The 282,136-nt window shown below is 39.7% G+C and overlaps 10 protein-coding genes across 11 annotated transcripts; 3 read left to right on the forward strand and 7 right to left on the reverse strand.

The window, feature by feature from the left end:
- Nucleotides 1-3,719: 3,719 nt before the first annotated feature.
- Nucleotides 3,720-15,787, forward strand: LOC137295209 (cytochrome P450 2J4-like). Its single transcript, XM_067826532.1, has 8 exons — nt 3,720-4,393; nt 6,659-6,884; nt 8,241-8,367; nt 10,551-10,713; nt 11,712-11,848; nt 12,804-12,900; nt 14,057-14,263; nt 15,276-15,787. Exons 1-8 carry the CDS (start codon nt 4,057-4,059, stop codon nt 15,449-15,451), a joined length of 1,470 nt encoding a protein of 489 aa, XP_067682633.1. The 5' UTR covers nt 3,720-4,056; the 3' UTR covers nt 15,452-15,787.
- Nucleotides 15,788-17,503: 1,716 nt separating this feature from the next.
- Nucleotides 17,504-25,444, reverse strand: LOC137274047 (uncharacterized). Its single transcript, XM_067807025.1, has 4 exons — nt 25,375-25,444; nt 20,739-20,954; nt 19,290-19,538; nt 17,504-17,775 (listed from the first exon to the last, which is right to left on the reverse strand). The coding sequence occupies exons 1-4, from the start codon at nt 25,442-25,444 to the stop codon at nt 17,522-17,524; spliced, it is 789 nt and encodes a 262-aa protein (XP_067663126.1). The 3' UTR covers nt 17,504-17,521.
- A 10,547-nt stretch (nt 25,445-35,991) lies between these two features.
- LOC137274056 (fucolectin-like) lies at nt 35,992-39,294 on the reverse strand. Its single transcript, XM_067807036.1, has 4 exons — nt 39,225-39,294; nt 38,284-38,499; nt 36,761-37,009; nt 35,992-36,257 (listed from the first exon to the last, which is right to left on the reverse strand). Exons 1-4 carry the CDS (start codon nt 39,292-39,294, stop codon nt 35,992-35,994), a joined length of 801 nt encoding a protein of 266 aa, XP_067663137.1.
- A 3,992-nt stretch (nt 39,295-43,286) lies between these two features.
- LOC137274065 (fucolectin-like) lies at nt 43,287-48,961 on the reverse strand. The gene is made up of 5 exons (XM_067807048.1): nt 48,931-48,961; nt 46,502-46,516; nt 45,234-45,446; nt 44,034-44,288; nt 43,287-43,537 (listed from the first exon to the last, which is right to left on the reverse strand). The coding sequence occupies exons 1-5, from the start codon at nt 48,959-48,961 to the stop codon at nt 43,287-43,289; spliced, it is 765 nt and encodes a 254-aa protein (XP_067663149.1).
- Nucleotides 48,962-51,139: 2,178 nt separating this feature from the next.
- Nucleotides 51,140-56,674, reverse strand: LOC137281528 (fucolectin-like). The gene is made up of 4 exons (XM_067812813.1): nt 56,389-56,674; nt 53,788-54,000; nt 52,169-52,423; nt 51,140-51,532 (listed from the first exon to the last, which is right to left on the reverse strand). The coding sequence occupies exons 1-4, from the start codon at nt 56,441-56,443 to the stop codon at nt 51,282-51,284; spliced, it is 774 nt and encodes a 257-aa protein (XP_067668914.1). The 5' UTR covers nt 56,444-56,674; the 3' UTR covers nt 51,140-51,281.
- A 17,023-nt stretch (nt 56,675-73,697) lies between these two features.
- On the forward strand, nt 73,698-77,231 carry LOC137274071 (fucolectin-1-like). Its single transcript, XM_067807060.1, has 4 exons — nt 73,698-73,761; nt 75,245-75,454; nt 76,282-76,536; nt 76,960-77,231. The coding sequence occupies exons 1-4, from the start codon at nt 73,698-73,700 to the stop codon at nt 77,229-77,231; spliced, it is 801 nt and encodes a 266-aa protein (XP_067663161.1).
- A 4,928-nt stretch (nt 77,232-82,159) lies between these two features.
- LOC137281535 (fucolectin-1-like) lies at nt 82,160-88,145 on the reverse strand. Its single transcript, XM_067812826.1, has 4 exons — nt 88,046-88,145; nt 86,333-86,542; nt 83,873-84,127; nt 82,160-83,305 (listed from the first exon to the last, which is right to left on the reverse strand). The coding sequence occupies exons 1-4, from the start codon at nt 88,107-88,109 to the stop codon at nt 83,052-83,054; spliced, it is 783 nt and encodes a 260-aa protein (XP_067668927.1). The 5' UTR covers nt 88,110-88,145; the 3' UTR covers nt 82,160-83,051.
- A 6,584-nt stretch (nt 88,146-94,729) lies between these two features.
- On the forward strand, nt 94,730-99,590 carry LOC137295220 (zinc finger matrin-type protein 5-like). Its single transcript, XM_067826542.1, has 4 exons — nt 94,730-94,921; nt 95,714-95,776; nt 97,653-97,727; nt 97,932-99,590. The coding sequence occupies exons 1-4, from the start codon at nt 94,789-94,791 to the stop codon at nt 98,201-98,203; spliced, it is 543 nt and encodes a 180-aa protein (XP_067682643.1). The 5' UTR covers nt 94,730-94,788; the 3' UTR covers nt 98,204-99,590.
- A 4,683-nt stretch (nt 99,591-104,273) lies between these two features.
- Nucleotides 104,274-228,457, reverse strand: LOC137295192 (unconventional myosin-XVIIIa-like). 2 transcript variants are annotated; one of them, XM_067826521.1, is made up of 39 exons: nt 227,065-228,457; nt 162,821-163,015; nt 162,149-162,325; nt 161,032-161,242; nt 160,208-160,350; nt 158,799-158,899; nt 157,399-157,459; nt 156,579-156,723; nt 155,883-156,024; nt 155,268-155,399; nt 154,661-154,853; nt 154,112-154,198; nt 153,295-153,439; nt 152,749-152,908; nt 152,005-152,188; nt 150,991-151,201; nt 150,455-150,552; nt 149,277-149,342; nt 122,755-122,883; nt 121,595-121,738; nt 120,724-120,813; nt 120,216-120,335; nt 119,750-119,861; nt 119,002-119,129; nt 117,908-118,062; nt 117,532-117,655; nt 116,357-116,452; nt 115,469-115,570; nt 115,004-115,114; nt 114,480-114,603; nt 113,965-114,092; nt 113,372-113,485; nt 112,873-112,989; nt 112,523-112,606; nt 111,970-112,107; nt 110,274-110,459; nt 109,477-109,613; nt 108,820-108,977; nt 104,274-105,983 (listed from the first exon to the last, which is right to left on the reverse strand). In XM_067826521.1, the coding sequence occupies exons 1-39, from the start codon at nt 228,142-228,144 to the stop codon at nt 105,973-105,975; spliced, it is 6,039 nt and encodes a 2,012-aa protein (XP_067682622.1). In that variant the 5' UTR covers nt 228,145-228,457; the 3' UTR covers nt 104,274-105,972. The 2 variants fall into 2 exon arrangements, with proteins under 2 accessions (XP_067682622.1, XP_067682616.1); XM_067826515.1 differs by lacking the exon at nt 227,065-228,457 and adding an exon at nt 174,599-176,182.
- An 8,703-nt stretch (nt 228,458-237,160) lies between these two features.
- Nucleotides 237,161-244,830, reverse strand: LOC137281542 (uncharacterized). The gene is made up of 3 exons (XM_067812840.1): nt 244,533-244,830; nt 240,824-241,430; nt 237,161-238,883 (listed from the first exon to the last, which is right to left on the reverse strand). The coding sequence occupies exons 2-3, from the start codon at nt 241,424-241,426 to the stop codon at nt 238,560-238,562; spliced, it is 927 nt and encodes a 308-aa protein (XP_067668941.1). The 5' UTR covers nt 241,427-241,430; nt 244,533-244,830; the 3' UTR covers nt 237,161-238,559.
- Nucleotides 244,831-282,136: the final 37,306 nt, after the last annotated feature.

A 282,136-nucleotide genomic window follows, 5' to 3' on the forward strand; every position in this document is an offset into this window, starting at 1 on the left:
TGTAAACATGTTTTTGTTATTGATAAGGTCTGATATGTATTTGTGAAAGTATTTACTTTGTTATCTATGATTTTGATGTCTTTACAATCATCTAAATGTACATATTTTGGATCTTTTTGAGGAGCTTTTCTCTTCAACTGGTGCTGTTCAAGATGTCTCACAAGATCGATAGATGAGTGGAGATGATGATGATACTGTGTATGTAGAAAGACACACAAGTGGTAGTTCCTCATACAGCACAGTCATGGTCCTTTTTCCATGAAAATGCGCAATTATGCAACTAGGCCTATATTTTCGAGGCTCTCTGAGCATTAAGACTATCTTTACGCTAAGAGAGGTTTGAAAATGTATCTTGGGGGGGGGGGCATGAGCATGGAATTTGTATTTATTTCTAGAGGGTTGTTTTCAATGACCTTTGGTGTCTCATTAGAGATGTGTGCATTGTGTGAATAATTAAGCAAATAATTATATTTGATTTCATCTGACCATTAGTATGCTATTTTTGAACATGTCTCTTTGTATAGAACCATTAAAAGATTGTTTACACGGAAGCCTTTTCTGTCTCCTATGTTTTTTCCACGTTTAGCTCATTTGATTCATATCCACACAATCCCAATAAACCATAGCTAACCACCATATGTTTGTATGCCTGATTATTAACCACTACAGCAATATTATAATTATATACACACTTACGTAAATGAGTAAGCTTGAATGATGTTCTTTGTGTGCGCGTGTGCATGTGCATGTGTTAAGTCTAGCACTGACATAACCAGGCTGCTTGTCCTATACTGACAGCAAAACAAATGCAACTCTGGCTTTTTGACAAGTTTTTAAGTAGAAGACATGAAAATGAACGCTTACTTTATGAGATTTCAGTTTTCATTCTTTTGCTGTCCAGTATATTTCTGATGTTCTATAACCATAAACTATTTACTTAATCATGCGCATTATCACAAACCAGAACAAAACAAGGATTACAAGAACCCAAAGTTTATTTCTGTCCCAATATATAAATATACTGGCACGCATACACACACACACACACACACACACACACACACACAAGCATATGCATTTTCAATCACACCACATACGTACATACACATATCTACTTAATAACTAATTGCTTCCCGTATTTCTGATTACCTAAATACCTATTATCATTATTATACTTACAATACGTTCACAAGTTAGAACGTGTTCAATCAGTTCATCTAGCTGACCACCACGGTCATGTTAGTCCATCTGGTTGTTCAACCTGAACTGGTATGCCTCTTGTTGGTCAGTCCATCCGACTGTAAACCATCTTGGCACCGTCAGTCCATCCGACTGTAAACCATCTTGGCACCGTCAGTCCATCCGACTGTAAACCATCTTGGCACCGTCAGTCCATCTGACTAACCCTCGCGGTACCGTCGTCAGTACATAGGGTTCATGCAACCACCTAGCAGGAGCGGAGTAACTACAACACGTACAGTGGAAGCTGTCTAAACCGGCACTCATCGGGACTGAAGAAATAGTCCGGTTTAGGTAGCGTGCTGGATAGTAGAGCTGGTGATAAATGTACAAGCCACGGGTGGAACTGAGACTTTATGCTGATGTTGACAACTTGCCGGATTGGACAGATGCCGGTTTTGGCAACGTCCACTGTATATTCATATATTATGCTTGCATTACTTACAAGGAAGCTTTAACTTTGTTATCATAGTATTCGCACAGTAAATGTGATATCCACATTTTACAAGTGTATATGAATAAAAGTATCAAGTGTATCTTAAAGATGGTGAGTTTAGTTTTACCCTGCACTCTGCAATGAATTATCTGTGAATAATCGAGTCTGGATCAATGACAGGCCAGTGTTCGACGTTCTACACAACTTGGATACGCTGGCGTGTGTAGACCAATGTCACCGAGCCTTACCACCCAATCGCGCAAATCGACAAGCATTGGTTGCTGAACTGCTATACTTAATCTGAAAAGACCAAAGTGATACAGTTCTCAAGCGATTACAACTTGGAGGAACACATATACGCACGCACGCACGCACGCACGCACGCACGCACGCACGCACACATTCAGGTGTGCCGAGTGAACTCGAATTGCACGACTCACCTGCCTGCAAATAATCGAGTATGACAGAACAATAGCATGAGCATCGATCTCTCATTTGGGATACCATGACATGGGTCAACCAAGTCAGAGAGCCTGACCAAATACAGTATGGTTCAAAATTATTGAGAATCGCTAAAGCATTTCATATTATCAAACGAGAACAAATCAGATAAAATTGAATGTATTGTGAAAGTGAACTGACCTTTTCATGTTGTGTAGGCAACAATTTAATATTTTATCAAGTCTCCTTGAGCTTCACGGCACAGTCTAAGACGGGTAGGCATACTTCCTATCAGAGAGGTTAGTGTCTCGTGAGTTATGCTGTCCCAGTATCGGACCACTTCTCTCTTCATGTCTTCAATTTTTGTCAACCCCTTTTGATTCACACATTCTTTCATCATCCCCCAAATGTTCTCAATGGGATTTAAGTCAGGACTATACGCAGGAAATGGTAATGCAGTCACATGTTTCTCCTGAAACCACTGCTTGGCATGTTTTGCGGTGTGTTTAGGATCATTATCTTGCTGCAAAATCCAGTCATTTCCATAAAACACATGTGCACTTGGAAGGAGAAAATTATCTAATATGTTAGTGTAGCGTTGACTTGTCGGATTTCCCTCAAACACACACAGCGGGATCGTTCCTAATAAGGATATCCCTCCCCATACATGAAACTTTGGGCTGTATTTAGGTCGTCGATACAACGGTTCTGACGCAGACTTTGTCCATATTTTCACATTATTGGGATATACCCATATTGAGCTTTCATCAGTAAAAATCACATTTTCCCAGTCAAAGTTTTCATGTGCCAAACACCACTCAACACGCCTGTCTTTATGTTCTTGTTTCATGAGAGGAGAAGGAATTCCAGTCTTTTTCTCCCATCCAAGATCAATCAAATTTCTTCTAACTGTAGATTTTGATACAACTGTTGATCCCCTTTCTATCATTTCATACCTGATGTTGGAGATGCTTGCCCTTTGCTTTTTAGACGCTAAAATTCCCAGCCGGACGCGATCTGAGAAGTCCAATTTTCTGGGTCTCCCTGCTCCTTTCTGGTGCCCAAAATCCTTTCCCTCTTTAAAATTTCTCCTAATCCTATACAAAGTAGAAAGAGGAGTTCCTGTTCTCTCTGCCAATGTATTTACATCATCTATTCCTTGATTACACAACTCAAAAATCAACCTTCTTTTATCTTCAGCAGACATTGTTGACAGTGCTGAGGAAAATGACGTCTGCTACAAATTCAGGGGAGGTAACTCTAATTGTACTATACTCAGTAGGCCAAGATGAGTTACCTCCCTTATACCATTACTTAGTTTTAAGTATCAGTGAATCAGTTGAGGTGTTAGGATAGCTCAAAGTAAGAAGAAAAATTCTCAATAATTATGAACCAGACTATATAAATAACATATTCTGAAACAGGTCACACCTGATCCATCTACCTATGCGTTGTAACCGGTGAGGTTTATTAACCAACATGGGTGGTATCAAATTAGGTCCCTTCACGCTTTCAACATGCACACGTGTTGACTAACAGATGTGAAAACTCAACAGACCCTTGTTCTCATTAAAATAACTGTTTCCCGTTGTGATATTTTATTAAGATTGTGACTACCTTCGTGAATGTCATTGCAACGCTTCGGTCAAAGCTGTCATAGCGATGTCGTTCCTCCTATACTGTAGCACAGACTTACGACAGTTGTAGCCCTGCGATATCTTTATGAAATAGGGCCTATTGTCTCTTTTAAGCAGGTCGAAAGCCGAGCTGTAAAAGGAGATGGTTACAAATGACACTCGACAGTGATTAAGCACGGGTTATTTAAGACGTGACATACTTTTGAGCTGTGAAGTGATATCAGATACAGGTTATTATCCTGTCAGACTGCTGTGCTGTGCAGGGCACCCGGAGTGAGCTACTACGCCTCTTTTTCCCCAACCATGGCGCTCCTACTTGGGATGGACCTCTCTACCGTACTCGTGTTTATTATTGTGTTTTGCATAGTGTATTATGTAGTTTCAATGCCTAAGAACCTCCCTCCTGGACCACCTGTCATACCGTTCCTCGGCAGCCTGGACTTTCTGGTGAAGGGGAATCGGATGGAACAGTTCGACCGATACCACAAACAGTACGGGAACGTGTTCCGCATGTACGTTGGAGGGTACCTGGTAGTCGTTCTCAGTGGTTTCGACGTGGTCAGAGATGCCTTTGTTACACAAGGAACCTGTTTCAGTCATCGACCCAACTTTATGTGGTGGGTCAGTCAAATCAAGGAAGGTAAGTCTTTAATATTTTGTGACTAGGGTGAGCCAAATTTAAGTGAGCTAAGGGAGTTATTGGTACGGAGTTATTGGTAGTTCTGATATGTACCCTGAGTACATCCATTTAAGAGGGTCTGAAGACGCGGTTGTCGTAGTATAGAGAAACAAAACCAGACTATACTGAACAGCTAAAGAAACGCAGTTTTCGAGAGAGAAAAAGAAATCTCATGAAAGTGAGCGTTCATGTTGGTGCCTTTTCTTTAAAAACGCAGCGATGAGGAAGCCAAGAGGTTAAAGCGTTCGCACGTCAAGCCGATTGCCAGGGTTCGATTCCCCACATGGGTACAGTCTGTGAAGCCCATTTCTCATGTAATCGGTTCTAGTGCAAAAACCAAGTGACGGGGCATGAAATGGACCATCTGACTAAACTTGAATCCTAGGTATGCTAAAATTGCGACTACAGTTGACTGAAAAGCGGACCCGTGAATTGCATTCGAACTCAAAAACCGAAAACTGATAAACAAATAATATTCAGTGAAACGATAATTATGACCAAAACACAAGAACAGCTGTGTGAGGCTTTTGCATATTTAAGGACCCCATTAGATAATGACCCTGCTGTCCGTCTGTTTCTGCTCTCCTCCCACGTAACAAATAATGAATTGTGTCAATATCTTTATGACACCACCTGTGGCCTAGAATTCCCCGTAGACTGCGAACGCTTAAACCGCTAGGCTACCCAGCCGCCCCTTTGACCCACAGGGTATCTCTTGGTATCATCTGCGGTATGACATTGCACTGCAGGTTCGTCTTTACACGTACATTCTAAGTGACCTGCAGATTACGTATACCAGAGTCCAAATGTACAGCTACAGCGTATATGAACAGCAAAGCAAAGATAATAAAGGCCTACTTATTGACTGATATACCCTGTGAACAAACAGTTCGTATGAATATTGATAAGAAAGAGTAGTGGTGAGGTCATATTACCTTTTGTCTAATGTCACCGTAATATTACGCCGACAAGACGGATAGTACTCGATTGAAATAAACGTACATTAGGAAATATTTGCTAGGACAGGATTTGCGTATGATTCCCGTTGTTAGCTAACTTGTGGCGTTTACTATTCCACGTCACTATTTGGGAGGAGGCTATTGGTTTGAGCTCCTCCATTAGTCTGTAATGATAGGGACAGAATCTCTCAGAAACTGTTATAGACTGGGAAACCAAATTTGTAGCCATGCTTTTTGCGGACATGAATGCCTTGATGGAGTACGAAAACGTAAACCATGTTACAATTTGTTACAGAGATAACCTTGACATGCGTTTTTTGAGTTAGTGCATGGTATCCCCAATGGGAACAGATTTTCTCAGAGACAGTTACAGATTGGAAAACCAAATGTGGTATGTGTTTTTAGGACATGAATGTCGTGGTAGAGTTATAAAGAGGAACCATGTGGCGGGGGATATTCATGGCCATGTCCTCTCGTTTAAAATAAAACTGCACCTTTGAAGTATAGGATCATTGTATATTGACGTATACACAGGAACACGAGCACACATTTCCCCCAAGTACAAATGCTTGATCACAGAACAGTTGCTGAAATTTCCGAATCCTTTCTAAGTATACTATGGTTTGAAATATGAATGTTCACTTAGGTGTCGAAATATTTTTGCATTCAAAAATGATTTCATTCCTAAGAAACTTACGCTTACCACTTATGCAACCACTCACTCCACTGCAGGTAATCCACTCAACTCACTCAAAACTCACTCCACTGCAAGTACTCAACCACTCACTCAACCACTCACTCCACTGCAAGTACTCAACCACTCACTCAACCACTCACTCCACTGCAAGTACTCAACCACTCACTCAACCACTCACTCCACTGCAAGTACTCAACCACTCACTCAACCACTCACTCAACCACTCACTCCACTACAAGTACTCAACCACTCACTCAACCACTCACTCCACTGCAAGTACTCATCCACTCACTCAACCACTCACTCCACTGCAAGTACTCAACCACTCACTCAACCACTCACTCCACTGCAAGTACTCAACCACTCACTCAACCACTCACTCAACCACTCACTCAACCACTCACTCCACTGCAAGTACTCAACCACTCAACCACTCACTCCACTGCATGTACTTTATCACTCAACCACTCACTCCACTGCAAGTACTTTATCACTCAACCACTCGTTCAGCCGCTCCACTGCAAGTACTCAAACACTCAACCACTCGCTCAACCACTCACTCCACTGCAGGTATCTTCATGAGCAGCGGGCAGGCATGGAAGGAGATACGGAGGTTCAGTCTCCAGACCATGAGGGACTTCGGGATGGGGAAGAGCAGTGTAGAGGACAAGGTGAAGGACGAAGTCACTGCCATCCTCAACATTCTTTCAGAGAATGAGGGTAAACGCTTTCATTTCCACGACTTTATGGACGTCGCTACTGGCAATATCATCTGCAGTCTCATATTCGGGGAGAGGTGAGTCGCAGTGTCACTATATTTTTCATACACCCTTCTATTATACAGGTGGAATACTGCTTAGTTCCATTGTTTAAAAAACTCACACACAATTACGTACAACAGCCAAACACACATCCAGATTTGTACTCCGGCTTATGCAATTAATAATATACTATACTGAATCGAAAAAGAAACTCGAGGTTCGAGAAAAATGAAAAATCATAAAAATAAGTGTTCACACTTATGTCTTCTATTTGCGTTGCGATTCTTTCGCTGTTCAGTATATATGGTAATATGATTATACTTAAGAGCTTATGCGTCTTAAGTTGCCAATTCTCATTATAGTTGTACTGAGCCATGAAGGTCACCGCAGCGCCACGGCAATGTTGCTGGTACATTCGGACTGAGAGTACAATAGTATCATGTCTTGTTCATGCTGTTACCGCTAAGGGATCATGCGATTGCGATATCACGTCATGGCATGGCGACTTTCCTCACAGAAATATGACACATTACAGACTAATGTACTAAGAAGCACGTTATCTCGTGACTACTCACACTAATACGATAGATGGAGTTTTTTCTGTTACGGGCCAGTGGAGTAGCAAAGTTAATGTGTCCGCCATGCCAAAGAGCTGGGTTGGATTCCCCACATGGGTACAATGTGTTAATCCCATTTCTGGGACCCCCTGCCGTGATATTGCTGTGCAGAAAATTGCCAAGAGGGGCATAAATCAAAACTCACTCACTGGCATTGTTATATAGAAACCGAGACAGGAATTCGTTTGCTTGCGTTTCACAATAAACACGGAAGTTAGTGCAACTGTTTTGTAAGCTGACAGCCATGTTTGAATTATAGTTTTAACGACGTAATCGTTTATTTTGTGTGCATTTGTAAATGCTGAAATTGGCCTTCAGGAACCCACGCTTGTACTAAGAGGCGGCTAATGGGATCTTCTGGTCAGGCTCGCAGACTTCGTTGACACATGTCATCGTGTCCCAATTGTGTAGATCGATGCTCATGCTGTTGATCAGTCAGAAACGTAACGTGTAAGCGAGACGGCCTATCGTCTCTTGTTCTCGAGACGGTGCGCTTTGCGTTACTAACTGAAGCGCTTTCCCCTAATTAATTCAATCACCGTGGAACCAACTCGACAAGGCGTGACAAAATTTCTCTATGATCAGGCAGTCACGCGAATGAGTGACGCCCACTCAGGTAGTCACTTGAACCAGTGACGGGTGACGTCTCGCGTACACGTTCCGTTTTCTAATGTTGATAACTGGATCGTCTGGTCCAGATACGATCATTTACTGACCGCCGTCGTGTAGCTTGTGGTGTAAAACAATAACCTACGAGTGCTTCTGTTGTGACAGATACGACTATCACGATGAGAAGTTCCATAAACTGATGCGGCTCCTGAACGACGTGGTCAAGTCACCCGGAAGTCTCAACCCGTATTATGCCATACCGTTACTGCGGATGCTTCCATCAACGCAAAAGGTATATCGTCTATTTTGCTGATATTCGTCTGATTCATGAACTCGGGGAAGGGAGGTGGATTATCCCAGTTTACGCCTTAGCAGTGACCCAGTTCTAGGACAGCAACGATTCGGTTCGATTCATCTATGCCTCGTAATCTGACACCTTAGTTTCGGTTTTCGATAACCGTTATCACTATTTCGATTCGATATTTGAATACCTATGTGAAATATTTCTACACAAACAGAACGTAATTTTCGAGCAGTTTCGAGCACTGAAATAAGACGAAACGTGATTGGTTGACTCCGACCTGTTATATCCCATGAGACTTTTTGCTAGTAGACATGGATTTCAAGCTCTAAAAAGCCGACCCTGAAAGTTGAATGAAATCTGATGTTTTTATTTGTATGGAAACTCGAATCGAAAATGATCGAATTGGGGGTTCAATATCGAAAATCAAATCGATCGCAGGTCTGGGTGAATCGTTGCAGCCCTACGCAATTCACACTGCATTCACTTCCCTCCATAACGACCCAATTCACACTGCATTCACTTCCCTCCATAACGACCCAATTCACACTGCATTCACTTCCCTCCATAACGACCCAGTTCACATTGCATTCACTCCCCCTTAAATTATCCCGCTAAATCGAAAATTCGAATAAAACCCATGTAATTGAAATAACGTAGTGTTTGCAGTTTCAGTAATCTATCCTTCAACAGGATTAGCCTAGTAGTTGAAGTATTCTCTCGTCACTCTGATGACCCGGGTTCGATTCCCTACATGGGTACAAAATTTGCAGCCATTTTTGGTGTCCCCCGTCGTGATATTTCTGTGATAACGCTAAAAGAGAGGTAAAACTATGCTTAGATTGGGATATTTTAATGTTGTGAAATGTTTTAGGGCTCTATGCTCTAAATTGTAGCAGCCCTGTTGGAATTGTTCGATAAATCAGCTTTGTAGGATACACACAGCACCGTCCATGGGTGCATGTGAAAACTTAAGCGGCTTGTGGAAGAAATGTGGTGATGTTTTTCTCTAAAACATTAAATATACTGAAGGCCGTGGAAATTGAATGTCTTTCCATCGAACCTAGGGCGTTCGCTCGTCACGGCAAAGACACCGGTACGATTCACCAAGTGATTACAATGTGAGAAGCCCATTTCTGGTGTATCCCACCGTGATATTGCTGGGATATTGCTGGGATAAGAGAGACAGAGAGTAGAATTGTGCAAGTTTTCGTTGATCCAGAGATTGTTTGGCATGTTTCCAGACAGCTGCCAATGGTTACGGGAGGATATTCGTGACTAACGGCAAATAGGACGTCATTACGTGGTAACATTGATTCTTTACTACACACTGATGATATAATCAGGATAATATTATCGACACTGCTGTCAGAAACATTTGTTGCTGTGGAAATGGCTTGTTAATTGTTACAAACGTATGCACAAAAAGAATACGTATCTTCTATTCTGAGTTATACGTCTTCAGCTCATCCTATGTAAATCATTGTACACAATCGATCCGTTGTTCCGTCAGGTTGGCACACAATGGGCATTAACGTTATTCCGAGACACCAAGTCTGGGCTATGAATTATATTCCACTGGAAAATGCAATTCTGGTTTTGAATGTTTTCAGGAGCCTTTTATTACCTACATTTGTTGTTTTGCTATTCGTTTCTGCAATGCTGAATTTCTCGATCTGGGATACGATGTGTCAACCAAGTCAGCGAGCCTTCAGAAACTCATGCTTGTCTTAATTATATAAGTTTGGTTTTGATGTTGTTTAAGGCCGCAGCCAGCAATTGTCCTGCTATATGACTGCGGTGCGTAAAATAATAGACTAGACAAGGACCGATGAAGACCTGGGTTTGAATTGATCTTCAGCAGCCCGTGTTTGTGGTAAGAGACGACTAACGGGATCGGGTAGGCTCGCTGACACATGTCGTTGTCTCATGTGCATAGAACAAAGGCTCAAGCTGTTGATCACTGGATTGTCTGATCCAGAGTTGATTATTTTACTAACGGTCGTCATATAGCTGGAATATTGGGAAATACGGCTTTAAACAACAACAAACCAAACTTACGACATGCATAGGTTGCTGAAGATCAATTTCTGACAGGTACGGTTTGAAAGATTTTCTGAAATAAGACATGTGTAGTAAAATTATTGATTAATGTAGTCGATCGATCGTTACAGAAAGCCCGCGTGGCTATCGGCCACATGCAGCGACTGTGCGAGTTTGTCAAAGGCGTGGTTGACGAGCACGAACAGTCATACGACCCCAGCAACATCCGGGACTTTGTGGATCTGTACATTCAAATGCGCGATGGTGACGGGCAAGCCAACAAAGCCTACAGCTGTAAGACATGTCATGTACTTTCAGAATTTGTCGGTGAGGCCAAGGGTCCGAAATAGTTTCCAAATTTTGGTAGTCAGCGTGGACAAGCTATTCCTAAAAGTTGCTAGCCCACAACATAATTCACTAGACCAAGATTTGAATGTAGACTATGAGCAAAAGATTTAAAAAGCGTATTCGCTCGGTTCCGTTTTCTCTCTCTTTCCCATGAATCATGTGACGACTGGACAGAGGATGGTTGTGAAACTGTGGCACGACGGCAGTATTCAGAGTGGCCCGTTTTTTGGGGGGTTTTTTTGCACTCATATTGAACACAACCCGACACCGTCAGTGGGCGGTAGTGTAGCCTAGTGGTTAAAGTGTTCGCTCGTCTCACCGAAGACTCGAGTTTGAATCCCCACATAGGTGCACATGAAGCTCATTTCTTGTGTCCACCGGGGTGATATTGCCGGAATATTGTCAAAAGCGCCGCAAAACTATACTCACTCACCCAAACATTATCACTAGCGTTACAGGTTCATCGATCAATGCATATGGTTATCTATAATGTTTCGAGTTGAAATATCGAATAATGGCAATATTTATCTCGCAAGCAACGCTTGTCTCGGAATTCAGCTGATAGTCCCGATACTTGCACATAAAGAACATTCACAGTTATTGATATTTAGGAGGAGATATGATTAGTCAGTCGAAGTTCATGAGTCCGAGTGAGTGAGTTTTACGCCGTTTTTCGCAATATTCCTGCACTGTCACGGCCGAGGACATCAGAAATGGGCCCATGTACACCCATGTACGGACATGAACCCGGGTCATCGGCGTGACGAACTAACACCTTAACCACTGAGCTACCCCAGTATGTAAGTTCGTGTTATCTAAACGTAAATAGTGCTCAGGGACAAATCGTCTGCTCCTAGGTAATAATCGCGTTCGATGCCTCAAAAATTGACGGTGTTTCACTCCATATTCTATTTCATAAAAATATTTTTATATGTGTTTCACAGTGGAAAACTTTTTACGCCTCATCGTAGACCTGTTTCTGGCTGGCACGGAGACATCGTCCACGTCGGTCAACTGGGCTCTGCTGTACATGATGAAGTACCCACATATACAGAAAAAATGTCAAGAGGAAATTGACAACGTAAGCCGTTACATTGCTGAGATATACCTTTTTTCACAAAAAAAAAGACAGGGGGAGATTGGATTTACCAGATTGATAAAATGCCAATGACGAAGCCAAGGAGGAAGGAGATGATGAAGAGACATTGAGGGAAAATGTGATAATTTATCCCATTCCTTTCGAAATGTTTAATCTGTATGGATATATATTACTTTTTCTCATATGCATTGGCATTGACTAGTGGTATGCTCGCAAAATGGAATGTCCCCTATTTTTTAATGACATATATTAAGTGATGTAGTGACTGAGTGAGCGAACTTAACTCCGATTCCAATACAATCTTGTTATGTAAGCTTCCTGTGCCGGGAAGCCCATTTTGGATGCCCCCCGCCGTGATATTGTTGGACTATTTCTAAAAGCGGCGTGACATATTAGACTTGAGATTACTTATGTCTGGTTATGCCCCGTGAGGATCCGAGTAGAACTGGTCTTCAGCAAAAATGTTTGTCGTAAGAGGCGACTAACAGGATCGGGTGATCAGGCTTGCTGACTTGGTTGACATGTGATCATATCTCAGTTGCGTAGATCGATGCTTATGGTGTTGATCTTTTGGTTGTGTGGTCCAGAACTGATGTTTTACTGACCTCCACCATACAGCTGGAATATTGCTGAGTGCGACATAAAACTAAACTCACTCAGTCATCCGAGTGAGGCGTTAAACTACAACCAACCAACCCTACTGGACGTAATGATTTCATTGCAAGAGGAGCAAGATCCACCACAGATATTGTAACCCGCACGCAGTCGCTCCGGCAATATCCGTTATGTTCAAAGAAGACATGTTTGGCAACTCTATGTTGTATTATGTCTCTTTCAGGTATCAGGATCCGCTGATTTCCTTGTTCATCCTGTGCCGTAATTGTATTACGAGGACCATGACAGCATGATATTCTAAATGGTAACCCTTGTGTTTCAGAACATTGGCCGCGGAAGAATGATCACCTTTTCTGACAGAGCTAAGCTTCCATATGTCGAAGCGACCGTTAATGAAGTATTGAGACTTTCTCCAGTGGGTATGTTGATTTAATGCATGCTGAAGTTAGCCGTTACGTTTTTTACAGCACTGTTAAATTAAATATCAGATGTGATCATGAAAAAGCTGATAAACACACTTGTTAGAATTTTTGAATATTTCTACTATTCAAATTTGAACTAAAATCCCATATCCGGAAAAACGATTTCTGGGTCTGTGAAAACCTTACCCGCGCTCACTCGGTATCTTGTTTTGTTTTGTGGATAAACCGCTAGGCATCGACGTTATTTTCCATCGTTGACAATTTTGGAAGTGTTTTATTAGCATAACTGATTATCTGACATTGGGCAATTATTTCTATTTAACAAAAATAATATGGGCTTCACACATTGTAGCCATGTGGGGAATCGAACCCAGATCTTAGGCGTGACGAGTGGACACTTTAACGGCAAGGCTTGTCTCACTGTCTGTAAACGATCTTTAAGTAAATCGTGTCTATAATCATGAGAAATGTCTCCTGAAAAACAGCAGCCCATTGTAGGACGCTGACTAGAGTGAGTGCACTAGTTTACCTGTGTGACTGAGTATAGTTTTACGCCGCGTTCAGCAACATTCCGGCAATAGCACGGCGGGGACACCAGAAATGGGTTTCACATTTTGTACCTATGTAAGGAACTGAACCCGGATCTTCGGCGTGAAGACGAACGCTTTCACCACCAGGCTACCATCCACCGACTAGATCATGCATGAGTGAGTGAGTTTTACGCCGCACTCAGCAAATGGTAAGGGTGTGTAAATCGAGTCTGGACCAGACAATCCAGTTATTAATATCAGCATCATGAGAATCGATGAACGCAATTGGAATACGATGGCATGTGTCAACCATGCAAGCGAAGGTGATCCCTTGTGATCTCCTCCAAGGACAAACATTGGTTGCTGAAGACAAATTGCAACCTGGATCTTCACGAGTTGCATACAGAATCATTTTGATAGGATACCTGGATGTTAGCGGAAACCCTGTTCATTCACGCAAAACGTTCGCTCGTCACGCCGATGACACAGGTTCGATTCCACAAATGGTGCAATGTGCAAAGTCCAGTTCTGGTGTCCCCCATTGTGACATTGCCGGAATATTGCAAAACGCGGAATAAAACCACACTAAGTCATTCACTCACACAAGTATCTCTTTTCTCCAGTTCCGTTCGTAATCCCGCACAGCACAGACGCTGACACCACCCTCGCCGGATTTAATATCCCCAAGGAGACCATCGTCCTTGTCAACGTGATCTCGGTCCACAAGGATCCCAAGTACTGGGACGACGTAGACGATTTCAAACCGGAGAGGTTCTTGGACGACAATGGCAAAGTCAAGAAAATAGAAGCTTTTATCCCATTTTCTATTGGTAAGTTGACAATTTAGGATGTGAAAAGGTGGTCACCCTTTTTTGTGGTTGTATCGAACCTCGGAAAACTCGAAGTACACTGAACAGCAAAAAGAAACGCAAATCTCTCTGTTCGTCAAATTTATAAACAGAAGATTGAACGCTTAATTTTATTATATTTCATTTTTACCCTGAAACGCCCTCTGTCGGTCCGTCCCTCCGTCCGTGCGTGCGTGCCCGCGTCCGTGCACTTTCGTTCGTCTTTTCACCGTTTGCTATTTCTTCAACAGACTTGGCAGATCTGCTGGTGTACTGGTGCCTTTTGGTAGTTGGAGATTTCTGAATTAAATATTTTTGGGTTTCCATGACAACAAGCTTGACTTTGACTGAATTTGGTGGTAGCGTTCTTTTTCCAGAGCAGAGTCCCTTTCCTCAAAGCGATCGCAGAGCATCGACAGTCGTAATTAAGTCTATGTTTAAATATGGGTGTTACCATTATCTTAGGGTTTGCGGAATGGAGCCCGGCACTGTAAAACCTTTCAATATTTCTTCACCAAACTTGGCACATAGATAGATCAGACAGGTTAGACATACTGTTCGGGGAAAACAGGCTACATGTAGTAATTGTATGTCAACATATTCATGCAGTATGTATATACGCATTTGCAATGCATACAATTATTCTGTAACCAAAGGGTCGATATATTAAGGTAAGCAGTAGCTCCAATCCAAGACTGTATTGAATGCTAAGCCATTTGAAGTACAGTAATTCTATCCTTTAAACAGGCAATTCTACATTAGGGGACTGTTCAAGGACGCCAATCTGTTATTTATTTATTTATTTATTTATTTATTTATTTATTTATTTATTTATTTATTTTATTTATTTATTTATTTATTTTAAAACTATCTTTTTATTACATGTTACTTCAGAGATTTGTGCAAGTCTAGGAACGCAGTATCGCATGGTCCATATTTTATACAAACTGTATGCAGATAGGACCGGGTGTACAAATGCTCGTTTTCATTTTAGGGCCACGTGTTTGTGCTGGGGAAACATTGGCCAGGATGGAAGTACTGATGTACTTTGCCAATATGCTACAGAACTTCACCTTTAGAAAGCCCGAGGGTGCCACGCTCAACTTCAACGGATTCATTGGTGCTACGTATTTTCCTTTGCCTTATGAACTCATTGCGGAGAAAAGATGATGACAGCACGGATAAGAATACATAGCCCAAGGCTATGAACTTCAGTCAATAATTCAATACATGTTTTAGGGATATATTGATGTGAAAATGGGTTTCCTCACCTGATACGTTCACTTCCAAAACAATTATTGACTGAGTTTTAAGTGTTAAACGGCATTTTTAGAAATATGAAACGGTAACTCCACAAATGAGCAACACAAATATTACCCGTATCGGAAATCGAACCAGGACCTAGGGTGGCGTGACAAGCGAACGCATTAACACTAGCTTAACTTAGAAGGACACCGGTCATTTCTTAGCCAGTTACACCTTCTTCCACAAAATAAACAAAGCAAAGAATCTTGTGCTTGTTCAGTCTTCTGTTGGGGAGAAAGATCCGTAATCCTTTGACTTTATCCTATCACAGCGTGCCTATGGAGCAACGTTCTTGGTTTACCGACAGGTATGACCATATTTTCAATCTGGGACTTCCTGCTATTTTCGGCTGTAAGAGTATTACTATGACAAATTCATGTTTTGTATTTTGCTGGTAATGCCCAATTGTTTTTTTGTATTTATGTAGATGTCAGGCATGTATGCCAAACATTTCAGAAGCTGTCAAGAATCAATTTGATGTTTAAGAATCATGACGCTGAGTTTCAACTAAAATGGGCGACGTATCATACGTTACTGCAATGTTTATACGGTATGAGGAACGTACTCAATCCACCCTTACAATGTATATTGTACATGCCTTTCCATAAGAACCATCACCCCTCCATTTTTATTTAGTAACTTAAGTCCATATACTTTTTGAGGACGGCCACGTGACCACCTCAGTCCAATCAGGCAACCGTGAAATATGCATAAATAATAAACTAAAACATTTATATCAACAACACATCATTTAATAGAACTTGAATACCATATGGAAATTACATGTACCTGACTGCTACTGTCGGCATGATGTGTGCCAGGCACACAGGTTATATATCACCAAATCCCAGGATGCCTCTTCTGGCAGTCAGTCAGTTAGGGCCAGCATTACTTCATGAAATGTGCCAGGAGTGCTGTGTTGCAACGGGTGACATTACCTTGTACATGAACGTGTTCCCCAGCTGACAGTGGGAAAGGGCGTTACCGTGCCATCGCGAGTTAGGGAAAACGATATAACCTCTGTTCTAACCTAGAAGGGGTTATCAGTCAATACCCAAAAATAATTTTGAAAAATTATTAGCAATAATGATAGCAATAATACAATTTGTATAAATAAAAGTCTCACACAGCTTCCTGAACAAGAGTCAGATCCCAACTCTGGAAAACTCGCACATAACGCCCGGTATGTACCGGATGTTGAAGCAGTTCACCGATTGAGCAATCGTAGACAATGTCCCTGGTCTTCCATGCTAAATAATGACACGTGGAATCATTTGTACAAATAGAAGTCCCAAGCGGTGTCCTGCACAAGAGCCATATCCAATGCCTGGAAAACTCGCACATAACATCCGGTATGTACTGGATGTTGAAGCAGTTCACCGATTGAGCAATCGTAGAAAATGTCCCTGGTCTTCCACGCTAAATAATGACACGTGGAATCATTTGTACAAATAGAAGTCCCAAGCGGTGTCCTGCACAAGAGCCATATCCAATGCCTGGAAAACTCGCTCGTAACGTCCGGTATGTACTGGATGTTGAAGCAGTTCACCGATTGAGCAATCATAGACAATGTCCCTGGTCTTCCATGCTAAATAATGACACGTGGAATCATTTGTACAAATAGAAGTCCGAAGCAGTGTCCTGCACAAGAGCCATATCCAATGCCTGGAAAACTCGCTCGTAACGTCCGGTATGTACCTGATGTTGAAGCAGTTCACTGGATGAGCAGTCGTTGACAATATCCCCCAGTTTTCCAGGCCAGCTAATAACACATGGACCCACACATGATTTAAACAGATAGAAGTCCCAAGAAATGTCCAGGCCAAGAGTCAGATCCCAAGCCTGGAAAACTCACACGTAACGTCCGGTATGTACCGGATGTTGAAGCACTGCACTGGATGAGCAATCGTGGACAGTATCTCCAGTTTTCCTGAGCTAACTATTGACACATGGATTCACACAGGATTGATATAGATAGAAGTCCCAAGAAGTGTCTTGAACAAGTGTCAGATCCGAATTTTGTACGAGCTCGCAGGTGACTTCCGGGTTGTACCGGAAGTTGAAGCCGATGCAGGTCCTGACATGTTCACAGGCGACGGCGCATGCAATCAAACTATTAATCTCTGGTCCTTGGGTAATGTTGGAGGCACCGTCGTAGCGAGATCCTCGTGTTGGCACAAATGATGCACCTGAAATACGATGATACAATCTGGAGGTCATTGTCAAATTTGGTCCACATGGATTGAATGATATCATCTTAATCAATATGTTAGTAAGCACAATGCGTTTACATTTGAGTTTTTCTGTTGGGTACGAGTATGCAACATGTGTCTCTGAAATTTTCGTCTGAATATTGGAAACCAAGTACTAGAGTAGGTGAGATTGTACTCTTGTGGGGAATCGAATCCAGATCTTCGGCGTGACCCACCGGCCCCGGACAATTACATGTATATTTAGATTCCTCTCTCTGCATGGTTTCATAATCAATTCTTCATTCATCACAGTTGTACATAATTTGCGTGTTTTATTTGCATTTTGACAGATGCATAGGATTGTACCTCTAATACTTGAGAGGCGGTGGGGAGGCCTTGTGGTTAAAGCGCTCGCCTGTAACGCCAAGAGCAGTTCGATTCCCCACATGGGTACAATATATGGAGCCCATTTCCGGGTTCCCTATCGTGATATTGCTAGACTATAGCTAAAAGTGGTATAAATACACACTCAGACAAGTTTCTTCTCTCCAGTCCAGTTTGTCATCCCGCACAGCACACACGCTGACACCACTCTCGCCGGGTTTAACAATCCAGTGATCAACATCATGGGTAACTTGGCCGCTAGACAGTCGATACGGAAGTGAGTCCCAAACTTAACAATGTTTTGATATTTCAAAGTAGTATATGATTTGGATTTCCCAGGGAATTATATCTTGAAATGTTTTGGTTTATTTTGCTACTATTACTGTCAGTATCAGATATCCTTTGGCAAACCTTCATGACATTCTGTGGATGGTGCTTACACAAATGTATAATAACGTTAGAATGTCTCATTTTGGGCTCAGTAATATCAATGGAAGCTTGTCTCCATGACTGGCAGCAACAGAACAAATCATGGCAGTATATCCTTTTGTTGTAATATAATTTTTTTATGTAATAGTGACCTACAATAGAGGAAACAGGAACGATTCAATTGGAAACCAACAACCCGTACAATTATATTTTTAGCGAATATCTCAGTTTGTATGTATTGACAGAAGCTAAAGGTTTGACACAGTGGTTACATAACTTTATTTAGCCTACAAAAAAAAACAATACGTGAAATGATTTCAATTGATTATGGTGTAAATACGTCGAAAGAGGTCGACTTCTCGGCTTTTTCCTATTCGCACCGACGTGTCAAGAAATGTTTTAATTTGCCAACAAAATATGTCATGACCAAATAAGATAAGGATTACAATTCACCACCAGTCAGCTGATCAAACAAATCGATTTAATACACATTCGCTTCTTGAAAATATCAAACTTTTATAAAGTTTGGGACTCTCTCTTCTTGGATCGACTGTCTATGGTGGGAAATGGTGGCTGACGGCGGCAGTCAACTTCCGGTTGAACATAGACAGTGTTTACCCCCGTGGTACTGTTTCACACATTTGCAACATGCACAACTCATCATTGCGACCTTCCTAGTTTACAACAAGGAAACTTACACAAACTATTGTCATCTGTAAGCTCTCCATAAACTTTCACTTCGCAGAATTGCAGCAAATCGTTATCACTTAACTTGGTTGTCTTGGTGAGACGGAGATACCGGCCTCTCACTGGTCTTGTACATCTTATGGTCAGTGTAGACCACGTAATGAAGTCTGAGATGAAGTAGCAGAGTTTGGCCGGAGTCGAGGGTTCAATAGATGGGTCTTCGTCAAAAAGCTCCAGAGAGGTATGGTGCAATCGCTCAGCTGCAAAAATGTTTTGGTTTTTTATGTAAAACGTCATGAAATGGACGGCGAGGGGTGGCTTAAGGATTAAAGCGTTTGCTCGTCATGACGAAGACGATTATGGGAATCCGGTGGTCAGGATCGTTGCCTTGGATAACACACCCAAGTGAACATCCAAGATCGATGTTCATGATGTCAATCACTGGTTCATCTGGTTCAGACAAGATTATTTACAGACTGTAACTACATAGCAGGAAAATTGCAGTGTTATACATCAAACAAAGACAATATATATTTTTAGATATACATGTATTTTTCACCATCGTTTATTAATCCTATTTTACAAAATCACTATATAGGGCGTTAAGCCTGCCAGAAACCAATTAGTTTTGAGCGTCTGGGGTGGCATAATCCAAAAGGCACCCCGACACCCGGTATTGACAAACTGTAAGGATGTCCTGTGCCACTCACAGAGAAACAACAGGGGCCATTATGGCCAGTCATTGTTCCCCCTTTGGGTGGGAACGACCGGTTTCTACTGAGACAGGCACTCTTTGGACTACACAACCGAGTGGGAACTATCGGCAATGTTATCATCATATCGGCAATGTTTCGGCTATATCGTGACGAGACCAATTAATAATCATAGTATAGATCAGTACAATGAAAGGAAGAACAACAAAACTACTAATGCTATAGATTGCAAACAACTACTGACGGTAGATCACCACACTGGGCACCATGGGAACTTACAGTACATCTGCTTTTTTCATGGGCCCTTGCTGCATCCCCTAAGCTGTTAGCAAATTTGGACATATCTAATCAGACACTAAAAACACACATACATAAACGTCTTCTAAGGAGGGCGCATGACATGACTAATGCATTGCCGTACTTAACTTTTCTCAATAAGGGGGCACCGTACACATTATATCAATACTTGATGAACAAAAAAATAACCTGTAACAAGATTCTAGGTGCCCCCTGCCCCCTGCCCCCTGCCCCCTGCCCCCTGCCCACTGCCCCCTGCCCACTGCCGACCCCCACCCGCTCCAACAATCCCCCAGGGCTACACATGGCCTTGCAATAGAGGACCAGTCTCACATCTTAGAGGTGACAATTGGCACGTACATATAACGTCTCACGATTGATCCTGGTTCTGTTAATGCACTATCTAATAAATGTCTATTCTTTGTCAGTATTCTAATCGAGGTAACTCACGACAACAATCCTGTCTGTTTATGATTTCGATCTTCTTCACAATGAAGCTAGCCTGCAAGTCAACCTGCCACCAGGGCTCGCTGTCCCCATACACAGACGCAAAACAGCTTCCAGAGCCAAAGTGGCCATTACTGCTTCCATCATTGGCAGTGCTCCCATCAACGCCGCTGTACGCTGAACTTTCTGAGGTTGGCTTGTTCAAGGCCAGATTTGTTTCTGTAATTAGTCAGAACTTTTCAAACACGTGTACCCTTGTGGAAAATCAAACCAGGGGATCTTCAGTGCCCTTTAAAAGAGATATTTTTCAAAAGTAATAAATGGACCTAAGACATGTGTACATTGTTGCCAAGTGGACAATCAAATTCAGAGATCGTCAATGTCATGAACTGCATTAATATACAAATGCACTAAATACACCTCAGACATTGTTGCCATGGGGAAAGTCAAACACAGAGACCTTCAAAGTCGTGTAAGACATTTATATTGCAGTGCTCTAAACATACCTCAGGCAATGTTCTCATGTGGACAATGATCTCGCGAGTATTACGTGAGAATGTTTAACCCACTTAAATGTCACTTAATGTAGGGGAGAATTTGTCAGCTGTCTGCTTTCTGGAAGAAGGGAACGATCGTAAGTTCAAGCCAAAAAAATGACTGAAAATCTAAAACATTTATTGTAACCAAAGTGCCTTTGTTTTGTGTTGAATTTGAAGCATACTGCAAGTCATCAGCGGTTGGAGACAACCGCAAAAGGTTGATACATAAATAATGAAAATGGAACAAGGTTTTACTTCGAAACAATTATTCAGAAACAGACAAACGGGCCATAACGTAAGCTTTAGTCTGTCTTTAGTCTGTCTTTAGTCTTTCAGTCTGATAGTAACAACCTGGACAGACTATTTCTTTAGCTCTGTTTCTTATTTTCGTATTCTCTTAAACATTTGTATTAAGTTGGCCTTCACTCTAAATCCGTATCTGTGTACAACATGTTTATTTGTCTCCGCAAACTGTATAAACCCACACATTTGACGCCCTGACCAACAATGTAGAAAGTTCACATATGGCTTTTGTGAAGCGTTGCATGAGAAAAGGAGATGTTATCTTCTGTCGTAAGTTCCATGATACTAAAATACTCGTAGGTATGACTCGGCGTAAACGTCTGTGATGAATCTTTAGACAGAACTAATTGATTCCTTTGCATCTAAGAAACGTTAATGTCTGGAAGCATTATTCACTGATAATCGATATTGATTGTGAACCATTACAACGTCTGCGGAAGTATTGTTAATCAATTTACAGCAATGAAACTATCTTTTTACGAGTAAAGTGACAATGGCAGAGTATTGATATAAAGTATCTTATAATCTATAATAATTAGTGTACAAGAAGTAGCAAATAAGTATCCCTTTCAATTAGTTGACTGATGCAGTGTGAACATCAGGCTAACACATAGGATGAATAGCGGCACTTCACCAATATATTTAATAACAAAGCCATTTTACCAAGATTTGCAACATATCCAGACGTTGACAGTTTCTGCGTGAAGTATAGTCATGGATTTACAGCAAGGATTCAACACAGACTTCTCTTTAAAATCCCTGATGGGACAAAAAATCCCAAGTACTAGAATCTGTACGTCAGCGAGCGAGATACGAATTTAGGTCACATTGGCAGTATTTCAACCGTATTGTGATTGAAACATTAATAATACATCTGTCAACGAAGGACAGTAAAACAAACTAGAATGTCACAGATATGGATATAAAACTAATAAGTAAATCTCTTGAACTACTGAAGATTATGCAATAGATAAACAGGCTCAAGATCACCAACAAGTGAAGGTAGACCTCCACAGCAGGCACCAGGGAATTTTGTTTCCTGCATGGACCCTAGTTGGATTTACACCACCTTCACCCAGATGATTGCTATTGTAGACAGATCTAGCGAAAGACATCCGTCAACAAAATATATAACACAAACGTTTGAAAACAATTCTATTTCTTGAAGAAAACAAGTTATTAAATGATAACTGACATGGTAAAAACGTCCTACAAAGTGTCATTTCTAAACATAATAATGTTCCATTTGGCCACTTTCTAAATTGCTTTTGGTACTGTGAAGTTTCCTTAACAGGTAAATCAGTCGTTTTAACTCATTCTTAAGTAACGTTCAGGGATCTGTCCTGAATAGGAAAAAAATCAGAATTCCATTTTCATCATAACAGACAATGCATAATATTCTAGGCACACAAAATTTAAAATCTAAACTTATCAAACCTGTGTAGACACATAATTATTTAAACTCAGAGATTATTAACAAGTATCCAACATACATGCACGTGCCACGTTCCGTGACGTCATTGGTTTCGTCCTTGAGACGTGCAGTACGCTGTTGCACATGCATTCCGGGAAAGAGAAACAAAGCAAATGAGGGCCACACAATATTGTCACTTTGGAAAGCTCAGTCCTTCCCCCTGTGATCGTTCAAGAATAAAACGGCTATTGAAACGCATAACATGCCAAGGTTAACGTCTGCACAACACCATGAGGTCACTGGAATGGTCTGTGGGAGAAAGTCAACAACAAGTGGCTTCACATTTCCACTGCCACCGGAACACCATTTCCTGAACTGCTGAGACGCTACCGGAAAACATATGACGTCATCAATCGGCCACGTTCTAGACGCCCACGTGTAACAACGCCAAGACAGGACAGATGGATAAGGGTGTCCTATCTTCGCCACAGGTTTCAGACTGCAGTGATGACTGCCCGGACCATCCCAGGACTTCGCTGTATTCACACCAACACAGTTCGACAACGTTTACGTCATCATGGGATCAGACCATGACGTCCCGCCATACGACCTATCCTGACACAACGTCATTGACAAGCTCGGCGAATGTCTGCAGACTCTCGTTTTGGTGGAGAAATGTTGTTTTTGCAGATGAGTCCAGGTTTAACATTTCCCATAGTGATAGACGTCTACGTGCCTATAGACGCGTGAGAGAACGTTGAGCACAGGAGCGTGTCTTGCAGAGGTGTCTTTGGTGGTGGTGGTGGTTCCATGATGATTTGGGGTGGAATAACAGCATGCCAAAGAACTCCTTTGGTCCTTGTTCAGGGCAACTTAACTATTGTGGGCTACAGATTTTTCGACCTGTGGCAATTCCTTTTCTGCAACGTCATGACCCGGGGTTAACAGTCCAACAGTACAATGCCCGCCCTCATACGGCAAGGGTTGCTATGAATTTCTTGCAACACCACAATGTTGACCTACTGCCTTGGCCTGCAAATTTACCGGATCTCTCCCCGATAGAGTATGTATGGGACGAGATGGATCGACGTCCACGCCGTCTTCCTCATTCGCCAGATAGCATACTTTGCCTTACAACAGAACTTGAGAGCATCTGGCATGACATCCAACAAGCCCTCCTTGCACGTTTGATAGGCTCTATGCGTCGTCGATGCACTGCTGTTCTCAATGCCGATGGTGGACGCACCCGTTATTGAGCTTGTGACATGGACGTTTGACCCCTGTCCCGCTTGTGGACTCATGACGTCATTGCGATTGACTCAATTGAAATTCTTCCGACATGTTATGGTCTCATGATCCCCCATTAAAGTGAATATGTACCTCTGACATTGTTACCGTGCTTATCAACTGGGATACTATTTTGACGATGCACACTTTCTTTATGTGGCTAGTACCGTTACAAATGAAGACCTTTTGTTCCAGGTTTCTTTCACTCCACTCACGGTCCTTTATTAATGTTCAAAACAAAACAGACATTGATCAGGGACAGTAACTGTAAATGCATAAAATCAAAACATGTCGTAATTGAGGGAAGTTACTCAGGGAAAGAAAAACATATTCCTGAAAACAATCTTTAATGAGTATCACTTAAGAGCTTACACAGTTTTTCATTGATAACACTATGCATTAAGTCAAATATCACGAATCAAAGGCGTGGTTGTATAGAAATGTTATGCGCCACCGAATTCTTTTTTCAGTTCCTCTAAATGAATTACACGCACCAACCCCTTCCCACCGAGAGCGCTGAGTTGAAACGAAAGGGCAAATACTCTTTAAAACAATTACCTTAAGACCATGCAAGACCGGTAAGATAACTTTATTAGTGTTTGAGAAAATGTTTCGCCATTGAGAACGCTACTCCGGTGTGTGTTTATTATGCATGTGTATTACTAACCATGGAACCATTTAGGGTCAGTGTGAAAATTGCATTTGCTCTACCTTAATTAGTGTTTGAGAAAATTTGTCAGTGAGAATGTTGATCCTATTTCTTTCTTTTTATGTTTGTATATATACGGATAATCAAGATAGACAGAAAGTCATCAAAAAGACTTGACCACCAAAGACCATGGTTTCCAGGCAGTATTTACACAATCCCAGTCATTCTGGTTGATCTGGTTGAAAAATACCATGTAGTTGATATAAATATGAATACCAAACTACGTCCATGACATATATTGCATGCTGCATTTGAGCAAAACTAATTTTCGCTATTTGAAACAAATGTTTCTTTCTGGAAATCAGTGAAATCGATGAATATTTTCATAAATCCAGGGGTACCATCAAATGGTATATTTTAGACAAGGTTTTCTTTTCTAATTCTCACCTGTTCTCGTACGGCAGAAGAATAACGCCCCAAACAATACGGACACCAGTACTCTGCAGCCTGTATCCATGCTTCCTGTGGTGATATATATGTCTTGCTCAGTCACACTCCGAATCAATACGCCCCACTGATATTGATTCCAAAGGAGATCGATACTCCTCGGTAACTCGAGTTGCATCAATGACAAATGTAGTGTTGTTGAAAAGCATCCTGGCTTCGACTTCGTTTAGGCAGCCATCTTTTATTTGAAAATTCCGAAACATAACAGGACTGAAAAGTGGTTGGTGAGAGTCATCGTCCCTTTTTCCCATGTTTTAGTCAATGCAAAGCTCAATATGACTGCTTACCGCCTTATTGGACAATACAGAAAACATATACTTGATCTGTTGTATAAAAGTAGTTCAATCCCGCCATAAGTGTTGAAAACCAATGTCTCCCACCTATGGAGAAGTCCCAGTATAATCTATATCTTGCAAAGAAGAAATTGAAGCAACATGGATGTGGTGCCTGCTCACAACACCGGTTTTCGGAATACCTATGTAACGTAAGTTTTTGTTTATTTATTTTTAAAATTCTCGCTTTCATCGGACTATGAATGTGAGGTGAATTTCATCAGATCTATGTTAACATGTGTTGGAGCTTTCACTTTATACGCTTTTTAAAAAGTGCTTTCATCAGATTTAATTTTAAAACAAGTGGCTCACTCTATGTTGAAAACAAGTACATCATGTTATGTTAGAACGAATGTAGTTACTCAACTCATGTTTCTACATACAGAAATGTCACGTGTTTGACTCCCCTCGTGACCTGGTCGTGCAGGATCGGCGTCTTCATCCTTCCGGTGAGATGAATACAGTGGAAGCTGTCTAAACCGGCACTCACTGGGACTGAAGAAATAATCCGGTTAAGAAGAGGTGCCAGATTGTAGAGCTGATAAGAAATGTACAAGCTGTGGATGGGACTGAGATTTTTACAACTTGTCGGATTGGACAGATGCCGGTTTTGACAGCGTCCACTCTCAATGTTCATCACTGAGATAACCCTTTCTATGTAATGCTTCCGTGTAGTTTCGACTGTGTTTTGTTTAGTATCTACGTTAACCTGAAAAGCCGTTACATGTATTCTCATAGGCACAGCGACAACACTGACGCGACATGATAACACCCAACCATCCACCACGAGAGGAGTGCCGGTTAGTGACGGTAAGTTCTATTGTATCTTTCTTTCATTCATCCTTGTACGATGTATCAGGTTAGCATTAACTAGGTTCACACCGTATAGGGTTTCAATGTATGTGTGTGTCGTGTGTTTGTAGATAGCGTTGGCTGTGGATGTTTCCAGTAAGCTCATTTGTATTTCATTGATAACCACACCAAACCCTACACTTCCTTGGGAGCAGGCAGAAAGGGCGGGGAACACTCGAGCTAATGGAGGTAGATATTGAATAGTATTGACGAATGCTAGATTGAAAACGGTTCCAGTATGTTATCACGGTTTATAACGTTGACAATGGATCGAGGAAATCCATTTTCCCAGCAAAGATTGAAATTTCTTGTTTACTAGCTGCAACGGCGCACACTGTTTCACCATTCATTGTTTTCTTATATAATTTGACAGTTCAGATGGCCATGTGACAGCTAGGATAATGATCACTTTCAAATAAATCCACCAGCAAGCAACATCATAAGAAGTAAGAGGCACTAAATGGAAAACCAATAAATTGCCACATGACAAATTATGTCTGTCAAATGCTATGCTGTCTCCACCTCGGATTCGAGGTGTATCAAGAACTCTTCACGTATAAGGAGGCTACAATGGAGATGAACAACTCTCTGCACCATGTCCCTGGAGAAGGATCCGTTCTGAAATGGTCTTCAGCAACTCATGCTTGTCAGTGTTGGCTGATCCATGTCATCGTATCCAAGATGGATGTTCGATCCGTGACGATCCAGATTACAACTGGTATTCAACAACCGTGTTTCTCGTACGAGGCGACTAATAGGATGGGTGGTCAGGCTCGCTGACTAGGTTGACACACGTCATCGTATCCCACTTGTGCAGAACGTTGCGCATGGTTTTGATCACGGGCTGATCTGGTCCAGACTCGATTATTTACAAACCGCTGCCATTTAGCTGGAATATTGTTGAGTGTGGTGTTAGACAACAAACCAACCAAGCAAGCAACTGGTGTCATCCCGACATCTTTGCCATGATTTACAATACGAGCCTGGCGTTTAAACTATGATAAACTATGTTGAAGAACACTTTCTTTCCTCATAACTTCGAGGCTAAATTTATCCATGTACACAAGTACACAATGTATACAAGGTTTCATCTACATGTATACAGATTTGTGGGACGCAGCGCACATCAAACAAGCCTAGAGAATAAACTTCAGGGGTACCATTTCACTTGGCAACGACGACATTGCTGCAGAGTCAGTTTTTCAGTGAGTGAAATTTCGGCAATACTGCGGCCATATAACGATTATGTTTATGAGGGATAGTAGACCTATGGGTTAATTTTGTTCCACTCTTGGTTTTTCCCTGTCCGAAAACTATTCACAATTTTCGTCATTTTTTTGTTGGAAACAAGATGGCAGCTTCCACAGCATTCTGCATTCGTTACTCGCACCTTTCCGTAAACTCCAAGAAGACTCGTGAGCCTCTCGATGCTTGTTATTGGCGGTAAACCAATCAGAGTACGCACAATGATTGCGGTGTTTTGATGAAAATAATCCCGAAAACTTGTATATTTTATTGCATTATTTGTTGGTTAAAAACATATGAAAAACATACATCACAGTAGTGACATTACAAAGCTTTAAATAAGGATTTGTTTACACAACGGTAATGGATCTATTTAAGTGCATTTCTGACGATCTTGCGGGCTTGTTTTGGAGATTGTAGAGCGCTTTTCAACATGCTTCGGAAATAGAGTTATAAGTAGCTGCGAGTTTCAAAATAATCTATCCATAATAAACAGCACAATATTTCACATTGGGTTTACATTTCATATCTCTAGGATTCTTTAGTTTCACATTACTGGGATGATTCACATTTTTTCAGCGTATTCTTTCTAAAATTCCACCAGGTGTATTGCATTTTTTTAATCTCTGTTTTTGAGAGTTAATGCAGCTGAAAAACATTATTCAATGACACCAATGTCATCTGTGATTCTTAACTCTATTTAGAAGTATACATTTGGTAATCTGAGGTGAACGGTTGGTAATAATTACCATGGAATACGTGTTCAATGATTATTTTTCTGCTTCATCTATCTGTATCAAAGAGGTTTACTTACTTGATCCGAAGTACTGTAGACGATTTTTAAAGGCTCTTAGACGAAAATGACAGAATAAACAACATGCATGTTTTTATTTCATTTTATAATGATACGTTTTCATTTTAACACATATTGTTAAATATGATTGTGTCGAATCTTGCTGTGACGAAGTAATGGTTGTGTCGATGTACACGTTTTTCCGTGGGTCGTTAAACAAAATCCCAGTTTTGAAACACCAGGGAAAAGTTTGGACAAAACGTATGTATTGACTCAAAGATGTTTGACTATTACTTGAAATAAATGTAATCATGTTGTAAAAACTCTACCATCTTTCTTTTCTTTTCTTTCCATTTTTCTTTCTCTGGGTGTATTCTCTTTTGACCGCGGTATCCGACATCTGGCTGGAGAGATTGGGTGAGTTAAAGTTTCTCGTCACATCGGTAGTGTTTCAGCCATGTAATTTTCTTTCTATATTCATGTCACATAAACTGAGACTATAAACCATGTAGACAAACTTCATATTAAATTTATCTTAACGACAATCGCCAATATGTATGCATGTCAAAGTTATCGACTTGACGAGTAGACAGACAGACAGATAGACAGACAAAACAGACGATATTGTGATATGTGTGATGCCTGAGACTCACTAGCGTGTGTCGTACAGTGTGTTACGGTTAATAATTTGCCGTTAGAAAAGGTATAAGAAATCCCCCTGAACCAGCAAAATATAACACCGACAAGTCTAAAATATTCAATAATATATTGAGCAAAGAGCAAGTTACAATACAGATTTCTAATACAGGTATGGGAAAGAAATGATACTACGAGAACCGTACACGTATTTTAGTGGACAATGACAGTGCCTGTAGCACCCACGAGACTGGCGGACACCAAGAGGCTAGCCGCAAAGCACCCAGATCCAGTACCGTACAGGACGGCCCTAGGAGGTCGGGGGAAAAGACAGGGGTACGGCCGGGCCCCAGCCAAAGCAACCCACGTCAATAAAGGTGAATGATTCAGATGTTCGTTCATAATGTGGAACGTGTCTAGTCTATTTAATAAATTACATGACCATGATGTTACGACCTTTCTTAAAGGATATGACAACTATTCATGTGTCATCGTTTCATTTATATAAGTATTATCATATCCCAGGTGTACGACTGTAAATCAGGCAGACTATCTGGAGGTACCCTGTTATGTGTCAAAGAATGTTACCAGTCATTTGTCAAACACAATAGAAAAGGAATATATGCAATATTTGTTCTATTTGACAAAAGTATGGTTTCCACTGTAAGGAATGTTTATATTTGTGTACAAACAACCAGAAGGATCAAACTGGTATTATTCTCGTATCTGTTCCTAAAATGACATCGATATTCTTTTTGTTAAAAATTCTGCAAATGTTGCGTTCCGTGATGTTCTGGTGGGTGATTTAACTGGCAAACAAGCAGATTTTAGCAAAAATGGTTTTAAATACACATCGGATGATTGAGATGATTTAAATGACCTTATAAACGATTGATTCTCTTCTACACGAATACCTTGCAATACTCACATAAACCCATTTGGAAAATGTCTTTTAGAAATGTATGGTCTCTTAGCATTCACATTGTAAATGGAAGATATGGTTCAGTCAAGGGTAAAGGTGATTATACATTTTTAAGTCATGCAAGGTGCAGTGTGATTGACTATGTCATCTGGGGAGCTACAGTATTTAATCAGATATCAAAAATTTATACTGTCTGCCCTTTTGAATCTCAACATCTTTGAACAACATCGTTTTCTTTATTGTCAAAACATGGCGAACAACTATTTACAAATGAAGTGCCTTCAAATACACATATTGTTAAGTACATCACGAAACCCGAAAAGGGAGGAGAATTTGCTTCAAATCGTTTGAATTTTTCGAGCGAGTTTGAGAATGCAACAGAACTAATGTGTTCTGATTGTGAGCTTGATGTACAAAAGTTTCATAATGCAATGGTCGACTCAGCGGAGCGCATCAAGCCAGTGGATTGGCAAGGTAACCAATGATGGATCGTTCAGGTTATAAGGGGGGGGGGGGGGGGGGGGGGTGGTTATTGAGCATCTTGTGGAAGATCTGCCATACACCTATATTGGAATGCAAGTTAGAGACAAGCTCCAGAATGCCCAAATTCAAGATAAACTTTGGGCCGAGTATAAATCTCGTTTGAAGAAAATCTGGAGTTCAGAGCTAAATGCTCTAAACAAGGTCAAAGCCACCAATACCTTTGCTGTGCCAGTCCTCTCCTATTCCTTTTCAGTAGTTGATTGGACGAAACAAGACATGCAGAGTCTTGACCGCCTGACCAAAAGGATCACGTCTGATAATAGAGCACACCACCCTCGTTCCTCTCTTAATCGTTTATAAATGCCAATCACTTCAGGAGGTCGGGGTTTGATTAATGTGGAGGTTCTTCATGACAATTCTATTGTGTACTTTTGCACATATGTATTTAACGGATGACACTCTGGTGATGCATTTCAAGTCTCACAATTCCACAACTATTTTAAGCGTGCCAAGATTGTTGGACACAATCTGAAATTTGAAATTGATTTTGTTGATGGCGATGTAGTGCTGGGCGGTACAGCGATGGGAGTAAACCACGTGAAGCCCTTGACCAACTCTGCCCAGAGTCGGTCCTTTGTGGAGAAACTGTCTGAGAAGCCATTGCATCGTGTGTACATGCAGTGTGTGGAACAGAACAGCAATCCAACCGACTCCTTCGCCTAGATGTCGGCTGGTCTCAAATGTGAAACTGAGGACTTCCTTTTTGCTGCTAAGGACCAGTCACTTCCCACTCGCAATCGCCAGAATGCGATTCGTAAAGAAAATATCAATATGAAATGTCGTCTCTGCAATGAATGTACAGAGACTGTCCAGCACCTTGTCAGTGGATGCCCTTCCTTAGCAAACAGCATATCTTAAAAGACATGATGACATGGCTCGCTGCTTTTACTATCGTCTCCACCATGCCTGTGACTTTGACCCCGAGGTCCACCCACGTTACAACCCTGAACATGTCCAATGATGCTTTTAAACATCTCTGGAATAGGCCAATATATAACCTGAGACGAATTCTTGCCAACAAACCTGATCTTGTCCCTTTTGACATCAGTGTGATCGGCATGATTCAGGAAAAGCATGATAAATATGCCGACCTCGCCTTTCAAATGTCTCGCTTGCATCCCAAGTACACTGTCGTCAGGCTCCCATTGTTCTCAGTGCCCTTGGTTTGGTACCTCCTGATCTCTTTTCGCAGATCAGGAGAGTGTCCGGGTTCTCCACCGGGAGCACAGTCCTTCTGACAATCTGGGTAATGCAGAAGGCTGCAGTGTTGGGGAGCCTCCATATTCTCCGGAAAGTTTTGGTGGGTTCGACTAGGCAGTGTTTCCTTGGAGAAGTCCCATTCGCTATCTGGGCTGTGTGTAGAGGGGCGAGGGCCCTGAGCTGATGATGAGCCTTACCGGTCTGACTGCCAGGATCACCCAAACCCTTTCTGCTGCATATCTATCTTAATCTGTAAAACATTAATAACATAATTATGATTATAATATAATAATAATACACGGTATAATAACATATGGATAATGTAGTAATATAGTATAGAATATTTTGTACAATGTAGCATAATAATATATATAATATATGGTATAATAATAATATCTAGCTAATAAACATCAGCGATGTCATTACCTCAATAGACTTAGAAAGCATAAGGACACGCCATCTCGAGATTTATATATTGTAGAGATTCAAAATGTAAGTTTTAAAATTTTAAAATATGAGTGAGCCCTCAGACTCAGTTACTAATTAATTAGTTACTCAGCAATTATTTTGGCTGAAGCTAAAGTACATCTCATGTGCACGTAAAATTGCACATAACATTACAGTAAAGACTACTTTAAGAATGTCTTTCACTGGGACTCCAACGTGCCTTTCTGGACTCCGTAGAAGACAGTAACAACATTTCTGTATCTTAAAGTCAGCACAGAACATGACCATTCATGACCAACTGGTGTTGGAAGGATTTCATTTTGACGCAGGAACATAAGAACTACTTCAAACAGGAATGATAACTCTATTCCTTGATACAACAAAAGAAAAACAAAATAGTTAAAGGCATATTTTGAAGTAGTTAATATTATTACCAGATGTTCACTTTATGTTTCCAGTTATATTTCTGACTAGGGTTTTGATAATGACTAATGAGGTTTGTTTCATTAAATATGCAAATGACTTTTTTTTAGAAAAAACAGCTACATTAAATCTCAAAGTGGAAACTCAAAATGAATATTTCTCAAACTGAACATTTGCGTAACCTTACTGTCATATCCTATGTGGAAGTTTAAATGAATTCTCAGTAAAGATATGAATAACCCAAAAACAGTTCAGACTATATCGATCACCACAGACAATATATTTGTTCTTCAATCAGTAATTTGTTGACAGGGATCTAAAAAAAGGTGGCAAACTGTATGCTTGTTTTATAGATTTTACCAAAGCATTTGACTCAGTACAGAGACACAAATTCTGCTATGCCTTTAATAAACACGGTCTGCATTCAAAAACCTTAAACGCATTTATGAAAATGATAAAGTCTGTGTTCACACAAATGACTATGTTCTTACAGATGTGTTTGGTTGTCATGTTGGTGTGAGGCAATGTTCTAAGCCCTTTCCTACTTTTTCTATCAACGGATTAGTGTCTGAGATTATAACCGTTCATGTTCCACCGGTGTCCAATTACACCCAGATCTTACTGAAAGGTTTATTTTGATGTTTTTTTCTCTCAGAATCAGCAAATTTATATTTTAGAAACCTACTACTTTAAATGGACCTTAAATGTTAACCTTGATCAAACTAAAATGATTCTTAAAAAATGATCTAAACTGTCAAAATAAAATACTGGGGGTATAAATCAACTATACTTGAAGCTGTTACATCCTAACAGTATCTTGACGTATCATTTAACAGAACTCTAATTTGGTCCCTCTCTGCCGAAAACATTTCAGTTAAGGCAAAGAAAGCTTTAGTGTGTATTACAAAATGCTTTTGTAGCTTTAAAAACGTGTCTGTTATGTGATATCGACTTTAAAACATTCGACTGTAAGATATTACCTATACTATTGCATGGGTTAGAATGCTTTGAAAGGATATTATTGTATGCATGGGGCACACACATCAAATGAAACACCAAGAAAAAGCAGCGTTAGACTTAGTCAACGTTCATCATGGTCGCCGCGTGCATTTGTTTCACGGTTCCAACTACAGCGCTGACCCCTTTTGTAATACATACCAATAATAGCGACTTAACACACACACACACACACACACGCGCGCGCGTAACCCACGTACTCCTCACACATCACCCCCGCAGAAAAAACACTGTATTATTAATAAGTAACAGTAACACAAAACATCTGGCCAAACCATTAAAGGATCACGAAGAGTGTGGGTTTCTAAGGTACAGTGCAGTGCTCTGAGGAAAAGTTCAGGATTCTAAGGCGCAGTTTAGTGCTCTGATGCTACTTTGCAGGAGACTAAGGTACAATGCAATGCTATGAGCAAGGGTTCATTTGTCCATGGTACAGCGTAGTCACATGATGAAATGTGCAGGATTCTGCGTGCTCTGTAGAGTTCAGGATTCTAAGGTACAGTGAAGTTATCTGAGGAAAAGAGGAGTAGTGCTATGCGGATATTTTGCAGGATTCTTAACACAGTTCTGTGCTCTGGGGAAGAGGCCACGATTCTAAGGTACATTGTAGTGTTCTGAGGAGGAGTACAGGCTTCTCAGTGAAGACAGTGTCTCTATGTAAAGTGATGTTTTCTTAAGCTTTGCAAAGGTTTCACTTTGGAACTCTATTGCTGGTTCCAAGGTATGATGGAGTGTTCGAAGCTAAAGTGATTGTTTCACACACTTGCATGGTTCAAAGATGTGTATAGTTCCGTATATTGAATTGTTCCCACATACTGCAGAGCTTCTAAGTTATAGAATGGATCCCCCATTGAACTGTCGTGTTCTAGAGTATACGAGTATATGTTGAAGTGTTATAGCATAGATGTTAAGTTGTAGCACATATTCAATGTCCTACTGAAGTATTCTGAAGAGTACATACTGTGTTCTAAGGTTTGGTTTATGTTCAGTAGTCTTGTGTAGGAGTCCAAGCTAGGTGTTTAAGTTATAACAAAGGAAGTAAGGTATAGTAAATGCCTTTAATTATAGAGTGTCATAAAGTATTCTCCTCAGCAAGTACAGATTCTAAGATATAATAACAGAACTGAACATATATTGCGAGACCCTACGGTGAGTGTTATTTTGTTGTTGTTTTTTGTATCAGCTTCCTGTTTACACGTGATGAATAAATTCAATCAATTTTAAATACCTGACAGTGTCTGACAACACTGACAGAATTGCTATTTGGAGGACATCAATGAATGTAATCAACAGATCAAACACTGGAAGTTAATAGCAGAGAGTTTCAATTAACATCCTTGTAGGAAGCAGGTGATGAGAAAATATGCGATTCAAAAGAATTTAAGCAATCGATGTGTGACTATCGACAGTTTCAGTAAATGACTTCCGTTAATAAATGTGAACACAGACTGGCTCAGTTACTGATTTACAGTTATCCGCCACCCCTGATACCTCCTAAAAACTTTATCTGGGTTTCAAGTTTCTTATCAGTTATTAAAAGAGACTAACACCTATTTCATTAACGTTTATTGTTCTCTTCCCACAGAGTTTACTCTTGTCATATCTTCCTTCGTATTCTCTTTTCTAATACGGTCCTTTCATGGTGCAAGTGTTCTGGATTCGTGATTGGTTGCAATCAGATTTGATTCTGACATCAGCAACGTTGTGTCAAAGTCATCATTCGCAAAGTCTCGTTAATTTCCGTATGCTTCGGTAAAGCTAGAGCCTCTTCCCCAGCACGATACGCAAAAGTTTCCTCTAGACTAACCACAGTCATGTAATGTCGATCAATGGTGCATCCACCCCGTCGTTGACAACGGACAAGCTAGCCATTAAATGTCTTAAGTGTCATACCGAAAAAAGAATTCTTGTCGATTGAGTCCTTCACTCTCTAATGCTCTAGTTTCTGCTTTTGAGTTAAACCTAAAATACCGAATCTATCCTTCGTTGATCAAGAAACTCATACACACACAACCGCCATATTGGGACTGCCAAGTCCCAAACATCGTCCTGAACATGAGTGAGACCCTAATCTTGGAAAACTCGCACGTAACTGCCGGTATGCACTGCTTTCGGTGTAGGTCCTTACGCGTTCACAGACTGAGCAATCACAGACAATGTCCTCCAGTCTTTCCAGGATTCACACAGGTTTGATACAGATAGAAGTCCCAAGAAGCGTCTAGAACAAGTGTCAGATCTAAATTTTGTACGAGCTCGCAGGCGAGTTCCGGGTTGTACCGGAAGTTGAAGCCGATACAGGTCCTGACACGTTCACAGGTGAGGGCGCATGCAATCGAACTACTAATCTCTGGGCCTTTGGTAATATTGGAGGGACCGTCGTAGCGAAATCCTCGTCTTCGTACAAAAGATGCGCCTGAAATACGATGATACCATGTGAAGGCCAATGTCTAGACAATTCAAAATGTCCTGTTAAACTTGGTAATATGTAATATGTTAGTAAACACAATGCTTTTAAATCTGACTTTTTCTGGATATTAGTCATCAAGTAACAGAGTATGTTTAGCCATATTCTAGCAATGACACGACGGGGGATTCCAGAATGTGTCTTCACATTGTATCCATGTGGTCTATCGAACCGTTGTTGGCGTAACAAGCGAACGTTGTAACCACTAGACCATAAGCGACATAAAGCTAAACTGATTCACTACAACTAACGAGGATATCACTCTGTGCTTAGATTACAGACCACTTCAGCCTGATATATGTCTTAGTTTATGTTTGACGTTTAACGCCACACTCAGCAATATCTCTGCTACATAGCGGCAGTCTCTAAATAATCGAGGTTAGACAAAACAATCCAGTAACATGCACAAACTCATCATTGCGACCTTCCTAGTTTACAACAAGGAAACTTACACAAACTATTGTCATCTGTAAGCCCTCCATACACTTTCACTTCGCAGAATTGCAGCACATCGTTATCACTTAGCTTGGTTGTCTTGGTGAGACGAAGATACCGGCCACTCACTGGTCTTGTACATCTTATGGTCAGTGTAGACCACGTAATGAAGTCCGAGATGAAGTAGCAGAGTTTGGCCGGAGTCAAGGGTTCAAAAGATGGGTCTTCGTCAAAAAGCTCCAGGGACGTATGGTGCAGTCTCTCAGCTAAAACAAGGGTCATATATAAAACGTCATGAAATTGGCGACGGGTGGTGACCTAAGGATTGTCAGGCTCGTTGTCTTGGATAACACATCCAAGTGCACATTCAAGATAGATGTTTATGCTTATGATGTCAATCACTTGTTCATATGGTTCAGACAAGAAAAAATTACAAACTGCAACCGCACAGCAGGAGTATTGTTGCGGTATACATCAAATAAACACAATATACATATTTATACATATACATAATATTATATTTTTCGTCATCGTTTATTAATCATATTCACTAGTCTATTTTGGGTGTTCAAGTCTGTTAGAAACTGATCCGTTTTGAGTGTCTGGGGTGGCATAATCCAAAAGGCACCCCGACACCCGGTGTTGATAAAATGTAATTATGTCCTGTTCCTCCTGCTGTTACAGTCATGGAGACACAACAGGGGCCATCATGGCAAGTCATGATTTCCCGCTAGGGTGGAAACCACCGGCTTCTACTGAGACAGACGCTCTTTGGACTGCACAACCCAGTGGGAACTATCGGCTTCTAAAGAGACAGTCCCTCTTTGGACTACACAACCGAGTGGGAACTATCGGCTTCTACTGAGACAGACCCACTACAGAGTGGAAGCAATGGCGACTGATTTAAAGTCGTCAAAACTCATGTTTCATATGAACCCAGCTTTTTCTAGATTTTTAAATTTGTCGTCAGAGCTTTACATGGATGAGCGAATGAGTGTATCGGCAATGTTTCAGCCATATCGTGACGAGAACAATAAATATTTATATTATAGATCAATACAATAACAAATTAAATGACTAATGGCGAAGAAAACTAAAACAACCAATATATCACAGGCTTGAAACTAGTGACTGAATCTAAATCATTTCAAAAAGAATTGACAATGTAAAATCAGGCTATAGATTGCCAAGATTTACTGAAGATAGCTCACCATACTAAGGGCCATAGGGACTTACAATACATTTGCTTCCTGCATGGACCCTGGCTGGATTTACACCATCCCTTCAGCTGTTAGCAATTTGGACACGTCCAGTCATACATTAAAAGGCACATATGCTACGATTAAAAAGAGCGGAGAGATTGAAACTGATTGGAATGGTTTTGGACGCAGGAGGACACATGACATGACTAATAGAGAGCAGGTACGTATAATGTTAACATACGTATAACGTCTAACGATCGATCCTGTTTCTGTTCACTGTGCACTATCCAAGGACAAAAGTGTCCATTTATTTTCAATATTCTAATCGAGTAACTCACGACAACAATCCTGTCTGGTTGTGATTTCGATCTTCTTCACAATAAAGTTAGCCTGCAAGTCAACCTGCCACCAGGGTTCGCTGTCCCCATACAGAGACGCAAAACAGCTTCTAGAGCCAAAGTGGCCGTTACTGTTTCCATCATTGGCAGTGCTCCCATCAATGTTGCCGTACGATGAACTCTTTGAGGTTGGCCTGTTCAAGGCCAGATTTGTTTCTGTAATAAGTCAGAAGTATTTAACCATAGCAGCTGGATTTCACACCTGGTACCAGTGTGGAAAATCAAACTTGGAGATCGTCAATGTCATTCGTGTAATAGATTTATTTTTCAAATAAATGGACCTCTAACATTGTTGCCATATGGACAATCAAACATAGGGATCTTCAGTGTCGTGTAAGACATTTACATACAAATGCACTAAATAGACCTCAGATATTGTTGCCATGAGTAAAATCAACCACACACTACAAAAATGGCTTGGTTTCCAGAAACCTGGAAACCATCCGTAACCCCAGGGATGTGTTCAGAATAAGATACAGTTCAGAATTCTGTTTCTTGCATGCCAAGAATTTGAGTCCTGTTTATATGTTTGTATATTACAGCAACACTAAGACAGTCTGAATGTGATCAAGAAAAGTTAAACCACTATAGATCATGGGGGTGTAGAGAACCTGCATGTTTTTAAGCAGTATCTACACCATCCCAATAGTTCGCAATTTGATAAATACCAAGAGGTTGATATGAATATGAATATCAAATTATGTCCGTGACTTATATCGGATGTTAAATCTAAACATATATACGTGCCAGACTAATGTTCGCCTTTTAAAACAAATATTCTTGTGTCTAGAAATCAGCGAAATCGATCTAAGGAATATTTTCATAAATGCACCTAACTATCAAATGGTATTTTAAACAAGGATTTCCTTTCTAATTCTCACCTGTTCTCGTAAAACAGAGGAATAACGCCCCAAACAATACGGACACCAGCACTCTGCAGCCTGTATCCATGCTTCCTGTGGTGATATATATGTCTTGCTCAGTCACACTCCGAATCAATACACCCCACTGATATTGATTCCAGAGGCGATCGATACTCCTCGGTACCTCGAGTTGCATCAATGACAAATGTAGTGTTGTTGAAAAGTATCCTGGCTTCGACTTCGTTTAGGCAGCCATCTTTTATATGGAAATTCCAAAACATAGCAGGACTGAAAAGTGGTTGGTAGGGCGGTCATCGTATCAGTGGAAAACTCAGTTTGACAGTTTGACTGCCAGCAGCCATGAGGGACAACATAAAAAAACATATACTTAATAATCTTTTGTGAACATCGTCTCTTCCAAAACTGACGAAAAGTAGCTGAATCCTGTCATAGGGTACTAAAAACCGATGTTTCCTAATGAAATACAAAAGTAATTATTCAAGGTTTGAAGTCATTTTCAACTTGCATGTGTAGTAGAATTGAACACTACATAATAATGGACGGAGCTTCTTCAGTCTTGAATCTCTTGGTATACCTTCTATAGAACCTAGTTCCCATTCGCGAATAGTTGCAATATTACTGATGCGGCTTTGGACACTTCTTGTGAGGTAGTAGAAGTATTTGCCAAAGGACAGTAAGAAGATTTAGTACTTTTCGATTAATATTAATCGAAAGTGGGCATCACTATTTACCTCTGTGTTGTGGTTTTATCGACCTGAGAATGAAATACAACACGTATCTGAGAATTCTTTAATAATCCTCAATCCTCCAATATGTGTGATAGTTTATTTCAGTATGGCACAGCCCTTCATCCATGCTAGTTAAAATAATATAATGTTTCTACGAATACGTATTGTCTTGTCACGATTTGGGGGTCTGAAAGATGTAACCTTTTGTTTTGTTTTGTTTTGTTTTTCTTTTTTTTTTGATTTGGTTTGGTTTGGTTTGGTTTGGTTTGGTTTGGTTGTTGTTGTTGTTTGTTTGTTTGTTTTGGGATGTTTTGTTTTTGTTTTTGTTTGTGTGTTTGTTTGTTGGGGAGGGGGAGTTGGGGATTTGGGTTCGGTTTTTGTTTTTTGTTAAACAGCAATATATCTATTCGCAAGACTTTAAGTATATTAAGAAAAGCAAGACTGATGGATGTCAACTTCTTCATCACCTGAAGAAGGAGCGAGCACACACTCACAATCTTGTTTTTCTTATGCATTCCACTTCTAAATATCCTCCAAAGAAGTTCATTTCTTGTGTGCCCTGCAGTGATGTTGTTGCAATATTGGAAAATCTTGTTTAGAAACTAAACTCACTTATTTGATCCCTCAGTTGCGTTTAAGATAAAGCCAGTGTTACGGAAATATATGAACTAGTTTAAAAACTAAACTCACTCACTTGATCGCACGATTGGTTTTAAACGAAAACTTTTTGTTTTCAAGATATATCAACCGGTGGCCCTAATATTGTTTACAAGAATGAAACGTGATGGAAATCCTGAACAAAGGTACGCACATATAATTGATCATGAAATATCCTTAAAAAGACTAATGTGAGATAGTCTTGCCTTCAAACTATAAAAAACATTTCTTGCAAACATCCACTTTTAATTGAAATCATTGAATTGCATAATGATCTTGATGCTGGCCAATACGACATCATCTTTTGTTGGTTACCCTGCCACGTAGGCATTTCTGGTAACACAATGGCCGTCAAAGCAGCACTCAACATACCTAGCATTAGAACATACATCCGTGATCTGGTGCAGAAGAAGTGGGACACTCAAGTAGGTATAAACAAAATTACATGCAGTAAAACCCTATATTGGTTACACCTACTTGGGTTGTCAGTCCAGATTTGAGGAGGTCATTATGAGACGATGTCGCATTGACCATACGCGGCATACACACGAATACTTGTTAAACGGTGAGGATCCTCCGTTTTGTATCCCTTGTGATGAAAGAATCACAGTCAAGCATGTCTTGCTTGACTGTGTTGAATTATTGCCTCCTGACGGGGTATGTAAGTCCCGAAACATTCGATGTAAATTCAACTTAACAGGCTTTTTAAACATAGTATATTCGCTGTTTTAATTTTGGCTAAATTACTCGTTGGTTGCATACTCGCTTGATCCGTCCCGGCTGCTACATCGAGGAATGAGTGGCCTGGTTAGGGACTCCTAACTAACTCATAGCATTCATGCACTGGCACTCTGGCATTCAAGGAATAACTCAACACAAGGTTCTGTACTCACAGAACTTTATTTGATCCTTCTCTTCATGACAAGCTGACATGGCCGGGACAGGGTAGGGCAAGCTCTTTACTAGATATGACACTGATCGATCGGGACGTAAACGTTCCGCCGACTCTGCAACTACGCGCACTTTTTAGTGCTGACGGTATCTTTCTTGGCCTGCTCCACCCTTGTCACATGACCCTATACAATCCCTCCGATTCGTTAAAAGTTACATCATACCCTGGTCTCATGTGGTACCTCATGACTGGAAATATCCATTAACTCTATTCGGTGAATCAGCATTACTTGCTACTTGACTATATTCTGTTCTGTTGTTTGACGGTTATCCCCTGTTTTCTATCCCTTAATATATTATCCAGTAGTAATAACATTGGTGCTATGATGAACTAACCGCAAATCTCAATAGTGAATTTCTAATACGTTTCTTGTATTCGGATGCAATTTGCACCTTATAGCATTATAAAAAATGCATTATTTGTGTGTTATAAAAGTGTGGTGTGATATACCTTTAACAGTATAACAGGGAGATCTTGCTGAGATTTGCATTAGTCATTATGTATCAGATAATTTTGTTCGATAATTGTAAAAAGACCCTATTGTCCATCACGACATTGACAATGAAAAGTCGAATTCATTAATATTGCATGACAACTGTCCTCAAGACAACTCCGGGCGACGTGTACCCCATTCTTCCTGCAGGTCAGCCAATTCCTTCAGAGCTGTCGTTGGTTGTTGACGGTTACGTATCCGCCATCCAAGCATAACCCAGAAATGTTGACTAGTTCATGCATCAGTAAATAATCGAGTCCGGACAATCCAGTGATCAACAGCATGAGAATCAATATACGCAATTGGGGTACAATGATATGTGTCAATCAAGTCAGTGAGTCCGACCTCTCTATCGAGTTAGTCGCCTCTTACGACAAGCATGGGTCACTGAAGATCAATTTTAACCAGGATTTTCACGGGTTGTCAGATGACGGAGTCAGCATAATCCTTAGTTGATGTCCAAGAACTGCTCGGAATCTAGATCAAGTAAGTCAGGGGATTATATAGATTTTCTTCCAATTCTGTTGGACATTGAGGACTGGCACAGTGGTTAAATATTAGGACCGGACGTCTTTACGTCTTTTAACATCATGTTGACATACCGTGTATATAAACCTCATTCACTCACGGGACAAATTATTTCAGAACTGGTAATATCTACATGGCAAGAAATGTCTTCACAACTTCCGTCTTCCAGCTTGACACAATACATGTGCAGGGCACTACAACACTGACACAGACTAACTCGAAATCCTCTAACTATTTGCATATGTATTCATCGAAGTCCTTTTCATGATATAACTTAGCTTTGCCCAATATACAACATCTTTGGAAACATTAGTATGTTTAAGGAAAACATTTCAAGGCGCATTGAAAGAGTATTTACAGTGACAACACTGGTCTGTGAACCCCGCCATTGGTCAGTAATGAATCCTTCAACAGAAACAGTTCGTCAGATATTGACATGAATAAGTGTTGACATGATAATGAGTCTTTGTAAAAACAAGATTTTCTTCAGTTTTAGTTCACAATTTAGTGCAAACTCAGAAGTAAACATTACAGCAGTTCATGCTAGCTCACATGTCCGCCAATCTCTCAGACTGACAAGGGAAGTAACTTTAACTTTAATGTAATTTGTGCCTTTTGTTGAAACCCACAGAAGAGCACGTAAAATATTCATCTCAGCCTTGACTTACGCTGATTCAGCAAAGCAGACCTTGTTATTAGTGTTATTCGCACACACTGAAGCATCTATGATACACGTAGCTGTCCCAATGAACGTCAGCCTGAAGTGAGGGAGTTATCTCCCCTTGAAGCAGTTCACACACTGTGGCCGGTAGGTGTCTGATGTTGAAGCCCGTGCAGGACTCCGAGCGTTCACATGCAACAGCACATGCTGCGGTATTGTCGATCCCTTCGCTGATGGTCTTCAGTGGAGTTTGACTGGAATGTTGTTGTTTGTATTGGACAAGGGATGCGCCTGGAACAAGAATGAGTGAGTGAATACGAGTTTCTGCTGCTGTGAACTATGTCCCACTCCACACATGGTCCAATTAGAGACTCCAACACGGGTCTCCGTATTAACCATTAGGCTACCCACAAAACCCTGCCCAGAACAAGTACGTTGTTTTTAACCTTAACCCTAAGTATATAGACTGACGAAAGGGTTAGTTTCTTCTATCAACGAATCAAACCATGACGTTGTTCCAGAGAGTGCACAGACGTGGTCAGGCTCGCTGACTTTGTTGACACATGTCATCGTATCCAAGTTGATACATGTTCATCATATCAATCACTGGACTTTCTGGTCTAAAGTCAAATATTTGCTGACCGATGACATGTCTACATATATATAATTTTGATAGAAACATACAACCTCCTTTATACATGAAATGGGGCCTCTTTGAGAAGGAAGGCTCAAAACAGTATGTTTTATATTTGAAGTTTCATAATACGTTTAATTATGTGATACTTACATGAATCGTAATGTGTAGATATTGCCTCTCCGAACACTTGTACGTCGCACATTTGAAGCATGTCGTCAAAATTTAATTTGTTTGTTCCGCTGATCCTGACAAAGCGACCGGTGACGGGTCTTAAGCAGGTTACTGTAACAGTCTCCCCCGGGTGTGACACGCTCCCGGAGTAGAAGTAGCATAATTTGGGGGCAGAGTGTTGGTTGGAAGGTTGTTCTTGGTACACGTCAATCGAGAAATCATGAAGTCTCTCAGCTGCAATTGAAACCGTGACATATTAGACTTGAGATTACTTATGTCTGGTCATGCCCCATGAAGATCCGGATTAGAGGTGATCTTCAGCAACCCATGCTTGTCGTAAGAGGCAACTAACTGGATCGAGTGGTCAGGCTTGCTGACCCGGTTGACACATGTCATCATATCACAGATCGATGTTGATAATGTCAGTCACTGGATTGTTTGGTTGTTACTCGATTATTTACAAATCTCCTTATACCAGAATATTGCTGAGTGCCGAGTTAAACAGCAAAGAAGTGTCACTTTGAGAGCTGTACACAATTGGGGAGTTGAATACGGGTCACAAGCTAGCACATCCGACTGTTCACCAGTGACCATCGTGTCATCCAATCACTTCTATTAATACATTAGGAGCACAGCTACCGTATTAATTATAATACTTTGACGTGAAGTCGAATTACTTCTATTCTACATTTCATGATAGATCTACAACTTATTCTGTATATCTGATAACACTGTAAAAATATTAATGTAAAACATTGTGCCCCTGACGGGTGCGAGCCTAGGTCTGCGGCAAGCCGGGCACACATCGTCGCCGACCCGATGATCATGAAAGCTTCAGCATGAACTGACTTATAACCATGGCGATTCCCATAGCCTTTAAACTTTCAGGAAATATTAAACACTTACATTTTTTTATTGCGTTGACAAGTTGATTTAGCAGTTGATTTCACAACAGACACCTATATCAGTAACTTTTCGTCTGCTATCATTTGTGCTAATTGTTACCGCCGGATCCTGCACTCGTCACTTGCGAGCATGGCTTGCTGAACACCGACGCCATGTTTTCAGGCATTACATTACTACTATGTAATCAAAGGCATAACATGAGTAAATATTGGCTATTACTAATAGCATGATAAGCATTAACTTAGGGATATGAAAGACATTATTCATACACACGGCAACAGTCACTTCTGGCTGTGACCTTGACTTTTGTTACTTTGGCCTTGACCTGTAGGTCCACTTGCCACCAGGGGTCGTTGTCTGTATTTTCAACAGAGAAGCAACTGTTGCTGGCCCAATTTGTGTCAGTATTCCCATCGTTTACCGCTTGTGGTGGATGGCTGTGGTACGAACTTGCACTAGCCGGCTTGTCCAGTGCCAGGTCAGTTTCTTCACAAAATCAAATAAGAACAAACATGTCAGTATCTGAATAGGCTGATGGAATCTATCTCAATGTCAAGTTCGCAGATTTGTTTAACACTTGTCATCTTATCCCAGCTACATAGATCGATGCTCATGATATTAATCACTGGATTGTTTGGTCCAGGCTCGATTTTTTACATTCCGCCGCAATACTGTTGAATGGTGGCTAATAAAACAACCACAAAAAAACAATTTTTTAATCTTCTTTTATCACAACAAAGCGGAAACGAGCATCAGTGCCATAACCAGTCTTGCATAAAGTTACATAAACTCGGAAGCGTGATGAAAAAATCCCAACTATCCAAGGGCATCAACTTAAGGATTCAAGATTTCCAACACGCAAACCTGAGCCAACTCCACCTATAAGCATGTAACGACATAGATATTGGTTGTGGACACTTCCTGGATTCATTCTATTGACAATCGAGAAAGGGAGGTCTCTCTAATGATGGTACATGTGTATTTGACTCGACAGTCGAGCCGTTTAAAGAAGTGTTGTAATGAGTTTTAAATTTAGTTTGATTATATTATCAACATGGAGAAAATGGACAAATTTTTGCAAATATTCTTAACATTATATGTTACTGGAAATTGTAAATGTTACAGACTCCCATACCACGTCAAACCCCAATGTCAAACCTGCCAAGGGTCACATTGGTAATGTGCATCGTTTGACGAGTGTCAAACAAGTCACCCGTTAGTCGTTTGACGAGTGTCAAACAAGTCACCCGTTAGTCGTTTGACGAGTGTCAAACAAGTCACCCGTTAGTCGTTTGAGAAGTGTCAAACAAGTCACCCGTTAGTCGTTTGACGAGTGTCAAACAAGTCACCCGTTAGTCGTCTATTACGACAAGCATGTGCTACTCAAGATCAATCCTGACCCGGATCTTCACAGGTACGATGTAATTCACTGAATTCTCTGGTCTATTACCTACACACCTCTTTCACACGGAGGGAATATTGAGAGTGACGTTAAACAACAACAACAACAACAAAAAAAAAAAAAGAATAATGAATCCTACCTGTTTTAGTTCTATCTACAAGCCACAAAATGGAGTAAGAGATGAACAGCAACATGCCACAGGTCTGAAGCACCAACCGTTGTCCAAGCCAAAGCCAACACGATAAGACAAAACGCAATGAAATGCAACATCAAAACAATTGATCTTCCAAGGTTAATTAAACTCCGCCTCAATAGCATGCTCTTGTTTGTTTGTCATCCCGTATTCTTCTTTGTTTGTCATCCCACAGAGGTTGGTTCATGAAAGTTTCATGTCTTGCACTTAAAATCCTTTCTTGGGGACTTGGAGAGAGTTTTGTTGCTCTTATCTACTGGAAATGAGCAAACTTAGTGTCCTTTCTGCATTGTTTCTTGTTCAGTGCTAAAGAACTCAATTATACGTCGATGGAATTTAAGCATTGAACAATCTAGGCGAGTCGTCTAGATTTTCATTGAGACTAACACTTCTAAAATACACAGAGACATGTGAATTGTTTAAATCAAAGTATTGAAGTGGTTCCAAAGCGCTGCGTATTTAATGACATTCTCGGGAAAAGCTGATACCTTTGTTACTGGAATATTAACTGCGTAACTCACATCTGATGGATTTGAACAAAGCTTGTTGTCAAGCAAAGCTTGTGTAATCTAGATATTGACTTCGCATTTCAGCAATGTCTTAGGCTAAATAAAAGAAGTGAAATGTTTCTCGGACATTGTCGCTTCACTTTTATTTGTGTGCGCAACATTTATTGCCATTTAAAAAAAAATAATTTTGACTTCCCAGCGTCCCGATCATCCATTTCTCCACTATAAGAATGAGTGTCTGTAAGAACGAGTGTGACTGAATCTACACCTTTTTTAATGTCCTAATGCCCTCGTCATTTCTGAAAAATTGTGTCCGAGAAACGTTTATTCTTTTATGCAGCCTTAATTGCATGCTTTCCAGCTAGCATTAATAGTTGATAGCACTCATTATCGTGCCTTTATATGAATAAAGCTAATGCATGTTGCTGTCGCTTACACTGGGTGCGGTGATATTGACATTTGATGATATTATTACTGTTCTGTGTATGTAAACTCAATAATGCGACGTCGTGAACGTTTCTGTGCGAGATTATACTTGATGTGTGTATTCCAGTTCGTATTCGTTCTACAAAACTATTGTTTTATAATGGCCGCATTGAAGCGCTTTCATCTTGAGTGAGTGAGTGAGTTTAGTTCTACGCCTCACTCAGCATATACACTAATTCTGACCCGGACTTTACGTCTGGTGACTTTTGATATCGACAAACAGGTTCTTGATACACGTTATATAAGTAACTCGGAGTGTTTGGAATGCATTTGCTTCTGACCAATCTAGCTGTGTCATACAAACTGTTCGCGCCGATTTAGAGCCTCCATTTTCGTTTTTGGCGGCTTAACAGTGAAAAGAATTAGATTTTACGTAACAGTTATCACTGTTCCTGTTTGCCAACACCACCTGAATATTTGAGAAACAAATCCACCAAAGTGAGTGGTCATCCTCACCATGTTAATCACCAGATTGTCTTGTCCACGTTGGATCATTTACAGAATTCCAACTGTACATTCTCTGTAAAATAGCTGGAATATTGATGAGTGCTGCTTTAATAACAAATACCCAAAGCCTGGAGAGGACCCAGTGAGAGCACAGGGACGGAGAGAGACTTTTTATGAATTAGGAACATTTGACCGGACTTAAGAGATATCAGAATATAACCACAACAGTGATAAAACTGATTATGCCTCTCTCCATATTAAAAAAATCAGCAAACCCAACTGTTTGAACATAAACAGAAAAAAACGAAATTATATAACCTAAACTAACGGACAGAAGAAATGATACCAATCAAATACATTTTATTGTTAATATAGGATATTTATATAGCGCACATATCCACGCAGCTAGTGCTAAATGAAGGCGCTGGTATTTCTTTCCCTAGATCATTGGATGTCAATCTCAAAGGCACATTGTATTATCAATCTCAACTCCCCTAGGCGCCTTGAGTTTATGGTGGTTTTCTCATCTTATTTTTTTATTAATATTTTATTATTATTTATTATTTATTATTATTTATTATTATTTATTATTATTTATTATTATTTATTATTTATTATTTATTTGTTTATTATTTGTTTATTATTTTTTGTTTTCACAGCCGGGTGGACTGGGACACATGGTCACAGAGCTTTGTCCAAGTGTACTGCACGTTGCTGTACCCGTAACTAGGTGTTCACACGCATTCATGTGGCCACCATCTGGTCATATACTAACAGATTCGTGGGTGCTTTTACGTGTACAGGGCTGTGTACTGTACACTAGGGTTTGTGACAACACAGAAAAAGGTCTGCACACAAAGTTGACTCCAAGGCTTTCACTCCCGGTCACGGGGGTGCTCGATCCTGACAACTTAACCTGGGTGAATCACTAACCTGGCTCTTTAGAAATGCCCCTCAAGTACATGTTGTCCATACGCCGGTTATTAAAATTCACCTTCCTGTTTCACAACATCCCTTTGTCGTTTTGTAATATCAGTTATTTCGACTTGGTATCGTTTCTGTGCCTATTATATGTTACAAAAAGCTGGTTTGAATATCTAGTTGTGGTGAATCAGAGTAAAATATTCAGTGTTACCATAGTTACCATGTAGAGGATGAGTGACACTGACCGCTGATATGCTATGATGAAGTGATGTTTAGAAAAGGGAGAATCATCTACTCATAGTTTGGAGACAACAAATAACTATAAAGTGCTGGACACGATAACATAATAACAGAATTAATTCAATCCATTCTTGAGACAAGTATTGTTAGCAAGGGTCCCGTTTCACAAACCTTTCGTAAGCCCAAGATCTAAAGCTTAAGCGGTACGAATACTACGACAAAGGGCACGAGATCTCAGGCTTACGAGAGTTTTGTGAAACGGGCCCCTGGAGTATTTCAGCGTTAAAAACAAGCAACGAATAATCTGCATGACCGACCCACGGATCGGTCCTTCGGACAAATCACTTAAAAGAAAATTTCTTCAGATGGAATTTATTTTCAAATGGCTGATTTTTGTCTTTAGGTCATGGCTAACGAAGGACGATTTATCAAGCTGTCAGCGGTTTGGTTGCGATAATAATGAAAATACCAGTCATCCAGATGATGATTCATGAACTATTGATGAAACTGTGGCCAGTAACGACGGTGCATCAGTCTATTTGTTTGAGAAAGAAATTATTTTATCCCAACATCAGAAAGAAACCGAAGCATCCCCTGAAGCGTTCTCACCTTCAGTACTCTCGGGATCGAATAATTTAACACCTAAATTCAGTATCATTTATGCATGACGCTGATCAATGTGTCCACTCCCGCGGAGGATAAGCTGTACTAATTCTTCCGGAGTCATGTGCTTAGTAGCCTCTACTGATGATGGCGATAGTGAAGGTGTACTTTGTGTCCATGCTGTGATGTCGTGAAGGTGTACTTTGGGTGCATGCTGTGATGTCGTGAAGGTGTACTTTGGGTGCATGCTGTGATGTCGTGAAGGTGTACTTTGTGTGCATGTTGTGACGTCGTGAAGGTGTACTTTGTGTGCATGCTGTGATGTCGTGAAGGTGCACTTTGGGTGCATGTTGTGATGTCGTGAAGGTGTACTTTGGGTGCATGTTGTGATGTCGTGAAGGTGTACTTTGGGTGCATGCTGTGATGTCGTGAAGGTGTACTTTGGGTGCATGCTGTGATGTCGTGAAGGTGTACTTTGGGTGCATGCTGTGATGTCGTGAAGGTGTACTTTGGGTGCATGCTGTGATGTCGTGAAGGTGTACTTTGGGTGCATGCTGTGATGTCGTGAAGGTGGACTTTGGGTGCATGCTGTGATGTCGTGTCATTAGATGGAGTAAGGTTTTACACCTCTTTTAACAATATTACAACAATATCAAGAAGGAATTAGCTTCACACACTGTACCCATGTGGGAAATCGCATCCTCGAGTACTCGTTGCTAAAATACGTCATTAGATGGACGATGACCATGACTATAACCCCAAACACTCAACATGCAGGTGAGAGTATCGCTTGGAACTTACTTCCGTATACATGTACTGTCGTGATATAAAAGGGATTGGCCGATACCTCGTTTAAACTGCTGGCTAGTATATTTGAAGTACCAGCTCCGTACCAGCAATATTTTAAGGATTTGCGTGATTCTATTGTCATTTACCTTGGGTTGAGTCAGCCAGTGACAATTACATTCTTTATGATAGGAACCATATGTCAAATAGGAGCTTAGAAAAGGTCACAGAGCACCTGCTGATCTTTGAAACCATTCAGGAAAAGAATATTCCAATGATTGATGACATGAAATTTGTTTAAGGTGTATCTTTTCTTGTGGGAACAATGTATGTACAATATGCAACCATGACAGTCTTAATTAGTTCCAGGACACTTGCGTGTGCTCACTGGAGTGTTGTAATTAGGAAAACTTGCAACGGCAGCAGCGTTCTGTGAACACCGCTATTGGTCAGTAATGAATCAGTCAACAGAAACCGTCCGTCGGTTATTAACTTGAATAACTGTTGACATCATGACTAGGCTTTGGTGAAAGGATTTCTTCAGTTTCAGTGTAATTAATACAAACTCGAAATATAAACATGTCTGTCATTTTCTCAAACTGAGAAATTTTCTCAAAGAAGAACACATAAAATATCCATCTCAGACTAAACTTGAATTTACATCCAAGCAATAATATTCTGTATGTGTTGTTATGAATCCTGATTCAGCAAAGCAGACCTTGTTATTAGTGTTATTCGCACACACTGAAGCATCCTCGATACACGTAGCTGTCCCATTGGACGTCAGCCTGAAGTGAGGGAGTTATCTCCCCTTGAAGCAGTTCACACACTGTGGCCGGTAGGTGTCTGATGTTGAAGCCCGTGCAGGACTCCGAGCGTTCACATGCAACAGCACATGCTGCGGTATTGTCGATCCCTTCGCTGATGGTCTTCAGTGGAGTTTGACTGGAATGTTGTTGTTTGTATTGGACAAGGGATGAGCCTTGAATAAGACGTGAGTGAATATGGTTTTATGCTGTCTTTGGTAATATTCCAGTGATGTCACGGCGAATCACACCAGAAATGGGCTTCACACATTTTGTGCATGTGGGTAAGCCATTTGGGGTCTCCTACTTGCAGAGTGAATGCTTTAACCATTAGGCTACCCCAACAACCATAAAGCTATACAAAATATTACGTTTCTTTCACCAGCGAATCTAATCACTACTTTGCGCCAGCGACCAGTGAGATCTCAGATCATAGGCCTTCTCTTCATACAGCTCCCGTATTTCATGCAACTGTTCACAAAATGTTCGCACTGGGTTAGGTTCATCTGACGTTCTACCCGTGTACATTTTAGTTGAAATGGGTGTTCATCTCTCCCGATTGTCGTGAGAGGCGACTGAAGGGATCGGGTGGTCAATTGCCTGGATTGATGCTCACTGATAATGATAACTGGAGACTCGAAATTTCTTACTGCCGCCATATAGCTGGAATATTGCAGAGTGCGACGTTAAACACCAACCAGCCTGTTACAGCTCATATTAACTACGACCCTCTAAATTGTAAATTGCCTCACATCTGTAAAACCTATTTTTGGTTTGAAGTTTTATAACACCTTTATCTATGTGATACTTACATGAATCGAAATGTGTAGATATTGCTTCTCCGAACACTTGTAAGTCGCAAAATTGGAGCACATCGTTATGATTTAACTTGTTTTTACCGCTGATCCTGACAAAGCGGCCGGTGACGGGTCTTGAGCAGGTAACGGTAACAGTCTCCCCCGGGCGTGACACGCTCTCGGAGTAGAAGTAGCATAATTTGGGGGTAGAGTGCTGGTCGGAAGGTTGTTCTTGGTACACGTCAATCGAAAAATCATGAAGTCTCTTATCTGCAATTGAAACCGTGACATATCAGGTTTGCGATTACTTATGTCTGGTTATGATCCGTGAAAGGTCCAGGTTAAGGTCGGCTGGCATCGGGTGGTCAGGATTGCCGACTTGGTTGACACATTTCATTGCATCCAAATAATGAAGATAGATGCTCATTATGTCAGCCATTGGTCAAATGTAAAACAAGTCAGCAAGAATAGACGCCTTTTACGACAAGCATGGCTAACTAAAGACCCATTGTAACCGGGATCTTCATAGGGCTTGACACCTTGTACCCGAGTCGGCACGACACATTGTACCCAATTGGGAGTGACACCTTGTACCAAATTAAGCCATGAAAACTTGAGAAAACATGCATGCAGCAAAGGACTCCATGGCATCTAATGTCACGGGCACCTTGTGCACAATGAACAAGTTCACACACCTGATACTGAAAACTGAAGAATGGTTGGTTATCATGGTTATTAACTAGCCTCTGGGTGTTGTGGAAAACACCTTCATTTCATCCTCAACTACCCTTATGTCATGCTACGGTACATTGCTAATGTTTTACTGTCCATCGTGACAGGTAATTACAATATACACAATGTTTATTCTCCTCACTATGTGGTTGAAATTTTGAATATTTTAACTCACCCATTCACTCATGCTACGGTTTACAGAACATCTGCGTTTCCGGTGGTCCAGAGGCTGAATAGGCCCAGAGTGAATTTGCCAGACATTTTGGTGTCCATCTAAACACCATCTCAACATACTGAGACACAAGAAGATTTGCCTCGAACCAGCCAAGCGTCTGCAGGTATCGATTCCAAACTGCCAGTTTGACTGCTCGAGCCATTCCTTAATTACGTCCAAATAGTTGCAGGACTGTACAGAACCGACTGAGGGGCACAACATCCGGCCCGACTACCTGCAGACCGTCCACTTTGGCTCAAACGTCACCGACAGGCACGTCTTGCCAGGTAGAGACAGCATCTACGGCAAGGTGTTTTGTTCACCAGTGAGCTGAGAGTTTTATATGGACAGCTCAGATGGCAGAGCACATGGGTACAGACGAAAGCTGAACTGGTACAAGCGTTGCATCAGACATGGTACAAGCATTCCGAAAGCTTTGTTCAATCGCTTAGTGCTCTCTACGTGTCATCGTTTTCAAACACTTGATACTGAATTTTTGAACTGATTTTTGACACTACAAGAGCGTCTCAGGATGCCTAGTGTCAATTCATAAGATTCGATAACATTCTGTCAACACGTGAACAGTAATTAATAAAAACAACAATGTAAGACCTACATGCATTTAAAAAATGGCATAGCATAAAATAATGCACTGTTACTTTATTCCATTAGAGACATTCATACGTACGGCAGCATTCACTTCTAGCTGTGACCTTGACCTTGGTGACTTTGACCTTGACCTGTAAGTCCACTTGCCACCAGGGATCGTAGTCTGCATACTGAACTGCGAAGCAGCTGTTGCTGGCCCAAGTTGTGTCAGTATTCCCATCGTTTACCGCTTGTGGTGGATGGTTGTGGTACGAACTTGCACTAGCTGGCTTGCCCCGTGCCAGGTCAGTTTCTTCATAAAAACGAATAAGAACAAATATGACAATATCTGAATGGACTGACAGAATCTATTTCCAGAATCTGTTTGTCACTGTGTCACATAATGCTAATGTCTGGGCATTTCTCGAGCATTTCTAGACCGGCACCATTTTGCTAGAACTAAAAATGCCAATTTCCTAAGTCATCTCTTACGACAAGCATGGGTTACTGGAGACCAAAAGTAAGTAAGAACTAACATGACAGTATCTGAATGGACTAACAGAATCCATTTCAGGCCAGCAGACTTGGTTGACAATTGTCATCGTGTCCCAGTTCCGTATATCGATGCTCTTAATGTTGATCAGTGGGTTCAGACTATTTATAGGCAGGCACCATATTGCTGGAATTGTATGAGTGCGGCGTTAAACTAAAACTCCCGAAGACCATTCAAATCCGGTTCTATAATCTCCAGTAGTGAGAACGATGGTGTAAGTCCAACTGGGTAAGTGAGAGAGTTTAGTTTAACCCCGCACTAAACCTTACATCTAAAAAAAATAATGAAATCCACAACAACATTTTTTCTTCGGTTGGTTGGTTAACACCGCACTCAGAAATCTTCCAGCTATATGGCGCCGGTCTGTAAATAATGGAGTCTGGACCAGACGATCCAGTGAACAACAGCATGAGCATCAGTCTACACATTAGACATGACTTAACCAAGTCTGCAAGGCTGACCCGTTAGTGGCCTCTGAAGCCCAATGCTAACCCAGATCTTCACGGGTGGTCGAACCATCCCGCTGGGACTCAATGAAGGCAGAAGAAGTACCTCGTGACCGCAGGGACATCTGGACAAAACATAAACTGAGGCATCAGGTATATCGATAATCATTAAATAAACATTACCAGCCAATCCCCTTCCCCTGTCTTATATTACCGACGCAATGTTTTCTCGCTTACTCATCCAGCTGAAAAAGATTCAAAGGTTAACAAGTGAGACTGCCTCGTCTTGTCCAAATTTTAGATCAAGGTCTAAACATTCAGATGGGGCGGTGTTAATATCAGCTGTAACAGGTTGGTTGTGTTTTTTTACAGCTGAACACTGCAGTATTCCAGCTATATGTCTGTAAATAATCGACTCTGGACCAAACACCCCAGTGATCAACACCATGAGAATATATGTATGTTGACCATACGATCAGCAAGTCAGCGAGCATGACCACCCTATCCCCTTAGTCGCCTCTTACGACAAACATGGTTAATGAAGGCCAATTCCACAACAGCTTGTTCATCAATCCCTATTCATTTATTGAATAGAAATACGTAAAATATTCAGAGTAACAAAATGCTTTCGAAATACGATTGTATGACAAGAGAGATGCATGTGAACTTTCAAAGCGTCAACTTTGGAAACAATATTCCTGACGCTGTGGATTTGGGTATCTACATTTCACAGTTTTCACGATCAATCAAGACTAGTTTTACTGTCTCTCCACATAGATGGAACTCTACCTCGAATGTGGATCAAAGCTACAACAGTATGGCCTTGGTAAAGGTTTGCTTGTAAAGGGCGGATGGTTTGTTGCTTAACGCCGCACGCAGCCAGGTCTATGATTGCTTGTAAAGGATATTTTCATTATAGGCATCAGTGGAGAAAATTATGTCCAATCCAAATCCGTTTTTAACTTGCACCGTATGTTCCCGTCATCTCTTACGACAAGCAATGGTGTGAGTGAGTTTGCATTTTTAGGTACATCCATATCATGGCTAAAACACGTCATACCTTCATGATTTATACATCAGTTATATAAAAAATGTAGACGAAGGACAATTAAAAACAAGTAGAATGACACGTACATAAGCGTACAAGCATCAAGCAAACCATAAAATTTATTATAGGCTATAGCTGAAGCTAGAGCACCTTAATAAGGACAATGGTGACTAACGGTCCCTTTGCTTCCTCTATGGTCCCTAGCTGGATTTACACCATCACCTGCGCATCTTGCGATTGTACTGTTTATCTATTTACTAAACATGTTGATCAACACATTTCAAACAATTTTTATTAAGAAGACCAATGCTGTTTTCTCTTTGAAATAAACATAACTTGCGATGGAAAATCAACACGGTCCTGCAGAAAATGCTTGACCATGGTTCTCTCCATACAAGGGATGCAAAATGGAGGATCCTTGTCTATTGTGGGACAAGTGATGAACAATTGCTAGTAATATTACACTGAGGTAAGATCAGTGAACTCAGTCACCTATACACATCTGATAGATCATGATGCCTGTTACTGCTTTGTCTGGTCCAGACTCGAATATTCTGATGAGAGTTTTGCTGCTCTAATTATTTAGAGCCCGCCTTCATATAGATAGAGTCTTTCTGAATGTGACGTTAAACAACAAACAATAAGAAAGCTTACCTGCCTCACTTCCATCCACAAGCCACAAAATAAAGTAAGAGATGAACACCAACATGCTCGGACTCAGAAGCCCCAACAGTTATCCATCCAAGTCAACACAATTTGACGAACCTGTTCCTGAAAAACAACAACTCTATTGATTTTCACGTGTATAGAAGAATCATAAACTCTGGCTTGTAACTTTAAGTGTATGCGTATATATAGCATTTTCTGGCTTTCTCCTCATCCCGTAAGGTTTTGTTCCTGCATGTTCCATGACTAGCACAATACGCCCATTCTTGTGGATATGGAGAGTGGTTTGTTGCTCTTATTGACTAGGAGTGAGCATATCTGGTGTCTTCCCCGTACTGGCTGACGCTCAGTGCTTAAGGAAACACTGTTATCTATCGATGTGGAATGAACCCGATAAACAACATCAATGACGAACCATCTTGGCTTTCAGTGAAACTAAATCCATTGAAACTCAAAGGGGAGACACGTGAACTGTCAATGGTCACAGATAGTATGACACAGTCAAGAGAAGGTGTCATCACTGTAACTGTAATATCAATTGCGTAACTCACATTTGGAAAATTTGGACAAAGTTTGAGGTCAAACAGGGCGTTTTCAGGTAGGCTGTTTCAGAAAATATATTTGCTTTACCCGTGAAGATCCGGGTTAGAATTGATCTTCACGGCATCCCATGCTCATCGTAAGATCCGGTTTATTGACCTGGTTTGCACATGTCATCGTATCCCAATGGAGTAGATCCATGCTCATGATGTTGATCACTGGATTATGTGGTCCAGACTCCATTATTTACAGACGGATTATACTGCAGATGGAATATTGCTGTACGGCACTAACCACCCAACCAACAACGAAACAAATGCGATTCCAGTGTATTTAACCAAGATTCATGGTGGGCTCCCATCATCTATTCATAATAATAAGTATCTTCATGGATAACTGCAATACATTGTCACAATGTTTGGTGTATATACCTGTGTAATACAGATAATAACTTGCATTTTCTAAGATGTATTAATGGAAGGCTTCAAGGAAGAGTTAATGGTTGACACCATTCATTATCAAGTATGGAAGGATACCCACCAATATCTGGAATTTGGGACTCATTAAATTCCTTTCATTTTGCTGTAACTGGCACTGGGTACGATAAAAGTGACCTTTGTCGATGTTAGTGATGCTCTTCGTTTGTAACCTGAAATATGGCCGATGTGACAATAAATACTCAGTCACTCACTCTGCGGTTGAATAATCCTAACGACCCGTGAAGGTCCCGGGATAGAATAGGCCTTCAGCAACCCATGCTTGCCTTAAAAGGTGACTCTGCTTGTCGTAAGAGGCGACTAACGGGATCGGGTGGTCAGGCTCGCTGACTTGGTTGACACATGTCATCGATTCCCAGTTATGCAGATCGATGCTCATGTTGTTGATCACTGATTGTCTGGTCCAGACTCGATTATTTACAGACCGCCGCCATATAGCTGGAATATTGCTGAGTGCGGTGCAAAACTCAATTCACTCACTCACTGAATAATCCTAACAATCCAACATCCAGTAAATGATGCGTGCTACATTGTACTTATGGTGTGTATTCGAGTTATCACAATATTCGGCATAATGGCTATAGTGAAGCTGTATCCAGTCTCTTTAATCTCGAGCTTTCTCCGAGCTGGACCCCAAAACATCCAAATACTTCTAGTGGCCGTAAATACCGACAAACCGATACTTGATTGACGTTCTGTAATTAACCATGAGTGTATGGGATTGCAGTCACTTCTGACCTATCTAGTTGTGTAACAGCCTAAGGACACTTTTTTCTCTATTTCCGACAGTACTTTAGTCACCGACGTCATAACATGCAGCGTCATATTACTACTGCATGACAAGTATCAGATGAGTTACGCCCTGACAAATGTCCCTAATTTGCATAGATTGAAACGCCCTCCAGAGCATTCCATTTGAAACAAGAGGAAACAGGTTGAAGTCTAAATATGTTATAAAAGTTCGATTTCCTCGTGCGAATCGTGTTTTGATTGAACTGTCTTTGATGGCTAAGTGAGATCTCATTCTACCCGGTATCTATCCACTGTTGGCTGAACAGAGGCAGATCCCAAACAAATTCATCAGCGTCGGACAGGACTATACCATGAAACTGTGTCAGGAGCCATATTATAGTGACCCATTCGAGGACTTCACCTGATGTTTCTGTCGATGTACCTTGATACTGGAGTGACTAAGAGACATTAATCTGAGCAGCAATATGCCCCGCCTTGTTGCGAAAATAATTGTCTTGATGCTAAAGCACGCTTGATTGGCTAAATACCTTTTTATATATTTCCATTACGTTCATTTCGAGCACTTCTTCATTTTAAAAACTATTGGAAGTAGCAAAAATACCACGGTAGTGTGAAATAGAGTTTAACTTTTCCTGCGCATGCGTACTATAATTGACTTTATAATTGACTACGCATGCGCACCGGTAATCGAAAAAGTCGCGTTTTAGTAAATGTTTATTTTTTTTCTTTACACATCCCAGATGTCCCAGACCCGACTTATTTTGACCTTGAAAATTGCCGCGATGTCGCGTGTCGCACTTTTGAGGAACAGAGAAAATGTTATTCAGAACGCGACGCATTGTCGCATTGTTGCATTGTTTCTCTTTGGTTAATATTTACCTCATTTGCTTGTTTTTCAGAGGGCGACGACGCGACAACGCGACAGTGTCACTTCTCGGATTCCATAATTCGTACCCCTGTGGTTATAATATAGTCAATATTTTAACAAACCGCGAAGCGCGACAATGCGACATTTCAACAAAACGCCGCTTGTCGCGTTTTAGTCTGCACGTTATAAAACACTTCCGCAGTGAATATTTTGCAAAGCGCGATGCGCGACAATGCGACATTTCATAAAAATCGCGGAGTGGCAGGAGTGGCTGAGTGAGAGAGGGAGAGTTGGTTCTGGCGCTATAAGGGTACACACATTTCCAAGTGATTTCTTTGTTTCTGATATACTGATTACAGTGCATTTGTATGGCGTTTTCCGAATATCTCTTTCAAAGCCTACCTTAACTGTCATAAATAGGCATATTCATGAAGAGTATTTTGGCATTGTGTGGGATACTGATGACTTTGTCTCCTTGTTTGAAAATGTATGGGCATTCTTAGTGTGTGTTCCACCAATGTCAGGGGCTTTGGGTGAATAGTCAGAAACAATTTCTTAGTAAAATGAATACTCGAAATGTTACTACGTGTGTTGTTTTATTGTCTATACATTATCGTGAATTATTCGGGCCAGTGAGGTGTCTGATGGGCCAGTAACATTTTAAATTAATAGCCCCAATGGGACCTGGGACACATACATGACCATGTACCGTTGTAAGGAGTAAGATGTACAAGATACACATAGACTTCGGACACATTCGTCAACCGTGTACGTCCGTAAGGTGTGAGATATACATGGTACACACAGACCATGACTGTGGACTTCAGCAAGGTGTGAGATATCCACACCACACAGACTTTGACTCGTACACTGACTGTGCACTTCATTAAGGTGTGAGATTTACAAGATACACAGAGACTTGGGACACATACATTCTCTGTGTACTCCTTTATGGTGTCAGTTCTACAAGATACACAGAGACTTGGGACACATACATTCACTGTGTACCCCTGTATGGTGTCAGTTCTACAAGATACACAGAGACTTGGGACACATACATTCTCTGTGTACTCCTGTATGGTGTCAGTTCTACAAGATACACAGAGACTTGGGACACATACATTCTCTGTGTACTCCTGTATGGTGTCAGTTCTACAAGATACACAGAGACTTGGGACACATACATTCTCTGTGTACTCCTGTATGGTGTCAGTTCTACAAGATACACAGAGACTTGGGACACATACATTCTCTGTGTACTCCTTTATGGTGTCAGTTCTACAAGATACACAGAGACTTGGGACACATACATTCACTGTGTACTCCTGTATGGTGTCAGTTCTACAAGATACACAGAGACTTGGGACACATACATTTTCTGTGTACTCCTGTATGGTGTCAGTTCCACAAGATACACATTAACGTTCACACATACATTAAGGATGTTCTCCTGTGCGGTGTAAGATATGCAAGACACACACCGGCTTGGTACTACCACGATTCTGCTTCTGTAATTTGTAAGATGTACGAGGGGATGTCAATAAGTTTTGAGCCTTGCATAGAAAAACACAAAATATTGGCATGAACCACATTTATTTTCAACATAGTCCCCTTGTGAGTCAAGACACTTGTTCCATCTTTTCTGCCAGTAGCTGATGCCATCTCTGTAGAAGGCGCTATTTTGGTCCTCAAACCAAACCTCAGTAGCAGCAATAAGCTCCTTATCATCCTGAAATCTACGACCACGCAAGTGTTTCTTGAGATTTGGGAACAGATGGTAATGACTTGGTGCCAGGTCTGGAGAGTAGAGGGGATGCGGCAAGTTTTCGTACCCGCATTCCTGGACAGCACCGGCTGCAACGTGAGAGGTGTGTACTGAAGCATTGTCTTGATGTAGAAGAATACCACGTCTGATCTTGCCCCGTCGCTTCTCCTTGATTGACTATCGCACTTGCCTCAACAAGCTAGCGTAATATTCCCCATTCACTGTTCTTCCTTTTGGTAAGTAATCTATGTGGATGACGCCTTTGCTATCGCAGAAGACTGTCGCCATTACTTTCTGCACTGATCTAGAGGCTTTGAACGTTTTGGTCCTGGGAGAAGTGACATGTTTCCATTCCATGGATTCTTGTTTACTCTCAGGATCATAGTGGTGGATCCAGGTTTCATCACAGGTTACTAGCCTAAAGTGAAAATCTTCTGGATTCTTGTGGTATCTGGTTAGCATGGAGTTGCTTATGGTGACCCTTGTTTGCTTCATTTCATCTGTAAGCATTCTTGGCACCCATCTTGCGCACACCTTAGACATGACGAGATGTTCATGAAGAATTGTCTCGATGGATCCGTGTGAAATGCCTGTGGTCTCCCCTAACTCGTGGAGTGTGATTCGACGATTTTCCAGCACAAGTCTATGCACTCTGTCAATGTTTTCCTGACTAGTGCTTGTTGTTGGGCGACCTGGACGGGGGTCATCTTCAAGACTCTCTCTACCATGCTTAAATTCATTGACCCATCGTTTGATGGTAGCAGATGAAGGGGAAGACTTCCCATAAACTGCTGAAAGCCTTTCTTCAATGTACTTCGCCGAGTTTCCTTCAAGAACCAAAAACTTAATTACTGCTCTATACTCAATTTTATTCATTTTCACTGCCGTTCGATAACTTCTGAGAGTAGGATACCAAAACTTATATATCACATCAGCTACACCCCAAGGTTCATTGTCGTACTATAGGCTGTGACACCTGGGTATGAAAAAGGCTCAAAACTTATTGACATCCCCTCGTACAAGATGCACACACATTTTGATACATACATTGACTGTATATTCCTATAAGGTGTGAGATGTACAAATACATTGACTGTGTATTTTGGTAAGGTGTGAGATGTACAAGACATATACAGGCTTAAGCCCCATACACTGAGTGTGTACTTCTGTAAGATGTGATATGTACAAGATCTACACAGACTTGGGACACATACATTGACTGTGTCCTTCGCCAAGGTGTCAGATTGCAAGATACACGCAGACCTCGTCATATACAGTGACTATGTAGGTCTGTAAGTTGTCTGATATACAAGTCACATAAAAACTTTGAAACATGCATTCACTTTGTACTTCTGTTCTGTGTAAGATGAAGAAGATACACACAGATTAAGGAATTAGAACTTGAATTTGTACTTCTGTGAGGTGTGAGATACACAAGATAATCACAGACCTAGGAAACATACATTGTCTATGTACTTCTGTAAGTTGTCAGATATGCAAGCCACAGAGAAAAACTTTGAAACATGATTCAGTATGTACTTCTGTTCGGTCCAAGATATAGGAGATACACACAGACTGGGAAATTATAAATTGACTCTATACTTCTGTAAGGTGTAAAATGTGCAAGACAGACAGGTTTGTGTGAATGTGAATGATTTGAAACAATATGCTATGTTAATGAGAAATGCTGGTTGCGATTCACCAAGTACCTTACTAAACATGATCACATAGTAAATCCGAGATCTACGTTCTTCGAAAGACATCCATAGGTGTTTTCGGGCAGCTCATTTCGACACATTGTGGCAGCAGTCATAATGTACAGACAATTCCTGTGTTAGAATCCTTTAATTCCGTTAATAATGCCGTGGTTGTTGCGTGCAAACACAAACCTAAATGTGTTTGCAAACGTTTGTCTTTCAACATGAAAACGATACAGTGGAAGCTGTCTAAACCGGCACTCACCGGGACTGAAGAAATAATCCAGTTTAGACAACATACCGGATTATAGAGCTGATGATAAATGTTCAAACCACAGACGGGACTGAGATTTTATGCTGGTTTTGACACCTTGCCGGACTGGACAGGTGCCAGTTTTGACAGCTTCCACTGTCCATTAAAAGTGCAGAAAACATCTTCCTCGCAGTGCATGTGCAGTATGTCCACACATGAGTAGAGAGGTCGGCCATAAATGACCAAACCAAATTTATCTGTACATTGCGAAAATTACGACGTAAACTGTTCCAGTGTTGTAGTGGTGGATGTAGTGTCGTAATTAGTGGTGTTTGTGTTACGTCCCATGTGGCGTTGGTGGCTGCGGTGTCCATATGTACTGGTGTACAGGGTGGTGGTGCCCCATGTATTGGTGGATGTTGTGGTGTCCCATGTAATGACGGTGGTGGTGCTCCATGTATTGGTGAACATGATGGTGGTGTCTCGTGTACATGTGTGGTGTTGTCCGATGTTGAGATGATTTCTCACTTTAAACAAAAAGTAAACCAGACATAGTGAAATTAATATTGCGAATCCACATAATTTTATCTTGCCAACTGAAACTTTAAGTCTTAGAATTTTATTCAACTTAGGATAAAAGTTGTTTATGATTATGAATGATCATAGATTCAAATAGTTATTACTGGTATATAGTGCAATTGGAACAGTGGAACAAGTGCATGTGATGAGCGTTAACCAAATGGCTACAGCGTTATTTCATGACGCTCCAAACAATCCTAATTTCGATTTTGGGTACGATGTGTGAAGCCGATATTTGTTGTTCCCTGCTGTGATATAACTGGAATATTGCTAAAAGAGGTGTAAAAACTACACTCACACAGTCATAATCAAGGTGGAAAGAATAAATTCTGTAAAGTATGCTTTAGCTTTATTAGTGAAACCGTCGCCCATGCAGGCAACTGGGGTTTTTTTGTTTGTTTGTTTGGGGTTTTTTCTTTTATTTATTTTTTTCTTGTTTGTTGTTGTTTTAAACAAATGCATCCTTGTTTACCATGACGTCTACTGCAAAGTTACAACTTGAGTTTCAGGTTTGAACGTTTTGCATTAATACACACAATAAGTACCAATGATGTAAAATATATTTACTTTACTAGTAGGAGCGTAGATGCCATCGTCCTGGGGGCCGAAATGGACCCTGAAGTCCCCAAGAGGCAGGATGACTGCCAAGAAGACATTCCATGGACAGAAGTAGATCAAGGACTCATCTGGCGGCAGGACAACTATCACAAAGAAGACAGAGAACCAGACACGCATGCTTTTCCAGGCATTTTGTTAAAGAATCCATAAACAATGTCCTTCTTCACCATGAGGTCATGTGAAATTTACAACTTATTTTCAGGTTAAGGCGTTTTTATCACGAATATGGACATGCTTTTGACATTCATTTTTTAAGTACTAAGTATGAATGATGTCAAATATTAACCTACCCGTTATTTATAGTATTAGGGAGCGTGGAAATCTGGGGCAGAATTGGACCCTGAAGTCCCCCAGAGGCAGGACGACTGCCAAGGAGACATTCCATGGACAGAAGTGGATCAAGGACTCTGGCAGCAGGACGACTGCCAAGAAGACATTCCATGGACAGAAGTGGATCAAGGACTCTCCTGGAGCAGCGCTACTGCCACGGATGTGGATGCTTAACTGTTCGTACATTCTGTCACAATGTATGCGACATCCTGTCACAATGTATTATGCGTGTCTACTACTGTAAACCCTCCAGTAGAATAGGTAGTGTTGCATACGTTGAGGGAACACGGTTCCAGAGGTGTTGTTTTCTCAAAAAAGTTTTTTGTCTCTGGTTTTACGTGTCGGGCTTCAGTTATCTTTCACCTTGTTCACATTTGAGATGAAAAATGTAGACACACATTATCCGGCAACAATGTTGGGGTATATGTTCGAGAATTTGGTATTGTTCCATGTTGGGAATGATGACAATAAAAAACGTAATCCACACAGCTGGTCCAATTGTACTTGTTCTTGAATTGTTGTTTTTGAAGGCTATCAACATTACCAGATCACATCGCACAGACTTTTATTATTATGGCGATTTCTTACTGTTACGTCCACATTAACGAATATAAACAGATAAAGCGCTCATTTTAGAAAAGCAAGTGAAAAACAATGAATACTGAACAACTTTCAAATGCATAACATGGATAATGAAAGTGAGTAAATATGATTTTATGCCTCCTTTAGCAATAATTTTATTGGCAGGAAACCAGAAATGGACGTCACACAATGAACTCATGTGGCGAATCGAACCTGGATCTTCGTGTTGACAATGGATAATGAGTATAGGGTGCTGATATGCTAACATATTTTAATCGCATTGTACTCTAGCATTAGCTATGAAGAGGTCTTTAAATTTTTTACACTCTTAATGGTCGTAGATTTCGAAATTTGATGTATTATTCATTAAGGAGTCACAACGTTGTTGGAGTACAGCCTCACATCTAAATTTATAACTAAATCCACCTCTCACTGCATTTGAATCACATTTGTTGTGATTATTCCAGCTAGATGGCGGCGGTTTGTAAATAATCGAGTCTGGAGCAAACAATCCAGTGATCAACAACATGGGCGTCGGTCTAACTTAGAAACCATTACATGTGTTAACAAAGTCAGTGAGCTTAAGTACTAACAGGCATGAGTTGGTGAAGACCAGCTCTATCCCGAATGTTCACGGGTTCATTGATACTCAGATTGTGGTTGCATGGCACAAAGTCAACAGACCCAATTATTCCATCTTCGCCATTCCATCTAAAATGTTGATTAATAATGGATGTAGGAAACGCAGATAATTTACTTCATACGCTGCTGAAGACAAATTGTAACCCGGATCTTTACGGGTGATGGTACCGTGTGTCCGCGGACAGAGTAAAATATCCTGGTCTCTCTGTATCAAGCGCCGCAGGGAAACAATATGGCTCAATATGTATTTTCGCCTGACGCAAGTAATAGCTCAGCAAGGCATTGTGGCAACCCACTTTCTAATTACAACGCACTTTGTAATAAAATTTTCTAAGTCCAAAAAGGTGTCGCGCTCTTAGACGATTTTATTACACAATGGGATAGTACAAAACTTGTTACTCACGAACCAACCCACTTCGTGATAAAAACTCACTTTGTAAGAGTATATTTTTTAAGTCGAAAAGAGCTTTGCACTTAAACGAGTTTATTACATAATGGATTATTACAAAACGGGTTACTCTCGAGCCAATCCACTTTGTAATACAATTTTCTAAGTCCAAAAAAGTTTCGCACTTAGGCGATTTTATTATACAGCGCGTAGGTAGTTTTGGATTAGCCTAGAAATGACTGACAATCAAAGATGAAGATATTCCTCCAGGTGAACACAATACGATTTCTACACTCATAACTTAGTGTAAACTTAAGCTTGAACCCGTCCCATGAGGTAAACTGTTAATTTTTCTGATACTTAATTGGTGGGAGATGACGCACTGGACGCCCCGCCATAGAAATACCCAAAGGCATACTTTTAAGTCTTTATTCAGCATTGAAGGCTTCGTGGCCCAGACTACAACCAATGTTGAAATACAAATTTCTGTGTGGAATGCTTTCAAGTTATTTCTAAAGGTGAGTAAGGACACTTCAATCTTCGACAGCCATGTTGTCACACTTATCAACATATAAGGTCAGATCAGTCAACGTTTTCTTTACTTTTCCTATAACGTTGGTTCTGAATCTTCACAGTTTGGGGAGGTATGCGGAACTTGAATTTGATAATATGTGTAATTCTGTAGTAAATAATGATTTATAGGAACTCTAATGAACTATAGCGAGTGATCTTTTCACACCAATGTTGAATTTCTAAATCTATGCATCGTTGTTTAGACAATCTCAGAAAATATTTCATATCTCCACAATCTTGGTGCGAGATAGATATATCAGAATCCAGTTTTTAAGAGTAGCATTCTCATGTGTGACCCACAGTTTGTACTGCCGTGTTCGTCTTGTTCTTTCATCATAGTAAAACAAGGATGCTGGTACCTATTCGCATTCATACGCATAATCAGTCAGCAGCAACAGCAAACGCATTTACAAAAGTAATTTGTACTTAAGTTATGGCGCCCTCTACCAGTACTGCGCTGGATGAGCAGTATTAACTTATACCAATACTTATCTTTTAAAGAAGGCACTTTGGACTTTATCAATAAGTTCTCGATATGTACAACCCCAGATTTCACAACCATACAAAACAATTGGTCATGTTTTAGTGTCAAACATTTTAGTAACTGTTTTAAGTGACATATCGAATAGTTACTAAATATACTAAATATATGAAAACACGCTTTCCTGACTTGCAAACTAATAATTTCACATGCGCGTCCATACTTGGGCATTTATATTGTGTTGCTGACATCTGCATACTTTTGTCCAAACATTTTTTTCAATCCTGTTAAGATAGCCACCACAGCGAAACACAATAATATCTGACTTATCTAAGCCTACTTCCATGACCCATTTATTACAGAAACATTCCAAAACATTCAATTTTCTTTGTAGATTAATAACAGAATCCGATGCCAGCACAACGTCATCTGCAAAAAGTAACAACCTGGTGGCATCACTTCTACAAATTACTATTCTCTAGTTCTGTTTCAAACTCATTTTGAATAGGATGAAGTGTTTAACGTAAAGCATTGTCTTACGCCGCATGACGTCGTGAAGACATCTGTACGGCGAGAATCAATCTGTATACATGCACAAACATTTTTATACTGTAGCATATTCTTGAACACATACCAGAACGTCGTACATGGCTCACGTAAATGACTTTAAAGTGTTTGACATTTCAGTATAATCAGCCATTGTTAAGTAAAGAAACATACCATATTATGCCATGAACTCATAAGACGTTACCGTAATGTCACAATACTTTTTGACATGGTTTATCCCAAATTTTCCCCGTTTGACTTCAACTGATTCATAGGACATGATACATTTAAAGCCTAACTATTGCAATATTTTGTCTTCATTAGTGATATATATTTACACATGAAATCAGACGCTTTATCGCATCTAAAACACATATCCGTCGCTGCTATTATAACATATTCATATCAATGCTCAGCTTGCAATACAACATATCAGTTTGAACAATGTGCACATAACTTTACCACATTGAAATTTGGTTAACCGATACAAATATATATTACATATAATAACCTACATATTCATTATATGAAACACACAGTTATTGAATATCCTATATCTTAGTGTTAGCCACATGTGTTTTCCTTAAAAAAATAAATAATAAAATACAAAATAAATAAATAAATAAAAATAAAAATAAAAATAAAAAAACCTGCCACACAGTTCTCCACTTTGCCGCGGTTGGTAGGCTTATATAGTCTGGTTCATAATTATTGAGAATTTGTCTTCTTACTTTGAGCTATCCTAACACCTCAACTGATTCACTGATACTTAAAACTAAGTAATGGTATAAGGGAGGTAACTCATCTTGACCTACTGAGTATAGTACAATTAGAGTTACCTCCCCTGAATTTGTAGCAGACGTCATTTTCCTCAGCACTGTCAACAATGTCTGCTGAAGATAAAAGAAGGTTGATTTTTGAGTTGTGTAATCAAGGAATTGATGATGTAAATACACTGGCAGAGAGAACAGGAACTCCTCTTTCTACTGTGTATAGGATTAGGAAGAATTTTAAAGAGGGAAAGGATTTTGGGCATCAGAAAGGAGCAGGGAGACCCAGAAAATTGGACTTCTCAGATCGCGTCCGGCTGGGAATTTTAGCGTCTAAAAAGCAAAGGGCAAGCATCTCCAACATCAGGTATGAAATGATAGAAAGGGGATCAACAGTTGTATCAAAATCTACAGTTAGAAGAAATTTGATTGATCTTGGATGGGAGAAAAAGACTGGAATTCTTTCTCCTCTCATGAAACAAGAACATAAAGACAGGCGTGTTGAGTGGTGTTTGGCACATGAAAACTTTGACTGGGAAAATGTGATTTTTACTGATGAAAGCTTAATATGGGTATATCCCAATAATGTGAAAATATTGACAAAGTCTGCGTCAGCACCGTTGTATCGACGACCTAAATACAGCCCAAAGTTTCATGTATGGGGAGGGATATCCTTATTAGGAACGACCCCGCTGTGTGTGTTTGAGGGAAATCTGAAGTCAACGCTACACTAACATGTTAGATAATTTTCTGCTTCCAAGTGCACATGTGTTTTATGGAAATGACTGGATTTTGCAGCAAGATAATGATCCTAAACACACCGCAAAACATGCCAAGCAGTGGTTTCGGGAGAAAAATGTGACTGCATTACCATTTCCTGCATATAGTCCTGACTTAAATCCCATTGAGAACATTTGGGGGATAATGAAGGAATGTGTGAATCAAAAGGGGTTGACAAAAATTGAAGACATGAAGAGAGAAGTGGTCCGATACTGGGACAGCATAACTCACGAGACACTAACCTCTCTGATAGGAAGTATGCCTACCCGTCTTAGACTGTGCCGTGAAGCTTAAGGAGACTTGATAAAATATTAAATTGTTATCTACACAACATGAAAAGGTCAGTTCACTTTCACAATACATTCAATTTTATCTGATTTGTTCTCGTTTAATAATATGAAATGCTTTAGCTATTCTCAATAATTTTGAACCATACTGTAGTAACGGAGAACACTGAAAACTAGTAAGTTCTGTTATGTATAACAGTATAGGTTGAGAAAACATTACGGGTGAGCCAGAACACATATATGGCCAACATCCTTTAACACTTAAACACAAACGCATACACATAGGTACTAATTCAGAAACACACTAACACACCCGAGCGGATACGAGGTGGAATAGATCCACGGCAAACCCCACTTGTCGCAATAGGCGGATAACGCCGATAGGATGGCACTTGCGGAACATGAAAGGCAATCCAAAGGGGACCAACGTTTCACATATGTCCATTCACATGAGAATATGAGAATTCACAACTCAAGAATATGTCAGGCTTTGTGTTGAAAGTATGTCAACGAACATGTACGTTTCAAACAGTGCAGACTCACAATTAAATTAACATTGTAAGTCAGTTATTGGGCATTTGTTTCATGGTTCTATTTTCTTAAATCCACAATTCGATCAGAGAGCTAGATGTGTTACATACTGATCATTGCACCTATAACTACATTGTGGATCAAAACGCAAAAAACGTAATACATATAGTAGTTAATAATTAAGAACACACATTGTCTTCACCTGTATGTAGTGTCAGTGCGTTTTGTAACACTTGTCCAAGAGCATTCGTTGGGGTACTCTCGGGTGGATTTTCAGGATGGTGAGTAGGAGACGTAAGACAAAAGTCAGCGGTAGACTTGAAGTCAGCGCCAGCCATTTTTATTATAGTTGGGGCATAAAAGTCGAAATGGCTTTCCAGAGGGAGGAGTGTGATAAGAGGGGATACACCGAATGTTTGCTGAATAAATTACATAGACAAAGGATAGAATTTAGGTGCACTTTGGACATTTATTGAAAGAAATAGATCGTTTGAATAAATGAAGTTTTAAAGAAACGTAATCAGATGATTTTAGTCTATGACACAAATTTTCAAAAACTTTTCAACTCTGATTTCAGTCATTCCCTAGGCTTGCGAGTAACGTTTGACACTGTCAGTGTTATAAGTGCGTTAAGATGTGCAAAATCTGATTACATTTCACTATGCAACCCGGTTTGAAATAAAAACGCGTTTTGTAACAAACTACCAAAAAACGAAGAAATGTTAACATGTCATATCATGGAACAGATTTAAGGTTAGGTTTACACATACTGTCCTCAGCGGAAAGAACACATAATAAAATCGTCGAAGTGCGAAACTTTTTTGGACTTAGAAAATTTTATTACAAAGTGCGTTGTTATTACAAAGTGGGTTGACTCAAGAGTAACCCGTTTTGTAATAACCCGTTATGTAATAAACTCGTTTAAGTGCAAAACTCTTTCGACTTAAAAATACTCTTACAAAGTGAGTTTTTATCACGAAGTGTTTTGGTTCGTGAGTAACAAGTTTGGCACTATCCCTTTGTGTAATAAAATCGTCTAAGTGCGAAACCTTTTTGGACTTAGAAAAATTTATTACAAAGTGCGTTGTTATTACAAAGTGGGTTGCCACAAGGCATCAGTGTGACGTCAGTTAGACTTCGATGTGTCCATGATTTAACTAAATTTTCTCTTTCTCTTTCTCTTTCTCTTTTACTCACAGGTAATCTGTGTTATTAATGCAATAATATGGTATCTTCATGACAGGACAGTAGGTCCCTGTTGGCTGGACGCATTAAGTTCTCTCTGCATGGCAAGATTAACAGAAATCGTTTTCCAAAACATTAGCTATTACCTTTCTGTGAAGTTATACCTTTGTCAGAATATATCAACACATTGCCAGCTAATGCATTCTTTTGTATGCTTTGATTTTCTGTTCACAAATTATGGTGAATATGGCACTTGTGTTCTCTGCTGAAGAGCGTGAGTTACTCCGGATATGTGTGTGTTTAATGGAGTGGAAGAGCTTTGCTTTTCTTCATGGCAATTTCCATTTTGCCCTGTCAGTCCACCCAAGGCTTCTGGTCGCTGTAGCTCTATTACGCCATGTTTCCTTGTAGTAGAACAGCTTCCAGAGGACATCCTCCCTCTTTCGAATCAACCATGATTTGGTAACATAGAAATTATTATCAAATTCTGCCTTATGTCTCATTTCAACATACCCTTGATAAAGAAACAACAACAAAAACTGACAGCTGTTTAAGCAGCTAATGTGTTCACATGGCAGACTGGTTTCAGGGCAGGTATCCTGGGGTTAGGCCATAAACCGTTTAAAGTTCCTGCCACAGGAGTTTGTAACATAATTTCATGTATGGCCAATCAGAACGCTGGAACCTTTCATGGCTAAGATGGCGAACGGTGACGACAGAGGCCTGTTGGCGATGAATAAGTGTGCATAAACCCATTATTTCAAGTAGGTGTGTGTCTGGAAAGAATGGTGATGAAAATGCGTCATCGATTCAGTATACTTTGTTGAACACGATGAAAGTATTCGGTAGGTTAATGGTTGAAATTGTATGCAGGCATTTCGGTCAGGAATCGAAAAGTCGCGATATTGTTGCGCTTCCCAAGACCCTAGCTCCCAAAGTACTGTCTTGATTTTAGTTACATACATGTATGTCTGATGTTGTTGATAAATTCATACACTTGAAATAAGTGTGCAGTTTTCTAATGGATGGCTTTGTGCTGCAGTTGCGTGTATGTTTTACGGTAGTGTTTTTCACAAATATGAAATATTGTATACTATGAATAATGCATCAGGTGGTGTGTGTGATGACAATGTGTATAGATGTGTAGTTAAACATGCCACTTGATTATTGAATCCGATAGTCCTCACCTTAACCGTGATCTTTTGGTAGCAAGTTTCTGAGCATGACTTTTGATTGCTCGAATGGAGTTTACAGTTGCAAGTACCAGCTGTGACAGTTCGAGATAAAGAAGGTAAAGCTGCACTAGTGGGGCTTTTGGGGGCACGAAACTGAATTCGACACACATAGACATCAGATTAAATAAAATGATAAGTACAAGGAAATTGGTTGTCATTGCTTACACCAAACTTGCCACGTGTAAAACACCAATTACCAACCAAAGACCTAAAATAGCTATGTTTTAGGAGCATGGAAATGCTAATTCTAACCAGTAAAATCATAAATATACAGTCTGTCTGGACTCAAATATAAATATCTTAATCAATTGCAAGTGAAATTATTACGACTAACAACTTCTAACCATACGTCAACTTCCACTTTCAGAATTTGCATAAATTCAACTGTAAGGAAAAATGAATAAAATTGTCAACAATTTATTATATTTTTTAAATTTGCGTAGTGACCTCGTAAAACGCCTTTCATTTTACACAGTGTTAAGATCCCACCACTGACAATGCGCTCCGTGATACCAGTTTATTTTCTCTTATCTATGACAAGAACACTGAATGGTCAATGCATCAAAATGTGTTTCCATACTAAACTAGTGGTGACTGATTTTCATGTATATTTTATAGTGTTCCGGGCAACAGGCTTGAGTCAGGTTTTGAAATCAGGTGGGTCGGTGTTGGTTATTTAAGAGTTCCGAAATTACATGTAGTACACCGTGCATAAAAAATCACTTGTCCTGAAATAGACCTTTGAAGTTATTCGATTTCAGAATGTCCTCCATAAACGGAATCAATTTCAACTGACATTGGAGAGAGCTTATTCAAGGACTTTGACCTATTTAGAACCGTAAAAAATCGAAATTTCCACTTTTTGAAAATATACTTCATATATCTCTTAAGACTAACAGTAAATAATAACCTGAAGGTTCGATTAATGGTGTTTTAGCCGATTGGTTGAGGCTCGCCAATATTCAGCTGCATCAACAACAAACAGAGCATTTGTAAAATACGTTTTTGTTGCCACTCATCATGTTCGATCATCTGCTTTGTACAGAGAACACGAATTCATGTTACGAAAGATCATTTGGAAGCAACAATGACGTCGATGTGATGGATATTCTACCAAACTGGTGGCACCTTTATTTACATAATTTTTACACAAACAAAAAATGATTGTGTGGTGCCAAGTTGGATGGTTGATACTTCTACATAACAGGCTGATAGTTAGAATGCATTATTGACCAGTGGGTCTTACTGCAAGTGTAGATTAAATAGACATAGTGGACCATGGGTGGATAGTAAACTGTATCAAAAGACTGACGGGTTTCAGAAGACGCGTCTATGTTGCAGCAGGTGCTCGCTTGGTCACATACTTTCCTTGACCAAGAGAAGAAGCCCGGAGTGATATGGCGTCTAGAGTGTTCATGGGTTTATGTGTGATTGTGTTTCATATTTACTGTGCTCAAGCAGGTACGTCTACCCCCTTGGACATCGCTTTCTGCTGTACATGTCCTTGTTTGTCAGCTTTTGATGAGTTGAGTGAGCCTCAACACCCGTTATTCTTGTGACAAGAAGCATGGGCTCCTAAAGATTATTCTAAGCCGGACCTTCACTTGGTATCAAGCCTGCTTGTCATTAAACGCCGCACTCAGCAGTATTTCAGCAATCTATTGATAAACAGCATAAGCATCGATCTGAGCAACTGAGATATGATGAGATGTCAGCGATCCTGATCACCCAGTACATTTAGTCGCCTCTTACAACGTCCCCATGGCGCTCACACAGATAAGATAAGATGAGATAATCCTTTATTATCCCGAGGAAAATTTGTTGTGCATTGTATAAGTTAACAGATTATAAAGTTATAAGTTAACATCAAATATTCTCTGTACCAACAGACCAGCAGCTTCCAGCAGGAACATCCGGGTTCGATTCTACATGAGTATAATCTGGGAAGCTCAGGTCTGGCGTCCCCGAAGGGATATTGTTGGAATATATTGCAAAAAGAGGCGGAAAACTCAACTTTTTTACATAAAAGGCTACTAACGGGATCGGGTGACTTAGCTGACACATGCCATCGTATTGCAGTTATGTATATCGAGGCTTGTGATGTTGATCACTGGATTTTCTGGTCCAGATTCGATTAGGTACAGACCGTGTAGTGCATGTATGTCTGGACCATTGCTGGTTGCGGCTTTATATAGCAATCAAATGAAGCTGATTTTCATTTAACAGTTCACCCGCGGCCGTTTCCTATTCCTATTCAAAACAGTTCGTTCTGTTCCGTCATCGTTTAAGATTATGGGGAAGTAAAAAAATATTAACGCCAAACTCAAAGCAATCAAGACTTAATGTACCATCTACCATTTTCGCTGAATTTTAATGATCCTTTCATATAGGCATCTATAATTATTATTTCCTTTGGCGTTTGGTGAAAAATGTTACGCAGGTAATTATGACGTCACTGATACTGACGTTATTTGTCATTACCGTTGGAGGGGATGGCCAGCTGTCCGAGAACTTTCATTGTTGTCAGGAAAATACCATCTCCACGACTACTCTCCTTATAATTGGTAATTCATTAGTCCGAGTATTTTCATGCTATCAGGTAAATACGGTCTCTAATAATATACTCTCGTTATAAGGGGTAATTTAATGATCCGAGTATTTTCATGCGATAAGGAAAATACAATCTCCAAGAATATACTCTCCTCATAAGTGGTAATTTTATTTTCCGAGAACTTTCATGGTTGTCAGGTAAATACCGGCTCCAGGACTATCCTCTCCTTCTAAGGGGTAATTCAATGGTTCGAAAATTTTCTTGGTCGTCAGGAAATAACATCTCCAGGAATATACTCTCTTTCATAGGGGTTAGTTTTATCTTTCTGGAAATTTCATGATTGTCAGCCAAATAGCATCTCTTGGAATCTACTGCCCTTTGTTTCTTCGACAGAGATCAACTTAGCGGAAAACAAGCCATCAAACGCTTCAAGTGGAGGGGCCAGTGCAGGTAGTTTGTTAAATGATGGACAGCCAGAATTGACATCGTGGAGCAGCGGAAGTTGTTTAGCCCTTGATGAAAGTGATCCCTGGTGGCAAGTCGATTTGCAAGGCAAGGTCATGGTGACAGAGGTCAGGGTCACGAGTAGAGGGGACTGCTGTCGTAAGTATGATAGAAAATGACGTCACTAGGTCCCGATCCATAAAGCGCTCGTAACGTTACGAACATTCGTAAGGCTATACCTTTTTGTCGTGGACTTACGAATGGCGTGATACAAAGCCACAATTTGCAAAGTGTATGTGTAGCTCTACGTCATTCGTAAGCCTGTGACAAGCTATACAGTTGCGGTAGCTCGTAACTTTACGGACCGTTTGTGGATCGGGATCCGGCACCCTTATTCTCGAAACGTTCGTAGCCCTAAGAATCCTTAACTTTCATAGCAGTCAATGTGTTAAGAATGGATTTAAGACGTTCTTGGGGCTTCAAACGTTACGAGAATAGCTAGAGGCTCGCTGACTTGTTGGCTATCGATACAGACAATAGCGAGCGATGATCTTTGACGGAAATATCGGAGGCGTAACTTTTGATAAAAAAATGTCCCAAATCTCTTGAAGAAAACAGCGTCCTGAACAAAATTAAGAAGCACGTCCTAAATCTCTATTTTTTCAGTCACAAACTTAAAGATCGATTATCGATGACTTAATGAATGATATTATCGATGATATCGAAGAATTTATTGAAACTTTTATTTCCGGAAATTGATCGTCCCCGGTTCGATTCAACTAATGTGTGAAGCCTATTTCTTGCGTCCTCAGACGTGATATTGCTAAGCGTGGCGTAAACCCATACACCCGAATTCTCTAGATAATTGGTCATGTTGTTGATCACTGTTTGCCGTCACACAGCTGGAATACTGCGTATTGTGGCGTTATACAAAATACGACCAAAACAAAAACACATGGAAATTTAGATACTTCTCATACTTTCAGCTGAGAGACTTCGCGACTTCTCGGTTGATGTGTACGACATAAACCCTTCCATGTATCCCACGGCAGCTCCCCACAGCTGCCTTTACTACCCAGGAAGCGTCACTACTCGTGGTGTGACCCTGACCCTCCCCTGCGACAACGCCGTCACTGGACGCTTCCTACGTGTCTCCGGAGAAATATCGGGTCACCATAGCGACCCCTTTCAGCTATGCGAGGTCCAGGTGTTTGGAGTGCAAACGTCGAGACTTACGACCTGTAAGTGTATCTTGTTTTGTTTAGTTACTGTTTTTAATCCGCACTTCACCGCATTTTGCTCAGGTGCTCAGCAGCATAGACGAGGGACGGTTAGGTAGCCAAGTGGTAAAGGTAGTCGCTTGTTCCAAAATCTGGGTTCTAATCCCCACATGGGTACAAGGTGAAGCTCTTTCTGACGCTGTAATGTGCTAAATTAAACTAAAATCGCCAATTCAGCATGGACGCACCTTAAACGTTTGATTTGTGATTTGACAAAATTTTAAAAATCCACCAAAACGAGCAGACCAAACTTCATCAGATCTGACAAAAGCAATGTTTCCATTGCTCAGTCATGTTGTTTTACGGGACGCTACAGAGGTCGGCAAGTATAACGAGTCTTTATGAACCAAAGGTATTTTATTGATCCTTTGTGTTTTTTTCCAGGTGCATCATTTGTCCGATATGAAGGCAAACGTTTTAACACGCCACCGAGCAGTACAATGACTTTCGGCAGCAATGGCAGAGCAGCCTGTGCTTCCGAGTGTGAACGCGATATCGCATGCGCAGGATTCAATATCCGGTATCAGTCGACAGTCAACATCCTGTCGGAAGTCATGTGTGAGCTTATTAATGAAGCCACCATATCGGCCCAAGTATTGGATGCTTCGTGGGATTGTTACTTGTATAAACCATGTCCAATCGCGTGCGGGATGTAATTGTAGATGTGTATTTTGATGACTTTTCATTAACTTAGGAATTTCAGCACTTAAGCAAACTGCGTAAATTGTATATAAACCGTTTCTTTTGCTGCTCAGTATATTTCCACGTGTACCTGGTGACAAATCTTTTCTAATATATAGTCATCTATACCTCAACTTCATTGTAGTCTGTATACACCTTAAAAGCAGACTGTCCGTGAAGATCCTTTTCAGAATTAGTCCTCAACAACATAGACATGTCGTCAGAAGCGGCTTATTAGGATTAACTGAGATGAAAAAACTACATATTATTTCAGAAGGGATAGCAATTCAAGAGAAATCAGATAAATATCTGACAAACACCAACACGAACAATCCGAACATACAAACTAAAAGGGCCACAGTTAGTAATGGAATGTTTATCCCTGACTGGCTGAGAGTAGGATGAGCGGGAACTGATCTGCACTTTTGATTTGTTTTCAGAAGTTGTTGCTTTTATTTATGCGCCTTGATGTACGCGCGCGTGTGCGTGTGTGTTGTTGGGGCTGTCTGAATAGTATAGGTATGTGCCAGCAACATTCTGCTTATATGGCGCGGCGGTCTATAAACAATTCAGTGATGAGAACATGAGCATCGATTGACGCAACTGAGAATCGATGATATGTATCAACCAGATCAGCGAGCCTGACTCCCCGGCGCTGTTAGTCGCCTCTTGCGACAAGCATGCGTTACTGTAGATCGGTGTTAGCCCGGGGGACAGGGGGTATGTTTTTACGTCGCTATTCCAATATCACGGCGGAGACACAAGCAATGTGTGGCATGAAACCCGGTTTCGGCGCGACGACTGAACGCTTTAACCACTATCCTACCCAAGCTTCTTTATTCTATGTAATTTGTGTGCTCTATCTCCATTACAATTGTGTCCAGATAATATTGCCCGCATTGAGTATGTGGGTTGAACCTTTTTCTTAATAAAATGTGTTTAAAATAAATATCTTGAGTTGCCTCTGAGCTCATCTGAGTTTCATCAAGGTAATGGGGCCCCATGCATTTTAAGCCCGTTGACCGTTTGGACTGTCCAAATCAAAAACGTGTCCAGGAAGCTTAAAGCTTCACGTCAGGGCCTCCTAAACAAAGCAATAAGGCGGTCGTAAGTCACTAAGGTAACGTTAGTGCAGTGTTAAAGAATGGGAGTTAAGTGTAAAATAACTTAGTAAAGGTTGCTTCTAGAAAGGATCCCTTGGTATATAGATCTGACATCGTTCATGGAAGGTCAAGCATGCAATTCCCTTTCACTGATTTACCTTCATGATCTGGTAATATAAGACTGTGAGACCTCTCGTTTGTTGCACACTTAGGCTAAAGCATAAAGATTCCAGGTGACACAACCTCTCTACAAAACTGTGTCTTCAACATCCCGTACTCGACTGTTCCTTTACGTCGAACACTGCTGCTGTAGTACTGGTGTCTATGGATTTCGGGTATACGCTCTTTATGCTACGTTTGTTTTCAAATTAATAATTCATTAATGGCTTTGTTACTACCTGCTGTGGCAGTGGAGGCAACTTCTGAAGATGACACGTGTAATCTGATCTTAATAAAATCAATAAACGGATGTGTGTTTAGAGTTTTTGCTAATAATCACATGTGAACAAGGAGGTAGAGTGTCTCCTCAGAGCCCTTGCTGGTCGTAAAAGGTGACTATACTGAACAAGGCGATTGCAATGGGTTTGCCCAGAGTCTGGTGGCTGAGGGCACAGGGGCCAGGTGTTCGTTTTGTCCAACACACCACTTCCACCCTACCTTCAGCTAGATGAGATCTTTCTACCAATCGCCTGGTCGTGTCAAGCCACCAACTGGAATAATAAACAGATGTGCAGTTAGAATATCGATCGCTCGAAGTCGAAGTTTAAGCAAATAGCAAACAGCTAGCTATTTGCATAAACTTAGACTTAGAACAATCAGAATTGTACACACATCTGTATCTCTCTGTGTGTGTGTGTGTGTGTGTGTGTGTGTGTAAAACACATTGCAAGTATACCTACACGTATACCTTGCATTCACTGTTTGAAACAGGAATTACATTTACACTACCTTGCATCTGTACCTATATAATACCTCCAACCAATACGTGAGTTTTCTGATGTCAAGCAGGATATATTTTATATTACCCTGAATCCATACCTATATAATCCCTCGCATTCGCTGTATGAGCTCCTGGTGTCAAAGAAGATATACCTTTCATACTACCTTGCAACTATACCCATATGTACATGACACCTTCCATTCACTGAGGAGATTCTGATCATGTTCTGATCATGTTATAACAGTATATAGTCTTTATATTAATGTTGTTTTACTTGATTAACACAAATGGTTAGAGTGATCCCTAGATTGCGTGGTCCAGTCTGGAATACTTACAGACCGCCGTCATACACATCCAACCAACCAACCAACCAATCAACCAACCAATCAACCAACCAACCAGCCATCATGTAAATGATTCAGTCAATGTCCAGCTGCCATGTAAAGAGCGTTATTATTTACCTACCCGGAATTCCCACAGGTACGTCCCTATGTTGCCCATGTCATTACAACTACAGTGTTCATGCATGACTAACCTGAAACACCTTTTCTGGACTATTGGTTTCAGCCTGTAGAACTCCCTTGACATAAGAGTCGACCAATGGGATCGGGTGGTCAGGCTCGCTGACTTGGTTGATACATGTCATCAGTTCTCAGTTGCGCAGCTCGATGCTCATGCTGTTGATCACTGGATTGTCTGATCCAGACGCAGTTATTTACAGACCGCCGCCATATAGCTGGGATATTGCTGATTGCGGCGTAAAACTAGGCGCATTCACTCACACACTCCCGTGACAAACTTATTGATAACATGAGATGTTAACAAACCACGATGCTTTAGGAATATATACAGTAGCTGGCCATAAGTGCGTCATCATTAGCGAAACTTTCATAGGCTTACATGTTAATTAACTGTTCCAAGAATAATTTCCACACTTTGAGTAGAAGTAATTATATTTTGATATTTTCATCTTTGCAATTATCTTCAGCTACGTGTACAGAATGTTCATTCATCTTACCATTGTTTAGTTATCGAATGATACCTGATTACATACCTACAACTCTTAATCTGTCCCATAGACAACCATGTTAAACCTGATAGGTGAGTGAGTGAGTGAGTTTAGTTTTACGCCGCATTCAGCAATATTCCAGCTATATGGAAGCGGTCGGTAAATAATCAGGACCATACATTTTAGTGATCAACACCATGAGCACCGATCTGCACAATTGGGAAGTGATGACGTGTCAACTAAGTCAGCGAGCCTGACCACCAGATTCTGTTAGTCGCCTCTTACGGCAAGTCACCTTTTATGGCAAGCATGGGTTGCTGAACGCCTATTCTACTCTAGATCTTTACTGGTAAAGCCTAATAGGCATGTCTAATATATGTTCTTTAAATAGTTGCAGTTTTCATAATAATGATCATAATATTGAATGGAAAGTATCTGTATGTAGCTGTGAGATTTACCAGCGGGTAGATACGTATCGAAAGCATGTCGCCCGAAACTAAATGTATTAGTATTCTTGCAAGAGACAAGTAACAGGGACGTCTATGTAAATGTCACTAGTGATAACCCACGTATGGCCAACTACTGTTCATCTTCAATGGACATCCCCTTATGATTTGCTGTAAAATACACATAACATAAGTAAATGATAAGCCACGTTAGTGTTTTCTTTATCAATCGATACTACTGATAGTGTTCAGACCATTATTATTCTCCATTTTACCCACGTGGGGCTATTTGCATAAACTTGTACAGGCATCTGTTTATTGATTTTAACAAGATTAGATTACACGTGTCATCTTCACAAATTGTCTCGACCGGCATGACAGGGATAACAAAGAAATAAATGAATAAGTAACAAACGTACCTATACGTGAAACAGTTGGTCTGCCTTGGTTGGTGGAGATCATTCAAACGATTAACAGTTGGAATGGGTCGATATGCGACCTTAACTGCGATGACTACCAGAAAAGGATATTTTGTACAAAACATATTTCTGGAGACCATGACTGTGAAAACCCCGATTCTCAAACATGAGGCCTCGATCGAAAATTGGTTTGAGCAAGGACGTATGGTACTTCGTACTAAAAGCACGCACACTAAACCCGTAGACACCACAGACAGAGCTACAGCAACAGCAACAGCAACAGCAACAGCAACAGCAACAGATGTAGAAGACACACCCTTGTCAAACAGCAGCCTTGTTCGACGTAAAGGAGCAGTCGACTGTTGAGACGTTTAAGATGCCTGTTTTGTCAAATAGTTTTGTAGAGAGGTTGTGTCACCTTCAATCTTTATTGGTGAAGCAAATGTGAGGTTTCATTGGTCTCTTATATACTTAGGAGAAACAAAAAAATGAGTGATCCCATGAAAGCACAGGTGTTCCTTTTTTCCTCAAGTTTCTACACAAGCTTTGTATCACTCAACCTGTGAAGAAACCTGACACAATCTACAAGTACACTTTCGCTTTCATGTGATTCCTTATTTTTTACCCTCAGTATATACCCAGTTCAAGTAGGTACATCTGTGGAATAGAATTTGGTGTCCGACCTTTACTGAACAATATCAGATCATCTGTATAACTGAAACTTAAACCTGTAGCACAAGATTGTCAAAGTATTATACAACAGACCAACAGCAGTCAGTGACTGTTTAACTTTCACAGACCAATAGGAATCAGTGGAATTTGAATTGACCCTTTGACTTTTACAGAACGATGTCTAATGATCTGTGTACCTGAAGCTTATGCTTCTAGTTTGAATTGACCAGTCCAAGCGTTCAGATTACTGTACTTCACAACCAATGTGCACTGGGTGCAACAACCTTGTTGAAACCTCATATAACTCTGAAGTATCGTTGTTTTAAATATATTTTATTAACATTAAAGGTCAAACCATTTACAACGCTCTTTTCAAAATATATATTGAGAGACAGAATCTCACCTAAGTTTCTACTGATATCAAATATATCAACACCCTCTACTTTGAGAGACATTTAGAAGTTGGAGTAGTATGGAAGGATGACAATATATGAATGAAAGACATTTAGAAGTGATAAAATATAAGACTGTATTGTATATTTTGTAATGCATTGATTATTTCTTGACTGCTTAATTATTCACACGAACATGAACGCACACGCACACGCACACGCACACGCACACGCACACATGCATGCACAAATAACAATAATCCGTGGAAACAACCATACAAAACGAGTTACTTTGCTCAGCGCAAAAAATGCAAAACAGTCTCCGCCCATCCTGTTTCAGCCAATCAGGGATCAAAGCTATGCTGCTAAGCATGGTATTTCTTCGTTTATCTTTAAGAATTCTTCGTGTTAGTGTCGGAGATTCTCATATGAGATCCTGAATTTCCCATATGTTGTGAAATAACATATAGTTTTCTTACTGAAGACCTGGGGCTCCTTTCACGGAGAAACATTCACTATGTTTAATCTTAACCCCCACTCTTTAACATTGCACTAAGGTCACCATAGTGACGATCACATTAGTGCTTTGTAAAATGAGGCCCAGGTCTAGCCCGGATTTGAACGGGTCAGTCTGTTTTAGGTGTATAACGACTACAACCAAAGTAAGGTAATTTGTGACTATTACATTAATATATATTATTATTATTATCCACATGGTGAAACGTATCAGGTGTCGTGTATTTATATCATATGTGTACATATTTGTGCTGACATTCCTGATTTCATGAGATGCTATCAAAACCCATATCTACAATTACAACCCGCACGTGATTGGACATGGTTTATACAAGTAACAATCCCACGAAGCATCCGATACCTGGGTCGATATGGTCGCTCCATTAATAAGCTCACACGTGACTTCCGACTCAAACAGGATGTTGAAACCTGCGCATGCGAAATCGCGTTCACAGTCGGAAGCACAAGCGGCTCTGCCATCGCTGCCGACGGTTATCGTTCTACTAGGTGACTTGTTAAAACGTTTGCCCTCATAATAGACAAGTGATGCACCTGAAAAAGCACACAAAGGCTAAGAAAATTAATTTTGTTTGTTTTTGTTTTTTTATCTATGATTACACTAAGCAAGTTAGAAAGTGGTCAAATGTAACATATGTTATATCTTGAGTTAAACTTTCTTGGGAAAGTACAAATTCTAGCACTGTTTTCAGCCGAGTCCCAAGCGCGATTGGAGCCCACACCCTCAGTAAGGCACCTAATCGCCAGAACACAAAGTCACGCCTAGCTGACCGAGACTGAAGTTACTCAGAGGCAGTAGAGAGATATTCTTCTAAACTCAAACATATCTTGTGACTCATGGAGATACATTGCTTCCATTAAACAATGTTGTGGGAAAAACAACCAAATATTATTATCTTTTAATGAATATCATTTCTGGTAAAAAATATCTTGTTCTGTTCATACGGATAACAGTTTGTTTGTTTGTTTGTCTGGGTTTTTTTCTTGTGTTCTTTCTTTTTCTTTGTTTTTTTTTCTTTGTTTCTATTCCTTTGCCTTGTGACTTTTTTTTTCACATATAGGTGAAAGACTAACGTGAATATATTTACAAGACGCACTTACATGTCGAAAGTCTCGATATGGGCACACCAAACACTTGGACCTCGCATAGTTGGAAGGAATCCCCGTAGTTCTTCGATACCTCTCCGGAGAGACGTAGGAAGCGTCCAGTGACGGCGTTGTCGCACGGGATGGGGAGGGTAACACCAGGGGTAGTGACGCTTCCTGGATAGTAAAGGCAGTTGTGGGGAGCTGCCGTTGGGTGTATGGAGGGGTTTTTGTCGTACATATCAACTGAGAAGTCGCGAAGCCTTCCAGCTGAAAGTATAACAAGTAACCTAATTTCCATGTGGTTTTCTTTGGTCTGTGTGTTTTTTCAGTATAATCCAGTGATCAACAGCATGACCATTGAGTGAGTGAGTGAGTGAGAGTATTTTATGACACTTTTAGCACGGGTGGGGAAAACTACGAGAGGAATCGAACCAGGGACGAGCATAAGCTTTGACCGTTGGGCAGTCCAGCCGCCCGACCATTGATTGAGGCAATCCAATGATTAGCATCAGCTGCACACCAATACAGATATATGGCTGCAGTATCTAAGAATCGACCAGGCAAACCTGAACGTTGATGTAATGAGCACCGTCCATACAATGTCTGTAGATGGCACCAGAACGCGTGTTGAGTATTACCGCTTTTATAGCTGAATGAATTTGTTAGAACAGTTAGTATGAACTGTCTCTAATAGAAACGTGCGAATAGAGCAAGTCAGTTTGATTTTCTCCACTTCAAGTATTCCATCATTGTCAAGTCAGATCAACCGACATTATTGCACCATGGCCGTCTCCCTGGTGTAGAGGACTAACATTAGACTTTGAAATGAGCAATGTTAAAGGAAAAATAAACAAACACACCCATGTCTCGCGTGGATGACTCTAAGTGGATCCGACGTGAACGACATCTAATTTGACACAGGGCACCAATCCCAATTATCATGTTTAAATCATTCGTTACATAAGAGGGTTGGCTGAAAAGTTCTCAGCCTGAGTGGTTTTTCCCCACCAGGTAGAGACAGGTGTTTGCCACCAATGAGGACAATCATTTAGTGAATCATAGACACAAGAACTACAAACGTACTAATAGTTTTATCTCAACTACAGCTCTTTTGGTAAACCTACCCTCTGAAATCATCAGAAATAGACAAAACTGAATACAGGGCAGTCATCAAGTACTTGCAAAAGAAAGGGATGTCCCCAACACAGATACATGCTGACATGGTCTCCACTCTAGGGGATGATGCTCCTTCATTTTCCACAGTAAAGAAGTGGGCTGCAGAATTTAAGCGTGGCAGACAAAGCCTTGATGATGACCCACGCTCAGGAAGGCCTTCAACAGCAACCACTCCAGAAAACATCACGCGAGTGCTCGATATGTTGATGGATGATCGACGATTGACTACTCGACATATTGCTAGTGTAGTGGGCATCTCTCATGAGAGGGTTGAGCATATTATCACCAACGAATTAGGAATGACTAAAGTTTCTGCAAGATGGGTGCCAAAGCTCTTGACAGCAGAACAGAAACGTGTCAGGTTCCAGACGTCCCTTGACAATTTGCGTTGTTTTGAAGCAGATCCCGATGATTTTGTGGCACGATTTGTAACCATGGATGAGACCTGGATACATCACTTTCAACCAGAAACAAAACTACAGTCAAAACAGTGGAAGCATCCTGATTCACCAGCTCCGAAGAAAGCCAAGTCTGTTCCTTCAGCTGGAAAGGTGATGGCATCAGTCTTTTGGGATTCCAGGGGTATTCTGCTCATTGATTATCTTGAAAAAGGTCAAACTATCAACGGCAGATACTATGCTGATCTACTGAACCAGTTGCGAGAAGCAATCAAAGCCAAACGACGAAGGATGATCGCTAAAGGTGTCCTCTTCCACCAAGACAATGCGCCTGTTCACAAATCGGTGGTGGCCATGTCAACAATCCGCGATTGTGGCTTTGAACTCATTGACCATCCTCCTTATTCACCTGATTTGGCTCCTTCTGACTTCCACCTGTTCCCCAAAATGAAAAAGGTACTCGCCGGTCGCCATTTTGCAAGTAATGATGACGTCATTTCCGCTGTGACTGATTTTTTTAGGGTAGCTGGGATTCGGGCCTTGCAGCATCGCTGGCAAAAGTGTGTGAACTTGGAAGGGGACTATGTAGAAAAATAAATTACAAACGTGGACTTTGTAACTTTATTTCACAGTGAGGCTTAGAACTTTTCAGCCAACCCTCGTACACCTGGGACATTATCTACACAGAATTCGTAGCTCGCCGTTCGTGAGTCCATGTGTGTGTGTGTGTGTGTGTGTGTGTGTGTGTGTGTGTGTGTTTACGAGCGCTTTATAATGTAATCACGACAGCAGTCCCCTCCCTCCACCCATGATAACAAGCATAGCCGTAAGAATGTTCGTAACGTTGGGAATGCTTTGTGGATTGGGATTCTGAGATCTAACTTTATGTCATACTCACGACAGCAGTCCTTTCGATTCGTGACCTTGACTTTCGTCACCACGACCTTGCCTTGCAAATCGACTTGCCACCAAGGGTCTCTTTCGCCAAGGGCAAAACAACTTCCGCTGCCCCACGATGTCAAATCTGGCCGTCCATCATTTATCACACTAGGTGCTCTGGAGGGCGTACTTGATGCGTTTGATGGCTTGTTTTCAGCTAAGTTTATCTCTGGGGGAAACGCAAAAAGGACATGATGTTCATTCAAAGGACATATTGATGCTGTTTGGGTGACAACCATGGAAGTTTGCGGAGCATAACAATACCTCAATATATAGAAAGGATATTCATAAAATATGTACTAGAATCTGTACTTTACTAAGAAAGGGTACTCCCAATAACATATTTTACAACTGACCACTTTCTAAATGGCATTGTGTAATCAAAGCTTTCGTCCTTGACAATTTACAGGTATAAGAGGCGTACACAATGTCCGCAGTCAATACTACCACCCGTCTGACTTTCATTTTTGAGGAATTCGCGGTAGATGAGTGGGTTAAGCGGCTGACTTTGGGTGCTTTTGATAACATATTACATTTGACCAGTTTCTAATTGGTATTGGGTATTCATTCCAAGTGATGCTATTTGGCTGACAACCATGCCATTTCTCGGACCACATAATACCCCGTACAAGGAGAGAATTTTCCTCGGGATTCTATTTGGCTGACAACGTTATACGTTCTTGCCATAAAAATGACGCTTACAGGGAGAGAATTGCCCTTGAGATGCCAATTGAGATGCAAATTGAGGAACAGGTAATTGCCAATACCCCCGTGAAGATCCAGGTTAGAATTGATCTTCAGTAACAATGCTTGAGGCGACTAACGGAATCGGATGGTCAGGCTCACTGACTTGGTTGACACATGTCATCGTATCCCCATTTGGTAGATCCATGTTCATGTTGTTGATCACTAGATTATCTAATCCAGACTCGATTATTTCCGGTTCGCCCCATGGACATGAAATATTGCTGCGTGTGACGTTAAACAAACAACAAGCTTTATACCAAGTGAAAATCCAGTTCAGAACTGATCATTAGGAATCCATGCTTCTTGAGGTTCGAGTGTTGATGTTCGCTCAACTCATTAAAAGCTGACATACGATGACATTTATCATACTTGTTTTCTGAATGACTAATGGCTTCTATAATGTTAAATGTACCCCCTTACAAGCGATGTAACTTGCAATGTACCCCGCTGCTGATTGCAACTCACTCGGTACTTCTAGCCAGTACTTCTTTACCTCGAATAACATTGAATCACGAGTGATACACGGAAATTTCCGATATTTTGCGAATGCAAATCGATGGCAGGGAGATAAAACTAATTTGTTTTACTTGTTTCGTCTGCAAAATCTAGCAATAGCTAAGAAAATATTTGCCTCGCATTCCAATAAATACATTTTGACAAAACGTTCAAATGTAGTCCCTGTGAATATTAAGAAGTGGAATTACACTGCGGCAATTTTACTAACATAATACCTTCGGGAAAAACAGCAAGATGCAAGTTTCCAATCGTTTGATTCACACAGGTTGGCTGAACTGTACGATCTGATACCCATGCTTCAAACAGTTCAAAATTAACATTGACGTGTTCGGTAAGGCAAATATGTTGTTTCCTGAACAGCTTATAATACATGCTTGGACACACGCGATGTCCAAGGATGTCGACGTACCTGCTTCAGCACAGTAAATATGGAACAAGATCACATAAAAACTGATGAACACTCTGGACGCCATTTCACTCTGGGTTTCTTCTCTTGGACGAGGAAGGTCTTCGACAAAGCGAGCACCTACTGTAACATGGATGCTATACTATCGCCAAGGTTCACTAAGTCTAGTTAGTTTCCACTTGCAATTAGATCCGTAAATAAATAATGTATTCTAACTCGCAACGATCCCACTTAGCAACCTAAAAACATTAATTGTTATATACAACCTTATATACTACCTGTCATTTAAATGATCTTCTTATGTGATTTTGCTCATTACAGTGGATACGGCAGATAATCGATAGTGATCAATGATAATGCAGATGTATGCTACAAACGCTCTGATTGTTGTTAAGTGCCGAACACAGCTACATGACTGGAACCAATCAATCAAAAATCAATTAATCGAAACATAAGATCAGAGATTATTATTTTCTTTCACGAAATTTCAAGATATTTTTCTTGTAACTATGGCATTTTTGTGATACTTGGAATATGTATCAAAAAGTTGCAAAAGAATTTCATTTTAAGCCACGTACGCACACATAATTCTTAGAACCTCACCGCCTGCGAAATAGATTCCAATGTACCAAAATGAACTTTAAGGTGGACATTCTGAAATCGGATAGGAACTTCTACGGTTTTTGACGTGAATATGATTTCGATACACGGCGAGCAATCGGGCCATTTACAGCGTACGATATGTAATTTCAAAACCCTCCCGTAGTCAGCCAAGGAACCCCCATCCCCTGATTTGAAACGTAAAAATAATCCAAAACAATCAACAGGTTAGCAAGGGAATACATTTTGACGCAGGATTGATTTGTTGGTTGGTTGGTTGGTTGGTTGGTTGGTTGAGCTATATATATATGGCGACAATCTGTAAATAATTCAGTCCGAACCAGACAACCAGTGATCAGTGCCATCATTCTACGAAACTGGAACAACATGACATGTGTCAACCAAGTCAGTGAGTCTGTCCATCCGATCTTTTAGTTTAGATTAGTTATCTTTTACAACAAGCAAGGATTGCTGAAAAGCAATTCTAACCCGGATATTCACGCATCTTTTCACGCATGAACCAAAAGAGCTTATAACGCAAGAAAACTGTCATCAGTGTATAAATTGTCATTTACTGGACTACTTGGAGATTATTGGCGAAAATAAGTTTCGCTTGTTTGTTGTTTAACGTCGCCCTGAGCATTGGTAAGCTGTACTACGGCATCGATCTACTCTATACGATGACGTGTCGACCAAGTCAACGAGTCTGACCACCCGATCCCGTCAAGTATGGGTTACTGTAGATAAATTCTAACCTGGATATTCACGGCTCGTATTAGCAAATATTTTTTTCCAATTTATGTTCCCAGAACATTGATGCTTGTCAGCCAAATAGTTGTAGCATCTCCTGGAATATCATCTCTAATTTATTTCATCCGGCCACCACGCGTACAACAGGTACCGAGGTGAGTACATACATACATATTATGCATTGACAGGTTGTTTCTGTCATCACTTTAAATACACATCAACATTTTCTACATTGTCGACATCTGGTAATTTATAATTACTCTAACTGTCAGATGTAGAACTGGTGTACATTAACTGTAATCAAAACTGGCCAAAGGACGAAACAGTGAGTGAGTGAGTGAGTGAGTTAGGTTTTATGCCGCTTTTTGCAATATTGCAGCAATATTACTACGGGGGACACGAGACACGGACTTCACACAGTGCCCCCATGAAGGGACTGAAATTCGGGGCAAATCAAGGCTTTAACCGCTAAGATACCAAAGGTACAGAAGAGAAGGTTATATAAGGAAAAGAAACTGGCTATTGAAGCCCTCGTCTAAATTATCATTTACATATTCCTATCAGAGCGAAGAGGTTGGTCTGTAACAGGTGACTAAGTTATTGGGCTGAACCTTTTATAAATATTATGAAATAAAGTAACGTTATCTTTAATTTATATTACAATTGTTGTACAAATTTGTAAACAGACAGGCGTTCCCAATACCGATCGTCAATTTAACTATGTTATGATTATGCGGGAGCATATAGACACAAAGTCAAAGAGAGAAGAGATGCATTTGTATTTTAAGTCAGCATTCATAGATTTGATAATGGGGTCCAATTTTATCACACAAACCAATCCAAACAACTTGACAAGTATCTCATTTCTGTGTCCACTGTCAATGGCGTTCGTGAGGTCGACAAAGGAATACTTGAACTTAGTCATCATTTCGATACTTGCTGGTTCTGGAGTGTTGTGCAAAGACAGCACCCACGGTAAAATGGCTTTCTCATTAAACAAACCTTCATCATTCATCTGTCTGTCATTGATCTCTTGTTGCCTGCATAGAAGATTCTTTGGTTGGTTTACTGTTTAACGCTTCTCTCAGCAAAATTACAGTTATATGGGTGTTGTCTGTCAACCAGACTAGCATCAATCTATGCAACTGAGATACGCTGACATGTGTCAACCGAGTCTGTCCATCCGATCCTGTTAATCGCACCTTACACCATTCTTACGACAAGCATGGCTTGCTAAATGAAAACCAGCTTGTGAAAGACTCGGCAAAGATCTAAGAAAATCAGTTGCCCGGTCTCACATGATCTAGGTAGTTGCAGACGCCGTCGGTTGCACCTTTGCATTGGAAAAGTAAAACGTTTAGCGAATCATTTTTAAAAAAGGATAATCTTTCGTTACATTGTGCAATGAAATCATCTGCTAAGCATCAATTCCACATTTCTATACTTCGTCGTAAGGGGACAGACAGGATTGGGTAGCTGACTAGATCGATACATATCATCGTATCCCAGTTGCGTTGATCGATCACCTTCATCAAAAGTGCTCCGGTAATCAAACAACACACAAACAACAGCATTTTTCTTAATTTCCGGTAAATCCTGCAGATCGTTTATGAAACCTTTTCGCATATTTATTGTACCACTTGCAGGTAATCTTCTCATAATTCTCCTCCTTTGTTCCTCAACCATGAACGTTTGAACATCCGGGTGACAAATGGTCTTCAGTTTGTCGTAAGATGCAAGTAATGGAATTGTGTGGTCAGACTCGCCTACTTGCTTGATAAATGTCATCGAATCCGAATATTGCTTTCGATAATGTTGATGAAGATAATGATGATGATGATTTTTGCGTTTGTTTTATGAAGCTCGCCCACTGAGACCATCTGCAAGAATGCCCACCTCAGTTAACAGTATGCCGTATCAACCAGTCTTTGTTCAATCCACCCAATGCCAAGTACGAGGAAGGATAACAACAAGTACCATCTATACATGTCTATTTGTATGACAGCGGGCTCCAACCACCGATCTTAAGCTGTAGCCTCTACACAGGAAGGTGGGGCGGTGGAGTAGCCTAGCGGTTAAAGCGTTCACTCGTCGCACCGAAGACCTCGGTTCGATTCTCCAAAGGGGTACAATGTGTGAAGTCCATTTCTGGTATCCCCTGAGTGATACTGCAGAAACATTGTTAAAAGTTGCGTAAAACCATACCCTCTCAATCAATCAATCAGTCAATCAGTCAATCAGTCAATCAATCAATCAATTTCTCTCCAGAACGTTCTTCCACAAAGTAAAGGTTAACGCTTCTGGGACACAACAACAGTTACTTAACAAGCGAAGAGGGAACTATGGTCCTAACAGGTAAAACCAACAATGACACAATCCTTGCAGTGTATGAACTAGTGTCTGCCCGGCGGCCCGCTGCTTGCTAGTTACATGGCGGCCTTACAACTTTATTTTATAGTCGGCCCTGTGCGCCAATACATTCTCCAAGGGTATATATTTGACCATGTCATTTACAACGGGAAATATTCTGTAAATAATTTACAGTGGTGTTAGCAAGATGATGCCTGTATAGCCCATGATCAATCAAACTGTAACTTCCACAGATCAACCTATCCATCTATCTTACACTAAAGGCTACTGTTGCAGAGAATATTTTCAGCCCATGAATAATGTAGTTCTTTTCGGCTGTTCTGCTTCAGATGGCAGTGACACTAAATCAATCAACAGTGGCCACAAAAGTATGGTTTTATTAAATTTGCTTTTGCGCATGTGTACGTTTGCCTCACTACAAGTAATTCATTAATTATTTTATTTTAACGCCATATCTCAGATTTCCTATTTTAATAGCAGGGCTTGTTACATGTTAACAGGGCCGGCAACATTTTCAGTTACCAGCCCCGTTGGTTTCCAGGCATTTTTTAGGAATTTCGTATACTGCACAAGCTTAGATGAATGTATTTGAACATTATTCACACATACAACTGTGTTCGAAATACAAGGTTTCAGAACTCGAGACTGGGGCCACACGCGTGTATGCTGAATAAAGGGAATATGTTCGAACAGGTAGATGTTCTCTTCTCTTGTTAGTTCGGGATCAGGTGCACAATCGACTTATTCAAATGACGCGTTGGGGTTGATTGCACATTGCTGCTAGTGAAGATCTAGATAAGAATTTGTTTACAGTTAACCATGCTTGTCGTGAGGGCTTCTAACGGGATTTCGATGGTTCTAACGCTGACTTGGTTGACGCAGCCGCGTATTAGTGAGTGAGTGAGTGTAGTTTTACGCCGCCTTTAGCAATATTCCAGCGATATCACGGCGGGGGACACCAGAAAATGGGCCTCACACATTGTGCCCATGTGGGGATTCGAACCCGGGTCTTCGGAGTGAAGAGCGAACGCTTTAACCACTAGGCTACCCCACCGCCACCGCGTATCACTGTGTATATCGTTGCTCGTAATGTCAATACCTAATTTAACGCTGTATCGTTTAAACCAGTTATTTGTTTACATGCACATACAGATATGTATTTGATTATTGTTGAATATTTCAGAATGTGGCGTTGATTAAAGAACAGAACCGTCCCTACAGTGTGTGTCACATTTCACAAGATAGTATCGATATGCAATAATATAATAATCACAACATACTACTGGATGATAATAACCCCATACGCCATATACGTATCACAATACATGACTACAGAAGATCTGCCTATAACAGGGAGCAGTGGGGTAGCCTAATTAAAGCGTTAGTTCGTCACGCCGAAGAACAGGGTTCGATTCCCCATACGGATACAATGTTTGAAGCCCATGTCCGTTGTTCTCCTCCGTTATATTGTTGGAATATTGCTAAAAGCGGCGTAAAACTACACTCACTCACTCCCTTTAACAGACTACCGACTGTGGTAGCGCTAAGATCGCTTGACTAATTCCCTGGTGCCCAACTCTATTAAATGCAACGGCCCATCCTGTCTGGAACTGTAATAGACGCTGCTACCCATTGTATCTTTATGTTACGTGAAATAGGCAGCAGTACACGTTATTGTTTACTTTTGTTTGTTATTTAACACCGCATAGATTGTTGGAGACATGTTATCATATCCAGAGTCCCTAGGCTTTTCTTGTCTACAGTTACATACAATTAAAACATACAGCGATTGCTTAGTTTCCCTAGAGAGAACTCCATCATCAGCTCCGGACAATAACATCCGCGATGACGTCGGTGTTGTTGACGACGGAGCATCACCAGACAATGTGAAGACATGCACAGTAAAAAATACCAGTAGATAAATACCTATTCATTCCCCCTTATTGTGTGACATGGCATACACTTGCATTCGCCATATATTAACTATTTGATCAGCTGTGAATGGAAGCCTCCGTGCCTGAGTGAGAGGAAAAGGTGATATTTACACAATGTCATATGTTTCTTGAATATTACTTGGAGAGAAGTTTTGGCATAGGAGATACACATTACATCAAATTACATTACATATGTATTGTACACAATATTTACAACACACTACGCATAAGACAGAATTAAGATACACAGCATTCAGTGGAGTCAACACACAAGTCCCAAAGATATAATAAATACGATGTTTGTTTGTTGTTTAACGCCGAACCTAACAAGAGATGGCTGCGGTCTGTCAATATCAAACCTGGACCAGACAATCAACCGAAGATCAACATCATGAGTATTGATCAACGCAACTGGGACAAGATGACGTATGTGGTAACCAAGTTTGCGAGTCTGCCCAGCCGATCCACTTAAGTTGCCTATTACATGGGTTACTGAATATTCGAGAGTATCACTGGGAGGAACACGAGAAATGGACGTCTAATAATGCATCATCGTAGGGAATAGAACCCGGTTCTTCGGTGTAACGACCTAACGATTAAACCACTAGACTACCGCACAAGCCGGGGAATACTTGATAAACATCTGACTATTCTGAGAGGAGACAAGGAACTTAATTTCTTGAACTCTTTTGCTTGTGTTCACTTAATACCGTATATTATGTTGTTGTTTTTTCACCTTCGTGGTTTGGTTGATACAAGCATACTGGACAGGTTTAAATATGTATCAAGAGGGGCAAGAATTCTCTTTTCGTTTAGTAACGATTCCTGTTTTGTATTTTACAGCACGACTTCCGGATTTTATCCTAATTATTTCGTTCATATGTGTTCATTTGATGTGTGATTTTTTATTATGCTTTGTGTCTATATTGTCATACTTTCGACGCTGATAGAACATTTGGTAAATAAAAGTCTTTGAGAGTCATAATCCGCCCCGATCGAACTTTTATGTTAACCCGCGATTAGAGTTACCTGCTCTTGACTATCACGAAAACTGTGCACAAACTCAGGTCACAACCCCAGCTCCTTTCAACGATGGGAAAGCGGTACTATTGTGATTACTGCGATAAATCTTTTGCTGATAATGCGACCAATAGGAAGAATCATTTGATGGGTGTATATCACCAAAAACAGAAGAAAGCTCATTACGATTCTTTCATAAAAAGAGGTAACTGAATAACTGACCATGAATTGATGAATAAACTGGTAATCTACCTCAGATCAGAGACCATATAATTATTATATGGTCTCTGCTCAGATATCCAGTCCTTTGAGCCAAGGCCACCAGGCCTATATGCTTCAACCCTACAATATCCCTTACTTGCTGAACTATTTTTAAATATCCCAAATGATGACGTTATGTCAAGAAAAGAATACCAGATTTAGAATGGATCCCTAGTAGCTTTATGTCATAAAAAATTATTCTATTTCCTTGGATTGTAGATTGCCTCGTGATGTTGCATCTTTGTGAACTATTGACAGTTTTCAATCTGACTTAGTAAGGTTGGAATATAAGTCAAGTTTGCTTTGAATGTGCCCAGCATTTATGGTGGTATAAACAAAATTTGTTGCGTACAGGGGCCAAAGTATGCATACCTTTTTTAAATTTTAAACTGAATGTATTTTCAGTTATAACAAGGATATTCTATTTAACCTTTACACAAATATGTTTTTATTCATTTATTATATTTTCTTTTCTTTCTTTTTTGGGGGGTAGATTGAGGGGCTGAGGGGCGATACCTGTCATTGTATATATGTGTATGTATGTGTATGTTGGTTACAGGAAACTTTGCTTGTAGGTGTTGACAACATGGTAAACACCTTAGACCTTTGGTGGCACACCACGTGAACTAACACACTGTTAGACACCTAACTAGAATGCTGTTGAAAATGACATGATTTAAACTCACCTCAACTCATTCTTTCATTTGTGTTTCTAGCATCTTTGTTTTTGTTGCAGATCCAGCCAAGATCTTAGCAGAGTCCTCCAAACTGCCTTTGTGCCACAACTTCAGAACTACAGGTACAGTGTAATTTTAAAGTAGAGACTTATCCGTGATAACCTCATTTGTCCATTGTCTGCCTCAGTTCCCAGCAATCACCAGTAAACGTGCATTTGGTATATTTTATCCATATTGCGAAACACTGTCATGACTGCAGAAACAAGGCAAAACATGAAATGATTACTTCTGTACCACAAGTACCAGTCATAGGTAATATCAAATGTAAATTCATTCAGACACTGAAAGACATTTACATGTACAGTGTACTTCACTCCAGTTGTCAGGGGTTCAAAGTTTGTTTAAAAAGTCACTTGCCACAAGGCAAGTAACTTGTCCTGACTAATTTTCCAGTTGCCCTGAGGTTTTTGATATAGTCATGGTGATGTAGTTATAAAAGAATGTATCAATATGATATTTGATTAAAATGTTTACTGGACTATTTATCTAGAAGTGATAAAATAGCAAAGAAAGATAACTCTACTTCATTATCATTGCCAAATTTAATAGCTACATTTTGAGCATATATGAAATGAAATTTAAGTTTATTTGGTGTTTGAAACTGTTAACAGAAATTATCAAGTCGTCCACAGACAAGTAAGACACCATTATTTGATTGCCCAAAATGAAAACTGACTTGTTCCTGGCGTCGGGCATTGAGATTTTTTAACCCAAGTTGGGGGACCAAGCATGAAGCTGAAGTATTAGAAGTTCCCTCAGCACAGTGGCCTAAATTGAACTAATGGTGATCTATAAGTTAAACTCAATTGTTTTGTGTTGTTAAATAATGAATTTGTATTTTAAAAAGATCTGAAACTAGTTTTAAAAATATATACTGTTATAATCTGCTGTTGAATGTCTACAAATACAGTCCTTAGTCAAGTTAGCAAATGTCAGATATTCCTTTCTTAGTAACTTACTAGGTATTCTGTTCAAATCTGTACTGACATTTGAATATTTTATTTATTCACACACTCAAATCCCAAGTTGGGGGACCAAGCATGAAGCTGAAGTATTAGAAGTTCCCTCAGCACAGTGGCCTAAATTGAACTAATGGTGATCTATAAGTTAAACTCAATTGTTTTGTGTTGTTAAATAATGAATTGGTATTTTAAAAAGATCTCAAACTAGTTTTAAAAATATATACTGTTATAATCTGCTGTTGAATGCCTGCAAATACAGTCCTTAGTCAAGTTAGCAAATGTCAGATATTCCTTTCTTAGTAACTTACTAGGTATTCTGTTCAAATCTGTACTGACATGTGAATATTTTATTTATTCACACACTCAAATCATTGCCATATGGGCAAGAACCACAGATAGCAGTATGTAACTGGGGTGATGCCTCCATTATTTAGTGTACTGTATCTAATAAATATGTCATTTTCAAGTTTTCTGAGTACCACCTTCATTGCAGTACCGCCTTCATACCTGTATTTCAGAAGTGATAACCTTGCATACAATCACACGCAGCTAGTGTAAATCCAGCTGGGGGACCATGCAAGAAGTTGACACGTTATTAAGTTACCACAGTCCCCAATATGGTGTGCTAAAATAAATTTCTTAGCAATCTATGGCTCATTTTATCATGTTTATATTGTGTTGTTGAATAATCATTAGGCATTATAGAGTAATGTCAAGCTAGTTTTGAATGTATCTTTGATAATTTGTTTGTTATACCGTTCTTCAGTGGTAGCTTTTTATATAGTATAAATTCATTTATCCTGATTGTGTTATTTGTTGCAAAACAAGGGCAAGTTACTGTTGTTAGCCAGTAGTCCTGGTATGGTTATTGTGATAGAATAGAGATATAGTAAAACGTGAAAAAAACTTTAAATGTCTTTCATAACTGGTGTTTTTTGTTTAAAGCTTCACTGGATACATACTTTTCTTCTTCCAGGAGAATGTCATTTTGGTGTCAACTGTCGATGGTCGCATGTAACGGACAAAGTTAGGGAAGAGCTTGAGAATGAGAGTGAGTATCTGTCCCCATGCTTTATCGTATTTAGGGATTCATTCATTTGGAAAGTAAGTTCAGTTCTATGAAGGTTTACATTTTCCACATCTAAGGAACTATTACATATAGCCCATGGATGTGGAGCTGAATGACACCCAAGTGTATGTAACAATCTATCTTTCATCCACGAGAGTAACACAGACTTTTGTCTTTCTCCTTCAGTCAGGAGTAAGAGAGAGGCCTCCATTAAGCAGAGACAAGAGGAGGAGAAGGTGCCCACGCTGGAGGAATGGCTGGACAAACGGGCCAAGAGACTGAAGACCGAGGATGACACGAAGAGTGGAATCCAAGAACCATCAGATGATGCTGCGTTGTTCCAGCTTCCGGTGTACTCCATACCTCCAAGTCTTGCCAGCATCCCCAACTTGCCCCCATCACTCCTGCCCCCACCCCCAGACGCCTACAAGTATCTACCCCTGGAGGAGTGGGGTTGAGACAAAGAACTGCACAATACTTGTTCAAGTGACCACAGTGCAAGATCATCATCAGTCTAGATGACGATGTAGTATTTACAGCACTTGTGGACCAAATCACAGTTTGGGCAATGCCAATATAACTGTGATCACAAACTGATCAGAGCACACCAGACATTACGATATTGCTCAAAGAAGTTTGGATCTACCAGATTCTTCCATACTGCTGTATACTGTTAATATTCCAATATCTTTTTAGATATTAATGTGACTGTAATTTATCTGTTGTGCCATAACTGTGTTGAATGGATGTATGGATTCACCAACAGTATGGACAGCTACTCACACTATCACTCATTGGTTTGCCTTGACTGTGAACTGAATTACTACTAAGGTTGATGTCAGGCAAGAAACGAAGACACATCATGTAGTGAAAGTTAAGGGATCAGGGTTAACCGTGTGTGACACTTCTGATCACCAGGTTTTGCCCCGTCAATATGGAGTGGTGCTCATGCTGTCTACCTTGGTTTGGCTGGCCAAGGGCCTGTCTCTCAACGCAATCATAGCACTACGACTGTCATAAGTGTGTGTTAAAGTGTTAGAGTTATGTTCACCTGAGTGCTATGACTACTTTGTGGAACATGGCCCAGACTCCGAAGGTCATTCTGATATTTATTGATTTGTTAAATAGTCAGCAAGCCCAACATAAGATCCTGTTAGTCAGTCTCTTCCAACAACATGGGATGATGAAGATCTGTTGTGGATTCTACAACACCATGTGAGTGAGTAGGCTTGGTTAAACACTATCAGAAAGTTTCAGGTACGGCAATGTGGAAGGAAAACCCAAGTGATGTTGGTCTTGCATATCTACCCAGAAGTATGAAACCTAGAAGCAGAGAATGTGTTAACAAATCATGAGATTTGTTGGGCTAGCTACTGATATGGACCATATGTTCGGTAGTGGTTTACTGAACATATATCAAATATGTCTGGTCCCTGTAAGATTGCTGATGGTAAACCATTGACGATCCGGATAGAACTGGTCTTTGTCGTAAGAAGAGGCTACTAAAAAGATCAGGTGGTCAGGCAAACTGATGTGGTTGTCACATATCCTATTTGCATAAGATTGATGCTAATGCAGTTGATCACTGGATTGTGTGGTCTAGAAGAACTCTTTACAGACCACCACCATGTAACTGGAATGTTGCTGTGTTGAATGAGTGCGGTGTTCAAGAACAAAGAAGCAAACAAAGATGAATGCAGCATTCAACAGCAAAATTATAGAAAGGAATCAATGAAAACACATCAGTGATTATAAGATTTATTACTTGTCATATAGTCTGGATCCATTTGTCAATTTCCTGTATGTACAGAAATTCTACAATTCAGTAAATGGACAGAGAACGTATCAACCTCTGCTGTTTCAATCTTGCCATCCTGTTTATGCCAGTGGTGGACCTAGAAGTGGTGCCTTTAAATTTGGTAAAATTTTGATGTTTGTCGAGGTGGGGATTGATATGAACATGGTGATGAAATCAAAGAATGAAACAAAAATTAACTACAAATGAATCATTTCTTTATGTTGAAACACACTCCAATCTGACTTCCTATTCTACTACTACTACTACTAGAAATGGCAATTTGTCTCCATTTTCTAAACAGTAGTGTCAAAATGGGAGATGTCTCAAGAAACTAATAAATGAATATTCACGCCCAAGGTTTGAACACCAAGGTTTGACTATTTTTCAGCAGAAAAGCCTACTTCAGTTCCACGGCAACAAAATCAGCTTCACGGTAACGCTTTCAGCTGTAACAACCTAACAACAACAGCATGTCTTTAATCAACAGTAACTACGAGATATGCTGTGCACAGTAAAACATGCCAACAATGTACATAACAGATGTAAAATTGTAAACAATTTACAGCTTACTTTTGGCAGAAGAGCAATATAAAACTTGACGAAGTGTTAACATCTTAACAATTTACAACATCTATCTGCATAATACATGTAACAAGGCACCATTTGTTACAATTCCAAATTTTTATTTTTAAGCCATTCTGTACTTGAGTTTGACATTACAATAATGATAAAAATTATTCTATACATATTTTCCAGCAGGTGTAACTAAGGCAAACCAAAGCTGCAGAGGACAAGATTACTGTTTCACTATAAAGCTTTGCAGGTGTATTTGTTTAGAATAAGCCAATCTCATCAAAATTATATCTTGTACTACAGTATTGTCTGTCTCTGCATTAAGATCTGATAACTCCACTGAACGGCAAGATAAAAGTTCTTTTTCATGATACCAAATTTGTTGCTAATTTGAACAAACAAAACTTCATGCTAGTTGGTTGATAAGAAAATTAACCTGCCTCATTCCTTGCGTTGGTTGAATCGCCACACAAAGAGCTATCAAAATTAAGATATAGTGTTAACAAGATTGGTAAAATAGAGTTTGATATAGATTCTTAAATTATTTACAAGACATACCAATGATTTACTGAGTCCAATTAGCACAAGGATAGCAGTCTTCTTACATACATAATCTGTACCAGCTCTTAAATATTGTATTCGTTATATGTGAACACTAGTAAAATATTATGACGAGTATTATTCATAATATTTTTCTTCTACATACACAACATTTCAGTTCAACTTACTAGGTTTAAGGGACAAAGATGTAATCTGATTTTGCCTGTTGTGACAAGGTTTTCATGTCAATTTGCACCAAGAGAAAGTTAAGTCAAATCAAATGTATAACAGTGGCATTATTCATATAACACCTTTCAATAATCATATGCAAGATATCCTACAAAAACGTAATAATCAAGATACTTTAGCTGCAAAAAAAAGAAACACTCATTAATTTGCATACCTACGTCGACTGAATAAATTGTGACAGCCTAATGTTATTTTGACTCACTTTTAAGTATGTGGTGTTTGTGCCCATTATGCAATACCTTAGTCACATCACTAGGGTAGTAAGGATTGTATCACATAGATCCAACCCCAGGTCTCTGCAACCACTGTCTGCATCTTTGCCTGCTTGGCTACTCCTTCAAACCTTCTCACTATTAAGTGCACTCAGCCATCACACCTGTTACGTTTACATACACAAAAATAACATTTGGGGGGATTCACCTTAATTCCTAGCAATTTTAGACACCTAAAATACACTGTATGATAATACCATCTGAATGAAAGGCGTCAAAATACGAGATTTAAAGTTTGAAATCAAAATCCAAGCAAAGACAGAAAGCCATATATTTTTTTAAAAAATAAAAAATAGCCACTGAACACATATTTAAAAAAAGTAAATAAGAAGTAGAAAATATTAAAATACATAGTAGTACATCAACAAGGGATGTAAATGGTCTGGAATGTATCTACGAAACTGAGACGTGAGTATGATATGGATACAGAAGGACCGAATATGGCTTAACTATAGTTAAGACGCTAATATACTGAGAAGAACCTGCCCACTGGGTGTGCAGTCATAGCCACTTGTGCTATACCAAGACAAACTGAATGGAGACGTGTAAGTTTATGTAAATATTGTATGGTTGCCGTTTACAACCATATTTTATGTAAGGATAAAACAGATGAATATTGCTTAACTAGGATGCTTACATTCTGAAGGCATCTACAAAACAACCTTAGCGCTAAGGAGACCGAAACTCCCATACCTTAACACAGTCTTTGCGCTAAGGTTTTGTACAACAGCATCCAGGTGTGCAGTAGTTACCACTTGTGTTATATCAAGCTAAACACAGTTCGCACAGATATTTTAACATTACACGGTTGTCATTTAAAGATAAAACACATGAATATGGCTTAACTAGGGCTTAACTTATATACTGAGGATAATCTGCTCATTAGGTGCATATTTGTAACCAATCATGTTCAAACACAAACTGAATGTCACCTTGTAAATTAACATGGATATGCTAATTTGACATGGTTGCCGTCGACAACCATATTTTATATAATAAGATGTAAATCCTGTTTGTATATTTAGATACAAGCTATAGCTAAAGAATGAAAACATTTGTTGGGTGCACATTCTGACTGGTTTGTTCATGGTTCTATACAGAACAATATCAGTAACGGGAGAGCACTCTAACAGAAATGGACACATGGTGATGAATCCAGGTTTCCATGGATACTATATTTATGTTGCAGCAAGACATTAGGCTAATACTGTATATATGTACCTTATAATATGATTTTAGGACCGTTGGCAATTATAAAACCAACAAGTTGTCCATGTTTTTGGTCCTTGAGGTATTAAAAAAATAGATAATTTAAGCATGTTGTTTCCTCTCTTGTCAAATATGAGTTTAGTTGACCATAATGTAAAACCTAAAATTGTACATGTAGCACAAAACATCTGTGGAAATACATGACCCTATGTTTACAAGATAGTCACACTATATTGTATCTCTTGGGCACTAACTACAGTACCAAGCATGAAAATACTTCAATGATACAGTACATTCGTTTGATCATATTTTAAATGTTTTCGTATTTCATTGCAAAAGATAAAATGACACTTATGCTGACCAACCTGCATGTTTGGGACACAATTCTTTTTCTGTTAAACTTGGTTTGGCATATATGGTAAACAGTAAACATAATTAGTTTGTTTACCAATAGAATGGTCTAAAATTCCATGGAGACAGTTGAAAAACACAAAAAATAATTCCCAGAAGTAAATTTATTCTATTTGACTTTACTTAAAACCTCAAACTTCAAACAATATGGAAGCATTAATGCAAAACGACACTAAATGGTTTCTTTGGTTTTGCAAAATAAAGACTTTATGCATATTAATCATTTCTTACAGTGGTCATAAAAAGTCTTGCTGTTAATTTATTTTCTCCAGATATTAATATTCAGAAAAAGTTGTCTTCCTTTTCCTAACTTCAGTATTTTTGTCAGTCTTGTTAACAAACAAATATACGGTTTAAATGAGTGAGTGAGTTTAGTTTTAAGTTATGGGCTTCACAAAGTCACAAGCAAACGCTTCAACCACTAGGCTACCCCACCTGCCCATGAGATTTAAGTCCAACCTGTCCTCTGACTTACATTCAGATATTTGTTTATACCGAAGAGAAGTGAGCAAGTACATAAATAGAACACAATTTGAGGAACTGGTTACAGTGCTTTAACATAAATAGTAGTCATCAAGTATAACATGAATGATAATACTGAAAGATGGACTAAATCACAGATGTGTATACATGATAACAAGTCACTAAAATTGCTGAAAAGCCCATTAGATTGAGAGTAATTCTATAAAGACCGTTACATATGCTACTCTCATAACTAAATATATAACACACACAATGTTATTTTTCAAACTGATAGGTATATTTCAATTCAAATTTGTTTTCCACAAAACATTTGAGCTAAACAAAATAAATCATTGTGTCGAAATAATAGGTTTGAGCTTAAGTAAACAATTTCTATTTGAGAGAAATCATGAGTATCCAGTTGGTTACTCATCACATTAATTTTATTTAGTTATGATGGTTATAATGCTAGTACTAGTTAGTTATAAGTGAAGTTATTAACTAAGTGCTGTTCTATATAAAGTTGGCACAAGAAATTCACTTATCAATATATGTTTGTTAGTTATATAATCATATCATACTCTCTGATCTGACAAAATATGTGATGCCCATTTGATGAATAAATCATAAAAATAAACATAAGTTAATTTGTCAATTTTAATATAAATCAATTAGATACATCAACAGATATGAATACAGGTCTTACACATTTGCTGACTTTAGATTAATTCTGTAACCAAATATTTCTTGAGTATCATTAGCAATGTTCCAAGCACACCTGTCTGTCCAAAACGAGCCTAAGCCAAGACGTTCAAACATATCATCAGATCACTAGAAAAACATCCATGCGAGATGACCAATGCTAATAAATAACACATTGGGACTTGAATTGGCGCCAGTGATGTGTTAAGAAACTGACATACTAGACAACCCATCAGACATTTACGGCTAAAGAAGAAAAAATAAGTCTCCTGTACTGAGAGAAAAAGGGTGGCATATTGTTGCAGGTGTGGGTGGTGGGTATGACTATATTGTCTGAAGATAATTTAATTCAAGGGCACAGTAATAAGGAAATGGATACACTAGGCGATGATACACTAGGCCCTCTTGATGCGAGCATGTTGTGAATCAATTCAGATCCTGACATATCTATATCTAAAAACATTGAGTACTGGAATCCATTCAGATAAAACTTTGAAAGATATTCCTTTACCAACCTAAAGAGGTATCTTGTCCTAGGACACTCATTCCAGTCTTCCTGACACTGAACACTGGTCATCCTATGTTTTGAAGTGGAACAATTTTTATGGATAGACAACTTCTTTATTGCAACAAATGCCATGTCTATCAATAGAAAGTGTTCGTCTTCATCATACCAGCTTCTAAATGCCACTTAAAAAAGAAATCCTTTGATTTTATTAAATTGGGCAAATCCTTCCCGTCACTTAATTCAGCCACCCTGTATTTGACTTAGACAAAGTATCCCTTTGCATTACTGAATACATGTGTCTCTGCTTTGAAATACATGTAAAGAAGCAGGCTTGTTTCTCTTTCCGAAATGCATCTCTTGAGTACATGCAGCCCACATCTTTGTTTGGAAGCTGTGTTCAGTGCAGTGTGAACCTGATCTGTTCATCTGTTCAACTGGAGGACTTCAGTCTTTGAACCACAAACAGTGTCACCTCCTACTTCCTGGAACTGGATTGCTGTCTGCACCTAAGACAGACCCTCCATCCTTGAGCACAACCATATCCATCTGCATTATATATATTTTATGTGGTTGCACTCTGAAATATAACTTCATAGCACTTTAACTTTAGACCACTATGTAAGCTGTGTAATATCTACATCTCTCATCATATATGCTTGTAATTGGATGTACTATTATCTACAACAGTGTCTGTTTGCCTTACTGCAGTTGACCCAGTATCTACTTCTAGTGCAGTGAAATCCTTCAATTGTACTGTATTGAAATCCTTCTCTTGTACTGTAATGAAATCCTTCGATCACACTGTAGCTGCAATTTCAGTATCCACTATGAATCACATCTAGTGCTGTGAAATCATTCCATTGTACTGTAGTGAAATACTTCATTTGTACTTCAGAGAAATCTTTTGATTACACTGCAGCTGAAACCTCATTATCCACTGTGAATCACTTCTAGTGCTGTGAAATCCTTCATTGGAAAAGTAGTGAAATCCTTCAATTGTACTAAGTGAAAAGTTCAGAATCCACAGTGCTTCTCTTATGACTGTAAAATCCTTCCATTTTTCACTACAAGTAAATCCTTCAGTTCTACACAACACTGTTTGCAAACATTCTGTACATCATTATGACTTCTCTGCATCTTTCCGAATGACCATCTTTCTCCCTTTCATTTACCACAATCCAATCCTTCAATTCCAGCATTTGCCACCATGTATTCACTGGAGATAATTCCTCAGAAATCTGTCCAAGGTTGTCACAAAGAAAGAAGGTTTCCCTGCAAGTCCACTTCATGTCCAAGTGTAAATGGAAAACAGTAACAGGGTGTTGAAGTAACTAAATCGACGATGAGATATGACATCGAAATGTACAACACAATGCTGATACGTATAGCGGACGGCCGATGTGGATAGATCAGCGAGATATGACGACACACACACAATCTGTTGCACTTGGCCCAATGGTAACCTGAAGAGCTGTACCAGGCTCGCACGCCTCACATCTACTGCTATGCTTCACCTGAAATGGACAACAAAACTGTCACTTTCATTTCATCTTACATCATGTTCATATCATGAGTGAGTGAGCGGAGTTGTATGCCGCACTCAGCAATATTTACCATATATATGGCAGCAGTCTGTAAATAATCAACCAGACCAGACAATGCAGGGATTAACTGTTGTATTCTGAGAATCGAACCATATGCAATATATTAATGTGTCTAAAATGGAGTCTCTTTACTTAAATTTGGAATTCATTATCAATGCAAGATGTGCTTAATGGAATACATTTTAAGCCAGGCAACATAATAGTCAACAACTATACATTTTATATGATCGTAATAAAGAGAGTGAGTAAAAATTATGCAGCTTTTAGCAATATTCCAGCAATATCACTGTGAGGGACACCAGACACAGGTTTCACAAACTGTACCACTGTGGGGAATCAAACTCATGTTTTTGGTGTTACAAGCAAACACCTTATCCACTAGGCCACCCCTCTAGATACAGATTTTGGCTGGTTGACTCACAAGCATGACGTTATGAGCATTGTCCCTTGAATCAGTCTACAGGATACAAGGACATGTCAACCAAGTCAGTAAGCCTGACCTCCCAATCCTGTTAGTCGCCTCTTACAACAAGCATAGGCTGCTGAAGATCAATTCTAGCCATGATGTTCATGAATTCAGACTGACACTAGACATGAATATTACATTGGGGGATTCTACTGATACACATGAGCTAAGATAGCTAAGATTAGACAGGAGCTTCAACACATGACATGATCATGCTATGCGCAAAAATACTTAATAGAAGTGATATTTGTTATTACAAGATGTAAAATATACAGTCTGTGACTTAAACCAGTTGTCCAGAGCCCGGGTCTAGTAAAATTCCATTTGGTCAAGTGAAGTTAGCTAATAACTGTCCACATAGCTACAATAAACTCTACTAAATATATAATGTTTATCATTATGTTTCAGCCAAAAGACTCATGAGTTTAGTACAGACTGTATACTGTAAACAGCCAAATTTTCGCGACCTTTTAATTTTCGCAAACTTCACGTCAGAGAATAAAAACACGCGATAATATAGATATTTCATTCACTTTATTCAGATAAGTCAACAACATAAAAACAATACAAGTGTACACTGCTCATTCATGTGTCATCGCTGGGCTAATCTGAATTAACACATGTCACTTACTGATCCTCTTACTAACAGTTTTCACAAGAGATTAGCTTTTTGCCAACCCCTCAGAACAATGTCTTTCTGTTTGGAGAGCTTGTCCAGACATTTCACTACCCACCGTGCATGTACAGGCTTCATAACACTGATTCGCAAGTCTATGGTTTCATTGATGTTTGTCTTGCAATTGGCACTACCTTCTCTGCATACCACTGTGTTAATCTACGTAGGCAGTCACATCACGTGAGAAGATATCATTTTGTTTTCATTGCTCTAACACCCGGATAAAGTGATCTAGGTTTGATATCAGTTACATTTGTTTTTAAATCACTACGCAAATCTGTTTATCTTATAACAACTCACTGATCACACCCCTGGGTGTTGTGTTAAAACATTCAGAGACGCCCTCTGTTACAAGATCACATGTTTGTCACGTGACCGGTCTTTTTCATGGCTGAATGAAAGATATATTGATCAATATTCTGCTTCAAAACCTTAGTCATGTATAGTACCCTTTAGACCTATATCTCAGGTATTTATACTGTATTGCATTTGTCAATATATTGGTCAACTAGCACCTCGCAAAAATAAGAAGGCGCGAAAAGGTTTAGTGCCCGTCACTCGCGAAAATTTAAAGGCGCGGAAATAAGACAGTTTACAGTATATATTTTTGTATATGGATATAACATATTTATCATTCATAACAGCACCGGACCAAATATTATGCAAAAGAAAATTCCAAAAGTTTTCATATTAAGAAGTATTGTGTTGTTATGGAAACAAACAATCACATGAAGAAACAATGCAAGTTCAGAAGGCAAAAAAGCCAAGATGTTACATGTTATAGATGGCGATACAATTGCAGAATGTGTCGATTTACCATGTCTTTAAATACACCTCTCCCACCATGGAAGGTACTATGCTGAAAATTGAAATTGCTGAATTACTTTTTAGTCCATGGAAGACTGATTGTTCTCTTAATTATCCATACCAAATTTCAACAGAATTATTTCACCACATATGATAACATTTTTTTAACTTGAAAATGCATTATAATAATTACAATATTAATGATGTTACATCTTGATGACTTGGATGTGTGCAACTGCGCCTATATTAAAAAGTGAGAGAGATTAACGTAATGTGACCTTAAACAATATTTCTTATATATATATATATATTTAAATATATGAGCTTGTCAGAATACCTGGATTGATGTGCGCATCACATGTTTACCAATTTTGTGTTTGTTTTGTTTGCTTGTTACTTGTTTAAACCACATTATTCCAGTAGTAGCCCTGCTATAACATGGCTGTCTGTAAATCATTGAGTATGGACCAGAGGGTCCAACTGTTTACGTCACAATGTACCGACTGCAAGGACTTACACCAACTAAGTCAGCAAGTCTGACAATCCGATCCTATCAATCGCCTGTTGTGGCAAACATGGGTTGACAAAGAGCAAGTTTAACCTTGGACCCCTTTTGTGAAACCTGCAGTTACTGTGGTGGTACATTAAGAGCACAAATAAGGGGGAATCTGGGGCTCAAACCATTGATCATATGGTTCTGATGCGACAAAGGGAGATAACTGCACAGACAGATGAACTATATTAGAACAAATGGACTAGTAGAAAATGTAGAAAAGAAATTGTACCAAGTGACTTACTACAGTCTATATCGTTGAACCTAGGACTGTGAGGTGTATCTTCGTGAGAGGCACTGGTCACTGATGTTGACCGACTCCCCCGCTCCCCTAGTGGAGCCTGATTATGACTGGCTAAGAAGCTGTCTATGTCTTCGTCTGACAGGTCATCAAGGTCATCACTGAAACAAAGAAAACAAATACTCTAATCTTTGCCCTACAAATGTCATGAGCCCATGTAGAAAGAAGGGGATTTACAATCATCTTGGTACCACATTCATTTAGCAGAACAGGTTTCTGAAGTATCGCTTGACTGTCCAGAGAAGAGTGAGTCAGCTGATTTAAGAAGCATTGTTTCAGTTATGTTGACAAATGCTGAAACAATGCAAAGAAATTGTGATCACATCATAAATATGTAATCCAAGTCTTCTGCACGTGAAATTTTCATTACAATCCTGAATCATTTCAAAATTTATTGTTTTTTCATATGTTACTGTTTTAAGGTACTTTTTAAAATTAAGTAGATCAGAATCCATGTGTCCAGAACATGCATACAAAATACTTTCTGAGTGTTTTTATTATTTTTTAGCATAAAACAGGCCAACAGGCACCGATACAGTTATGTTACTGAATATTTTGCTTCAAGTTTCAGGAGATGGGGCATCAGATAGTGGTACTGACCTGTCTGACATTAGACTGTCATCACTGTCCAGGTCCTCCTCCAGGGCAGCCTGCAGGTCATTGATCCTCTTGAAGGCCAGTTTCAGGTCAGACTGGTTCTGAATAGCATCCACCTCCAGCTCCTCTACTCGGCTGTCCTGTATCAACAGCATGAGGATGTGAAGCCCAGAACCTCGCATTTGTCTTTGTTTGTTGTTTTACGCCACTCAGCAATATTCTAGCTATATCTGTACATACTTGAGTGTACACCACACAATCCAGTGATCAACACCATGAGCATCAATGTACACAATTGGGATGAAACTATATATGTGAAACAAATCAGTGAGTCTGACCATCTGATCTCATTAGTCACATCTTACAAGCATGGGATGCTAAAGACCAACTCTAACCCAAATTTTCATGCGTCATGAAATTCGTAACAACCAAGCCTCGGTATTTGGCAACACAACAACCCACTGAGTACAAGACTAACAAACAGAATACATTGTTGGACACAGGGTATTCATTACCATGCACTGACATAAACTAGACTGTTCTCAATTTTGACGTATTTTGCAATTCACTGTTATCGTTTGGAGACAAAATAAAACAGCAATGACAGACTACAAAGAGATTGTCGTAACATCTAGTAAAACATCTTGACAATAGAGTAGTATTATTACTTAGAACTGGATTACACTTCAACAAAGAAAGATCTTCCTTGCCATGTCAGAATTATCTGCCCTTGATTGTTAATTTTCTTACTTGTCGGACTCTTAGATACACTGCATATTAATGTTGATTAAACTTCTTACCAGTTCCTGTTTCTTATTGCAGGCATCAAATTCTTTCTTCTGGGAGTCTGTCAACTCTTCCCGGAGTTCTCGCAGCTGTTTCTGAAGACGCTTCATAGACTCCTCTATCTGCATTTTGGCCATGACAGCGTCTCCTTTCTCAGTCTTCTCCTTCTCCAGCTGTTCCTTTAACCGGGACAGCTGGACCTGAACATCAACAGACATTCAGTAACTCATCCACATAGTCACATGATCATGACACATAGCCGCAACACTGATGAAAAACATTCAGTCCAAGTTAGCTCACAGGTTTTCTTATTTGTTGTTCAACATTCAGCAGTTTTTCAGCTGTATGACAACAGTCTGTAAATAATAGAGTCTAGACCAGACAATTATCATCATAGGTTATTTATATGGTGCACATATCCACACAACTAGTGCATGTTCAGGTTGCTGGTGTTATCAATCTCAACTCCCTGAGGATTATACAACTCTTTCAGCCACTGGGTGTACTGAGTTATTGCAGCTTTCCCATCCTAGCAAGGTACCCATTCACAGCTGGGTGGACTGGGACACAACCCAGTGAAAATCCATCTACACAAATGGAATATGATGACATATGTCAACCAAGTCAGTGAGTTTGATCACCCAATCCTCTTTAACATGCTAGCCCACTTGGATACCATGTTTCAGTACAATGTGGAATCCCAACTGTTCAGTATACTGACTCCCAACTGGACCAGTCCTAGTTCCATCGCTTTAACCCAAGTCATCAGGCTAGGTAACAACAAGTACAGTCATCCCTCGCCATAACACGGGTCTGTGGTAAGTGGAAGTTGTACGTGCATGGAATGAGGTAATGCCAATCACTCACGCTGTCTCCGTTGTTTCTGTCAACGGTAGTAATGAATAAAATTGGGATTGAATTTAATCACATAAAATGTTATTCATGACACCATACGTCCTCAGACGACTGTTTTTTACCACACTACAGCACGGTATGTTGCCTCACAGCAAACATTGCAAGTACTGGTCATAACTCGACTGATGTCTTTCAGAAGTTACTACTATGATGTAGATATGATTATTATTTTTGATGGGAGCCACGGATTACCCCGCAGTTTAACCGAATCCGCAGTATTGCACAGCGTGTTATTGCGAGGGATGACTGTATCATTAGGAATGTAGATGTTCAATATGACTGCAATCTAAGCCATAACATTCAAGTCTACTACTGTGACAAAGACTTTTGGCAATATTTTCTGTAAATATTGATGCCGTTCCATTTAGGAGTATTATGTGATCATTCTTGACCATAAGAAATTTTACTACAATAAATTTAAAGCTTTTGGTGAGGTGAGGTGAAATGGTGTTTAACGTCATGCTTAAGATTATTTCACTCACGTGACAACATGCTTGTATGTGTGGCTGCTTGTACAAGCCCAGACTTAATCTGGTGTTTAGTGCTGAGAAACCATACCAAGGTGAAACATGAATATCCTACTCAGATACATTATACTGACTCTGAGGCGACCAGTCCTTGTTGTACCCATTAATGCTGAGTAGCAGGTAAGGACCAACAAGCACTGCATTTTAACGTCTTTTGGTATGACATGGTCGGGGAACAAACCCACGACTTTCTCCTCTCTAGGCAAGTGCATAAGGGTTTTGGACAAACAGCATGGAATCCTGGAGTGTCTTAACCCTCGTCTCTCACCTCTACCCTCTGTCTAGTCGTCTGTTCTAGGTCTAGTTTTGCTTCTAGCTCTCGGATCTTGTTCTCTAGCCTTGTGACAGAGTGTTTGTCGACACTAGAGTCCTCATACGACATGACCTTGGATGAGAGGTTCTCCACCTACAGAAAGAAATGGTCAGTCACAGATTCCAGATGACTACATATAAGGAATTTATTACAAATGACATCATAATATGACTTCTTATTACTATAATGGTAATTATAGATGGGGGTGATACTATGTCATGCATGTATCAGAACCTGGTCTCTGGTGTGACAAGCAGATGTCTGAACCACTAGGCTACCCAAACATTCTAAAGGAAACTAGTAAATAACTGAATTATCGAACATTTATTAATATTTTAAAATATTAAACTGCTGATACAAACATTACAGATTTCAAAATTACAAAATGATAGCTGATTGAGTTTGGTGTAGCGTTGCTTTAAATGCATTTCCCTCACATCACTGCAAGTTACCTTAATATAGTTTAATGAACCATAAATTATACATTCATTTTTTCAAAATGTCTTACCTCTTGCTGAAGACTACTTTTCTCTGTGGACAAATCTTCTATCTGCTGAAGTTGTGATGAAAGTGTTATATGATCCACCGATTGCTGAAACAGGAAATTGCATCAGTTGAACCACAGGAGGAACAAGGAAAGAGGAAAGAAATAAAGGTTCTCGTGGTCCTAAGAGCAAAATTCTCTCAATACTTTGACTGAAGATTTCACAACATTTAGCTACTTCATTTGGGTGTATCAGGCTTAATAGAATTTAGTCAATGATACAAGTGGACCATCATGGATCCTCATAGCACAATACAGATGACTGAACCCCCATGGCCCTTCAAAACACAGTACTGATGAACATACTGTATTACCTGTTGCACCACAGCCTTGTATTTCTTCATGACCTCAGCCATGTCCTCCTCGTTCTCCTCCAACTTGTTCTGGAGGTCCGACTTCTCCCTCAGTAGTGACATACAACGGTCCTCAGCCTGAAAGACACACATGCACATCAGCCACCGATATGCTGAAAGTTTCTTTGCTTGCTGCGGTTTACTGGTGCATTGTGCAATTTTCCAGATACATGGCCACGGTGTGTACATCATCAAGTCTGGACCAGACAATCCACTGATCAACAGCATAAGTATTCATCCATCATTCCATGACTGATTGAGAATAGTCACTTTTAGCAAATATCAAAACAATATCATGGCAATGACAAGCATGGGTTGCTCAAGACCAATCCGAATCATTATGTTCACAAAACTAAATGGTTTGTAAATCATCATCATCATCATCATCATCATCATCATCATCATCATCATCATCGTTAGTACTATTTGCTACTAGTACTACCAGAGTTCCTGTTATTACCTCCTGTTTGGAGTGGGAAATGTCCTCTATCTGCTGCTGAAGGTCCTGTATTTCCAGTTCCATCCGTTTCTTGGCTTTCACTGCTGCCTGAGATGTGAACTGGGCATCGTCCAACTGAAACACACAAACAGAAGATAACCATAGTTCCAGCTTCACCATGGACTTGCAGCTCCATGCAGAAATTGAAGGTCATTGTCAAGGTCATTGACCCTAGTCCTATGGCCATCCTAAGCAATACTTTTGAAACCAAAACATGGGACAGTAGGTCTCAGATGAGTCACTTTCATTCACCTGTTCAATTTTGACTCAAAAACTAAATATTTCTGATGGCTCAAAAGAATAAATATCTTCTTGTAATAACTGAATTATTACCAAAAGGCATGATCACCAATGATACTAATGTGAAGGGAACCCACACTGACACTCTGAGTTTATATGCGCTTCATCAGTGACCAGTTGACCAATGACCTGTTCATCTGAGATACTGATGCAACACTGAGGGTCAGAGAGTCTTTCATTTCAACATAATAATGACCCAGACCCTGAACCTGCAGATTATTTAGGCAATGCTGTCAAAACCAAGTTGTCCTCACCTGGTTCTTGAGCTGGTTTATCTGTGACTTGGCTCCTTCTACTGTCTTCTGTTTCTGTAGTGTGTTGCCAGCGTCCTTCAACAAGGCCTTGGTCTTTTTCAGTGTCCTCCTCAGACGCTTCTCGGTGTCTGTAATAGTTCAACACATCTCAATAAACATGTGTGTCATGCCTATCAGATCATCTCATATAGAAAAACACTAATATAGGTGAATATGAAAACTGCGACAAAGTGTTTAACATTTCATGTATAATGCTTGCATGTGTATTTGTGTGTGCATGACAGAAGTGAGTGAGTGAGTTTAGTTTTACTCTGCACTCAGCAATACTCCAGCTAAATGACAGCGGTCTGTAAATATTTGAGTTCAGACCAGACAATCCAGTGATCAACAACATCATGAGCAGCAATCACCTTAGTAATCATCCAATTAGTCACCTCTTACTACAAGCATGGGTTACTGAATACTAACCATAATCCAGATCTTCATGGGTTCACATCCCTCAGTCTTCTACTTACCCTTATCCCGGGACGGTGCACGTGCTCCCAAGTCCTGCATCTGTCTCTCTAGGTTGTTCTTCTCCTCCATAATTCTCCTCTTCTCCTCGTATTCTTCTTCTACCTGGGACTCCATCTGCCGCAACTGTAATAGCACAACGTTGATTACACTCTGTACATCATGGCTGCTACAGGACACAGTTTTGTCTGGCCTTAACTTGATCATGTACGAATCTAATATATTTTCCAGCTGCATGTTAGACTGTCACCTGATTCATGCTCATAGCACTTCTACCTAATGTAGGAAAGTTATTACCTTATAGCTGTTAAAAGATTGAGTTGATGACTTTTGAAGCATCATCCACAATTCTAATATCTAACACTTGATTACCTTTGTGCCCTGAAACTTTTTCTGATGCACATGTTTAACTGAATTACTAAAAAAATCCACATTTTCTTCCTAACTTCATAATTTTTCCTGTGGTGCACATGTTCACATTAATATTCAGTTATCAACTATCCTTGAATTTATTCTCCGCTGTTACCTTCTTCTGTGTCTTGAATCTCATCTCCTCCATCTCCTCATCTTTCTCCTCCAGTTCCTTCAGGTGTTGCTGGCGTTGACGCTCCAGGTTCATCTCCAGCCTTAGTTTACCCTAAAACATGGAGAACAAATGAAAACAACACCTAGATACTTCTTCAGAGACAGCCTACATCCCAAGTTCCTACCATCCACCTGATCCTGCTGCTATATCTACCATCGTAGGACATCCTCTGTCCCACTTCTGTCTCTTTCACCCCATCGTATTTATACCCCACCCTGGTTGAAACTCTCAACCTGCGCCAGCTTCCAGCTACCAGCTCCCAGCATCCAGCTGCTGTATATGCCCAGGCAGGATATCTTCCATTTCACCCCTGTCTCTTTCACCCCTCCTACCCATACCCCACCTGGCTGAAACTCCCCACCTTCCCCAGCTCCCAGCTCCCAGCTCCCAGCTCTCAGCACCCACCTGCTCCAGCTGCTGTATCTGCCCGGCCTGATCATCAAGCTCTTCCTCCTGTTCACGCAACTTTGACTCCAATGTGTGCTTTGCCCGCTTCAGCACCACAACCTGCCACAATTACTGAACTATAGAGTCAGATTTTACAAGATTAGTCTAGAGGTCCAACTAAAATTTACTTCTTCAGACCTCAGAGTTTGCAGATTTGTAGTCCTGTTGCAATAGGACAAACACATTTGTTATGGTTTATTCTGTTCCTTTTTTTAGTGTTTCTTGACACTGAATGGATTATTGTTCTGGACAGAGGCATCACTACTACTGACTAATGAACAACTATTATGAAGTCATAAACCTAAATGTACATCAACTATCACATTTCCGTGAGTTAAATAAGATTCATTTCATAAAACTGATTCAAAGAGCGGTAGTGGTCAAAATTCACTAATTTTTCATTTTTGTACATTTCCTGTTACTGTAACTTAATGTTACACTTCCATACCTGCCAACGGGACAGAAACGCTAAAAGCACATGATCAAGTCACAAAGTCCCCATGTCATAAAATAGTCTAACACAAGCCAGTTTTACAATTTCATCCAAAAACCTAAAAGCAATTACCATATCACTGAAAAACTGTAACTAAAGAAATGTTCTGAAGAACTATTTTATCTGCATTTAAAAAATAGAATTAAAATTGAAGAACTATTTTTTCTTCTTTGTAACTAAAGAATTCCAATCTTGAGATTAACAAGGTGTAATCCTTTGTTAAAATCATGTCAAAATGCCCAATGTGCACATACTTGTGGTATTCATAACACAGCAAAGCCTAGAAAGTAAGTTCTGGTGTACACTAGTTGAAACTTTAACTGTTTAATCCATCCTGTCAGCTAAAATACTACCTCATTGTTATCCTTCCCTGAAGACAGGAGATCGCTGAGTTCCTTCTCAAGCCTCTCGTTCTTCTCCACCTGAGACTCGTAGTCCATCTTGTAGCGCTGTGAAACAGACACCCGTACATTTCAGCACATGTCACAACACATCCAGCTGTGACCTGAGTCCACCTGGCATAGCACTGCTCCTTCATTACAGTTAGACAAGGGACTTCATTGTAAAGTGAATTGTCAGATCAGGTTCACCCATGAATGCGATACCCATGGCAGAACTGATTTCACAAAGTCTCAGCAGGATCAAAATTCAGCAGATCATTGCAGTAGGATATTAACTAGAAGCCAGAAGCAATGTTATGCTAGAATTATCCTCCTGGTGTGGAGACAGGTGTTATTTGAGTGAGTGAGTGAGTGAGTGAGTGAGTGAGTGAGTGAGTGAGTGAGTGAGTGAGTGAGTGAGTGAGTGAGTGAGTGAGTGAGTGAGTGAGTTTACAGCACTTTTAGGAGTATTCCAGCAATATCATAACAGGGGAAAATTGGTATCACACATTTTAACCATATGGGGTTTGAATCTAATGAGTGGATGCTTCTACCAACAGACTGCCCCACTACTGAAGGGTCAGCTTGGTGTAGGGTGCCAAACAGGAACACTGTCATAAACAGATTCTTTAATTAAAATGGAAAAACGGACAATAATTAGTCAAAACATTGAAAGCAAAACAAACAAGTTAAGGAAAACATTACCTCAACCAAAGACAAAACCAGATACTTGACAACAGCTAAATGATTGCACACAAGAATGGAGAATTCACAGCAGGAAACCTTCAGCGCTGTGTGCATGACAGGTTATTACTAAGCCTTTACATTTAATAAAATCATCCAAAGACCAGGCCAATATTTTTTTTGCATTGTCGTCCTTTGTTTTTGTTTGTTGCTTAACCATCAGACAATCCAGTGATTAACAGCATGAGCATCAATCTACACAACTGGGATACAATGACGTGTCAAACAAGTCAATAGCCTGACAACCCAATCCTGTTTGTTGCCCCTTACAACAAACGGGTTGCTGAAGCCTAATTCTTCACAGGTCCCTAAACATTGTAAAAGTTGAACAATTAATCAACATGCATCATTTAAAGAAAAAGGTTTCATTAATATATATGGAAACAATTCAAGCTGTAACTGACCTGCACATCTTGCTCCAGAGTGTACTTCTCAGACATCAGATTGTCTCTCTCCTTCTGAAGCTTCTCTCGTAACACATGTTCATCTCGTACATCCTCCTGCGCCATGTTCAACTCTGTATCAAACCTGCAATGGCAGTGGGTTACACATTACAATGTAACACATAGTTAAACATCATGCATGCAAACTCCAATGAAACATATCAGTCTGTGACAAAATATCTTGAATTTACTGAAAAAGAACCCTGGCTCCAAGGATTTTCTGTTGATTATAATGTCATTATTAGACTATTAACACCTGAGTTTACTGACAGAGTAGTGAATAAGTATTGTTTTACGCCTCATTTAATTATGCACCAGCAGCGTAATGGACCCCTACCTGCGTTGTTTCCGCTCCAGCTCGTTGTTGCGCGTCATCTGTTCCTCAAGGTGGAGCTTGGTGTCCTGCATCTCCTGTGTAATGCGCTGCACCTTCTTCTTGGTTAGCTGCACCAAGCGGCGCTGTTCCTCCGCCTCCTCTACAGCTTCATGTAACTACACCAACACACAAACCAATGGTAAGTCATAACATATGCAACGGGGAAATTTTGAAAATCACAACAGCAATCAGACCACAATCTTCATGTAAACTTAGAACATAAGTGATTAGCTACAAGGAATAACGGATTATCAACTCCTTGTATGAATCCTTCTAATCCTAAACCTTTGTTGATGGACATATATATATAGCACAAGAAACAAAAACTCGTTAATACCAAGGATGCAAAACACATTTCAAGTTGACCACCAGCACATTATTTTTGACCAGGTACAATAATAGAATCAGCAAAGAGATACAAGGATTATTGTAAACCAAAAGTTACTGTGTTCTGTAATCTGATTGGTTGAAAAACATGATTAAATGGTATTAGATTCCCGGAAACTGAAAGACTATTCACCGCGTATTGACACGTAAACAATTTTTTTGTTGTGTCATCAACAGAGGTGACGTCATTCAAATCATATTGTGACGTAAAGTTAGAATGACGTCACAAATGAGCAGCTCCAGATGCTACCATGGGAACCAGCTGAAACGGCCAGCTGATGACACTTCACTGCTGTGTCCGTATTCAATGTAAACGAGTGCAGACAGTAAAACCCCTTTGGTTTACTTTTGTGTTTACAATGTCGATAAACATCATGTGTTGGCCAATTTCCGGGTGTTATTGAGTATTTGAAGCACGGGAATATTTCATTTGAAACCTCCGGCTGACGCCGTCGGTTCCAAATGCATTCCCGTGCTTCAAATACTCAATAACACCCGGAAAATGGCCAACACATGATGTTTATCTCCTAAACAGACTATCACTCAAAAGTGAATGAGTCAAGTATTTCCTGAGCCACTGGTGATGAACAAACAGCATTCCTTCACAAGGTGAGATAATCCATTGTTCAAAGGACTCAAAGGTAATGTCTGCAGACTGCATAACCTACCCTCTTCTCAAGGAGTCGTCGTGACTGCAGTTCCTGTTCCATCTCCTCCTCATGCTGCTGATGAAGCCTCTTCTTGGTCATTACCAGCTCCTTGGAGAGTCGCTCGTAGCGATCCTTGTAGATGGAATCTGGGAACAACAGCTGTAGCAATGTACAACACATCCACAGGGAATCCTGGCGTTCACTGTTATCGCTAGGCCCCATTGACCCAAGTCTACACTTTCAGAAGTTCTGAATCTCCCATTGTGCTGGAGCTTTTCAGTTTAAATAAAGTTGTTTAATCAAAGTTAAAGAGTTTAGTCAACCGCAAAGGCTATGCATGTAAGTAACGGCATAAGAATTCAGTATTACACATAACATTGAAAACACTTCCATATGACACATAATTAAATCTTCAGGCAAGGGAGATAACTCTGTACAAGTGGTTGCACTATTGACTTGCAGGAAAACTGATGCTCTCCCTTGTCACCTAGTCACTAAAGATACATGTGACCCAGCACTATTGTAAACCAACTATTCTGTTGTACACCAACAAATTTCTGTTCAAATTCCACCATCAGAACATACATACAATCAAGACTCATTAAATACCTCAGTGTGTAAGAATGCCCTTCAAAGACTTGATACCTCAGTGTGAATGACAAATTTCACTGGTTTGGTTCCATGCGAACACACAAGTGTAACAAAATACAGATGTTGATAACTTTCTACTTCAGATTGTGACACATTCAAGGGACTGAACTCTTACCATCTGCATCATCATCCAGCTCCCCCTCCAGCGTCTGAGCCTGCCAGATTCGGGACTGCATGACTTCCTGCTCAAGTTTCTCATTCTGCCTCTTGATCGTATTGTACTTGGACTGTGGAAGTACAAAACACAATCCTGCATATCTGTAGACCCAATGACAAACTTCATATTCACACTTGTCAGCTTGCTGAAGACTAAGTGTTGCTTAGGTACTTCTTTATGACAGCATCGGCACTGACTTACTCAACCCTTAAACACTCATTCACATACAGCTTCACTTCTCTGATACACTTCACCATGAAACCATGAACACTCACTCAAACTAAACACACTATATACACTCACACTAACTATACAAACTCACACAAACTATACACACTCACACAACAGTACAAATCACACACTCAAATCACACACACTCACTCATTAGTCATCACCACATTTATATTATCACAAGAATGCTCACCTGCAGGTCCTTGAGGTCCTTCTCCAGCCTCATCCTCTCAGCAGTCTCCGCCTCCAGCAGCTCTGTGGCATTGTTTGAGGTTGTGTTCTCCTCCACCAGGTCGGCCGTCATCTCTGACAGCTACACACACAACACAGGTAAAAGTGTCAGTCTTTACTTAAAAGTCTACATGACTCACAACGTCATCAATAAATGATTGATATATAGTTAATGATTATTGATAGTCAGCCCTAACAATAATACCTACAAGAAAATTCACCTTTCATACTATCAGTATATGAACATAAAATGATGTGACAAATAAATAGAACTAAAGCAGTATAGAACTAATTTCAGAGTCTTATACTTTTATGGATAGAAGATCTAAGAGCTCTAATCGTTTCAAACTTTGGCCATTAAAATCACTGGGCAGAGAGTGGAAATGCAAACTGCTTCACAAAAAAAGTTGAGTTAATCTTAATCAGCTATATTGTTTGAAGAAAGTACATCAGATCTACACAACACATACCCTGTTTTCCAGCTTGTCACACTGTAGCTTGTAGTCCGCCCGATCCTTTTCAACTTTCTCCAACTTAGTCTTCATCTGTTCTAGTTCCGCCTGAAGCAAAACGTATTACTGGTGTCATCTCTTATTTCCTGTTTCTAATGTTGAGCCAGTCAGCAATATTCAGACTACATCACATCCGTCTATAAACAACCGAGTCTCAGACAGACAAACCAGCTTAGAGTATCAGGAGCAGCATCCGAAACCCCTGGGGTACAATGGCATGCATTTAACACGTCATCCAATCCTTATACCCAGGTCCTATGACAAGCACAGGGTCTAAAGTAAGTGCTACTCTGAAATGCTCAAATGAGTTATCATGGTGTAACAATACAACAATACTGTATAGTATCATGATACAAGACAGTTGATACAATAAATCGAGTTACAACTCTTGAACCTCAAAACATTCTATGACAAGCTAGACAATGTGAAAAATAACAGAAAGTGTTCATGAACCAGTTTATGCACATTCTCTAGCATTCTGGTTGGCTGTAACAAGCAGAATCTTCATATTGTGCTTTTTTGTTTCTCCATGACAATATCGCAAAATGTTTGTGGTCTAAAACCAATGAATGCAGAAGGGTAGAAAAAATGAACTTATGAAATAACAGGGACACTTTTCACAAAGCTACTGAAAGTGTATGTTACAGCATAGGACTTATGACAAACATACCACAACGAAATCTTTCTGAAACTGGGCTCGGTACCGTTTCATGACATGAATCATGCAATGTGTTCACGCAAACAGCAAGGGGACTCAGTTTATAACAAGCCGACGGTCTTGCTGCCCTGTGACAGCACCGTGAATTCTGAGTGGGAGAGAGGGGATTACCTCAGCGTTCCTGAGCTCTTCTTCTGTGCGGTGGACGTTGAGGAGGGGCTGGACCTTGGTGTAGAGTCGCCACCACTCCCAGTCTCGGATGGACATGTATTTTCTCACATTCTTCTGGATGCAGTTGACAGCCAGATGCTGGACCTGTGACAGAAAACAACATGATGCTCAGTAAATACACAAATCAAGGGAAGCAAACAGATACTTGGCATCATGACTGACCATACAGACATTTACTATGTGAAAAGGAATCATTTGAGCCAGTGGAAGAACTCTCCTGTTTTTAAGTCCCACACACAATAACTTTGGGGGGTGCTGAGAGCAAACTAATGCATGAGTGAGTTTAGCTTTACACTGCCATCAGAATCACCCAGCTACATGGCAGCGATCTTTTTTTTGAATTGAACCTGGACCAGACAACCCAGTGGTCAACAACATGAGCATCGATCTAAGCCAATATGATTGGCAAAGCTCTCTACACTACTGCTGTTACTTAGTCCACACTGAAATAAGAGGTCTACAACAGTGAAACTCAAAAAATAAATTGAAATGAATGCATACAATTGATGACGATGATGACAATGACAACGATGATGATGATCAATTCAACTCCCTTGGGAATATTGACTTCATGCAGCCTGTTAGGTGCAGTGAGTTATCAAATAGTACCTATCTGCAGCTGGGTGAACTGGGACACATAGTCACTGTATTCTGTCCAGAGATACTGCACATTCTATACCCGCAACTACATGTCTGAACATGTTTGTGTGTCCACTATCTGGTCACCTACTGTTGGATTCGTGGGTTCTTTAAAGTGCACAGGGTTGTGTACTGCACACTAAAAAACCTAAGTAATGTCAGCTCCCAGGTTTTAACACCCAGTCACAAGATGACTATCGTGATGCTGATTACCTACACTGAACGGAATCATTTTGTTTTGGCATTGAAAAAATTGAATTTTTAATTCCTTTCCACCATGTAATAATGAAAATAGTATAATTATATGTACGGGAAAGTTTGATGATGTTCCATTCATTTCCGGTCGTGTCTAAAGTCTGGAAACGTAAGTCTCCCCATTTGGGCTTACACAGGAAATTTCCCGATTCCATGATGGTGGCAACAACTGTTAAGACCATAACCTGTGAAGTTCTCAGACTCACCCTGAGTTTCTCAAGCTTCCTACGACCGAGGAACCCTCTGCAGAAGGACTGGAAGGCTGTCACAGTGCCAGTAATCTTTTCATCTCTCGTTACCTCCAACTGTGCTAGTGCCCCCGGACGAAAAAATACCTGCAAGTACAAGAAGTTGATTAAAGGACTTGTACAACAAAGACTGTGCACACATAGATCACAGACAAATGCAATGATTGAATTTGTACCACACAAACCTGTGGTTGATAGCATGAGCAACAAATCATGTAGCAAGTCCCAATGACCTCAAGTTACCAATGACAGAGGTTTCACAAATATTTGGGACTGTGTAGTCCCCTGAAGTAACTGGCTAGCCATCGCATCTTGGATGCAAGCCAATTTTGGAAAGGCCACTCACAGAACAATAAAGATAAAATGGCAAAATGATTGGATAAATTCTGCATCAAATGTACATACAAAGTTGTTATTTCACAGGTAATTTCAGAATCTGCACACACACAGACACAAACACCTGGGAATGTGTTTCCTGAGATGTTCACTGCTTAACAGTACAAAATAACATGCATTTCAACCTCGAGAAAAATAACAGCAACATCTAGCTTTGACACTGACGCTTATGTAAGTAGCAGACACATTTTCCTGACATAGCCTAGGAATCTGTAATATCCTGCTAAGCCTATCTTTTAACATGAAACTTCCCTTTAAATTCCCTTTTACAATTCCCAGTATTTGCTAATTCGGTAACCTAGCAACTGTGGATGTATTTATTTCAACATCGGATGAATTACGCAATTCCTCAAAATCGCTTACTCAGCATAAAACAAAACCAACATGCATACAAGGAATTCAATATTAGCAACAGCTGTTGAATAGTTTGGTGGAACTCTGCTACATGCATTTAATGAAATAATGGTATGTTCAAGAATGTTTTGCATATATTCACACTTAATTAACCTCAATAATATGTAACCCATGGTATCTTTGAATTAAAATACTTAATTCAATAATTAATAACTTGATTTTTTTGTTGCACCAATTTCTAATTTTGCTTCACATAATAAACATAGATTACTCGTCATCAGGTTTTATCTCATAAAATATTACACAATGGGATTATCGACATACTAAACAGACAAAAATAGCCCAATTGACAAGTCATATTACAAGATTAAACCCTCATGCAATCCTTGAAGCATAACATGCATTTAGTGCATAAACCAGCCTCCTGACAGTGACTTAGATCATTTGTGATGGCAGAGCGAGTGAGCAAATCTGTGTCTGTGATAACATTCAGTGATATTAGAGCGTCATGAGGTGAAAACAAAGTCCAAATATTACAACATTTTAGCTTAAACCTATGATCACAGTAACACGCTGTCATCAAAGATTATAATTAGGGGAAATCTTTGATCGTAACCTTAGTTCCTGGTGCTGCTAAGGGAGGTAAGTCTGTACGAGTGGTGGCATAGCCCAATTTATCACCCTTGTGATCATAAAACAAGTGGTAGCCAGTGAAGCTAAGGAGGCTAAATTTCAAAATATCTTAAAATCTGAAAATAAGCATGGCTGAAAGGTCTTCATCCAGTCTTGGGCACTGATGCCTGTTTGAGCTCAGTTAACGTGTAACACATGTGAGGTGGTATTTGAAGCAAATAACATGAACACATCAACTTGGGGGAGGACCTGCTGTGTAACAGATCTGCCACGTGTACAAGGATCAATACCTCTCACTTAGGCAGCCTACTGTAACTGAACACTTTACAATAAAATTGGCACCAAGTCAATCATACAAAAATTGTAACAAGCAATCAAATCCGAACCTTTGATGCCAATAAGATCGAATTTATTGGACAAGCATAATTTGTATTAAGTATTTTTTAATAAATTTTTGCTTAATGGTTTTGTACCCATAACTACACACTACACAGGCCAGGAGTCCCACGATGATTAGTCAACTTATTGTGGTAATGAGGATGCCGCAAGCTCCAAGGAAGTGACAAGTGTTTTAACAGTTGTGCAAAATGATGTACGTGGCTGCGCTGAGAGTTCCTACTCTCAACATATAGACTACAATAGTTGTTATACAACATGCATGAGTTTATTGTTTAATGTCACACTCTCAGTAATGGTTTAGTTCTGTAAATATTCTAACCTTGACCTGACAATCCAGTGATCAAGAACACTAACACAGATGTATGCATTTAGGATACAATTAAATGTGTAACCCAAGACATCTCTCTCTCTCTCTTTTCCATGAAGCCCTCCTAACATGTATCCTTGCACCTACACCCTAAAACACTCCACTGAAACCAGGTGCTTGGTAATTCTACACTCAGGCTTATCATAAACCCTCCTCTAATCTTATTGCTAGAAATTTCTTAATTAATGGCTTTGAAAACAGCCTACAGGAGGTAAACAAAGGAGCTCATGTAACAGTAAATGAACAACAGCTGAGTGACTGAGTGGCCGATTTGTAGGTGGACTGGCCGATTTGTGGGTAGAGCAGCCTCCCAGGTGAGTCAATAAAAAGCAGAGAGGTTTCACAGTACATGAGGGCTAGATTTTAGCCCCTTATAATTAGTAAGGCAAAGTATACATTGAAGTAGGTTCAAGTGGGTCAGTATATTAGTTCTGAAACAGTGAGGCAGCTTAATGTCTAACATCATATGTAGGAGATACATTCAACATGACAAAGCGTAAAAAATGATGACATTCAGGTGACATTCATACTCTGTATTAAATGTGAGCAACCGTCAAATCCAAAAGGCCATCTTAGCAGGGCAATGAGCAAGTCAATCTCAAATTACAAGAATTCCGAATAAACAAATCGATCAGCTGTAAGATCACAACTCCTTTAATTGGCTTTAAGTTGCAACAAACAAACTTAACAAACAAACCCACAAGTTTTTTCTAATTACTACGCCACCATTGGGCAATGGCTAATGCCGTTCTGATTCTTTAATGTGAACTTGTGATGTCATGGAGCTAAAATTACTTTGCAGGATAGTACCCAGGCCTAAGATTTTCTATTCCTTAACATCAACTTATGCCAGTTGCAGGACTAAGATTGTAGAGTGGAACTGGACCGAAACAGCCAGTATCTCCCATTAATTTCTCATCTCGCTCTCTCCCACAGCCTCCATGTGTCAGGGACAGACAAAAACTTCCCGTCCCAAATTGGCACAATCATGTTGTCCCCACCTGGCTGCTGGTAAAGCAGTACTTACATCCTCTGTGCTGCTGGGCCGACAGCAGTTGCAGGCACTGATGCACTACTTCAATAGCAGATGTGCAGTTCCAAACAGGTTGTCGGCTAGTGTGAATACAGAAATGTTCACACTAACTGTCGAATGTATCATTTACAACATTCTCTTGCTGTTAATTGTTTAACACTATAATATTGTCTGGGTTAGAGATTGAGTTGTTTTACACCACAACACCACACTTGGCAATATTCCAGCTATATAGCGGCGGTCTGTAAATAATAAAGTCTGAACCAGACAATCTAGATATCAACAGCATGAGCACTGATCTGTAACAAGCATAGTTGCAAGCATGGGTTGCTGATGACCTATTCTACCCCTCATCCCAGGTCAGCCTGGGTTAGAAATGATCCTTAGCAATGATGCTTGTTGAAAGAGTGCGTTAGTTAGTTTTACACCACACTCAGCAGTATTCCAGCTATATGGGGGTGGTCTGTAAGTAATTGAGTCTGGACCAGACAGTCCGGTGATCAACAGCATGAGCATCGATCTGCGCAATTGGGAACCAATGACATATGTCCACCAAGTCAGCGAACTTGACCACCCGATCCCGTTAGACGCCTCTTACAACAAGCACAGTCGCCTTGCTATTAACAACATTGGATGTTCATACAGACTGACTTGGTTGACACATGACCAGTTCCCATTTTGCACTGTTTGATGTTCATGATATTAATCACTGGACAGTCGAGATTCAAATAGTTATAGACCTCCGTCATGTAGCTTGAATAAAACTGAGTGCAGAGTAAGAACAGACCAATACAATATCTTAGGACTTTCCTAACTTCTTTTAACCCTGTGATCATTGAGGCCTTTCACAGAGTCACATCACATGTCAGCTCCATGTCTCAAAAGCACAAAAAGTTACAGGTCAAAGAAGTCTACACAAAGCAAGGTCATGGACTGACCAAGGATCACAAGGAAATACTTTGACTCAATCCCCAGACCCATCAGTTGCTCGAAGAGATGCAACACGATGATGCCACCAACACTCCTTATAACCTGCTGACACATCAGTTTCTCCAAACTGAAAACACGAAATCAACCAACTGATCACTCATGGAGGACAAATATGAAACCTTACCATAAACATGGATGCTTGATGACGCACACCGGCAGCGATGTATCCATTTACAAACTTGAGCTGACAGATGTTTTTATGTCTTTGGGAGACATATGATATCTACTACAGTCACAGCACTGGCTTCTGAGAATGGCATGCACAAATCTAAGAATAATACCATAAACTCAGTCCCCAGCAGAGTGACATCAACTCTGGTGAATGTGGCTCCTCAAGGATATCAGCTCGTGCAGTTACCAACTGGCACCATGCATATAATTAAGCTCATTCTTGTGTTTATGGCAACATGTGTGACTAATAGTTTTTCTAAATTTTTTTAGGCTTCGCTTGAGTACATTCTACATGTTTGGGTTTTTTTTTTGGTTATTGAAGCCTAGCTGGTTTTTTAATTCATCACAGCTTACCGTATCCAGTACCATTCCAACATTATGACATCAGGCTGTAAATAATCCCACCAGGACCAGAAAATCGGATGACCAACAGGATTCAATGACCAGCAAATAACAAACTCTGAGACCTTGTTAAATTATGCTCATGTATATACCCATATGGGGAACTGAATCCTGGTCTTCGCCATTGAACACTTTAACCACTAGGCCACCCCATCGTCCTTCCCACACACTTTTCTGGGAACATACATGAGAAGTAAGATGTAAAATTACTAAATGCTAACAACCCCTTCACCTGGAAGCTATAAGATAAGAGATAAGATAAGATATTTTATTGCATGATGTTCCATTAAGGCTCAGTGGCAATATTCTATAAACTACAAATATAAACATAAAAGGTACAACGTTCTGTAAATATACATAGATGATCCTTATCATAACAGTTAGAAGCTAGATGCTACATAAGCAAGGAACATGGTGAAACACAATAACATAACATATGATATAATGTATATATAACAATGGCCTAGGATGATGAAGTGTTCTATATTTGTTTGAAGTTATATATATAGCAACATATACTATTAGGTTGGTCACTTCTAAACATGAGGTTAAATCTTTCTGTTGTAGAAAGACTTTGAAATTTATTATTTTGAGTCAAAAGAGACTTAAATAAGAGGCACCTATTTAGAGCAATACATGAAATGGTGCTATATCACTATCTATATTTCAATAAATATGCTAATCAGCCAATAGTGACAGTTACTGTCATATCAACAACAAAAGCATTGTGTTTTATCAGTTTCAATCCAAGGTTCTAAAAATTCCTTGCGTCATGTTTCAGCACATCGTACATCTTAGCAGAGACATTTCACAATACTTCATCCTGAACACCACTAAATGCACCTCACAATCATTTGGTGCCAAACTAAGCTTATCTGATTTACAAGCCTCAAGCATATCAAGCCCTACTGAGTGATGAGAGGCACAGTACAAGTGTGTGGTCAGTGACAGGTCGAGACAGACTGCCTCATCCATCACACTGACCAGTGTGCAATCACCATCCCATACACCCACTACCTTAGCCCAGTCTCACAATGCCACAGGGCTTTTGACTAGCATCTTGTCTCAGAAAGGAACAAATTTCACCCATGCAAAATCAAACAAATTTCACACATGCAAAATCTTTTTAAATTATACAATAAAAGAAGCCTACAGACTTTCTTTATTTTCAAAAACTGTGTTGATCTAGGCTTACCACAATGTGTGACTAGGGAGATGAACATTACAATGGCATTAGTGATAGTCTATTGCAACATAGTATTGTGATAGTGATAGTCTATTGCAACATAGTATTGTGATAGCGATAGTCTATTGCAACATACTATTGTGATAGCGATAGTCTATTGCAACATACTATTGTGATAGTGATAGTCTATTGCAACATACTATTGTGATAGCGATAGTCTATTGCAACATAGTATTGTGATAGTGATAGTCTATTGCAACATACTATTGTGATAGCGATAGTCTATTGCAACATACTATTGTGATAGCGATAGTCTATTGCAACATACTATTGTGATAGTGATAGTCTACTGCAACATACTATTGTGATAGTGATAGTCAATTGCAACATACTATTGTGATAGTGATAGTCTATTGGTACCAACTATTGCAATACTATTGCAATAGGGTTTTCTCTCCTAGTATTGTCTCATCTGAATAGTTTACATGAAATATAAACAAGCTGAAGTCGTTTCAGTCTCTATTAATAGCTAACAAGAAACTTGAAACCTAGATCAAGTAAACAGTTCAAAGATACACTCAATGAAGCTGAGCATCTGCATCCAAACTATAAAAAAAATACAAAACAACAAATATTCAACATCATACCAACTCTGTGAGGTTTTGCAGAATTTTTGACCTAAGAATATAGTGTTTCAACATAGATGGTGGGCTTAACCACAAGCTATGCCAGAAACAGATTCTTGCCCATCAGGATTATAAACAAATCCTAGCAATCTCTCCTGATTCCAGACACTTGTCTTAGGAAGTGGTCAACATCACTGGTCATCTACAGTCATTAGGGATACCAAAGGCCACTGACCACACAGACGGTTCCACCTCCAGACATAAGCAAACCAGCCATAGTGGGCCTGGTCTACTGTATGGAGGAAGTCGTCCATCATAAAGAACAATTGTTTTGCACAAGTCTCTTATCTAGAAAATAATACTTCAACTGATAAATTCTAAAAAAAACATATACAAACATAACATACTGTTTTTATAACACTGGCATGGGAGGCTGTCCAGTTACCTAAACTTTAAATGATAGAATTACATACATCCATGGGGTTTCAATATACCCTTGGAGCTAGGGTAACAGAACCACAAGCTCACTCACTACCAAGTTGTTCCAAGTACAATGTTTCACTTAACAAAAATAAAAATAACAGTAAGAAAGTCATATGTAACTAACCATAAGTGAATGTTTATATATTCTAATCTAATATATCACGCAATTTGTATTTCAAATGATTAACTTTTAACCAAATATTACTACATTGGTGAAAGGGACAGAATTGTCATCAGTCTAAGTATTTGGGATACAATAAGATGCATCAACCTAGCCTGTCCACCCAATCCTGTTAGTGTTATTCATCGGCTACTACAAGCATAATTGCGGGTTGCTGAAGACTGATTCTCAGTGTCAACCCAGATCTTCATCGATGCAAATTCTACAACTACTACATGAACTAGAAGATCTATAATACCAATTTTGGAATTTGTACTACCATTGAATGCAAGTCCTGGCCCAAATATCTTCCAAGCAGATCTCAACATATCCTCACAGCTATACAATGTCATTGTAAACCTGTCAATAACTTAACAGGTACAGTTTGAAACAACTTCCATCAACAGCCTGAAACCACTAACAGGCAGGGAAAGAAGAGAGCACCTTGTCATGGTCCCTGACACACACACACCACTGCCCTGGCTACAGTTCCCAAACATCCTCGGATCAGATTCTGTGTCAAAGATACCAATCAATTTACAAGTTGTACAACATACAAGCTTCCTCAACACCTGGTGAATGGCATGTCTCAGGTAAAGTATGTATCAGCCTTTCACAATATTTTGTATTCTCTCATATGGTAAGACAATATTTTCTTATCAACATTTTGTGTTATGCACAATTTTTATGAGTTACCGATAAATACCTGTGGACAACCATACACTTGAACAATGGTACTCTTGAACAATCACCCCGTGAACAAATAGCTTATAGCATATTTGACAATCATACCCTTGAACTCAGGTCATAGCACTTGTAAATCTACATGACAAACATATTCTATATCCATGGCAAATTTAGTCTATACTCTTGTATTCACCCATGAACAACGCCATACTAAACAATCATGCACGTGACCCACATCTGTTTTCACAATAAACAGGTTCCTCAACAATAAGATAAATTAACAATCCATTCACAGCATGAAAATCTAAAAATTCTAAAAATCTTCACAATTTTCACTAGATGGGAACAATTATGCGAGGAATATAATGAACAACAACTTCTATATTATACATGCACACTTCAAGGTCTTTCTTGAAGACAGACTCTGTCATAAAAATAGTAATCCATAATCCTGTTATTATTATAACAAAAAATTCACCTGTAACCTCCTTGATCTCTAAAGATGACACAACTCACTTACCAACACATCACTGATAAAACCAATTCTCAAACCTTCCACCACGCCACTGATCCAATTCACAAGACACACAGAGCCTGACAGAGCCTGACAGAGCACAGCAGAACCTAATCACGCAGAGCCAAGTTCAAGAAGTTGAAGCCATGTCCCTCCTTCCAGCCAGCATGTTTGCAGTAGATGCATATCTGCTGGAATGGCCTGGACTTGTTAAACACAGATTGGCCGTTAGAGAAAACAACAACGATGTGAGGAAAACAAATAAAATGCATTTAAAAGCCTGGTGGATTTCACACATGAACTGTGCATGGCTCGGGATGCTATCAACAAATTCTTGCCTCAGTCGGAAAGGTGCATGCAAAGACATGTTCACCATTCTGGTATGTGTTGAGCCGTGGTGATTATTGAGAACTTCACATGTTTGTTATGGTGGCTCATGTTTTTTCAGAGTATGTGAATCTTATCAAACTGTCACATCGTGACCCAGTTTGAAAGTTGCCTGTGCTACATCATTCATTGCTGAGTCAATTCGGTATTTAACTACAATATATTGGGTATTTAACTACAATATATTGGGTATTTAACTACAATATATTCGGTATTTAACTCCAATATATTCGGTATTTAACTACAATATATTCAGTATTTAACTACAATATATTGGGTATTTAACTACAATATATTTGGTATTTAACTACAATATATTCGGTATTTAACTACAATATATTCGGTATTTAACTACAATATATTGGGTATTTAACTACAATATATTCGGTATTTAACTACAATATATTGGGTATTTAACTACAATATATTTGGTATTTAACTACAATATATTGGGTATTTAACTACAATATATTCGGTATTTAACTCCAATATATTCGGTATTTAACAACTATATATTCGGTATTTAACTACAATATATTGGGTATTTAACTACAATATATTCGGTAATTAACTCCAATATATTCGGTATTTAACAACTATATATTCGGTATTTAACTACAATATATTTGGTATTTAACTACAATATATTCGGTATTTAACTACAATATATTGGGTATTTAACTACAATATATTCGGTATTTAACTCCAATATATTGGGTATTTAACTACAATATATTCGGTATTTAACTACAATATATTCGGTATTTAACTACAATATATTTGGTATTTAACTACAATATATTGGGTATTTAACTACAATATATTCGGTATTTAACTCCAATATATTGGGTATTTAACTCCAATATATTGGGTATTTAACTACAATATATTGGGTATTTAACTACAATATATTTGGTATTTAACTACAATATATTGGGTATTTAACTACAATATATTCGGTATTTAACTCCAATATATTCGGTATTTAACAACTATATATTCGGTATTTAACTACAATATATTGGGTATTTAACTACAATATATTCGGTATTTAACTACAATATATTCGGTATTTAACAACTATATATTCGGTATTTAACTACAATATATTGGGTATTTAACTACAATATATTCGGTATTTAACTCCAATATATTCGGTATTTAACAACTATATATTCGGTATTTAACTACAATATATTCGGCATTTAACTACAATATATTCGGTATTTATTCGGTGTTTAACTACAATATATTTGGTATTTAACTACAATATATTGGGTATTTAACTACAATATATTTGGTATTTAACTACAATATATTCGGTATTTAACTACAATATATTGGGTATTTAACTACAATATATTTGGTATTTAACTACAATATATTCGGTATTTAACTACAATATATTTGGTATTTAACTACAATATATTGGGTATTTAACTACAATATATTGGGTATTTAACTACAATATATTGGGTATTTAACTACAATATATTCGGTATTTAACTACAATATATTTGGTATTTAACTACAATATATTCGGTATTTAACTACAATATATTGGGTATTTAACTACAATATATTGGGTATTTAACTACAATATATTGGGTATTTAACTGCAAGCCGACTATGCTTGTCGTAAGAGGCGATGAACAGGATCGGGTGGTCAGGCTCACTGACTTGGTTGGCATTTGTCATCAGTTCCCAATTGCGCAGATCGATGCTCATGCTGCTGATCAGTGGACTATCTGGTCCAGACTTGATTATTTACAGACTGCCACCATATAGCTGGAATACTGCTGAGTGCAGCCTAAAACAAAACCCACCCACTCACTCAAAAAAAATATTTTTGTCTGCTTCAGTGAAAAGTTCACAGCTAAATGATTTCCCACTGAAGTTGTTGTTTCATGCACCAGGCAGACATATTCCAGCACAGAATTATACATTTGATCTGGCTAACCAGAACGTCCAGTGACTGATATTATGGGCAAGGAACCAGACAAGTAAGGTCTGTGAGGTCACCTCTCATAACCAGCAGAGGTGGTGCACACACAGTCTCTCTCTCTCTCTTCCCCATCTCCCCCCCCCCACCTCCCCCCCCCCCCCCCCCCCCCCCCACACACACACACACAGATATATTTTCCTGTGGTCTGTAGACTGTCATGCAGCCTTAAAAACCAAACACACTGATCCCTTAAGCTTGAACATAAGACAGTTTACAGGACAGGATGCTTCAGACTATAGGATAAAAAGAGACTGCATCTCTCGTATAGATATGATATTACTAGCATGACCTCTTAACAAAATAATGTTCTCTCATAACTACACAACATGAACCGGCATTAGTGTGCACACTTCTTCCATCTGAAATCCCCATCCACGAGGACAGCTGATATAAGTGACGTGATATCACTGACTATTTCAAGCCATAACTATCTCTAAACTACACGTTTCAGAAGAAACCTGAGTTAGGGAGACGCTTCTAATCACCTGGGAACAGCAGCTTCTGTGAGAGGGTGCAGGAAGGACGTGTGTCTGTTTCCTCCAATTAAACGTACAATAAGCAATAAAACTTTATCATACTTCTACAGAAAGTATCACAACACCACCTTGCTCGTTTAAAAATTATAATCGTTATCGTACATATGAACACGAACAGAGATATGTGTTTAAAAACTTGTTTTACTGACACACGTCAAACCCATTTAAACTCAAATGTACTGATGTTGAAGAGTTAATGCTTTCTGTTATAATTTATCTTTTTATGTTCGTACACAAACTTTATGAGCCACACGACGTGTATTTCTGTGCATGAGAGATTACATAGGCATGGGTAGGAAAGCATCTTAACAGACCGTGATACATAAGACCTGTATGTCAGGCTGGTGGCTGTCAAATAGTTTTAAATAGTTAATTAGCCACATAATGTGCTAACCTTCATTACAGGGAACACACAGAGAAATCTCCAGCTTCTGATAGATACAACGTGAGGGGTTAACAGATTCCACTGGCAATCAAGACACTTTGAAGATTCTTTTACACATTGCAGCCTTATTTCCAAGTACATCCACCCAAATGAGAACTATTCAAAAAAAAAAATACAATACACAAGATACTATATGATCTCCGCCATAAAACAGCATAATAAACAAAATCCACCCACTAAACCTTCAAAATCTACAGTTATACTCCATAATCCACACAATGAAACAGTACAATCCACTCTATAAACCATATTATCCACACATATATACTCTATAATCCACAAAATAAAACCATACAAACCACAAAAAAAACATGAGCCACACAATAAACCACAGAATTCTTACAATAAAACTGCATAATCCACAAGGCGAGAACAGTCCAACTAACACACACCTCACTTAATACTAATGGTCTAAGTAACATAGCATTTCCCTCAGTCTTCTCTAGTCCCACACCAGGGGGCTGTTAATAGTGTTTATTATCCCAGTATTCTAGAATAATCTAAGCCTGACCAAACAGCAGTTATGAAAACACATTAATGCCCTCCATCATCACACAATACATAACAGGCCACCTACAAAGTTTATATTAGTTTACACTCTCAGGTCCAGTGAAGGATTATCATCAACATTATTTTGCTCATTTTAGTCGTTTTATGCCAAAAATGCTGATTTTAATGTGACTTCATCCTTAAATGTAAAGATATATACTGAAGTCAATTCCCATAAATAACTGTGAAAGATTGATTTGGATTTTATACCGCTTTAGCACTATCACAGCAGAACACCAGAAATGAGCATCACCCACATTTGGGGTACTGAACCTGGGTTTTAGGTATGATGAGCTAACGCTTTAACCACTTGGCTACCCTACTACCCCAAACATCTGCTTTAGGAAACATACACCAAAAGTATAATTGATTGGCAAGCTAACAAATTATCTGGAAAGCACCAGAGTTGTTACCTGCACTACATAACTTGGACTATAAACATGTAGCTTTTAAAGTCTGGACTATATCCTTCTGAAATTTGAACTTATATCACAGAATATTTTGACTTACCTGGATATTCTGAAATGATGCATTAAATCCAGTGTTGGAACACAGCCAAGTGGAAACATGGTTCCAAATGATCAATTACCAACCACTCAAGATACTAATCCTAATAAATATAGCAAAACTGCTCATAGCCATGACAGCTGAACCAGCATTTCAGTTCAGTTCCACAATTTCCATAACACATTAATTACTTCCAAATAACATTGAACATTGTGAAATCTGTTAACATGACCATTCATATGCTGCCAGAACATAGAAGTGTTTGAAACAGCTTGCACAACTGTCACAGCCTTGAGTAGTACAGCAGTAATGACATCATCAATTATTGTTGATCACCTTTAATTAATAGAAGGTAATCAAGAATGTACACATCCTGAGTTGGCTGTCCCCTAGGGCAAATCCAAAGTATCAGCCGTCTCACGAGGAATTTCAATTGCAACATAATCTGACACTTAGGTCTGACAGCAAGATAAGCCACATGTATTGCAGAGTAAAATATACAGGGATGGGAGCCAGCAATCTGGGTTCGTATCAGACAGTAGCACTTCAATTAGATTAAATTAAATTAGTGGAACGTTTTGGGGAGCTTGCTTTGAAATGATCCCAGAAATCATGGAACATGTCAGCTTGACGGTTAACGTTATCAAGGTGAGCTATGAACATGAAACAAAAAAGTCAGTCTGTGATTTTAGTTGTTAGTGTGAAAACCGAGTCTAGTAAAATTTATGAAAATTTGTGATGACACCTTGTGTTCACGATAATTGCAAACATGCATTGTCATTTCCATTCATTAACAGGAAGATCTACTGAAAATGATGCTAAGAAGTTAGAACTAGTAGACTCAAAGCAGCATTTTGGCTGAACCTGATACAGTGGTCAATAATATGAGCACAAAAACATAACTCTACACTGTAAGAAATGTATTACATAAAATAAAAAGGAATACGATAAACATCATAAAAATAAAGATTTCACTCCATGGAAGCAATATGCATGACATCTGGGTATTATGGGTTTATTATCCCCCCTGCATGTAGAGTGAGTGAGTGAGTGACTTTAGTTTTACGCAGTACTCAGCAATATTCCAGCTATATGGCGATGGTCTGTAAATAATCGAGTCTGGACCAGACAATCCAGTCATATCCAAGCATAGTCACCTTTTATGGCAAGCATGGGTTACAGAAGGCCTATTCAACCCAGGGACCTTCACAGGTCCCCTTCATGAAGAAGCTGACAATTTGTGGTCAATATCAGTCGGTAAAAGACAAAGTTTTACAGCAGTCCTGTGTGTAACATGCATATCATTGTAACAACAACATCACATCCAGTCCACACCCTATTCTTGTTGTCAAAATAAACAGGTACAGAAGATGATAGTCTCAGAGACTTGGCTCCCTACTGGTGACAGACTAGACATGTCATCACTACAACATGGATGTGGTAGCCATTGTAAGGGGTCTCTGACACAGATGATAGTCTTAAAGGGAAGGCTCCCTACTGGTGTCGGACTAGACATGTCATCACTACAACATGGATGTGGTAGCCATTGTAAGGGATCTCTGACACAGATGATAGTCTTATGGGGAAGGCTCCCTACTGGTGTCGGACTAGACATGTCATCACTACAACATGGATGTGGTAGCCATTGTAAGGGATCTCTGACACAGATGATAGTCTTATGGGGAAGGCTCCCTACTGGTGTCGGACTAGACATGTCATCACTACAACATGGATGTGGTAGCCATTGTAGGGGATCTCTGACACAGATGATAGTCTTAAAGGGAAGGCTCCCTACTGGTGTCGGACTAGACATGTCATCACTACAACATGGATGTGGTAGCCATTGTAGGGGATATCTGACACAGATGATAGTCTTATGGGGAAGGCTCCCTACTGGTGTCGGACTAGACATGTCATCACAACATGGATGTGGTAGCCATTGTAGGGGATCTCTGACACAGATGATAGTCTTAAAGGGAAAGCTCCCTACTGGTGTCGGACTAGACATGTCATCACTACAACATGGATGTGGTAGCCATTGTAAGGGATATCTGACACAGATGATAGTCTTATGGGGAAGGCTCCCTACTGGTGTCGGACTAGACATGTCATCACTACAACATGGATGTGGTAGCCATTGTAGGGGGTCTCTGACACAGATGATAGTCTTAATGGGAAAGCTCCCTACTGGTGTCGGACTAGACATGTCATCACTACAACATGGATGTGGTAGCCATTGTAAGGAATCTCGGACACAGATGATAGTCTTAAAGGGAAGGCTCCCTACTGGTGTCGGACTAGACATGTCATCACTACAACATGGATGTGGTAGCCATTGTAGGGGACCTCTGACACAGATGATAGTCTTATGGGGAAGGCTCCCTACTGGTGTCGGACTAGACATGTCATCACTACAACATGGATGTGGTAGCCATTGTAGGGGATATCTGACACAGATGATAGTCTTATGGGGAAGGCTCCCTACTGGTGTCGGACTAGACATGTCATCACTACAACATGGATGTGGTAGCCATTGTAAGGGATCTCTGACACAGATGATAGCCTTAAAGGGAAGGCTCCCTACTGGTGTCGGACTAGACATGTCATCACTACAACATAATTGTGGTAGCCATTGTAAGGGATATCTGACACAGATGATAGTCTTATGGGGAAGGCTCCCTACTGGTGTCGGACTAGACATGTCATCACTACAACATGGATGTGGTAGCCATTGTAGGGGGTCTCTGACACAGATGATAGTCTTAATGGGAAAGCTCCCTACTGGTGTCGGACTAGACATGTCATCACTACAACATAATTGTGGTAGCCATTGTAAGGAATCTCGGACACAGATGATAGTCTTAAAGGGAAAGCTCCCTACTGGTGTCGGACTAGACATGTCATCACTACAACATGGATGTGGTAGCCATTGTAGGGGGTCTCTGACACAGATGATAGTCTTATGGGGAAGGCTCCCTACTGGTGTCGGACTAGACATGTCATCACTACAACATGGATGTGGTAGCCATTGTAGGGGGTCTCTGACACAGATGATAGTCTTAAAGGGAAGGCTCCCAACTGGTGTCGGACTAAGTTATGAATGTTTTATGGTGCATAAGACTCAACATTTGGGATCAAATACCCAGGCCTGGTCTGAGCAAGCGCGTGAGTTTAGATATATTCCGCTTTAGCAAATATTTCAACAATATCGCTTAAAGGTACACCCGAAATTGGTTACATTTGGAAAATCGAGCCCCAGTCTTAGGCATAATAAGCAAACACTTTAACCACTTGGCTACCCAACCCTCCCCAGGGCTAGGTCTGAATCTGTCACTGTTTGCTTCAGTATGTTACCACGTAAATAGTATTAAAACTGCATGGAAATTAAATGTGTCAGCTACTATAAATAAAGAGTTCACAAAGCTGTCATCACATTAAGTCAGTATAAAATATCTCAGAATCAAATGTTCAATAGCACAATTTACAAAAACTTTAACCTGGTAACATTTTATAGCCAGAAAGATTTGAAAGGCGCTGTCAGTAGGTGTGACGCTTGTGTTGAGTAGGCAGCATTGGTAGGGGTTGATCCAGGAGTTTGGGGTTTGGGGCTAGTGAGTGAGCGAGGTTTTACACAGTTTTAACCAATATTCCAGTGAAATCATGACAGGAGGACAACAGAAATAGGTTGCATAAGTTTTGCCCATGTGGGGAATCAAAACCAGGTTTTCAGCATGACATGTTTGAACCATTTAGCTACCCCATCACAGCAGATATGGGGGTTGGACGACACTGAGGTCTGGGATTAAGGGTTCGTGGACTATGATGGGAGAGAGGCTAGAGGGACAAGGGGCTAGATAAGGTGCAGAGGGAACCTACAGTCCCTACAGCCAAAGGTTGGGGTAACAGTCACAGAGTTTGGTCTCTTTCACTCATGTTTCAAGACTACAGGAAACTGAATCAGAAAATTAAACATTTTTGTCAGTGAATTTAGTCAAAAATTAATGCTTTAATTTCAGTTTCTACATAATTCATCCCTCAAGCAGTCACTATTCAGGATATTATAAGCAGCTGACTCTACAAAACTACAAAGACATTCTTACACCTAACAAGTTCCAACCCATCACCATATGTCTACTTGTTTAAAAGAAGACACAAGGTAAAGAGAGAAAAACATCTTTAAGATGCAATCTCTGAGACTTGATATAACCTAATCAGAAAAACAAAATACCTAATCTTTCACCTGACAAAAACTAGACACATCTACAAACTTCACACTGAAACATACAAGATAAGTGACAACAAAGCACTGACAAACCTTCCCACAGAGGCGAAATCCAAACCAGCATGCAAGTTGCCACGCTTCTACATGTCTGTCAGCATCAATGAGCAAAACGCTCATTTCAGGGCAGTCCATTCTGAGGAGAGGGGGGTGCAGTAGGCAGAACCCAGATGCATAAACCAACAGTTCTAAATTTAACATATTTACAGTATTTGAATGAAATTGCTGGAATTTCGGAAGAGCTCATTCCAAAATGAATGGGAAGACAAGGCTTCGTTGTGGTAATGTAAATATATAGACTGTTAAGACACTTTGAAAGATGCTCAGGTTTAGGTTGTAAATAGAGGTGTTTCTTCTGAAGCTCTAAACATGCATTATAACCAATATGTGATATATATGTATTGTATCATTCAATTGTTATTATAAAAAGCAAAGAACCATGAATTTACATTAAGTGGGAGGGTAATATGAGTTTCTCCACAAAGCATACATCGGGGTTTTACATTTTATTTGGCCATTAAATATAGACATGTGGACAGCAATGTTCAGGAATAGATTTATGTTGATTATTTACTAACATTAAGCATGTCACTCAAAACAGCAGGTGCACTGTTAACAGCCTTTAACATATCTTTAGAATGAAATGAAATCAGCAATAAGAAAACAAAATACCTGCTAGAGCTTCGTAGACTATCATTCTCATGGACCATAGGTCATAAAGGCCAAAATAAATAAATAAATAAATAAATGAATGAATGAATGAATGAATGAATGAATGAATAAATAATTAAATGAATGAATGAATGAATGAATGAATGAATAAATAATTGAATGAATGAATGAATGAATGAATGAATGAATGAATGAATGAATGAATGAATGAATGAATGAATAAATAAATAAATAAATAAATAAATAAATAAATAAATAAATAAATAAATAAATAAATAAATAAATAAATTTCTCCTGCACAGTAAGCTGTACTACTTTCAGTCATTTTAAATATCAGGGGGTACATGACAGAATGTCTCTATTCCCCTCCTCTTTCAGCAGGGCTTAGTGACCTGCTTGAACAATGTGACCTTTGCTCTTGGGGTCACAGCTAGTGATTAGGCAACTTATTAGCTAAACTAATATCTTGATGACAGAGACAAACAGATTTGGAATTAAAACATGTTCATTATCTCCCAGTCGCCCCTGAAAGAGATCCCAACACAAGCAAACATCTGTTACCAAGTGTCACGTTACGCTAACATTAAAGTTTCATTCAGCTGTGCTGTAATAAACATAGCCATGACATTGTTGCATAAAAGAAGTGAGGCATATAGTTTCACTTCCAATTTGCAGCATAATTATTACAAAATCATACATTAATTGCTGAATATTCACTGTACTTTTGGGCAACTGGAGCCATACTTGATTCAAGGGGACAATTGTTTAGTTACAACAAATATGTGATTAAACTTCACTTCTGTTCTTTTATTTTTTATTTCAATTTCTGTTACTTTCACATACAACTATGGTGTCATCACTATTTAAAAAAGGTATATCAACATACAATATCACAATGGACTCAACTCCAGCATAGATTGTTCATGATTAAGTAAATAATTTTGTTGGTTTTATATCCATATACAAACAAGATCCACCTATTCAAATACCATCCTATTACTGACATGAATATTTTCTACTCAAACAGTAATTTTCTAAATAGCAAAATCTCTTCATATCACTTCACATAAATCCTCCCAAACAATAACATGGAAATAAACACTATCAAACAACAACCTTTTGTCTGGGCTTGGAAAAAGGAACAGTCTGATTTATGGGGGACACAAGCAATGAAACATAACAAAAATGGCACTTCCTGGCAGAGGAGCTTCTGGGCACACACCTGGCTGACTCTTGGAGCTTCAAGATGGCTCAGCGTTACAGGGGGAGATCCATCTTTGTAATCAGTACCGACAGCTACTACTGTCAGGAGGTGTATATGATAGGCAACAGGGAAATAACATTGTCTTCTGTGTTACACACATGAGTACCTAGCAGGATGTTACGCCCCTACAGATTCTATAGGAAGTTACTATACAGCTCAGATGTTTATAGGAATAGTCCTTGTTAGAAGTGTTTGTCTGATGATAAACTCCACACTAAGCATTATTCCTGGGATATGACAGAGGTCAGGAAATATCTGAGCCAGGGTCAGAAAGGGCAGTGATTGACGTCATGAGCACTGGGTGACAACATGAGTATTGATTGATGGAACTGAAATACAATGTCATGCATCAATCAAGTCAGCAAGTCTGGCTAACCAATCCCAGTAAACTACTGCTAAACACTATCAAACAATACTGCTCAGATGTTAGATGCTTAGTTTCTGAATATATATATTTGATAGTAACAAATAAGCCCTTTTCAACTGAAAAAGAGCCCCAGTAAGATGAGAAATTTATAACCTGAAGAAATCTAGACTTGCTTCAATTAGGGCTTCAGCACTGAAGGGACAGTTTGGGAACATAATGTGGTTTAGGGACAATGAGTCAGATGCCATTGCAGGGATGGCTAGGCAATAGGGACAAAAATGTGGTTTAGGGACTGTGAGGCAGACCCCATTGCAGGGATGGCTAGGCATTAGGGATAATAATGTGGTTTAGGGACTATAAGACATACTACTCAGATATTTACAAGGATATTCTCAGTTGGGAGTTGTTTGCTATTTAACTAGACACTCAACAATATTCCAGAGATATGACTGAAGTCAGGAAATTGAGCCAAGACCCAGAGATTGACATCATGAGCATTGATTAGAACATTGACCACTCCAAAATTATTTAGTAAGTACAGTTTTACGCCAGTTTCAGCAATATTCCAGAAATAACATGACAGAGGACACCAGAAATGGGCTTCACACATTGTACCCATGAAGGGAATCAAACTCAAGTCTTCAGCATGATGAGCCAACACTTTAACCACCCACCCAATATTTTCAGGATCTTAAGAGTGTAGGAAACTAGATCTCTGTGTACAATCAACTCTACAGCTCCAAATATGTACTGATACACTGATACCTGTGTCTTGTGCCACACTTCCACTGAGGACCTTGGTATTCAAGACATGGGGGTTATTTGTACTGTGCTAAAAAAACATTACTAGTAGTCACTTGGAGGAAAACGGTTGCCAGACAGCTATACAGATACACTAAACAGGGGGCAGAATAAAGAAGTTGTTTAATCCGTAAAAATTGTCTTCATTCTTGAACATCTCAACTTCCAGAATGCTAATCAAAGAAAACGCTGCACAATTGTGTATTTCACCAAAGACAAAAGCATATTGCAGAAGGTATAGAACACGTGTTGTCAATCACAATAAATCTACCAGTGTTTCAGCTACATGTACTGAACCAAGCTGTTCTGGGCAATTAGTGTTGTTTCTTCTTGAGTGGCAGTTTGTTGTCTATTTCGCTATAGACATGAGAACACATTGCAGGAAGTTACAGCACTTCAAGTTCTAACATTGAGAACTTTGAACCGCCCAGGACTCTTTGTTATGAAAGAACTGAAGCACTTTTGTGTGGTAATGTACTAAGGCTTAATTACTTGGTACATGCTGTAAGTTCTGAAGAAACAAGAAGACAATTGTCTGTCTCTTTTGCTATGGACTTGATGAATTTACAAACTGCAAACACACTCTGTGACAACAGGAACTTGTACTAAGAGAGACAGAATAGCAACATTCCAGCAATATCACCGCAAAGGAAGTAAAGAGATGGGTACCAATGAGGGGAAGTGAACCCAGGTCTTTGGTGTGACAAACCAACACTTAATACCACTAGGCTACCCTAAAGCACAAAGTCTGAGTCTTGGATAACATGGTTGGTTAAGTATGCTCTTTTATAATATAAACAGAATTACATCATAATCTACTGAAAATGACAGTAAGCGCCAGACACAAAAGTTTGAAGACAGAGTGCAATCACATGGATTATGGGATATCTACAACAAAGAGAGAGCTTGTCCATTTCACTACCGACCCATGCTGAATAAACATCATCATCTGATATTCAAAGATATTTCATCAAGATACTTGAAGCATCTTAAATGATAACTCACCGACCAAATCTTGTTCACTACAACAACAATAATTTACTGACAGAGGTTTTATCAGGAGTCAGACCAACCATTTCCTGTGCCTGTCAAATGTCAGATAAACACTACCATAATGTGTGGAAATGTACATCTCATCCCAATCAAGCTTTGAAATCTATGTCCCTATCACACAGTTTCCTGCGGTAAAGATAATGCGTTTCAATTACTGCAACTTCCTGCAAATACACTTTGTTGATGTGACAGGACCACAGTGGCTCTCACCACGACAGTCAACGATTACAGTTATGACCTACAAATCTCCAGGACATTTAGCTCAGAGAATGGCATGAAGTATAATGGTAATATCAAAGGAATTTGTTGAACATTAAACAATCAGAGTATAGGTTTACTGCTTACATGAAATAAGCAGTAGTTGATTAAGAAACATACAGGAATTCCCATGTCAGAAGCTTACCACGTGATATATTGTGGTTACATTGTAACACTGTACGTAAAGTTCAACGTATAAAAACAATTAGCATTAATAATGGACATTTATACAGGGCCTGTATCCCGACACTTGCCTGAAAGCACTAAGACGTTATTACCCCTGTTCATCCAAGCTGCTTTAAGGAGCTTAGGTTGTCAGTCATAAGACCTTTCCCATCGGGTACCCATTCGAAGACGTTATTACCCCAGTTCATCCAAGCTGCTTTAAGGAGCTTAGGTTAACAGTTATAAGACCTTTCCCATCGGGTACCCATTCTAAGGCATTATTACTCCAGTTCATCCAAGCTGCTTTAAGGAGCTTAGGTTAACAGTTATAAGACCTTTCCCATCGGGTACCCATTCACTGCTGGATGAGGAGAGGCATTTTGAACTGGATAATTTGAGTAGATTGAGACCTCATGCGAGACATGTGATTCACAAGATTACCTTCTGAGTATGCATGCATTTTTCATAATATTCTTATATATTTGTTTATAGAAACTTTGATTAACTTCCATATAAATCAATCAACTGTTTTATAGAATATCCAAACAGTTTTTACCAGAAATACAATAAAACAATTCCTTGTCAGACATTTTGTACTCAACTCTTGAGACCAACAGCCGGTCTACAAGTACTAAACTTTAAACTAGAAATTAAACTGTTTGAAAAGCAAACAGTGTAGAGTTATTTATATGAATGCAGATGAATGCCTATTCATTTGCTGAAAAAACAATATTGGTAATGTTTGTTCTCTTCCGAACATGGTTATGATAACTCAACAAATATACACGGGACAAGCATGATATTCCATCCATCATCACACGATACTGACTCTCCAAAGGGAGACAACTCTTAAAAGCAAATATAATTATGTCACAGGTTCAACCATCCATGCCACCCTTCTCTGGGAAAACAGTCTCAAGGTAGCTAGAGGCCAATGCTACCAAATCACAAAGAAAAATGAATTCATTCTAACCTTCATTTATGTTATCAAATTGTTAAGATTTAAGTCATCAGTTTCATCAACATACAACTACAACACAATACCAAACTGACATTGCTTTTCCTAAATCTATAATAGTAATAATAACCAAATGGGAACAAAGTGCAAGAAGTAACATAATTGTGAATAAAAGTGAAATAAATTTATTAGTGGCATTGTTGTGTAAAGTTGAAAACAAGTAAATAAACAAAATTAAAATTTAAAAAAAAAACACAAGAGAAGACAAAATTCACTAAAATGTTTCATTTAAATACCCAACCCAAAATGTCAGCAACAACCATTCAACATGTGCAGGGGTTAACCTAAACCTGGGTTAGCAGGAATTCAATTTAGGAACAATGACTTGTTCAACAAAATTCACCAATGAACATCACCAACACAACAGAATACCTACTAGAGAACTTTGTGATGTATGTCCATTCTGCCAATGCAATGAAAGATATCAAAATCAGAAAAATACTTCAACAAAATATAAATAAATCACAGGAATCTGAATAATTGCTCAAAAACAATAATTATGTCTTTCTTACTAGCAAACATCTCTTTCTCGCTCCAAACTTGTCTCTCAAGGTCACCCTCTCTCCCGATAATCCTCTCTACAAATTACCCTCTCTCCAATTTACCTTTTCTCCAGATTTCCCTCTTTCAAATTCATCCTTTCTGTTAATTACCCTCTCTCCAATTTATCTTCTTTCCAACTTATGCTCTCTCCAGATCAGCCTCTCTCTTTCCAAATTATCCTCTCTCAAGATTACCCTCTCTCTAATTTATCCTCTCTCCAGACTACCTTCTCTCCAATTTACCTTCCCTAAAATTTATCCTCTCTCCAATTTAACAGTTCACCAGACTTTGTTTTTAAATACCGCACTCAGCAATATTCCAGTTACATGGAAGTGGTCTGTAAATCATGGAGTCGGTAGCAGACAATCCATTGACCAACAATGTGAGCATTGATCTATGCAAGTGGGATACAACCAAGTCAATGACATGATCACCTGATCCCATTTGTTGCAACTTGTGATCAACATCAGTTACTGCAGACCAGATCTAACCCCAGATCATAATTTGTCTCTCTAAACTTCCCTATCTTTTGACTACCATCACTCCAAACCACCATTTCCAAACAACCCAATCTCCGAAGCATAATTCACGCTTAATCCAAATCACACTACACAAACCCTGAATGTCTTATTTACATTCAGCACACACTTTTTCATGATCATGTCATTCACTGCGTTTTAAAAGTCCAGAAAGACATAAATCTTGATCACCAAATCTGAACTTCAGATTCCTGTGAACACATAACAAAACATGTTAAAGTAAAATTGCTCATGTCTTTCAAGACGATAGGAAATAAGGAAACTTGAAATTTGATAGCTAAAAAGTAAATCAGATCTTTCTAAAGAAATCAGGGGTTGACAGATCTTCGAGACCCCTAGCCCATGAACAGGAGAAATAGCATTAGGAAGGCAGTAGCTCTTGGTTCAGTGGGCTATGGCTAGTCGATGCCGTATACTAACACAAATGTTTCAGAAAACCCAATTATCTCATGCATAATAAATCTTTCATTCCAGGATATACTGACCCCAACAAATAAGGGTACACATGAAAGCGCAAGTGTTTTTTAATATTTACCAAGATTCTGTAAAAACATTGGCTGCACCGTGGGCAAAAATATTAAAAAAAAATAAAGGAACCATGCGATGAAGTGGTGTTCCCTTATTTGTTCTCAGTGTACATTTTTATAGCAATAAAAAACAAATGTGTGTTCTTGAATGCCTTTGAGATTTATACATACATTCAAACACCAGCCAATAGGCCACTCGGTTTATTTTTTTACTTCAACATATAAATCAACATTTTTAAGAACAGACTTTACGTCATGTTTTATTTGAACAGTGTATGTATGTTACAATGGTGCATAGGACAAGATGATGGATTCATCTTCCTGCTTCCAGTGTCACACTGAAGTAGATTGCATGTTCCTACTGTGTTGTCATCAATAGGTTATGCCTGTACCTTCAACACAGTACAAAGTTTAAACATAACAGTGTCATTAAAGTTGGTGCGAGAAAGTTACAGTTTCATATTACTTTTCATTTTTGAAAGAAAACTCAGCCAACAAAGTGGAAGAACTGATTAAATGAGTGTGTTTTTAAACTGCTTTTAGCAATATTCCGCTTTAACAATATTCCACTTCAAACAATATTCTGTAATATCATGGAAGGGGACACCAGAAATGGGCTTCGCACATTGTACCCATGAGTAGAATCGAGTCCAGGTCTTCAATGTGACAAGCAAACACTTTAACCACTTGGCTACACCACCACCCCTCGCAAAGTGGGAGAAAGTAACTAACACTGCACTGGTACTCACTGACCAAAGTTGATAATATTTCATGGTTCAATAACAGGAATTAACATATTTCCAGATAGTCATCTAGAAACAGGTGGATTCCATCTGTTAGCAATAATCATTTCAACCAGGATATTTTCCGCAATGCATTTTGAGATTGCAAAGCAATTGCTTCTTCAAATAAAATAGCATGACGTAGATCCTGTTTTCATTCCAAATATACAAACTAGACTAAATTGCTAACATGTGTGAAGTATTCTGTACATGTTCAAGTTTGAAAACTTGCACTTGGCAACACATTTCACAGTGAATGAAATTCCAACTAAGATCAACCTGACATGTACCAATGCCATCCCACCACAAAAACTTACAGATTAAACCAATTTAGAAGAGACATATTTTATCATTTCCATGGAATTAATATCTTAATATCTGACTTGATATCTACATGCTGACAGACAGAATCTTGTTCGGAAGGCATATATAGGTGTGAAACCCATGTTAAAAAATATGGGCGTTGTGTTTATCTTACAAACACAATGAGAGTATTGTGGAATGCACCTTGTTCAACATCCCCTTAAAAGTAAATTCCATTTTTAATCTTACCATTAGAAGTAATATTGTGATCATTTCAAATGAAAGATTTTTCATGAATCTTTTGGGAAGAGCCAGTTTCTTTTCATGGCCATGTCATAACAGCTCATGCAAAGTCTAGACTAAATAAACAAATGGTTGATAGCATGGGTATCAATACAAGGGGGAGGGGGGGGGGGTATCTTGTTACACAATCACCCATGCCACATGGGAATTGGGAATCTAGCCCTTAAACAACACAGAAGGGCAGATAACCAGATGTCAACATGACCTGTGTCATAATTGTCAAAGTAACCCACCTCTCTATGATCTGGTGACATCTACAAATAATATATTTGATCCAATTCCATTATACCTGACAAGGGACCTTTAGAAGGTTTATGCATAATTTAGAACATGGTAAATTATTGAGTGAGTCAAATCTACAAATGAGCAATCATTCATGCAACAAAATGTTGATCATAAAAGATATCTCATATTGTAAAGTCAACATTTTCTACAAAGATCTGTTTTCTCAGTCTGACACTAAACTAACTTGTGAATATGATTTAACAAACGAAAATGTTAAGGAATAAATGAATGAATGTCTTGTGCCACAATCAGTTATCCAGCACTACCAAGGCAGACTGTGAAAAAAACATAACCTACGCCATGCCAGTAAACATAGGTTTGGTGATATAACACACAATTCGGGGCCTTGTCTCCCACCTAGCTTGTGGTTCCCACCTAGCTTCCGGTTCCACACAAGGGGGATCACTCTTTAAACAATGACACCTTGCTCTGTGATCTATAGGGGTATGAAAAGAGTACCAGTACATAAAAAAACATGACAGCTGACTTACCTGACTCAGGCCGATTCTGTAGCTCAGCTTGTCAATATCCAGGTTGTCCATCACCTGTAGCACAGCCTGAAATACACAACACACAAATAAACAAAAGTCAACAAGCCATCACAGTGACACTTAAACATTTTGACTTTTGACAGTCATTGCACTATGGTCACATCAAAAGTATCCTGGTGCAGATCAGTGAACTCCCAGCACATAACTCTGTAAAGTCTAGTCATAATGCAGTATTCACAAACAGCTATCATGCAGTACAGATAGAGTTAACAGTAATCCAACATTCAGCCGTGTTGCCATGGTTTCTGTGCTAGCTGATCTATTATTGACTGGAGCATCTGTACTCCTAAAACTCCCTGCTGCAAATGTTTTGGTTTCGTTTTTTTTTTTATGTTCAATGCACTGTTCACAATAACCTACCTTGAAGATTGGATTATTGCTTGCAAACAATCATGTCTGGACCAAACAATCCAATGATTGATATTTCTAGCATAGATCAATAGTGAGTGAGTTTTGTTTTATGCCACCCTCAGCAATATTCCAGCTACATGGTAGCAGTTTGCACATTATCAAGCCTGAACTAGACAATCCAGTGATCAACAGCATAAGCACTGATCTATGTAATTAGGATAACATAGCATGTATCAACCAAGTTAGCAAGTCTGACCAACCGATCCTGTTAGTTGCCTCTCACTACAAGCACGAGTTATGGAAGATCAGTCCTAACCCAGATCTTCATGGGCTCTATACTACTAGGGTATAATGACACACAATGGACCAAAACACTAAGTCTGACCATGAATTATTTTTGCAAATCTTCTAGGAACAGTATAAGCTTCTAGGATCTGTTCTCACCTGTGTTCATCAAAATTCAAATGACATATCACTTTTGATGCTATCCCATTCGACATCAACACTACATTCTAATTAACGCTTTCGATAACCAATGTAACTGCTTCCGATATTCGATACTGACAGGTATTCTGATGCACAGCCTGACCACCTGATCCACAATGATCTCTTAGGTCCAGTATTGGAGGTTTGAACTTCACTCTCCCTTCCAAAAGGAAACAGCTTTGACAAAAGTAATAAAGAATTATTTTATCCAATCTATCAGGTCACTTGTCCTCAACACTGCTTCAGACCTTCAATACTGACTGCCAGTTAACTTCAGTTACCTTCTTCTCATCCATATCCTTGTCTGGGCGAGCATTGGGAGCAACCAGGACTTCAAATTTCTGCCTGAACTCAGAAAATTGCATATAATCTGGGAATCCTGCAAAAGTAGAGAACAGCAATTATGAGTTACCTCCCTTAATGCAACTGATGGTTTGTCAGGAGTTATATCCCCTTTGACTATAGACTGACTCCCATGGGCAATTTAGATGTTAGAAATACACTTGAACAAGAAATTTTAACGGTAGATATTCACTTGTGCCTCACTCAAGCAACAGAATGACTGAATGTGTTTCACCATGCTTTTAGCAATATTCCAGCAATATCACAACGGGAAACACCACAAATGGGCTCCAAACATTGTATCCGTGTGGGGAACTGAATTTGAGTCCTTGTCATTATGAGAAAATCTTTAAACCACCAGGCTGTCACACCGCCTACTTAAATAATTGACATTAGCAAAGAGGTAAACATATGATACGAAAATAAAGCTTTCTACCAAGAGATTGAACATTTTTTTGTTCAATGATATTCTTACCTTGTCTGAAAAGTCTGACAGCATCAATGATCTCAAAGCCCCGGATCTGAGCTCGAACAAGTGGGACATTCAGTAGAATCTCATCCTGGGAGTTCGGCTTGGTGGCGTTCGACAGTGACGACTTGAGCTCACACAAGCCAGCAGAGTGTTGTGGTACAATACAGTGCAGGAAATGACACTTTGTCTTCCTGACTGTCTCCATCACAGAATCCTGGAAGAGAACAGAATGTGAGATTGTTGTTTAAACTTGACTTCGAAGTTTATAAATTAAATAATCCTGTATGGACCAGACAATCCAACGATCAACATGATGAGTACTGATCCATGCCATCAGGGTACAATAACATGCAATCAACAATGACACAGAACCTACCTATTTCTGCCATTTAGTCACCACTTTGGAGTTACTAGGTTCCAATTCCAATCAGGAATGAGGATAAGGAGTACATCGCAAAAAACATCAGTAGAAATTTCCAAAATTTTATACCACACATTTCCTCATTCCAGATGATTTCTAGACAACAAATACGGCTTGGTCATGTGACTTGTACGGCACCAATAAGAGAGAGAATGAGAATGGTTTTACAGCAATATTCCAGCAATATCACAGCACGACACTAAGAATGGGCGTGATATCTTAATGGCTGGTCATACAGTTTTTAATCCAGTGTAACTTTACTTTAAATTTAGGAAGATAAAATTTTGAAGAAACATCACAAATTTGGAAACACACAACAAAATTTATCTAATTGGGAAGCTGTAAGTTCTGAATCATATGGTGCAGGATACGCACTATGCAGACAGCTAAGGTAAACAAGATGAAGCAGTGATTGAGTGTGGTTTTATGTCGCTTTTAGCAACATTCCAGCAATATCATGACAGGGGACACCTGAAATGGGCTTCATGCATACTGCCCATGTATGGAATCAAACCCCAGTTTACGGTATAATGAGAAAATGCTTCAACCACTAGACTACCCCACGACCCCTTATGATGATGCAAGCAAAGACTGACCACTTGGAACTTCATCTGCAGACAGATGGACTTCTTCTTGAGTCCAGCAGCGCCCGACATGAAGGTCCTTCTCATGCTGCCAACCCGTCTCAGCGACGTGGTTCCCTCCATCCCCACAATGGACCCGCTGACAACACCAGCCACTGGGGCTTTCACACTGGTGAACAACGTACTCATGTTGTGTCTGAAACAGTCATCAGTTTCAAACATGAAAATGTTTGTCGCTAACGCCACACTGAGCAACATTTCAGCTGTATGATAACAGCACACAAATAATTGAATCCTGACTAGACGATCTAATGTGTGATAATATGAACATCAAACCTTGTACGATGACATTCAAGTCAATGAATCTGACAACCGAATCCATTTAACATAGGTTATTAAGGGACGATGTTGATGAGGAATCCCCACACAAGCAGTTTGGAACAGAGTTCAGCTAATGTTTCTGAAGGTGTTGAAACATCTGCACATATTTCTGGGCTTTCAATGATTATCAAATTTGATTCTACAAGATAAAATCTATCAGAAAATTATTCAGAGAGTAAGTAAAAAATCTTACTTTCAGTTCCATACTAAGCGTAATGTGATGCACTGTGTGAAAGACAACATAATCACGGCAAATTTGGGATTGGAGACAGACTTTGGAAAATATCAAGATCTATCAAGAACATGAAACACCTAGAAATGTTGAAACATGCCAGATAAAATAATCAAAACATATTGTTCCATATCCAGCCTTACTTCTTGGAGTCCTGTAGAACAACAGTTGCATTTTTGGAGATGGGACTGTCCCTGCATGCCTTGAGCCAGCCACTGGCATTGTACTGTACAGGGTTGGTGCCCTGGAAGTGGTTCAGGATGAATGTATGCCCAAGGGAACCCTTCCTCAACAGACTGTCACCTGAAACCATGGACATTGTGTCAGCCTTTGAGTGAGTTTCTGCTCATACGACTGGTTGGTTTGTTGTTTAACACTCCACTCAAGCTATATTCAAGCTAACAGCAGGCTCTGTTAACCATCAAATATGGACCAGAGAAACCAGTGATTAACAGCATGAGAATTGATGTTCACACAAGGGATAGGGAGAGGGTCTGCCTATTGGACCCATTTCCTAAAAGAATGAGACCTGAAAATAAGAACACTGGCTTTGATGCCCCTAGGACTTTGATGTACTTTAAACACCCAGTTTCAAAACCCAGGCCTTACTCAAACTCAAATCAAGGTGCTTAGCACCTGTGTCTTAAGACCAGTTACAACAGGGATCTTCAAGGAAATGTGAAACTTACGTCTGACTGGCTGCTCTCCATGTTGTGAAAAGAAACGTTCCATGAAGCTATCTTCCGTGGCACCAGGGAAGATGGCCTCCTCGTCCAGTATCCATAGCAACCCTTTCTTCTCAGCATCCCGAAGGTCTTGAGTGGAAGTACGTACCTGGAAACACAAAAATAAAAGAGTTGAACATGTTTAAAAGGGAATCTCACCCAAGTGGCTACTGATTTCAATTAAATTTTGCTATTAAAACAAAATTAAAATATTAAAATTAAAACAGTTATTAAATGAAAATTTAATGCAAGCCTCAGATATTTGTAACCTTATCAACATGTGTTGATACAACTGATATCAGTAAACACGAGAGTGAGATTCTATTTATCATCAAGAATCACTCTTCATTAGTTTACAATGACTGTACCAACATTAGACTTGGCATGCAGCAATGTCATAGCACTGTGGTGTCATGACATCATAGCACTGTAGGAACACAGTCCTAGGAGACATCATATGATCTCAAGCAAGCAATACCTTCTGTGGAACACAGTTTGGTATGATAAATAACTCCACCTTCATCATCACCAGTTGGAAGGACAGGGGAAATTTTACTATGACACTGACTTAATATTAAGAAAGTCAAAAGGAACTATATGTATCCATAATAATAACTATATGAATCTTCCATCAAACTCCTTACAAACTTTACAAGTCATAATTATCAACGAGCCAAACAAAGTCACCAGAATTTGGGTCTCCCCAAACTGTATTAGGCCATGTAACAAGGGACATAACTCCTAAAGCTTCATAACTTCCACTGTCATGTGACATTCTTACCGTTCCCTGCTGTGGAGCTTTGTCTATGAGGGACACAAGAGCAGCTGGGCTGTTCGTGACAAACTCAAAGTCACAGTCGATGTTTTCCTGAAATCATAAGTAGAACATGTTACATGATGATCACATACAAGATCACAAATCTCCTGCATTTGCAGACATAAGCATCCTGGGCCATCTGACAAAGGGGACAATTATTAATACAAAACAAAGGTAGTGTTCTTTCAGGTTTTAACAGAGAAACAAATTAACAGAGAAAGAACTTTCCTGATAATAGCAACAAGGTATCCTTGCTGTCAAAGTATTCTGGCCTGACACTTCACCAAGAAAACTGTCACAAGTGAACAAAATTGTCGTAAAGAGCCATTTCACACCAATAGGACAAAACCACTAGCACCATGAAGGAACCTTTGGGCTGAACTTTCACAAAACCCAACAATATTCTAACCTCAGAGAATGCAAATCTATATATGATGTACTGCACAGGAAAATTAGAGCACATCTCAGTTTTTCAGATGACCTTGATCTCCTACTGAATCAGCCTTGATCTACCTGAGCATATCTGTCCTGTTGCTGGGTGAAGGACAAGTTGTGGAAGAACAGTTGCATTCTCTCTTGGGTGTAATTGTTGCAGAGGTCCTCAAATGACGCTCCACTCTGCCTTCCACAGGTTGATGGGTTCTGGAATCCTGGTGCATCCAGCACTGTGATAGAGAACTGTGTCCGCACGTTGGAAGACAGAGATCTGGCGACATGGGAGAGAGATCAGTTTCCATCAAAGTTCACAGTTTTATGCACTTGCATGGTGTTGGTTTCAAAGAAATGGAGCAGGGATATTGACATATAAATACTCACAGACTATCAAACTGCAGGAATGGTATACAGCCATTTGGCAGTATTCCAACTATATGACAGCTGTCCATAAATAATTGAGCCTGGGCTAGACAATCCAGTGATCAATACAGCAAGACACAATTAATTCTGTCAAGTTTACAATGACATGACATAAAGCAAGCTGACCCGTTCATCCCCGCTTACAATAGGAATAGGTTGCTGAAGTCCAATTAAAACCGAATCTTCACGGGTTCACCATACCACAGCTTCATTACAGACACTAATAATACAGAAAAAATAACTAATGGGAAATTCTTTGCCTTACCTGTTGATGAGAGACACAACAGCATTGAAGACGTCTGAGTATAGTCCAACAACGAAGGCCTCCAGATGTTCCAAAGGAGAAGCTCCAGAATCGGAACTCAGGCTACCTGTCTTTTCAGACCCTGGTCCAACCCTACAATACCACAATCAGTTGAAAAACACATCCAGAGACATATTTACAGAAAAACACAAATTATTTGGAAAACTAACAGTCGACCCATGGGCACACTCAATGTGTCTTTATTTTGTGAGGTGGCAAGTTGCAGTTGTCTCCCCTATCTTACAGATTTTGTTTCAATTGTGATATTAAAGATAATGCGGGTGTCTTCATAGATGAAGCATAAATTAAAAACATATGCAAATGAAAGATATGAAAATGATTTTCTTTCAAGAAAATAACTGACTGAGTCCTACCTGCAGACTCCTAACATCATGCAATTGTCAGACATAAATCTCGGGATATTTTCAACATAAAAACATATCTAATTAGGAGGATGTACAGATTGAATTATAAAGTAAACCGATAAGTAAACAGTGACTACCCATACAAACAGAAAGGTACAAATGAAGCAGATGCATAACTTGCTGTGATGTAAGGAGAGTTGTCTGCCCTTACCTCATGGAGGTGCTGCGAGTGAGAGTGGAGGTACTAGACATGGTGAAGATGGATCTGGCCAGTTCCTCCACCGTGGTGCCCAGCAGAGATGCTGCCTTCTGAGCTGCTGCTGGCTTGCTGAACTGACTTTTGTTGTTGCTTCCTGCAACGAGTACATTTGGCATTAATTTCTCTTCATGGCGTTTGGAAAAACAAAAAATCTCATTCTAAAAGTACTGTTATGAGAGTAAGAGTCAAACAGATAGTTGTCCAAATTATGATGCCCTTTCGATACACATATACACAGACAGTGGAGCACTGTCTCACTAATCAAAGTCAAGCATTCGTTACATCTTACATCCTTTCGTCAAACTCTATTTTATTTGGGAAAAGTGTACTCTCTTTGATAAACATTACATGAAATGGTTGACTTCTATTAAGAATATAACAGAAAAATAAATGATATCTACAATTTTGTATGTACAATATATTATGCAAATGCAAAATCCTATAGGCAGTTGTAAATAGAGTCATTTTGAGTCTTAAACACTCCACTCTAACACAGTTGCAAATAAATGTGCCTTGACAACACTGATTTATAATTATGTTGTATGTTTACTATCACTACAAAGTTGGTTCACGTGACATGAATATTAGTCTATGCTGTTGTGAAATGCTAATCATCACTGTGTTGAGAATTTGTGCCATCCCTCTCACCTTTTGTTGCTCCTGCCACTCCCAGATGGAAAATGGCCGCCAGCACAGAGAAGATGGCCTTGGACTCCTCGTCCGTGACCCCGATGGCCTGGAGGGCATGGATGACCTTCCCCCATTGGAGGCTGGCTTTCTGTCGGTCATCAGGCTGCAGACAAATTCAACAAAAACTTCAGAAATATCAAAACAAAAGGAGTCTAGACATTTGATTTTCGGTATTTAGAAGTCAGTGGGCTGTTACTGAAGACGTACTTGTTCATGAGGTGCCTCATTTTGAGGGCTGAACTAAGTCTAATTATATGATCAGTTCAGTCACCATATACAACCAGCATAGGTTGTGGAGGACCTATCCTTATCTGGAATCTCCATCAGGAAAAGAAGATGTCACCTCAAGGTTTCATTCAAGGAACAGATACAAGAAAACATGGACTGCGTATTAGATAATGGTAAAGTTACTGACCCAACACTATACAGAAAATATAAATAAAACTAGCGTAAATATTCATAAATGAGTACTTGAGAATGGTTTCACCCCCTTTAGCAATAGTCTGACAGTATCACCGCTGGGTACACCAGAAATGGGAAGTACACATTGTATCCATGAGGGGAATCAAACCCAGATCTTCAAGAGGACAAGCAAATGCTGTGACTGCACAATACAATTTCATTCAAGGGAAGTAAACATGGACCGGTTGACAGCTACAAAACCGGGTTAACCGGGCAACAAAGTCTTTCAGAATTCCAGTCAAAGCTTTCATGAAAATCACTGGTTCCCTAAATCCACACTTTCTGTAGTCGAGGTCTCTTAACCATAACTGCTTACCTTCTGAAGTGGTGTCATGAATAGGTTGTGTTCATTCAGAACTTGAAGCTGAAGTTCATTCCTGTAAAGAGAATAATTATGATGGATAATAGTTCCTATTCCAGTCAGCAATATCCCAAGTGACTCTAGCAGTTCTAATCATGTGATGCGGCACACAATGTCTGGCTTGAGACTTTGTGAATCTTGGTGTTGACTTTGTGTAGCTATCGTGATGTCACCACGAAATGGAATTGTGGGTTCAGTTGTGTATCCAGTCTACGTACACTTAGCCTCAGCACTTTCCATTACACGCCACTACTGAGTCTAACAAAACCTTATGGGAAGTCGCGTCAGGTAACCCTGGAGATTGACCAATCAGAACACAGCTTACCAAATCATTAAAGTGGACATTCGCACATTCCTTTTTGAAATATTTATCTCGAAAAGGTTTGTACCCGAATGATCCCTTCCGGATGACGCACACAGCGCATGTTACAACCATAACAACGGTAAGTAAACAGTCACTGAAAATTGTGTTTTTGTCAGTATTCAAGGATGTCATCTTGCGGAAATATTAGCTAATGGCAACCATGTCAACAGAAACCCCAAAGCATATATATTACAGGTCAAATAACTGTGTTATATGCGGATTTTTGTTTGTGGAGAGATCTGTGTCAGTGACCTGAATATTTTGTACGTCCCTCCAATCCCTAAGTAGTAGCCATTGTCTGATTGGTTACATCTATTTAACCGTCTCGCTATTGATTTGACAGTTATAGGTCATTCAAAGTTACCTGACGCAACCTTTTACCAGGGTTTCTTAGACTCCGTGGTGGAGTGTAACGAATAACACTGAGACTAAGTTTACTTAGACTGGTTATGTATCACTCTACAAGTTTTTAATAGTAGCCAGTTTTTAATATCTACTGCAATTTAGAAAGTGGCAAGATGAATTTCACAAGGATGGAAATGGTGCCCAGGCCACTAGGATGCATGAAGTCCTAAAACATAGCATCCCCCTTGAAGAATAGCGTTTGTTTTGTTTGGCTTTGTTTAATGCTGCACTCCATATTCCATCTATCTATAAATAATCGGGTCTGGAACAGACAATCCAGTGACCAACAGCATGAGCATCAGTCTACACAACTAGAATACGATGACATGCATCAACTAAGTCAGCAAGTGTGACCATGTGTCACCTGTTAGAACACATGGGTTGTTGAAGGCAATTGCTAACTCTTCATATCTACTGATGTACCTAAGAGTGATATTGGGCATATTCATGTTTATTTAAACAGATAATTTTTACACTTCTTTTTGTAGTATTGTAACTCTGTTGGAAGACGAGGCACGGAAGCTCCAACAACTAGGATTCCCCTATGCCAATAATGTTAGTCTTAGGCCTGACAATGGGCACTCACCTGAGCTGGGCCTCTACCCCTGCCAGCATGTAGTAGAACACGTGGAATGTTGGCTCCCCCTCCGGGCGACGCACGATGCGGGTCTTCTCAAACATCAGCACCTGAAGACACATATGATAAATGAAGCATTAGTGAGGTTAGTTAATGTCACTTTCAACAGTATTTCAAATTTATCATAGTAAATTAGTGAAAAAGCAAAGAAATGACCGAGTCAGGGAAATTCTGGAATTAAAACCAATGATCTTTGGGTCGTGTCCTGTCTAAGCGACAAAAATCAGTACCTTAGACTGTACAAGTTATAACTCGATTTTAAAGTATCCGATTCAGCCAGGATCTATGAACAGTTGTAGCACAGTGAATCAGTCACAACAGCATTAGATGGGTACCCAGTAGGACCAAGATGATGACAGTTAACCTTCTATAGCACTTTACAGGCAGCATGGGTGGTCTAATCTCCAAAGCAATAATAACTTAGTGTCTTCAGCATGCTTTAGGGTGTGAGTATATATCATAATTGTTCATATTATGATTTACCTAAATAATGAACAATAGTAAAATCAGCTAACACTTCATCTAACATAACAAAAGTCCTCTACACAAAATGACCACCAGTCTCAGTGACTGTGTAAACCATCTGTCTATCCTTCGGTTAATATATATACCAACAGAGATTGTTTGTTTGTTTGTCGTTTATGATGGCTGTTTGTAAAAAAGTAAGATCTGTACCACACAAGCTAATGATCATGAACACATCAATCTACACAATTTGTATATCATGGTGTGTATCAACCAGATAAGTAAACCTTACCAATCAATCCCCAAGTAGGCTCCTATGACAGGCTTGGACTAACAAACCAAGAGTGAGTGAGTGAGTGAGTGAGTGAGTGAGTGAGTGAGTGAGTGAGTGAGTGAGTGAGTGAGTGAGTGAGTGAGTGAGTGAGTGAGTGAGTGAGTGAGTGAGTGAGTGAGTGAGTGAGTGAGTGAGTGAGTGAGTGAGTGAGTGAGTTTTATACTGCACTCGGTACTATTCCAGCTATATGGCAGCAGTCTGTAAAAAATTTAGTCTGGACCAGACGATCCACTGATCAACAGCATAAGCATCGATCTGCACAACTGGGAACCGATATATCAACCAAGTAAGCAAGCCTGACCACTCAATCCCGTTAGTCACCTCTTATGACAAGCATTGTCGCCTTTATGGCAAGCATGGGTAACTGATAAGTTATTTTACTCCCAACACTGGTCTTCTAACCAAGATCTCCATGGGTCATACTATCAGTGAAGAAAGTTCCTTGTTCTTGGGTGATTTGGAGAGAAGCCCAAAAGCTTATTATGCCAGAGCTGTGAGCTGATCGCAAGAACAATCCAATCAACCTTGACTGTCACACCAACTGGACAGCATCTCTTACCTGTATAGACGCAGAGTTGATCTGTCCGGAGTGGTCGAAGTCTAGTGTTGTGATCTGTGTGAAGCGACTGGCGTTAGTGTTGAGCAGCGTGCGGCTGTTCCCAAAAGATTCCAGTAGTGACATAATGGCATTCAACTTCTCCACTACAAACAAATGGTATGTACTTAATGTTAAATGAGCAATTAAATCTTGTCATCATCAACATAAAGTTCTACAGTATTAAACTTGTCAGCAAGATACCGTAACATGAGTCTTCGCCGTTAATGGCTGTTACAATAAAAGCTCACATATTTGGTGAATTAAACTGCATCCTTTCATTAATGCATCAGTTCCAACCTGTAGAATATTCATGCATATTTTGAAGGGGTATTCATACTTGAAATCTGGTGTTATTTAGCAAATAAAGAATTTCAAAATGGAATATTATCCATGCCAGGCAGGATCATTTTAGTCAACAACATTAAAAAACATTACGCCTTGAGTTTTCAAACCGTAAGGCCCACAGTTTTGAAGACCCCATTCTGCCCTGAGTGCTTAGAATCACTAGTAGACCCTAGGTGCTAAACGCACGGAAACGCTTACCTCACCATTAGGTTCAGTGTTTTAAACTCACCAACAGGCAGTGAGTGCTTAACTCCCCATTAGACTCTCTGATTGCGAAACTCACCATAAGGCCCAGAATTCTGAATTTATCATTATCCTAGGGGTCGGAACTAGAGTTCTACTTCACCATTTGGCCCAAAGTCACCATTGAGCTGAGTGCTTAAATAACCATTAGGCCCTGAGTGCTAACCTCAGCATTAGACCCAGTAACTGAGACTCACCATTAAGGATGTTATAGATGCTGCCTGCTGTCAGTGTGAGGTAATGAAGGATATGTCTGGCATTGATAGTCTTTCCGCTGCCGCTCCGGCCCATGATGATAATGGACTGGTCCCTCCGGGAACTCAACATCTCCCGGTAGGCAATCTGGGCCATGGAGAATACATGGGGCGGCATGTCCTCCTGCTTACAACCCTTGAACATCTGAACTACCTGCAAACAATGTATCTAAGGTAAGGCCTGGTCCTTAAAAATAGTTTGCTTATGAAATTCCAAATATTTCAGCATGACAGAAAAAATGGAAAGCAGTATTTATCATTAAAACTACCAGCAATAACTTAAATGTCAAAAAACCTCTTTTGCTGTTGCAAACATATTATAGTAAATATCATAAACATGCTGAATGATACATACATTATGAGTGAGTAAATTTAATCCACTGATTAACAGCATGAGCATCGATCTTCGCAATGGGGAACCGATGACATGCGTCAATCAAGTCTGCGAGTCTGACCACCCAAATCTGTTAGTCGCCTCTTACAACAAGCATAGTTGCCTTTTATCACTATGAATGTTAATGAATGGAGAAAGGAAATGGTAAGAAATGCATAATACTCTGTGGATGACAAGCTTGACAAAAACGAAAACATTGCATCATAATATAATCATAATGAAGAAGCTATCATCCATCAAGTATCATATATTTCTGATTATTTATGAACTTCTAAAATGCCAATCAAACAGAAAGGAAATAAATAAACAAATTCAGACTGGACAGACAGAGCGAGTATGGTTTTATGCCACATTTAGCAATATCCAGCGATATCACATTGGGGGAAACCAGAAATGGGCTTCACACATTGTACCCATGTGAGGACTCGAACCCAGGTCTTTGGCGTAACAACAGACTGTTTTAACCACTAGGCTACCCCCTCACCCCATATCGGAATGATGAAGGCCTGTACAGTGTTCAAGATACAGAGGGATCCTTATGGTCACTGATGCGCCATTATAAACACAGATGTACAAGATGTACGCTCGAGATCAATTCTAACCAGAATCCCTCCAGAGACTCCAGTGGATTCTGGACACTAAGGCACTGACGCTGTCCTGACCCACCTTGTCTGAATACAGAGGCAGTTGCTGCATGGGGTTGAGGATGATGAGGGAGGGGCCGCCGTAGGTGTGGATGAGGTTCCCTGCATATCTCTGTCTCAAGGTGTGCAGGGCACTTGACTCATTCAGGTAACGAAGTGATGCCAGGTCTTCAGCTCGGTCAAACTGAGGGGGATTTGCCTGAAACAAACAGAATTTCCACAAATCAGACGCTGATTAGAACACTACAGAGTCTTCATCAATAGCCAGCTTCCAACTTTAAACTGTCCCGTTCAAGAAGCACTATGACATCTAAATGAACAACCCGTTGTAAATTATCAAATGTATCATCACCATAGGCAACCACTTGGTGACTGGATAAAGGAATATACAAATGGACTTATTATTATGACAACATGTGTATGGAATGCTGACACTACTGAAAATGAAAATCAACATGACATCCATGCATGCCCTCGTTTGTTTCTCATGAAATCCCAGAATCATTATTTCTTTTCTACTTGACTTCATTAATCTGAACATATTACCAAAAGGCTATTATTCTCCACAATCCAAATGCAATGTCACTTCAAGTGATGACATTAGAACCATAAATGTAGATCCAAACACAGCAAGTTGTATCAACTTAAACCACAGAGCCACCTGTGTGTGATTACAAATAAGCCTTCACCTTACCTTTTCAACATCATCCTCATCCACTTCCAACACATCTCCCGAACTTTCAACCTTGACCTTGACCTTGCCTTCAGGAAGTGACCCTGGATCTGCTTTGAGGAGGTGTGAGGCTGCGAACCCACCCTTGTGGACCAGCCACACCTTCTCTGTGTCCATCCAGGCCTTCTCCGTGTTGACTTCATCCTCAGACTTTGCCTGCAACAAGAAAGAGAAGAGTCAAACTCAGGGGAAAGAAGAGGCACAGCAGCTCAGTTACCTTTTCAATTTATAGGTGTTGAATTAAAACCAAACAAATCAATATTCAAGTTGCATGACAGCAGTCCGTAGATGATCAACTGGACAAGACAATCCAGTAACTAACATCACATGCAACTGACATCAATTGTGATTGTGATAACACCAGGACACAAAGCAGGAGCACCAGATCCCCCTTGCCATCTCATACAATACAAGTGTTGTTGGAGACCAATTCTTCAACAGATCTTTACAATTATCACAGAATTAGAGTGACTTAATTCTAATAGCAAAGACACAGCATAACGATGCTAAAGATGCACAACATACAACACAAAGGAAAGTACAATCAACTGTAGCAAGACAGTTCTTTCCCATGCTTCTGAGAGTCATCCTTAGTGCCCGTCGCATCATTCATGAACTTTCCAAACCTACATTTTCCCAGACCTGACCAGACAATCATGGGGAATTATGGACACATATTTCCCTCTACTCCCATGGTTGACAAGCATATTGTGCTCTTATCCAGAATCTCTATGGGTGAGTGAGTTTAGTTTTATGGTGCTTTTAGCAATATTCCATCAATATCATGGTGGGGGAGACCAGAAATAGGCTGCACACATTGTACCCATGTGGGGAAATAAACCCAGGGTCTTTGGCATGACGAGCAAATGCCTTAACCACTAGGGTACCCAATCACCCAAATCTTCATGGCAGCAGGCCCAAATAAAACTTTTCAATATTTTATTTTCCTCAATAACAAATGTGTCCTTCTTAGGCATGATTCTGGCATATCCCATGCTGCTTTTGTGTAAACCAACAAAAGTGTTACACTTGTAATTCATAGAACCTTGCAAAAAGGCTGGGTCAGATTAACAAGTCACAGTAACCGGAAAAGATGCAAGATTAATATGTATCAAAGCCATCGGCAAAAGACTTCTCCCTCTGCCTCTGAAGATGTAACAAGATGACAGATAAAACATTACTGAAACTTAAAACGAAAACATAAACAATAGTATGAACATTTGTAATGGATGGCCGTGTCCAGCAGACAAATTGATCACAAGGTCATCATGACATTACACAAGGTTACCTGCAATAACATAGGAAGACGTCAAGAAGTAAATTCATGTACCATGCAGGCTGTCCTGGCAAGATCTAGATCAGCCCTCATCTCGGAAAGAAATTAACGACCCATCAAGAATCATTTCCATGAAACAGACCACCCATCTACACTGTAGGTAGAGAAACTGACATTGAGCCAAGAACCAAATGTAGAAAATCAATTCTTTCTCCCTATTTGGAGGAAAGGGAGAAGCACGAAAGTGAAGCATCATTGTACGACAGATAATCAAATATGAGAGGTAGGATGATTTTGACATTGTGAGTGAGTGAGTGAGTGAGTGAGTGAGTGAGTGAGTGAGTGAGTGAGTGAGTGAGTTGAATACTACTTTGAACAGAAGCCTAGTTACATCAGTTTCAAGGTGAGTGAGTGAGTTCAGTTTTACGCCACACTCAGCAATATTCCAGCTATATGGCAGCAGTCTGTAAAAATCAAGTCTGGACCAGACAATCCAGTGATCAACAACATGAGCATCGATCAGCGCAACTGGGAAACGATGACATGTGCCAACCAAGTCAGCAAGCCTGACCATCCGATCCCGTTAGTCGCCTCTTTCAACAAGCACAGTCACCTTTTATGGCAAGCATGAGTTGCTGAAGGCCTATTCTACCCATCAGTTTCAAGTGGAAGAGGCACTCCAGTGCAGTACAAATCACTTGCCCTGATATTTTGTCCAATATAACAGGCACTTTTCTTGCTGATTTTTCAAACTAACAATATAACTGACATTGGACACCGACTCAACATCATATACAAATTTGTCTGCCCAACAGAAAAAAACACTGGACTGGAATAATAGGCATTAAACCTCAAAGCAAAACCAGAAATGCATCCTAACCAGAAAAAAAGTTAACATGCATACATCAAAGCTTTATGCAAAAGCCTGAAATTTACACCTGGCCTTTATAATAGTCATAACATTTTATTATGGCTAAGGTTCAGAGTTAAGTGCCAGTTTGAATCACACATGCTGATCGGTTACCATCATTGTTAATATTTTCAAGATATGAATATTCATAATCATCTAAAAGCAAATACACTCTGTGTTAATACTAAAGGAACAAAATGAAAAATACCCAAAACACAGCATAACATGAAACAGATACAGACAGACACAAAACAGACACAGACACAATATCAACACAAATTACAAATACCCAGACAACCATCCTGAACAGCAAGCCCAAAAATGACCGTGAAGTGATGCTTGTCAGTTCAAGCCAACGGACTGGACACAATGTCTGATTATGAAAATCAATTGTTGAAATGAAGTGTGGCTTGACACTGAGGAAGTGCAGATGCTGTACACGTCCTGCACCAACAACTGTCCCCCTTGCCAATGCTTCAGGAAGAGATTGGCAGCTAACTGGATTACACAAATTATTCAACTGGGACTCCCACAGCATTTCAAAAATACCTCAAATTAAAATCAAATACCCAGCTTCATATTGACAAATCAATATTTAGACCAAACTTACATATTTTACAGTATGGATGTGTAATTGAACAAAACATTTAGTTATAAAACAGTTTGAGAGTATAAACTCAAATATTCATGATCAAGAGTCCTCAATGATGCAAATCTAGACTTTTCACATGTTCAGAATCTGATCTCTCTGAGGCTCCTTTTCAATTTAAATGCTTTCTGTTCCTATCAAAATTATATTTTTTCAACAAAGGAAACTTTAGCTTCAGCTGCAGTGGCATGAGACTCACCAAACTCTTGATCAATAATTATCTGAAAGTTGATTGTCACTGTTATTTGCCAGATTTTGTATGATTGTGTCATATTATTTCCATGAATGATTGACGCTGCAGCAATACAGACAACTCGTAACATTTTTATGATGCTTAATAACTGTTGTGTTTAACTCCAGTCAGATCAATTAATGAAAGAGATCAAAAAGAATTGTGACAGGGGAAACATTACGAGCAGTTTTTATGTTTAAGAATTTGATCCAATTTTTGATAGGCGACAGTGAACTGGAAATGGCATATCCATCAGCTGAATGGATTATCACACCAATACTCTGAACTCAACAAAAGAAATGAAACAAGGGCAACTCCACTTTGCTAGGATGAAATAAATTGGGTAAAATTAGATCAGTTTCAAAGAGACACTGACTGAACTTCATGAACTGTACTCGTTTCTGCAACTAGGAATATAAAGCATTGTTTTACACTGCCTTTACTTAGCTTTAGTCAAGTAATATCATGGCAGGGGACTCCGAAAATGGGATTCTCACATTGTGAACATATTGGGGATCAAACCCAGGTCGTCGGCATAAAACACAAAAACTTTAACCACTGAACTTTATCCCACCACCCCATGTGGATTAGGAAATAAGCATTCACTGGACAAAATGAGTTTCAAGTAATCATGTACCATCAACAGATGGTACATTGTTTACAGTTCTTACACAAATCAACACAGAAGAACTCCCTCTCAGGTTGCCCGTCTGTCCATCTGCCTGTCTGGTTGCCCAACTAAGATCAACATTTTTCACCAACCCTCCTAATATTCATTTCTCCCAGCAAGATACAAACTGAATTTACATGACTGTCTGCCACCACTTCACAAAATGCCACCGTGTGATCGTGCAGTAACCATAAACTTACACTCTCACATAATCAGGTAAACATGCAAGCAAATTTCAAACCTGTAAGTTTATTCAGTCTTCAGACTCCAAGGACATCGCATATAATTATGAGAAACACCTTCCCAATTTCTGCCCAAAAGACTCAGTTTGTTTGCATAACTCCCGAAACACATCTGTTCAGGAAGAATCAATGAGTAGCCAAGATTTTCACCATCATCCAATCTGAAAATACTTGTGTCTATAGACACAAAACATTTTCTGTGTTTGAGCGTGTACAGCATTCATGCTCTGCAGTACAAAAGTGAACACTCACACTCACACAATATCCATTAAAAAATTATATAGACCGGGTGAATTGAAGTAAGAAAGAAATATGACAACCTTCAGAAAGTAAAACATAATTGAGTCAAGTCTATCTGTTGATCTCAAGTGGCTATTCTTATGCCTGCTACTGTGTCATTCATAAGCTAAAGATGGTCCATATCATTCATCTGCCCTGGAGCTATGAGACAGGGGAAACAGACATCCTGTACCACTCTGTATAAAACCACATCCGCACTTATATAAGGGGGAATCTATATCACACATATGTGACACCTTCCATGGAAAGCCCAGATCAAATTCAGTGAATTCACAAAAAATGAAAATCAGTTCAGTTTAGTTCAGTTCAGTTTTACAGTACTTTTTCAATAATAATAATAATCACAGTGGGGTCACCAGGTATCCTTAGCGTGACAAGCAAAAACTTGAACTACTTGACTACCCCACTACCCCATGGGTGAGTTTAGCTTTATGCCACTTTCATCAATATTTCAGCAATGTCATGGCAGCACAAACCCATGAAAATCTGAAGCAGTTTGTTCACTGATGAAGTCAAAAATGAAGGAGATTTCTTGTTCAAAAAAGCAAAAAAAAACAGAAACAGCTAACAAAAATAGAAAGCTAATGGAATGATCCTGCTAAATAATGGAGGCATTTAAATAAGCAATATCGATCAATACAAACCAGTGAATGATATTACAAGCAATGCTGCAGAGATGCCATCAACCATGTCTCTGAGCCTGATCACGCGATTCTTCAACTGACTTTAAAACTGACCATCACACATTGCTTTAGTACAGACCTACCCAGGAACCGTTAAGGGACTCAGAGTTATCTACATTTTACTACTGCTTTCTCATAAAAACACATCAGCCTGATCAAACTTTCCATGTCCTGTTCCACATGACTTAAAACTTAACCAGGTAGTCATTCCTCAGTCATCTGCATGACGAAGCATGCAGACAATAACATCATCACGTTTAACGTCTTCAGAAAAGTTGCACTAATCTGGTGAGTAATTTATTCCCAGTCTGGATTAACGACAAGTCATGACAAGGCACTTGCAACCATCAGTAATCTATGGATGTTCTCAAAACCTTGTCTTGAGAGCTGATAATGAAGAAGGTCTACATCTCCAGGCTTTCACTCTAGTGCCTGAGGGAGCTAGATTTTTAACAATATTCCTACCAACTCATTGCCTGGACTTCACACATTGTATCCATGTGGGGAATCAAACCCAGACTAAGAGTGAAAAGTGAACACTTTAACTACTGGGCTGCCCCATGCCCTCACTACCAAGCAAAATGATTGTGCTAGGAGTGAAAAATATTTTTGGCTATTGTGTAACACTTCATTAAGCAAAAGTCTGAATGAGACAATCCATGAGCAATGAAATACACAGTTGGAATATTTTAACAGGCATCAAGTTGGTGGTCATGACGAAAGGAATGAAGACAGTTTGACTTTATCCCTCATCTTAAGATAAAATCTGTATGGTCTAGTAAACTCTGCTAAAAATAGTACTAAGAAAACAAAATTCTACTGAAAATGAACATTGGAGCCAATTTCAGCAATGTGTTCAGCATGGACGATTAAAAGTTCTTTTGGATGCAGTAGGCTTTCCTCAACAAACGCTTCGTCTCTCTATGTATAATTTTTATAGAAACAAATAATTCTTTGTAAACTGAAAAAAGTCTCCAGTGAGATGGGAAATGGGAGAACCTGGAAAAATCTAGACTTTATTTAATGCCTTAGAACTGCAGACAAGGATGGACAGAAGGGGAAACAATGTGGTTCAGGGTCCACTATAGCGGCCTGACATGACATCTTGACACACATCCAGCCTGACACTGACTTATACCTTCACCTAGATTCCCATAAACTGTCATGGTTTGGGACAAACATTTCGGCCCACCCATTATAATGCTTCAGAACGGGCTTTTGCCTTTATTACAACATTTTAGAAGATTAATGGAAAGCATCACAGTTTCACAGCATCATAGTGTCTGAAATAAACGTTTTTACTGCCATGGCTGAAGAGCAACTTCAAAGGTATCACTTTGATTAATTCAGCAGTTCCTTGAGACCCTCCTGATAATAATTTTTTCTGGGTCTCTGAATACTTCAACTTCTGACAAAAGTTGCTTAGCTGACACAGAAAGTGTTTTAATTCAAGATTGTAATAAATATCTGGGAATAGTTGTTTCATATTAGAGACAAACTGATTTTGAATTGATGCCATTGAACTATATTTTTTATTCATTTATTATGACAGCAAATAATACAAAATTCATACAGCTTGATAATATAGAAACATACACATACTGAAGATTCAAAATAAATAAAAGACGACATATGTTTAATGGTTGTGTGAAGAAAGAACCAACAAAAAAGGAATATTCATGTAGAAGAGTAAGAAGTAAAGTTCCAATACACCATGGATGTGGACACCAAACATGTGCCAGTGGCCGGTCTCTACAAAGCATAAGAACACAGTGAAATACTTCCTTCTGAGACATGCTCACATCACTAATCAGAAATCACTTGGGTGATCGCAAGTCACTAAGGTAACCTTAGTGCAGTGTTAAAGAATGGGAGTTTAGGTAAACTTATTAAAGGTTGCTTCATAAAAGAAGCCCCAGTCTGGTAGAGGGATTGCATTAATTTTATTTGTATTTTTTTTAAATTTTCCCTTAAACCATTATTACTTCAAAGACTTGGGCCCCATGTCACAAAGCTATAGTAGTATGACCATCATACCTCCTATACTGCAACTTTGACTTATGACAGATGTACAGCTACAATAGCTTTGTGCACCTGGCCCCAGTCTGCCTTCTGATCTTGTATCATGAACAGCCAGATGTGTCTGCTAGGATATCATTTCTGTCAAGGCACAATGAAGAGAAACCCATGCAATACCTGAGCTATTTCACCTATTTGCCTTCAAGGTGGACTGGCCCAACCCTCCACAAAAATGTAGGAAGGTGTATGTCTGTGTGGCTGACTGTAAAATCCTTCACAAAACGTGACCTCAAAAGGAACATAATGACATCATACCCTTTCTGAAACATCTGATCACCTTCCATCGAATGAGTGAGTGTGTTGGGTGAGTGAGAGTGGTGAAAATATAACACGTAATACTGTCCTTTACGGAATCACACAAGGGTTTCTAAATTAAGCAGGACAATGGTACAAGAATCTGTATCAAAATGCTGCACTTACAAAATAATGAAGTTATCTATGAAAGTATGTCTATACTGTTTACTAAGGCCCACCAAACTGTGTACACCCTTACAATTTTTGAAATAGTGAAAAAAAATTTAATAACAGCACACATATTAGTTGATCAAAAATATGAAATATATCTATTCAAACTCAAGGTGTTACTATAAACCGGAAGATATATTTTCCCTATAAACCTTGCTCAAACGGAAAGTGACAGGTACAGGGACAGTCAAACTGAAGTCTTCTTAAACTTATCAGTGTGTGAGTGACTGTTGGTTTGCGCATATCTGTAAGGTAATAATTATAATTAAGAAGCATAATTTCTACATCACATAAACAACAACATTTTATCCCATAAAAAAGGCTGGTATTTCACAGAGTACTGTCCACAAAGATATGTCTCTTTATCGACTAACAACTAGTCACTGAAATGAAAATATTTTACAGGTAATAAAAGCTCACAGGAAAAAAAAGCATAAAAGATTATTAAAAGGAACATTGAGACTTTCTTCATTTTGAGAGACCTTGCAGCTGTGGAAATTTAGAATTGCCCCTTAATCTACACTTGCATTGACTTTCTTGGATGTATTTGTTTCAGGGTCTGTATGACAGACTTATGTCTCTCATAAGGATAGACTTACTATACACCATAATTTCCATCAATTCAGCCTTAGAGCAAGGATAGTGTGCCTGTATTAAACTTTCCCAAACAATGAAAGAATGTGTTAATAAGGAATTTTAAAAACATCTTCCCATTTTCTTCCCAACATCCCACAGTGGTCTGTGGCAGGGTGTGTGTGCTAAGCCCCCACTGTTTGTAATCTGAGCAGTGGTAACAGTTGCTGCCTTGCACGCCTATATTCCTCTCTGAGAACATCAAATCTCATTCAAACTAAATGGGGCATGGAGGCCGATGCAAAGTTCCCTCTGAACTTATCAGTATCAGAGTGGCGGCATTATAGCTACAACAAGCAATCCAAGATTCCCTGTTGCCTCAAATTCAGTATAATCGAATAATGTTAACTAACTGCAATGTCGATAACAAGAAGTTCCTATTTCAATCTATTCTGTAGCTAACAGTGAGTGAGTGAGTGAGTGAGTGAGTGAGTTTATTTTCACATAGCCTTCAGCAATATTTCAGTAACATCACAGTAGGGTCTGCCAGAAATGTACCCACAAACACAAACACAGATAATAATGTTTGAAATTCTGAGGCATATGCCAATTTGTGGTATTTTATTTTCCATGAAGTAAAATACTATCACTAATGGAAATATCAAACGACAAATAGACATCAACAAACACCAGAAGATGATCATGATTTTAGATCTGGTCTGTCGAAGGAAACCTAACGTAATTAAAACAAATTTTATATTTGTTCAGTAAAAACATCAAATTCCACCAAAAGAAAACACTGATCTCTGATTGAATGAATACATTCATGAATAAACAAATAAATAATTAACCTTATTTTTGTCGTCCTGGAAACATGACAGTTTTTTTTTACTTTTTACGCTGCTTCTAACAATATTCTAGCAATATTCTAGCAATATTACGGCAGAAGGCACCAAAAATGGGCTTCACATATGGCACCAATGTGGGGAACTGAACCCTGGTCTTTGGCATGAAGCACAAACACTTTAACCACTAGTCTGTACTCTACTCCTTTGCCCTTCAAACAAAACAAGGTACTAGCAGAACATGTTTCAATATCATCCCATTAGTCTCTGGGAGAGATAACTTTACCATGTCCCTAATCTCCACATGGGTCTACATCAAATATATAATACCATCAAAGCAAGTCACCAGAAAGACTAATGCGTAATAACGTACCTCCTCAGATCGAGGTATAATTAATCTGTAATACCCACTCGAAGGCTGTAAGAGCAATCAGCATGATTGATGTGTACAAACTCATAAACATATCCCACAGCTAACTACTAGCCGATATCACTGACCACTACGTCCACTCACATCAAAGGGATCAAAATGGCCATGTTCCCTTGTCATTATCTGACCGTTAACAGCTATAAACATGCTACTACAGCAATGATCTCCCTTTGGTGTGCCTGTCTTAACAAGATGAACAAAAGACTTATACCAAACTTGATTATCAATGTTCAAATATCATCAATTTCTTAAAAGTTGAAATTAACAAGTACGATAAACTTCTTTTACCAGATCATTCTGTCAATACTGATCCCATTCTCAGCTTCACTTTAATTCACATTCTTTCATAATGTTGTTTCATTTGTGAATGAACAATCGATCAAATATGTGACAACAATCCTTTTAAAAACATAATTGAGACATGAGATAATGAAATAATTATACGTGTCTTTTGACAATGATGAGATATTACATGTATTCTACCACAATTGTCACTGACTATAAACATGCATAAGGTAACAAAAAAAACTCAGCTGAAAAAGGCCAATAAAAATCTATGTGCCACCTTATCCTAAACCTACCATTTTTATATCTGTTCATAAACATCCAATAAAACCTCTTTGAAAAAGCCTCACAGCTTCACCGCAATCCTAATGTCTTCCTTCTCTGGCAGTCAACTTGTTATCGTGACCATACATCAAAACAAATAGCCATCACAACCATTTTTTAATAATCTTCTTATGTCCAGGTACTGGAATAAATGTCTGACAGAGAATAAATGTCATTTTTTCTTCCACAAAAGACACATTTCAGTCAGACCTAAATCCAGCAAGATCAAGATAAACTTGAAAAAAGACTGGTCAGTAAAAACATGTGACAGCTGAATGCCACCTCTTAAAAAATATGTCGTAAATGTCATGTGACCCATTTTCAAGGTAGTATGAAATTTATAATCATATGTTAGAGGACTGTTTCTTTAATACGTCACAGAACAGCTTACCAAGGAGAGTGACCATCACTGCTGTGGTTTAAAACTGATCACAGGAGTTGATCTTTTATCATACACCTGTTTTGAACATGCAGTTTAATGTAGGAATTAATTAATTGTTATGCCTTAGTTCAATAACATTGCTTAGAAATGGTGTTCAATAACTACTCAGCCTTATTTGACAGAACACGTTCTGTTTTAAAACCAAGAGGCTCATTGTCAACCCATAACCGCTTCAACACTGATGACAGAACAAAGAGTGAATCAGTGAGTGAGTGAGTGAGTTTTAGTCGCTTTTAGTAATATATACTACCAATGTCATGGCTGGGCACACCAGAAAATTGGCTACACACTTTGTACCCAAGTGGGGAATCAAACCTGGGCCTTTGGCGTGATGAGAGAACGATTCAACCACTAGGCTACCCCACTGCCCCAAAAGATGAAAGACGGCACCAGGGTGGAAAAGGTTCCTATGAAAAGAGCTACCAACTTAAAAACCACAAGGCTAGTTGTCAACCCACAAGCACTTAAATGGGGCCAATAGATCAAACACGACATCAGGGTGGACGTAGGATTATAGCATAATGAAGGGAAACAACTCTGTGCTGGGCTGTGACCACAAGACAATTAATGTCTCTTATAGCCTGTAAATCAAATAGTGAGAAATGAAGACTGGGAATCCTTACCATTTGAAAATTTATATCTCAGAATTTTATTCAGCTAAAAGTTGTTTAACAAACGATCTTATTTTCAAATTGGTATTATTGGTTTGTATTACAAGGGGATATGCCCATCAAATGAAACACTGAGAACAAGGACGGTTGGTCTAAGTTAACGCTCATCATGTTTTGCATGTGCCTTTGTTAAACTGTTCCAGCCACTGCGCTTACCTTCTTGTAATACAAACCAAAATAAGCAATTTGAAACTCTGATCGCTTGTTAAACAACATTTTTTCTAAGTTAAATAAAATTCAAAGAGAAACATTTTCAATTGGTAAGGTAAAACTATGAAGATTCGCATTCTTATTTCTCTTTATTTGATTTACACTTTGGTTTAAAGTGAAATTCTTCAGAACGTTTTCACTGCAAACAGACCATAAGTAAATTAATCATACTCAGGTGAATCTGGAATTCTAACATAAGTAGGGAATGAAACACTACCCAGTCAACTGTCATACTTTAACTTGGCAGAGCTTTTCATAACCAGCTTAATGCCCAATGCAAGATTTCCTGATCAAGGTGAACTTTGACAAAGGGAAGCAACTACGCACAGTCAATTGTCAGGTATGACCTCTGAGTGTAACGTGTAGTATAATCCAGAAATGGAACTGTAGTCTCTCCTCTATTCCATTGTTAAACAAATAGAATTTGGGCAGACAACACATTTCTCTACTTACCATTATCGATTTTTTATGCGCTGCAGCCAGTAACTGTCTTTTCCTTCGAGCAAAAGCATCTGCGAGACTTTCAAACTCATATCCACTTGGTGACCGTTGTAGTAAGTTTCCTGAGTCTAAACTAATACCTCCATCTCGAGGAGCACATCTTAGAATCAGAGGTTGTTTGGGGGAATGAATTTGACCAACACTTGTCCTGTGGTAGCCATCGCTCCTCCTCCGTGAGCTATGAAGATCAGTGTGAAGGTTACTCCCACTTGTGCTCCTACGAACTCGGGAATGATTTCTGTGTAACGACTGATCCGACACACTGTCTCCAAACAAAGCATAGCCACGTGAATGTGAATTTCCACCATAATCAGAATTAATACTCCTGTTGCTTTCACTTCGACGAAATAAACTTTCCTCTTGACCTGACAGCTGTGACCTTGACCCTCCCAAATCTGAATTAATACTCCTGTTGCTGTCACTGCGGTAAAATGAGTTCCGTGAAGGGGGCCTGTATACATCCGAGTTTCTAGAATGAGGTCTTTCCATATTTCTTGAAGGAGGTCGGTCAGCATTTCGGGAATGTTGTCTATCCATATTACGTGATGGTGGTCTATCCATGTTACGGGAAGGTGGTCTATCCGAGGCCCTTGAAGGAGGTCTGTCTGAGTTGCGGGAAACAGGTCGGGATTCTGAATTCCGAGATGGAGGTCGACCTTGTTCTACATTGATACTGTTTCCGCTTTCTGACCTGCGAACCCGAGACGCTGTATGCAATGCTCCATACTCACGATGTTTATCTCCACTACTACTGCTCCGTTGAACTCTTTGTTTTGAAGTAGAATCTTTATCCACTTTAGCTCCACTAGATGTCCGTCGAACATTTCTGGCCTGGGGCGTCGACCGATCCATGTTGACGGATCCGCTGCTACTGATTCTTCGGACATTTGTCTTTGATGGGGAATCAGTGCCACTCATTTTCCTTGAGTTCCCTGTTCTGTCAAATTCCTCACTTGGAAGACGGGTTCGTGGTGAAAATTCACTCACATCATTTCCACTTTCACTGCGTCTCACACGAGGTCCATGACTTTGAAACTCTTCCTCGTAAATCTCAGAACGTCTTAATCGAGAGCAGTGGTCACAACCAAGTTTAACCTGCTCTGGTTCATATTGGAACAAAACGGTCTTTCCACCTTTAAATCTCATAGACGCTTCACTGCTCTTTCCAATGGGGGATGTATCAGTCTTAGATCCAGAACTACCTCTTGGAGATGGTCTGCCTCCACTCAGGCTTGGAGCTGTTGAACGGTTGCTACTTCTACTTGAATCAGGTGTCTGTGAACGATATTCCGCTTCCCTCCAACTTTGTTTCCTATCACAATGTGCACCGTGCACCTCCTTGTCAATGTCATGTCCATCAAATCCATTTGTCCTTGACCCCTGTGATGAGGTCCGACTTTTCTGCCTCGAGTCAAGCATTTCGCTTCGAGAAAATTCAGAAATTGTTACCAAATCTCCTGACATGGTAAAAAATTTAATCTCAAACCACACTTGATTACTGGTAATACGAAATACAAACAAGATCTGTGACCCTGTTGATGTTCTTTTGTTATCAACTTACATGACTTGTAGAAGATGAAATATATCAAACCCACAGTAATCCTAATTCAGAATATATTGCCTTCCTTCCAGCATGTTTGTTAACAAATCCTAGGCATGTGTAAGCTCTCAACAGACACTAGCTATCAGCTATCGGCTACTCAGTCGACCATGGCATCCCTGATAAAATCGTCTGTAGATTTTGTAGCACAAGATCCAACACACCTTGAAATGGATTCGTCTTCAAATCATATTATCCAACCTGGATATTCCAGTGTTCAGCCCAAAACGTACCACTTGTACACTTCATGTAAATTTCAAAGAGCAACCATGAATGACAGGTGGATATTACAAGCTCTGTGATTTCAAAGTGGGAGTCAGGTTACAACCAGTTTTCTGTCATATCTGTAAAACATCCACAGCCAAGTGACTAGATGGAAACACTGAAATATCCTTGTTTGTATGACAGAGGTTCAGTTGAGGACATCTTGTCCCATCTGTCACCATTTTAGCTGAAACTAACAGGGAACTGAAGTGGAATGTAAAATATTTCACCCAGGTTAAATTCAGTTCCTCTGAAAATCACAGTCGTGCTACCTGGCATGCGTTAATATCCACTTTCACTTGTGGTCAGCTACAACTGTGTCAGTAACAATGACACGCTGCACCCACGGAAATCCACACTAGTACATATCACAGGTATGTCGTAAATATCAAGCAGGTAGCGTCAATTTCACGGTATGTTAAAGACAGGGGATCCTCCTCAAGCCAAGCGACAATACAGCCTTGTATGTCCTTTTGCATCATTGGGTAATGTAGGTTGTGTCCAAAGCATGTGATGGCGAATCATGTTGTAGACAGAAAGAAACAGTCCCTCTCACAATGGAATTTTATCTTGGCTATCAGTGAGCCCCCTGATGTTTGCACAAATAAAGGACAGAAAATTACTTCAGCGTAATCCTGCCGTGACCGTCGCGATCATTGATACAAGGCTGCCCAGTCGTCAGGTATTCTTTGTTTGTAGAGGTGAGCTGGATGTAGTGGAGGGCCATGTGAGGTGACGAGCAGGGGCCTCCTCACACCTGATACAACTCAAGTTTAGAATCTATCCACATGAATTTTCTCAGTTATAGCTTCCTTTTTTCAAAAAGGCAAATATTAAAAACAAGTCATCTGTTTTTCTTATTTACCTGCTATACATAAAGTTCACTCCCTGTAGTAAATCTCCTAACAAAAGTAACGTGACTGTCGTCAATTTCACTCTTGTGATTTTTGTTCATTGACAATCTAATCAGTCACACGATATGTCAATCAAGTACTTACATGCAATGTGAACTTCTTTGATTATTTCTGCCAAGTTTTTTTTACCTTTTTATCACACATCTTTCCTTTCACCCAACAAGATTTCAGAAATTTTCTCAAACAAGAACGAGAAGTAAAGAATCCTCAAATTTCATTTCAACAAAACCACTTCAATCGCGTTTCAAAATCTTGAAATCCACAAAAGAAGAAATCCAGCAACACTTCTTTGTACTTTAGATTTCAATGACACATGTCAAAACTGAAATACACACTCAAAGATTAGCAGTGAGTAATTTTCAAACTTGACATGAGTGAAATGTTTTCCACATCAGAAATACACAATATTCAAAGCACGTCTGAAAAACAAGCAATCCAAGTGTTTGTGCTTTCACAAAGTTTGGGCAGTTGATTCAACATTCCGACTGAGGTGTCATGGAACATGTATGAAAGTAGTAATGGAGAAATCCTGATGAACTCTCACATACAGTCAGGTACTGTGGCCATGCTGTTTAACCATAATCCCTTAATATCCTTTGTGCTTTGTCACTCGGTGGAAGTCAGTCAGTTACTTAAGTTTAATCAGCTCTGGTCGCACCTAATCTCACATCCAAGTAAACAGGTACAGGTATCGTATCCTCCCATTAACAGCTCTGCAAATCTTAACATTTGGTATTAAAAAAACATGGACGTTGTCTACTCAGCACATTGTCAATGGGACAAATGTATATTTTGTAGGTCTCTTGATGAATTCACTCCATTTTTTCACTTGTAAGTCGACACAAATTCAGTGACACTTTCTACACTTAGAGTCAAATGACTGGTCTGTTCAAATTTGAACAAGCCTACCCGACAAACTTGAACTTTAAGTTTGACGTCTGTCTGTACGGACTCAAATGTCACGTCTGTTCACAACTGCTTAGTCCTCGCCTTTGAAGTTTGAATCTGGTTTCAAATCCAAGACATTTGTACAATCCTACAATCTTTTGTACAATCCTGCAAGCACTTGTACTATCCTGCAATCTCTTGTACAATTCTGCAATCCAAATATCTCCTTGTCCACTCAGTCCAACACACACTGAAAGCACTTTCCTATCTAATGACAAGAAAGACGACCCCAGGCAAAGTCTTGTCTTCAATGAAATAACGGGTCAGACAAACTCAAGTCCTTCAGACAACATTCAGTGTTCCAGAAAGCGAATCCTCAAGTCATCTCAAATTCTCACCAGGAATTTAAATCTGTGTTACAAGAGCCATCTCATTCAGTAGTCGCTTCCACAGTGGGACATGACAAGAAAACTGGGTCACTCCCGTAAAAATATTTACCAAATCATATCTCCTTGTTATGCCCCATCATAACAAATCCAGCTCAGGTAGGTGTACAGGTAGGTAAGGATGGGGACAACAAAGCTACATTTCTCTTGAGGTCCAAACCCTTTGAGAAAGGCTGTTTTAATCGCACCATGAAATCCCTCTCATGCTCTGATTGTGCCGATAGGATTCACGTCCCAGGATAACAGCTCGCTATATGTCACTAACAATTGCAATATCTCTGACAATACAAGACGAACTACGGATGCAACGGAGAGCGCTGATTCTTCTTGAGGAGTTTCCGTCAATCTTATTCACAATGTAGGGTTATCGGGGTCCAAACAGGTTGTTAAGTCTCGTTCTGTACAACGTCGTTACTCTTTGCTTGACAGATTACAACCTCTCCCAGATACATTCATCACCCCCACATCTCTGTCACTTATTATTCATGATACTTATACATATTTCTTACAGCACTGAAACCTTTTCTCTCAGTGGGTCAGTGTCTTACACAAGTCACTTATGATCCAGAGTCAGCTTCTGAATATTTTACCTCTTTCAGTCTTTTTTTCAATCTTATCTTTCATATTTATCTATGCATCAAATAGTATTCAAATCCTCTCTTCACTATAATCATATTCATTCAGAGTTCATCTGATGCCAGTTACCTCTCCCGATGGAAATTAAATCTGCTACTTCTCCTGCACACTTAATCCACCAACCTTTCCTCCTCCTTCTGTCAAGGTTTATTTCAATTTTTTTTAAAATCACACATCTCAAAGTTGTCAGTTTCTGTCAGTTACATGGTAGTATCATAATCTTCTTTCTTCCTTTCTGAACCTTTAGGATACAGACTGATATCTTCTTCAATACAGCGACCCACTAATCAATGAGTCTAAATAATTCCTTATCCTTTCTGGCCAAGGTTCTTCCTATGAATTTTCTTTAAACTCCCAGATTACTAAGTTGCCAAAGCATATGTCAGTATCAATATCTTCTTCCTTCCTCTCTGCACCTTAGGATACAGACTAACATCCTATTTCAACACAACACCACACTTCATCCATAAGTCCTTACTCCTCCTTTCTGTCAAAAGTTCTCTTTTCAAAATGTTCTTTAAAATCAAAAATCTCGAAGTTGTAAGTTTCTGTCAGTTATATGTCAATATCATAAATCCTCTTCCTTTGCTCTGCACATCAGGGCACAGACTGACATCTATTTTAACTCTGCAACCTCAAGGTTTTACTCCTCTTCTCTGTCCAAGGATTTATTTATGAATTTTCCTAAAATCCCAGATTTCAGAGTTGTCAGCTTCAGTCAATTATATGTCACAATAAATCCTCTTCCTTTGCTCTGCACATTAAGATAAAGACTGACATCTATTTCAACTCAGCCCACCACTAACAAGGTAAAAACAGATGCTTGCTCCACTTCACTCTGGGCTACCTGTGGGTTCAGTGCCTGTGTTGATTTCACTAGCTTGTCAATTTCCCAACTTCAGGGGGTTCAAGGGTCAAGTTTCCATCCCCTTGAGAAACATGGATCGGCTGACTACACTGCTCCAAGCTGATTGTCAATGACACCTAACCCACCACTTTTCAGGTAAAGCCAATTTGTAGATCTCAGATACCCTATTTTCTATCAATTTAGTCTGCCACATTAAACACTTGTCCAAAACAATTTTCAAAATCTTTGTACAACAAACTCAACTGGTAATATTCTCTGTATTATCGTTTACATCAAAAAAGCATTCTAAAAAAGATGTCCCATATATACTAAACTGCAGTAGTCTGCCACGTGGCCTCTTTGCAAATTTTTTTTTATAACAAACTCAGCTGATATATATTGTACATTCACAATTAAATCAGAATTTGTCCAAACCATTTTTATAAATGTTTTTCTGCATTCCAAACTTGTCAAAAAATTGTCTGTATATTAACACAAAAATTAAAAAAAGGAATGTAAAAGCGATTTCACCTTTGCTGTTTGACTAATCCTCTTTGACCACTTATCAAGAGCATTCAGTTAATTGCTTTCTGTATAAACAAGACAGACAAATGTCTGAATACTAATACAAAAATCAAAACAGCATTCTGAATATGTTTAAGATGTCTACCCTTAAGCAATTTCAAAAATAAAAGACCTTATCTAAAGCATGTGCAGATCTGACAGTGCAAAATGTGGTGATCTCTCTCCACATGTACATAGCAACACTGCAATGTACAACATGACAACAATGGACGACCTGCTTATGTAATGCATTGTCACGGAGGAGTGTAATTGATCATTTGTCAAGGGCCCTGCTCCACTTGAGTGACAAGTTACACCGACTTGCATCACATGGACAGAGTGACATATCACTGGGCAGCCATTACTGGCCATGGTGATTAAAGGATGTCATGCCTTGAACACACAGATGGGAAAAGCCACATGACAATTTTCATGACAGCTGCTGTTTTTGATAGTTGTTGTTTTGATGTAGTAAGTGTCCAGGGTGGGTGAATTTTGATTATGGTTGAAAATTTCACGGTATATGCTTCATGGTATTATCAGGAAACAGATGGTGATGATGATGATGATGATGATGATGATGATGATGATGATATGAGACAAAGACAGAGATAGAAAAGATGATTTGAGAAAAACGGAGTGAGAGAGACTCAGATTTACATAGCTTTTTCCAGCAAAAAAGATTATGAAATATTTCAACAACTTATTTTAGATTTCCAATTTGAGTGTACTTCATCACATAAAGACAAGAAACTATGTTCATGACTTCTTTTTTTTCTGTTTCAATATTTTCTGTACAGATCCATATACCATTGTCATTTTCTTTAAACTTCAGTACCTCACAATACTGTATCCTACCATACAATAATTTTTAACAAGTTCAACTCAAACAACTTCACTTTTAATTACAATGTCAGATCCACCAACGTGTAAAGCATGCAACTAATATTGTCAGTAGTAGCAATAGTAGTATTGTCTTACTGCACTATTTTCTATTTATTTTCAGCTTAATAAAACATGAATTATCACATATGTTGCTAGGCCATTTTGGGAAACTTGTCTTGTGATTCTAACTAGTGTCTATATGACATGCAGCCACCATATTGGATCCATGTAGAATACTTCTTCCAACCAATAAACCACTGTAACATGACCCGAGACATTTCTTACAATACTTAGGGCAAGCCATCAAAGTACAAAGCACCTTGATGGTCAGTGCCCAGTTTGACAGATGTCTGACCATCCCCCCAGGCAATTAGACAACAGTCTCCACATCAGTTGGTTGACCTCTTTCAGCCATCTCCTTGACCAGAAGTTCACCAGCCTCCTGCCTGGATGGCCATCAGGTTACCATCAAGATGCAGTCAATGTCCACTCTACCCCCTCCTCACATCCACAGTATGGTTCAAGCATGCCAGTTCCACCATCTTTAATAATTTGATTTGACTTATTCTCTCCCCATGTTCCACCAACCACTCAGCTCTTGTCCACTGGCTACCATCAACACAAATACAACTCTCTCATACACACACACCTTGATCATCTGCAGACCTGTGAAGATACGGTTTTAGAATTGACCTTCAGCACCCCATGCTTGTTGTAAAAGGTGACAAATTGGATCTGGTGGTCAGGCTTGCTGACTTGGTTGACACATTATCAGTTCCTATGAATCAATGGATGCTCATGCTGTTGATCACTAGACTGTCTGGTCCAGACTTGCTTACTTACACACCAGCACCATATACCTGGAATTCTACTGATTGTGGCATAAAACTGAACACACTCTTCCCTCAATCCCAATGTTTTCTAACACCTTCCTTTTCTTCTCCCAAATCCAATTTTCAACAATACCTTCCTTTTCTCCTTCTTGGCCCAATGTTTAATAACACCTTCATTTTCTTCTCCCTATCCTGATGCTCAATAACACCTTCTTTTCTTCTCATTATCCCGATGTTCAATACCACTGTTTTCTTCTCCCTATCCCAATGTTCAATGACACCTTTTTCTTCTCCCTATCCAAATGTTCAATGACACCTTTTCTTCTCCCTATCTCAATGTGCAATGAGACCTTTTTCTTCTCCCTATCCCAATGTTCAATGACACATTAATGTCTTCTCCCTATCCCAATGTTCAATCACGCCTTCCTCTTCTTTTCCCTATCCTGATGTTCAACTGGCAACTCGTCCCTTGTAATTTGACCATTATTGACACCAACACAGCTCCTTTCTACAACACACACTCAGACCTGAATCTTCAGCTCATGCAGGCTACCAATAACACCTTCCTTTTCTCCACTATATGCCTATGCTTCACAAGCTATTCAAGCCATGTCCACCAACCACTCAACCCATGTCCACAAGCCACTCAACCAATCTCCACCAACCACTCAGCCCTTGTACACAGGTCGTCAACCTACACCAACACACAGGTGAACACAATGGGTCACACAAACGCCAAAGTGACGACGGTCAACACTGACTCATCCAGATTACACAGAAATCATCTCTTGGTATCACTGACCGCTGACCAATCTGCAGCAATGTAAAGGAAGGGGATTATTTCAACATCTTCACAAACTAATGTTGTCTTTTCTCACCTCCCCCTAAATCCTGCTTTTGGAATGAGGTCTTGTCTCGAAAGATTTTCATCTCTTTGAAGTCTGACAAATGGCTGTCTACAAAAGTACCTCATATTGGACAATTGCTCGGTCAACTTTCATCAAACAATGTCTCCCTACCACACAATTACACTTTTCTAACAGGTTCCGAACTCAAAATTTATAAATGAAATCATAAGAGTTAATACAGATGAGTATATTCCAGATTAGGCAGTAACAATTTGAAAATCAGCCAGAACACACTTTATTTGTTTATTCATTTGTTCCATGCCAAACTCAACAATATTCATGCTATGTGACAGTGATTTGTCAATAAAAGAATCTGGACCAGACAATCCAGTGATGACATCATGAGCATCAATCTGTGGAATTCTGAAATGTGTCCCACTTAGTCATCTCGACTCTTATAAGCATCAGTAAATCCTGACCACCAATTCTAACCTACATGGGTAGCCAGATTACAGAATACGAGACACCATCCATCATATCGACAAGAAACATAGACAAGTTCCTTCTTGGTAAAGTTTGACTGCTTTCGGCCACCACTATTAACTGGCACACACAAAAATCTGGGTTTTCGGGGGTGAAAAACTTTTCTTATACATAGAAAGAAACAAAGTAAGTGGGTTGGGTATTGCGTTGCTTTTACCAATATTCAAGCTATATCATGGTGGGGAACACCGGATTTGGGCTTCAGGCATTGTACCTACCTATGAGAAAGATATCAAAGCTTTGGAACAAATTGGCAACAAATAAGAACAAATCTGGGACTGTTGACAGCTAAGTCTGTCGTTAAAGGGTTACTGAAACTTGTAGGACATTTTTAGATAAATGTCTTGAAACACTGAGGTTGTGGGATTGTCCTCCAGAATGACCTTTCCATAGGGTCAAGAAGAACCTACTTCACCCCTCCAGCCTATGGCTGGCACTAACACCCAAGGTGTAAACATAAATATGTACACCTCTCCACTTCCCTGTGGTCTGTGTCATGTACAGCTGATATTGTATATATCAACCTGTCAATCACCACTTGTAACAAGAGGCAGTAAGGTAGCCTAGTGGTTAAAGTGTTTGTTCATTGCAAGGAACACCAGCAGGTTCAATCCCTCACAGGATATGGATCCAATTTTGATAAAACCAGCACAAAACTATACTCACTCACTCACTTGTTCATTCAATGAGTTTAGAAATACTACAATACTACTTGGAATACTGTGGCTTTAAACTTTGAATAAATATCATGTTTAGCAAACGGTTGCAATAAGAAAAACTAGTACTCCAATTTCAACTTTTGTCTGAAGCCATAGTCAAGGCAAATTATGTTTGGTTGAGTACGATCAACTGAAAAAATTGTAACACTATTATCTACTGAAAATGAAACAAATTTTGCAAGTTTTTACATTTAACAGTATAAGTGAAAAAAAAACCATAGAAAATAATTATGGCATGTATCGAGAGAAAAATATCTCATAAAACAAGATGAGCATAAAAGGTAAGAACGTGTCAACTTCTTCACACTATGTTGACTTGAGCATTGTGGTAAGGCTGACATTATACACTGCTAGTCTACACAGGTATTTCACAGAGAATACCAATCATTTTCAAATTACCACCATCCAACTGTCCCTTATCACAACTGACAAGCGTCAATTTCACAAATAAGCGAAATACCTCCCAGACGGCAATACCTACAAGCCCTAGCTTAGCTGTAGCCTGAGGATTTACCTGGTCAGTTCAAAAGCAATTACTAATAGATAGGACAAGTTTGAATTGGCTTGCCTGGTACAAAACTGTAACAACGTGTCTATGCTAAATGCCATAAATTTCAAGTCTTTCATCTGCAAATGTTCCAGAATCAGCTTATAAAAGATTGTAAATATCAAATGGGAGCAGCTCACAATCTACATTGTAAATCAGTCCAGACTAGCAGCATTTCTAACCCCTGTTTATTTGCCTCAGTGCAATAAAACTTTGTTAATGATTTATGAAGACCTATGACAAAACCATTTCAAAACTGTCAACTCACGGTCTCAGATGATATAATTCTTCAGCTGATACAGGCCAAATGGCCTTTTACAGGACAATTCCAACAAGGTAAGGCCTTTATTTCTTAACAGTTGAATTACAAAACATGAACATAAAATTCAATGTAGGCAGTTGAAATATTCACTAAAATATTAGTACTGCTGTTTGAATGAAAAACAAAAACGTTACAACTGGGCAAGATACTTAATAACTGATTGCATTTTTGGAGAGCTACAAAAAATGTTTATTAACAGCAGTGACAAAGTCTAATATTTTTTTCAACATTTCACCCTAATGTGACACAGAGTTGTTGCTGCTGCAACAACACCTGCAACTACCTGTCACATCCATAATGGACAAAACATCCTGTGATGAACTCTTACATAGCTTTAAGACAGGTGATATTAATATTCTAGTACATATGTCCCTGTGTTTTTTTCTCCCTGGACGGATGACATCTGAACAATTGCCCATCTCATGAAGCAGCCCTAAAACAAGACTATCAAGTTAAAGTTCAAGGGAATTTTAAAATGAGATGAGTTATTTCCCTTGATCTGCCATCACTGTATAAACAGCACTGTTAGAAAAGCACACCTGAAGTAATTGTAAAACAAAACAATCCTAGCTCTTAAGGGACAGTAATTCCGTGTGAAAGTTCACATTATTAAGTGTTTATCACACATATTTTAAAATTCACCAGCACAAAAAATTACCAAACCACTTTCATCAACATTTAAGTCTGTTCAACTCCTGAATCTCTGCAAGCAAAATATTTTGAGTACATTTTAATAAGCACACAATTTTGCACCAAAATCTCTTATTAGGGTGACTACAGTAATTCATTTGACCACAGATAGGGTAAATATGCTTTTGCCTTCTTTCCAGGTCTTTCCAAGGCCATTCCAATCAGCCCTTGTCTAAGTCACTAAATTGTGCTGTTTAAAGAATCAGCATAATGTAAGTATAAGTGATCTGAAGGACCAAATCACAACTTCCAAATCATAAATACTGTATTGTCATGCTTCACAAGTCTATACTGAACTTGCACATCCAGAAATTGATTTGACTAAAGATATGTAGTGAATACTGTTTTGACAGAAGAAATTGTTGCTGCACATCTATACCTGAGGAAATCTAGACTTGCTTCATTTAGGGCTTTAGTATTGCAAGGAGGGCTACGCGATAAGGAAAATGATGTGGTTCAGGACTGTGTGACAGGCTACTGAACACATATAATTCACCATGCCAGTGCTGTCACTTTGTCCCAGCTCTGTGCTAGAGTTAGCCTCCTAAAGAGCACAAAAAGGTCTAGTCTTATCAGAACAGGTTATCTAGGGGTAACACTTACTTAAATCATATTTCAGGCAGTGCCTGATATCACAGCAATAGTATGGCTGTTCACACTGGTCTGTCACTACCTATATGTCAGCTGTACAGTGTCTGGTATATCAGCACATTTGTCACTCTACAATGCTGTATGACTACAAAGAATAAGAGAGATTTCATTAATATCTGCACAGCAGCTATACTTGCTCGCAGTCTTCATGTCAACACACGTGTCACTCTCCGATGTTGTACTACTGGAAAACCGAGAGGTGGAATAAATGTCAGCACTTGTCCTGGTCCCTACCTAGTCTTTGTGTGACCACATACGTGCAGGGAAAGAAACCTTTAAAAATTACCCACTAGATCACAGAACAATTGAATGGACAATAATTAGTGGTCCCCCCTGAACTTCACTGGTCCAAAATAACATTCCTAGATTTAGAATCAATGCAAAATTCACTGGCTGCCAAAACCACTGGTTTGGACCAGAGTATCCAGTGATCAACAACATGAGCATTGATCTGTGCAAATGGGAACTGATGACATATGTCAACCAAGTCAGCAAGTCTGACCACCTGATGCCGTTAGTCACCTCTTACAACAAGCATTATTGTCTTTTATGGGCAAGCATGTGTTGCTGAAGACCTATTCTACCCCGGACCTTCATGGGTCCATTTTTCGAGTAAGTCAATGAATATGGTTGTATACTGCTTTTAACAATATTATAGCAATATAACAAACAATGGACACCTGATATGGGCCTCCACATTGTACCCTTGCACTGAATTGACTGCAGGTCTTTCAACATGGTGAGCAAATGCTCAAACGACTTACAGACCACCGCCATATAGCTGGAATATTGCTGAGTGGGGCATAAAACTAAACTCACTCACTTAAACAACTAGGTTAACCAGCTGTCCCTAGCATACACAAGAAAAAGAATCTCATATGATATCTTCCCCTGGTCATGTCACCTCACAACCCTTGTTAGATAACAAAATATTTACCTATCTTACTAGATAGTAAATAATATTGTCCTATCAACATATCAGAGAGCTAATATGTCATCATGAAGAATAATAACAAACTACTGTCAATAAACAGACAGGATGGATTTCAGAATCTGCTTAACATCACCTGTGATCTGTAAGACGTAGCCTGTGTGAACTAGCTCTGTTAGTAACAATCTGTGATTTTTTCATAACAGAGATATTAATCCTGTAGTTTTCAGAAGTGATATTTACTATGTGGTTTTCATAAGTGATATTTAGCAGGTGGTTTTCATGAGAAAATTTACCCCATGAATTTCCATGAGAGACTGGGCTTAATTTTACACCACTTTTAGCAATATTCCAGGCAACACAAGAAAAGGGCTTCACACATTGTACCCATGTGGGACACTGAACGTGGGTCTTCAGCATGACAAGCAAATGCCTGACCCACTAGGCTACATCACTGTTATCGTAAGAGATATTTACCCTGTTCACTAAATAGGTGCTTGCCGTGTTGTACTACGAAACAGATATTTGATTTCTGAAGGTGAAATATTATGCCTGTTATTAATTGACATATTAGCTTTAAACAAAGTTGGAGATGTTTGCCACAATGCTCTTATTATGGTTGGACAAATAATCTTTCATATACATATGCACTGCTTTTAAATGAAACATTTACAATCTGATACCTGTCAACTTTGTGATAGTTCCTTAAAAACATTTTCCCAGCTTTGCTGGAGACATCAGCCCTAAGGTTTCCATTTACTACTGTTCCAATAGTGAGTGAGTATGCATTTGTGCCAATTTTACCAATATTCAAGCTATATGATGAGGAGGAACTTGTTTCAAGATCTAATGAATTCTAACAGTCAGAAATCTCAAGCAAAATTACTGTCTTTGCCATAAAATCTAACACAATGTCAGCAACACTGAAGTCTTAGCTACCTCTGTGCGAAGTAGGCAGGTGATACACTCTTCTCCAGAACCACCTGAACCTGAAACAAAACCCTGTACAGACATACGCACCCTAATGTTTATCTCTCTTTTTTTTTTTTCTCCTATCACATGACGTGAGATGATTACGCCCACCTCATGTTCAAATAAACATGGTTCACTCTGTAAACCTGCAAATCCTTTCTAATCACAGCCTACCATGCATGTTGACATTTATAGAGTGACAGCTGAGAGTGAGTATATCAGGCTTTAATGGAGCACTATTGCGCAGATTTGTTTGTCTGTTTGTTGTTTTTATTGTTTAATGCCACACTTAGTAGTAGTACCAATAAAGTCTGGACCAAACATCAAGCAATGACATCGATGGCATAGTTTTCTTGTTTGTTTGTTGTTTAAAGGCAAACTCAGCAATATGCCAGTTATATGGTGGTGGTCTGTAAGCAATGTCTGTAAGTAGTCCGGACGAGACAATCCAATGATCAACAGCACAAGCATCAATCCATGCATCTAGTATACAATGACATGCATTATAATGTCAGCAAATGTGACCACTAAATCCCTTTACTCGCATCTTGCTGTAAACTGTCAGACATTTTGGCACCGGTACAGTCAGAGGCTGCACTGATTTACCTGGCTGGCATCAAAAACACAACTGACCAGTAAACTACTGTATTCTTCAATACCCCACTGATGGCTTGTATAGATAAAGATGATTTAGTTACACTGGAACAACCCTCCATTGTGGATACTGGCTCTCAGGTCAGGTAAGGTCTTGTCGGTTTACACAAAGGTGACATGACGTTCCAGGGCTGTTGTTGTGTAAAGGGTGATGAATATTTATTATGCTGAGAACATGAAGTATTCTGTGTTATCCATAGTCTGGGGACGTGCTCATCAGCCATTACTGTACGTCATACTTGACAGCATACCCAGGGGCTACAGGAATATAAGATGGGTGGTAGAGGACCGGGTTTTTGAGTGAGTGAGTGAGTGAGTGAGTGAGTGAGTGAGTGAGTGAGTGAGTGAGTGAGTGAGTGAGTGAGTGAGTGAGTGAGTGAGTGAGTGAGTGAGTGAGTGAGTGAGTGAGTGAGTGAGTGAGTGAGTGAGTGAGTGACTGACTGACTGACTGACTGACTGACTGACTGACTGACTGACTGACTTTACACTATCTTCAGCACTGCAGGTGACAAGACACCTGGAATGGGCTTCACACATTGTAACCAGTGTAGGGAATCGAACCCAACTTTTCAGCATTACAAGCGAACAATTAAACCACTGGGTTACCCCACTACACCTCCAAGTGATTAGGTCAGATGGAGCACACTTTGAGCACAAGGAGGGAGGCAGTCAATGAAAATATAGTCTTTTCTTGTTCTGATAGCTCACTTGTTAAAATATTTGCATACAACCATAAAGAAATGTTGATGCAATAAATTGTATTCTTACATAGTTTCGAAAGTCAAAAGAAAACAATGATCCATGCACAAAGATTGTATTTTCTTTGAGATCTCTATAAAAAACTGTGTTGTACTTGACACTTGACTATCAGGAATCCATTACTGTTTTCAGTGAAACAGTACAACTAGACATGTGTTTTGAAACTACACAGCTTTGAAAAAGTATCAAACACAATGATCCACCAAACATAAACAGCAAATACTGAGCTTCCTACCTACCTAAATATTTCATTTCTTTTGAGGTAGAAGCCCCTATCCTCTAACCAAGACAGAAATTACTTCCAATTATTGTATATCACACCCTGCTCAATCTGAACTCTCCCCTGCATGTTCTATGAACAAAATATACTCTTTATTAAAGTAAAATATTAGTAAGAAAAGTATTTCCAGAAGAACAGATAGTCATTAAACCAAACTACCCAGGAACTTAAAAATGACAAAACAATTTTCAGCAAAACATCAAAAATAATGAAAATTCTTTCTCTCTAAACATCTCACATCATCAATCAATTTCAAAATTCATAAACCAACCTTCAAATTCCACTGTTGAAGTCTGCAAATGTCGAAATGTTCGTCCATAAATATCTCTGTGCGACTGTGGTGTCCACAGCACAAGAGACTATCTGCCATTGGCATACGGGTGTTGTACAACAAGACTCTCTGACATTCACACTCGAGCATGTTTGCAGATTGTTTGTAAAAAGAAAAGAAACGTACACTCACAGAAGGAACACATTGTTTCCTATTTGCCAAACAAAGACTCTCTTTCTTGAAAGACAATATTAGCAAATGAGCCCATTGTCAAATCAATGTATTGGCTCTCTACACTGGCATCAGTTATTACGGTAGTCAGCTTGTTGAAATGGGTTGATTTGATTACTGGAATGGTTCAGGAATCTGGATGACAAAATAAATTACTTATTTCATAAAGAAAATGTTTTTGAGGAAATTTAAACTTGGTATGTAAAGTTTGAACAGATACTACTGACACAACATAACTAAGTCCAGGTAAAGTTGTTTGTACTTTCTAAAGTTGTGATCACCAAGTACCAGTTAATGTAATAGTTGCTTCTTGTAGTTGTAGGGCAGAATGGGTCTTCTACACCAGGTGCTTGTTGTGTCAGGTAATAAGAGAATCAGATGGTCACAAGGGTGGCATGGTGAACTCTTTTAAAAACACATTTTTTCCTAGCTGTAGCGAACAAAATCTCCATTTATTGTACACCACAAAAATCCATTCTTCAGTATTAACATGAAATTTTTACATTTTGGCATTTTCCATAAACAAACTTTGAGTTTTTTTTCAAAATTATCAAGATATTCATTCAAAGCATATTTCTGAACAAATGATAATCAAAAGAACTATCCCGTTCACATCAAAATTAAACATTCCCAAAGTTGCTCTATAAGGCAGTTGATGCTGTGTTTCTATTTTAAGTTGATTTTAAAAAACAAAAACAAAAAAACTTACAATCTACGTTTGGAGTATCAACCCAAAATAACCACCATTTCTTTTTCCAAATGTTACAGATAACTTAATTTGCCCTGAACTGATAAGCTTCTTCTCAAAGAAAGCTGGCTCATAGGCAGCTATCTAGCCTTGCTGCAAGGCTCTACTGAATCCTTAAAGGTCACATGCAACGTAAAACACACCTTATCAGATTCTAAAACCATTCGTTATGCACTTACCGAAACGGATCATCAAAAATGGCAATTCAACCTATAAAGTTGATAAAAAACGAGATGAAAAAAAAGCCTGCAAAATCAGAGTTCCCCCAGCACTGGTGGGGAAAAAGTGGTTTCAACAACTGTGCTGCACCCAAAACGCATGTGCATTGAATAGGTTCACGGAGCTTCAGTATACATGCCCAGAGTATGAGGTTGTGAGCAGTAGTCTAATCATGGTTTAGTACACCAACAAGCAAATAATCTACTCCTTACATAAAAAAATTGTTGATTGTGGTAAGCAGCCTCTGTCACAGAGAAAGCTCTGGTTTATTGACACCTATATGTCTGCCTGCCTGTCTGCTAAAGACAATATCAATACACACCTTCAATCGTTGACCACATGCAATTCAAAATTATCATTGACCACATGCAATTCAAAATTAACATCTTTCAGGCTATACACCATAAACAAAATAAGTTGATTTATGACTCATGCACCCAAGTCCTGTCTCTGCCACATTATGTAATTAGGCAGGTGTGATTCTTGTACACGACATGTTTTTTTATGTCTGTGGGTTGCAAACAAACTACATCCATTTTTCTGATTGGATCGAACTCAAATTCAGAGAACATGTATTTACAAAACCCAGCATCTCTATATACATTCTTTATGGATAACAACGTCTTCTGGTTACATGATTTTGTTTGACAACGGTGTATGAATTCATATAGAAACTATGCATCAAGTACAATAAGTGAAGTTGTTATCCTAAAGAATTTTACTTTCTTGTGACTCGCCATACTTCTAAAATGCCAATCAAACAGATCACGTTTCTGTACGCACAATGAGCCCTCGGCGTATCAGCCAATCAGAAGCCGTCATTACACTTGAGTGCACATCCACCCGCCACGACTGGCTTCCGTCTCCTAAGGGCATAGTTTCAAGGCAAGTAAGCCCAAGTACAAAACATTGCACTTTTGAATCGTGATTGTACGCTTATAATTTTGTTTATTTGTTTTTTTACAAGCAGCAATGCATATTATATTTCATGAGTAACTGATATTTGTGTTTAAATAATGTTTGATTTTTTGGTTGCATGTGAGCTTTATTCCAAGGATGCATAGTACTTTTGTCTAAATCAGTAGACCAGTGGACAGTAGAGGAAACACCATTTGAGGAAAAAATGTTCTGATTTGGTTTTTTTTTAACTTAAAAATTACTGTTTTATGAATGCTCATTACCCAGTATACAACTGGGGGCCTAAAAAATACCATCGCCAGACACATGTGACAAGTCGGTTTTCTTTTCAGGCAATCAAAACAATGGTTCTAACTTGTGCATGGGCTACTTGATAATTTCCCCTTACAGTTTCAAACTGCAAATAAACTTGGATTCCATTTCATATCTGCACAAAATACAGCTATTAAATTTCGCAATAATAATCGAGTAGAGTTATCTTTCTTTGCTATTTATTACTTTTCGATAAACAGTCCAGTAAACATTAACATCAAATACCATGTTGATTTATTCTTTCATAATTACATCATAATGATTATGTCATATGATCAGGACAAGTGGAAAATAAGTCAGAACAAGTTACTTTACAACTCAAAAAACATCCTGAACCCCTGACAATAACTTTAGAGACTTGTTAAAGTCTACAGCTGTCTTAGCTGAAATGTACATCCTGACAGCTGAAATCAACACCATTCTCTACCGACAAGGTGTACGTTGCGGACACACACATGGATGCAATGTATATCAAACATGTGTTCCTCTTTTGTTTAAGTGCAGAGTTTCAGTTTGTATCTACCCATACAGGCTTTTCATCAAAAGCACCTGATTCTCTGACATTTTACATATGGAGGGCCTTTTGTGCAAACCACAGAAAGAATCTGTATGGTGCACAAATGTTTTTTTGTAAAATACACACATGAATGAGTGAATGAGTCACGTCTTAACACTTGCTGGTGTCAAGTTGACAAGTTACATAGTTGACAACAATTTCATTAAACAAGTCTGCTCACAAACAGACAAATATCCGTCAGGTTTTGAATAAGAAAGCAAATTTCAATCTGGTGTTTTGTATCTTTAAATTTGAACAGCTAGACCATGAATCTTTTTTTCATATGAGCTTTATTTCTAACAAGGCCAATATTTTGACAGTTGTGTCAACAATCCAGTTACCTCCATTCTTCAGAATTAGAGAACATATACACACTCTACATTTTCATTTATTTTTTTCTCTCTAAGCAATGTTATACACACAAAGTTATTTTACAATTACTTAATGTTTTAAAAAATAATATAAAACTTGTCATGTTCACATGTTGTCACATATAGTTTGCCGGAAATACATCCCATTGCTTTCAAAGCATAATCTTCTAGCACATCATACATTAAAGATGGCAGATTTTTTCATTTTAGCCTTTTTCCAATTTAAATGTTCTGACTTTGATAAAACATAACCCATGTTTAAATAATATCCAAATAAAATGTGTTTGTAATCTTCATGTCCATGAAAATATGTAAATTAGCCAGAAATTTTATTCTTTTTAATGCTGACAACATTCTAGAACACTGAAAATACCAATAAAAGTCTAGGCTTAAACAAGATGGCAGCACTCAGGAACAGCATCTAGGTCAACCAAAACCTACTTTGATGGACTGAAATCAAATTTTATCACCTAAATGTCAATCAAGTAGGTAATAATTACCCAGCAGACACAATGCCTGTGTGCCACAGTTCTTCATCCAAAAAGACTTTTTGGAACTTCTTAAAAATTCAGATTTTATATCTATAGTTTTTATTTTATTCAGTATCAAAACACTTGCAAACTCCAACTCTCATGTTTTCACAGTCCAGATACTACAATGTCATGTATAATACAATCTATAGCTGTCAATCACTCGTCTGATTGACAGGTAATGTACATAATGCTGTCAGCTTATGCAATCTACATGCTAACAGCCATGTCAAATACGAGACTAATGAATGGCCTTACAATACACCACCATACTTCTCACTGATGAAGCTGGGATTAAACAGGTAACTGCCATCACACCTGATCTGCAGGTATAATTAATGTGTGAACATTCTCTAGGCCGTAACTCAGGTCAGGACAGGTATTCATGTCATGCTGATTTCAACATTGCTAACTTCAGTAACCCATTAAAGGCGGTGATGATATTCAAGTCAAAACCAGTCTCTTTCCCTGAAATATAAATATGTAGATGTGTACATGCATGAAAGGTTTCATTCAGAGGAAAAGTAAATATTTCTATATTAATCTTGTGATAAACCCTACACACCCTCTAGTTCAAATATGTCAGATATACAGAAATTAATGGTTTGAATTTAATAATGTTCATTTTTAAGGCAGTACTGAGAATATTCAACCTGTAAGATGGTGGAAAGTAAGTATTCATGTCCTCTTCAAAGGAAGAGGAAATATTTCCATAGCTGTTTTGTGGAAACCCATATACACCCACTAGTTCCAACATCAGATACCGGTATAAAGAAATTAATGATTTAATACTGATTCTGAACCAGGTCTTCACAAGGGGAGATAAGCAGGGTTTGCCAAAGACTGAAGCTAACAGACATTTTCACAAAGGTAGACCTTCATGACAGACACATACACATCTACAAAGGTTCAGAATATGATAATTAGAGCATAATATTAAGATAAAGTTCAGTTCACTGCAGTGTCAGAATGAAGTCCCTTAGCTCCTTTTTATCCAGTTTTATTAAGACAATACAACAACTTTTTCCCAAATCCTGAAACACTAAGAATTATAATTTATGTATATACCTTAATCTAAAACACTGCTCCTGTGTGAATGTTACCTGAAAAAAGGCATTGTGCAAACTTGCAAGGGCTTTGTTTCATGTATTTATGAACTTCATGTAAAACAACTAAGTTTAACTGTTACATAACTATTACAAACTTTATAGACTTGTTCTGTAAAAACATAAAGAAAACTGAACCCATTTCAGAATACAAAGATATTTTTGCCAATTATTCATACTTTTTCTTCTTCTATGAAACACAATTAACACGAAGAACATGATACATTTTCACTGAGCAGCACTCGTGTGAAGATAAATAAGGACCAGATCACATGCTGTTTTTTGTGAGATCAACTATATTCTCTTCCATATACACTTGACAAACATTTACAAAAAAAATCATTCAAGCTCTGTCCACTATAATGGCAAACTAATTATCCTGTCAGTATTCAGTCAATTGATGACTGAATAGATATTTGATACTGTATCATGGATATGAACACTAACTGTGGCCCATGTATTCTGATCAAGAGCCATCTTAATAAAACCCAGCATGTCACATGATCACTGGCCATTGAAGGAACTCAACAAGCGTGAAGTGTTTCGTGTTGTGCTACCATAATGTGACCCCTACAATTTACGAGGTTTGTGAAAAGACATGACCTCCTTGGTGTCGCTATAATTTCACCACGGCACAAGGAACTTGATATTGTCTGTTCATCATTTAAAAACTTACAGACTTATTTATTGTTATTGGGGATTACAAAACTGACGTCCATATTCTGCTTGATGAAACACTTTCAAAAATGAAAAACATTAAGTGAAAAAAATTATCTGAGGAATCATATCTAGCTGATTGTTTTAAATTTCTATAGTGAATATCTTATGCCTTGACAGAAAACTACATTCATGTAAAATAATTTGGTGTCCCTTAACTGTTTTTCAGTGATATATGTTTATCCACTCGACAAAAAGTCCTCATGCATGTATGATTTGTCTACCCTGAGAAAAATTCAAGTTAAATGACACAAAGAGTATTTTTCAAATATCTACTAAGGTCACATATTAAATAATTATAGAAAGAATAAGTTACAAATAGAAATATCTCATCTGAAAAGCATGATATATCTTCTAGTAAACACCATTCATCTTTTACAATTATATTTTGCCATCCCATTCAATATGTGGTGATGTCATTGGAAATCACAGTATTGATGCATGAATACAGTTAAGGATAAAAACATTTTTTTCTGAATATAGAAACAAATAATTCATTCCACACATATTATTACACTTGTTACGAAGATCGACAAATAGAAGCCATAAAGAACAATTTCAAAAAAATTGAGGGATCAGTATTGTTAATATTTAGGACTAAGATGATTAACTGCATGTCAAGATCGGAAGTTACCAAATATCTAGGTCCAATAAGTTAATTCGACATGATATTATGACTAGTTATGACCTGACAACAGCATTTCTATATCCAAACAAATTTCAACCTCAAAACAAAACAATTAAGCGATTGTTACTAACAACTAATATCTTCACAAGACACATGAAAAAGATCAATCAAGGTTAAATCCATGCTTGTTTCCCAGTTACACGGAAGTCAATTATTCAGTCAACAATACCATTTACCTGAGCACAGTTTACTTGCTTCAACTTTCTCGCCAGATGATTACTCGAAACTAGCCGAGTAACACCTTTTTTAGATATTGGTCGTTTTCTTATCACAGCCTCCATACTTCCAAATGTGGGGGACAAACTTCCGAAATAACTATGCTTGTTCCAAATCCATGACACTATCTCTGATCGGCACCTGACAAAGCTTATTCTGCTCTCGATCACCACGGATAAGAATGCCAGACAACAGACACGTCTGCCACTTCTGATTCCTCAATCTTAATGTTGTTCAGTCACTTAGTGTAGAAATATGCCCATAAACTGACTTGACCACTTGAGAAGTGTATGCCTCAGCCATAATGGTTTATTCATCTGCCTCAGCCCCCCTTGGTTGCAGGACTTGGGGTATATTCCACGTCTGCTCTGTACAGAAGTTGCAAGTCAGGTACAATGACTCATTTTCAATGGATATCATGACCATGTTCCTACAGCCTCTCTATAACAACTTTGGACATCTGGTGAGTGAATCTTTTGTTGATTTCTACATTCTATTTTTCATCTGCAACCATTCAAAAAATAAAAGACAGCAATTTGAAGATTTGCTGGTTCTCCAAAAAATTGTTACTACCTGTATAAAATGCAATCAAAACTAATCTTGACAAAAGTCCAAATATCAGAGTAAAATGTAAACAAAGCCTCAGTTTTTCAGCCTCAGTTACATCATAAAGTTATTTGAAAATTGAAACAAATTATTTGCATTTTCACTTGGTCCACAGATATGACTGATCATAGATTTGCCATTTCCCTGATGGTGAAAGGGGTGGTCAACAAAACACTTTAACAGCACAGAACTTAAATCATCTTTAAGTATGTATGTGTTTGGTTAATAATGAACTGAGTCAAACCGCCTTAATGATTTCTTTTAGAAACTATTTTAACATGACAATAACATTAACTGCAGTATACTATGCATGAAGTTAAGTGACCAAAATAGCTTCAAGCTAAAAACTTATCTGGAAGAAAAAGGGATCCTAAATTTGAAACTAATGTAGTAAGTTCAGATGATGAAGATTCCAACATCAAAATACTAACATAAAAAAACTCATAAGTATTGAACATATTGAAATAGCCAAATTTCCTTCTAATTCTGACCCGTGAAGGTCCCGGGGTAGAATAGGCCTTCAGCAACCCATGCTTGCCATAAAAGGTGACTAGGCTTGTCGTAAGAGGCGACTAACTGGATCGGGTGGTCAGACTAGCTGACTTGGTTGACAGATGTCATCAGTTCCCAGTTGCGCAGATCGATGCTCATGTTGTTGATCACTGGATTGTCTGGTCCAGACTCGATTATTTACAGACCGTCGCCATATAGCTGGAATATTGCTAAGTGCGACGTAAAACTAAACTCCCTCACTCCTTCTAATTCTGAGAGGTTGGGACAATATCAGCAAATGTATCTGGACCTACACCTGACCTGCTGCAGCAAAAACCATAAAGAATATTCTCAAACTCAAATCCTAAGTAACAACTAAGTTATTTTATGGTCCTGAGAAATCTATTTAAGTACATGACCAAAAATGAAGAAAATGAATTAGTTCTTAGCATATTACGCAATCCTCTTAAACTACATCTGAATACAAGAACATTTAAAACATCTAAATTTCAGGACAATATTTACAACCGTAGACAAATCTCTGACATTAAAAATGCCTGTGTCTTTTAAAAAAAATGTCCATATGCAACCAGTTTTAGAACAAGATCAGAATCAGAGCACTGGGTCAACGTGTTTCATTCTTCATACAGGACATCAAAGGGGCAATATACCCAACACAATACCTACCTGGCCTTATAGAGAGGTAATGCGGGACACATCATAAATCAGTGTTATCCATATAGCTTTACAGTAGTACTATCAGGTGAATATGAGCAGGTTAAGAAATGCAATATGGTTTCTTTTGTCATTTTTGAATAGGTGTGAACTAATCGTAAAAACAATCTTTTTGTGAAGAATTAATGGGGTATGTGCTCTGTAGTGGGTAATCAATTTCAGGATCTGTAAGAGGTGTTCCGGTTGATTGTGATTTCCTCATAAACCTGCATATTATTCCTATTTATGATCTCTGTTCATACTAGGGCTGGCTACCAATAAAATGCACAGAAATACACAATCATTAATCAAATTTCCAAAAACTATCTACAATATCGACTGAGTAACTTCGGACAAAAAGTTTAAAAGTTTCTCACCAAGATCAACAAACTTATCATTGGTAAATCTTCACATGATTATGCAAGGATTACAATAAAAAAAAGTGTTTTTAACACAAATTTTAAAAGCTGCAATTGAATGAATCCAGGACCTTGTGATTTGTTTTTTCTTTCATCTCACAAATAGGTGAGAAATTTCCTTGACATAATTTCACATCAGTCATTGTGAATAATTATTTCCATCAGCAATGGTTTCATTTATTGGCCTTTTATCCAGTTGTATTTCATACTATCAACTCACTTACTATTTTAGCCAAATAGACTCAAAAAACATTTAAAACACGTTGTTGACAGATGAAACAATCATTTATGGAACATTCTGGTATTAGATTCTTTGTCAGCAGCATATGAAGAAAGCATAAACCTGATTTTTTTAAAAAGATAAACACTCAAAACATTTCTACTTCCTTTCAAATACATCTGTAAAATATAAAACAATCTTATGCCTGAAAACTCTCAGACTGATATACAGTGAACAGACTGGTATGGCATAATTGTATCAGTTGGATTCTCGAAAGAATTGCTTCCCAAAATATCTGTGCATACCGGACTAAATACCTCAGCACTGCAGAAAGGAATAGTTGCCATAGAAACCACCTGCAATAACAGATAAATTTACACAGAGTGTGCATGGCACATTGAAATTATATCCACTGTCTAGTGGAATATGAACTTTGGATAGCCACACCTGGCTGAATGCAACTCAAGTCCAGAGGAGTTATCTCCCTTGAACTGTTAACGATGTCTTGTGAATCTTCAGCTTTGTGTGTCTTCTGTCATAGTGAGGCAAAATGGGGTCTAACATTCACATTTATTGCACTCCTGTGGTGTCGTGTGGTCCGGTGTGGTCCTAATCCCACGCTGGTTTATGGACAAACACTTGTTTGTTTGCTACTCGTTTCACTCAGCACTAGCCCACTTACATGGTGGTTCAGTACCAGTGCTATCAATCTAACAAAACTGGTCCAGACACTGCGATAGCTGAAAAAGTGAAGCTCCACTGTTGTTTAAAACAACATTTACACACAAAAATGAGTTCACTATTTGGCAAAATGACATTTACATGTGTTAAATCCATACTGAACATGTTATCCACATCGTAAGTACTTAGGTTTGATTGAAAACATCAATAAACGAAGTGATCCAGTGGTTGATGTTATTCTACTATAAACCCTGGGTCATTCTCTCTTCCCTCTTGTTATCATCTTTGTACATCACCAGGAAGACTTCAAGTACTACAAGTATTAAATCCAGAACAGACAAACCACTGATTGATATTATGAGCAAACATCTCATGCCATTACCATATCTAATCAACAACGCCATCAAACCTGTCTACACTGTTTGTGACAACAAGGTTGCAGAGACCAATCTTAAAACTCAATCCCCTTAGAATAAAGAAGAGCGTGTCAATAAAATATTTCACATAAAGAACACACTTGTATAACAAAATGTTAAGTAACAGCCATCATAGTTACATTTGTGCTGATCCTTTCTCACGTCAAAAAGAAGCAGCTGTTGGGTGGCCTTGTGTTTAAAGCGCTTGCTCATCATGCCGAAGACCTGGGTTCAAGTCCTCACGCGGGTACAATGTGTGAAGCACATTGCCATTGCCCCTTGCCACGACGTTGCTTGAATATTGCAAAAGGTAAGTTAAATCCAACTTACAATATGCTGGAATATTGTAAAAGCCAAGTAAAATCCAACCTAAAATATTCTGGAATATAGTAAAAGCCAAGTAAAATGTAACCTAAAATATTCTGGAATATAGTAAAAGCCAAGTAAAATCCAACCTAAAATATTCTGGAATATAGTAAAAGCCAAGTATAGTCCAACTTAAAATATGAGTCAGCAACTGTTAACTTACATGAGAGTAAAGTTGAAACTTTCCCTAACATCAGCTGACAAAATTCTGAATTTTTTAAAAAACAACTTTTCTTTTCCCAGGTGTCCAAATGTGTCTCAAAACATGGCAAGTATGTCCCAACATAGGTGAGAGTCAAATTGGGAAGGGCTTGGAGTGTCTGTGAAAATGTCTTAAAAGGTTGTCTAGGTTTGTTGCGAAATCCTTCTCCACATTCTTAGCGTACACACTGTGATACACACAGGAAAACAGGCAAAAAGCAAATCATGAAAAAGTCAAATATCAGATTTTATACCTTTTACATAGAGAAAATAAAACAATTTGTGTAGAAGACAGCAGTCAACAGGTCCTGTGTTTGTTTATTGATTAACTCCACACTCAACAATATGTCAGCTTTACGGCAGTGGTCTGTATTTAAATAATAGAGTCTGGACTAGATAATCTGATGATCAATATCATGAGCATCCATCTACGTAGTTGGCATATGACAGATGTCAACCAAGTCAGCGAGATCCCATTAGATAAATTAACAGTCAACATGGTCAAAACATGTCAAATAAAATACATTCTTATTGTTTCAAAGAAAAAATTGAAAATTACATCAATGGCAGATTTAAACATTCCTAACGCAATATTCAAGACACATATATTCACCTCAAGATGGATTCACTGTAGCCGTAGTAACCTATTCCCTGTACATGTGATGTAAAGTATGTCAGAAATAAGTGAGTGAGTCAGTGAATGTAGTTTCAAGCCACTTTTCAGTAATATTCCAGCAATATCAAGGCAAGGGACTCTAGAAAGAGCATCGAACCCAGGTCTTCAGAGTGATAAGCGAACACCTAAATCAGTAGGCTACCCCACCACTCCTCAGGAATATGTGGCACAGTGCTGTATCCCGGTACAAAGCCCATGATACAATACCCTGATTCATAAACCTCCTTTGGAGTCTGTTTGAGCTGAGATCTAGATATGTGGTTGGTAACTTGGTAAACAGACCATGCAAGTTTGGGAAGACTGTGAGAAGCATTCATAAAATGTCTTTAGACAGCCATTTGGGACTGCCTGGCAATGATCCAGCAACATCACAGCCGGGGACAGCAAAAATGAGCTTCACACATTGTACCCATTTGGGGAATAAAACCAAGGTCTTCAGCATATTAAGCAAGCACTTTAATCACTAGAGTACCCCACCACTCATGATGTTCAGTTAAAACAGCCTCCCAGAAGCCTACGCTGCACTGGCATCAAGACTAGACAAGCTGTATGACTATACTGATGGTGTTATCATACCCAAACAGAGTGGGTCGATGCTCATGATATCCACCACTTGGCTGCTGTGTGTGTTTTAGATTTTTTTACAGGCACTCATCACACTGTTTGAATATTGCTGGCTGCAGCAAAGAACAACAGCTATTCTAAAGAAAACATGCAAATAATCAACGCAAGAGTCAACTTTCCCTATTAACTATGACTATCAGTATTTCAGTACAGGTTCAAAAGGAAAGGTAGCTGAAGAAACATATTCACAGCAGCCAGTTTTACTTGTGAACTTGAAGTGGATAAGCTGGTGGGGGTGGTGGTGGTGGGTGTCATTTAAAAGAAGCATTCAAAACATTGTGCACTGTATCTTCAGAGGAAAACCTTCTGCGCATTGGCGAATCAATTGTATCGTTTCATCCTACTAATGCTACCATAGCTTCCCTGTCCAAACACCACGATGCTCATGATTGTGATCACTGGATTGTCTGGTCCAGACTTAACTATGGAATAATGCTAACACCAAACACCAAACCAACCCACCAACCAACCATCCATCCACCCCTACATCTTATTGGCTACTGTCAACCACGACACCCCCGAAGCCCAACTGACCTCCTGACGGTCAAACACTCCAGACATACACTACATGTTAAGAATACCACAGGCCTATCAAAGGTGAGGAAGACCGCTCAAGCATACGACAAACACGCATAAGAAAGCTCTCTTATCTCTTCAACCAACACATAATAAAATCTTCTCCCTGTTGTCAAAACTATACCAAAAGGGCATCTGACCTTTTGAATATGTTGAGGGCAGTGTAAACATGAACACTGAATGCTTCTACCCATGTTACCTTGTTCCTATACAATAGGCACCAATAGTGATCATTATAACATTGCTACATGCATGTATGGATTACAAACTCAACACTTGAGGCTGGTTGTATAACATGGGAGTTACATTGTGTCTTTATAATTTCCAACAGCTTATTTACTACGAAATCCAGTATTAGTGTCCTATATGATTTATAAAGGAGACAGCTGATATCAATAATATTCAGGGCTTGCCTTTATTTGACGGGTAAGTAAGCTTAGGAGAATTTCTTTACTCTATAACACTGAATCAAGATCTGTGTTAACTCCAGCAGTTTTCCGTTTGTATGGTGTTTCATGATAAACTCTGGAATATTTAAGATGTGGTCTGTAAATACGAAGTCTAAACAAGACAATCAAGTGATTGACATCATGATCATCTGTCCACTTAATGAGGATATAACAACATTTGTCAACTATAACAATGAAAGGGTTGCCGAAGGGTAGTCTTTTTCACAGGTTTCATGGTGGACAAGCTTGAGATTTTTCCCAATATTTTCACAGGTTATGAGCACTTAATACTGAAGATCAATTTTATGGCTACTAATTTTATGGTTTTCCCTAATTTCTCACAGAAGCTGTTTGAATTTACCACTGTGACATCAATAGTGTGAAACTATAAAGTTATTTAAGTTACTACTAAACTCTGAAAGAAATATATTCCTGGTTTGTGATGCTGGTCACTGTCCACAAAAACAAAATTGGACAAAAAATTCAAGCAAACACATTCATGAAACGAATAACCAAATTTGTTAAATTGTTAAGACTAGAAATAGCCATCACTGATAAAATTATTCAATTATGCAAGGATGCCATACAATAGTCTGTCGTACAAACCCTAAAGCAAATATATCCAAGAAAGCCCATGCAAGTCTAGAAAATGTGGCAAGTCGAGATTCCTGTTGCGTCAGGAAAATCTGAAAATGAAGAAAGCCTCAGGGCTCAATTTTATTATATTATTTTATTTTGACAATGAACTTTTTTCAGTAAAATCAGTTCATTTCCGAGACCAGCATTTAGTCTAGCCATACAATAACCATGCACTGCAACAGGGTAAATATTGTTCATTTTTTTTCATAGTATTTTATTTCATATTTCCAAACCTTAACAAACTTTAGAAGAATCATGCAAAATTAATGGATAAAAACTTATCACATCTTGTGAGGGCAATGCTTTGATACAGATTCTTATACCATGTCTAGCAAGAATCTAAAAAAACTAACAGAGGCAAAAAGTTTTACTTCATGACATGAATATCATGTCAGCATGACCATCATATCTATGTCAACAGTTCTCTAAATACAGTCAATAAACACCGCCTGAGACATGTCAACAACAACATGCCCCAGCTGTAGCATCAGCACACATTGGTCCAGTCTGCATCATGGCTGCTAATTCATCATAATGACAAAGCACAATACGAGACTCTTCAAAATTCATATCAAATCTCAAGAGTGTTTGAAATTAAGGAGGGCCCAGGGTCCTTGAGATTTTTTTCAAAATTATCTGCATCTGAAAACTTCATCGTTCAATTTCAGGTAGTCTGTCACACAGACCCTGGAGCAAATATATTCTAGAGGGCCCTGCAAGTCTAGAAAAGGAGGCAAATCTTGAAGAAAGTCTCAGGGCTCCTTTTCATCACATTTTTTTTTTACTATGAGCATTTTCTGGAAAATATGTTCATTTCAGAGACTAGTTGTTAGTCTAAATTTTGGTTACAAGGGCAGCCAACATTCATGTATAATTTCAAACACTGGAGTTTGAAATAATTCTGAAAGAAATGCTTCTAAAGAAACTTAATCATATTTTTCTCTTGGGTTCATAAAATTAGGGAAAAATTGGATTTAGTGCAGCTGCTGATTTGTGGAAGTGTTAAAAACATGCATGATGTCATTGGCTGGGCTGTTGACAATACTGGTCTGAAACAATACACCCAGGAAGGTGTGTCACACAGACGGGGAGGGTTATAACTCAACACCAGGAAGGACGACTGTATGACACACAGGGACCGTCTCAAAACTATAAGAATCGTCCAACTCATGACACAAAAATGTGAAACCAGTACCCACAAACCTTGGGTTCAAAAATCCCATTGCCCAACCCCCGGGACAAGTCAGTTTTCATTTCAGGCAATCAAATAATGGCATCTTACTTGTCCGTTCTGCTTACAGTTTCAAACTGCACATAAACTTTGATTTCATTTCATATTTGCTCAAAATGTGGCTATTAAATTTCACAATGATAACAAAGTAGAGTTATCTTTCCTTGCTACTTAGCAGTTCTCAATAAATAGTCCAATTAACATTAACATCATCTACCATGTTGATTTATTCTATCACAATTACATTATTATGAGTATGTAATGAAAAAATTATGGATAGTGAAATATTAGTCAGGACAAGTGACTTTCATTAAGTCACTTGTCCTCTGACAAGTGGATTTTAAAAGCATTTTTTAACCCCTGCATACCTACAGAATCAAAGCAGAGTCCGTGAATTTGGTTTTACGCCACGTATAGCAATAGTACAGCAACATCACCGCAGCTAAAACCATAAATGGGCTTCACATTCTGTACCCATGAGGGAAATCAAATCTGAGTCTTCAGCATGACAAACTGACACTTAGACTACCACACTGCCCCAAATGAATGCAGGAAAAGAACATACTACCCCCAATTCTTTGTACCAAATTCTTGACAAGAAATACAAGGTTCCTGTTACTGAAATAATTACAGTACCTAACAAAAAAGTACTTTACGCTATTTTAATACTTTCCAGGACCTTCCATTTACTGAAAGGGCTTTTGAAAGTTGTAATTGGGTCTCATCTGGACCCTAGTTGTGTAAGTCGAGGTCAAGGTCATCCCCTCCAAATCTAAACATCATTAGAGCCCACACTAACCCTTGATTAAAGACTGATTGTATTTACCAACAACAATAACCCGATTCTAAGTCTAACTAAACTTCTGCCACATGTTAAAACACTTGATTAAATCATTGTTGAATACAAATTGTTTAAAGTGAATGCACCTGAAAAAAAACAAAGAAAATTACCCAGCTTTCCTTCATAGACAGTCAGTCGACACCGCCCGTTGCACAACAAATTGTCAGAGTAACAAGGATGTTAGTCTAGATAAAAGTGACGTTTATTTAATTTGTTACCAACAAAGGCACTGGACAAATTTACGAGACTTGAATGTACATCACTTCATAAAGAAAGCTTCAATATGAACTATTTTTGGGGTAACTCCATCTAGCACTGGTACTAACTTTTGAGATGATCCCTCACTTGAATATTTTAAATCTTAGTTTCCCAAAAATATGGCACACTGCTTTACCCTCCTAGTTAAATCTGCTGATTGTACATATTCCTGCTAGAGAAAACTTTGACATTTGATTAATGTTTGACATTATGAGACTGACCAAGGATAATTGCAAAAAAGCTATTTTTAAACTTTCAGTTCAAACTCAATGCATTTTTTATACTTTCCATAAAATAGCGAGAATACATCACTGCCATCTGAAAATATGGCAAATGTCATTATTTTGCACGTCAAGAATATTACTTCATGTGACAAAACTGATCTGTCGACAGACTTCCTCTACCACTAGTACCAGTCTTAGAAAAACAGGAAACATTTGTGTAAGAGTGTTTCACCTTGACAACGGCCATGGACCCTGTCCATTTTGGAACAAGGAACTTGGAGCAATGTCTCATCCAATGTTTATAAAAGATTTCCTTCCAAACCTCCCCAGAATAAACAAACAAAGAAACTCATGAGTAAACAGGAGGCAAAGCTTCCACAAAGACTTCTGGTGTCAAACATGGTGGTCTAAAGTTCTGGTCACTCAGGTTTAAACTGGACAGATCAAACATGATCATGATTATGTCCTGACCTTTCAAGAAATCAAGACAAGCCTGATCTTCCTGCTCAACTTTAACCTAAGACTGATGTGAAGGAAGTTCCTGACAATGGCAGATATATATAAAATATACAGTTTACAGTTAACTTTTAACCCACGTTCAAAATTAGGGAATCAGGTAAATATGGTCATTCATATAATGTACTTTTTTGGTGGGTTTCGTATCTGTAGATGTAAATATACTACTTTAATGTTATTTTTTTAGGCAGTCTAAGTAAAATTATCCTCAGTACTTTTTGTTACCCTCCACTACTGAGTCTAACAAAACCTTATGGAGGTCAGGTAACCTTTGAGATTGACCAATCAGAACATAGTATACCAAATCGCGAAAGTGGACATTCACACATAACTTTTGAACTTTTTATCTGGAAAAGGTTCGTACCCGAACGATTCTGAATGCTATTTAGCGTATGCTCGCTTCCGGGTAATGCACACAGCGTACGTACAACCACGACAATGGTGAGTAAACAGTCGCTGAAAATGGTGTTTTTGGCAATATTCAAGGATGTCATCTTGCGGAAATATTAGCTAATGGTAACCATATCAAAAGAAACCCAAAAGCCCATATACTGCAGGTCAAATAATTGTGTTATATGCGGATTTTTGTTTGTGGAGAGATCGGTGTCAGTGACCTGAATATTTTGAAAGTCCCTCCGATCCCTAAAAAGTAGCCGTTGTCTGATTGGTAAAATCTATTTAACTGTCTCTCATTTGATTGGATGGTCATTGGTCCATCAAAGGTTACCTGACGCGACCTTCTACTAGGTTTAGTTAGACTCAGTAGTGTAATGTAACGAAATACACTGAGACTAAGTTTACAAAGCAAAAACAACTAGTGATGTTCAATTGCAAATTTACTGTCTTTGCTGACATGTATCGTAAGGGTGGTACGTCCCCCTTAATCTCAGATTCCAGGATGCAAATTGCATTTTCAAATAAAGCAAAGATGAAAGTAGCATGTAAATAATTGAACCTTAATTGCTTGAAGTTGGGTCGCACAGATACCTGTAAGTTGGCTCTACGCTTATCTGTTCAACAAAGTTGATGAAGTTCCCATTAAACTTCTGTACCACTTACATTGTTGACTGTTTTCTTGATCAGTGACCACTTTCATTGGATTAATATGTTAAATAAATAAGTAAGTGGAGTTTTAGCTTTTGTGTCACCTTTATTTAAAAACTCTTTAACTTGTTTACATTGCTTAATTTGACCACTATCATTTAACAAACTGTTGAAGGGAGATGATTCTTTAAATTTCACAGACGTAGAAGCATACACATTAAAAAAAGAAATTATTAGCTGAAAATCGATTATTGTTGTAAATCATTTGACCCACAAATTTGGACCTCACAAAAATATTTGAATAGTCAACCTGACCCCCAGATATACATGTCTAGGGAGAACCCTCCCTACTTCAACGTTACTTTCTACAAAGTATAGACACTAAACAAACCTTACTCTTCTCATTTAGTGGACATACTATCTGCGAACTGTAGACACAAAACAAGTCAGTCTCACAGTTCCTGATTCACAATATATTTTTCCCTTCTGCCAAGCCTCCTCTGCCATGCTAAAGCCCTAAACGAACCAAGTCTAGATTTCCTCAGGTTCAGAATCAGAATCTCTGGTCTCCCTTGGGCTCCTTTTCAATTGAATGGGTTAGTTTGTTACCATCAAAATTATAAATCTTCAGAGACTAAGGATTAGTGTAAAACTGAACCATACTTACTATTTTCAAATAGTGGACTCTAAGTCAGCCAAAACACCATCTCAACCTTATTTAGTCTAAGTAAACTTAGCCCCAGTGTTATTCCTTACACAATGCAGAGCAATGCCAGTTCTCACTGGGATCTTATGATACAATATGACTGAATATCTGTCAACTTGTATAATGTATATCAATATTCAAAATCATGTGTAATTCCATGCACTAACCTAACTTTCAAGGCTCAAATCAACAGATACAGGAAATAGATTTCAAATCCTGAAGTCCTTTACACAATACATTTAATCATAAATGTCAGTCTCTTCAAACCCAGGCCAGTTTCAATAACACAGTTACGTCAACAAGCACGACATCTTAAAATAGCTGACTCCAGTACAGAGGAATGAGCAAAGGCTATGGTTTCTCCAGGTAATCCGTAAACACGTCCACCACATTCCTCACCTGTGTTACAGGTGTTCCGCTTACCTGCCAATCCCTCGTTTATACCTGTCTGCGAAATGCTGAGAGTAAATCACTAATGTGTAGCGAGACGTGATGACAGTCAGTGCTACACAACAGTTTCCAAGGGAGTATGGTTTTACACCAATTTTAGCAATATTCCAGCAAAATCATGGCAAGAGACATCAGAAATAGGATTCACAAATTGTACCCATGTGGGAATCAAACTCAGGTCTTTAGCGTGACAAGTGAATGCTTTAACCACTGGGCTTAACCAAAGTCCCGTAAATATATCCAAATGACACACACAATGAAAAATAAACACATTTCTAAAAAAGAAATTCAATCCTCTTTGAAGTTAATTACAGTGATATACACTTATCATCACTGCAAAAAGCACCAAAATGTACTGTACATATTTGCTTGTAATTTCTTAGATAGAAAAATAAATGTCAATGTATTGATGTTTATGTAAGACTTTATTCTGTTTGGTATATATATTTGTTTATTAATTGATATATAAACAGGAAAAGCTCTTCCATAAGTAATAAGAACAACAACACTACATTACATAAGAATGATTTTTTTACTCCAATCAACAACTTTAGACATGGATCCAAAGTATATATAGGCTAAACTCAGCTGAAATTAAGCAAGTTCAAGTCAGTAGAATCAAGGCTTTTTGTCATAGAACACAAGTTAAGCAGGATATTGAAGAAATAAGCTCCTGGTTCCAGCTTAAAAACAACAAGGATGAGACCTAACATTAAACACTTAATCTTTCAAAACACATGAAGATGCAGGTTAGAATAGGCCATCAAGCAACCTATGCTTGTCGTGAGAGGCGACTAAGAGGATCGGGTGATCAGGCTTGCTGACTTGGTAGACTCATCATCATATCCAAATTTGTGTAGATCAATGCTGTTGATCACTAGATTGTCTGGTCCAGACTTGATTATTTACATACTGCCATGATGTAGTTGGGATATTGCTCAGTGCAGAGTTCAACAACAACCATCCAACCAACCATCAAATTTCACAGTAGCTTTATCTCCAAGAGCCAGCTAGGTGCCCTGATACAGGAAGCCACCGGATGTTATCACCGGTATAAGACCGACATGCTGACTGTTCTGTCATCAACCTTGATTCACTTGAGTCTAAGGAGGTTAACCACAAACAGTGATGATAAAAAAAATGCTAGTCTTCCAATTAATTTTGATAATTAAAGATTGGTTGCAGTGACCAAACAGCAGGCAATCAATCACATTTTCACATAATCCAATACATACGATTATGGACCTACTGTTTTGGTGTTGGTGTTGGCGATGAAACATACCTTAGCTATGGCCTGAAAACATGTTTATTTCTTAGAAAACTCATTTCACTCATGTGTGACTGCATATTTCTTGGAGACTCCAGGAATTTTAGTTCATCATATATTAATCATCACTTTAAAGCTACAAGTTATATTATTTTACACTGGATGTGCTGAGTGCAAATGCAATTTGCGATGTCCCCAAATTTAACAAAAACAACATGTTTTGCTTATATGCAAGAACAACCTAAACGGGAAAATCTGAAAATATGATTCTAAGCAATATTTCTTGAAGGATTGCTCATTGGTAATAACCCAATCATCAATGGCGAGATGTCAACCGATTCGCAACACTTCCGCAAACCAAAGACTATATCCCTCCATATTCTAGGACTTGCAGATCCCTACACAAATAAGGATCATCACTACCGCACTAGTCAATTATCTGTACAGAGTGGAAGTTTCCAGCAATTGCACATCAAGTGCAAAGTTAATTCTTCTATTGTGTACTTCAGTGAAATAAGCATAGCCAAATGTAATTATACTGTAATAAAACTCCTGAACCAGCGACAAGAAGATTCCATAACTGGGTACATGTATACATGTAGCATCAGTGCCTGTTTATAGGTTTGACATGCAGATATGATAAGGAATCAAAGACACCACCATACATCTTTTTGACTCATAAATGCTCCATCCATCTGTGATGCAGCAATATTTGTGTATATCCTCAAACATGCAGCCATACTCATCTTTCATGCTTCCTTACACTGACTGAATGGATGGGAATGAGTGAGTGAGTGAGTGAGTGAGTGAGTGAGTGAGTGAGTGAATGAGTGAGTGAGTGAAAGCGAGCGACCGTGTGAGCGTGAGTGAATGAGTTAGTATGTACGTGTGAGTGAGCGAGCATATCACTTTCAAACAAACCATAAAACTGATAAAGAAGTACTTAATCTCATAGTCCCTGAACCGCATTATTTTCCTGTGTGCCTTGCCCTTTCTGCAATGGTAATTCCTTCATGAAGCAAGTTTCACCAGGTTATGAATCTGCTTTTCCATCAAAACTACTATACAAATATACATATATATATATATTCATTGACTAAGCATTGGTCTAATGTGGAATCCTTATCAGTATGAAGAACTGTTGCAACTGAATTCTGGTATTTATGAAATATATATTTTAATCATCGATATGACAATTTTAATCATTTCACGTTATCTTTGATTCAACAAAGTTTTTTAACCTTGACCTATAAGCATCTCTGATCTATCTGTAACATTCTTGATACATTTGCCAGCTGCAAGCACTCAAGGCTGTGGCATGAATAGTATCAAAGATAAACTTGCTTCCAGTTACACTGACAAGCTACTTAATGCTAACTGATAAACCAAGTCAACCATAGACTTACTTCATGTTCCCTATTGAATATGGGAGCTTAATCCAAAGCTGGAGATTGATGTCATTCCCACTGGGCAAGTGACTCATCACCTGTTCATGTGGACACACAAGTCAGCAGTATATGGAACGGAGCAAGGGTTCAGGCTGATTCAGATCTAATGATCTTCCAGGAACGCAGACCAACTTTGTTCCAAAATGTTCCAAAGGTTTCATCCAAATTTAGTAAAGATAAAATCCTGACAAAGACCTAATACTGTATCATAAGAAAAATCAGTAAGTTAGACATGAAAAGTCATTTCTTGTTTATATGGGTCACTGACTTGGCATTTGACCTTGGATTAGGGCTGCAACGTTTTACACACACCTCAATTTGATTCAGTTTTCAATATTGGACCCTCAATTCAATCTTTTTCAATTTGACTCTTCATACATGATGATCACTGGATTGTCTGGTCCAGACCATACCATTTACAGACTGCCGCCATATAGCTGGAATATTGCCAAGTGCAGCGCATAGTTGGAATATTGCCGAGTGAAACTCTCTCACTCATTCTTCATTCTAAATACTAAGAAGTGAACATCAGCTGTCACTGCATACAGTGATCTACATTTCATCTGTACCATGGATACACTAACACCCTTGAAGATTCTGGTTAGAATGTCGTCAGTGAAATATGCTTGTCAGAGGCAAATGATGGTCAGGCTGTTTAGTCTGACCTGGTCATCATATTCCAGTCACGTGGATTGATGTTTATGTCCATCACCAGATTGTCTGGTCCAAAGTCAATTATTTACAGACAGCAGCAATATAGCTGGAATACTGCAGGGAGCAGTAAAGAATCAAGACTCAAACCAACGGTTCCTTCACCATCAACATTGTATGCTGAGGTCAAGATGACCAAGGATTCACCAAGGACAACACTAAATGATCCTGACCTTTGCAAAATTCAAAAAACATTTTGTTCCAAATGGTCAGTGAAATACAAATCAGTTTCACAAAGCCATAACATTAATCATTTCCAGGTAAAATGAATGGCGTCTGCTGCACACATGGGGCCAAATATTAGCCTTGATGAGGGCCTTACTAAACCCTCAAGGCTACATAATCGGCCATATCAAACACAGTGTCCACTCAAACCTCTCTTAGTTAGCTCTTCCTAAAAGCATTCCCTTAGGGCCTTTTCTGTCTAAGAATCTCCAGGGTCATCCAATAAAAGCAGCCACTGCACAGTAGGATGGAACTAAGCACTGACAATAATCCCTGCGATCAGTAAATGTGCAATATCACTCAAAATTCCAAATCTTTACAATTAATCCATGAGAATCAATACTTTTCCAACAAACAGTAATTAACTTGAGAGTTTGATCAAGATAGTATGACTGACATTATCAATATTCAACCCATGCTAGCTTCCAAAAGACAACATCCTTGATGCCTGACAAGGAAAGTCAGCAAACATTTATCATGTTAGATTTTAGTCAATTATCACACACTATTAAGAACTTAAAATACAGTTTTACACTTTTGTGTTGAATTTTGATGTGTTGAAAATACACGTGTCTCAAAGGAAAAGATATTTTCTTACATATTTTCCTCTTAACATCCACTTCACTGTTCAATCAAACTTAAGAAACTATCTATCTCTTAAAGTAAGACCTTCAACTTCGACAAAGTGGTATTTGCTTTAAGCATGTATAATGATTCATGTTTGAATCTAGGTTCAAATACTGGTCCTTATATATTCTTTCATCATTTTATGGCAGAGTTGAACATAGGATCATCCATAAATGTAGATCTCTAAAACTTTGACAGCTGTATTAAAGCATGAAGACACAAAATTGGACACTGGGTTGGAAATCTGCTGGTTATTCTGAACTAGGGCTGGGACGGGTACTCAAAACTAGGTTGGGTACAACTGGAATCATGTCCTGTTTCTAGGAATCGAGTACCCGGAGAGGGAGAGAAGTCAGTAGTGACAAGAGCAGATAATAACTTGTCTTTTCCATAACTGACAATGTATTATTGGTACTATTTGATTGATGAAGTTATTATTAACTAGGAACATGAGTAATAGTTACTCTTTATATTGATTACACAGACGTGAATTACACAGCCTAAGAATAGTATATTGGTTAAACAGATGTGAATTACACAGCCTAAGAATAGTATATTGGTTAAACAGATGTGAATTACACAGCCTAAGAATAGTATATTGGTTAAACAGACGTGAATTAAACAGCCTAAGAACAGATCTGTTTAAATGTGTTATTGCCATACTTTCAAGTTTTCTCTAATAACTCCTGTCAGCTGATTTAATATTCACACAGTTGGCAGTCTTCCTTACATTTTCAACTATTTGATTCAGATTCTGGTAATTGCATGAGTACTCAATTCAGATTCCAGTAACTACATATGAGTGCTCGAGTCCACTTTGTCCCACCTGTCCTAGCCCAACTCTGAACCACCATTTTTTATAAGTAAAACTGATGCAACTATTAAGGCAGTATCACTGAATTATAACAGAATATTATTAGCATGGTTCAAACATGTTGGCTCCAAAGTCAGCACATTTTCATGATTTTGTATTTCACACAAAGGAAATACACTAACTAATGAACAAATTCAGTATCTGTGATGGTGGAGTAGCCAAGTGTTTATAAATTTGCTCATCACACCCAAGAACTGGGTTCAATTCCAAAAATGGGCACAATGTGTGAAGCCCATTTCCCATATCCTCTGCCATGATGTTGCTGGAATATTACTAAAAGTGGCCTAAAAGTAAACTCCTTCACTTCTAACATCATCAAGAGCCTCCACCTTGTGACCACTGAGGTCACTAAGATTGCCTCGGGGACACTAACACTTGTAAGAGAGTGACATAACAACTTCTGATGACAATGGAAGATTACGCTGATGAGGTTGGACCTGTTGTAGAGTTAAAGAACAGTGTTACTACAACAACTGGTCCTGTACTGACCCCAAGGGAGAAACGAAATACAAAGACAAGCATCAATGGATAGATTAGCAGATATGGTCTTAATTGGCCAACAGCCAGTAGTCCATGCCTCAAGCACGAATACTAATGTCTTCTTAGATCTATGTCAGCAGCGTTGTGTCTGACAGGATCTAGAAGCTATTAACTGTATGTTCTGTGGATGTTAATCCAAAGACAACATGTTACGCAACCATTCACATCTAAATCTTTGTTGACAGTGGGAGTAATGCAGAATTAATGGTTTCAGAAAACCCAAGCTGGTCTCCTCGGTAGAACAAATCCCCAGAACTCAATACCCACCCTTGTCTAGATGTGGATATGTAAGGGTAGAACACATACCCCAGTACCCCTCATGTTCTAGATGTGAAGAAGCAGTGGTAGAACAAATCCCCTCATACCCAATACCCACCCTTGTCTAGATGTGGATATGTAAGGGTAGAACACATACCCCAGTACCCTTCATGTTCTAGATGTGAAGAAGCAGTGGTAGAACAAATCCCCTCATACCCAATACCCACCCTTGTCTAGTTGTGGATATGTAAGGGTAGAACACATACCCCAGTACCCTTCATGTTCTAGATGTGAAGAAGCAGTGGTAGAACAAATCCCCTCATACCCAATACCCACCCTTGTCTAGATGTGGATATGTAAGGGTAGAACACATACCCCAGTACCCCTCATGTTCTAGATGTGAAGAAGCAGTGGTAGAACAAAGCCCCTAGTATCCAATACCCACCCTTGTCTAGATGTGGATATGTAAGGGTAGAACACATACCCCAGTACCCCTCATGTTCTAGATGTGAAGAAGCAGTGGTAGAACAAATCCCCTCATACCCAATACCCACCCTTGTCTAGATGTGGATATGTAAGGGTAGAACACATACGCCGGTACCCCTCATGTTCTAGATGTGAAGATGCAGTGGTAGAACAAATCCCCTCATACCCAATACCCACCCTTGTCTAGATGTGGATATGTAAGGGTAGAACACATACCCCAGTACCCCTCATGTTCTAGATGTGAAGAAGCAGTGGTAGAACAAATCCCCTCATACCCAATAGCCATCCTTGTCTAGATGTGGATATGTAAGGGTAGCCTCATGTTCTAGATGTGAAGATGCAGTGGTAGAACAAATCCCCTCATACCCAATACCCACCCTTGTCTAGATGTGGATATGTAAGGGTAGAACACATACCCCAGTACCCCTCATGTTCTAGATGTGAAGAAGCAGTGGTAGAACAAATCCCCTAGTATCCAATACCCACCCTTGTCTAGATGTGGATATGTAAGGGTAGAACACATACCCCAGTACCCCTCATGTTCTAGATGTGAAGAAGCAGTGGTAGAACAAATCCCCTAGTATCCAATACCCACCCTTGTCTAGATGTGGATATGTAAGGGTAGAACACATACCCCAGTACCCCTCATGTTCTAGATGAGAAGATGCAGTGGTAGAACAAATCCCCTCATACCCAATACCCACCCTTGTCTAGATGTGGATATGTAAGGGTAGAACACATACCCCAGTACCCCTCATGTTCTAGATGTGAAGAAGCAGTGGTAGAACAAATCCCCTAGTATCCAATACCCACCCTTGTCTAGATGTGGATATGTAAGGGTAGAACACATACCCCAGTACCCCTCATGTTCTAGATGTGAAGAAGCAGTGGTAGAACAAATCCCCTCATACCCAATACCCACTTTTGTCTAGATGTGGATATGTAAGGGTAGCCTCATGTTCTAGATGTGAAGAAGCAGTGGTAGAACAAATCCCCTCATACCCAATACCCACCCTTGTCTAGATGTGGATATGTAAGGGTAGAACACATACCCCGGTAACCCTCATGTTCTAGATGTGAAGAAGCAGTGGTAGAACAAATCCCCTAGTATCCAATACCCATCCTGGTCTAGATGTGGCAGGGGTTTAAAAGAGGTAGAAACAGGGGTAGAACAGGAAGGGGTAGAACAGGAACCACAACCATGAAACCTCAAACAGTCAAGAAGCGATATTGCACAGGAGAATCCTTTAACCTTTGGGGGCATCATAAACATTGGATTTATAGCCAACCAGGCAAAATACTAGAGAATTTGCCAAAAATGGTTCTTGAACACTTTCTGTTATCAGTATGTTTTACATCAAATACTACTGTAAAGTATTGTATGTACTGCAATACAAGAGTTATAAATCAATGTATTGTATGATGAACTTCGTATTGCACTACAATATTACATTGCCGTGTTGCTACACCACTAATTGGATGGCTATACATCTATCTGGCTGATTAAGCTCTCATACCCTGAAACCATCTGGTATATATATAGCTAATGTAATTATCCAACAGCCAGAAAGTTATTACTGCCTAGACTCTATCATTTCCAGTTAAAAATACTGTACAGTTGTACTGCCACATCCGAAGCACAAAACACAACTCACTCTTCATCCTTAATGATGGAATGAATGTGTCAACTGACCCAATATTTACAACTTCATTGACCATCCTACTGAAACTGACTCTCCTCTACTCACTGCCATTTTATGGGACAAGGTATCTATTTCAGACCAGATACGACCTGAAAAATGTGGAAACCACATGCCATATGACATATCAGAACCTAGACCGTGTCCTTAATCACACTAATTGTAATAGCATCATAATCAGTGTCAGTGAGAGGTAATTTATTGGCTGTTATTTAATTAGCTGATCAGACGAGCCAGTTCAACACTGTTATTTCACCAGCAGGTTATGGTTATCATCTGAGCATGCTCAATACCACTTCCTCTACAAGCTTACACAGCATTATGGGATAGCATAAATTCAACATGCAGCAGAAGAATCCATTTCCCTCAAACAAGAGTCTGAGCTGGAGTGTGATGCACTGCACATGTCATTCATTTTCCGCAGGTGTTCCACAAGGAGCAAACCTTCCACACCTGCTGTTATCGACTACATACATCATACATATACATACACAGCTTCAACTGCCAGACTTTTTCTTTTTAAATCTGTTTAGCAGTGGCCTTAATGTTCAATAATCCAGATTCCTACAGTTCTAGAGTCACCACCAGTGTGGCCTTACCACTCCTGAGGTGCAAACTATCCCAAGTCCATTTGTCCATAATATTAAAAGTATCTAGAGAGAAAGTGGAACTGCTTGCTCTTTAGGGGTAGTCTTCATATGTTTCTGGTATAGGAACTGATATGTGTCTCAGCTATGAAATAACTTCCTAACAATTCTCAACAATATCATCCCTATTCAATTTATATATACAGCAATTTTAGGATTTGATAAACTCCAACACTTTATGCTAGAATGTAAACTTGAGGCATTCTTAGATCACTTTGTAGATTGAATTGCATAGTCAGATGAACTATTACTTTATGAACTTGCGATCATCAGGTATCTAATTAACACAAATATAAAGAGCAACAAAGACTCTTAGCTATGTATATCTGACACAGTAAGCACAAGTTAAAACACATCAAGGTAAATGAACATGACATGAAATCCTTATATGTCACATCTAAGCACAATGAGCCGTACATTAAGAATGTTACTGTTAAAATAATTCCTCATTAGAAACGGGATGTGACGAAGTGATATCCATAGTGACGTCGGTTACATTGTGACGTAATGCAAAAAAGTTCAATTACGAGGGGGCAGACTGGAATGGCGCAGTGACGTCAACACATTGTGACGTAATGCAAAAAGTGCACATTATCGTCTGATAAGGTATTGTCAGCGCCTTTGATCTTTCACCGAAGCATCTTAAAATTCTTCATTAGACCTTTATGAAAACAAAGAATAACGAACACATTTTACTCATTGCAATTTATCCTATCAAGTGTGCCTCATACTTAAAGATTTCTGTAAGTTGTTGATAAATATTCTTAATATATAATATTACAGAAAAAACTACACAGTCAGCAGTTTTCACATAGCTTCAACAATCTGTTGTACATGTCACGACCACCTGTTACAAACACTTTGAAATATCTGCCAGTCATACTATCTGTCTATTGATAAAGTAGTATATTTCAAATTGGTGAAATGGACAACCTGTTAATCATGTTTTATTCCACTGTACTCTGCAACCTTTGACCATGTTGAGCTAGAAAAGATTGTCGCCCTGACATTAGCACAAGCCCTGACAAAATAATTGTTGATTGCACCTGCCTTTTTATACTGCTATTTATATGATATTTCCCACCGAATATTGATATGTGGGACGTATGCTACGTCACTTCGCACAGAAACAACACAATATTATTATTAACTTTCAGTGACAGGCATTTTTGTGCGTTGAACAAATGTACCTTACGCAGACATTTCTCTCAGTACTTTTTCAGTTAAGTTAAATATTTGGTGTTGAAACGAAATTCAATATACGCCTTTCCTAGTTCAAATTATGCAATACATGGCATTCAGTCGCCATGTAAATTTCAAAAGCTTTATTTGGCTTGTCCTCAGAGCTTTTAGAAAATGATTTTAGAAAGAAAAGTCATTACTGTGTTTGTAGAATTTCTCTTATTTAGTTCCAGTTAAAATGCAATCACACAAACACTGGTTCTGAATCATAGCTTTCAAAAGCTAAGGACTCCATCAATGGCTTTTTATCTTCCTCAGCAAAATGCTGGCAACAGCTATCATGAACTTCAAAGGTGGTTACTCCAAATGAAAAAACATTGAACTTCCAGTGTTTGCCTTGATGCAGAAAACCTGTGTATTTGACACACAAATTTTCTCAAATAGGCAGTGAATCTACAAGCTTGCGTAATTGTTGACACAATGCTACAGGGCCTTAAGTTCAGATAATCAAAGTCTGTAATTTGTTGTTGTTCAAACTACTTAGTTTATTGTTTGCCAATTATGATTAAATACCTGACCTGCTATACCTAGTTTTTACCATTATTATTGAACAATCCCAGTTGACGTCTTGATGAAAGTTACATACTAAAGTTGATTAACAAAAACCTTGCCCATGACCTCCTCCCATGACACCAGGGAGTCATGATGACTCCTTAATTTTCATGTCTAAGGAAAACAGTTAACTTCATAGGCAGATAGATGACATTAACATGCAACTGTAATCAGGTCAATTCAGAATAGACAAAAAACGTAAAGCTACATTTTCCCTCAATATATTTACATATATGCTCTAATAAATATGAACAACCTTGCTGGCATCAAAACAAATTTCTTACTTTTGACCTGCCATTCATAAGATATGATAACTTCATATTTGCAACCCGTGAAGATCTGAATTGGACTTCAGTAACCCATGATTGTCTTAAGTGGCAACTAAAACTAGTAACAGGATCCTCATATCCCAAATGCTTAGATCTATGCTCATGCTGTTGATCACTGTGTTGTCTGGTCAAGACTCGATCATGTCCATCTGTTGTATAGCTGTAATACTGCTCAATGCAGCATTAACCAACCATGCAACAATACTGCCTCTCACTGGTTAAAACAGCATGCAAAGATTGTATTTCATGAAAAGAATTAAACAACTTTGTAAAAAAGAATTTAGATAGGTCTGTTCAGAATCCCATTCCTAAGTTTCAGGAAATATACTGAACAGTAAAAGAAACACAAGTTTTGAACAAAATCAAATCTCATAAAAGTAAGCATTCATGTTTTTGTATTGTATCTAGAAACTTGAAAAAAAAGTTGCATTTCTTTTGCTGTTCAGTATACATGCTGTTTTAATCAAATTACAGTGGACAGCTCAGTGTTATTTGTCCACAATAATGAGAGGCACTTAGTAACTTTAAGTGTATTGCAAGTACTTCATCATCAGTTTACAGGGTGAGAGTGGAAACCGCAATTAGCTTGAATATGTGTAACAGTCACATAACCAGAGCAATTGATTTATAAATAACTTTGGTGCTTATTATAGTGACAGATACACAGCTAATGTAGGTCAGGTGTTACACCTGTTGATTGGCCTAACCAACAGTCAGCTGTGTAAGCCGATCAATAAGGCATAAACTCATTGATATGATTGATACACAAACACCTGAACACTGCTTGTTGACCGACTTGCCCTGCATTTACAAGCTGCTCAGTGAACAGTGACCTGACACATGAATAAACAAGATGAGGAGTTGCAAGGTGATGACTGACCTGACCACCTGGACTAAGGCCCAATAAGGATATGATGCTTTCCAGCATTAGAAATTAACAACAGTTTCACCCTGTGTCACCTACTGTCCAACAGATCACAATACTCATGGCAATACAGGTACCTGAATCACAACATATTGCAAAGCAATTTGTCAGCCAATACACAGCCTTTTGGCTAATATGAGTCAGAGGTGTTAATGGTTAATGATATTTCATCTACACGACAGCAATCTGTATACAACTGAACCCAGACCAGACAATTTAATGGCTGACATCATGAACATCAAGTTTGAAAATGTGTAGATACTAGGGCCATTATGATACACTCACATACTCGGTGAATCGAATTGTAGCCCTTCATGAATACAATTCGTTCACAATAACCGAATATGAATGAATATTTACAATTTTTTATCTGAGCATGTTTCACTTGAGTCCTTATTTAAGTGAGACATGCAAGAATGGAATGCGTACTAGCACTGCAGTAGTGCAAGTCATGTTTGTTTGCAATGGCTGCACATGATATTGTGGACTATAATTCTTAGTGTACGACATACCAAATTTGAGTGTCGTGTTAGATCACTAGTTAGTACTACAGCAAATTAACAGTCAACATGGGGGGTTACATATTGTAGATAATCACTTAGCTACAATATTGTATTCATAAATAATTATTCGAATTCATCACCCAAAATTTGTGATAAATATCATATTCTCCAGATAGTGTATTTGTTGCAGCCCTTGTATCTACTATGTCAATAATAGCAGTCATGGTCAGTCATCTCTGTTTAAACAAGCATAGGTTGTCAGGGACCAATTTCCCATCAAAACCCTTACATTGGCTGTCAATAGAAATTTCTCTGACCTCAGGTCTATGATTTTGCTCAACTAAGTTACGACTGTTGTAAATGTACATTCTATACAGAGGGTGGATTCTAGATCACCATTGAATAATGACATGTCACTGCCTTAGTTTAAAGAACATTGGGACTTCAGCATAAATTGTCAAAGTTCCATGATGGATTCAAACCACAGACTTCCTGATCGAAAGTCAGGCCCACTGTCAACTGACCAAAGAGCTTACTCTTTCACATAATTCTGTTTCCCAGTAACCGAACAATAGTCTGTTCTCTTCCTCCCAGTATAGTTTTATTTAGCTTTTAGCAGTATTCCAACAATATCATGTCAAGGGATACCAGAAATGGCCTTCATACACTGTACCCATGTAGGGAATCTGACATACGTCCTCTGCATGACGAGCAACAATTTTAACCATTCGGGCACCCCACTGCCCCCTAAATAAAACAAGTTATGCGTTTTAACAGGTTCACTCTCCAGGTTAGCTTGGGCTCCTTTTCAAACAAAACTGTTTGTTTTCATCAAAACTCTCTATTTTTCAGGTACTAAAACATTAGCTCAGCTGACAAGATGTGGATTGACTCCATGCCATGGTGTAAAAGAAAGGTTCTTACATTCTTACATTCCCATTCTAACATTCAATTTCACACCATGTCTAATTTACACACTCGCAAATCAATAACATGTCAGTTAAGATTCATCAGAACCTCAATTTGATTACAAAATCCCACATTAGGACTTTTCGCCACTGCAGATGTTCTGCCGAATACACGACTGGATAAATCATAGAAATCATATTTGAAAATGTCGTCTCGTGCTCCATCTGCTGGGAAAATCAACTGAATTATTACTCTCCTTCAAAGTAGAATGACTCATGCCATAATTATCACTCTAAGCTAGGTCAAAAGGAATGAATGAGTGAGTGAGTCATGACACTTGCCAGATAAGCAGACATGATGATGTTTTCAGTGACATCATCATCAACCCAGAATTAATGGAATTAGGGGTGATCGGGTAGCCAAGTGGTTCACGCATTCATTCAATTACCCACATGGGTACAACATGGGAAGTTCATTTCTGGTGTCCCCTATTGTGATACTGCCGGAATATTGCTAAAAGCAACATAAAACTAAACTCACTCTACAGAATTATGTACATTATTAATCTATTTGCTATTTGTTGAAATATTTGTTTCTAAATCAATACCAGCTACAACATCAATAAGCGTAAGGTTAGGCAGCAATTATATATGCCTCAAATGAAACTAAGGACACTTTCTTTCACATTGATATAAATTAGTATTATCCTTAACGGTATGATAAACGACAGCGATATGAAATCATTTGGAATTAACTTCGTTTGAGTAGCATATTTAAGGAAGACAAGAGACCATCACCTTGAGACACTGAAGTTAAATATTGGATGAAATAAATAGTTACATGAAATATTCCAAATCAAAACATCCTTAAATAAAGCCATTTTAATCACAACAACATAAGATATGATTATGATGACGCCATCTAGTATTGTGTTAAAGGGCATATTAATTCATTGTGCCTTAAACGTCAGTTTCAGAAACAATGGTAATGATACAAACATGCAGAAAAGCACAAAGATTTTCAAATAAGATACCCAAAGCAGACAAATTGAAAACACTTATTTTTTTGGTCAAAAATGGGATTCTTTCAGTTCTTACTACTGTAAACATGTTAGATTCAGACAATGAAGCTGAAAAGGCTGAGTGGGTTAGACGGCTGACTTTGTGTGCTGGTGAATAGGTGCCTGACTGACTAGTCTGAGGGGGTGGTTTCAAGCCTAGATGGGACTCAACAAACCAAAGTCCTAGAATCTGTACTTTACTGAAAAAGTGTAATCATAAATATGTGTTAAATTCAGAAGCATTTTACCACTGTATTTGAGATTAAAATATATTATTTTTAAATTACACATATAAAACCCTTTGATTATTATAATTTATACTGGTTCTCTTATCAGAGAAATACATGATATCTCTATATAACACATACTAGAATTAGGAATAAACATTTAGGGAATTATTGCTATAGACTTGAGGCCTTGTACATGTTCTGTTACACCCCCAAGGACATATTATTGGTCAAAACAAACGTCAGAGAAATCTGTGACTTTCATTGTTATTTAATGACACTACAAAACAATAAATTTTTCATTTCAAGCACAGCTACTGTGTGACTGTCATATGCATCCATTACCTGTCACCACAATGTCCATGTTTAACAATACCTCTGTGAACAGGAACACATAACGACCTTTACTACCAAACACTCAGGAATAACCTCTGACCCCTGTAAGTCGTGGCATTAACATTTTCTGCTTGATATGGCAATCATAACCAACTGCACACACCACTACACAAGGAAACCAAAATATGCCGGCTAAACATACAGAACTCCTACGACCTTCGGCATTACACGCTATTACAACGATTACCCTGTGTTAGTCATAACAAACTGGCTACTCCGCCATCATGTGTACGGTGGGTGGAAAAGGTCTACAAGCATTGTGTGTTTGTTTGTAGCTTAATGCTGTCAAAATATCCTGTATACTACATCAGCATGACTACACAACAGCACAAACCTATCCACCATAAACCGATCCACCATGTGCTTTCAGTGCTGCTAATAGAACAGCAGGTGACAGAGGATTGTTTTCAAAACTGAACAATGAAGCTCAAAATAAAAATAATACTGCCTTAATTTGAATGATTTCATTGACTAAACGCCACAACTTGATATCAAAACAACTCATTCACACTAAGAACAACAAATATTTGTTTGGTGTTAAACATCGCACCCAGCATCCAGGAACGAGGCAGCTGCTTGTGAACAATTTGGCCTGCAGGAGACAATCCTGTGATCAAAAGAATGAGCATCAATCAACGCAGGTGGGATACAATGACATGTCTCAATTACCTATGTCATGGAAAATAGACTTTTGTATTCAACCAATAAAATTCAAGTCACTCATACATTACAAAGTCTCAGCCATCAAAATATTGTAGTTCTTTGGTTAAAATGGCTGACTGTCTTGATTGAAATCAAGATAACCTAAGGTGTATTTAACTATATTTTTAGTATGGGAAAATGCCTGCACTACAACAATCAGTTGACTGTACATGTAAGTGTATATGTCACTGTCAAAAGAAACATCTCATCAAAACAAGCTGCATTGTTATTAATATATCGTGACAATAAGCTAAGTAGAGAACGTCATAAAAAGTAATTTTAACCCTTTGGGTTTCAAAGGAGTACTTATCTAACAAATGAAAGATCCAGCTAGTTTTGCACTGGTATACCCCTCAATTATGCTTTCATACAGCATATCTATGAAGGTCAAGGACAAGACGCCATTCATGACTGGCACTTGCAAGGAACAGCTCAATTTGAAATCTTCAGATGTTCAATACAAATTTCCCTGTACATCAATAATCTCAATAGCAATAAACTGTTTTGAAAACCACTGCACTTTTTTGCACCACTGTTATTGTTACCTGTATCTGGATCAAGTTGTAAAGCGGAATCAGGTCACTGTTGTCGTCATTATATCACCTGATGGATGCTTGAAGTAATATGTGATTGACAGCTTGACAGCTCAATATGATTAACAGACCCTAATCACATTGAAAATAATCTTCCTTTTTTCTATAAAGCGGCACTGAGAAGACCTTTCCTTAATCACCAAAATCTTTACTAAAAGTGTATTGAACATTCAGTGGACTGCATATGTTTGTATTCTTTACGATTAAGCCATTACATAATATGTGTGTCTTCCTGTTTCAACTTTCATACATGGACACATGTGAGAGATAAGGTGTTGTTTACCTTCATCTTGACCACTGTTTGCACCATTGCCATGATGGACGTTAGGGTTGAAATGGGTAATAACTGAAAGTACTCGTCTTAGATACTGCGAAGCAAGTGAGCCGACATCACGTAGCAATCAAGTCAGCTGGTGGGGTCCAGCGTGCCCCCACCCCCGAAAAACTTTGAAAATTACAAGCTCTATAAAGCGCTTGTAGATTTATGCTTCATCTTGATATGGTTCCTCAGAGTTGAGGTCATGACACCCTTGAATGGGTTCTTCAGCCTTTGAATGACAAGCATTCTGTTTTCAGCTTGTCTTCAGTTAGCTTAAAATACAACCGAACATTGGAGTATGATTGCTCTGCCATGTTGGTGCTGACACAACTACAAGCGGGATGAGAGGGGAGATAACTCTCCTTGGACGAGTACTCGAGTAGAATGTTACCCCAGTAGTACTCGAGTAATGCTCCTAGTACTAGTAGTAGTCCTACCCGCCTCAAACTCGAGTACCCGTTTCAGCCCTAATCACGCTAATAGACATTGACCCTGTTCAGGTTACACATTTCATTGCATCAACTGATATTGATACAACCGATACAATCATGACAACACTGATAAAATGTACATAACCAAGACAAAATAATCTTGTCTTAACAGGACGTTGTCTATCTAAGACCTGTTTCACGATCACCATTACCATATTCTATCAGAGCAATCACAACGAGCAGTCAGGATCAACATGTGAAACTGGTCCTTGATTTCTAAGTCAGCAAAAAAAGATCAATACATTCAAAACTAGGTCAGCTTAAGTATAAATGTGATGATACTGCAATGACCAGAGAGAGAACTCTTCTGATTTAGAAACTAAAAATATAAAGATTGAAGTTACCCTAAGATGTTTACTCACCCCCTTCTTATACCGTACACTGCCACTTCTCTTCAGAGTCCCACCTTTGACCACCTGATCTTGTACATCAATAGTTCCACCATCTTTTCCAGGACGAACACTAAGCTCTATCAGTTCTGGAATCGGTTGTACTTTCAGACGTAAAGAATCATCAGCCTTTTTGATGATTTCAACAATTTCTTCCCTTGAGCATCCCTCCACATTTATATCATTGACTTCCACGAGCCTGTCTCCTGGAATCAAACCTGTTTGCAAACTCCGAGGTCCGCTTCCTGGTTCGGCAAATATCACAGTTCGAGTAGCATCACCATCACCTTTGTCAGGATTGGTTCCCCTTCGTAGACTGAAACCAAAATCTCCTGCAGGTGTTCTTTTTACTGTTATGTTCCGTGTGCGTGCTGGCTTTGGTGGAATAATTGCTGGTAATTTCAAATTTTGGAACTCTTTCTCTCCTGGCATTGGTAATTCCGGAGGCAATTCCTCAACGGCAACCGATTCACTCTCAACACTTCGACGTGGCTTGGGTTTAGGTTTGCCTGGCGACCCTTGAAGTTTCTGTTTCAGTTTTGCATCAATCTCATCCACCAAACCAGACATTTCTTCATTCCGTCTTGTATTTTCCTGCAACATCTTAGCATCATCTAAATTTCGTTCTGTCCCCGCATCATAAAATTTAGCAGATTCTTTTAAAATTCCTTTCATTCTAGGTTTGGGCATGACGACAGGGGGTTTGGATGCCACTTGGGGTTTTGAAGACTCCACCTTTCTCTCAGGGGGTAGTTCCTTTGTGGGGCTTGGTCGTCCTGATGAACCACTTGCACTTATGTTACTCTCACTACTGTCACTGGGTGTCAAGCCATCTGGAGAGGTCTTATCCTCCTTTCTACTTGACTTTCTATCGCTAAACCTCCGGAATACGCCTTTTTTCACCTCCTCTAATCTCGACATCTCTTCCGGGGTAATTTGGGGTCTGTCCTTTTTCTTTTCTTCCTTCTTTTTCTCCTTCTCTTTTTTCTCCTTCTCCTTCTTCTCCTTCTTTTCCTTGTCCTTTTCCTTATCCTTCTTTCTAAAGCTGAACATGATTATTGGTTTTGCAGCTACTGTCGATTGGGTTAAAACAATGCGATGCTTGGGCGGTATATCAGTGTATTCAGCACGCGAATATCTAGTCAACACTCAGACTATCAACTCACTTAGATATCTAGCGGGGTCATAATCCGCATTTCTCACCGGTAACATCCACAGAAAATTACACGGCACATAGGAATAATGGAGCCTGGGGTCGCAAGAATACCCACTACATACATCAGTTGTAAGGTGGTTCAGGAAACGAGCCTTACCGGGTTCACAGTTGTTTCGGTATCATCAATCGAAACAAGATGGCGACACCGGTGAAGATATTAGACAAATCCCCATGTATGCGACGTTTATAATCGCACCATGCGCTACCATTCTATCAAACGATTTCTAAACTGATACAGACCTATTTCATAGCACAGGTACATCATATTGTCCCGTTTTGGAGCGACTGCATCCGCCAAGCACTTACAGTTAACAGCCAATCAAGGGCCATTTAAATTATTTTTACACGGGCAACTCTTTACCTCTACACCGAACACCTGTTAGAGAAGAGTTGTCTCACCCTTATCTCAAACAGGTTGGCGTTTTGTTGCACGGGTAATTTACCTTCGGGCACTGATGATTTTACTCTGCGTGATGGTTTGTTTGTGATCGTGTATTTGTCAAATACAAAATGTATAAATAATGGAGACTTGTGCAGATGCGTTGCGACATCTTAAGGCAGTAATGATACAGTTTTTCAGTTATTTCGCCGGTGATGCAAAAAACGCAGATTTGATGGATTCTACAGACGCAAGCCCTTCATGCCCTTGTTTCCGAAAAAAATCGGAAATTATCAGCTGTGTTTTCTTATTATTACTATTTTTTTCATTAAAAATCAATGTGTCTCCCAAATTCTAGGAATTATTACATTATTGAAATGTTAAATTTAGTGAAATGAGTATACAGTTTTAACACGCCGTCACCATGCTCTAGTGGATAGAGTAAGTGAGCTTAGTTTTAGGCCGCACTCAGCTATATTCCAGCACTGTGGCGGCGGTCTGTAAATAATCGGATCTGGACCAGACAATCCAGGGATAGAAACAGCATGAGAATCAATCTACGCAATTGCAATACGATGACACATCGACCCAGGCATCGAGCTTGACCACCCGATCCGGTTAGTCGCCTCTCACGACAAGCATGGGTTTCTGATGATCAATTTTAACCCGGGTTTTGACGGGTGTCAAGTGGATAGAATGTTTTCCGGGCTGAGAAGGGTGGGAACTTCGATCCCACCCGCATCTCACCTAAAAGCGGTAACAAAGGTTAAACTGGAGTAGGTTATTCGACGATTCCCACCTCACCTCAACTCATTTTAATGTGGTTTTGTTCTTATATCCCGCATGAAAATTATGAAAGATAAAATTGCTTTCCTTGAGGAATTGCGACGCCCTCGACTACACATGCACGCTTTATACCACAGAGAAGACAAAATTAATAGAGGACATAGGAAAACCTGATCTTACACTAGAACACTGGATTGTACACTAGAGAACTGGACTGTATCCTAGACAACGGGATTGTACATTAGAAAACTGAACTGTACATAAGAAAACTTGAACGTACACTACAGCACTGGATTGTACACTATAAAACAGGATTGTACACTAGAAACTTGACTGTACACCAGACAGCTGGGTTGTACACTAGACATGTGGACTGAACACTAGACAGCCGGATTGTACTCTAGAAAACCGACTGTACACCAGACAACTGGGTGGTACACAGGATCAGCCATTTCGCGTCATTTTGTCAAGATACTTCAGTCTTTTCATATAACTTCTTTCATCAATATTTGGTGAATAGGGGTTTTCGAGGTGTGACTGGTCTGGACACAACAAGTGTCAAAGAAACAAGTATAAATGTTTCAAAGCCAAAATGAAGTGCAACAGTCGCTGCCACAATAGTTTTAACTGTTACTAACAATAGGTTATGTTGGAATTGTGATCCACTTTTGTAGATTAAGTTTTTGAGTGGAATGTCAAGAAATGATTGATTGTTGTTTCACAAAATGACGCGAAATGGAAATTTTTAGTCATTTCGTGAAATTTCGCAATCTGACTGTAACATATATATTCTCCTTGCACATGATGTGTGTCATTCGCCCAAAAACGGCGATAGCATCTTCAGCGAAACGTACATCTGTAGCAATAAAGAAGTTGGCAACAAAACTTGTTCGTTTTCGTCACACTACTTTCTAAATGCCCCTTAAATAAATGAGTAATACACAGTGGTTTCTTGGGAAGATTGTCTGCTTCTGTTTCCAATACCAGATGCTTAAACGCTCCCATGTGATACGGTCTATAGGAGATAAACCTTATCCGCTCCACATATGCAGTAGTTGAGTACTGGGACTGCTCCACACCACAACAGAGAACCAAGGAAGACGGACATTAAGAAAAACGTATAGAACAGTTATTTCTTCGCTAAGCCCTAGGAAGACAATTTGATTAGGTTGATATTTTTTCAGATATGCTTGGCGAAAAGATGCCATGAAAAGAAAACTATAAGGTTAACGGAACAGCATCACGCTATTTTGATCAAATCTAGTTATGAACATATCCACATGAAGCGTACGTAATATTTCTTTAAACGATTTCCATCAAGCATTCAAAGGAAGAGGCATCTGCAAGTCGCCAAACAAACACGTAATTTGTGACGTCACTATCATAGCTATGGATTCGGGAAAGCGTCACAATAGATGATGTTGCTTTTTTCTTCAAGACTATATTTGCCAAGCCTTACCAGGTTTTCTCGATTAGAACAAGTCAAGTGACATGAGACAGGTGAGGTTATTACACTTCTGATTCAACTTCAATTTACCAGTGTTCACCAAATATATGTTAGGACAGTACTCAAAATTAAGCTACAGTCCCTTCCCTTATGTTTTTATACAGTTTAAGAACACATTCAGTACTGTTTCAAATGCACGGTGGTTGTCTGCAAATAATCGGGTCTGGACTAGAAAATCCAGTGATCAATAATACGAGCATCGATCTACGGTATTAGGATACGTGACATGTATCGATCCAGTCAGTAACACTGACCACCCGATCGTGCCTTATAGGACCACCATCGATTGCTGAAGGCCAGCTCTAGCTATTGGAGATAGAGTGAGTGAGTGAGTGGGTTTGGTTTTACGCCGCGATCAGTAGTATTCCAGCTTCTGGAGGCGGTCTGTAAACAATCGAGTCCGGACCAGACAATCCAGTGATCAACAACATGAGCACGCAACTGGGATGCGATGGCATGTATCAGCCACATCAGCGGCCTAACCTCCCGATCCCGTTAGTCGCTACAGGAGATAGACACCATTGTAACAACACAGAACTATGGGAGGTAATCGCATGCTTCACAGTCATACAAAGCTGCTAATGTATCTTCTCTATTTATATTACATTTAGAATAAAAGAAACTTTTAAAATTCTGCGTAGAACACAACGCGAGATAAACTGATTTATTTTAATGGTCAACTTTTGTGTAATATCGAAAGCGACATTTCGGTGTAAATTCTTACTGCTCCACTTGAGAGAGTGAGTGCGAGGCATTGCACCAACTTTAGCAATATTCAAACAATGTCTTGGCGGGTGACACCAGGAATACGTTTTATACACTGAGGAGGACCAGTCTTCTGTGAGACGGGCAAGATGTTGATTAGTAAAGGAGGGTGAGTTTCCGCAGTATCACCGGAGGCAACATTTAGGTGATGCTTATGAAGACAACAATGTCGAGGGGCTGTGAGGTACCGGTTTTGTTAGGAACCAAAATATAAAGCTTAACAAAAGCATCAAGAAATGCATGATTAGTTGTGGAAATATACGCAATCAAGTCCTCCAAGTGTTAGTTTTTCAAGGTATTGACACACTCTATGATTTCTTCCCTTGACATAGCAGGCGGTGGTAGCCCAGCGGTTAAATCGTCCGCTCGTCAGACTGAAGATTTGGGTTCGATTCCCCATATGGGTAAAATGTGTGAATCAGATTTCTGGTGTCCCCCGCCTTAATATTGCTGGAATATTGCAAAAGCGGCGTAAAACGATACTAACTTCCCTTGATGCAATCATCAAGATTAATCAGCTTTCATCTACAGATATTTTGCTTACATTCCCTATCATTGGGTATATTTCACAGAACATATTCGGTTAATGGCCTCATATTTAATGATAATCAACAGTGGTTATAATAGTATTATCCTGTAGAAATTCCAGAATTATACCTTTTCACAAGCCATGCTGTAAAATAGAGGTTTTGGTTGTATACGATCCCCCAGAAAAAAAGAAACGCATAGGCGGTTTGTATTTTTACAAATCTATTCATTGCCTATTGTGTTCAAACAATCGTCCAAATATGTAACAAGACCGGTGATAAGATGATTTTACATAACTGCCCAAGTGAAAAAGCGATTTTATCTGAAAATGAACAGAAATCCCCTTCCAGATAACTGTACATTTCATCTGATCAACATCATAATTGAAGTTGTGCAGCAAAGAGCATGCAGTGTCTGGCAATGAAAATCCATATTACTGTCGGAAATTGGCATTCGTTTTGAATGAGTTTCAAGGTCAAATCACTACGCCACGTCTTGAGCACAGCCTGGACCTCGGAGGATATCCGGTCAAACTGTACGAAACAGGTTGAAAGAGATTGGTCGGACAGCCAGGAAACCCGACGTCGGGCCTGTGCTTCATCGTCACCATCGCGCTCAGTACTCTCCGTTATCTAAAAGTATCTTCTTGGTTATATAGAAATGACCTTCTAAACTGGTGAAAAAAACAAAATGCACTAACGTCTTTTAGTGGACGAGTTATACATGTTTGAAAATACAACAATTTCGCTACGGATTTCGGACACATGCGTTTCTTTTTTTGACAGTATATTTACATCAACGTTATACAAGGATATTACCTCTCTGTCAGTACACAAGGGTGTTACCTCACAGTAGGTAGGTGTAACTACACAAGGGTGTTACCTCACAGTAGGTAGGTGTAACTACACACGGATGTTACCTCTCTGTCAGTTCACAAGGGTGTTACCTCACAGTAGGTAGGTGTAACTACACAAGGGTGTTACCTCACAGTAGGTAGGTGTAACTACACACGGATGTTACCTCTCTGTCAGTTCACAAGGGTGTTACCTCACAGTAGGTAGGTGTAACTACACAAGGGTGTTACCTCACAGTAGGTAGGTGTAACTACACAAGGGTGTTACCTCACAGTAGGTAGGTGTAACTACACAAGGGTGTTACCTCACAGTAGGTAGGTGTAACTACACAAGGGTGTTACCTCACAGTAGGTAGGTGTAACTACACAAGGGTGTTACCTCACAGTAGGTAGGTGTAACTACACAAGGGTGTTACCTCACAGTAGGTAGGTGTAACTACACACGGATGTTACCTCTCTGTCAGTTCACAAGGGTGTTACCTCACAGTAGGTAGGTGTAACTACACAAGGGTGTTACCTCACAGTAGGTAGGTGTAACTACACAAGGGTGTTACCTCACAGTAGGTAGGTGTAACTACACAAGGGTGTTACCTCACAGTAGGTAGGTGTAACTACACAAGGGTGTTACCTCACAGTAGGTAGGTGTAACTACACAAGGGTGTTACCTCACAGTAGGTAGGTGTAACTACACAAGGGTGTTACCTCACAGTAGGTAGGTGTAACTACACAAGGGTGTTACCTCACAGTAGGTAGGTGTAACTACACAAGGACGTTACCTGTCGACTGTAGGTACACAAGTACACAAGGATCTTACCTGCTTGTAGGTAAACACGGATGTTACCTGACTATAGGTATACAAGGATGTTACCTCTCCGTCAGTTCACAAGGATGCTACCTCACAGTAGGCTCACAACGACACACACTGTTTGGTTGTTTGTTTAGTGCTTAACGCTACACTCGGGAATATTTCAGCTATAAGACGGTGCTCTCTAAATAGTAGAGCCTGGACCAGACAATGCAGTGATCAACAGCATGGGCATCGATCTACGCAAATGGGATACGATGACATGTGTCAGCCAAGACAGCCAGCGAGTCTGACCACCTGATCCTGTTATTCGCCTCTTACGACAAGCTTGATTACTGAAGACAAGTTCTAACACGGATCGTCACCGGTTATTTACACAAGGACTTCACTTCACATTATACCACAGCTTAGCATGGAACCCCTTTGACACACAGTGTACTGATCTCGAGTCAACCAATCCTGGTTTTTCCCCTAAATCCCGAGCACCAGGCAGGGAAGCAACAAATACCACCTTTTAACCTCTTTATGAATGACGTGACCGGGGTTCGAACCAAAACTTTCCACTCTCGAGGCTCAAGCACTACCAGCTAGACCAAACACACGTTATCAAAGTAAGAACTTCACCGCATTCTGTTCTGTGTGTCGTTTGAACCGTTGCCATCTTCCCCCTAGTGTCGAGATTGGCAACACACCCAGCACACCTCAACCCTACACCCGACAGTTATCGCTTTTTCATGTCTGTGTTATTGCTTTCTCGGCTCGTGTTATTGCCTTTTCTCTTTCTCAAAGACTCTTTTTAAGGCGAGAATGTGACGACCTTCCTCGGCAACCATAAAACAACAACTAAACAACTTCAGTGATACTTACTCTAAGTCTTGATGAATTACCTCCACCCGTCGACCGTCCTCAAACTGGAATCATCTTGATCAAATATTTTATTTGCCAATATGCACTGTTGTCTGTCTTTGTGATGGAACAAGGATTTACAAGGCGATACGTAGTTTTGCCTATATCTCATCCTGATAAAATAAGCTGGGTGACTTTACTTAGGTATACCCTGAATAAGCATGTATTTGGGTTCCTGTGGAATGTTCAAATAGTTTTGAATAAACTAGGATTTCTTAGATCATTTAGTTTCAGAATCAGGGGTATACATGAGCAAATGTGGAGACATAATTAAGCCCCATTAAGTGGGACAAGGCTGTACTTGCATATTAAGCAAAACCTGTGTTTCGAAAGATACTTGGTAGATATTGATATTGTTAAATATAGAACTGTATTCAGTACGTTCAGATTAAGTTCACATAATCTAATGGTTGAAAAGGTAGATGGTTAACCCATAAAAGAAAATTCAATGAAATATTATGTCCATTTTGCTGTAAGGATATTGAGAAATGTAAGAAATATTATACACAAGTGCACATGTTAAAAACTATTTCTGAATGATGTATAACCGGCTGAACTTTGGTCTAAATAGACATTCAAGACACACGGGATTGTCCACAACCACCCTTTCCAGAACCAAGTGCAAGTGGAACTGGTACAGGAAGTTCATCCGTGGGATGCTGGTGTCCTTTCTGTCTTGGAGGCTCCTGTTCTACATCAATAACTACTGAACTGACGGATCACGTAGTGGTATCTCCATCCAGTGTTATATATGTAAGTAATAAATATATGAAAGATGAGTCTAGATATTTCTTCTTGCAAAAACTCTTTCACTGTTCAACGGCTTGGACAGTACACATGATGCCATCATCAGGCCGTTACAGGCAGGCTGACAGCACCAAAGACAGGCTACGAACAGACACGATCACGCTTCATCTGCGCAACCGGGTCATCACTGCAACATCACACTACGACGTCTACGTCAGAGCTCGACGTCCTCTGCGCATTGATCCAGGAACATCGTCGTCCTAGGCTTCAGCTTTTACAGGACTGTGCGTCGCTGGTACAAAATTGGCAGCGAGTGATTTTTTTACAGACGAAAGTCCATTCAATGATGACCGGTACAGTTGGAATGAGTAAAGATATTGCAATTTTAAGGCTAATTTGAATGTTGTTTGTACAAACAGTACTTGGTGAAATGAGCCTGCTCTGTACAAATATCGATGCTCTGTGAAATTCTTGTGGTGATATACCATCTGTGACTTCATGTCAGCATTTTATTGCGTATTTAGTTTGGAGAGACTGGGTCTGGGTCTAACGTGTCAGGTGGTTTATGGTGGTAGGTCGTTGCTCATACTTTTGATCACTGGCCTATACTCGATTATTCCACCATATATCTGGAATATTGCTGACGTTTGCCCATAACCCTTAACAATGAAGTGTTGTTTAACGTGTACTTATTTCATTTATTAAAAGCTGCATGCTCCTGTCGAGGGTAATACGGCCTGGCGGCTTTGGTGGCACTGCGATGAAGAGGCGTACATCAGAGTGGATAGGGGAAGAAATTTTCAGCATATTCATCTTACCGCCATGTTAAATGTACAAAATATCATTGTATTTTATTTTAAAGATTCATAAGCTCGCAACCGACTCTTTGACATGTAAACAAAATGACGTCGTTTGGATTGGGTTTTTTGAATCAGTGAAACACATTCTGCAAAGCTTAAAACTGCTATGAAACTGGTTAATATGTTAGAATTGAGTGTGCTAACGATTAAATGGAGAAATAGTTTAAATAAAGAAATAAAGCAGCCAAGCCATTTTCCAAATGTGTGTCGACCTTCGTGCTAACACCAGAAAGGTCCCATTCAAATTGTTTCTGAATTATTTTCTTGGTTTGGGGCGATCCATATAATCAAGACGGTGCATCGTGTTTCCTGGGTCCTCTGTATGTTTCATGTCTTCCATTCTTTCAGTATAAAATATTTGTACTGTATTTGCATTTGTGATGTTCATCTAATCAATCAAAACCAACAAACCAACCAAAATACAGGTGAAAATCAGGGCTTGAATTGAACCCACGCTTGTCGTAAGAGGCGACTAAGTGCATGATGAGATCGGTTTGTCAGGCTCACGGACTTGGTTGACACGTGTGCCAGCATCATAGATCGATGCTCATACTATTGGCCACTGGTTTGCCGGGTCCAGATTCGTTTATTTACAGGCTTCGGCCATATAGCTGGAATATTGCTGACTTCGGCGTAAAGCTACATAATAACATATTCTCTGAAGCGGCGTAAAATCTAACTCCGTCAAAACGAGATTAGAAAAGCAAGATCTGGTTATGGTTGGCGACGTTTTTATTGTGAATAACACGATGTTTCGGGGCGTATGCTTGCTTGATGATGGTGGAGCAAGCATACGCTCCGAAACCTTGCTTTTCCCATGCTCCCACTTCGAGAAGCCCTTCAAAGATTTAAAGCGAGATTACTTTACAAAAAGACTTGTATGAAAAACATGTTTGTTTATTTGGGCGGGTATGTGATGCAGCGAAAATATATAAATTTATTTGGAAAATGTTCACCCTTTGTAAATTACCAGTGGCTGTACATATTTACAATATTCACACAAGAGATTCGTCTTCCCGAGGCGTCAGAGCTAAATGACTTTGAAAGCGGAGTTTCCACCCTTGCCTGAAATTTCGACGCATCGTCTTTTACGAAGTATGTCCTTTCTAATGACCAATCATATCTTACCTCCCATATCGTTACTAACGACCAATCAGATTCTAATGGCAAAAAAGGATAAGTTGAGTACAGACCTCACAACTGACCCGTATTAGCATGTATGGGTGACGCCCACTGACGCTTGCCTTTGTGAGCGAAGGGACCCCTGATTATAATATATATTCACGACATGTCATACCGACATGAGCAAGTCATGTGCAACTACGCGTCAAGAACTGCCCGTGCACTAGCCTACATGTGCCCTTACTTTCACAAGCTACATGGGTTTGCCATTGCCGCCCACCACCTACTTCTCATAACGCATTCTCTGCGCTTATCTTTGTTTACCAGTACCTCTCATATCGCTCCTGGTGACCAATCAGGTTCTACCTACCTTATCCCTTTTAACAACCAATCAGATCAAATGTCCCTTATCAGTCCTAATGACCAATCAGATTCCACTTCCCATATCTCTCTTAGTAACCAATCAGATTCCATCTCCCACATCACTCGAAGTTGCTCCAAACATATGGCCTCGCCAGTGAAACGAGCTGATGGGAAGTCAACGTGTATTTACTAATCTCGCGAAGAGCATTTCTTCAGTTAAAAGCCTCATTCAATGAGCACGTTCCTTTGAATATTTTTAGATATCTGGCAATGTAAAATTGAGAGGACACAAATCTCGCAATAGTGAAATGTGGGTGAGTGAATATAGTTTTACGCCGCGTTATAGTAATACTCCGGCAACATCTCGGCGGGATCACCAGATCTTCATGAAATTGACCCATGTAGGGGATTGAACCCGGGACTTCGGTGTGACGCCCCTCGCCAGAAATTTGCGTGGGAGGCGCCAGGTTTCAATTCCGATTTCGTGAGATGAGATGCACAGATTTGTAGGACAAAATATAGGTTCGAAATTTTAGTCTGGTTCAGGAAGGATGGAGACTCAACTTTCATGGTCACGTAATTCCCTTCCCTCGGGAAGCTTATATGAACAAGCGTTGCTTCAATTTATTTTTCAAGATCCATTCAGCTCCTGTTCGTCAGAACCCTCATTTTCCTGAATCTGGAAGATCGCGGATCTCTGCAACACGCTGTGCATTCCCGCCATTTTATCTACAGCGCCATCTTGTGTCTTCTTGAAGCTGTTCCGACGGAGAATCCGACTCCTGTCAGTATTTAGGGAAGGGCGCCTCATTACTGGCCTGGGAGTCCCGCCATCGGAGTCGACGGATCGCGATGTTTGTAGTTTATATCCACTCGTATTCAGAGTGGGGAATAACGTCGGCATGGACAACCTCCTGCTTGAGTTGTCGTCACTATGAACACTCTTTTGGGTTGGCTGAAAATAAGATGTCATTTGTTACGTCAAATACTTAATTGAACTTCGTGTGAAGAATACCCTCACATACCATTCGAAACACGCAGAGGTTATTACATACCTCTAGCCAGTGCCAATGTAGATATCTATGTTGGAAAAACTAATATGATCCATAAAGATAAAACATTTGCAAAGCAATGAAATAAATTGTCACATTTTCCTTAAATTTCTCTTCATCAACTGTTTCCCCCCTGGCTTCATCATTTGCATTTCATCAATCTTCTAAATCCAAGATCCCCTACTTTTTAATGGTGTTTGTGAGTTAAGTGGGTATTGTGTCGCTTTAGCTGAGTAGTTTAGATTTTACCCAAGTTTTAACACTATTCACTATTCTGTATCACTGAGGAGGAACCCGTGGAGGTCCCGGGGTAGAATAGGCCCGTGAAGGTCCCGGGGTAGAATAGGCCCGTGAAGGTCCCAGGGTAGAATAGGCCCGTGAAGGTCCCGGGGTAGAATAGGCCCGTGAAGGTCCCGGGGTAGAATAGGCCCGTGAAGGTCCCGGGGTAGAATAGGCCCGTGAAGGTCCCAGGGTAGAATAGGCCCGTGAAGGTCCCGGGGTAGAAAAGACCCGTGAAGGTCCCGGGGTAGAATAGGTCCTCAGCAACCCATGGTTCCCATAAAAGGCGACTCAACTTGTCGTAAGAGGCGACTAACGGGATCGGGTGGTCAGGCTCGCTGACTTGGTTGGCACATGTCATCGGTTCCCAATTGCGCAGATCGATGCTCATGTTTCTGATCACTGGATTGTCTGGTCCAGACTCGATTATTTACAGACCGCCGCCATATAGCTGGAATATTGCTGAGTGCGGCGTAAAACTAAACTCACTCACTCACTCACTCACTGAGGACATCAGAAATGGACTTCACTGATTGTATCCATATGGGAGATCGAACCCAGGACTTCGGCGTGACGACCAGAAGTTTTAACCAGCAGGCTACCCTTCGCTTTGATAATTTTATAGATATGTTAAGACAGTAGAAATCACAGGTTGTCTTTAAACAATGAACCGGGTTCGATTCAAGACATAGATACAATGGGTTTCAGTGGTTTCCAATTTACAACTGTGATATGGCTGAAAAAGAGGCGTCTTTTGCAAATCCTTTTACGTGACCATTGTTGCGATACCGGTGTATTCTAGGTGGTCCTCTAAGGGATTCGGGGCGGTGGGATAACCGGATAGTTAAAGCGTCCGTTCGTCTAGCCAAAGATTCGGGTTCGAATCCCTATATGTGAAGCCCATTTCTGGTGTCCCCAGCCGTGATATTGCTGAAATATTGCTAAAAGCGGCGTAAAACCATACTCACTCACTCACCCCGTCATTCTAAGGACTAAGGTGTGCAATCAAGGTTTAAAGGGATGCGTTGCAAGGAAGCAATCTTGGTGTCTGGGACTGCCTTCTTGGATGGGACATATGCATTCCAGGGTTTAGTGGCACTGTTTAAGGTTCGTCTGGCAATTCTGCTTGATGATGCATTGTCAGGGTGTTGGGGTGCATCCTGGACCTTCAGTGATCTTGGATCTCTGGAAATGCGCCACAGTTTTCTTCAACTATTCTTGGACTATGGATGCACGCTTGGGTTCTGGGGTGTGTTCTTAGGGTGGATTTGAGTGTTCAGTGGTTGCACACATTGGTATACTTGTGTTCTGGAAATGCAGTCTTGGGTTCTACGGATGTAGAACTACGTTCTAGGGTTTTTGGATGTGTTCTGGGAGTGCGTTCAGAGGTTGCAGTGATGCATTCAAGGGCTGCAACATTTGGATGTCTAGGTGTACTCTAAGGGTGTTTCTATATATGTGTGTTGGATGGGACTCAACCCAACAAAAGTACTAAAATGTTTAAATTATGTACTAATCTCAGAGAGTGTAATCTCAAACGCGTTATACGTGCGTGTTCACTCACCTTTTCTGTTTCAAGAGCCTGTGAAAACGTAAATCCCTTTCCGCTGGATCTTGAACTGACGTTTAGAGAGGTCAAGGTTGTTGTGTCGCTGTTACGTCTCTGAACAAGGGACAGAACTGTTGCGGGACTCACGGCACCTTTGGCCCTCTCCAAATCCTGAACTTCGGAATTCTGTTGCTTTGAGGAATCAGCTGATTTGGGAAGGTGGTCTCTAAACAAGGGAACCGACAACCGACGGCCATTCTTTCCCAAGTCGACAGAAATTGAACGAGAAATCGAGATCGATTCAGGAGTTTGTGACATGCGAACCGGATGTGAAACCTCTGGTCCAGATTCATTTCCGGTTCTTCTGTCCTGGTTAGACGAACGTTGACGATAGTGTAGTCTGTGTTGTTCCTGCTGGTGTTGTTGCTGTTGTAAGCTGTTTGACAGCATCCGCCTTTCATTGTCTATAACATCCAACGATCGCCTCCGCTGCACATCCAGCTTATCCAATCGTATTTTCAGATGATGTTTCTCCGTGGAAAGCCGCTGTTTTTGAGAGACGGACAGTTCGGACAAGAATTCATGTGATGGCCTCCGTTCCTTTCTCGGGATGGACATAATCCTTGATAATGAAACAAAGCAAATGCTATACTCGATTTGTAAAAGATGAAGATCAGGCGCGTTGCAAGCCAATGTGTTCGGGTAAGCTCGATGGGGTGAAAAGTTTTATATTTAGATGGCACTAGGGGTTTGTCCAACCTTTTTAGCAAACATCATGTGTCCCTGCATTTTTATAATGGTAGCTACGCGATTCTAGATGACACCTTAGCTTCTGAATTTCAAAACGTTTCACAAGTTCAAGTCCTGCTCATGAAATGTAGTCGAAAACGCATGTATACTTTAAAAAAGTAGGGTATCATGACATTTCAATATGAAGTATAAATTTTAACCAAATTTTCAAAGATACACATCGTATGAATGCACCACCATTTCTCATTGTCACTACCCTAAACACAACGCATGAGAAGAACGTGCACAACGCAGTAGCCCCATACACGTCCATAGGGTGTCATTCTTGATTTTGACGGCTTTCAAGAAGGTGGATAAATCACTGTAGACCATTAATTTTGGAAATCATCCTGCATCACACAGTTGTAAGTAGTTGTTTATAGCAGTTTGTTTGGTTAAAAGTGAAAATCGTACTCATGACTCAAGGTCATGAGGAATTTGTGGTGATGCACTCTAGAAACAGTCATTATTATCACCATTAATTGACTCACAAGTTTTTCAATCGTAAATTAAAATTGAAGTCCCCCTATTGTTGTTAAGAGTATATTTACAAACAACTTATACACATGGAATGAACGATTCCTCATTGAAAGCCGCTCTGTCACCGGAATATAGAACACTCTCACATGCAGCTCATATATCTCTGATTATAGTTGGGAGCGACTCACACTAAGGAATCGTTTATATTTTCCGTGTGTGTGTGTGCGTGTGCGTGTGCGTGTGTGTGTGATACATGTGTATGGAAATGTTACTTTCGTATACATATGTGAACGTTTCTCTATATACATTGTATAAACTACAAATGATTTCTCATTCTCGATAACGCTTGTTATGGACGTGTGTGTGTGCGCGCATGGCTGCGTGTGTTGTCACCAGCGAATCACTATTTTTTAAATATATTCATACTAAGACAACTGATAAATTCCATTATTAGAATCAATTAAAATACCGAGACCTGAAGAAATGAATTACTGTGTCTGAACAATACAGACTAAACCATTTAAATACACATCATATATACAAACGATTTCTTTTTGCATAGGCAAAACGGGGTTCGACGGGGTTTAACGAAACACGAGACAAGAAACAATGTACACTCGACACGTTTTGAAAATAACACAAACCTGCCGTTAGAAAATAAAACCATCCTAGCTGTTCTCACTGGTATCTGCAGCTGCAACGTGGTACAAACACACTCTACACTTAAAGGTATATCATATGTTAAAGTTACTCGACCTACCGTCAGAGTATACAACCTTTCCAGTTTGCCCTAAACACTTGCAGCCATATTTTGTTCGTCTCGTCATTGATCGGTGATTTTGGCAGTGACTATAAATACATATCACGCTAAAACCTGACCATTGATCCAATTATTCAATATCAATACTCCCCTGGCAATAATCCGTAATCTTTATTGATACTGTAAACTGATGATTAATATGGCTGTTAGCCTTTATTGTTTACACACAATAACGTCCATTTTTCAGGTCGTGGTAATGTACTGAATTTAAAAATGGAATTTATTGGTTGTTTTAATATGAATGTGTTTGAGAAATATTTATTCGCTCCATGGTGTTGAGGGTCACGGGATTGATTCTAAGCCGATTGATACGATCAGATTATAATTAGCGATTTACTGGGACCTTCCGGTGCAAATGGTCAAACTGAATACAAGTATATGACCTCGTGTCACTGGTTTAACAGGCTGTTTTGTGTGATAAATATGTACGACAATATAACATAAGTTATCGTTTTATATCTTAAAGTCGTATGAATGAAAAAGGGCAAAAATATGTGAAAAATTAAGGGGTGAAATGATAGGACAAGTGTTCCTATATAATTGCCATGATTTCTTCACAAGTTTTCCATCGCATAGCTTGTGAAGAGGTCTGGGAACAAATAAGGGAACACTTGTGCTTTCATGTGACACCTTAATTGTTTACATCAGTATATATACCTCGTGCATAACATTCTCTGTGTTTGAAAGAATTACAGTGATGTTTGAAACTTTCACAACGACTTTTTTAATTGGCCATGACACAATATTTAGTAACGTATAGATGAACATCAGTGACTGTACATTATATCTTACAATTTCAACTGAACGGGTAATAACTGGGATAGTAGCTTGAAGGCTGATGGATAAGGGTCAAGGTTATCTGTGTCTAGTCACGTCATGGCAATAACGGAATCTCTACACGGCTAATTCTGATCTGTTTACCTGGTCAAAACATACGGATAACCCTGACATGTACTTCATCTTCTCCAGGTAAAAACACGTAAATATATTGGATGTTTACCAACTCACATCGCATTGATAGCTTTGCTTACCTGGTCACAGATATTAGTAACCTTGATATTTACCTAGTACTGGAATGTGTTTCCCTAGTCACGGCACAGAGTTAACTTTGAAGTTTACCTAGTCACGACACAGAGTTAACTTTGAAGTTTACCTAGTCACGGCACAGAGTTAACTTTGAAATTTACCTAGTCACGGCACAGAGTTAACTTTGAAGTTTACCTAGTCACGGCACAGAGTTAACTTTGAAGTTTACCTAGTCACGGCACAGAGTTAACCTTAATGTTTACCTGATCACGGCACATAGTGACCCTTAATGTTTACCTAGTCACGGCACCTTAATGTTTACCTGGGCCCACTTGCACAAAGCAACCTTAGCGCTACGACTCTCTTAAGCCAAGGTTAGAGAATGAGAGTTACAACCATTGTCGCGCTAAGATTGCTTTGTGCAAATGAACACATTCTTAACCTTGATGTTGACGTAGTCACAACACACAGTTAACCTTGATTTTTGCCTGGTTAACTTCGATGTTACCTGGTCAAGGGACATAGTTAACTTTGATACACATCATATCAATCACAATACATTGATTACAGTACGTGGGTGTTTGTAATAGTGTAAAGAATTGGTGTTACCTAACAGCTCATCGCGTCCTCCATCTTCATTCTCGAAACGCGACACGTCAAAACACCCAGTTGCAGTTCAGTTCACATGCATCCAACTGCAATTTGAGAATACAGAATCGACTTCTTGGACGTGTGTCATATGAATCTCAAACCAGACACACAAGCAAAGCGGTGTCTTTATGTTTGAATCTGAAAATAAATCCTCCGAATTCATCCACCATGTAATCCCAATACCCTGTTCACTGGAGTATTCAATCTTTTTCAGATGACGGCGCCTCCGATGGTGGTGCAAGCGTCGCCTTTATTTCTATAATTCAAAGAGAGATGAATTAAGCCTATCCACGTTGATTCTGTAATTATAAGCGACAAAACATATTAACAGTCACAATAACACTACTGACATAACCATTTCAAATACGAAATCTGCTCTGTGAGTCACTCTCAAAGATAGATGACACCAGGTGTTCACAACAATGTATGCGTATCCGTTATTTCGGTGTTACCTGTCACAAACACATGCAAAGGAACGGCAATGTTCATCAGAAGACGAACACAACTCAAACGTATAAATAATGCGATACATCATTTTGTATTACTGATGCATAAAACAAAAGCGTTAAAACCGTTTCCACAAAATGATAAATAAAAATCGACAAAACCTCTTACCATGACCATAAGAAATCTGCATTGTGTGAATCCAACTACATGAAAATATTATTTATTGACATCAGTTAATGCTATCCCAGGTGATCCATCATGCAAAAAAAATGTTGTAAGAGGGCCGTGTTGTCGGCTATTATTAATTCATGAATAATGAATATGTTTCAATGTGGATTATCAAGAGAGACATCCATATTTTGTGACACTCTTTATTTGCTTCGCGCTCATTTATGTAACGATCCTGTCAAACATGAAGCATGTAATATGTACGATCATTTAACGTGGCTGGACATTTATTCATAGAAAAAAATATGATGAATTGCTTATTTATGAAGTACCAATTTAAGGTCGGTAAAAATATGTGGATTTTGTCAATATTTTACAGAACATCGGGGACACATGATGGGTTTTACTTGTAACAGTCATGTCAGAGGTCGAACGCGGACCTTAGTCAGGACGAAAGAAAACTTTAACCATTAATCAACCATCACCGTCCATCAGTGGAAAGGTGGTTAAATTGAGTTTAACTGCTAGTTCAAAATTATTCCACATATTCATGAACGTGCTAGGATTGGTGGAACCTGTGAACATCCGGGTTACAGCTGGTCTTCAGGAATCCATGTTGCAAGAGGAAACTTATCGATTCCGTGGATAGGCTCGCTGTCTTGGTTGATGTATGTCATCGTATCCTCATTGTGCAGACGGGTGCTCATGATGTCAACCACTGGATTGCTTGGTTAAAGTTCAATGATTAAAAACCGCCGTCATGTTGCCGAGATATAGTTGAGTGTAGCGTTAAACAACAAACAAAGCTAAGTTCGTTGAGAATATATATCAAGTATTAACAATACGCATCCAAAAAACCTTTATTTATAAAAAAATCTCTGAAGCAAATATTCCTTGTGTATAGTCATGTAATAAATGAATAAAATTAATACAATAGAGCATTTTAATCATAACTGTGGCCTTCACTTCCCAGTACTTTAATGACTTTAAAATATGTTCATATTTACCTGATATCATATGTTATTCACATATATATTTATTCATATGATATTGATATAATTCCTGTACATCACTGTACGTACCATAGTTTTGTACATATGGCATTGTAATCTTGTGAATCAATGAAAAACAACAACAACAGCAACAAAACAGTGGATTCACAAAACCGTGGCATAAAATAGGTTCATATATACAGTTGAATAAGTAATACATTATATGCATATACAAACAGATTGCACAAAGAAGCAAGTGAATAGGTAATTCATATAGAAATATTTAGATGGACTGCTCTTATCGACGATTCTTAGAAACATTTACAATCATATCCCAGAATACAGCGACTTTTCTAAGAATACCTATCTTACAGCTGCTAAATGTTATATTAATTTTGTTAAAATTTGGTCTGGTATAAAAATATGGTTTTAAATATTTAAGTCATTCATTTATTAAGTGAGAAATTAAATAAATTGTCAATGTCGTTACTATTGCAAAGTATACATATTCTATCACGTTATTTAATATTGCTCCAGCGGCCTGTTTCAGTGGGGAAGTTATGATTTGCTGTTCTATAACGTAACAATGCACTTTAGCACTTATCATTTGAAAATCAAAATATTTACTGAACCTTAAATTTAAGGTAGATAAAGAGATATATAAGACACCTTTTAATGAGTGTTGCAGAGTCACTCTTGTTCCAGCTTCCAACATGCAAGTTGCCCATAACCGCTCCTGATGTGACAGACGCCTACCAGACCCATACCTGACACCGCCCACCCCCACCCCCCTCCCCTAAATCGTTTTAATGAGTTTAAACCTATATCAGAACAAGTCCTTTTATCACTGAAATATATACCAACACACTGACATGTTTCATTATAAACTTCGAATTGAATCTCGACCATGTTTATCATTCATAACAGAATAACAGACTTTGTTGAATTTCGAGATGTAATACTCTTACAGACTATTTGCAGAGCGTTATAATCTTATAATCATACTATGTGTGTTATAATACACAGCGCCATTGAGAGAGTGGTCCTAGAGTACAGTTTGAGATGTAATACTCTTACAGACTATTTGCAGAGCGTTATAATCTTATAATCATACTATGTGTGTTATAATACACAGCGCCATTGAGAGAGTGGTCCTAGAGTACAGTTTGAGATGTAATACTCTTACAGACTATTTGCAGAGCGTTATAATCTTATAATCATACTATGTGTGTTATAATACACAGCGCCATTGAGAGAGTGGTCCTAGAGTACAGTTTGAGATGTAATACTCTTACAGACTATTTGCAGAGCGTTATAATCTTATAATCATACTATGTGTGTTATAATACACAGCGCCATTGAGAGAGTGGTCCTAGAGTACAGTTTGAGATGTAATACTGTTACAGACTATTTGCAGAGGGTTATAATCTTACAATTATACTTTGTGTGTTATAATACACAGCGCCATTGAGAGAGTGGTCATATACAACACATGTTCCATTTGGGGTCATTTTCTGAAGCAATATACAATCACACAACTGGAATGTCCCTTACTTTCTTTGAATAGTATATGTTCAGGCTGTAAGTGTTCATATAATGGCCCTACCTCAAGTGGTGGTTTGTTTGTTTGTTAATGAACGCTGCATCCAGCAAATCGTATTTGCGACATTGATCTGTAAATATCGTGTCTGGGTCAGATAATCTGCTCTTTGTTCTTTAATGCCACACTTGGCAATTTGCCAGCTTTATGACGGCAGTGCGTAAATAGATTTGGACCAGACAATCCGTTAGTTGACGTCTTGGTTGACGATCTATACTATTTGGGTGCGATGACATGTATCCACAAGATTGAGAAACAATTAAAAGAGACAAGCATGGGTTTGCTGGAGACCAACTCTAACCCAGACGTTAAAGGGACAAGCATGAGTTGCTGAGGACCAATTCTAGCCTAGATGTCAAAAAGGGACATGCAGGAGTTGCCGAAGACCAGTTCTAGCCCAGAATTTAAAAGGGGCAAGCATGAGTTGCTCAAGATCAGTTCTAGCCCAGAATTTAAAAGGGACAAGCATGAGTTGCTCAAGATCAGTTCGAGCCCAGATGTTTAAAGGGACAAGCATCAGTTGCTGGAGACCAATTTTAACCAGGATCTTCACGCTAGACACGCATGGGATTTTGAAAAACAGTTCTACCAGTTATCTTCAAGTTAGACAAACGTAAGTTGTTGAATACCATTTTTTATCAAGATTTTTACGGAGACAAACATGGATTGTTGAATACCATTTCTATCTAGCATCTTTACCGAGACAAACATGGGTTGTTGAAAACCATTTCTACAGGGATTTTCATGGGTGTTCAGACTTATGTGACAAGGACACTTGTTTACTTACAGTCGTTAGACTCCGCATGCACCGTCCTAGTCTGCATCAGTATCAGGAACAGCGCATCCCCCTGATGATGCACGCTGAATCTCGCTCCTGTTTGTAAACTTAATCCAGTTGGAGATTAGTAATCAATGTTAATTCATCCCAGGAGAGACACGTCAGTTTCTGTATCACCACACATCAAATATCCCAATCTGGTCTGTCAATTTAGCACAGTGGATGTAAACAGCCTGTATACACTACAACCCCACATGCTGGGAGAGACCTTCAGTTACGGTAATTAACAAATAAAAGTCATGGTTAGAATGTATTGTCAACGCTGTGGGTTTTGTTCGGCTATAGAATATCCATTTCAACTGCTCATAAATGCTGGCAGCGCCTTCTTCCGGCTCGAGTGAAACGCCTATCGATCAAATATCGACGTGAAACTGGATTGAGTTTTGACAATACCAGGCTGTTCCATGTGAACGTGTGTTGTTGTTGGGCTTTGGGGTAGAGACTGATAATGGAAATCAACAGACTGGTGGCTAGGGTGCTTTTGTTGCAGTTGTCTTCTTTGGGTGTATGTTATTAACAGGTGTATTGAAATAAATTGGCGATGTATTTGGTTGTTCGCCGATCTTAGACATGGTTTGATTGAAGTGGAACGTTTGATGAACTGATCCGTTTTGATGTAGTTATACGCTATAGAACGAAGTGACATGACTGCCATTGGATTATCGTGTTAATCCAGAGAGAATATGGTTCACTTGGTGCATGTCTTTGTATATCCGTTGTCAGGTTTCGTAGACACTCCTTATACAGATATAATGCGTATGTATATATGTATGTATGTGTGCGTGCGAGCGAGGGAGCGTGCGTGTTTGTATGCATGTGTACGTGTAATTGTGTATATTTCTGCAGGCTAAAGTGTTTCCTTTCGCATCACTTTAAGCACTGTTATATGCTCGCTGGGGTATTCTACATTTCTTCGGTTGTGAGCAGTTGTATATTGTTCTGGTTTTTAACACTAAAAGTCACCCATGCTGAACAGTATCTGTCATTGACATGTTGCAGGTGAGCACTCATCGGAATATTGTTGCCCAAACGCTGCAATCTGTCCCGTTACCTAAAAACACTGAAAGTCGATGGTCGACGCCGCTCCATCCCTGGACAAATTAGAGCACTGGTGCAGTCTATGTAAAATCAGGCTCGGTATTATTCGTTACACTGCTAATGTGTATGCCAGTCTGATGATTATGGACCGGTTGCAACATTCGTCACAGGTCGTCCATTTCCGTAACCTCCAAAAACATTCGTAACTACTCGTGTCTTTCCGTGACTTACACGCCATCCGGCGTAGTTACGAATGCTCCTGTAAAAACACTAGTGGGTCGCGAATGTGGTTTTAACAGGTAGTTAGTGTAAGAGTACATACCAAGACGGTGCGAAATCGTCTGCAATTACGTCATGTACGTGAACGACGTCCTGCTGTCGCCCAGCCACTAATTTCACCATTTTCAATTTCTCGCCTCTAGACCTACCAGAACACTCGTACCCCTATTGTATCATGGGACACTAGGAAGTTTATGATGTCGCCATCAGAACTATGAACGGCTTCTGAATTTGGCATTTTATATATATTTTCAGTTGACGGATGTATAATCTTCTTTTCTGTCACAAACAATGTGGCACACTCACAAATATTCAATATTATAGTAGCAATCCCGATTGCCTCGTTTGACCTGGAAATTGAAGTAACTCTCTATTATCGGGGTATTGCTATTTTCTTACTGTAGCAAACGGTACGAACAAATGACGCCGTGAAATGTATACTAAGACAAGTAACGAATCTGAATAGTGTTATTGGTAAAAATATTTATGAATTTCATTCACATTAGTAATATCATCATGTTTTCAACACAAACATCTGAAACTTCTATTCATTTGGATACAAGGTAACAACGTTACAAAATATTGTTTTGCCGCCTTAAAACGTACCATATAATTTACTGGCGTGTGCAGTGTGAATTTGCAAAATACGTCACTTCCTGTTATATTTTTAGGACGGAAAATATGCAAATGACCTTATAGTTGTCGTAGGATTACTCTTGATGAAGTAAGTTTTAATTCATGCGGGGTGTAATGGCAGTAGGGGTCATACTAGTTTCAAAATGCTCCAGAATTTTGAAGATGATGCTTAAATATTGCCACGGTTAGACATGACATTCCAATGAAATGAATGACTTTTTCAAGAGCGTTGATTTTATTTTCCGTATTTTCCACTTGCAAACAGCCGACGCGGGGCGTGGTGTGTCTGCTTTTCCAATGTTTTCATATGCCGCGGTAATAGAGAGCCCACGATAATAGATAGTTCCAACCAATCAAATCACGCGTAGTGAAACGCATTTCGAAGCATGAAAATGAGGGCACCGTCGAAATGTGAAACTTGGCTAACGCTATTAGCGCTATTTAAACATAAAGTCTGAACTAAAGGATCAGACACTTTCGACACTAAAACATATTTATAAAGGGAGAGACTGTACTGCTGCTTTTTACCATCAGTTGTGTGCACACGTACTGAGGGGTCTGCGTTTTTGTACATAAAATAAGTGTCATGTAGATCGTGGGAAGGTGGGGATCATTGATTTTGTACATGACATGCACGGGGTCACTTTCTTTTATACATTTACGTTGTGCATGATCCTTCATAACAAAACATCATCATCCCACTAGCCATAAATCATTAACGGTCAATAAATATGGAATATGTAGGGATCCAACATCGCGACATTTGGTTCCTAAAATGAACATTATCAAGACCCAGACAGTGCTCAGTTTAAAACATAGCATCACATACACCCAGCGGATAAGAAAGCAGACCCGTTGTAAGGTCTAATGCCAGTGATGATATGTTGTAGAATTGTATTTCTCATCGGATACTAGTATGTGTGGACAAACGGGATCGGGTAGTATGCCTCACAGTCACAGAAGCGCACCCCTCCGCTCAGATCGTCCTGCAGTACTAAAGCAATATGTGAAAGAACTCCACTCTCCCTACAGGTTACACAACACCAAATGTTCTCCCATTGACTTCTATAGTAACCTTTTACTTTTTAGACAAAGATATCCTGGTTATCAACGGCCATTTCAGTACACATGGGTGCAGTCTGACCTTCAAACATAACACACGCACACGCACGCGCACGCACACGCACACGCACACGCACACGCACACGCACACACACACACACACCCATCCAGTTCCGCACCAAATGTATAGTCGGTTTGGCTCAAAAGCGGACTGCAATGGAACTGCAATGAACTGCAATGGAACTCGAAAACTAACAGCCATAACATACTCAGTTTTTGCAGATTTTTTGTCCTGATAATAAAAAATGTTGTGTAATAAACTATCATGAAAATCCCTAGTAACAAATAGTGAACTGTGTCAATATTTTAGATGATGTTTGTCTAAGAACTTATTTTATTTTAAGGAATAATATTCTGCAAAAACCTCACAGAGTTGGTATGATGTTCTGATTCTGATCGGCGTTTCATTGAGTATGTTATATTAATTAGTTTTCGAGCTACACTTTTGAGCCAAACGGACTATAACCTATTTGAAAATATTTGGACACACATAAACATAACCCATGGTCATAAAACAATGAGAGCACTAAATGCTTAAAATTGTGGTCAGTTTTAATGAATGGATGGGTATGCTGTTAAGAAACATAAACACCTTACACATGTCTCTGTTTCTTTAGATAACACTCGCTCAGAGAGCATGACATTCTGATTTAGTATAGTGGAACCTACAATACTTTACCCGCTTGTAGCCATCAGTACAATACTATTTCCAGTAACTGAACCTAACAGCTTTTTATGACACACGTCTTATCAGTCCAATTGCAATCGTCCAGTTCAAACAATGAATTGCAGTTAACCTTTAACTTGCTAGGATATTCCTGAGTGGACGAGTTAACCTGAAACACATATGGACAAAGTGAGGCAGGATTATGACGGATGTTTAATTATAGGAAACCAATGCAATGGAATGGACGCCAAATAAGCCTTTTGTGCACGAACTCTGTGCGAACCCTACCGTTGTACAGCAATGGCGGAATAAGCGGAGCAGACGACAGCACCGCTCTGACATGACCCACTCGTTGTCAAGCCATAGACCAAACACTGCGGTTATAAGTCATTGAGATTTGATTGATCTTTGTCAACCGCTTTTAAATATCATTTCTGGCAAACAGGGCTGAAACTTTTTAACCCAAATTCTCGGCAACTTAGTTATTGGTCATTTTAGGACAGGAGTTGCGACTTATCTAGTTAAAGGCACGTTCTACCAAGGCGTCAGTAAATTCTTGATTGTAATTTGTTGATCACGTTATGTACCTCTGATTTTCCATGACATTATGTTGTTGTTTTTCTGAATCGTAAAGGCACGGTATATGCTTATCTCCTAACAAGTCAAAACATTGATTACAGAACAGTCTCGTTTCCTGTTTACTGGCTTCCGTCCTATTGCGCATCTTGGTGCGAAAACCAGTCCAGAATTTTTAGACTATGCCATCTAACTGCACACATAAATATTAATCAGTATGATTTGATAAGTCTAAGCACTTGTATATTGCAACACTATGCTCCCTCTAACCCTAGCAAATACGTCGTAACGGAAACAGGGAAATAGTGGAAATCTCAAAACGAGGCTCTGCTGCTAGAAAGGTCTGGCGGTCTGGTGCGGAAATGATGTTACATCAATCTTTTTTTTCATTGTGCGTTACAGACCTACGCTGAATAAGCACAAACAAAAAAAACATAACAGGTTTAACCAGTGAACCAGATGCATTGTGAAACATTTTACGACCTCATCAAACAGGGGCAGTCTGTGATTCCATAGACGGTGTTAGTAAATTTAAAATCAAAATTCATTTGGATGTGTAAATACAAATTTCTTATGAAACAATGAATTGGAATTCAGTTTAACCAGAGTTATTTGTGGTGTCTATTTTCACTTTCACACGAGAAAATTCGGATCGGTTGGGAAGTAGGTCATTGTCAATGTCTGAATAGGTTAATGAGATTTTATGTTTCGGTATGTGTCACACTTTTTTGTCGATATGTTGGCCTATATTACTCATACTGGGGCTCATGAACTCACTCCGGCTTCCTGCTGATGCAATGCAAGACTTATTATTCCTTATGACTTGCCTAAAATCGATAACTGAATGAGTGAGTGAGTTACACGCAATATTTCAGCCATATCGCGAGGAGAACGATTAATTACATAAATACATATTAAATAATGGCACATTGTAACACCCGTGACATTAAAATGACAAATATACTACGATTAAAAACCTGGAAAACTTAAATTTACATCAAATGGTTTGAGACTTAAGTACTCCGATATTTGAAACTTAGAGGTGAACAGCTTCAAAACAGAAAAAAGACTTGCCATGTACTGAGTGTAAACAATTGTTCCGTTCATCGAAAACTGTCGGTCTTGTGCGTAGGATATTTGTAAAGAGCGCCCCGAGGTACATAAGTCTATGGGATTAGGTCTAATGATCGGTCGGTATAGGGCGCGAGAGTCGAGTTTATGCAATGTTGAAATAATTCAGTCGAACTTTTCAAATTAAAATTGTAATCCAAATACGTATATGTGTTTTGGAATACATTATATGGAAGCTTCCCCGAGGGCTGATAGGTGCTATTATTGACAGAAATACTTTCTTCATTTTTTGAGAAGAGTCGTGTGATAAACTGCTTCTAAAGCATTTTGTATTTGAATAAGCTATTGAGAGACATTACGTTTTATTAAGTTAAGTGCAGCTCACGGTATTTTTTCTCAGGGGGGATAACTCTAAGTTGGTAACGTTATGAGCGGAAGTTGAGGGTAGAAAGGAAGCCATGCGGTCTGCCGAAAGAAGTGGTGAATTTGAGGGTTTGTTTTGCAGGTTAGAGTCTGTATTCGCCAGGAAAGTTTCACCTAACGTTTCAAATAACTTTAATCTATTACTCACAAAGGCTATGCTTCAGTTTCAACGCGGGGGCGGTGGGGTAGCCTAGTGGTTAAAGCGTTCGCTCGTCACGCCGAAGACCCGGGTTCGATTCCCCACATGGGTACAATGTGTGAGGCCCATTTTCTGGTGTCCCCCGCCGTGATATCGCTGGAATATTGCTAAAAGCGGCGTAAAACCAAACTCACTCACTCACTCAGTTTCAACGCAATTACATCAAATTCATATGAATGTTTCATCAAGTCGCTACTGACTTCCATCTACGTGTTGGAACATTGTTGTAACAGTGAAGTTTTGGATTAAACAAATTGAGACTTCGAGGTGATATTCCATGAATACGAAGAGGTTTAGCCACATATGTAACGTCAAGGAGTCTGTGAAATTAGTCAAGTCAAGTTGTGACGTCAACTCATTGTACAAAGTTGTAAAACATTCAAAATACTGTTCTAAAAGAAATAGCTGAAAGTTGTGCTCTATAAAAAGCAGCTATTTATAGACAGTGAATTTGATCTATCGTCAACATGAGTATTGACACAATTAAACAAAGACTAGGCAAGACCTAAAGAGATTGGCCTGAATTTATAGCAGTGTGGTAAGAGTTAGCAGAACATGGATGCAACAGTAAAATTGCTCTCGCTCATGAACAGTCAGTTCTCGGTGAAACCACGCAGCGAATAACGTCTGTGTTTGCTACAAAACCAGAAGCATATGACATCATGTGGCAAAAGCGTGAAGCATACTATGATGACACAAGTTCAAGTGTTCAAGCTGCTCTTGACAATTTGCAGAAACAGGAACTAGTTAAAGAAGATGATTCTAGGGGCTTGGTAGAACTTATTGATGAAGTTGAAGCCACTTACAGTCAGCTAGAAGAACTAGGTCAGTTGGATACTTTGTCTATGAGGGATGTAGACAGAATCTCAGGGTTCCTCAATCCTCATGTAAAGGTTGAATGGATGAGAAGGTATCATGACTTAACATCATTTGAGAAGATGAAGCCATTTACACCATTTATGAAGTTTCCTTGAGAAGGAGAGAGATATTGTATCAAGACTGGCTGAGAGCCAGCCAAAAGGTAGAAGTTCTTGGAGTGAACCATACAGAGGCGGAACCAGGGGTTACAACATAAGTTCATAAGATTAATCACGGTGAAGGTAGAGAGTCTAAACAACACATGGACAAAGGGTCACAGAAGAAGTTTTATTCATGTGCCTTTCCTAATCACAGAAGGAATGACATAAACCATACCACAGAGGAATGTCATGAGTTTATCAAGCAGTCATTGTCAGACAGACTGAAGTTTCTAATGGAAGTGAATGCATGTTTCATTTGTTTTGAGTATTACAGAAAGTCCATGTGCCCCAACAGGAAACCATGCTCAGAGTACAAGGGAAGCAATCACCACAGACCGCTGACAGATTGCAGATAGTAACCACTCTTCAGAAAGTAACTCACCTGGTTGTCTGGCCAAGACTGTCTGCTGAAAGCAGATAGAATTCATTCAAGTCACATGTATTGTCATCCAGAATTTACTGTACTAAATAAACATCCTAGTATTCCTACTGTTCAAGCTAAAGATGGAAGTGCCTGTTCCAAGGCTGCAATGAAGTGTCAAGTTGTTACTTCACATTGCCTAAGGAAACAGAGGTGAATAACTTCATCATGGGAGAAAATCTGTGTGTTGGTGTAACTCCTCACTGTGGTGGGTGTCGTTGTGGAAGATGTCCGGCTGTTGGGTCACACATACTCCTTCAAAGAATAACAAGAACCGAGAGAGTAGTATAGGGAATGATAGTCCGAAAACACTTTTCAAAAACCCCTCTAAAAAGCCTCATTTACTAAATGAGGCTTTGGTGGGACTATTAGCTCTTGCTATTATTGCCCCTACTACAAAGCCACGCCATCACGTTTACCGTGACTTGGCAGGCGGTAACACTGTGCCGTACGGTACGATCAATAATTCTTCTCTTACAAATCCCCTACCCGGCCCATCCCTCAAGTAGTACATATCCACTTTATCTATGTTGTAAGTTTTGACTGACCATATAGGATCGGTGGCTCGCTTACGGCTATGTTATGTTTATATCAATGAAACAGTTTAATGTGAACCGCCTACGATCTCTTTGGTGTTCATAATAAAGGCTTGCTGGGCTTTTTGTATTCCCTGTGCTATGTACTTTTTTTTCTCGTCCTCGCTGATAGCAGACTTACGAGACTTGGATCGAATATCTTGTTTCATTCCGTTATATTTTTTGAGTTCAGAGAGGATTGAACTAAACTCCTCTTCTGAGATCTTACTGTCAGAGAGTGCCGTGGAAATTCGCTCACTCACTGTGTTGAGTTTTGCTTCGGCCAGAACCCTGATCTCGTCGTGTTTCAATGCCTTACGATTAAGTCTGCGTGATACTAACTTAAGAGCCAACCCTACCAACCCTGTCACCCCAGCCGTTATTTCAATACCTAGCACTATAGGTGCAGCCACGATGGTGGTTAACAATCCAACGCCTGCCGCCCCTAGTCCCATACTGGTTGCCATAAGGGTAGTGTCAGCCCCATCCACGATATTGAAAGCTCTATTATATTTTTTACATAGTGCTTTCCGCGTGTCACGGTCTTGTTCTAGTTGACGTTTTACATCACATAACTGCCTCAAGCGGAACCCATCTACGGTTTCTAACGTCTTAGCTACTTCCTCTACGACTGGGTACAGACCCATCCTATAATATATATTTTGAAAGATATTTTAATTGGGGTTCAGTTAAAAATCTATCAATGTATTTGAAGCCTATAAGTTCTAGATTATTAGTCAGGGTAATAGGTGAGAGGCTAATAGAATTTCCTGTTGCAATAAAAACCCTACTGAGGCTTGTTAAGTGGTTTATAGGACCCGTGGTATCCTGTTGTATAACAATACGGCAATATTTATCTTGGTGTTCTCTAATCCAGCTTATATACACCTCGGGTAAAATTTGGTGTATTATTGGGTCTCCATCGGATAAACTCGTAAAGAAGACTTCTATGATGAGGGTGAAAGGGGAGGATATTCTATCAAGATTACTGCTAAATGTTAATTTATTGTTTGGATAAGCACTTAACCCCTTTTTGTCGTAACCAGTAGATGGTATGTGTAATAATACCCTCTCCGGAATGAAATCCCCTGCCCAGATACCATTGTTCTTAATCTTAGAGACAACCCCATTATTTAATGTGATATAAGGTGAGGTGAATGTTAAGTTGATCAGCCATTTAGGCTCTTTTAAATCTGGTAATGGCACCCGTCTGTACACGTTGTTTTTGAAGTGCAGGATGTATAATTCATCTTCCTCACCAGGCTGATCGAATCCCTCTGTATCTCCCAGGTCGTTAAGCGTAGTGTTGGGATGATGACTGGTCATTATTATAATATTATTATATAATTTCCAACTGGTTTTCTGTTAATAATTCAGGGATTAAATTCATACTAATAAAGTGTATGTTGTTAGGTAGGAAGATCTTGGTTAGTGATATCTTGTTTTCCACGATCACGTTGACACCCTGCAGACTGGTGTTGGAGCCGACACCCACCCGCACGTAAACGTCGCAAACTTGATCCTTGTGTCGTTTCTCCCACCCTAGTTTGACTCCCTTCACGATCTCGACGTTATCCCCCGATGATTCCCCTAGGTAGACTTTGATGGCCAGTGTTGTATTTGACGGTATACCATCTAGTACTTTGTCCACGCCTTCGAATTCAGACACCAACTGTAATGCCACGTTTTGTATACCCGTTTTACTCGATAGCATGTGGAGTGGTGAATTGTTGATTGGGCTGACGACTACGCTACGTCTCTGAGTTGGGACGTAAGCCACGAGTAGGAATCCATTGTTCACGATTTTGTTTAGGTAGTGGTCTTTGTTATCAGTGAACACGTAGGGGGAGAAGAGCTTAATATTGAGAAACCAGTTTTCGTAATCGGGTAAGAACACCCACTTGTTATCTTCAGTGAAGGCGAGGTTATATGGCCGGTTCTTTTTGATGGTAGTTCTCTCAACATCGTCTAAGTCGAACAGTTTACCTCCGAATGATGGGTATATTCTCCAGTTGTCATCACCGGTGTTGACGAGGGCGTACTTAGTGTTGGCTGTTGCCCCTGTGGTATCTATCATATCACTTAGGGTTCCACCGGAGGAGACTTCAACGCGTTTGTAAATGTTGTTTTTCAGTTGCAAGGCGTACGTTTTACCATCTACTCCGGGAGCGTCGAAACCGCGTGTGTCTCCGAGGTCGGAGATCCCGATATTGACGCATTTTTTCACTCCGGGCCCTTGTGCGCTGGTCATGTTACGTGAAGTGTTAAGCTGAGGTATCCTATATTTACAGGATTATGATTTATATCTAACACCGATATTGTCAGCTCAGGTATGTTGCCCTGGGTTAATTTCTTATACTGCCGTGGTGAAAATGACTCGGTTCTACCGTCGTTGAATTTCTCAGTTTTCACTGGCACTGCTCTCAGTATAGTGGAAGGGTGACCTCCTTGAATGTTATACGTTGTGCTCACCTGACTGAGATGAATGTACAGCTCTCGGTACGGTACTAGGTCGGGTAACTTCGTACCTGTGACGGTTGTTGTTGGTTTTATCTCGTCAGGAGACATACCGAGCATCCTTGCTAATGGTCGGCCGAGCCTCAAAGGGTTTATTCCATTGTTGATTAACACCACTGTGCCGTTCGAGTCGTTCATCTTGAGTTCAGCTCCCAGGGGTTTGAAGACCTCGTCGTTTAGAGAGCACACGCTGTAGTAGCCGTCAGTTATCTGGCTGCGAGTTCCACTGACGAACAGCTTATTGTTGTTGATATTAATGTTAGTCCATTGCGGTAGGTAGGTGATATCGCAGAGTGCGACTTCGAGTTGACCTGACGTGTTATCGATCGCGTGCGTCAGCTGAACGGCCTCACCGCTCGTTATTCCTGGAAGTGTTATGTACATATTATAATATATGAATTATAAATTATAATATGGATTTAGCACACTTGAAAATCGTGGTGAATGCAGATGGTACGGGGTTTAAAACAACCTTTATTGATATCTTTGAAAAGTATGTCGTGTCCGTTAATAACGCGCAGGCGGTGGTAAACTGGAATCAAAACCCAATGCAGTTTTGGCAGAACCAACTCAACTTTGCTGTGTGGTGTGCGACGACAGGGTCGGGTGTGACACCAGACTACGGTATAGACGAACTGAGTAAGGCGGTTATTTTGTTTCATATTTATTATCAAACGAGACGAATATTGAAGGAAATAAGTGCTCCTCTTCCCCAAGATAAAGCGTGGAGTATGACGAATAACCCCTATGATAGACGCGCTTATGAACGTATTTGTGGGGAGTTTGAGATTCCAACGAATAAAGACTTTCGCCTTCCTGGTGTGAACCATGGTCTCGGTATAGTTCTCGTGTACTTCTACAGGTCCGGAAAATATTATGCCGGTTCTAAAGATGGTTCATACAACCCAAACCGGCATACATTTACAGGCCCCACAACGAATGAAAAGATCCATGTCAGCTGTATAAAGCAAACCAGTCCTGATGCAGCCACAGCCTGGACTAAAATGATCTCAAAAACATCGAAAGAATTCACTCGTGCTGGTACAATACGCTTGAACGACTCGATTCGAACGTACGTGTGGGCGCTGTTGGGTGCGCAGTCGATGACGCGTTCTAACATCCTCGGTAAGGGAACTGCTTACGACGCTCAGACACAATTCGTTTCCAACGTTGAGGATGCTATCAATTCTCCAGTTGATCTCCCGAGGGCCATCGACCGTTACCAAAACGTGTTAGAATACGCCAGATCGAAAGTCAATTACGTGTTCGGCGTGGGGTTGTACATGGCCCCGAGTGATATGCAACTGAGAATAAAAAAAGTGGTGGGTTATAACAACAAAATAGTCATAGCCACGGCGGACCAAAAGTTGGGTATCAACCCCGATATTAACACCCCACATATCCCACACACCCAACCACGTGAAAAGGGTATAGTGGCGCCACCTCCGGAGCCTAAAGTTCAACCAACACCACAGGAGGTGGCCCCTCATATGCAGGCCTCCTATCAGCAGCATATTGATAATAAAACAGCCCTAGTGGTTGGTGGGGTAACTTTGGGACTTATTTGGTTAAAGATTTCTTAGCCGCTACGTACACCAGACCCGCCACGGCGACGATGGCTGCCCACAGGTTTTGACTGAGCCACATGGCAGTTTTAGACAGAGCGCTCAACAACCACGAGACGATGCTACCCAGGATGCCGGGAAGGGCTTCGGCGGCTTTACCAGCCAGTTTAGCTAGGCCTTCCCCGAGTTTTTTAATCCAGTCTTTAACACCCCCACCGCCACTTGGAGTTCCGCCGCCGCCAGGTGTGGAGGGAACTCCCATAGTACCCCCTGTTAGTGACACCACCAGGGTTGATATGATAAAACCCAATGCAGTCAGAATGCTGGCGATGGTGATCCCTTGCTCCCGGAACAATATCCGAATCCTGTCTGCTAACGTGGTGTCTCGGTGGAGGACTTGATTGATGGTTTCCCGTATACGGCTGACCTGGGATCGAAGCTTTTCTTTGAAGGAGGATGCTGTCTCCAACCAGACCTTCTTTTCCTCTTCCAAATCACGTATTCGTTTCTCGATGGGGGCTTTCAGAGCCTCGTCCTCAGTTTCACCGAGTTTTTTCCTTTCATAGGCGATGTGGTCGTCTATCTCACTCATTTTGGTCGTGCTTTTCCAGAGATGACCACGAATGGTTTGCATTAACAGGTCCAACCCCCGCAGTTCCCTAAAGGTACTTTTAAGCCCCGGGAAGGGCTCGTTCTCGTAGTCGGCCAACACCTTTTTAATATCATAAGTCATGTTTTGATCCGATGGGGCGTCCCTGATGCCTTCCAGATCTTGAACTAACTTCGGAGGATACTGCTTAGGTCGCGCGCCACCGTAATCTATGAAGCCTAGTTCATCTTGGACAAAGTTAATCTTATATTTACCGGCCAATGTTGATAAAGCAAGCGGTTTTCTCGTTGTTTGATGAAAGAGATCAATCCCCGGGTAATCCTTCAAACGCAGCTTACCCTTGTCGAGGGTAAATTTGTTATAGTACCTTCCCGACGACTTGAGTTTGGATTTATTTTCAACTACGTCGTAATAACCGTCGACGGCGTCTTTAAGGAGCTCGTCACCTTGCGAGAATGAGGTCTCCTGCACATCGGATGCCTGGGCACTAGCGCCCCGCATATCATCCATAGGTATGTCTTCATCCATTAGTATTAAAAATATATTTCATTTATATAACAATGTACGGTAGAAAATTAGATCCTTTCAGAAGATTGAGAGAGCCATTAGGTGCCAGAGCCGTGCGACAGTCGGTGACCATCACCAACAATCCCAGCAAGATAGACCAGAATCAAACTCTGCTGGTTAGATTTCCAAACCTTGGTGAGAATGACCTCATTGTACCAGGCACTGTTCGACTGGCGTTCAATATCACGTTGACCTCCGACAACGACAAACGCGAGCTAGTGCGGAACGTGGGTCGAGCTATCATCAAGAAAACGACCGTCAAGATCAGCGGTAACGAGGTACTGAGCATCGACGACAGCGACGTGTTTCACTGCTACAAGGATCTCTGGAAAAGCGAGAGAGAACGAGTCAATGATGTGTACCAGGGTATCAGCAAATCAACCCGGGCGCGCATAGGATACGTCTTCACGACAGACCAGCAAGACAAGCTATCGGACGGTGAAAAGGCTATCGCTCTAGCATACGGGAATCGATTCTGCGTGCCGCTCGACTTCGAGTTGCTCACGGGACACGCGCCGTTTTACCAGGCCGCGCTGGGTGATAGGCTTGAATACGAGCTCACGTTTAACGACTATAGCAAAGTAGTGCGTACGCCGAACGGTGATGAGGCCAGTTATGCCATAGACAACATCTCTCTGGAGTTCGACATGGTCACTAGCCCGGAGCTGGCCAGGCAGGTTCGAAGCCAGTACTCTGGGAAGATGGCTATACTGTACGATCGTGTACTGAGGCATAGATCAGTCGTGCGAGATAAGAGCGACACTGTGTGGAACATCAACCTGAACGTGCCGGCGCGATCGATGAAAGGTATCCTGGTCGTCCCCGTGGAGGATTACGATCCATTCCGGAGGGACAGCGAGAAGTTTTTCAACCCCGAGATTGAAAAGGTGGAAGTGACCATCGAGGGCGTGCCCAACCAGCTGTTCAGTCATGGTATGAGACCACACCAGCAGTGGGATGAGATAAAAAAGCTACCAGTGGGGGATTACATAACAAAGGACCTGGACCTCGGCTCCGTGCAGATCGGTGAATACCTGACCACTAAGTACGCCCTATGGTTGGACATGCGATCCACGGATGATGATAAACTGCACGGTAGCGGGCGCCGTATAGATAACGGCAGCGAAGGGATAACCATCCAGATTACTAAGAAGGCTCAAACCGCTGGTAAGTTGAAATTATATCTGTACGTTATTATGGACGCGCAACTTAATATAGATAATGGGAGATTTGTGCAAGCCATCTACTAGTGGGGGAGACCCCCTGGGGTTACCCACTGACCCACACTGCGCTATCATATGCGGGCAGACTGGTTGTGGGAAGACCGTTTTCGTGTTGGATATGTTGGAGGGTTACTACAAGGATGTGTTCGATAACATCGTTATCATGTGCCCTACTCTAGGCATGAATAAAACGTACGCGCAACCTTGGGTAATGACAGACCCGGACGTACACAAAATCGACCCTGGAACACGCCTGCAGGACTGGTTGAAAGCTCTTCACGAGAAATTTAAAGGGGAACCGACGCTGTTTATACTGGACGACTGCAGCGCTAATCGTGAGATAACAAAAAAGAGAGACATGCTATCGTACCTGGCCTTCTCCGGCCGTCATGCAAATCACAGCGTCTGGGTGCTAACGCAGAAGTTCAACTCGGTGTTGAAAGACCTCAGGGAGCAGACGCGATGGGTGGTCTTATTTCACTGTAAGGACAGGGATTCGTTTGAGGAGTGTTTGAGAGAGAACGATGTGATGAGTAAATTAGAACGGGAACGGGTGAAGAAACAGCTCACTGAAACTAAACACGCTAAGCTCGTGCTAAAGACCGACCAACCAGTAGCATATAGAGTATACTAAGCAAAGCTAAGCAAAGCTAAGCAAAGCTAAGCAAAGCTAAGCATAGCTATGATATTTGAAGTATTTGTCGTGTGCAACTTAACCTTCATTTCTCTGTGTTTTGTTTGTATCGGGTATTATATAGTTAAAACTAAATCTTACTTGTTATATTATAAGATGGAGTGTGAGGAATTGCTCGAACAGTTGGTACCTGGGGGTACGGCAGGCCCCACTGATGACAAGCGAGAGAAACTGGTGGCGTTGGCTGTTGGCGGCAAAGCCAAACATTACTTTGGAGACTACACCCCGGATAAAATTCACAAAATGTCAGCCGAAGAAATCGATAAGCTGTACGCTAGATACGAGTCCCGGCTCGGAGCAGAAATGACAAAGACAATAGGATCGGCTATGACCCAGATATACACCGGTATTGTATCACACTTCCTTCCCATTCCACCAGAGCGCCGACTTTACCTGTGGGAGGACCTCGAGAAAGACCCTTTTATCGAACACGCCGTGAGCTCTATCAGCTGCGGGCTGTACCACAAATATGGTATGTTGTTGGCTCCAGTGACGGCGGCGATTATCACGGCAAAACATTGTCAATTTGAGAGAAAGAATAATAATAATAGTATAGATGGATGCTGCACAGGAGGAGACCCCAGTGGTGGTACCCCCCACACCCCAAACAGTGAGTCCCGAGGTGACGGAACCAGTGAGTCCCGAGGTGACGGTGGAGACCCCTTCAACAGTAACCAGGCAGAAGAATCCTAAGAGAGTAGCTGCCGGTAAAAAACGGTGGTGTAACCAACATAAAGTGACCAACCCAACCCGACTGTTATTGGCTGTAGGTGTAACTGCTGCCGTGGTTATAACATGGTTATACACCTCCCACAGTGAGCCACCACCCCCCACCCACAACAGTGAGCCCCCCACCCCCACGGTAGACCCGCATATCATGTTATAATTTTAATATTTTATATCATATACATAATGTCTGAGGGGAAAACGTTCGTCAACGACGCATACCACGCCACAGTGGTAGCCAGTTTAGCAGTAGGGTACGCTCGGTTGACTAAAATGGTGCTTAAACAACCAACTATCAAGCTAGATTTCAACCTGCAGGATATGGGTATGCTCATAATGAACCTTGGTATGGCGATGGCCACAAAAGACATCCTAGTAAAACGAGGAATAATACCTGATAATATAATGAAATAAATATAGGGATGGCCACGATAGCTATGATGGTCGGTGGGGCGTTAGTGAATGCCCTGGCATTTTCCGGGAGTAATTTCCTCTTCTCGAAACTACGAGATGATCACGCGGCTGAAATACAGGAAGAAAGGAAGCGACACGATCTCGCTACTGAGAAATTACAAAGAGCACAGGCCGAGTACGCTAAAAAACGCCTCCAGAGGATTGATTTTATTAACGAACAACTCACGCGTGAAAACCATGCCGTTCAAACATTCAACGATGTTGATGAAGCAATGAAAGAATACTATCTACTAACTGGTAAACAATTGGAACCGCTCAATAAACCCACACTCGCTCAGTACTACACACCATCCAAGGGGCAAATGAATCGTGAACTGGGCTTCATAGTGTTGGGTATAGCAGCTACTGCGTTGGTTGCTAAGCAATTAAACTAAAATACCTATATAAGTAAACATGAGACCCGCTCCATACCGATGCGAATATATACTTATGGGGAAGACCGAGGCCTGTGGTAGGAAATGCAGGAATCAGGGGTTCTGTTGTTTCCATATGGGGAGTCCTAACTACACGTGTTCTGTGTGTGGTATCGGGGTTAAAGGGCACTACTGTCTATGTAAAGCTCACGGAGCGAACGTAGTCAGACATCAACTCATATACGAGAATAAAAAAGGCTACATAAAAGAACGTAGGCGACTGCTCAAGATAGACTCCAATTAGAGATTATACACACCTATGTATAGCTATGTCTGTGGAAAACATATTCAAATATGAACTGGCTTTATGGGGCAGCTTCAGATTTAAGATAATAGTGGACGTGGTATGGATTAAAGAGGGTGTTAAGTATACTCACCCCTTCGAATGGGAGCGGGATATCGCGTCTCAATACCATATAGAACGTTTTTCGAGTATAAGTGAATACAAGGAATACTATACCCAAGGCGAGTACTGGATTGAAACAGCCACACTATATATTTTACCAGGTACGTGGGACGATTTGACAGAATGTCTAGAATTGTACCCGGCCACCAGAAAATATTTTTTAAGAGTTACCTCCCCTTTACTGCCGACCAATTAGACATTGATTCTCTTAGGTGTAAACACTATGGCTACTGTGCGCGAGCTCAAGCGGGCCGCAAAGCAGAGAGGTGTTATCGGGTATTCTAGAATGCGGAAGCCAGCATTGTTGAGATTACTAGGTTTAGAAGTCCCTCCTACGGTAAAACAGTTAAAAGCTCAAGCGAAACAGCTTGGATACACGGGTTATTCAAAACTGGGGAAAGCCGGGTTAACCACATTGTTATCACATGCCCCAGTAGCACGTCCAACTGTAAAACAACTGAAAGCCGAGGCACACGATTTGGGTTTAGGCGGGTATTCTCGTATGAGAAAACCACAGCTTGTAGAATTATTACGACAGAATAGAGCTATTGACCTACAGTTTGTGCGCACTGAGCACGCTGTAGGCAATTATTTGAGAGGTTGGCGCATGCACATTGATAGAAACATAGACATTACAGATATTAAGCCTCTGATAGCTGATAAGGTCAACCAGGAACTAAATAATCTAGGAAGTATCAAGTTTCAGATCACAGTGAAAATGTCGCTCGATAAGCAGGTTGGGAGTACCACTGAGTATGTTCAACCTTACTTCCGAGGCAAACAAGAGGTCGTCACACATGCAGAGACCATTGACGCATCAATCGATAATAGTTTTCAGCAGATACGAGAATACCTAGAACGCTACACACACATGGGGTCCGGGTGGGCTGTAGATAAAATCGATAACGTCTATCTAGATATAGCTAACTACGTGCCGTTCAGAGGTGGGTCATACCTAGCCTTGCCTCCCTACTATAAGAACAAACAAGCCATAGTAAACGTTAAGAATAGAGGAAACGATTGCCTGAGGTTATCTATCAGGTCAGCCTTATTTCCAGCTGCCACTAATCCGAACAGACCTTCTAATTATCCACAGGACGATGGGCTCAACTGGGATGGTATAGATGAACCCACCCCAATATCCCAGATCACTAAAGTAGAAAAACAGAATAATCTGGCTATAAATGTCTTTGGACACGAAGGTAACACAACAATAGTACACAGGGTCAGCCCGGTGAAGGATTGTCAAGTTATTAATTTATTCATGATTCAAAAAGGTGAAAAGTATCACTACACGTGGATAAAACATCTCAGCCGGTTGTTGCACGACCAGTCGAAACACGTTGGGGAAAAACACTTTTGTGTACGATGCCTACACTGTTTCAGTCGGGCTGATTTATTAGAATCCCACCTGGAGGATTGTCAAGGTGTTGGGCAGACGGCCATACGAGCCGACATGCCTAAGGAAGGTGAAAATATCCTAAAATTCGACAATCACAAGAATCAAATGTCTGTGCCTTATATCATATACGCCGACTTTGAAGCCTTAGTTGTGGGTGGGGATTCCCCCACACCCACTAGTGGGAGTTTCACACACAAAACACAAGAGCATAAAACCTGCGGTTTTGGATACATTGTCGTCCGTTGTGACGGGGAAACGAAAGCTCCGGTAGTGTATAGGGGTCCTGACGCGGTTGAAAGGTTTCTAAAGTGCTTGCAGGAGGAAGAAAAAATTATTAGGAATGCATTGTATAAAATCGCTCCAATGCGTATGACCAGAGCCGACATGCTAGCTCACGCCAGTAGCACTAACTGTCACGTATGCGACTCGCCACTTAACGGTGATTCGGTGAGAGATCACTGTCACATAACTGGTAAGTATAGAGGCGCCGCTCATAACACGTGCAACCTCAAGCTTAAAATCAACCCTAAGACAATAAACATCCCCGTTGTCTTTCACAACTTGAGAGGATACGACTCTCACTTGATCATGCAGGCCATCGCGAAAATCGATGGTAATATATCGTGCATCCCAAACAACATGGAGAGATACATCTCCTTCAGCTTAAACGGACTTAGGTTCATTGACTCGTTTCAATTCCTCCTGTCGTCACTCGACAGTCTGGTCAAGGCCAACAATACCTTCCCTATCACAGATCGATACACAGACGCCGAGACTAGACACCTGCTCATGAGGAAGGGCGTATACCCATATGAGTACATGGATAGCTGGGCTAAGTTCACAGAGACCAGACTACCTCCTATCGACTGCTTTTATAGCAAGCTGAATGAAGCGTCCGTCTCACGAGACGATTACTCACACGCGATTAACGTATGGAATAAACTGGGTTGTAAGAACCTTGGCGATTATCATGACCTGTACTTGAGGACAGATGTACTGCTGTTAGCCGACGTGTTCGAGACGTTTCGGCAAACATGTTTCAAGCAGTATAAACTCGACCCCGCATGGTATTACACCAGCCCAGGTCTGTCGTGGGACGCCTTGCTTAAAAAGACAGGAGTTAATTTGGAATTGCTCACAGATTATGACATGCACCTATTCATTGAGAAAGGCTTGCGAGGTGGGATTTCCATGGCATCCAAACGATACGCGAAAGCAAATAATCAATACGTGAAAGGTTACGATCCTAACAAACCAACCAATCACATTCTCTACCTCGACGCAAATAACCTGTACGGCTGGGCCATGAGCCAGTATCTACCTACAGGAGGATTCGAATGGGTACCAAACGTTGATGTTATGAGCATTGCACCAGATTCGAACAAAGGGTATATCCTCGAAGTTGACTTAGAGTATCCCAAGGCATTACACACATCGCACAACAGCTATCCCCTTGCACCCGAACGTATGAAGGTTAACACAGACTGGATGTCTGAGTACCAACATAACTTGTCAGGTGGTCGTGTGGCGGACGTTGAGAAACTCGTGCCTAACTTAATGAATAAGACCAAGTACATAGTTCACTATCGCAACCTACAGCTGTACCTGTCATTGGGTATGAGGCTGACCAAAATACACAGGGTGCTCATGTTCGACCAGAGCTCATGGATGGAGCCCTACATCAGAATGAACACAGACCTACGAAAAAAAGCCACCAGTGATTTTGAGAAAAATCTCTACAAGCTCATGAACAACTCGGTGTTTGGTAAGACTATGGAAAACCTGAGGAAACGCGTAACCGTGAAACTGGTTAGATCTAGTGAGGAAGACAAGCTCAGGAAATTGATAGCCAGTCCGGCATTCAACCGTAATAAAATATTCACAGACGACCTAGTTGCCATACACATGAAGAAAAGCCACATAAAATTCAACCGACCTGTTTACGTTGGGATGAGCATCCTAGATTTATCCAAACACCTGATGTACGACTTTTACTACAACGAGCTCAAGAAACAGTACGGCGACAGGTGCGAAGTGCTGTACACTGACACGGATTCCCTGCTGATGGAGATTCGAACTGAGGACGTGTACGAGGACATGAAAAAACACATCGATTTATACGACACCAGCGACTATCCTAAGACCCATACTATACACAGCACGGTAAATAAAAAGGTCCTAGGTAAGATGAAGGACGAGTGTGCTGGCACGCCAATAGCTGAGTACATAGGTTTGAGGCCTAAGATGTACTCCATATTGAAAGCCGACAATAGTGAGATCCGAAAAGCTAAAGGGGTTAAGAAGTATGTGGTGAAACAACACATCAAACACGCCAGATTCAAGGAGGCCCTGTTCAAGACCCGTACCTTTAGGCATAAGATGAACACGCTTAGAAGTGATGGACATAAGATATACGGACTGACTATAAACAAGACGTCCCTATCGCCTATGGACACGAAACGTTGGATAGCTATTGATGGTATAAACACATACGCGTATGGACATGAAAAAATTTGAGGTTATTTATTACAGCCCGCGTGGATATTGGAAAGGAGCTAGCGCAGTAGATAAGCTAGCTAAAATGGCACGAGTATCACCAGAGAAAGCCAAAGCGTGGCTTGAAAAACAAGCCCTGTGGCAGATCTATTTGCCGGCGCCACGCTACGTACCTAGAAGGAGTTTCGGAATTAACATACCTAATAGCATTCACCAGGCAGACCTACTGTTCCTACCTCATGATAAGATGTACAAGTATGCCTTAACCGTAGTGGATGTAGCCAGTCGTTACAAGGAAGCCGAACCCTTGACCACGAAAGATTCGGCCAAAGTAGCCAAAGGATTAGAACGCATATACAAACGCAGCCCGCTGACTTGGCCAACAGAGCTGCAAGTTGATCCCGGATGGGAGTTCATGGGTGCCGTTTCACAACTGCTAGCCAAACACGATACAAAGGTCAGACGTGGCACGGCCGGAGCCCATCGCAGCCAAGCTATAGTTGAGAGATTTAATAGGACTTTGGCTGAGCGCTTGTTCGGCCATCAATATGCTAGGGAAATGACAACCACTGGAAAACGATCGACCGAATGGGTAGCGAGGTTACCCGAGGTGGTGTCGGCAATCAACCATGAAGTAACCCGGCTCACTGGTAAGAAACCGGCAGACGCTATCAAACTAAAATCAGTGTTAGCAGAGTCGTCTGCTCCATTGCGTGGAAAGGAGAAACAGATACCAGATAGGGCCTTAGTTAGGTATCTATACCAGCCGGGGGAACACGAGGGCGATAGCCGTAAGCGGGCCACTGATCCTATATGGTCGGTCAAAACTTACAACATAGATAAAGTGGATATGAAAGCCGACGAACCTAACTTGTACTACTTGAGGGATGGGCCGGGTAGGGGATTTGTAAGAGAAGAATTATTGATCGTACCGTACGGCACAGTGTTACCGCCTGCCAAGTCACGGTAAACGTGATGGCGTGGCTTTGTAGTAGGGGCAATAATAGCAAGAGCTAATAGTCCCACCAAAGCCTCATTTAGTAAATGAGGCTTTTTAGAGGGGTTTTTGAAAAGTGTTTTCGGACTATCATTCCCTATACTACTGAGAGTGATCCGGGTCAGCTTGTGTTATGACAAGGAACACAGTCGTTGGGTTACAAGTTACCCTTGGTAGTTGCTTAAAGTTCAAGAAAGGGCCTCCTCGCCCACCAAACCGGTGGGCCAACACTCATCTTTCTTTTAAAAATAAAGAAACGATCATTTATAATCTGTAATACTTTATTACAGTGTTACATTTAACAATGATACAACGCAAAATTACATTGTGGCTAAGATTCTATACTAATATAGAATACAACCGCCCGGTATCATTGAGCATATTCATCAATGCTAAATCGAATTCCACAGTTAGCCCCAAACACGCAATTTGGAGCCCCTGCTAACAACATCAGCGCAATTTCGCCGGCAGTTGAATCAGCCAATAGTTTGGAGCCCCGCCAGCAACACCGGCACAACCACCTCGGCGGTTGCACCACTGCCAATATGCTCAATAGTTAATGACGTCATAAATGTCAACCGCCAACACTTGGTCACAGTGATGTCACACTACCACAAACTGGCACACAGAGTATATAAAGGGATGCACAGCCACTGCAGAACAGTCTGATGAGTTCATTTCGAAAGAAACCAGTCACCTCTCTGCTACGTACATGCAGTGCCTATCCCACTCCGATGGGGCCCACCGTCTGTTTCACTTTTTATTCTCTTCCCCTTTGGACTGAGATGTCTACCAACATAACGCCTGCAATGTCTGCCGCCTCATTCACGAGCATAAATACAGAAGTGGAAATACACCATTTACCACCAACAGGGAAACGACCCCGTCTGACTTTCGGCCCCAACCCGCCTGCCGGCGCTACAGCGGTCGACCATCAAGAGCCATGCAGCCTTACCGGAATTTGAGAAACACAAGCACCAAACACAGCCGAGTGAGTGTGAACTTGGAAGTTTATCGATGCTGCCGCGCCAAGGGCGTACTGCCTGAGGCATACAGGGTCACAACTCCTGCCCTACAAGCTACCTTTACAGAGGAGGAGGATATCGCCGCCCTGAGAGCCTCTACTATCAAGTTAGCCTCAATGGGCATCTTACGCCTACACTTGCGCCTGCTCTCCGAACAGCAGGCGTCCTTGGACAATAGTATTAAGGAATGCGAAAACAGCATTCCGGTGGACCTAGACCAACAGTCAAAGTCTACAATCGGAAGCCATTGAAACAGTGACTACTCGTGGAACCAATGTACTGTTTCAAAACTTGGACCGAAGATTCAACGAACCGGTCCAACAATATGAGAAAGATGATCCTTTCCACTTCAGCAAATTCACTGAGGGAAACACAACCAAGCTGACAACCTACCAGTCAAGGTCGACAAACGTCGCCCCCCACCTGGACCAAGACCTGGACCTGGACAGGGCAACAATCATAAACCCACTGGCAATAGGAATGATCTAAAACAGGCCATTGCCTTGATCACCCATAGTCTGAATCTCAACAACAGCTCAATTTGTGATGCAATTACCACCCTGAATATTAACAATAATTCAGATGCAAATAATACCTCGGAATCTTACCAACAGAGTTTTGTTGTTAATCTTTCTGATGATCAATTAACCTAGGCGGAACTAAGTCTCTATCTAAAGGCTTAACATTTAGCCCTACTCCCACGTGCTCCAACAATAGCCAGCCATTCACTGACCTAAAAGCATGTTGTTAAAAATTTGAAACTCACTCACTACTTCAGTGATGTAGGAGAGACCACCGCCGTCTCACCCAGGATAAAAGGTTTGCACTAAAAGGCAATTGGAACCCGCCATATAGCAATGATCACAGCCTGGAATCATTCTTCAAAGCAGTCACCAATGATTTCTTCAAACTGAAGGATATAAAATTCAAACATCACAACCTCACCCGTCATGAAATGACTGCACTCTCTGCTCTCAAAAATAATATTGAAATCATTATTGAAAAAGCATACAAGGGTTCAGCAGTAATAATTCAAAACACTTTGGATTACATAAAAGAATCATTATGACAACTTTCGGATGATAAATTTTACTGCAACCTAGATGACGATCTCACAGAAACATTCTCGGCCCATATCACTAGAGATTTAACAAATCTCTATGACAAAGAGGAAATAATACAAAAAAGTGTTTCTAGGCCTCCTACCTAATGCCTGCAAAGCAGGCAGATTTTACACACTCCCCCAAATCAACAAATGCCTCACACGAGGAAAAGTCACGGGCCGCCCCACCCTAAGCAGCAATAACATTTCCACTGAAAAAATCAGTAGCTTTGTAGGTGAGCACATAAAAGAGTTCGTCACGCAATATCCTAGCTACGTTGGGGACACTACCGGCTTTATACAAAGATTGGAATCACTGTCTATTCCAGCTGACCTGGACGTCAAGTAACACTGAACGTCTCGCAGAAGATGAAAGATCAGCGAACTGGTCACAACTTGGAAGAGACAGACATCCTAAGAGGTATCCCAGAGTGACTTACAAGAGAATGGTCCTTGAACAAGTCATGACCATCTATGATCCTCTGGGCTTCTTAAGCCCATTTATACTTTTCGCGAAAATGTACTTGAGAGAGACATGGCTGTTGCAACTGGGATGGGATGAGGCACTCCCTCAGCATGTCCAGGGGAAATGGATCAAGTTCTTCAAATCTATGTTAGAAATCAAGGATGTAAATTATGATAGGTGTCTACGCCCAGACGATGCGGTTGGAAAGCCAAGTCTTGTGAATCTTAGCGATGGAAGCGACATTGCCTATGGATGTGCTGCCTATGTTTGGTGAACTCTCAAAAAATGGAAATCACTGGTTGAGATTGATAATGTCAAAGTCAAGGATAGCACTTATCAAATGAGTCTCAAGACCACAGACGGAACTATGTGGAGCAGCAGTCCTACCCAAAAGAATATGTGCAGTGATCAAGAAAGAAATGAGATATGACTTTCAAAGGACCCTTCACTTAGTGGATTCAGAGACAGTTTTGAACATGATAAACAAAACCAATACAAGGTTTTACAATACATGTCAAATTCGGCTTCTATTAGTGGTGAAGACAACATTGCTGACTGGCTTACAAGAGGTTGGTGGCCAAATGAACTTACATCAGATTCAGAATGGTGGAATAGATCACTTATTTCATACAGACCAATTTCGGATTGGGGATTGAAGTTTGGTCTGCAAAAGGAAATCACAGTGCCAGGAGAGAAGAAAGTCTGTTCAACGACTACAGCTTTAGCACACGTGTCTTTGATTGACTACAACCAGTTCAGTTCCACTGACAGAGCTGTATGGATTATAGCTAGGGTGAAGAATGTCTTTCAAAGGTGGCCATCAAATGAATGTTTCCCCTACAGCCCGGCGTGAAGCAGAAAAGTTCATTGTGAAAGATGTTCAAACAACAATCCTTGAAGACCTGCAGAAAGGCAAGTCTGGTTGTTACTCAAGGTTGAATCCAGTGAAAGCAGCCAATGATATGTGGATTGTCGGTGAACGCATGAGAAGGTTCAATGCCATGACACTGGACTCGATCCTACATGGAGAGTGAAACTATCCGCAGGTCACTATGTTACAAGGCTCTACATGAAGAAGACCTATGGAGCAAGACAGAGGAAGAAACGCCAGTCTGCCAGATTCAGGCAGCATTTTTGGGTTCCTCATGGAGACAACCTGGCAAAGAGTGTGAAGACACACTGTCAGTTGTGTAAGTTAAGGGAGCCAACATTTCTCTCCCAGGAAATGAGCCCCCTTCCAGAAGCGAGACTAGAGCCTTGTCGTCCATTCAATCACGTCATGGTTGATTTGTTTGGACCATACACGATACGAGGTGAAGTCCAAAAACGTACAAGCAGGAACGCATATGGAGTGATTTTCACAGACCTTGCTACAAGAGCAGTTCATCTAGAAGGTGTGTTTGGCTACGACACACAATTATTACTTGGTCGAGCTACTGCCAAGAATCCAGGCGGATGGCAACCAAGAGGTTCAGTTAAATCAAGGTATCATCTGGTCCAGACAGTCATAGATGAATTCTGAAAGAAATGGACTGAGTTGCTTGCTCCAGCACTTGTTGTCAGACAGAAATGGTCGACGTCTCAGTGCAATCTCCAGCCAGGTGATGCAGTTCCTGTTGCAGACAGAAGAGTTCTACGAGGAGACTACAGACTGGGGCTGATGAAAGAGGTGTTCCTCAGTAGTGACGGCAAAGTGCGCAGAGTGAGTCTGACCTACAAGAATCCAAAACAAATGGAGAAACAGTCAGTGTATACTGAAGTGAAAGACACTACAGTCTCTCGCAATCCAGTTATCGACAGTATGTACTTATATCACACAGTCATTTCATTTTTCATGATATTTTGGCCACCCAAGCATTTATCTTGAGCTAAGCACGAACAAGAGTTATATCCGCGTATTAGGTTATGCTGTTTAATTCGGAGATAATGTTGACACCCTTTAGTAACATATTTTGTTTATTATTCTTATATTAATCTAGAGTGAATTTACTATATATAATCATTTTATGAAAGAAACTCATTATTATAGAAGTCTAACGGCTCAGGAGAGAGTGTCAAAACATGTTTTGGGTGGACATATGAAAAAGAGCGGTGGTCAAGCTTAGTAACAATGTCACACATCTTCGATATCTTGGCCTATTCGGGGGATGAAAATAAGAAACTAACGGCTCAGGAGAGAGTGTCAAAACATGTTTTGGGTGGACATATGAAAAAGAGCGGTGGTCAAGCTTAGTAACAGTGTCACACATCTTTGATATCTTGGCTTATTTCACATATATTAGCGCATATACACCCACTTGAGCTTCCTACTGACGCAATAAAAGACATTATCTCTTACAACTTGCCTGAAATCGATAATTGAAACTTCGAGCCGAACAGCTTCCAAACAGATAACACCTGTCATGCATGGACTGTAAACAATTGCTCCGCACATGGAAAATTATTGCATGTGGTGTTGTAGGTGTTTGCAAAACTGGCCTCACTCACAAACTGGGTGAAAAACTCCCCAGGGGACATATCTGTTCGGGGTTTACATGAAAAAATGTTACATAGAAGGCGAGAGAGTCGATTTAATACAACCCCTGAGGGCTGATAGATAGTATTATTGAGAGAAATACATTATCTATTTTTAGAGAAATATGGTGTGACAGGTGCAATATGTGAAACCACTTTCCGGATGTCCCCTATCCTGCTTTTTCTGGACTATTGTTAACTCCCTCAACTATAAAAGATCGTGGACTGCAGTGCTGTAACGAATGTAAATGACATTCAAAGACTCCAAACGTTGTCTAAGCCAGTGGAATGCAAAGCTCTTGGAAACGTCAATAAAATAGAGCACGCTTGACTGTACAACTTGGGAAAGTAATCACGTCGACTGCCACTTCCCACCTCACTGGAGCGCCTGCAGTATATAATAATGGATGTCGCACGCACGCACGCACGCACGCACGCACGCACGCACGCACGCACGCACGCACGCATATATATTACTGTCATTTACAGTGAGGTAGTAATGTCTCACTGGAGCGCCTTCATGTATGTATGTATGTATGTATGTATGTATGTATGTATGTATGTATGTATGTATGTATGTATGTATGTATGTATGTATGTATGTATGTATGTATGTATGAATGTATGTATGTATGTATGTATGTATGTATGTAATGGATGTCATTTACAGTGAGGTAGGTTATAAATAGATAACTCGTTGATCAAGAGAATACCGTTATTTGTTTCGTCAGTTCAGTAGTTATTGATGTAGAACACGGGCCTCCAAGACAGAAAAGACACCAGCATCCAAGGATGAACTTCCTGTACCAGTTCCACTTGCACTTGGTTCTGGAAAGAGTCGTTGTGGACAATCCCATTAGTGTTCTTGAAGGCCACGGGGGCATCTTGAACTGTGCAAAACTGTGCATACCGCCCTGTAAGTCCTTGTTCTATCACAAAGACAGACAAGAGTGCATCTTGGCAAACAGAATATTTGATCAAGATAATTCCAGTTTGAAGACGGTTGACGGGTGGGAGTACTTCATCAAGACTTGGAGTAAGTAACACTGACCTTGTTTAGTTGTTGTTTTATGGTGTCCGAGGAAGGTCGTCACTTTCTCGCCGTAAAATGAGGTTGTGAGAAAGCGATAACACAGACATGAAAAAGTGAGTGAGTGAGTGACTGTAGTTTTAAGCCGCACTCAGCAATATTCCAGCTATATGGTGGCGGTCTGTAAATAATCGGGTCTGGACCAGACAATCCAGTGATCAACAAAGTGATCTGAACAATTGAGAACCGATAACGTGTCAACCAGGTCAGCGAGCCTGACCACCCGATCCCGTTAGTCGCCTCTTACGACAAGCATAGTCGCCTTTTATGGCAAGCATGGGTTGCTGAAGGCCTATTCTACGCCGGGACGTTCATGGGTGAGACATGAAAAAGCGATAACTGGAGACGACAAAGTGATTTCAAGAGACGATAAGGCAAGCGCACGAGACAACAATTGTTTTAGCCATAGAACGAGAGGAGAAAGAAAAACATGATTATTACTCACAACTCAGTCCTGCCAAGATCGACTACAAACAAGTCTCCATTCGCACTTTCCGAATAACATTATATGTCTCTCAGTAATGTTCTTGTGCGGGACTGGAGTTGTACACATGACTTTCAGAAAATGTCTAACACTATCCCTTAGCATGGCATTTACACGTATGTAATAGTACAGTATCCCCCTCCTTCTCCTCCTCATCGTTACCGTCGTCGTCGTCTTCATCATCCTCCTCGCCATATATATATATATAGTAATCTCCTCCTCGTCGTTGTCTTCATCATCATCCTCGCCATATATATATAGTAATCTCCTCCTCGTCGTCTTCTTCATCATCATCCTCGCCATATATATATAGTAATCTCCTCCTCGTCGTTGTCTTCATCATCATCCTCGCCATATATATATATATAGTAATCTCCTCCTCGTCGTTGTCTTCATCATCATCCTCGCCATATATATATAGTAATCTCCTCCTCGTCGTCTTCTTCATCATCATCCTCGCCATATATATATAGTAATCTCCTCCTCGTTGTCGTCTTATCATCACCCTCGCCATATATATATATATATATATATATATATATATATATATATATATATATATATATATAGTAACCTCCTCCTCGTCGTTGTCTTCATCATCATCCTCGCCATATATATATATATATAGTAATCTCGTCGTCGTCTTCATCATCATCCTCACCATATATATATAGTAATCTCCTCCTCGTCGTTGTCTTCATCATCATCCTCGCCATATATATATAGTAATCTCCTCCTCGTCGTTGTCTTCATCATCATCCTCACCATATATATATAGTAATCTCCTCGTCGTTGTCTTCATCATCATCCTCACCATATATATATAGTAATCTCCTCCTCGTCGTTGTCTTCATCATCATCCTCACCATATATATATAGTAATCTCCTCGTCGTTGTCTTCATCATCATCCTCGCCATATATATATAGTAATCTCCTCCTCGTCGTTGTCTTCATCATCATCCTCACCATATATATATAGTAATCTCCTCCTCGTTGTCGTCTTCATCATCATCCTCGCCATATATATAGTAATCTCCTCCTCGTCGTTGTCTTCATCATCATCCTCGCCATATATATAGTAATCTCCTCCTCGTCGTTGTCTTCATCATCATCCTCGCCATATATATATATAGTAATCTCCTCGTCGTTGTCTTCATCATCATCCTCGCCATATATATATAGTAATCTCCTCCTCGTCGTTGTCTTCATCATCATCCTCGCCATATATATAGTAATCTCCTCCTCGTCGTTGTCTTCATCATCATCCTCGCCATATATATATATATAGTAATCTCCTCCTCGTCGTTGTCTTCATCATCATCCTCACCATATATATATAGTAATCTCCTCCTCGTCGTCGTCTTCATCATCATCCTCGCCATATATATATATATAGTAATCTCCTCGTCGTTGTCTTCATCATCATCCTCACCATGTATATATAGTAATCTCCTCCTCGTCGTTGTCTTCATCATCATCCTCGCCATATATATATATATAGTAATCTCCTCGTCGTTGTCTTCATCATCATCCTCACCATATATATATAGTAATCTCCTCGTCGTTGTCTTCATCATCATCCTCACCATATATATATATATAGTAATCTCCTCGTCGTCGTTGTCTTCATCATCATCCTCGCCATATATATATATATAGTAATCTCCTCCTCGTCGTTGTCTTCATCATCATCCTCACCATATATATATATATATAGTAATCTCCTCGTCGTTGTCTTCATCATCATCCTCACCATATATATATAGTAATCTCCTCCTCGTCGTTGTCTTCATCATCATCCTCACCATATATATATATATAGTAATCTCCTCGTCGTTGTCTTCATCATCATCCTCACCATATATATATAGTAATCTCCTCCTCGTCGTTGTCTTCATCATCATCCTCACCATATATATATATATAGTAATCTCCTCGTCGTTGTCTTCATCATCATCCTCACCATATATATATATATAGTAATCTCCTCCTCGTCGTCGTCTTCATCATCATCCTCGCCATATATATATATATAGTAATCTCCTCGTCGTTGTCTTCATCATCATCCTCACCATATATATATAGTAATCTCCTCCTCGTCGTTGTCTTCATCATCATCCTCGCCATATATATATATATAGTAATCTCCTCGTCGTTGTCTTCATCATCATCCTCACCATATATATATAGTAATCTCCTCCTCGTCGTTGTCTTCATCATCATCCTCACCATATATATATAGTAATCTCCTCCTCGTTGTCGTCTTCATCATCACCCTCGCCATATATATATATAGTAATCTCCTCCTCGTCGTTGTCTTCATCATCATCCTCGCCATATATATATATAGTAATCTCCTCGTCGTTGTCTTCATCATCATCCTCGCCATATATATATATATATAGTAATCTCCTCCTCGCCGTTGTCTTCATCATCATCCTCGCCATATATATATATATAGTAATCTCCTCGTCGTTGTCTTCATCATCATCGTCACCATATATATATAGTAATCTCCTCGTCGTCGTCTTCATCATCATCCTCGCCATATATATATAGTAATCTCCTCGTCGTTGTTGTCATCAACATCATTCCCATAAGCACCGAACTGACTGCATCCGTTTGTATCAAGCATAAATTACTGTTGGCAGGTTCCCGCCCCTGCGATGAGATTGAGTACAGAGAGGTGGCATCAGTGGGCATGTGTGTCAAGTTTGTCACCTCCAAAGTCAACTACAGTGATGGAGCAGCCCTGTGTGAAGCACAGCCCAGGGGACGGGTTGCGAATCTCGACACCAAGGCGAAGATTGTAACCGTGGAAACGATACTCAGAAGAGAATACGGTAAGGTACTTTCTTGGATAACGTGTGCTTGGTCTAGTTTGTCGTTCTTTAGCCACGAGAGTGGGCGGTCTTGGTTCGATTCCTGGCCACGTCAGTCTAAAATACGTTGAATGATGATGCTTGTTGTTACCCTGCCTGGCACTTGGAATATAGTGAAAAAACCAGGATGAGTATATTGTGTCTCAGTTGGGTACCATGTTAAACTGTGGCATACTGTGAAGTAAAGTCATTGTGCAAATAACCTGTGAAGGTCCGGGTTCGAATGGCTGCCTCCAGTAAACCGTGCTTGTCGTGCGACTAACAGGATTAGGAAGTCAGACTAGCTGACTTGGTTGACTCATATCATCGGTTCCCCATTGCGTAGATCGATGCTCATTCTGTTGATCACTGTATTGTCTGGTCCAGACTCGACTATTTACAGATCACCGCCATATGGTTCGGGCATTGTTGAGTGCGGCCGTAAACAACAAACAAACGTACACACATTGTGAAAATACTGCGAATTAACAGCATGTGCACCTACAGTTAGGCAACGTCCAGTTGGGTAGCCGTCTTGTGTGTCTACAGTTACGTAACATCCTTGTGTAGCTACAGTCAGGTAACATCCTTGTGTATCTACAGTCAGGTAACATCCTTGTGTATCTACAGTCAGGTAACATCCTTGTGTAGCTACAGTCAGGTAACATCCTTGTGTAGCTACAGTCAGGTCACATCCTTGTGTAGCTACAGTCAGGTCACATCCTTGTGTAGTTACAGTCAGGTCACATCCTTGTGTACTTATGGAGAGTGTGTGATGCCCACGCTTTCTAGTTCACAATTAAAGGTGTTGAGTTTTCAGGGCGCCGGAAGTTCTACATCGGCCTGACAAGAGACGGGAAGGGTGACTTTAAGTGGACGGGTGGGGCCCCTCTCCGTTACGTCAACTGGGGACCCGACCAGCCATCGGAGAACCCAGGAGACTACTGTGTTGTGACCACTGAGTGGTTGAAGTACAAATGGGACGACCTCTTCTGTTCGGATAAATGTGGAGTAATCTGTGAAGTCATTTTTTAATCTTTTGCCACACTTGACTTGAGGTTTAATCTAAACAGAACTACACTTGTTTAGAACGTACGTTCGCAGTGCATTCACTTCCCTTAGTGGTAACCCGATTCGTACTGCATTCACTTCCCTCAGTGGAGACCCCGTTCACACTGTGTTCACACTGCATTCACTTCCCTCAGTGGAGACCCAGTTCACACTGTGTTCACACTGCATTCACTTCCCTCAGTGGAGACCTAGTTCACACTGCATTCACTTCCCTCAGTGGAGACCCAGTTCACACAGCATTCACTTCCCTCAGTGGTAACCCAGTTCGTACTGCATTCACTTCCCTCAGTGGAGACCCAGTTCACACTGCATTCACTTCCCTTAGTGGAGACCCCGTTCACACTGCATTCACTTCCCTCAGTGGAGACCCAGTTCACACTGCATTCACTTCCCTCAGTGGAGACCCAGTTCACACAGCATTCACTTCCCTCAGTGGTAACCCAGTTCGTACTGCATTCACTTCCCTCAGTGGAGACCCAGTTCACACTGCATTCACTTCCCTTAGTGGAGACCCCGTTCACACTGCATTCACTTCCCTCAGTGGAGACCCAGTTCACACTGCATTCACTTCCCTCAGTGGAGACCCCGTTCACAGTGCATTAGTTTCTTTCATTGAAGACACAGTTGCTCCTGCATTATCTGTTTGACTCTCCGTTTGCCTCATTTTGAATTACACCCAGACTTACACCCTGCTGAAAAAATAAAAGTAATATTTGCTCTTTCTTTACTGTTGAGCCCTTATAGTGTTAATGTATACTCGTTCTGTATGAAACAGTTCCTGAATTAA

The sequence above is a fragment of the Haliotis asinina genome, chromosome 1 (genome assembly GCF_037392515.1).
Source record: "Haliotis asinina isolate JCU_RB_2024 chromosome 1, JCU_Hal_asi_v2, whole genome shotgun sequence".
Lineage (NCBI taxonomy): Eukaryota > Metazoa > Mollusca > Gastropoda > Lepetellida > Haliotidae > Haliotis > Haliotis asinina.

What these genes read in the sequence shown, in the direction of transcription:
- LOC137295209 (XM_067826532.1), top strand. Translation starts at nt 4,057, where the DNA reads ATGGCGCTCCTACTTGGGATGGACCTCTCTACCGTACTCGTGTTTATT. An exon ending in AGTCTCATATTCGGGGAGAG is followed by an intron (nt 6,885 to 8,240) that starts GTGAGTCGCAGT and finishes CTGTTGTGACAG; the next exon opens with ATACGACTATCACGATGAGA. An exon ending in TTTTATCCCATTTTCTATTG is followed by an intron (nt 14,264 to 15,275) that starts GTAAGTTGACAA and finishes TTTTCATTTTAG; the next exon opens with GGCCACGTGTTTGTGCTGGG.
- LOC137281528 (XM_067812813.1), bottom strand. Translation starts at nt 56,443, where the DNA reads ATGTTGGTGTTCATCTCTTACTTTATTTTGTGGCTTGTGGATGGAAGT. An exon ending in AGCTAGAAGTGAATGCTGCC is followed by an intron (nt 52,424 to 53,787) that starts GTACGTATGAAT and finishes TTTCAATTGCAG; the next exon opens with ATAAGAGACTTCATGATTTT. An exon ending in ATCTACACATTTCGATTCAT is followed by an intron (nt 51,533 to 52,168) that starts GTAAGTATCACA and finishes GTCTTATTCAAG; the next exon opens with GCTCATCCCTTGTCCAATAC.
- LOC137295220 (XM_067826542.1), top strand. Translation starts at nt 94,789, where the DNA reads ATGGGAAAGCGGTACTATTGTGATTACTGCGATAAATCTTTTGCTGAT. An exon ending in CCACAACTTCAGAACTACAG is followed by an intron (nt 95,777 to 97,652) that starts GTACAGTGTAAT and finishes TTCTTCTTCCAG; the next exon opens with GAGAATGTCATTTTGGTGTC. An exon ending in GGAAGAGCTTGAGAATGAGA is followed by an intron (nt 97,728 to 97,931) that starts GTGAGTATCTGT and finishes TTTCTCCTTCAG; the next exon opens with TCAGGAGTAAGAGAGAGGCC.
- LOC137274056 (XM_067807036.1), bottom strand. Translation starts at nt 39,294, where the DNA reads ATGGATACAGGCTGCAGAGTGCTGGTGTCCGTATTGTTTGGGGCGTTA. An exon ending in AACCAGACAGGATTGTTGTC is followed by an intron (nt 37,010 to 38,283) that starts GTGAGTTACTCG and finishes CCCTTGTTTTAG; the next exon opens with CTGAGAGACTGCACCATACG. An exon ending in TACAGATGACAATAGTTTGT is followed by an intron (nt 36,258 to 36,760) that starts GTAAGTTTCCTT and finishes ATCGTATTTCAG; the next exon opens with GCGCATCTTTTGTACGAAGA.
- LOC137274071 (XM_067807060.1), top strand. Translation starts at nt 73,698, where the DNA reads ATGGCGTCTAGAGTGTTCATGGGTTTATGTGTGATTGTGTTTCATATT. An exon ending in GAGTAGAGGGGACTGCTGTC is followed by an intron (nt 75,455 to 76,281) that starts GTAAGTATGATA and finishes TCATACTTTCAG; the next exon opens with CTGAGAGACTTCGCGACTTC. An exon ending in AACGTCGAGACTTACGACCT is followed by an intron (nt 76,537 to 76,959) that starts GTAAGTGTATCT and finishes GTTTTTTTCCAG; the next exon opens with GTGCATCATTTGTCCGATAT.
- LOC137295192 (XM_067826515.1), bottom strand. Translation starts at nt 176,110, where the DNA reads ATGTCAGGAGATTTGGTAACAATTTCTGAATTTTCTCGAAGCGAAATG. An exon ending in AAGAGCTCAGGAACGCTGAG is followed by an intron (nt 120,814 to 121,594) that starts GTAATCCCCTCT and finishes GTTTTGCTTCAG; the next exon opens with GCGGAACTAGAACAGATGAA. An exon ending in GTGACAAGCTGGAAAACAGG is followed by an intron (nt 120,336 to 120,723) that starts GTATGTGTTGTG and finishes TTGTGTGTGTAG; the next exon opens with CTGTCAGAGATGACGGCCGA.
- LOC137281535 (XM_067812826.1), bottom strand. Translation starts at nt 88,109, where the DNA reads ATGGCGTCCAGAGTGTTCATCAGTTTTTATGTGATCTTGTTCCATATT. An exon ending in TATTTACTGTGCTGAAGCAG is followed by an intron (nt 86,543 to 88,045) that starts GTACGTCGACAT and finishes CGTTTCCCCCAG; the next exon opens with AGATAAACTTAGCTGAAAAC. An exon ending in GAATCGAAAGGACTGCTGTC is followed by an intron (nt 84,128 to 86,332) that starts GTGAGTATGACA and finishes TTATACTTTCAG; the next exon opens with CTGGAAGGCTTCGCGACTTC.
- LOC137281542 (XM_067812840.1), bottom strand. Translation starts at nt 241,426, where the DNA reads ATGTCCATCCCGAGAAAGGAACGGAGGCCATCACATGAATTCTTGTCC. An exon ending in AGGCTCTTGAAACAGAAAAG is followed by an intron (nt 238,884 to 240,823) that starts GTGAGTGAACAC and finishes TCTTATTTTCAG; the next exon opens with CCAACCCAAAAGAGTGTTCA.
- LOC137274065 (XM_067807048.1), bottom strand. Translation starts at nt 48,961, where the DNA reads ATGTACTTGAGGGGCATTTCTAAAGAGCCAG. An exon ending in AGCCAGAAGTGACTGTTGCC is followed by an intron (nt 44,289 to 45,233) that starts GTGTGTATGAAT and finishes TTTCAATTGCAG; the next exon opens with CTGAGAGACTTCATGATTTC. An exon ending in ATCTACACATTACGATTCAT is followed by an intron (nt 43,538 to 44,033) that starts GTAAGTATCACA and finishes TTCTTGTTCCAG; the next exon opens with GCGCATCCCTTGTCCAATAC.
- LOC137274047 (XM_067807025.1), bottom strand. Translation starts at nt 25,444, where the DNA reads ATGGATACAGGCTGCAGAGTACTGGTGTCCGTATTGTTTGGGGCGTTA. An exon ending in CTTCTGCCGTACGAGAACAG is followed by an intron (nt 20,955 to 25,374) that starts GTGAGAATTAGA and finishes GACTAATTACAG; the next exon opens with AAACAAATCTGGCCTTGAAC. An exon ending in AAACAGACAGGATTGTTGTC is followed by an intron (nt 19,539 to 20,738) that starts GTGAGTTACCTC and finishes ACATTTTTGCAG; the next exon opens with CTGAGCGATTGCACCATACC.